Raw genomic sequence first — 272,942 nt, 5'->3', positions numbered from 1 at the left:
CTCTCTCCCCCTGTTTATGTCCTCGTCTTTGTCCACTTTACCAATTGTCTTCTCCTTTTTTACTCCTTTGACCCTGATCTGCAGATGGTCTTATTCTCTGATAATTATAATGACACACAAATTGTAATGGCTGGATTGTGTTCTTTGAAAAGTTGTTGTGTGTTTATTTATTATTCAAGTGTGTATTCATGTATAATCACAATGTAAAGACACTATTTCCTAGCATGAAACCTGTATATTCATAACTGTAGGAATGTGTATTGATATGCAACTGTCACAGCTGTGTATTATTGACTGCAGGAACGTGTTATGGAGATACTACAGTAGTTTTTGGATTTTCTTTGTATGCAAAACTGTACTTACAAAAGATGAATTTGTGTAAGTGCTATTTAAGTGCTCTAAAACAGTAATTAAACATTTTACTGGAAACAAGCAGCTTGCATTTCATTTATTCAAACCATGCATTACAAAACACAACAATGTAACGGTTCCCCCAGGAGAAAAAAATCATCAAGTAGCCTAACATTTTATATTTTTAAAAGATAGATAGATAGATAGATAGATAGATAGATAGATAGATAGATAGATAGATAGATAGATAGATAGATAGATAGATAGATAGATAGATAGATAGATAGATAGATAGATAGTACCACCTTGATTTAACCACTAGATGGAGCTCTTTACTCTTTCTCTTTCATAATCATTATCATCATTTGGATTTACTCATGTTGCACTGACTGAATGATAGATTGTAGTGCTTTTCCAGCTGCATTTAAATCACACTGATTTATTACCTCTGGTCCAGCATCTGAAAGTCTTTTAATATCACTATCCCAGTATTATGGATCTTTTTTAATATCACTTGTGGGTCATATTTAGCTTGGTCATTTCTCAGAAGCATGGATTAAAGTGCGTTGTGTAACAGTTTGTCCCCATCCCTGACATGCTCTCATATCCCATTCTTTCACTCTTTTCTACTTTTTGTTGCTGTTGTTGGTCTGTTAATTATCCCTGCATTCAACTGTTCTCATGTATGAAAATTAAAAAAGAAAGATTAAAAGAATAATGTAGGTGTGAAAATAACAAATCGAGTGTGAAATAAAGGTGGGCACGTGAATGAAGGGATGAATGTTTAAGTAGCAGACACAGCGCCATTGCTCCTCCTCAAACCACTTGGAGAAATATGGGGGATACATGTAACATCTCAACAGCTCTCTCCACTGTATAGGCCTGGCCCAGGGTTGATTGATTTACCATTTCCAATCTCTCCAATGCTGTAATTATATAGAATAGTATAATTTCACAATAAAATAATATGTTTTTCCCAACAGCTGCCAAACTGTCTGAGCGCCAAATGCATAAATGTGGGGTGGCCCAGCGGGTAAAACGTAACTATGATATTGTGTGTTTTAATCCACTTTAGTGTCACCCTCCCTTGCACCATAATATGCATAACTCTTTTATGTGAATAGAAATAATCTTTGTGTCTGCCAGCATTTTTGTGCATAAGATGATGGTAAGGATATTAGCTGCATGCATGAATGTGTGTAGGTGTCACTGTGTGCGTAGGCCGTCAGTAGATGGATTGTTTTGAGCTGAAACTAAGACAGACAGAGAGTAGACACATGCAGATTCAAGAGAGCAGTCAGCATCAAAGTCACAGTCATTTGTGTGTGTGTGTGTGTGTGTGTGTGTGTGTGTGTGTGTGTGTGTGTGTGTGTGTGTGTGTGTGTGTGTGTGTGTGTGTGTGTGTGTGTGTGTGTGTGTGTGTGTGTGTGTGTGTGTGTGTGTGTGTGTGTGTGTGTGTTTTCATTTCAAAGCCTCTTTTGTTTAGTTTATATTATGATATTATGATAAATAATACATGGCAGAAATCTCTTCTCTCTGATTTCAATTAAACATGAGCAATCAGCTATAGCACAACTCTAGTTTCTTACCTACGATCACACTGTTCCTTGGTACATCGGCCTCCAATATCAAATTCCACAAAATCTGGCGGTGTAAGGTTGAATTGGTGACTGCTCTGCCAGCACAGCGATTACCTCGCCCAAAGTGAGATGGACAAAATGGAGAGCAATTTAATGTCAGCTTCTCCAAGCAGAGTGTCGCACAGTGAGATAATGACTGTTTTGTTCATAGACATTAGTGCCCCCCCACTACTTTTATCTCCTCACCTCCAGCATGGCACTTTGATCACTAACTGCAACTCAGTTCACACAACTTTTTTTATTCAACTCCATCACCAATGAGGCAAACAGCCGTTATTACAGATATGATAATCTGACAGTGGCAATGAAGGGTATACACACTTTGGGGAAAATGAAATCACATTAATGCACACCTAAGTATGTGTTTTCACAATGTTTGTTTTTAACATTTTATAAACCATAGGCTATATTGCACATCTACAGCACTTTACATATTTTCTCCCGCCCCTGGATGTAATTCAAATAGTGTCATGTAAATCCATGTTAGGAATGGCGCCCTGCTGGTATATGACATAAAGTTTCTACTTGAACTTTGTTATAGCCTACTATGGTTCTTTTACAGCTCTTTTTACAGCTAATGTCAGTGATGGTTGATTAGGATGTGAGCAATGTAATTTCCATAGGCTATAGAGGAAGGACGAAAGCATTTAATACATTATAAAACATAAATTTGGTCTATAATATTATATTGATAATTCTACAAGTCAGTTCTATGACTTGTCAGTAGGCTACAGTGCATTAAATGAGGCATTGTATAAATATTGTGTTTTGAGAGATAAAAACAAAAGATGATGGCACTGTAGCCGGAGGCAGGTGTTTTTTGATAATATCTTTATATTTCCCCATATTAGGCTACATAAGCCTGTTAACAGGCCTATTTATGTTTCCAGAAGAGCATTATTCCCTGTTGAAAATCCCCTAAACACGATTTAAGGTCATGAGTTTGAGCTGGATAGCTTTGCCCTTCATGGCATCATCATGTGGAGGCTATTATGAAATAAGGGTCGTTGATTAAAATAAATAAATAAATAAATAAATAAAACACATGTGGGGACCCTTGCAGTGTGGTGTTGGACACGTAGGGCCCCTCTCCTCCTGCTGTCAGTGAGCTGAGCCCTGGCTGCCAGCTGCAGCCATGTTGGAAAAGCAGCAGCAGCAGCAGCAGCAGCAGCGGTGCTAACAGCTCAGCTAACGTCAGTGGACACCGACAACCGAGCACGGCGCTGTTGTTGTGGACAAAAACAGACAGAGAGCAAGAGAGAGAGGGAGAGAGAGAGACTCATAACTGGGGGAAAGATACAAGCCACCAAGCAAGCAAGCAAGCAAGCCGGCTCCTGATATCAGCTGTGTTGTGTGTGTGTGTGTGTGTGTGCGGGTGGAAATTAAAGCCAACACTGACGGAAAGGTGCTGCTCGGTCCGGGGCACGGCGGAGGAAGGTGCGGCCGGGCTCCGGGGGGGCTGGAGCGGGTGAGTTATTGATCTTCTCTCGGAGGAGGCGGATTGAGTGGGAATAGCCCACTGTTAGCTGCGCTAGCTTAGCATTAAAGGGGGGGTAAGGCATACACACATACAGATACACACACACAGAGAGAGACACAGAGAGACAATGGGGTTAACGCCAGTGCCATAAGCGGGGTGTGTTTCAAGGAGCTGGTGTCGGGATTTATGGGGAAATATCGCGGAGCTGGAGGTGAAGATGTGAAGATTTACTCAGTGATTTTGGACCCAACGGAGTTCATTTGTATTCCTCACAGACAGACAGAGAGACAGACAGTGGTGCAGTGGACGAAACCACCACCAACACCACCACCACCAACACCACCCCTCCTCTCCTCTCTGATCCTCCGGTAGGTGCAAAGGTCCAAGCCAAGGAGGATTTCTGTCATGCGGAGCGACAACAACGCTTTGGTTAGCAGCAGCAGCAGCTACAACATCTGTGTTTTGTTGAATAACGAGTTGCTCTGACTTGAGATTTCATCGCTGCAAGACAAAAAAAAAAGGGAGGGAGAGCAGATCTGACTTAACCTGAGCGTCTCAAGTGTTTTGGAGCTTTGCTTTGCTCGCTGCCTTGTCAACCACAATCTTCCACACTTACCACCGCTGTGGTAGGCCGATTGAAAGGTATTAATTTTTAAGCAAGTCTGGATTTAGGATCACATATTATTGCTTTATTGCACGCTTGCTGGGATTGAACTAATATTTAGGTGTGATGGTCAAAATGTACACATGAATTATGGCGTCTCAGTGTGTGTGACCAGCAGCTCTGTGAACGTGAGAGTTTCTCTTTAGGTTTTTTTTGTAGGTAAAGCTGCTCAGTCATGGCTCTTACAGATATGTTTTCCTGTAATCCTTTACATGTCCTCCAGCAACAACAACAAAAAATAAATAAAAGGGGTTAGGACCCCACAGATGTTTTGGCTCAGATTGTCGATTGTGATATTTAATATCAACCTGAGATCATGTTATTTCCAAATACAAGGCAGTGATCAGCTTCCTTTTCACTACCTAAACTCTAAATTCATTCATTTATTAATCATCATTTAGGATGTGTTTTGTCCAATTCCTTTAAAAAAAAAAAAAAAAAAAAAGGGTTAAAATCGCCTTTTCTTGTAATTGCATCATGAAGAGATTTCACTTCCTGGCAGTTTCATTAAGTCACTTCCAATGGATGAACACAGCTGCTTTCCTGTGTCGATATTATTGAAACACTAGTTAATGTTTGCCAGATTGCTTGTCCAGTCAGTGCTGCAATTCATGACTTTTTCCCACTGTTGTCCTCACGTATCCAGCTAGATACATCGTAAAAACCTGACTCATGTATGATCAGTATTGTCAGCCGTCTGTCTTTTTCTTACACTCCAGATTACTGTGCCCATGTGCAAAATGTTTCTCACATAAATTGAATTTGCAAGTAAAAATCATAATTTTTGTACACTCATTATTCATAGAAATGGTTAATAAGAGGGCTTGCACTTAACAGTGGCCTTGTGTCTCTCTATCTGCCTTGCCTCTTCTTCTTTTACTTCCACTAATCTGAAGTGGCAGGGATGAGGAAAGCGGCATTGAGGATGGATCGATGTTTACACCTGCTTGTTTTCAGTCAGGGGCAGATAAAGATGGGAGACAGACTGGTGGATAAGATCGGAAGCAGTGGAAAGAAGCAGTGGGGGAGGCCGTGCGAAACACAAGCTTATAGGAGAAGGATGAAGCTGTTTGGAAAAGAAACTCAGCCCCTCAGGTGTGTCAGTGTGAAACAATCAGTGGGCGGGTGTTTTCCCTCTTGTGTAAGTGACAGCATACAGTACAACTAGGAAGTGGAGGGAGAGGAACATACACACGCTTCTGTGATTTTAGCAGAGGATCGGTCCTCTGTGTACCGACTGCCAACATGCAGTTCTGGGATTTCCTGGGCTGCACCAATGGAGGTATGTACGTGTGTAGCAGCAGCACCGGCTCTGGCTCTGACTGGGAATGCGTTTTGGCTGGGATTATTGACTGGTGTTGTGTATGGGTCCTCTGTGCTTGTAGCAGGCAGGTAGAGAAACTCTGGCAGGCTGAGAGGGCTGGAAAGGAATTTGTGCTGCTCACCGCTGTGCAAGCAGTTGCATGTGAAAAACCTCACAGACAGGTAGAGTGTGGAGCACAAACGAGGACGCAGAAGGCTCTGATACGGTGTCAGTGCTGCTCTGTTTTTCTCCTTTGATAAATCTGGTCGGTTGCTTTTGACAACAGATCTGACAGATGAATAAATGGGCACAAATGAATGTTTGTTGCTCTCAGTGTTTCTGGATCATAGTCGTTATGCTTCCCTCCACGATGCATGTGCTGTCCTGTCTACATATGGAGTTAATTTTCTTGCCTTGTTCACCTGACGTTTTAGTTAGTTTTTTTTATGTTTGATGTACAATTTTAAATACCTAAAAACCTAAAGATGGCATATAACAACAACCACAGCTACGTCTCCATATTACTTTGGCTACAACTACTGCTGTCATTGCTCATCAGACTGTGACTATCTCAACCACTGAGATCATAGTGCTGACACACTGTCACAACAAAAAAAAAAGAAGAAAAAGTCACAATTCATACACTTTGTTATTTAGAACAAACAACATTGAATTTATGACCCTCGGAGTCACGGTTCAAGATCCTCTGCGCCCCGATCAGTCATACTTCAAACTCATCCTGTGCATCTAAAGCTGCATTCACAGACACAAAAAAAGGGAGTCTAAATGTTTAACTTTTGTATGTGACTCACATCTGATGTTGTTTACTGCACAGGGAAACCACATGAAAACTGATCTTCTAGACTCCTTTGGACAGCATTGTCTGGTCAAAACCTTTACCACGAAGAGTTAAACATCAGTTGTCTGTCCCTTTTTTTTTTTTTTTTTTTATAAATGCAGCCAAACAACCACAGGCCACAGCAATCAAATGTCACTTTATTTGTCCATGAGGCTATACTGTACGTAGGTGTGCAGCTGACTTCAGAACATGTGGAGCAAGTGGCTGAAAGATGATACTTTAGCCAAGTGAAGTGAACAGCTTTTCTTATTTAGGGCTTGCTATAGACCTAGTTATCTTTAAAGCAGACTCGCATAGTGTCTGTGTCGTTTTAAAAACACATGACTCGCAGACCTATGGAAAATCAAAGCATTGTGTGTCTGTGGTAGTGGTATGTATGAAAACACGCACACCCTTTTAATCCGTAAAGGATGTAAAACTCCACCTTATGATCTTAGTTAAGTTTTGTGTCTTGCCTCAGTTGTGGTTTGCTTTATTTGTGCGGTATTGAATTCCAGGACAGTTCAAACTCCCAACACCCATCCTGTGCCTCAGGCTATGACTTCTGTTATTGCACTAATAGCTATAGCCGAGATACCTGTTGGGTTGTGTCATATTCTTTACACCTACTGGCAAGTATTGCAAAGAAAGAAAACATCCTTGGATACAGTTCTAAACTCTGAAGTTGCATTACGCAGTTTATTCTCTTGGCTGATTCTTCCATCCACAATATTTCCCCCTGGAAGTTGTCAAATTACAAATTCATAGAAAACAGATACGTTGTATATTTATGCCTACATCTGTTCAGTCCCCCAGCCCAGAACTTGGAGAGCACTTTCACAGTGGGTTGTCATCTTTTTTTGTGGGACAATAGAGCAGCAGGCAGTTTGGGAAAGAGCAGTGAAAGCATGACTGGAAACATGTGCTCATGTTGTGTCATCATCACTCTTCTCTTATTTGCATCCATAGTTGGCTGTTTTGTTTAACTTCTTCCATGTGGTCGGCAGACACTGCCAGGTACTTTGATTGTGAAATGCCTTGAATTACAGTTTATCAAAGTATAGCTTTGCTCTGTATGTTTACACCTAGTTAGACTTATTGTCAAAGCAATAGCTTAAGTTACTCTGCGCATGTTTATGTGACATGTTTGACATTCCCCTACATCTGACATCACTCTCAGGCTCGGAAATACGGAAAAAAAAAACAAATCAATATCACAGTAACGAGATCACCTGCTTCTAATAGTGCAACATCTGTTTGGGAATGGAAAATTGTATGCCATGTTTTCTAGTTGATGCTCATCATATTGGCCTGTGTGGTAATAATGAGTCAAACTGAACATCTCAGGACCATGTTTATTGTGTCCTGTTTAAAAATGATAATTAATTGCATTGTAATCAAAATCACAATATGGGCCAAGTCAATATTCAAACAACAGGAGCTGAAATTTCTTGTTGATAAAAGTAAAATGTGTCACAACCTTGTTGTGCTTTGTTAGCACCACAAGTCTTTGTTTTGTACAAGACCCAACAAAATCACCATTTTAACTGAAATCAAATGTCAAAATTGCTACATCTGACCATATTGTTGCAGTATGACATTTTCTGATCATCATGCTTTGCATCTTCTGCGGAAATGAACCTGATAGTAGAGATCACAGCCGCTGCCAGAGCAGTGTAGTTGTTACAGTATGGATGTTTCCACATATGAGGTTGTTTTGAATAAATCAAGTACTTCAAGTGTTTTAAAGTAGGATCAATCCAGAGCTGAGCAGCTTCAGCTATAAGATGTTTTCACAGTTTGAACATTTTCTCTTTTCACTCCTCTAAGTGCTTTTTCATCAGACCGTAGACATGTTTCTGTAAGTAAACATATTGAGGGGAATTTGTATGAAAACATGCCGCAAAGGTGTGAAAAAAAAAGAACAAAATCCTTTATTCTCACTTCCTGATGTGAAGCTTCTGTGGGACCCAAGAGATGCAATGGTTTGGAACAATTTGTGACTGTCTGAACAACTTTGGTGCAGTGTGCTGCACACTGAGGTAGAGCCATAAAACTGCTTGTAAAATGGCTTGTTTGTGTAAAGAAAAAAAAAAAGAAACTGTAAATCAGTGAATTCAGAGAGCAGGAGGACGTGCTGCAGCTCGGCCCTGTGAAGCTGTTGGGTTTATATACGGCTAAAAATATTTACACCTCAAATGAATGGAATCACTGATGGATGACCCATTGTATCTGTGCCATAACTCATTTGGTCTGTAAATACACCCATCATCGTAAACTAATCGTTTTATTTACAAGCTAATCTCAGAATGACTGGAAACAGGGAAAGTATCAGGGTTGGTATCTGGTGGTCCTCAAAAAAATCTCTGATAATCTGTTTTTTGTATGTGAAATGTTGAAACATTTAAGTGTAATTAACTTAAATAGAAATAGGAGAATGAGGAAACGTAATATTTGGAAAACATTTGTTTAATTTCTGTCAGAATTTAAGTTTTTTTTTTTAATTACCCAATGTTTTAGCACATAAATATATTTGAATTGAGTCTTTGATACAGAGTGAGCCTGTTGTTCACTGTCTTTGTTGTTAGGAGGCGGCTGATTGTGAGTGATATGGGCTGGTGATGAACATATGTGAGGGATGTTATAATCTCCATAAAGTGTATGTTCTGTCTGCTGTTACCAACTCTGAGTTGACTCTGGTGCGCTGGATCGTGTAGTAGTGTGGCGCTCTATTTAACAAATTGAGCGTGCAGCTTGGTGGAGTACACACAAACAAACGAACCTAGAGGATTTGCCTCCTTTGGGTGGTGTACTGTATATGTAGTGGTCCGTGAAGGTTATTAACACAGGTGTTACAACACATATGACACTGTTTTAGTGACGTCAGCACGTGTAAACTGCTCTTCTGTGTAACCAAACATAAAATAGAGATGTGAAAAAGGGCGCAGGTGTAAAGCAGAGAGCCCCTCTGCCTTATTTCCCCATTGCAGCAGTACTCCCAGTGCTACAATAATGTTTTTATGGCTGCTTCTTGTAATGACAGCTACCTCATTAAAGCTGTCGCTGCCACTGTGCTGACTTTATTCTCCTCTCTGATGTTGCTCCCAGTTCTGCACCGCTCCGTTCTCTGTTACAGTCTATTCTGATGATCGGTGCAGAGACACACGCTGCAAAAGGCTGTTGTTGTTTTCTTGATGAGAATGGGATTGTGCAATGCCCGTAGCGTGGTGTCAGCTGTACCGTAGCCTCTACGGTTTTACTGCCAGAGGCAATAGTTTTCTACTCTGTGAGTGGGAGAGAGAGAGAAAGAAAAAAGGCTGCGAGCGTTGAGGGGGGTGTGTGATGGAGTAGGAGGGAGAAGCTCTGAGGAGTGTTTATGCAAGTGAAAATGTTTTAAGCAGTTCCAGTGACAGATGTTTCAGTACTGTTTTAATGGCAGTTTCTAGCTCATTATTTGTGGATGTGAAAGATTAAAGTTGGGTTTTAGGCTAGGTCATTGCTGGTCATGCCGAGGAAAGGTCTGTGCCAAGAGGACAGGCCGAGTCTCTTTAACAAGATATGTCTGTGTGGTTCATTTGCGTATGCTGTTTGAAACATTTCAGGATACACTAACTGTATAAACTGAATGCAGATGTGTCAATTTCCACATAGGTGTATTTTTAACACCGAGAAACATTTCAGTACGTGCAGGAGCTGTCGTTTCCCGATGTTCTGCCAGTCCCGGCTCAACGTCGCTCAGTGTATCGACGCCTTAAATGCTACATTTGTCACTAGTGAATATTAAAGGCAGAGTGGGGGAGAATGTGAATAGTGCCAGGGTTGGTGTTGTGTTGCTTTTGTTAATAAGCATCGTCCTTGTAGCCAACATTTTGGACACAACTGTGCCAGGAACAAATTGGATTATGTGATTAGGGGAAATTATGTGAAATAGCAGAACACACATTGAGCAGCAGTGAATCAAACCAAGTAAAATGTTTAAGTCTAACTCATAACCAAGACATTGCAACTCACTGAGGTTATTAATATACAGCTGTTCCAGTTCTCCACATGTTTGTTGTGCATTGTCGCTGCTGGAAAAGTGAGTAACCTTACCTGCCAAATATTTAATACACTTTTTTTTGTGTGTGTTTTCTTAGGTTTTAACGAAGCTGTTTTACCGCCAACCAAATTTATTTTCATTTAAATGAGCACCTGTGCTGCCTCTTTTAGGTACATTTTACAACATTGTACACATGACAGACCCCAAACCTGTTTTGGGTACTAATAACAATAAATGAAAGACACAGTTCACAAATCCAAAACCTGTTATAACAATTTCCTGTATACTGTGTGTATCGGTATATGGCACAGAGTGTACACTTGTTATGGATTGCATGGAACTGGGACACAGTTTTTTTTTTCTTTTTATCTTCCATATATCATAAGACAAAGCCTTGGCATCAAGCATCACAGTCCTGCTTCGTGTCTGTTGCCTAGTAACAGATTTCAGCGTAGCTTCAGTGTGTTGGACATTTCATCATATTGCTCATTTTTAAGTGAGCGTGTAGCACAGAGCGAGAGAAACGCTGTGACGCAGGATGGTGAGCTGAAGGTGACTGAGGGTTATGGGACAGATTTGAGTCGGGGGTGAAAGAGGCCAGTGGGTGAAGTTATTACAGCATGACAGGGCAGATATATTGTGCCGAGTCATGATTCTCACCTTGCTCTGGCTGACTGGAACTGAGCTCATATCAGAGCCTCCTGATTCATTAGAGCTCCTGCACAGTCCTTGGACGGTCGGTGCTGCTGACAAACACGTAAACCAGCGGACGTGCTTAGTGCGATGAGACATCGACTCCTGTCAGTCACATGAAGAAGTAGAGTGAAGCGTTAACGACCGTTCGGTTTGGACTTTCCATGTGATTGAAATCCTCTGTTTTTCGAAAAGTTGGAATAATTAGTGATCAAATAAACCAAAAAATAATTGCGGCTAATTTTGATAATTGGTTAATTACAGTGTATAAGTCACTGCAGTCTCCATTATTTGATTCCCTCCTCTTGGCTCCGCTCATGCTCTTTTCTGACAAACTCCATCTGTCTCTACCTTTGTCTCCTTCTGCTTCTCTTTATTAGATTTTTTCATTTTGATCCTCCTTTTCTACACTCTCCCTTTGTGTTGTGTTATATAAAGACGTGCACATTAAATGGTTTATAAAGTAGACTATTAGTAAATGAATACGATGCATACTGTGCACATATACAGTTTAGGACTCTATCAGTTCTATTAACATTATTGTAAATGTGTTGACTTTGTTTTGGAGTGTGTCAGGGAGTAACAACGCTTTTTTTTTTTTTTTTACATTTGACAACAACAATCTCAGCTACTTGGCTACTATAATGTCACTTCCAGTCACTGTGTAATATAGTGGCTCTCAGTGATGCTATGACCTAATGACACAAAGATGTTGTCAGTGTGAATATTTCACTGTAATGTGGCATGATAATATACATTTATTTATTAAGTAAAATCTTGTTTTTTGTTCTTTTTTTCCAGATATTTCCAGAATATCATACTACGCTGGTGAGTACAAACACAAAAGTGTTGTTTAACTTACACACAACAATTATACTCCACAATTGGATAAGAGCTAGTGCAGCAACCATATACACTAACACTATATATAAATATACAGTCAACGTATAGCCTCTGTAGCGTCATCCATAGGTTTGTGATGAGCAGGTTTAAAGCTGGTAGTGGGCCTCTCCATCTGACTCTGACAGTGACTCCACAATCCCTGAGGCAGCGTGTTTGTGGAGCAGTGGCTCTGGTGCATGGGGGTTTGTGGCAAGCATACGCTCACCCAGCTGTCACTCAAAACAACACGCCCGCAATTATTAACTTGATGCCTGAATCATACAATTATCCTTCCCCCTACACCACACAGTTGCCATGAAGGGGGAGTAGTTTGGAAGTTGAACATGAGCGTTTAAACAGGTGTGTTTATGGGGATTGTATTGTTGTTGTTGTTTTTGTTGTTGTTGTTGGAGACAGCCTCAAGAGGCCGTTCAAGGAACTGCAGTTTTTGGCACTTGGTGTTGGCTTCATTTTTCAGCCCCAAAGTTTGCCACTTGGCAACAACAACACATACGCTGTAAGTTGTTTTCTGCAGAGTGTGTGTGTGTGTGTGTGTGTGTGTGTGAGAGAGAGAGAGAACTTGCACATTAAAACCTTTGCACCAGAAACCTTTCCTCTCCAGCCTTATTACAGAAAGTAGGTGGTTTTTGGGACAGAATGTGGAACCTGATTACATTTTCACCCACTTCAATTAAAACGCTCTCATCCTGTTTGATTCTTCACAGCTACTGTTTTTCTTCACAAGCCACGATGTTCTTTGTTCACAGACCGGAGTCAGGCGAGCAGGGGGCTGGTGTTAGTGTGTTATTATGGTATGGATGGAGCTAGAGCTGAATAATTTCAGAGGTATATTTAAGACGTTTACGGCCCCTACAGCTCCAGTCTCTCTGTATGTGACTGTTGCTAGGTAACTGTTGATCCTGCGTCTTTGAGCAGGATGTTGCATATTTGGAGCTGGGAACTTGTCATTCCCGAGGACTGAGACACAATTTACATATCTTACCCTTAACTTTGGGGAATGTGTTGCCACGGTTGAGTTAAAGACTGAGATGCTGTCTGACTTTGGCGTAAAGTAACAACAACAGCACCACAACGGTCCTGGGAAAACTCACTCTCACCGCTGTTGATAAGGATTGCAAGTTCATTTTGAGTGGAGAGCATACTGAACATAACATTCGGCCTGTGTAATAACTCTGTTAGGACAGAATTTATGTCATGCAGTAATTTTAAATGGTGATAAGACTCGAAACACTAAAGAAGACGTCTGGATTCACAGCTTTCAACTGGGCTAAAGGAGCAAAGTGCCCACATGTGGATTAAAATAATATTATTATAATTAGAAAATTACATTGTATATGTTCAGATTTCAATAAGAAAAAAGCTTTACTTATTTTGCTTTAAGATGTTAAACATTTTATGTGGCTCATTGGTGTTGGTTTTAGTACAATTTATGGCACATTTTAATCAAGCATTGTTTTTACATCATGCTCTCAGGTAGAACTTATTTGTTGAGACCATTGTCCAGTGCCTCAGTACGACCCAAGCCCACTGAATTGTGATGGTAGCAAAGGAGAAAAATCAGGTGACGTTAAAATAGCGTCACTAAAAATTGTGTTGTCGGGGTGGATGAATGGATCAACAAAATATTGACATTGACATTAACATACTGCTTTTTTAGTTGTGATAGTTAGAGTGGATTTATTCTTGGCAATTCCAGACTCTCGCCCTCACCTTAACCTTGAGGTTATTGTTATGAAACCATGACCATGAAGCTCCTCTGTGATTTGTCACAGTTTTGGAAGGTGCAGACAAGCATGTCGCTCTGAGCATCAGTTCAGAAACGAGCTTTTATGAGTCATTTCTGCAGGACTTATACTGTTCGAAGCCAAATCTAGAAATGTATATCTATCTACATGATCTACATCAGTCTCTATCACAAAATAATAATCGCAGTATGATAGCTGTTAGTGTTTTGCAGCTGGAGGACTATAGCTGTAAAGAATTCACGACCATCTTGTGCTCTGGCACATCAGACAGATTGAAAGTCAGAGTGTTTTACTGCCGATGAAGAAGTGGCACGCTGCAGGAGAAGAGGGTGAAATACGTGAGGAGAGGAGAAGAGAGAGGGAGAGAGTGAGGACAGAGGGCAGCAGAGATCTTCTGTGGCCCGTGAAGGGAGACGGACAAGGGGAAGGCATGACGAATAGAAATACAGAGGGAAAGTGTCGTAAAGGGTCAAAGAGTGGAATTTATGTTTTCAGATGCTAAGCTCTGATCCTGGTAAGACTGTGTGCTGTGTGTGTGTGTTTGTTTGTGTGTTAGGAGTTCCTGTTTATTAAAGTTGAAGTGCTGATTGAAGAGCGTTGTCTTATTAGCATATTTATAAGTGCTGTCCAATCAGTTCTCCCTCTTTCCACCGCATCAAGTCTCAATTACAATATTCCTTGCTCTCTTTCTTCTACCTCTCCTCTCTTTCCTTCCGCGCACGCACACACACACACGCACACACACACCAATACCAACATCCCCCTCCCTCCCAGGCTCTGTGTGTTAGTGTTCGTTCTGCTTTTTTTTTTTTTTTTTTTGCAGCGTTGTCACAGCAGCTTATACCAAAAACACACCACAGGAGGACACACACTTGGCTCACATGTACACACACCTACTTTGAGTGTCTTTTGCACACTCACTCCCACCTCTGCTAATACTCAGGCACAAACACACATATACGCACTCACTCTGGCTTACCTACATACTTTCTCACTCCACAGTCTCTTTGCTGCACTCATTTCGACTGTTCAGCGACCGCACTGGATATACAGTATATAAATGAGTGTGTGTGTGTGTGTGTGTGTGTGTGTTCGTGGCTCGAAATTATGTTGTGATCTAGCTGCTCTTCCGCTGCTGGAGAAGAAAGCTTTCAGAAGCCAGCCTGAACAACACACAGCTGACTGACTTCAAGACGGATTTACCGCATCAATTTTTTCCTCTTTTTTTTTTTCACGACACCGCAACATCATTTTCTCTTCTTACTCCTTTCTCATCCTGCCCGACTTCTTTGCATCAGAGCCTTTTTAGTGTCATTGCCCTCTTTTCTTTTCTTTTTTAACTTTTGCTCAACCTCGCCCCTCAGGTCTCTGTCGCTTTATGTCTCTCTGTGACATCAGACACCTGCTCTGACCTGGTTAACTCCTGCAGGCTCAGAGCATTGTGGGAAAGCTTTTGGAGGATGTGAGGCTCCACTTCTCCCTGGGGTTTCTCCGCTTTCTCTCTTCATCTTGCTCCCTTTTATATCTTCTCTTTTCCCTTTCTAACTCGCATTATCTTTTTAATTCAGTCTCACTTTTTCCATCTCTCCCTGTCTCCTCTTTAAACCTTTTTTTCCCCGTCTTTGCTCTCCTTTTTCCCTCCTGCGTCGGTCACCCTCATCTACCTCTACCTCTCGCTCGCTGTGCTCCATTTCTCTACGCCCCTCTTTGCCCTACATTTTCATCTCTTTCTTCAGTGATGCTATAGTCTTGTCTTTCTCTTAACCGTCTTGCCATCTCCTTTAGACAACATTGTGGATTTACAGAACAAACGACCTTTCTTGGAAAATAGTACTCTGATGCAATTACACGGAGTCTTACTTTGGCAGCCAGGGCTGTCAGTGCTATTTTGTAACCCGCGACTTGAGATTTATGGCCACAGGAAGCTGCCGTCTTTGAATTTCACTTCAAGGATTGATTAATTGGACCGGAGGACCTGAATTTGATATTTTGTGGGGATTTATTGGACCGCAGGATGGCCTAATGGGAGAGAAATCATCCCCCCACTACAGGCTTGAATGTCTGTTTTGTGAAGCTCATACTCCACTGAAGTGTCCTTGAGCAACTCCCTGAATCTTCTCCACCCACGGGGGCTCAGTCCCTCTTAGGAGTGGAGCAGCAAAGAGAGGAACTGCCTTACAGGGATCATTACCTGTCACATTGCACAGTGGTAAAGGAAAGGTGTTTTTTTTTTTGCCTGGATAAAGGTCATGAGATAAATCGGGGCAGATTGATTACTAAAACCTGGACCGCAAGCCACTTCCACAAGTCACAGAGTAATATGATGTTTCAGCAGGATTCAGAGGAACAAGGCGCAGTCTCGTGATCAGTTGCTTGGATTCCTGCACCAGATACTGTACCAGCACTTTTTTTGTATTCTTCAGTTTTTTTTAGTGCAAAGAGCAAAAAAAAAAAAAAAAAAAGCTCTAACCTTCAGATCAAGTTTGATTTGTATCATTTCTGCAGGCTGGACCATTGTGACAAGCTGAGTCAGACCTTTTATCTCGGTGTTATTTAAAGGTGAAAACATTCGGAGCAACTCTATCAGCTGGACTTGGACCCTGATGAGAGATGTGGAGTGGAGCGGCTGGTGGAGTGTAGATAGTCACAGGTCTTCTGGTCTTCTCTCAACCCCTCTGGGGGGGTTACTTGCTGTCTCACTACATTTGGCTACATTTTACAGTACAAAGGATATTTGTCATCTTCCGTTTCCTCTTAGTGGGCTCTCTGCTTTACTGGAGTCGCTGACATCCCTCGGACACCGGCTTTGATTGATTCCTTTTTTCTATTGTATGTCCTGTGGTTGTCTTGTGGCTTAACTTTGCACAATGGGTACCATCACCCCTGGCAGCAATGACAGGCCAGGTACCAGCACAGCAACTCTTCATTTTTAAGTTTTTTGGGGAAAACTTGTGGACATCTTTTTTTTTTGCTCATCCCCAGCTTACAGAAATTTGTACATCAGGAAGTTAGTCGTAACCAACCAGACCAGGAGCCTTAGTTCTGGGCTCTATGCTGTTTTTGGGGCCCAACAGTTTTGTCTGGGCCCTGTGTCCAGACGTGGGACTGTCCCCCCTGCAGAACAAATGGAGAACAGCGGCTGCATCCCTCTCTGCTGGAGCAAGGGGGCTTGCATCTATGCACAACACCCCCTACCAAGTATGTACTAAAAAGGATTATCAGTACAAACATACACCATAAAAAACTGAATGCACAGTTCAGGGCTGGAAAAGGGAGAAGATGGATATGTTGTTGTTATTTCTCATGTTTGTTTACCATCCTCCCATTTTACTCCGCTTCCACTACAGTTATTGTCTGTAGCTTCCTTACATTATTTACCAGAGCTATATGTTGTGCTCCATGAAGTCTCTATCCTGCCGTTTATTTATAAGTTATAGTCACTACTAATTCAACCATCTGCGAGAGACCAACAGCAAGAGAAAAACCTCGGTCCTTTAAATGCTGCATAATCACACACTTTGCTTTGAGCGGGTCGGAGCACGACAGGTTATTAAAACTGTGAATGCATAACTTGTCTGTCCATTGAACACCATCTTTACAATGTTTGATTTGATGTGTGGGGAAGAAACCATACAGAAAGCCTCTAAGCCTTAAGCTTTTATCTGGAAAAACCAACTGAACTGAATTCTTATCAGTTCATTTGCCAGGGTTACAGTGATACTGAGCTGTATGTGGGTTGGAGAATAAGAGTGTGTTGGGGAGGTGAGAGCTTTGATGTGACTGGAACAGCTCAGATCACACGCTTTGTGCAGGTTGAATGGAAGTGACATCAGGACCAGCACTGAACTGTCACATATGTGTCCAGATGCACATACGCAGACAGTGCTGCTTATAGACTTCAAGCCTTTTCTGTGGAGTCCCCTGGTAGAGATAATGCGCATCTTTGGCAAGAAGACGGAAGAGAGTCGGGGAGAGATGGAGTGCGGGAGAGAGGGGGAGGGCAAAGGAAATTGTTTGAGGACGAGAGAAAGATGAGAGGGAGGAAGGAAGAGATGTGGTTCAATAGGACAGAAAGATCAAATGGAGATGTGAAGGCAGAAAGAGAGGGGGAGAAGAAAAGAGTCGTAGATAAAGACAGGGATGCAGAAAAAGGAGAATGAAGGAGATTTGGAACAGAAAGAGGAAAAGATGCAAGCTTTGCAGGAAAAAAAAGATGTGAAGGGAGGCATAAAACAGAGGAACAGGAGATGGGATGGTGTTAAAGATGGAGAGAGGCCTAGGCTCGCTCCCCCAGGATCGCGCTAACCCCAGTAACCCAGATACCAGTTAGACGAGAAGATAAACCATCCTTCTGCTACAGCTACAGGACAGAGCTCAACTCCAGCCTTCTGTGGTTTAACAGGCTGAGTGTCAGTCAGTGGAGCCCCACTGAGAGAGAGAGGGGGTGGTGGGCCTGGCAGGCGCCCGCTCCCCTCCTGGCTGCCTGCATGGCCTAGTTGATTTGATTCCTCTCCTTGTGAGGCTGTGAGGGCATGCAAGCAGGGATTTAGTGCCGTTATGTTGAGTGGAAATTGGTGCAGTGAAAAATGGTTTCATTCGCCTGGTGTTGTGTGGTGGACCTATATATAAAACAGTAATTAATGTACCTTTAGATCCATACAGTATGTTATACTGCTCCAAATGGGATTTTTGCAGTGCATACAGTTGAGTAAAGTGTAAGGAATTGAAACGTGGCATAAAAAAGTGCCTGATGGCAGAAAAGCCACTCAACTTACTTCCCAGCCTATGTCAGATACAATTAAGCATAACAACATGCTTTCAATAGGATATTTTTTATAACCAATAGTTACATTATATAGATTCCATAACATACTAGCCTGTAGCTTTTGTGATCTGGACCATATACACACAAACATAAATGTTAGTTGAGAACAGCTGAACACACTTTACTACATGTTCTAGGTATGTCATATAATAGTGTTTACAGCATTAAGTAGCTTTATGAGTGCAATGAAATGTAGGTATGGCTTTTTTTTCCTAATAGGATTTCCTTAAGCTGTATGTAGTATTTAGGTTAAGGTTACGTGTATGTATTGTGTTTTGTGTCAGTGTATGCAGTGATTTGTTATGATATTTGTGTGCTTAATATCTAATCTGATTACTGAGTGAGTGAGCAGTAGCAGATGGCTGTGGTTTGTGACTCTATGGCCCCTCTGGCGAAACTGCTGCTATTTAAAAAAAAAAAAAAATGTGTTGCAGTCAAAATAATGTCCCCAATACATTTTTTAACGCGCCCCTCTGAGAGGAGGCATGAAAGCTGGGGCTAGTGCTGTTAAAACAACCGGGTCAGTTGTATCACAACTTGTGTACGGTCTGCACACAGGGTTTTCCACACAGCAGATTTTCACCACTTTATCTTTAACCCCTAATTTTGCAACAAACATGAGCGAATGGCAATTTTAAGTCAACACTATTTTTAGTATGCATTGCATTGTTGATTTTTTTTCTATCAGTTACTTTACAGGAATCTGCAAACACTGAACACAAAACCTGGCAGTAGAAGCACCTTGGACAGTCAGACTTGGTTTTTGAGATATTATGATGATATACTGTATTATTAGGATTCATTCAAATAGAAAAATCACAAACAGTGTCATAAAATTGTTTATTGCAACAACAGCACTGAAGTCACGCATGTTTCTTTCAAATGCAGCACTGATCTCCACTCACACTGTTGAAAACCCTAATAGAAATGCATAGTGTAACTCGGGTGTAGTTCAGAAAGCCCCAGTAAATACACAGTACCACACTCTCTTCTCTTTAGAAACTTGGATCTCAGCAGCTGTTAAAGTAACAGTGGATAAACTTTAAATCATCTCTGCTACAAAACCCTGGTATCTGTATTTTGAGCAGTGAGTCAGTCTAATAATACACGCTGTAATTTTGAGAACAGTCATTATCGGTGATAGGTTTCGTCAGATAGACAAGAGTCTGTCGTTATTGTTGAAATAAGATGATGTAGTGGTATTGTTAATGGACTTGTAGTAGCAGCGCACTCTTAAGGGATTGTGACAAGCCACCCAATAATCCAGCGGTGTCATAGCCAAAGTACTGTGGCGGTATCATTTTAATTGGATGATGATAGTAATTCTCTAAGAGGGACATTTGTAATTTGATCTGCACTAATCTGTTGTATTAAAGCACTGAGTGATGGTCTGTTGAGTCTATGGCCACGTCTGTGACCATCATGCGCTGACCTCTATTCATCACATCTTCAGAATGAGCGCACTTTTACACAAAATATAAGAAGAAAGCAGTAGTTCAGTCTTGATATCCTGCAAATATTACATGTATCTCTATTGGATATGAAGGAAAACTGCAATAAAATGTGACTGATTCATAGAAAATTACAACAAAATAAAGACAGGCTATTAAGTGTGATAATATGGATGTAATAAGAAACAACAATGAAAGTAAAGACTAGAAAAGAAAACTAGCGCAACGTCTCTGCAGACATTTGTAGATGCAATAATGTGTATCGCCCACACTTTTACACACACACACACACACAGTACTGATGTAGCAAGTTCTTACAGGAGAGTGCTGAGTCAAGTTATTAGATGCATAATGTTCTCCTTTACACATCTGTTGCAGTCATTGTGCTAGTGCACACACGCACGCACACATGTATTTCACTTGCTGTCGTTGAAGAGGCAACGGTACTGTAGGTCAGGTTATTAAAAGTGCTGAGCCAACCTTCACTGGATCAGTCTCCATATTTCTGTCTCTGTTTCTTTCTTCCTTTTTCCTCCTAAGTTTGAAGTGTTCTGGCCGTGACCTGAGCATAGCACATAAAAATGCTGAATGCAGCGATGAAATGTTAAAAAAGAGGGTTTTTTTTTTTCCTTGCTTGCTACAGTACAATATTGAACCAACCTGTCAGCTGTGTTTATTGTCTCTGTATTTGGTTTATGAAAGAAACCACCCAGGAAAAATAATCCAATGTTTGAGAGTTGAATAACATGGTAGATGATGTTGCAGATCACAGTTTTACAGTCAGGTATTTCTGCCAAGTATTTGTTGTAGTTGTCATCCACAATACTGGAAATGAGCCATGAAATTATTCTGGGATTCGTTTTAGTTCTTTTTTTTTCTCTTTTGTCACCACATGACAGCCAGAATCCACAGTCAGCTGAAACCAGTCACAGAGGTGATGATGACTCAACAAAGCCTGCTGGGATATCCAGGAAGTCACAGTGTGACACAGGAAGCTGCAGGGAGTGTGTCTTGCACGAGGATAAGATGTGTGAAGATGAAACTACAGCAGCAAGTGGGCAGTAAATAAACAACTTGAAAAGCATAAAGAGGTGAAAAGGAGGAGGAAAAGAAGGAAGAATTTGTAGGAGGGTGTTTCTGTGTGATTGTTGCTTAGTCCTGGTTTGCATTTTCTAAGCACTGCAGCATTTTCAGAACTCCTTCAATCCGCCTGATCGGTATCAGGGAAGATATTGACGAGCTGGGTATGAGCCAGGCTTAACTGATTCACAGTGAACACCGTTTTCTCATCAATGTCACCACAGCACAACAGCAGCAACCCTATCCCCATGTTTACCTAATAAAAAAAAAACATTTTCAATTTGATAAACAGAAGTGGAGTCGATGTTGGCAGATCGTGAGCTCAGAAGTTGGAGTTTAAAAGAGAGAGAAAAAGTCCGATGAGGGAGAAAGGCTTCTGTAACAAGAGCCAGAGCCACTCCCAGTCAACTCCAGCAGACCTTTGTGTGTGTTGCCAGATGTTCGGAACCACCAGATCATAGCGGAGCAGACGTACAGTACAGGCAGGGAAGGGTAGATATGCTCCACATAGACTGGAGTATGGCTTGTTGGTAGGACTGAATGATCGGTCTGCGTACGTGCGCGGTTTGCTGTTGTTAAACCTACTGCTCAACAAGACCGACTGCCTGAGTGATGTAGCAGTTGGCCTGTCAGTCTGACCTCAGTGTTTCCTACTGTTTTAAGGCTTTATTTATTGAAGCTCACCTGATTTACGCTGGACCGCGAGTGAGTCCACTAAATCCATCTGGAAAAACCTTGCATCAGTATTTTTTACTTGTTTTATATGGACTCCTGACTGGTTGATCCTCGTCACGCATGCTCACACACAAACGCAGTCATTATCATGCAGTGTACTAACTGTATGCAGCTGTTTCCCTCCTCTCTCATGACTTGTTGTTACGTGTTGTCTGATTGTTTGTCTGTTTTCCACTAGGAATTGTTGTAAATTAGATTATTAATGTAACCTGTTTTGTGTCATGACAAATGTGAGAAGTGCAGCGTGATTGACAGGCTGGTGGAGTCTGAGTGAGCGGCTGTTTGAGGGGGTGTTTTGCTGTTTTGTTTTTTTTAACATGTCAGATTTTTTACCCTCGTCTTTTCTGTGTATTGCATCACTTCTTGACTTGTCAACTGTTTTATCCCTTTCTTTCTTTTCTTTTTTTCCAGAATATGACGGCCAGTTAGCCCCAGCAGGAGCGTTTGAGTCAGGCATGGCGTCATCTTCCTACTTGGAGCCCAACCTTAATCACTCTGCAGCGGGTGGTTGTGGGGTGAAATCCCGGTCCGGGATGCCTGGCGGTCCCGGCGTCGGCACCGGCGGCTCTGCTGGAGGCCTGGAGCGGCCTCCGGGCTCCATGGACCGGGTTCTCAAGATCTTCCATTACTTTGAGACAAATAGTGAACCGTGCACCTGGGCCAGTAATATCAGGCATGGAGATGCTACAGATGTCAGGGTGAGTCACACAAACGTTCCTCTCACCTTCCTTCGCCTCCACCGTCATCATGCCCTTCGCCTCTCACGTTTCTCCGTTGATTCAACAGGGGGTTATCCAGAAGATCGCAGAGATCCATAAACTACGCTGTGTGTCCTCTCTGGGCCTCCGTCTCACCCACCTTCACTCTGATGCTCTCCATTGGTTACACCCTGATTTGGGCGTGTCTCACGTCAGGGAGAAATATGAGAAGCAGCACCCCCAGGAGGAGTGGAGGTAAAACTGCATTCATCTGCTCTCCCCTAGTGTGTGTGTGTGTGTGTTCTGCTGTTCCTTAGAAATCACCAGTACACACTTGTGGTTGGTTTTTGCCTCTGCCTGAAGTTCAGATTGCTGAGGGGTTGGTATTTATTACGAGGAGAGCTCCTTTGTCAAAAATGCCCTGTTCAACCGTACAGGGCTACAGTTGCTTCAGCTACAAACCTGTCAGCAGCTTTTTTTTATTAAGCCTTACAAGTTACAGCTACATAACATGTGGACCTAATTAAATCATTTTATATGTTCATAAAGCAAAGTCCAAGACCTACAAGCAGTAAAAAATATTACAAACAAGTATTTAATAATGTCCCTGTCTTGATTTTCTTGAGATTTAAAATTCCTTGTGAGGAGTTCATAGGAAAAATAATTGAAGGGTTTATGTTTTTTACCAAAATTCATCTGGTCAAGGTGACTTGATGGCACAAGCACTTGACCCTGCATGCACGAGTAGTTGTTAAAACTCTGATTTGTTAAGCCAAAGTTAAGACATTTATTTGATGCATCTGCTTTTCTATAGGCAAGGCAAGGCAAGGCAATTTTATTTGTATAGCCCGTTTTTACAAACAGTTTGTCTCAAAGAGCTTTACATACAGTAGCATCATAGCAACATCCTCTGCCCTTAGACCCTCACATCGACTGAGGAAAAACTCCATAGAAAACCCTTTTAACAGGGAAAAATCGGAGAAACCTCAGGGTGAGCAACAGAGGAGGGATCCCTCACCCAGGACGGACAGACGTGCAATAGATGTTGTTACAGACAAGAAAACAGTTTATAGGAAATAGTATTCATTGGTCTTCTGTGCTGCTGGTGATTTGAAAGCAGCTCTGTCCGTTTTTTTTGTGTGTGCTGGCACTCGGCCAAACCTAGTTGATATTGTTAACATCTCCCCTCGTAGTTTAGTCCATTGTCCTGCAGTTGACGTGTTACACCCAAAGTCATTAAAATTGAAATGGAATTCATAATGAACCGGTTGTTCACACTGCTAACATGCAGCAGAGCGGCTCAGCCAGTTGTTGCAGCTCTGCCTCGGAGGGCGGCGGAGCTGCGAGCCCACAGGAGCTTCTGCCTCTGCCAAGCTATTGTTAGAACAGCAGCAGTAGCCCAGGGGATGGACTGACTCTATCTCACTCCTCTCTCACTCCCTCAAATGCTTGCTCATTCCGTCTCGTGCACTCGCAGTCACTCCTTTTCACTTTGATCCATCTCTCCATCCTCCTTTCTCTCATCTCTCGCATCTGTGTCTTCCTTCTCTTCTTAACCATTTGTCTCTCTTCTCTCTCAAACATGCATCGTTTCTCTCTCTTCTCACACTCTTTTTGGTTCATTCATTATACAACAGGGATGTTTTATTCATTTTGTCCTCAACCTTGATTTCCTTTGTTATCTAACTTCAGGCGTGTAGCATCACAGCGGCTCAGAGCAGCAGCTACTCTCCTGACCCATTTCTCTCAGCTGTAGTCACTGCAATATGTCAGTTATAAAATAATATGTGACTATAAGCAATGATGGCCCATCTGGATATTTCTGTGACACGGCTAGCTGGCAAGTCTGACAGCAGGAATCTCATTATGCTTTATGGCATTACAAGGTTATCGCGTTCAGTTAGCTCACTGTCAGCAAAATATGAAACCACCACGTCTCCATGTGCCACCAGACAGTCACATAGTGAGTAGAAAAGGGAATCTTTCAACTTTAAGCCCCTGTGTTGGCAGCCGGCCATCCCACTGAAGTGACTTTGAGCAAGACGCAGACTGTGCCAGACCCACGGATGCTCCTCTGCCTCTGACACATACTTTAACCTCCCTGTGACACTGAAGCAAGAGACATTTCGCTCAGTGAGGCAAATTTGTGTTTAAAGCAGCTGTGTCATCGCACAAAGAAAAAGTTCCTTTTAATGATATACAATATGTCATCAGATGTGTAACGTAATATCTATATTGACATTCATATATAGTTATATAATTCAGATTTAGGTGTGACCTATCTGATCAGGAATATTTAGTGTAGTTGTCATCAGACCTGTAGGACCGCTGTGCTTGTGTGCCAGCTCGTCGTTGACATTGACCAGTTAGAGGAACAAACCAATTTCCCATTTCTGAGAAAGGTGTATCCAACCTGAGGGAAAGTGTTTTGAATTTCAATTTGTTAGTCAGTAAATAATAGCACATGGTTGCTTTAATAAATAATGCTCCAGGTTGTTTAGTCCATCACTGCCTAGTTTTTGACAGTTGGGATTGTCGTGCCTTTCATTTCTTCTCTCCCTCATACTGTGCCAGAGTGTGGGCTTTAATATGCACTGAGGCCTATGTATGCGTCAGCTGTATGTATGAGTAAGCACGCTCCTTCTGTCTTTATGCCTCCGATGGGCACTGAATTTTAGAGGCTGCAGGTTATTTCATTATGCTTGCCTGTGTATATGTAGATGAGCGAGTGTATGTGTGTGTATGTGTGTGTGTAAGTAAGTACTGCGTGCTTATTCATGCAAATTGTCGCTGTCGTCCTCAGGTATGAGTTGCGGATGCGGTACCTTCCTAAAGGTTACCTCAGCCATTTCTCTGAAGACAAACCCTCTCTCAACTACCTCTATCACCAGGTGAGACAACACAGACAGAACAAGGTCGCCCTTTATAAACTGAACACATTTTGTTTGTCATAATATATATTATTTTCTTGAACCTGCCTGCTCTGTCACTTCCTCCATAATTTTTACGTCTGTCAAGGCTGATAACCTTCACTGTGCTCTGACATGAGAACACCACACTTGACTACTTTAAGCAAATCTTTATCTTTACGGTGTTGTTATAAAATGTTGAGCTGCTGCACTGTGTTTCTCCAGGTGAAGAGCGATTACATGCAACATATAGCTGATCAGGTGGATCAAGATGTTGCTTTGAAACTGGGCTGTTTGGAAATTAGGTAAGTAACACACTTTTTCTTTCTTTTTATCCCTTTTTCTTTCTTTTTATTGTAACTGGATCTGTGTATGTTTTGTAACTTGATCTGTGTATTGTTATTTTATTTTATTATTTTGAGAACTATCTTTTTCTTTTCCTTTATCCTTTCTTTTATTGTAACTGGATCTGTGAATGTTTTGTAACTGGATCTGTGTATTATTATTTTATTTTGTACTTTTGAAAAGGACCCCAGGAAGACTAGCCTGGCGTTTGTTCGTCGGCTAATGGGGATCCTCAATATACAATAAACAATAAACAATAAACAATAAACAATAAACACACACACACACACATACTGTACACTTGTTTTTATGCCACAGTCGAAAATCAGCTAAATTAATGGTTCTTGACAATTAGGCAGAAATATTCCTCAGAATATCTGAATTACATTTTTTAATCATCGCCATTTAATCCTGTTTGTACAACATGTGTCTCCTTCTCTCTGTGAATTATTCAGGAGGTTCTTCAGAGAGATGCCGGGCAACGCCTTGGATAAGAAATCCAACTACGAACTACTAGAGTAAGATGATATTATCCTATTTGGTCCACACTGTAAATCATATTACCTTTCATATAAATGTGATACATGTTGCGATGTTATCCACCTTTTTAGGAAAGATGTTGGTCTGAGAAGGTTTTTCCCCAAAAGTCTGCTGGACTCTCTCAAGGTGAGGTTAAACCACTCGGCTCTATCTGCTCATGATCGTCCATTTTAAGCTCCATTGCCTGATAAAAGAAGTGGCAGAGATTCCTCTTCGGGAATCCTAGTCCTGTTCAGTCGGCCGGATGAGCCAACAGCTATTGGAGTGAGCGGCCGGCCGACTGGCAGGGAGATCAGCTTGATGACTGAGTGGAGCTCTGGCTAAATGTCTGATTATCTGATTGTCTGGAATTAAGTTAAACCTTATGTTGTCACTCACCCTATCAGTTGTCTGTTGTCCATTTCTTGGCTCTGGACCAACTTTCTCCCAGAAAGACTTAATGTCCTCTTCGCTCTCCCCCCACTCTCTTGTCAGGCAAAGACTCTTCGTAAGCAGATCCAGCAGACCTTTAAGCAGTTTGCTAACCTCAACGATGAGCAGAGCATCCACAAGTTCTTTGAGATTCTCTCCCCCATCTACCGCTTTGACAAGGAGTGCTTCAAATGTGCTTTAGGGGTAGGGTGACACTTTATTCATAGAGATGATGTAGCATGTAAAGATGAATAGAAATAAGCTCATTCATGCATTTTCAGTAGTGTAAAATATATTCAAACTCTTGGGGGTGGGAGGTTGGAGCCAGTTTAGCATGCACAGGGTAAAAAATGTGCAGCATGGGGTTTCATCTTTAATTTAAATGGTTTGGCAGAAGGATACAAGGAGGGGTTAGGAAATGCATTTTGTGCATTTGTTCCACATTCATGCTCAAGTGTCACTGTACGGTTTTTATTATAGTACTACAGTAATGTTTTATCACTGTTACCTCCTGCATGCAAACAGTCTTCTGTCCTGAAGGACGCTTGATGTCAAAAGTAGTGAAAATAGATGAGAATATTTAGATACAGAGTTAGTTTTATATTAAACCATCAATATCACATTTCCCAGCACTGTTATATTAATAAAACAGATAATGTGAAATATGACCTTTACTTTAATGCTTTGTTTCTTCCCCTGCCTTCCTCTCTCTCTCTCTCTCTCTCCAGTCTAGTTGGGTAATATCAGTAGAGTTAGCTATCGGACCAGAGGAAGGAATCAGCTACCTCACGGATAAGGGCTCAACGGTGAACACACACACATACACACACAACTTGAACATGAAACTTCTTGGAGGATGTAACTTATCTCATATTGTAAATATACGTAAGCACTTTCTCCAACAAAACACTGATTCCCCTCCTTGCTGTACACTGCGTGCTTTTATTAAAGCTCACTAGAGGGGCTGCTGTGCCCTTTACACACTGCCCTCTGCTGGTTCACCATCAGGTTTTCTCTCATCCTATCTGCTCTCCATGTTCAAAGGACTCCAGTTTTTCTGGTAGTTAAAGTTATGAAACAAGAAACTGTAGACTAGAAAAAGCCACTTGATTTTACTATGAAAACTGCACAGCTGCATTAAGGATGTGCTCGCTACGGTGAACGCTTCATTAAGACAAAATGTCAGTGATTTGTCTTTGAGTAACTAAAGCTAACCCATGCCCTGTTATGGATGGCCTTTATAAACCATGATCACTGTGTTTGCCATTGTTTTGTGTAAAAATGTAAAAATTTGCGACGAACTGAGCATCTGTGTTTGTCCCTGCAGCCTACACACTTGGCTAACTTTAACCAGGTTCAGTCCATCCAGTACTCCGCTTTGGAAGAGAAGGACAGAAAAGGCATGCTGCAGCTCAACGTAGCAGGAGCTCCAGAGGTAAAAACACACACTCCCCTTTTCCGCAGTGAGGTGGTTCTTTGTGAAACATATTGGCTGAACTTGATATTTAGTTTGGTGCAGGACATTCAGGTGTTTTTGAATTTAACCACAAGGGGCAAAGGACTGTTAAACCACTGATTCACATGGAGTTAATGGATTTTAAGCTACAGCACAATATTATCATCCAAAATACATATTTAGAAATGATAATGAAGATATACTATGTTGTATTTTTGTGGGCTTGTAATGATGTCAGACTCATCATATTATCATCCAACTGTGAAACAACAAAATCTTTTTTTGTCACGTGTAACGAATGTGGTATGGTTTGTTTGTTAAACATTGTATTGTTTGAACCACATAAATTGAAGGAACAGCACAAAGACACGTGGGGAAAGTGGGAAACGGTACATGGGAGGGTGAAGGCGAGTGTAGCCATTTGCACTTGTGCCAGCATGAGTGTGTCTGTCAATAGGAGGCGTGTTCGCAGCAGGCTCAGCACAAGTGGAAAAGCATGTGTGCATCAGTGCTAGGGGATCTGTATAGGTTTCTCTGACTGAGTGTGTGTGTGTGCGTGTGTGTGCTGGTAGACGACGATATCACTAATAAAGCTCTCATTGTGTCACTGTGAAGCAACTCTCTGTCCCACTCTTACACCAAACCGTGTGTGTGTAGCCTCTCACAGTCACCACAGCGTCGCTGACTACAGCAGAAAACATGGCTGACTTGATTGACGGATACTGTCGACTCGTCTCCTCTGCTACTCACTCCTTCATCATCAGAGTCCACAAAGGTAGGACTCATGTATTTTATGCTTCTGTGTTTTTCCTTTTATATGTGTCATTATGTTGTTTTATTCCATACATATGTATATATAGCATTTGTCATATATATTTAAATGGAAACCATAGGCACAGGAAACAATTCCCAACTTGTTTTACAGTACACTATAAATAGTGCACAGGACTAAAACTGCAGTCAGCCATCTTTCAAACAGTAGTCAAGTCTGATTGTGGCTGGTGAGGCTTTATACTTGTCACTTTGAATCACCAGTCTGTGTTTGGTTAGCCTTTTCTAAAAATAACTGTGGCAGCATAGAAATGGTTGCAGTGATGTTGTAGCTCCAACATGAGGCCAGTCTGTACTATTCTGTAACAACTCATGTGTGCGTTTTGTCTCTGCAGAGGGGGACAGAGCTCTGCCGTCTCTACCCAAGTAAGTCTGCCGAGTCTGTTTACACCAACTGTGTGTGCACTTTATCAAGTAAAAACAACGTGTTATTTTCCTGAGGCATTCAAACCTTTTTTTAAAATACACAGTCCCACCCATGGGACACCTTGGCCTGTAGCCCTACTGTTTGTGTGTTTTGGTTTGTTCTGGAGTTGATATTCACTCAACCTTGACAAATTATACACGTTTGAAAGGCCAAAGTCTCCTGATTCTGTCTGTGCAAAGCATTTTAGGATGCCTGTATCACTGCAACAGCTGGTGACAGGGAAGTGTTACAGTGTTGTGGCTTTATCGTGTTTTCCACACATAATGTACCACTACAGGCCTTATATTGCTTTATTAATGCAAAAAAAAAGTAAATCATTTCATTTTGGGTAAATTGACCCTTTGATCCAGTAACCCGCCCCGTTTAGTGCAATAGTCCTACTGATCTATTAAAAAACATTATCCAGTCTTGTCCTTTATACCAGTGCAACCTTGTTGTTATCTTTTGTGGTTCTTATTCAGTGCTTTCACTCAATTTGTTTTATCTGAATGTGAATCTTGAAGCCAGGAGCTGCCAGATTGGTTCTCAGTGGCCTTTATGATACAGTTTTAGTCTTTGAATTGCCCATATAGTAGATATAATGATCATTATAAGAGATGAAAGAAGGGCAACACACATGACAGGATGTGGGAGGATCCTTCAGTGCTCACTTCTACTATCTTCATAGCTCCAACTGGCAGCTCACGCAAAACCCACTGGCTTAGATGTGAACCAAATCACCAACATCATTTTCTTATCTCTGGTGCAGAGTTTCAAATCATGAGAAGCGGATGGAAAAGCGGATGGACGGAGTACGGACCAGAGCCGTCTGTGTCTCAGGTATGATTCCCTTTGACTCTCTCTCTCTCTCTCCCTCCCTCCCTCTCTCCCCTGTCAGTTTGCCTCTCTGTCTGCTGCTCTAAATGTCATGAATGACAGTGACTGCGAGGAGTGAGATAAAGGCTTCATAGATATGTGCGTACATGCCCTGTTCCCCATATAAAGCCTCATCTGTGTGCGCAGTGAAGAGTCCTTGTCTCGCCAGATGTCCCCATGGAGAGCTTTAGTCACTGTCACTGTGTCTCTGCCCTGACTGTCTGCTGACCTCTGACAAACTCGCAGTTGCACAGAATTAAAATGAAAACGACCCTGAAGTCATCCGATATTATATTTGTCTTGGCTTTTAACAGTGAAACTAATGCACCTCTCCCTTCTCTCCCTCTTGCTGCATGTGGCTTCTGCAGGTCACACTAGTGGCGATGGTAAACATCATTCTTTCTATTAACCCTCCCGATTTAGTAACACTATGGAATCCCTGCTCTGTGTCTACATTTAGTGTACGATGTGTGTGTGTGTGTGTGTGTGTGCGTGTCCCCCTCGTCTCTTCCTGTGTCTGTTTCTGCGTTATCCGTGACTCAACCTGTTTTTCTTCAACTTGTTTCTGTGGAAAGAATGAACTTTCCATCCCTCCCCTTTCCTCACGTCTGTGCCTCCTTCTCTTTCCCTCTCTATTGTGCTGTGCCGTCCCCATTGCTCGTTTGAAGCCATTCAGTGGCACGGGAGCGTTTTTTGTAGTTGTTGTGCATGTGTTTGGAGTCGGGTATGGTGACGGTCTTTTGGAAAGGTACTTCTCTCTGATCATGGTGTGCGTTTCTGATACTATTGGTGTTTTCATTTCTTTGTTTTTTTGGTCTGCGAAGGAGAAGTGTTCACTGAACTTAATGAGTGGCACCCTGTGGTTGTGGTAGTGGATATGGAGACATGGGATATAATTGCAGATGTTAATTGTGTTGTTACATTTTGTTTTGATTGTATTGATTGTCATTTTGTGTTGATAACAGAGCTTCTGCTTTGTGCGGTGTCAATGAAGATGGACTCGGTTTTGTATTGTTTACACTGTCCACGTTTTGTTTTAAGTCCCAAACTAAGACTCTGTGTTTCTCTCTTTTCCCCTCCTCACCTTGACCTGGCTCTGCAGAAACTGACGACTATGCCGAGATCATAGATGAAGAGGACACCTATACGATGCCTTCAAGTAAGTGGACACGCGCATGCACACAAACACATTGTAGGCTGCGTATTTAACAAGAGGAGAAGCGAAGTGGCAGGTGTTTTGTCAGACTTTTGTTCGTGACTGTGTGTGCATGTGAGAATTAGTTTGTGTGCGTCGTAGGTGAGAAGGTTGTTTGGGCGACAGAACAAGGATTAAAGCTCTTTAGGAGACACGATTCATGTGTCTCTATTTGTGTATTTAAAGTCCAGTTGGGTTTAGATCAGGGTGAGGACACATGTTTTCTATCACAAATTTGTCCCAATCTTATCTTCAATATTTTTGCGTGCGGCCTATTAATTCTGACTCAAAACCAGATAACAAAGTACATTGAAGTCACATGAGGAACCACATTAACCTTTGGAAATCAGTTTCAACTGTGGTGCATTTAATGTTTCACCTCCTGTTTTTTTTTTTTGTAAGTGAAAGTAAAAAATATCATACACTAAGCATGTACCCTGCTCAACACCAGTATGGTGTATACTGATCTGCACGGGTGGAACACAGAAAATCCAGATCAACATTGTTGTATAGCAGGGAGAAGAAACTACTCTTTAACATTTCACCACTCTTCGGTGTTTAAATTATATATTAGGTCTAATTATAAATCTACTCATACCGCTGCTTTGAATTTAGCTCCTTTTTAGATGGTTGGTGTTTGAATGAATCTACATTTTCCCTCACGTGGTCATATGTCGCAATATTGTATAAAAAGAGAAGCCATATTGACCACATATTACAATTTGTGTATTATTAGCCTAGCCTAGCTGAATTTGTCTTTGCGAGTTGTCACATGATTTAAGGAGAATCACAACTTCCTCTTGTTGCGTTGACTCGTCATCTTGCCACAATGTTTATGTTACAGTGACCAGTTTTCAAAGGACTCCTTGTTCCTCCAATCACTGCTATGTCATGAGTGTTCAATTTGACGATGTGTTACTGTTTTGCTTTTAGGCGTCAGTGTAGAGGCTTCTCTGGTCTTTTGGTTGTTTCTGACCAACTTCATTCTGCATTCTCAGCAATAGAGACGAGATTTGAATAAATCTGAGGGCCTGCTGCGCTGCTGTTGCTGCTGAGTAGTGCCTGTTTGCCAGGTTCAGGATTACAACGCTAAGTGGATGATGCCCCGTAGGCAACATTTAGAGGCAGCAAGGATGGGTGCTATTAACTTTGCCCGTGATGGGGAAACACAGCTGGGGCAGAGTAAAGGTGAACAACATAGTGAAGCTGTTAGGATAGTAGAAAACTAAATTTACTGCTCCCATTTAAACTGCCCCAAAATGCTGCCTGGGTATCATGAGCACATGTTGGTCCATGCAACTAAATTCCAACATGGTTTTGCTTTTTGACCATTCATAAATTATAGCTTTCACTTTTTTTCCTGTGGACCGCACAGTGTTTGTGTAAAAACGCACAAACACATTCAGAGAAAACAAGTGGGACTGACACAGAGGGTGCTCAACGTTCACACCGTTAATCAACAAAAACAAGAATTATTACTGTATACGCGTTATTTTCTAGTTTATTAAACATGATTAGCTTAGAAAGGATCCAGTCAGATCCAGACGCTGACAGATTGTGTGATAGAGTCACATTCAGCTGTTTGTATTCAGACTGAGCAGTTTTTGAGTGTCTGTTTTGTTTTTTGCAAACGAGCTGGTTGCTAAGCAGTAAGATGGGTACGTTTAGTGTTGAAGATGTGTTTGCATTTTAAACGACTCCTTTTATTAACTGCTTACACTTCCTAGTGGTCACCGGCGGTGTGTGTCCATTGCTTTGTTTAGTCTACACAGAAACAAACATTAACCCTCTTCAGACAAACCTAAAGGCTTTTACAGTTATTTCATGTATTCAGTAACACCTAACACCTAAAACAACTACATCACAGTAACACCTTCACTCATGGCAGATGTTAAAGTAACAATACTTCACAACCAATAAAGAATGGCTCTCTGTACTCACAGCTAGTTATTTCTGTCTCCTATCACTAACCCATTTTCCCAGAATACTATGGACTAGATCAAGGTAAAGATTGGAACGTACCATTAGTCTGGTTGTATTGTGATGGCTCTTTGATTTGGTGGTTGTTGTGATCCTTTTCTTTTTTTACTTTTGCTTGCGACTGTAAAATAAAAATTCAGAATTTGTTTCTGTATCTGTACCCTGTTGATTTGACCCCCCTCTGTTGATGTTTGATGTGCTGTCAGTTTTTGGCTAAACTGGTGGTAACTTCAGAACTGAGCCCCAGTTGTTGGAAATCAATCTTGTTGTGTATATTAAATATTTAAGGGGAAAGAAAAGGTGGAATGAACTGTTTCCAGATACATTTTTCTTTCGAAAAAAAAAAAAAAATCAATAAAACACGAACAACCCACAGCCGTTGAAACCCACTTACTGCTTAGGGTAACAACAACATGGCAAGAGTTCAAGAAAACACTTTTTTTTAAAGATATAATTTAACCAGGCACATTGACTCAGTGCATGTTCCTATTCATAACACCGGCTTAGAGGAGAAAGTGCAGTGGGACCAGATGGTTTAAATAGATACATATATATTTATATACTGTATCATTTTAAACGCAAACCACTAACAAACAGCTTAGTCCCTCTCCATTGTTTTACCATAACTTTTGAACTATCAGGTTACATGGGCGACATTTAGAGGCAAAACACACAGTCATTAATTAAGGCCTAACTGTACATGTTCTTTTGTTATTGTATGTTGCAGCCCGTTTCCACATTTAGTCCCAGGCATCGTTGTCTCTAAAACTCGCACATGTACCGGACATTTTATAACAGTGATCATAATGAAATAGAAGTTTGTCAAATGTAAACTGACATGTACTGTATAGTTTCATGTGTGTTATTTCCATGTGCTGATTACATGGACAAAGTCAGGTCAACAGTCTCGTACCTCTCGGGCAGAGCAAACCACCAGCCGCTCAACAGCCAATACATCACAGGCCTTTTGAGTCCTGTTTTATTGAAATTAAATAGAAAATTGATGCAATTTTAATATTGGCTTCACTTGACGATGAACAGGTCCTGCATCAGCCTGTGAGCCAGTTATGTTTCACTATTACTGTATACAACAAACCTGACTTTATCCATATTAGATTTGAATTAACATAGAAATTCACTCTACATATATTTATATTGAGTGTTACTGGCTGTTTTCTGTCTGCGTTACATGGCATGTCTGGCTGTGGTTTGCTGATGCTGTTGTTGCATGCTGTTGACATTAAGCTACGCTGGTTGCTGTAAAGCCAAGCTTGTCAGAGCGGGAAGCTAGATTAACTTCATTCACCCCAAAATTCAGTATTGTTTTTTGTTTTTTTTACTATTTGTTCTGTACTCAATTAACCCATGAAGGACTAATAGTGTGTTCTACACTGTGTGATCACATCTGAAATGTTTCTTTTTCAAAATTGATACATTTTGCTGGAGAAGTGTGTTTTAAAACGTGTGAAGCGCTCTGACAAGCTTGGTAAACGCAAGGCCTGACTAACACGTGTATGTGTGGGCATTGATGTGTGTTTGACCTGAAGGTCTGCTCTGTCTGTCCTCATTTGTGCGTCTGTATCTGTGTGCATTCATGTCCGTGTTTATTGTGTATCTAGCACGGGACTATGAGATTCAGCGAGATCGTATCGAGTTGGGTCGCTGCATAGGCGAGGGTCAGTTTGGAGATGTCCACCAGGGAGTCTACATCAGCCCGGTATGTAGCCTCTTGTTGTTGTTGTTGCTGTAGAACAGTTTTTTATTTCATGTGTGTTGCTGCCCCACCATAAACCAAACACGAACACAACCGCTGCATGTGCAGCACAGTCGCAGGATGCTTCCGCTGCAGCGCTGATGATGCTGTTTTGCTCAGAGTTTGCTCTGTTTCTTTGCAGGAGAACCCGGCTCTGTCTGTGGCAGTGAAGACGTGTAAGAACTCGACATCAGACAGCGTCAGGGAAAAGTTTCTCCAAGAAGCATGTAAGCACCGTGTCACGCTACCTGACAGTAGTTACTCATTGTCATCAGTTTGCTGAAGAATGGCTTCTTAAATGAAGTAAATAAAAAAAAAACTTGCTATCCGTGGTTTGACCTTCGTTCCCCTCGTCTTTCCCTGCAGTGACCATGCGTCAGTTTGACCACCCGCACATTGTGAAGCTGATGGGAGTTATCACAGAAAACCCCGTCTGGATCATCATGGAGCTCTGCACGCTGGGAGAGGTACAGTAGGAGACTGGTGTGGATTTGTTTCAGGCGTGTCAATACATAAAACCCTGGGCAGATTTTTATTCAACATTTGTGTGAAAAGCAGATAAAAAAAAAAAAAAAAAAAAGATTAATTCAGAAGTCTGGGTTTAAATCAAATGATTAAAAAAAATACCATTTGTGCTTTTATAGTGTGCTTATTTAAATTGTCTAAGGCACAGAGAGCTCATTTTTGTTTTCCACCTTATTTTGCTCTGGATCCTTGGTGTCATAATTCGGAATTTGGTTTGAGTTCTTTATCTATCTATATTTATTTGTAATGTTTATGCTGTATTTCTGATTACATTGTTTTGTGTTTTCTAGATTTAGAGCAAATTTTAAGGCAAAACTTAACCAACAGTGCAGCACACCTGAGTGGCAGAGAACATTCACGCTCATGTTTAAAATTTCATTTTAAATGGATAAAATTGCCAAGTCCGCCCATCAGTCGACCTCAGTAAGCTGAATTAACAAATAAAGAAAAAACATTTTTAAACTGATCTCTCAATAAGGGAAATGATAATTTCGCTCCAAGTTCTTCATGTCTCAATGACAGTATGTCTAGAATATGAAAATCACCTCTTCGTCTCTTCCCCCAACCAAATTCTCTGACCATGTTGCATCGGTCTCTGCTGCTTTGAACTGTACGACAGACTCGGTGCACTACCCAACCTTTGGTACAGTTCATGTTAATCTCTTGCCTCGGCCACTGCAGTGCCCTTCTAGCAGGCCTCCCTTTCACAGATGGTCCAGAACGCAGCATCCTGTCTGGTCTTCGATCGGCCTAAAGGCCACGTGTCCCCCAGCTACTCATTGACCTGCAGTGAACAGGAGGCTGCCCAAATCAAATTCAAGTCACTAATGCTTTCCGTCAGAGGGAATTCTGGGTCTGCACCATTTACTTGAACTCAATCATACAAGCTTATGGAAGAATGAGATAAACTGCCCAAATCCAGGCATGCAAAGCTTATAGAGGACTCCAAGCTGTAGCTGCTTAAAAGGGCTTCTACAAAGTACTGAATTAAGGTTGTGAATACATGTATAAATGAGAGCTTCCAGTTTTTTGCCTTAATTTTGAAAAGTTTATGGTAGTTAGAATAGTTGAGTGTAGGCTGATGGGAAAGAACGGTACTGTAATTTTATCCATTTACAATTAAATCCACAATACAAGGTTTGTTTGAATGCTTCCTGTGAAGCCACTGTGAGCAGCAGAAGAGTGGACAGGAGGCAGGACTGTGCTGCAGTAGTAAAATAAAGAGCATCATGCCTCCACTAATCTCTCTTTAGATTGTTCCTGTTAACCATGGCACAGCTCGTTTTGTAGGACTGTGCCTATTGTGATGAGCAGCTGCAACTGTGGGGCCGGTATGCATAGTTTTTCAGTCTGTGGACAGATTCAGCATCACTCACAACTGTGCAAGTCAAGAAGATGTTGTCATAAAACTTTACAGGTGTGTCACTGAGATCAAATTGGAAGGTCAAGTTCCAAGATGAGTCGTGAGCGCTCATGTAATAATAATGTGGTAAAAACTACTGGATGCTCATGTAATAGTAAAAAAAGGAAAAACTAGTGCTCATGTGTGGGAACTCCAACATGTTGACAGCCATCGCAGCTGATGTGATCTCATCGCAAGATGGTGTCTAGTTATCACACTGTCCTCTTCTCTCTCCTACCACTCTGTCTCAGTTTCTCCATCTGTTTCTCCTTATTCATCTTAAATCTTGTTTTACTTCTTCTGTTTCTCTACTCTCTCTGTCTCTTTGTGTGTTTTAATGGCTGTTTTTCTATCTGTGTTTTCCATAGTTACGGTCGTTTCTCCAGGTGAGGAAGTACAGTCTAGACCTGGCCACTCTCATCCTGTACTCCTACCAGCTCAGCACAGCACTGGCCTATCTGGAGAGTAAACGCTTTGTACACAGGTATGAAGGAGGGAATCCTGAAAGCACAGAATATCTTAATAAAATGTATGTTTCATTAACAAATATTAGTTCAAGGTTTTCTAATTTAAGTGTGTGGTGTTAACTAACCAGATCACAGAGCAGCTGACTTATTACCAAATAGTTATTGTTTCCAAATAGTCATTCACAATGACACCAGGCAGTTGGATGCGAAAGTATATTATAAATATATTTTATGGCAGATAAACAGATCAAGTTTTTACCACCTAATAGAGATACTGTAGCTTTAAATTTGACATTAATGTTTTGCTGAATATGGAGACAGAAAAAATATTGTTACATTTTTTTTGTATATGACGGCCAAGTCTCCAAAACATACTGGATCTTGAAGACTAAATTAGGGATACTACTAACCATCGTTTGTTAATAGCAATATAGATTATTACATCATGTAACTAGTGTGAATAAGTGTATAACCTCCTATTCGTCATTTTTAGGGACATAGCAGCGCGAAACGTGTTGGTGTCGACAGTCGACTGTGTGAAACTGGGGGACTTTGGTTTGTCGCGATACATGGAAGATAGCTCTTATTACAAAGGTAACAGTAATACAGTATAGTACCTCCATACACACTGGCCCACCTCACAGATTTTACAGTTTTACAGGTTTTATTCACAGTACTCATGTGACCTGAACTGATCCGTGGTACTGAGATGTCCTTGTCCCTGTGTTTCAGCATCCAAAGGTAAACTGCCTATTAAATGGATGGCCCCAGAATCCATCAACTTCAGACGATTTACCACAGCCAGCGACGTGTGGATGTTTGGTGAGTTGTTTTCTTCCTTTTCTTCCGTTCTGTGTCAGTTTTGTCCTGATGCTTTTGTGCTGTAGAAATTGGTTTTTAAATCTCAACCCAAAGTTTCTCTTTTACCTTTCAGTCTCTTGTTTTTGCACCATTGAAAGACCCAGTGGGGGGTAACTTGACCTCACAGTGACGGTGTTTATGCTGCCTTTCTGTCTTTCCATAGGCGTCTGTATGTGGGAGATCCTCATGTACGGCATCAAGCCTTTCCAGGGTGTGAAGAACAACGACGTCATTGGCAGGATAGAAAACGGCGAGCGGCTGGCGATGCCCCCTCAGTGCCCTCCTACCCTCTACAGCCTGATGACCAAGTGTTGGTCTTATGATCCCAGCAAGAGGCCGCGCTTCACCGAACTCAAAACACAACTGAGGTACTTAACTCTGTGTGTGTGTGTGTGTGTGTGTCTTGGTACAGAGGAGATTAGATCTTTTTTTAAATAGATGCTTTAAATCAGTTGAAAAAGTAAAGGATTTAAGCTCGCAGGGTTGAGATCTCTTTTCTCCATTTGAGCAAAAATAAACATTTTTTGTTCCTCATAACTAACTATTGCTTTAGTGCATTTAAATTAACACAAACTGCATCAAGTATTTTCATCTGTCATTGTTTTACTTATTCTGTCTTTTATAGTCAATCACTACGCTCTGATTCCCACTTGATGTTTTCCTTTGCTACTTCCTGGTTAATAGTTTAGATAAAGGACTATTCCATACTAAATGAGTTTTGTTACACATTCCCAACAGCAGGTGTCACTGTCCATCTGTGTTAATGGGACATGATGAGTAGATCAGACAGACCTTTTTTTTTTTAAATTAGGAAACATACTGCGGCCTTTGTCTTTGACTGCTGGTTTAACATCAGAACAGACTGAACCATTAAAGATGGATGGACCAGAGAGGCAGATGATTTTCCATTTCCTGTCAAATTCAGGCAGATAAGAATAGAGACTTTTGATTTTTTTTCTTCTTTTTTTTTCACTTTTACATTTCTTCTTATCTTCATTGAGATGGCAGCGTGGATCACTCCAGTGCTTCTTGTCCGTTTCAATCTAGTTTGAAATAGGACATTAATGTTTCATTTTTAATAAGAGACATGGAGGCAGCAGTGAAATAATTTCCTGTGTGCTGAGAGTACACCAGCTCTACTCTAGACATTATATTAATGTCACTCCAAAACAGTTCTTTGGGTAACAATATATGTCCTAACGCTCATATCCCAAACATACCATCTGGTTTTGACCATGACAGTTACTTTATGTGAAATAGGACATTTTGCCCACACACCCTCTCAATATTTGAGACGGAAACAGAGTCTTGTTCTCATCGCGTTTCTTCATGGTTCATTTATTGTTGATGGAAAGTCTCTCAAATTAAACCTGAGAGTTAACACTTCTCAACCTTATAAGTGTTGTTTCTTTCTTAAATCTAATGTGCAAGAGCACTGAGCCTAAACAAAACAGCAACTACTTACCAGACTGCACTTGGCCTCCTGTTTGGGCTGATGACTTTACGGTTGGCATAGTAACAGAGATGCAGTGATGACAGGGATAGATTAAATGAGACATCGTGGTCACGCCTTGCCTCCTTGATAAATGATACATCGCAGTTTCGTTACTAACTTTGCCCGGAAGACGGATTTGTACAGTGAAGGACCTTATCTGGCGAGAGACAATACCCTGGGCATGTTGTGATCAGATAAGTCAGAGCTAGACGCCACTGTCGATCATTTAAAAACTTGCTAAGTAGAGTAGTGCGTCACTGTGATGTCTCCTTTTAACCAGGAAAGGACCAACCTATTCATTAGTCATGTGATGTCATATTACTAACTGGGCACGAGAGTTAACTGTTTATGAAAAGTCTAATCAAAGACACTCAGAGTTGTGTTCACATGACTGAGAAAAAAACTGAACAAAATGTTTTAGTCTTTGTGTGGTGTGGAGTCGGGCATCAGTCAGGTGGCAGCAGAGAAAAGGCAAGTGAAGAAAGCACCTGACATGTTTTATGGTTTATGTCTGCCAGTGCAGAGCTGCAGTGTGTGATTATAATTAATGCTAATCACAGGATGCTAACAGCCAAAGTGACATCAGATTGTAATTTTCCCCCCAACACACATGCACAGATGCAGGTAGAGCTACAAGTCAACTTCAGCTCTTTAAGATATGTTCATGCACGATGACGCCTGTTAAAATCTTTTCCTCTGCTTTACGTAACGGTGTGAGGAGTCCTGCTGGGACATAGAGGCTGCATTAACTTAAAACTAAAACCCTGACAACCAGCCAAACTTTATTAGACAAAGTAAGTTTCCAAACATCTCAAAGGCAGGGTTGAACAGGAGTTCACACTGTTTGTTTTACATAATGGCTTACTGATGTTTTCCGGTATACAGGAGGAGGAATACAGTATGAGTGGAGCTTTTCCCAGACACTGTGACACAACAAGTCTTAATCACTCCGACATGAACGGACCTGTAGGTTTTAGGAAGTTATGTTTCAGCATCACCCCTGATGGTAAAATGGATTATACGAGTGGTGGTGGTGGTAATGAAAGAACCAGAGTATTTGAGTTTCAGCACATAAGGTCAGGATTTGTACCTGAATCATTAGTGGATCTCTCTCACAGCTTTAGTGTTAATGATATTTATAAATATACTGACTTTGCTCGCTTAGATGACAACAGTCTTCCAGGTTTCAGTTTTTCCTATTTTTACACAAGGTGGAATCTCCCTATATGAGTTTTAACAAATGGCCCTGTGGCCAGACTCTCCAACACAATGATGCTTTTACAGCTTTGATCAAAGCTGAATCACTGCTCCACCTTAGAGATAAATTTTGCTGAAGGTGTTTCCCCCTTAAGTACTAACATCTTCCTCTGTTTGACGTGTGCTTACAGGTTCGATTTCATTCGAAGCGTCTGTTTGTTTTAGTTTTGGTGCTCTTACCTCAGCATCACATACTGCATGAGCACAAAACAGCAGAATATTTCCATAACAGTTTATGTATTTATTTATGCAGAACTATGTTTACTTATCATTTTAGAATTGAATGAACTGCGTGAAACAAACTTAAATATTGCACCTCACATTGTTTTTTCCTGCAGATCGAAACACATTTTTCTCCTCACGAACTCATAGACCCAAGTAAAACCATGCAAGCTTCAGGAGCACAGCAAGATGCCATCATTGTTTCCTCCACCATGCACATTCTTACTCTGTTTTGTTCCCTTGCTCTCTCTCTCTCATACACACACAGAAACAGGAAAATGGGAGGGCATATTTAACTCCTGTGGTTTTATGAGTTTGCTTAAAACCAGCATGACTCACACCTTAAATTCCAACACGATTCCTCTTCCAAATTTTACTTTCCCCCTCTTGCCCCCTAAATTGTTCATCTCACACTCTTTTAAAAAAAAACTCTACCTTTGCTGCTCTCTCCTCCTGAACTCTCTCACCCTCTCATCGTGTCCTCCTGAGCTCACTTTCTTCTGGCCTTGAGCATCGTGGAGGTCCGCTCATTTCACACATGTACAGTATGTTTGTGGTTGTATGTTTTAATGGGCTGAGAACCCACTGTGGAAAAGTACACGAGATCTGCATTTGGGTGCTAAGCTGACAAAATTACGAACATTTATTCTAATTGACTGTGATGCCTTGGCATGAAGAAATGGCGAGGACCCCTTATGTGCCTCACTCAGTGTCCTGGAAACCAAGTCAATATTGACCATGTTCGCTGTGGTCGCTGGCTATAAATAGGAGAAACTCATGCCATATAAGGTTATGCAGTTTGGTTTACTTTGGGTCTGGCCGGTTTTTATATCATAATATCAATTATAGGTCTCCCCTGCCAAATATGCAGCTCTCAGCTACTACTACACTTTTCCTAGACTGCAGACCAATGTGAGTGTGTGCATGTGCATTTGTGTGTCTGTGTGTGTGTGTTTACACAGTGGGCAGCTGCCAGGAGCTGCAGATTTCCAACAGAGAGAGAGAGAGAGAGAGAGGGAGAGAGAGAGAGAAAAGACAGAGAGAATGAAAGGAGGGAAAGAGGCAAGCAGCACCACTGTAGCTCTGTGCTTCCATGGTCAAAGCTAGCGGACTGAGACTGTTAATTCTCAGATCTTATTATCCTGACAGTGAAGTGTATGTGTGGTGATGCGCTGTGGCCAGTGAAGTCTAGTGGGACTGTTGAGCTTATTTGTGCCATCCTGCCAGAAGCAGTAGCTTTTATCTGTTTAGTGTTGCTGGGATCCTTTGGAGTTATTCATGTTGACCTTCAGTAGCGTGTCAGCGCTGAGTGCTGCCGGCCCATCATCACTTTAGCGGCGACGATATTCTCCTTAAAGGTCTCAACTGGAAATACGCCGGTGCAATTGGATAGACCTTTTTCTAAAGGTAAAGTACAGGCTCTTCTGACTCTTTAGACTTTTCTCAATGTTGTTTCATCAGCCTCTGTTTATGTGATACTTTAGTGTCAGTGAGTTCAGTCCAAAGCTGTTTCTTAAAGGGCACATTTTGTTTGCCCTTTAAACATAATTCATAATTGGTCGTTTGTCTGTTCTCTACTGATTCTCAGTATAAAATGTGTCTGTTTGCATGTCCTACTTAAAGGATGAGTTCTCATTTTATCTATTCAAGTCACATGCTAACATGTGCTTTGAAACAATTATTGGTCTGTAATTATTGCACACTGGTCGCAAAGAGGCCCCTTTGTAAAACAAAAAAAAAACAAAAAAAGATTTAAGTGTCATTGATGAGGGAGAGATGTTTTAATATGAGGTCTCTGCAGGCTGTAGGGAGCGAGCTTGTTTGTTTTTATACAGACAGTGTTTCCTTGTTGCAGCAGTGGCATAGTAACACAGATAGGGAATCATTTATCGCTTAATGAGAACAGAAGGAATTTATGGTCTTGCTCAAGAGCACGTCAGCAGGACGGCCACTCGCTGCCATTAGTTTCGGTCTGATTTAAAGCCATTCTGCTTCCTTTTAATGACTTGTGTTGAAAAGATACACAATGATGTCTGTTTTTCAGTTGATTATTGATTATTACAGTACATTCCCAGCAGCTAATTTATTTTTTTCTTTTCTTTTTTGTGTGCTCCCCATGGTGAACTCACAGAACAGATTTTTGATCGTCACCTGAGTCTTTGTCTTCATGGCATTAACATCTCGTCATCTGTTAATAATGAATAAAATCATTGAATGCGATCTTTATATAGTTAATTAGCGGCTGTTAACATCTCAGCAGCAGCAGCAGCAGCAGTTAGACTGGGCAGCCAACAGGTGAGGGCTACGTGAAAGTGAAGCAGGGCGTTGCTGAACAGTCCAAGATTGTGCAGTCGGCCCAGCCTGAGTAAATAAATCAAACAGGCCTTGTTATTCCAGGTGGTGGAGGTGGGGGAGGAGACAGTCAGTGTTGATGTTGCCAGGTGTTGAAGTTATTATCATCATCACGTACACATGCGTGATGTCATTTACTGTTTAACTATGAGGCAAGGTTTACAGATGAATTGATGGAGTTGTTTGTAATTGTTTTTCTTGTAAAATAGGCGTTCAGTAACAATTCATTTTTACAAATACATCAAAGGTTTGAATGGGTTTATTTGTCTAATTTATGAGATTGGTTGGTTGTAAAAAATTAAAGTGAAAAACTGTCTGATATCAGCTATATAATTTTTTTTATCACATTAAAGCTTAATTTTAAAAAGTGGAATTAAATGTTGAAGATTAACTATCAAATTATTGATTATCTGTTTGAAGTGGTTTATACAGTATAAAGCCAGTTTAGTTTGTTGGATTACAGTGACATTACTGTTATTTCAGTACTTGTACAAATGTGTGTGAATGTGTGTTGTGATGGAAAAGGAGGAGTAAAGACTGATTTAGACAGGTGCAAACACACAAACACACACAGACACACACACAGCAGGAGACAACAGAACAGGAGGGCAATGATGTTACTAGAAATAGATCTCATACCCTTGTTGATGGAAGGAGGGTATATAAAGAGAGACTGTGTGTGCGTGCCTGTGTGTGTGTCTCTCTGTGTGTCTGTGTGTGTGCGCACGCATGTGTGTGTTTGATTGTTGAACCATTTAGTTTTCTGTTTTGTTGAACCGTCGGCTCGTCAGCAGCAGCTCCTCCCTCTGGGAATCTGGGTTTGGTTTAGAAGCAGTTTTCCCAGGACTGGGGTCAGTGTGAGTAATTTTAGGGGTACATTCAGCGTGGTATCTTTGGCTTCATTAGACTCAAAAATGCTCGGTTTGGGGCGTGGGACATTGTTCAGTTTCCAAATGATCCTGCTAGAGTAATGTTGCTTAAGAAAAGAACAAATTAACAAATATTTACTGCTTTAGGCTGTTTGTCTGGCCCAGTAAAGAGATGGCATCAGTGTGGGTATGAAGAGTTAATGTTGGAATTATTACGGTATGTAAATATTTAAATTGAATTAATTTACAGTTTCACAGTTTACCAGCACTCGTATCAAGAGGATGGAAAGAATCAAAATGTAGTTTTCCAGGCGTCTGAAGGCTGAAGCCAAAGCTGCTGACACAATAGCTGACTGTTTTTTATTAGTGTAGCTGTCAGTATTGGCACACGGAGCATTGTTGGGAGTTATGAGTGTTCAGGGATGGACTGTTGTGTAGCTGTGGTCGTCAGAGACTGAGCACTAAAGCATTTCATAACAAAATGGAATTTGTGTTTCTTTTGACTCGAGTAGTTTGTGTTTTGATGTTTTGTACAAACAGTGCGTGAGGAGCAGCAGTTTGTGCGGTAATCACACTTTGACACATCGAACGATGTGTTTGTGTGTGTATGGGGCTGTCAGTGAGCGTTCATTTTTACAGCAGGAGGTAGAAAAACCACATAGGCTGACAGTTTGCATCTTAAAAAACAGTTCTGTTGAGGAAAATCCAAATGTTTTTCCAGATCTGCTGGTTATTGTGTCTGAATATTTCATTAAGTAAATGTCAAGATGAGACCTGAGTGAAAATACCTGGCAAGATGAAGGTGGCATTGTGTTGTCTTATAAAACAAGTAGTCTCCTTTGACTTCCTTCACATTTATCTACTGACATTAGTGACACTTGTTATAAGTGAGTAATGATGTGCTCATTTTGGCATATTTTCTTCAGAGTCAAACCGTATTTATTTATCACTTTTCTTTTTCTGGCAGCTCAGCAGATACAAAGACAATAGCAGCATTTTTGTGTTACATCATCTTTGTTCCTTGTCTCCAGCACTATCCTAGAGGAGGAGAAGCTCCAGCAGAAGGAGAGGAGCAGGATGGAGATGAGGAGGCAGGTCACTGTGTCTTGGGACTCGGGAGGGTCGGATGAAGCACCACCAAAGGTAAGACATGCACTGTATGGTTTCTAGTGTCTATTTGTGTCTGAGTGCAGTGATGAAGTGTCTGTGTGTCTGCTCTGTGTTAGCGCTGTTCGCTGTTAAACACCCCAGTTATTGCAAGTCCCAGCCAATCTAATTTGGCTTCACATGGAGTTAGTGATATGCTTTTCTGTTGACTTTGCTGCATTACGGCGTTATGATAGTAAATGGCTCCCGTAAATATTAAAACGTAATAAATTCTGCAGGATCCTGGTGATGTGCTTAGTTCATTTACTGTTGAAGTCAGTCGTCGGGACGGGAGGGGGGGGGGGGGGTTCTCACAATGATAATGAAGGTAAAGAAAAACAAATATTAAATTGGTTGAGCTCTTGAATCCAGTTAAGTCCCATATATTATTATGAATTTCCACTCGGGAATAAATTAAGTATTTATCAATCTATGTATCATTGGAAAAATGCCCACTTGACAATAGAAACTCCTCAGATTAAAAAATGTGCCAAGAAAGTGACTGTTTTCCTCTTAATATGTTGCATATATATGTCACATTTTCACACATTGGCAACGTTTATATGTTATAAATGTATTATTTTTTGTTTGTGAAAAGGCATATACGCATGTATATACTGGAGTTCTTCATAATATGCATTCAGGCCCCCTGACCACAAAATTCCAGCACATGCTGTGGAAAATAATCGAAAAACTGGAACAAGATGTGCGTTTCTAACTCGTTCCCTTCAAGGTGAATTTCCTGAATAATCACCTTTTACAAATCTGACATTACCTCTTAAATTGTTCTTTTTGTGAGACCATAAACTCCCCCCCGCCCCCCCCCCCCCCCCCACCCCCTCCTCCACTGGTGCCATCCCACAGCTCACAGCTTGTTGCCCCAGCTGCCGGCTGCTTCACCCTCACTCACTGCCCCCGCTGCTCGCATCTGCTACCTGCTTCTTTTGGTCACAACTAAAGCCATATGTCTTCAACAGTAGTAAACGAGACTGGATGGAGTTAATTTGTTTAGTAATTGTTTAGATTTATTTTCTGTAGTTGGAAACAACTGCAGTCACAATATGGCTTTAGTTACACTTTCTGTCACTTTATTATTTTGTCTGTTCTGCATCTCATCCCTGTCCCTCTTACCTGTCCACTACATCTCTCTGTCTTCTATGATACTTTTTTTTATTTCCATTTGTCCCCCCTCTACCTTTGTCTCTCCGTTTGCAGCCCAGCCGTCGCCCCTCCCTGCAGACCACCTTCAGTCAGGATTGCCTTTCCGCTCCTCCTTCTCACCACCATTGCCATGACAGCCAGCGCTTTGCCTCCCAGCTTTCCCTTTGCCTTGGAAACCCTCATCCTTCATCTTCCTGCACCTCCTCTCACCTACCCACTCCTCCACTCTGCTCATCACCTCTGCAATTCCCCCGTCACTTTCCCTCCTCTCCCAATTCTCAGCCTCAGTCACTTCCTCTTCAAAACACCCCTTTCTACAATCGCTCATTCTCTCCACACCGCACTAGGTTGAATCCCGAATCCAACGCTCACCCCAGCTCTTCTCTAAAATGTCAGACTAACTTCTGTTCTCCACCTCACACAGATTCAGATAGCATGTCCAGTGGTAGCTGCCTCCACAACATAAATGCCCCCGCTAACAGCCACCTGTTCTGTTCATCGCAGCCAACGTCAAACAGCTCTCTCTCTCATCCCAGTCACCGCTCTCCTTTCCTCTCCCAGTCCAGCCCTAACCTTAACTCTATGTCCAGCAGGACGCCAAACGTTTGTCCCCTCACCCTCCCAAACATCCAGCCCGAGTCCAATTCTAATCTTAAAATCCCACTGTTGCCCATCTTTCACCCTGGCTGCCAAAGTAATCCCAGTACCCCTCTCCAACCTGACTCTAACCCCCAGACCCAACACTGTGTGATGCAGCCATGTGGCAGACCCCCACTGGTCCCTCCACCTCCCCTCACTCCCTTTACTCTGCCCTCCACTAACGCTCACCCACCCAGTGGAATACCAAGCTTCCCTCCAACTACCCACCACCCTCCGTTCCCCCTCCCCTGCTCTCAAAGACCCATGTCCAGACCCTTGAAGGCAGGTGGTGTACTGCTGCACTGCGCCCAAAGCTGTGTTTTTTTTAATCATTTAAACAAACCTGTTTGTCTGTATCAAAGAAAGTTGCAACAGTCTCAGCTGTGGCGCCGAGAGGACTTTAAAAAGAAACGTGCAGGTTCAAAGATTTGCAAGTGAATTGAAATCCTAACCCTCTTACTCAAAGAATTTGATTCACAAGAACTGACAAGAAAAGCAGAGTTAAGTCTTTTGTAATAAAAAGATTTCCACTTTAAATGTCTTAACTCTGTCCATATGTTGTCTGTGTTTAAAAACTAGTGGTGCTGAAAAAATACATCCAGTATTTTTTTCTGCAGACAGAAACAAGGGGGTTTTCTTTCTCTAAAATATTAAATATTTGTAACTAAAACTAATAAGTAAGAAGAAACATTTTATTATCTTTGTCTTTGGTTTAGTGCTTATTAAACAGTTGGCTGGTGACTGCATTCAGGACACTGGTTCTACCCACTCTCTGTCCGCCACACGACAGCCAAAGTTAAAATAAGCACAGTTTGGTTAAATTAGCCTCTTGAAAAAGAAAAATATACTGAAATAGGAACACATTAGTCTGATTTGTTTTGGCACACACACACAGAGCGGAAAACAACTTAACAGTCAAAGAAAATGTTGCAACGTTTTTTTGATTTATGGCTTTAATCCTCACCATGTGTGACTAAACTCACCGTTGTGTCATCAATCACAACTGAGTGCCGTGATGTTGATGTCAGTAACAGTGACGGTGCGATCGGCATGTCTGTGCTCTGCCTGGTAGCATGCTTCAGCTCCTGGGGGACGTGCCGTTAAAATGTCCACACAGTCGTGATTGAATGTTGTTCCCTGCATCAACTCAAATGTTTGTCTGGGTGAGTCATTGTGTTGATTTGTCCTCGGATTATTGCTTCCTATTTCCAGCCTCCTTGAGATGCCTGTGTGTGTAAAAATCCTAATCCCACTGCCCTCACAAACGCGGCAGGGCTCAGATATACGGCGTTTCACGGATGAGCCAGAACAAGCAAAGAGACACAGGAGTGCCGAAATAAAAATGATGTGGTCAGTTCTTAAATTTCACTGGGAATTGAAATGGGGGATGAGCTCAGACAGCGTGTTAACACCACATGTTTTACACTAGGTGGAACCCAAAGTCCAGAACTAAAGCCAACTCTCCAGCTGCAGGACTCGTTTCTGTCCAAGAAACATTTCAGTTCACTTTAGTGGCTTAGATCTGCATTCTGTCACATTGTTTTGCCGCACATCCAACTGAAGCTCGTAGGTGTTAAGCCTGTGTTTGAGACGGTTGCTATAAATATATGAAGACCTTGCTCAAAGGTCTCTCTCTACTTAAGCCTGTTTATACAGAGCAGGCTCTGTCACCTTGACCTGGCCTCTGGGTGCTGGCAAGTTGTGCCACACATCAGCTTGTTTTTGTAGGTGACTCTGTTTGAGGGTGAAAGTTCAGCCCCTCTCTTTGAGCTACAACAACAGCACCCTCGCCCGTAAAGAAGAAGAAGAAAAACTGCTACAATCAGCGATAGAAATGAGTGATTGAAACATTGCAAAGATGCTACTGTACAGACTACAATCTAAATCCCTGTTATCTCTGAGACGTGGCTGTTACAGAGCCGTGTTGCTGTATGTCTGCACAGCAATGTGACCCTTATTATGGTGATAGATGTGTCTGTGTGGGAGTCCACGAATTCTGCCCCAGAGTGATATATGAAGCAAAAAAAAAATCTTAATTACACTGCTCCACAACATTCCTCAAATATTTTATGGAGTTACGCTACATGCTCGTGTAGGTTGACTTTAAAAGGACTCCCGGTCTCTGTGTGAGTTGCCGTGAAATCCCTGTCGGCCTAAATGCTGAAGGTATATATCGACATACTTAAAACGGTCGTCTCTTTTGTCCACTCATCTGGTTAACGGCGCAAACATTTTTATCAGATAGAGCAAACTTACAATTTTGCATCGCTTATTGTTCTCACTTTTGATACGTTATAGATTCTCTAGAAGAAGAAGCAGCTCTAACACTCGGGGCATCATGAGTCCCATCACTGTATCAGCTCATGTTCCCAGCCGGTCGACGGTGTACTGTATATTGGCTCGTGTGCAGGTGTAAATTCCTGCTGCTGCTGCTTCTTGTTTTGCCTGTAAGTGCAGAGCTGAATGAATCCTGGCGCTGCAGTTCATCCAAAAGTCTCCAGAAAGAAGCCAGTTGCTGTCACCCCTCTGGTGTGTCTGACGTGTCTGATTAGCCTCCAGTCAGTCTCTCTGTCTGTCTGTTGTCCCTGTGTTTATCTTTCTATTTTTAAACCGGGTATTCCCAGGGAAACCTCCCTCCCTCCACATGGACTGACTGTGACAGGGCTGTGAATCTGGGGCAGATTGAGGCTTTAAAAATATAATTTTACTTCTCGAGTAGAGTGAGCATGTCCACAAACATGCTGTATGTTTCTGACTCTTGTGTCTGAAAGTTGGACGCTCCCTTTTGTCTCGTCTTCAGTTTCTTTGTTTTGTCTGCTTCTCTTTGTCCTCCCCTTCCTCCTTTTTTTCCTTTCCTTGTCTCCCTTCCCTGTCAACCCTTCCTGTCTTTCTTTGCCGTCTGTCTGTCTGTCTGTCTGTCTGTCTCCGTCCCTGTGTGTCCCCGTGTCTGTCTTTGCTCTCGGAGGTGTGGTCCAGAGAAAGCTACTATGAGAGGCTGTGGAAGGTAGAAGTTACAGTAACACGGTTTCATCTCAACCAACAGAAGAAACAAGGCTGTGGCTTCACCAAGGACTTCTGCTTTTAGCAACAAGTGCTAACCAAAGGAATGGAAACAAGATAGATGATTTAATCCAGTAACTTCAGCAGCAGCTTAGATTTCATTGTCTTACATCACAGTAGGAAAAATGCTATTTTTTATGCCGATTGGAAATACTTCTGTCATTCAGCCTCACAGTGCTCCGTTTTATGCAAATTACAAAAAATAAATAAATTGTACTTAAAAATCAGAGTCTTTGGTGAACATGCGACCATAACACACTATTTACACACCTGCATCACATCTAACCAGATGTCCCAGTGTCAGTGATCACTAGTCCAGGAGTTTAACATAGTTTCTGCCGGTTCATCCGTGGATGTTGATGTTTGTGACATAGGAACAGTAGTTGTTGTAACATAGTTCGACTAACAGCTTGCTGGACTTGCAGCCCAGTGGGTGGTCCCTCTTTTTGATTGACAGCTAACCCAGCCACACAAACAGCTCCCGGAGGTTTGTGTGTTGATGTTGATTGTCTGAATGACCCGGTGTCTTGTCTTCTAACGTTTAGTTTGGATAAAAAAGAAGATGAGCAACACTTAATTTTTTTTTCTTTCCCTCTCTCTGTCCTTTTTCCTTCTCTTCCTGTCTCTGTCTGCAGCCGAGTAGACCTGGCTATCCCAGCCCTCGCTCCAGTGACGGCTTTTACCCCAGTCCCCAGCATCCGGGACACTACCAGGTACGTAGACAAAATCCACAGTCCTTCTTCTACGAAATTTAAATTAGAATAAGATTTCATGCAAAGTCAAAAGAAGAGGAGCTGATAAAAGACGGACTAACTTCACCTCTGTCGTCTCTCCCTGTGTCAGATGGCAGGTTACCCCGGCCCTCACACCCTCCCCTCCGTGCCCAGCGCCCTGTACCCCCCACAGGCAGCCATGCTGGACACACACCATGCACACACACACCCCCGCCACCACGTCCACACACACTCACACATGCACCTTGCCCAGCCTCATGGACAGGACATGGCGCTGTGGGGCTCTGCGATGGAGGTAGGAGACCTGTTTCACACCTGTACACAAACGCACACACACATACAAACATAAAAATACACTGCCTGTCCAAAACAAAAAGGCACACACTCTAATAATTCATTGGACCGCCTTTAGCTTTGATTACGACACACATTTGCTGTGACATCGTTTCGATAAGCTTCTGCAATGTCACAACATTTATTTTCGTTGCATTAATTTTTCAAAGATTCTCAATGGGGTTCAGGTCTGGACTCTGTGGTCACATTGGACCACATTTCTTCCTTGAAGATGATGGTTCCCCACTGTGCTTTCAGTTTTTAATTTTAGAAGTCTCTCCGCAATCTTCTTAGATGTTTTATCTGCTTGATTCATGCCAATAATTTGACCCTTCTGAAACAGATTATCATCTTTTCCACGACCACAGGATGTGTCTTCCATCATGGATGTTTAAGAAATGAGACTGTATCAGTTAGGGTTAAATAAGTTGTTGCCAGCTGAAACATAATTATCCATGCAGTAATTATCCAATGGGAGACTCTTACCTGTTAGCTTAAATCCAAGTGGTGACTTTTTGTTGGACTGACAGTGTATCTTATGACAGGATTGTCATCCAAAACACATGCGAAGCCTCTCAGTATGTTACGCACTCAGTAAGGTTACACCCATTCATATTCATGTCATTTTAATAGTAAATAAAAAGCTTTTTTCTATATCTATTTCATTTTGGTTCATTTTTGTTATGTTGCCATGTTTTTATTTTTCAGGGCTTGACTCTTAAATAAACAGATCCTTTTGTGGACGTAAAATGTTAATTGAATTAACTGTACAAACATTGAAATAGTACAAATCAGAGGCCCATTGACATCCATTATTTTTAGTGCTTGTGTGTCCATCTCCTGAGTTCAGCCTCTCATCAGTCTGGTGTGTGTGTCTGTGTGTCTCTGTCCATGTCCACGTCCTGTGTTTGTGTTTGTGTTTGTGCGTACATGTCTCTCTTCATCTGTATGCATCGGTGGCTTTGTGCGTGTCCCCGTGGTGCTGTGCATGTGTGTTGCTACACGTTGTCTTTTGTTGCATGTTTGTTTGTGTGTCTGTGTGTGTGTGTGTGTGTGTGTGTGTGTAGGACAGGGCACTAGACATGCAGCAGTGTGTAGGCCAGCAGTGCCTGTTAATGGAGGAACAGCTGATGATACAACAACAGCAGATGGAGGAGGATCAGAGGTGGCTGGAACAGGAGGAAAGGCTGCTGGTAACACACACAGCACACACAGTGGGAAACACACACACACACACAATAAATAGATACACAATACTGAGAATATGAGACTGTAAGACCTCAAACCATCTTCACATTACAAACAATGTTTTTATTGTAGCGTGTGTTTGTCACTGCAGAGTTACGTAGAGAAACAGCTCCGTGTGTGATGTTGTCGTGCATGGTGCAGTGTGTTGTCGTTACCTGTAATGCAAAAGCTTCCTTTCTAAGTTGCTATCACTGATGTGTCAGTTGTGTTGGTGAGGGTTTTTTTAAGTTCCAAGATGCATGTTGGTGTTGTGTTCTTGTAAATTTGTCAATGGATTCTCTGATATTCATCACTTCCTTATATGAGATAATATTGTTGATGTGCTTTTATTGTCTTTTCAAATAGATATAAAAGCTAAAACATGTCTGAAAGCTGTGATCACACATGTGTTTAAATACTTATATAATATTTATAGCACTGCCAGTGAAGGTCACAGTAATAATATGATTGATTACAACTCTTCTCATTAACTTAAAGTTTTGACCGCGTGTTTAAACCTGCTGCATCGTCCTTGAGCAAGACATTAAAGCTGTATTGGTAAATTGCTGCTGACACAGTGATGCTGCTCCTATTTTCTAGATAAGTGAAAGTAAAAGAGGGATTTTCTGGGATCAGTTAAGATCCATGTTATTTGGAGGCTCACCCTAGGGTGGAAAATGTTGCTAGCATACCCATTAAAGTTGAAGTTTGAGCATTTTTCTTTTCTTTTTTCATTTGATCAATTGCCTCGGGCACCTACACTTAAACACTGTTTGCACAGTATCTAAGCCCTGTAAGCTGACGCACTTTCTCGCTACTTTACCACATTTAAATTCCTCTTAAATTATGGCATTAAATTCCTACTTGAGCCTCAACAACACAACAGTTGGCTGCACTGTCGGGACACCAACTTTATGAATTATGGATGTGTGGTTTTCAATACAGTTGACAGTCCTCCATTCACACGACTATAGACCCTGTTGTCCTGAAGAAAAAGCCTTTTTGTGCCACACTCTCTAATCACTGATCGACAATCACCAACTTTCATTCAGAAAGCTATTCCCCTCTCTCCTGCTTTTATCTGCAGTCAACTGGTTGTTAGTTTTTCAGTGTATGTTATGACTGGACGACATATTAGCAGCAGCTACTGCTTCTTCTTAAACACACTCAAAGATAAATGAATGCAGAGTTTGTTGCTGCGTCTTTTAGATAGAGCTTGAAAAATGTGAAATGTTTGGATGGAGGGACCCTCAACGCTTGACATGCAGACAGGAGGAGGGGCAGTGGAAAGGGAGGACGTTTCGTATAGGATGCACATTTCCTTGAACATTGATTGAAGGATGTCTGGGGTTTTCGCTCAAGAGTTTTATTGTGAGTGTGTGTGTGAGAGAGAGAGTTTTTAGGCAGGTGTGGCCTGTGTGAATTCCAGGCTAATGATAGGCTTAGACAATCTGACAGCCCAGTCAACAGTCTGTCTTTGACCCACAACCGCTAACTGACAACAGACAAGATTACTGAAAAGCTCGGGAGGCCTATGCTGCGTATGTGTGTGCGTAAAGTGTGTGTTGTAGCTGCCTGGCTGGTTTTTATAACTGTCACTCCAGGGAGGGGAGCGAGGGAGCGAGGGAGGGAGAGAGAGAGAGAGAGGGGTCCGGGGAGAAAGGGAGGAGAAAGAAAAGTTTTGGGAAAGAAGGGAAGACAAGCTCACACACTGACGGCTCGCTGGCAGCCTGCTCCATCCCTCCTCCTCCTCCTCCTCCTCCTCCTCCTCCCCCTTTCTCCTCTCCTTCCCTCTCTCTGTGCGTCAGATATAAGTGTGCTGGAGGCAGCGAGCCGCAGTTGAATCTGAATTCTTGTCTTGATGACACTACTGGCACAGACGAGGGTGCAGGCGAGCGCACAGACAGGAACACACTCAGATACACAGGCAGAGAGATACAATAAGATCAGGAGATAACGACACAGACGCAACACCTGAAACAACTTGGACACAAAACCATTTATCAGGAAACTTTGATGAACTCAGTGGCAGCAATGCTGGTCTTCAAGTCCTGTCTTGGAAAACTGGTAGGCAAGGGTGTGTGTGTGTGTGTGAGAGAGAGAGAAAGAGATTGGCTGCTGGGATGATATGATTTTGAGTTGACGTGTGTGTGATTTTATTTTTTGAGGATCAATCTGAAAAAAAAGTTTAAAAAAAGTTTGTGTGTGTGGTGAAAAAGTCATACACATCTGGATCCTGCAGCTTTGTACAGTGTGTTCCTGTTTTTATAGGAGGTCTCATGCAGATGTGTGTTTGGATTCATATCTTAAGATACTTTTTTTTTTTTTTGGTGTTTGCTTCACAGCTGTGATCTACTCACTCTTCATTCACTCAATCATTGTTAAGTCTCCAGATTAAACTTTGATTTGGGGAGTTGGCGTGTGCTCACTTTCACCTCGTTCAGATCAAAGTGTAAACTCATGAAAACATCGCCGGTGGGGGGGTTACTTATTGTCACGTATTCCTTAAAATAGCCTGATTGGTAAAAGATTTTTTTGATGAGTCAGTTTAGTGACTGAGGTTTGCACCATATGAAGTGGATACTGATGTGACAGCACATGAACAAGGGAAATGGCAGGAATTAAAATCTAGTACTGTTTATATAGTTTAAAGCAGAAAAGCAACGTGACTTTTAAGACCAGTCACAGTCATTGAGAATAAGTGCAAATACATCATTTTTAAATGATAGCTTTGAACTTAAAACACTGTCGCTATGAGGAGATGTATGATTTTTATTTTCCATTTGTTTGCATGTGTTTAGAAACCAGACACTCGAAGTTCTAGAGGGAGTCTGGACAGAGAAGATGGTGGACTTCAACCACCGGTAAGTTACTTGGTATTAGTCATACTACACAGATTGAGTAAGATTAAGTTTATTCGATGACAGGGAGTTAATAGGATCTGGGTGGTGTTGTCTGTTTTTTTGTTTTTTTTTCCTGAATGAACTGTGTTTCACCCACATACTGTCTTAATTTTCACTGTCAACATCATGACCTTCATCACACGTCCTCCCACTCAACATACACATCTCAAAAATAGAAGGAAGTTGTTGCTGCGGGCTGTTTGTGTTTTTAAGCGAGTAGGATGTCTGATAAAGACAAATGTTGACGGAAGTCCACGTTGTGGTCCGACTCGCTGCAGTCGGGCGAAGCTTGTGTTTGTTTTGATTGGAGCCGAGGGGATTGATCCAGGGACAGGAAGTGACCCGTTGGGGGCGGGGTCATCAATGAGGGGTCAGTGGATTCCCACAACATCGGTACTTATTAATAGAACGCAAATGAGCTATGTTTTTACTCATTCCTCCTTTCCAGTGTTGCCCAAAGAAAACTGGCCATCAGGAATCCCAAATACTCACACACACATCTCATAGAAAGCCTTAAGGTTTTCACCAGCATAGTGAGAAGTTTTCCTAAAAGTGAAGAAATGACCCATTAAAAGTCAGTCAGAGAACATACTGTTGAGATTTTTGATCATTTAAGTGTTTCTGGAGGAAAATGCCAAACGTTCCCTCGTGTGTTCGTCCTCTGTGAGATTTGCTAGAAGCATTTTCACATTATTTATACCAGGAATTAGTCAGGACATGAATTGATGAATAAAACTCACTAGTTGCAGTTATATTCACCTGAATGTGTACAAACATGCATCAGCCTCAGGAAGATTCAGAGAGATAATAACATCATTTTGGGAGTAAGCACTGTGTCAGGTGACTCTGAAGTGATTGGCATCGTGACATCTGCACATTTCACTTCCAACCAGCTTGTGGTGGTGAGATGCTGTTAACACCTGTAACATCTCGTTACATTTATTGTCCTGACAGGTAACTTCATCACATTCCCCTCTTGTAGGGTTTTTTTTTTAAAGCTGAAGTCTTTTTCTCTCGCAGACTTCGAGTGATTCATCCTCGCTCTGACTCTAAATGATGTTGTTGATCTGAACTTTTGTGCAGCTGGAACTTGGAGTTGTACACCGGCGCTGTGTGTTACGTCCCTGATGCCAACAGAAGTTGTTGTAGCGGTCTGAAGTTGCCATGGGCAAGATGGATATTTCTGTCTCTGTAATTCATCTCGTTGCTTGTCCTCCTCCCTTTGAATGGCTGTGGTTTGTGGTGGGAAAATCTCCCAAGTGTGTGTGTGTGTCAGTGTAAAATGCTAGAGTAGAGTATTTTGGGGTGTTGGTGGTTGTCAGACCATGACACCCTGATGGCACCAGGGTTTTCGAAGCCCTCTAGACTGTTTTCTCACACAGACAAAACAACACAGATGCTGTAATAATGCAACAAAGTAAATATGTAAGATGCCTGGCACCACTGGGGAGCCACAACCATCAAATCATAAAGACACGCTGTGGGATTTTTTTTTTTTTTTCTGGTTTTAAAAGGTTTGCACTGACAAAGGAAACAATCTGTTTTTTTCTGTTCCCTGCGTAGCCAGTCAGAATATTTTTGTTAACATAAGTAACACTGCTCCACCGCACACCACTGAAAACAGAAACAAGTACAAATTGAGAATTGGTTTCTTTTTTGTGACATAAAAATGAAATTGGCTTCTCTGCATTTCTCAGAGCCCCACGGCTGGTTTTGCCTGTGAGGTCCTAATTTCCTTTCAAGCTTCTGACTATGTTTGTGACTATGTGACTGTGCCGCTTCTAACCCAGTGTTTTGTTGTTGTGTTTGTTTGTGCAGACGGGAAACCAGCACATATACCAGCCCGTTGGCAAATCAGGTAATAGACAGGCCTCTAACCTTCTTATAATTACAGTCTCTCTCTGCCTCGAGCTCCCTACTACAGTACGTACACATTTCCCACATGCTCACCCTGTATACAGATTCTGTATCTGCAGCCTTTCTGTCTGTTGCACAGCAGATAGTGTGTCAGTGTGTGTGTGTGTGTCAGTGTCATGCCTGTAGAGTCTGACAATCTGTTGCCACAATACGACAGATCTGATTGTGCACTCGGCAGCCTGTTGGCCTGAAAGGGAGCAAATCAACCTCTGTTTATATGGACTCAATATGTTGTGTTAATATTCCCGGCCTTCAGGCGGCCGAGTGCAGAGGACGTAGAAAAACATTCAGCTGAAAATAGTTTTACAGTTGGGAGACTCTGCAGGGCAGTTTCCCCCCCTTTGTACGATGAACTGCATTTTTTCCCCCGTACTCCAAACCACATTTCCCTCGTGTTTTGATCTTTGATTATAGATAAATCAAGAAAAAATGCCAAATATTTTCTTAAATGCACTCTTTTTATTTTTGGCCAGACAAGAAAGACATTTGAAGATTGTGAGATAATCGATATAAAATATGATTATGAAAACAGTGTGTAGTTGCACTGATAAAGCTGTGAGAAAACATAAATTTTCACATTTATTTGCTGTTTCCTTCAGAGCATGCAGCTCCCCCAAAGAAACCCCCTCGACCTGGAGCCCAGAGCCAAGTGGGCAGTCTGGCCTGTCTAAATACTGGAGACAGCTACAACGATGGAGTCAAGGTATACACACACACACACACACACACACACACACATATGCACATGTATAGGTAGTGACATACAGTAGAGGGAACTCATACTGTAGAAACACTAAATCAAAAATCAAGTACGACTTTGAGGGCTTGAGGACAAAAACACTTCCACAGACATATTCATATAAGCAAAGAGATATAAAGACACACCTATAAGATCAGCACCACACCTGAAAAATACATGTACACACAGAGTTACACATTGCACGTTTTTAATGCTTAGAGCATTAATATTTTCCTTTTATCTTCTTTTCTCTTTACTGTTCCCTCTCTCCCTCCCCTCCTCTCCCTGCGCTCTGCCTTAATGTTGACCGTAGCCCTGGCGGGTAAGCAGCACACTGTCTGTGTGTGTTTACTGTGCGTCTTGTCTGCTAGTTGGTTCACGCATCAACTCATTCGGTCCATCGGTCCAACAAATCAAATTCTGATGATCATATAGAAAACAAATGTTCTGTATCTGTATGTCTCATCGCTGCGCTCGTTGTGCAGTCAGATTTCTTGTCTCCGTCTCCCCTCCCCCTCCAAACTAACATCCATATCCAAACGGTTTTCTTGTACTAACAATATTTAACACTGTCACACTGAAAATCCTACTAAATTAATTTCCCCTGAATACTTAGGACAACTTTTTGAACTAACTAAACAGTAATGACACAATCTTGTAGGCTAGAGAGTATACCTCACCTTATTAACAGAGGGTGTTGTATGTTGTTTAGATTGTAAAGGCACTTTGAGACTCATTTGTGATGTTTGACTTCACTTGAGAAAACAAACTCTTTTTCTTATCCTTTTAACCATTTAACTTCTCAGCGAAAGCAGAATATACATAAGTGAGACGTGATCCTGTGAGAAGTAACGTAGCTCTGGAGGGACAAGTGGGTCGAGTATAATAAAGAAGAAACAACAACAACAATTATACAGATGATTAGATTTTATACATCCATACATGGATTCAAGTGCAATTCACAGTATAAACAGAAAAAAAGACTTCTTATGATGAATCTGTTTGAAGATGCCACTCCTGCCTTACCAGTTTTTGATTGTCATTATCATCATTGTTAAATCTGTTACTTATACAGGTTGTCTCATTGAGATCAGATCTCCTTTTGAAGAGATATGTGTATATATGTATATACAGTTTATCCATAAGCAGACACCTAGATTCAACAGGGCTTACAATTAAATTGTGTGACACTGCCACCTAGTGGTCAGGATGGAGAACTTCTTGTAATAGCAGTAGTTTATCATCAGTTCGTACTAAGTCACACCCAGTCAGAGATCTGAATAAGTTACTGACATATTCATCCCTTCAGTCACCTGCTCATTAATCTTCTCATTTTTCCTCGTGCTGTAGTTTGTAAGGTCACAGTCCTCTGTGGCGTTTCTTCTCCACCAGGGTCACACAGTGCATGATTCATGTGCATCTCTATAATCATGCAGGATTCGCACCAGCAGCTCTGACAACAATACACCTCAGGGTGGTTTGTTCATAGGGAGCTCATCATTTCACCTGCATTGTCTCGGCAGGCTTTCTGTCAGTCGCTCTACACGGCGCTGTAGCTCTTTGTTCAGTTAAACCTGTCGTCGCTGAGGTTTTCTTTGTTCTCGTGGTTCAGCTGCAGCCTCAGGAGATCAGCCCGCCCCCCACTGCCAACCTGGACCGCTCTAACGACAAGGTGTACGAGAACGTGACGGGATTGGTCAAAGCTGTGATCGAGATGTCGAGCAAGATCCAGCCGGCTCCTCCTGAGGAATATGTTCCCATGGTCAAGGTAACAGAAACTCTCAAAGCGTGTTCTCCTCAGCAGCTTCCACTGAGTCGTGAAACTGGGTCTCTGCTCAGCTGAAGGCCTGAACGTTTCACAAGGTTGCTGTTGAAGTTTTATAACGTCTTTCCTCGAACGGGCCAATATCATACTCAGCACTGCAGAGGGATGAGTAATTTGTGAATCATCTATCAACCAGACTCTGCAAATGTGGCCTTTTAACCTAACTAGGTATTGCTTTGAATTGTGGGAATTTAGTAATTGAAGTCTCCTCGTCAGAAAGCTTGAATGTGTCTTAAAATGAATTATTGAACAGATTTCTTTTTTATCTTACCCATCATTTTGATCTGTTCTGTCTGCTTTTCTTTTTGTTTATGTGTGTTTCAGGATGTGGGTCTGGCACTGAGGACGTTACTGGCCACAGTAGATGAGACATTACCACAACTTCCAGCCAGCACACACAGAGAGGTACAAAAAATGAACACTTTCTTACACATTCACAACATGGATGTATGCTTGTTTATAGTCTGTTAAAACATTTCAGTTGGTATTATCACTAGATGTTGGTAATTTTTTTTTTCTTGTGCTAACTTGTGTTGTGTCTGGTTTAACAGATTGAAATGGCACAAAAGCTGTTGAACTCTGACTTGGCAGAGCTGATCGGGAAGATGAAGTTAGCCCAGCAGTATGTGATGACCAGGTAGGTAAACAGCAGCCACATCACAGGACGCCAAGATTAGTTTTGTTTTAGTGCCACTGCCTTTATATTTTTATGAAATCATGCAACATCCATGCAGTGGATAGAAAGTTTAACTTCGAAAAGAATATTTCGGCTTTGATGTGTTTTATGTTTGGTTATTTATTATTGTTTCGTTTAATGTTGTCTCCAAATAGAGGTAGAAATGCACATACAGTACACACTGACTTTTTTTTATACTACCACGCCAGATTTATACATATATTGTCTTTAATATCCATTTACCCATTAGTAAACATCTGTCGTATATTGACTGTATTTGTTCATGTTTTTGCTGTGTCCCAGTCTCCAGCAGGACTATAAGAAACAGATGTTGACAGCAGCTCACGCTCTCGCAGTTGATGCCAAGAACCTGCTGGACGTCATCGACCAATCCCGGCTCAAGATGATGGCCCAGTCCCGCCCACACTAGCCATAGTGAGCCAACCGACAGGAGCTGGTCCGCTACTTGAGGAAAACGGCGTCGTTGCGGCTTCTGTTGGCAGCGGTAGAATATAAGACTCGTGGATTAGTGACGTCAGGTGGCGACTCCTGATAACGTGAGAGCAAACGGGAGGAAACGACGGCTCTGTTCATTAGATGTTGAATCCCGCGTAAACCGAGGTAGTCGGTTCATCTGGGATTAAACGCTCCACCACTGTGACTTTCTTAATACAAGAACAGAGCAAAACTCCTCCTGAATCAGGGACTTGGCAGCTTCACACACTCTCTGGACTGGGTTACAACGATGGAGAGGAGGACAGGAATATACTGGTGATCTTTAAACTGTGATGAGCCGGATTCCTGAGGTCAGAGGTTTCAAAGGCTTAAAAAAAAAAAACACCACCATCATCATGTGAGTGATCGGATCTGGATTTGTCGATATCAGATAGATTAGTCTTTGTGGAATCTAACTCTTAAGCAAAGCCATCAGAACCTGATCAGACTGCGTTTGATCTGCAACATATCTGCATGAAACTTCACAGTGGGAACGGACTTGGACATCAGTCAGCAGCCATGTCAGTTTGTTGATGTCACGTGTTTTTGACCCCCTGGATGTGAGCTTCCTCCTCAGCTGAAATACCTCCTCCACCATCACCACCACGGACGCTCGTCGATGGGCAGATCAAACCAGATGTTTTTTTTTCTGTTCAAGCTTTGGTCGTGTGCAGTGCTTTTTTTGGTTGACGCTCCAAAAAAACGTGATCTCACAGTTAAGACGGTCTCAGTTTGCCCTCTATTGCTCCTCCCTTCTCTCTCCCCCATCCGTTCCCGTCTTCCCTCCGTCTCACCAGCTTTTATTTATAGACTCAGAAATTGCAGAGGAGGAGGAGGAGGAGGAGGAGACGGAGGGAGAGACGGGACGAGCGGATTAAAACTTGAGGACAGCGCAGCGCCGGTCTACTGCCTGAAGAAAGAAGACACTACCCTCCTCGTTCCTTTCTAGTTCACTCACTTTTTCATTCTCACTGCTCCTCTCCCTCCTGCAGTCTTCCTCAGCTCCTCTCTGAGCAGGTTTTAAAAGACTCCAAATGTGAAGAATCCAACTCTGTCTGGGTAAACACAGCAGACAGGAAGCTCCCTAATCGCACTCAGTTTAGCCTACTCTTTTTTATCGGCTGGCTCCATGTTTTTTGTGTTGTGTTAAACAGTCACAGTCTTCTTCCTCGATACTGAAAATTGTTTATAACTTGGAATAGAAGCAGATATTCAATCCCAGCACTGACTCTGATGAGCAAAAATGAAAAAAAAAAAAAATGAAAAAAAGATGGTGGACTTTGAGGATTCAGTTCAGAGTGACTGGATTCTTCTAGAGGACATCATGTCTCAGACTGGTCACTGAGCTCGACTTTAACTATTTCTGTGAGGACAGCGTCCCCTCCTCTGTTTTTCTCCTCACCTACAGTCCCAGTATAGTTCAGTTGTTCCTCATGTAAGACGGGGGGGGGGGGGGGGTCACACCTCTATCAGCCCCTGAAGCCACCGGTGTCACAAAGTAAATTTCCCGGCGACACAGACACAGACACAGACAACCCTCACAACTGGAACCTTTGTGCTTTGAGACTCAGTTTCTGTCAGGTGTAACACTTTGCAAATGTCCCTCCCCAACAACAGTCTCCAGGGAAATAAACACACATACACACACACGACATGTGGAGCCACATGACTGGAACTTCCAGACACAAAACACTGAACTGAAACTGCAGCAGATCACACGTCTTTGTTAATACTGACCCCACACAGAGTATGACATACTGCTATATGAAATATACTGGTGACTGTACTGGTATAGCATGATATACTGGTATGGAGAAGAGCATATTTGCACAGCAAACAGCATTTTTTACTCTATTTTACCCAGATTTGATTGCCAGCAATGAAACTATCAAATATCTGGGTGTTATAGGGATAAAAAATTTAAAAAACAAAAAAAACAAACAATCTATTTTATCTCCCCGTTGTTGTGTAAATCTGCTCATGTTGGTATATTGTAAGCTATACTGGTGTGTATCACTGGTGAATTGTACAGAACTCGTACTAGTAAACACTGGTTTTTATTTTGTCTTCTGGGCTAAATCAGCCATCTTGTCAAATAGGAGGAAAAAAAACAATGAAATAAAATAATGATGAAATAGAAATCTGTCTGTTCGGATTTTTATCTATGGTAAATAAAATAGAAAGAAAGAAAGAAAGAAAGAAAGAAAGAAAGAAAGAAAGAAAGAAAGAAAGAAAGAAAGAAAGAAAGAAAGAAAGAAAGAAAGAAAGAAAGAAAGACAGAAGCATGGGTGACCATCATCTAGTTAGAGTTTTTATTTTGTGTTAATGTTGGTGTTGACAACTCCATGACGCTCCACATTGTGCCCCAACTAATTCACATTTAAATATTTTTTCAAAATCAGGACATTGTAATGCTTTTGCTTGATTTACATTTTTTTTTTATCACAAACTACACGAGCTACAATTATATCCTAAAAAATGGAAATAAAAATCCCATTTTATAATTTATTTAATTTATCTTTGAGCCCTAAATTTGACTGATTTGTCCTACAAATACTGGATATTGACAAATTAAAGCCATATGTAAAACATACTATTGTATATATTATAAAACATTTATATTAATTAAAGGCATTTTAGGCTGGAGACCGACCAACAATATTCAAGCATAGTACAGCATCATTTTCATAATTAGGTTCAATATTGGTCAGTACTTAAAAAAAAAAACTTATACTTGTTCAGTCACAAGTAACATTTAGTTTTCATTAAAAGTATTGTCAATATTTTAAACATAATCTGTATTTACAGTGGTTTTAACAAGAATATAATTATGAAGAATTAGGAAACTGAATAGTTTTTACATGATACAGTATATTACACATGAAGGACTGTACAGCTGGACCCGGCCTCAGCGGAACAGCGTCAGTAGAGCTCCTACAGCCAGAAGTAGGAGAGTCATGTGAACGTGAACAGACTCGGCTCCACTGAAGTTACACAGGTCGAAGGTGTTGCAGCAGCTCACTCTGTTTCCGTTTCCATTCTCGTCCACTGAGGCCGACGCAGCAGCTCCTGCACATGTGGCCCTGCTGGCACACTGCTTCACTATGGCTTTGCTTAAACCTGGATAACATACACACACACACAAACACACACATACACACAAACAACAGGGTGGTGGAGCGAGTTCTTTTCATTGATGGAGGCTGCAGAGTATCAGGTCAAAAAGAACTGAGCTCATTCAACACATATAGGACCAAATATTTTATGATAATTACATTAATGATGATAAAACATAATAATAACTCTTCAATAAACAACCAAACCTGTCATGTACTATGTTCATATTTTATACTCTTATCACAACTGTATACTGAAGATCTGCTGCCCTGTGTGGTCTTGTACAAAGATGAGATTCAGTGTCGTCACTGTTACCTAATGTGTCCACAACAGTCATGCATGTGTCCAGCGGCGTCTGACATTCCTGAGTGCCCCTGTTGCATTCTTCATTAATGGCAGAAGAGCTGCACACATAGCACTCCAGTGACAACACTGCAGATGTGAGCAGACAAAAACACACAAATTAAAAAAGAGAAAGAGATCTTGGGAAAAAAAAAACAGAAGAAGAGTACTGTAGATTTCGAGATGCTTTACTGAAGCCTACAACAGACAGAAAATCCAGTGATAAAAGCTGAGTTGAAGCTGAATTAATGTAGCCATTCCTTTATTATCCAAACCGGTTAACCCCAAATCATTTGATATTCCAGTTTGACTATAGAAAAGAGAGGGATATACAGTAAAAATACAGCTACTCCCACAGACTGTATTGTCAGAACCTGTCTGGCTGGCCTGTTTTAATTGTGATGAGAATGTCATTAATAGTTCCTCCCAGAGAATTTATTCTTTTGCTGTCATCTGTCATCAGGCTGATGGATGCGTCACAGTGGACACACTAATAGTTATACAAAATACATGCATTATGTTGCGATGAATTCCACAAATAACTGCAGAATTCACAATTACAGTCTCCTCCATTTATTTTCTTGCAATTACTCGCAGAGCAAAATGACCCAAACGCAAAATCTACACAGACAAAGTTTAAATTAAAACATTCATATTTATGAAGCGCATCAAAAAAGACTTTAATGTTATAGCACATTTTCAATATGAGTGTATGAACCTGCCTGAAACAAATGGCAAAGACACTGAAGGTCTTAAGAACAAGACTAAACCAATGACACAAGTTAATAATTAGTCAAGATAAAGAAAGCAACACTTTATCGCAATGTAAAATGTGCAGCAGTACACTGATACAGTACTTCCACCTTGATGAGAAAATCTCTTGTTTCTGTCAATAAATTCTGTGCAATGACACATAATCATAACTGCATGTTATATAAAAGGGCTGTAAAGTTGTTCAGATTTCAGATTTAGCAAAAGAGACTGAGACTGACTAAAGGATCAATTCACCTTCAATTATTTGGAGTTTCTCTAAACCATTACCAAATTTATATTAATGACATTGAGAGATGAGCAGTAAATCAAAATGATTTAAATCACTGAACTTATATTAAACTGAAGTTTGTTTATCCACCCTACCCCTCCTGTAAGATTTACACACACGTCACTGCCTCTGAGCTAAGTCCTACATTAAATCCCCCTGACATTTGACCTTCAGCATGAGTTTAGGTCCATACCTGGAGAGAAGAGGAGGGAGAGGAACACAAGGCTGAGGAGCATCTTCACAGCAGGTGTTGGCGACAAGTGAACCTCCTGTATGTCAGTCAGAGCCACTGTGCCCTACTCTGTGTGTGTGTGTGTGAGAGACAGAGTGTATGTGCGTGTGTGTGTATGGTTTCTATTGTTTGTCTTACAGAAGCACTTGACCGCTGCAGTCCCACCCACAGCTTCCTTAATCTTGGCAGAAACCTGAAAGCATCTCATAAATGTCTTCTATCTCAATATATTTGTGCATGTATGTGTGTGCGCACAGGAGACATTCCTCGATCTTGCTTTGGTTTCACAGATACCTGTTATTTATCTACTGTCAGTCACAGTCACAGTGTGGCTCATTGAGTGACAGCAGCTGTGAACTGAAACACAGCGTGTGTCTGTGCAGGCTGAGGCGACAAATATTATGTCATGTCTGTTTCAGCTGAACCAGTGCAGCAGGACTCAGTCAGTCAGCTGCTTGGCTTTATTCTCTGTTGTCAAGAGGCAACTCCCATTTCTGTCTCTCATGAGCCTCTGTGAATAAGTGAAGCAGCAGAATTCAACTAAGCATACATCAAGTCACATCAGTCAACATGGCTTAGTTGCAGCCCTTTAAGCCTGTGACAACAATCTTAAACTTTAAGGCTCTCTGATTAAGGTAAAATCACTTCAAAATAAATCCTCATCACCGTCTTGCGTGACTGTAATGGCTAACTTTAAGTTTAAGAAAGAAAAAACTGACAACAATCAGTTTATCTTCATATCTGTCATATCACATGCATCCAGTGTCAACAGAGGAATGCACCATCACACACCCACACCCACACCCAGTACACATCTACCACACGTGCACATCCAACATGTTTTTAAAGCATGCTCAATAAATTAACTTTCAATACCCTGAAGCCAAACCTAAATCTCACAGGAATTTTATTTATCAGATTTATAAAGACAACAAAAACAAGCACATGCATACACACACATACACTCCCTTTAAATAATCAAGGGAAGTAGCTTCCTCCACAGAAACTGACATGAATACCAGTCTGCTGTCTCTTGATTACACGTGTTGATAGACACACAACACCTGTTCAACTGTCCGTGCACACACCAGCTGTTTAGTTCAGATTCCCGTGAACTATGAAGCCTTTTTTTTTCTCCATATTATTAAAAAAAATACAAGCAGGGTAGTTTTTCAAACCAATGACAAATAAAATAATACAAAATGAATCATTAGATTTTTTATAAATTCAAGCAGAAATTTAGCTTTAGGTGTGGCGCAAGCTCCATACAAAAAAACTATAGAATAGAATGTGAATAGTGCATTTTCAATGGTATTTATGCCTTTTCTTGAGAAATGGTCTTCAATGAGGCAATTATATTGTATGTTTCAAGTCAAAGTGCATTTTATTTTATAAAATGCACTTATACATGATTTTATAAACACAGGCTTGGTGTAGTTGTCTATCACTGATATTAACCAAGTCTTTTTAATAATTGTGTGAGAGTAGGACTAACTCAGTGTGTGACACATAAAGAGGAACATCAAGAAGGACAAAATACAAAAAAAAGACTTCAGGTACATGAGACTAACATTAGATTGATCTAGTTGCATAATCGATCTAATACCTCAGCACTTTGACGTCAATACAACTTGAGGAGCTGATGAGGGACTTATCTGCAACATCAACCTCAAGTCATTCATTTTTCTGAAATGGCTCATCATCAGAAAAAAATCATCGACATCCAGTGTCACAATGCAACATTCAAACCAAAGAGCATTTTCTCAATTTTCAAGTTTAGGGTCTAGGACCTAAATACTGTATGTTGCACTGAGTAACCCTAACTACCTTTTTTTTTTTTTTTTTTTTGACATTTTATGCCATTATTAGAGGCTGTCCAAGCTGCTGCAGACAAACATACAGGGTATACTGAATGTTTATGAATCTATACAAAGAATATGTGAATTTTAAAGGGAGAATCATGAATGCAGGTTTTTACAAAAGCCATGTTAAGCCATGTTAAGCCAGGAACTAAGTAAAGAGCTGAATCAGTCAAAAAGTCCAAGACCAGTTAAGGAAGATGTTGATTAATGAAGATCTTGCAGTTCAAAGTTCCATCCTTAACAATATACCAGGAAGTTTGTGCATGAAGAGCAGGATCAAGCAAATGCTGAAATCAGAGAGATAATCCAGGGCAACGTGCAGCAGGGAGGATCTTTAGTAATAATAATAATGATAATAAGAATAACAATTCACTGCTGCTGTAAAGGGGGATTCGTCAGTACCAAGGAGAGAGCAGTGTCCAGCCCTGGTCTCTGTATCATATCTTCAAGGATAGTTGTTGCCCCTGTCTTTTTCAAAAATGAGTTTTCTGTCTTATTGTACATTTGTGTCTGAAAAGAATTCATTACTCCTCTCTTCACTGAGTCTTTATTTTCTTGCTGTGGGTCCCAGAGTCTCGTCGTCTGGCCTTTCGTGCGTAACCCCTGGTGGAGATACGATGGTACTGTTGTTATATCACTTCAGCTTTAAGCACACACACGTAATTAAAACAAATATCAATCATGCATAACATTCATTATTGCAGAGGCTGACCAGTGTATATCCACGTTCTGTTGTAAGAGCTCACCCTGAGTCGTAAGTAATTTAATTAAGATATCGATAGGTGATTTAAAGATATACTGTGGATATACTGTGTAATAGCAGCAGGCATATAATACACAATACAACAGAAAAATCAGAGAAAAAATAAAACAGTAACAAAAAACTTTGACTTTGACTGATTTGACAAAAAAAAAAAAAAACATAGATCATCCCTAACATTCAAAACATACATCACCAGTTTTAATGTTATGGCTGATTTGCGTATTTAAAGCAATTACTGTATATACAGGGAAATAAAGTTTCTGTGAAGGCTAACTGTGAGTGTTTACACTGTTTACCTTCGCTGGTAGAGGTAGAGGAGGAAAAGGAGCTCATCTCTGAAGCAGGAGAGTTGATGCAAGGAGGAGAAGGATCCAGTGGAGGAGAAAAAGGAGGCACAGCTGCACAGATCTGAGATCAGTGTGTTCACTCCCTGGTGGAGAAGAGGCAAGGAAGAGGAGTAAAGATAAAATGCTTCTTTTATCTGACAGAAAAAAAACAAGCTAAGTTAAATTCACTGTAATATACTGTAGCTGTACTCACTCTGTACATCAATACTGTCCCCTGCAGGTGGCTCACAGACTTCAACTGATCCAGAACAAGGGGGCGGAGAAAAACAAGGCAGCGCCAAAAGACAAACAGGAGAGAGCGGAGAGGATACGCTTCACTCAGCACCATCGGCAGATAATGTGGTAATTAACACACTGATAAAGTTTCAAGTAGCAGAACAGACCTTGTGGTTAATGAAGAGCTGCGGAGCCATAGAGAGGAAGCCAAAGGCGTACACTCCTGACAGGAGAGGCAGAGCAATGATGTTGACAAATCAACTAATGAATCATACATGAGGTTATTTTTACTGTTACAAACAAACGATGCCATGGTGATGGATATCAGTGAACTCACCGGTCACCAGGGTGTTGACCAACCAGGAATAATAACTGTCATCACAACACAATTTAATGTTAATTTAATAATCAGAAGAAGATACTGGGTGTATTTACTAGTTTTAAATATACATGCAGTGGTCAGAGACTCTATAGTGGATGAACTTCAGTCATGGGACTTTTGGTGTCACTAGGAATTAAACAGTGTGTAAGTGATGTGAGTGCTGAATGATGGTGATCAGCTCACCTCTTCTGGCGTAAGTAGGCCAGTGAGAAAATAGCTCCACTGATACACAAAGGATAGACCAAGTAGGACAAGTATCTGGACGCCTGGAGTGAAAACCACAGACAAAACACTGATGTTGGAAAAAAAAAAAAGCCTGAGACTGAGACAGACTGACTGAGACAAGACAGAAATACACTTGTACCTGTGCATCATATTCCACCGTCTTTCTTTCCTCTTCATCCATTTTATTTAACTACACAGTGAGAGAGGAGGAGGTCTTGGATTAGAAATGAATGGATCGATTATTACTTATTTCTATACAATAACGTATCACTCGATGCAGATGCTGCGTTTAACACAAATGGCAATTAGACTATTACTCACATGGAGCTTGGAGCTTTTCCACTGCCACTGGATCTTAAACACTTTAAACACTTTCCAAACCTGTAAGGACAACAGTTTTAGTGGGTTTTAAAGTGTCTGTTCTGATTGTGATTGTTGCAGAAGGCTGATTATACTAGACTAGATAATATACAGTACAGTACCTCCACACAGGCTCCCAGTCCGACAGGGATCAGCACCAGCAGACTGGTCTCCTCCAGCAGGTGGAGGAAAATCAGCAAAGTGCTGAGACTACGCCACAGAACTACAAACACAGAGGAGGAGACACAGAGGAACATTTAGACCTTAAATGATATTGTGTCAGCTTTATCCAGGCAAGGTCTTTATTGTTGCTCATTATTGTTGATGAGCCCTCATATTCCACAGCCAGTGTAACAAAATCTTCTTTTCTGCGTGATTTTCTTACCGGACTTCCTGGACATTCCTGCCATGCTCTTCTTTTTCCTCCACGAGCTGATGTCATTTTTAAGAGCCAAGAATTCACAGATGAGCTGCAAAGGAGCCAAAACATAGCATGACACCGCTATGATGAGACAATTTTATTATTTTTTTATATGAACAGTTAGGTGTTTTGTGAGGTGTTACAGAGTCTTACCTGCAGAGCCGTGATCAGTGCAGTGAGCACTAACAGGTAAAGGTTGGATCCCATCAGAGTTTCTTTAATTTCATCAATGTTTTCCTCTGTGAAGCCTGAATAACACAAAGAAGCATCACATGAATCAGTCCATAATTAAAAAATATCATAAAAATAAATTAAATTAGATAAAAATATATGTATTTAAAAAAAGAAAATTGCACTGAAATGTTGTTGTTTTTTTGTTTTTGTTTTTACAAGTATTTACACTTTATCCAAGTCTCAAAACTGTAACATACTTTGAAATTGACTCCTATGTTACAATGAAAAAGATAAATAACCCTGAACCTAATAAGTACTGTTAAAACCTTCATTCACAAAATCATCACATCACAAAGTGTTGTCATAAGCTCACCAAACTGCCGTAGAGAATAAACCACATCCTGCAGATGAACCCAAAACCTGAACCCCCGCAAAGAGATTCCCTCATAGGACACAGTCAGAGGGAGCTGAGCGGTGCTGCTGCTGATCTCCTGTGGGATGGATAAATGTGTGGTCGTATCCGTCCAATTCAAACACTCAGGCAGAAGTCAAGAGAAATTATTTGAACTGTGTCTTTTAAACATCTCTTCCTACCACAAGGTCTCTGACTCTGACGCTGAGTTCATTAACCAGCAGCAGAGGAAGATAGATCATCTGTCGGCTGTCCTGAGACCTGCAGCCAGAGACAAGAAGACAACTTCAGTCAAACACACATGTTGGCTCAGGGCAGGGTGGTTATTTACAGGTTGGTGGACTCTCAAGAGTGAGTAAATATAATGAACAAATATACACATGCATTTAAATGACATAGTATACAGTGACACCTCTAAGGTAGTTAATAAGGCTTTTTTTCTTTAGTATATCAGCATAGTTTGTTTGATGAACAGTCAATCCTCCACTCACAAGTGTGTTTATATAGAGTTCAAATATCACCTGATGTTGCTGTAGCATATTTTCTTAAGTGTGCATTAATGAAAAACACAGTGATGGTATTGCCATAGTGGTGGCTTACTGGGAGGTTGGACCCCTCCAAGTCTTCACAATGCAAACACAGGATCAATAAACAAATAATGACTCAACTTTAGGCTAATCTTTGCTTTTTCTTGTGAAGGTGTGAGATCATTTTACCTCCTGAGGACAGAAGATCGAGACCATTTTCAAGACCATTACTGTCTGTATTCAGTACCAGTACTCATAATTATCATATGGCTTGGTATTTACGTTATTCTTCAGCTAAAAAGAAAATATACTAATCTTATATAAAATCTATACCATATTTAATTGAAACAAAGTTTGGATTGAACAGAATAACAACACAGAACCTTCTAAAGATCTCCCTGTTTTGACACTGGTGCAACCACGTTTTTCAGATGGTTACACAAGCATATTTTGTGGGACAATTTGAATTATCTTAAAGTTATTGAATTACATTAAACCAAAGTGAGCGAGTGACAGAGAGACAGTTGCGGTTAAAAAAAAAAAAAGTCCAGGGGCAGGGTTTAGCTCAGCTGGTAGAGCACCCCCCCCCCCCCCCCCCCCCCCCCCCATGTGTAGAGGCTATAGTCCTCTACACCTCGGCCCCGGTTCGAGTCCCGCATCGGACAGCCTTATCCTGCGTGTCATCCCCTCCCCTGCCTCCCATTTCCTGTCACACTCTGAACTGTCCTATCTAATAAAGGCATAAAAAGCCAAAAAAATATACTTAAAAAAAAAAAAAGTCCAGCTCGACTGAGACCGAGACAAGTCCGAGTTAAAATCTAGTCTAGTCAAGACCTTGTGGCCTCAAGTACCACCACACTAACTGTGTCTTCACAGTGGATTGGAGGCGACAGTGACTCGCTATCGGAAAGTGACAAAACAGACTGTGCTAGCTGGTTACCATAACTCAGGTAGAAGAAAAGACGTGATAGGAACTTGTGTTAGCATTTGCTTTGTTTACCACATTGACATCAGCTGAATGTTATCCACAGAAAATAAGTATTGAGTGCCTAAATGCTTATCATTATTACTGATATTATTAATTCTATATATGGTTTTATATTACAAAGTTTAACTTGGATTCTCAAATAATGTCATAGTCTCACTGGTTTTCTGACAAACAGCCTTTACAATCTGCTTTACTCCATGTCCTCCGGCTCCAGACTCTTCATGACAAGCAGCAATGATAAAGCAGGAGTCAGCAGCACTTTGCCTGATCTCCTGGCTCTGACCTCCAAAGCTTCCTGTGGACACTTACACCCTCATGTAGCGACGCACGTCACTGGGAAGTCCCGCCTTGTTGAAGGTGAAGTCCTCTGACATCATGGAGACAGACAGGTGAGGTCTCCAATGGGATACAGGATGCAGGATACTGGATCTCTGATGGAAACAGAAGAAATAACTTGCCTGGTGACTTTGTGTCTGAATGTGTGCAGGTTGAAATATGAGCGCACGTTATGTGACGGAAGCTGAATTGCATTTCACCTTCTGCGTGTCTCCCTGCCTCTGTGTGTGTGCGGGAGTGATGTAGGTGGTGAGCTGAGCTGCGTAGTGAACTTCTCTGCTGTCCTCCAGAGGTGAAACACCAGCCCTGTGAATGTAAACGACTGCATACAGAGTCCCATTAGCCCGAGTCTCCTCTGGGAGAGGGACATTCACCTGTCTGGAGAGAGAGAGAGAGAGATGTGTATGAGGGAGGAAAGTTGTGAAGGACAAATTGTTTTATTCTTATTCTATAACAGTGTTTACCAGTTGCTCATTGATTGCCCTATGTCTTGTACATTTCTAACTCCCTTTTGCCTAATATAAAAGCTTCTGTCTCCACAGTTGGTGATTATGTCACACCCACCTTTCAAATGTGGAGTGTGGATCAAATGAGTCTATTTTTACAGCGAGGTTGAGTTGGCTGTTGTCCGGCACGAGGCAGGTGAAGACACTCATCTGGGTAAAAGTCAAGAGAGTTAAAAGTCTGTATTTATCCAAAAGCAGTCAAATCACAGGGGAACAAAAGATGATCTGGGAACAAAAGACCCAGATCATCTCCAAAATATACATGCAGGGTATGCACGGAAATAAAATTAATCTTTTAGAGATTTTGTTATTATGATGTAGCATCGAAGCAGCTGAGGTTTTTTTTAAAGCTTTATTGAGGAGATCATCAGTAAACATCAATATACAATAAACAATAAATCTCTGAGAGGATTAACTCCATCACTTAATCACAATGAGCTTCAAATGTATCTGAATAGGCTACAGAATCTCCAGTCTTCATAAATAGAGACAGGTTGTAGAGTAGTGCATAATGGATATTGTGACCTTGTAGCAGTTCAAGCTAAAATCAATTATGTTATACATTGCCATCCAAGTTCACACCTGATTTGCCAGCAACATGCTGGTTTATATAGCATGATATAAAAAGGCAGAGGCTGTTTATTTGTTTTAACTGTATGATCCGGTCCGTGCAGTCTTTAAATAGATCTTGATTTATCCACTGAGCCTCGTGGGGTTTTGGGAAATAGGAAAGAGAGGCCGGTGCTAACCTGCAGTCTGGGTCTCGCTGTCAGGTAGGAGGCGATGCAGTGCTCCCCCCTGCCTCCATCGCAGGGCTTGGTGTTGACGAAGCCGTACAGCAGCCAGGCGGTGTGCAGCATGTACACCACAAACACACCGAGCAGCAGCTTAGCGATGGAGCTCCTCTTCTCGCCGCCGCCGCCGCTGCCGCCGCTGTCCGCGGGTTTGGAGCAACACGAGGGGAACATAGCAGCTGCTGGTCCGGGATTTAAGGCCGACAGAGTGATTACTCGTGAAAATACGGGTAGTGGTTGAGCAAATGGGCGAAACTGTTATAATATGATCATATACGGCGTCAACACGATAAAATCCCCACGCTTCCTCCGTGGCACAGCATCCTTCCGGTGATGGGAGAGAGAGAGAGAGACAGCGAGAGAGCGAGTGAGAGGGAGGGTGAGTGGGTGGGTGGATAAGGGTGGGCAATCCTCACATAGACCTTTATTTTGGTAAACAAAATGGTAAAAAAAAAAAAAAAAATAATAATAATAATAATAATAATAATAATAATAAATGTTTTTTTTATGAGCCCTTTATCCTCTAAATTAAAGATTTCCAGATTGGTGAGTTATGATGTTTTGTTTCCCTTATTGCTCATATAGCCTATAAAACTTGCTGTTCACGGAAATTAAATTAAATTAAAATTAGATTAAATCAAAAACACTTTATACTCTTTTTCTAAAGGGATAATGACTGTTTTCATTGATTTTATGTTGTTTAGTTCGTTACCTAATGTTGGTTACACATTGCCTACAAGCCTATATTTTAAAAGATTTTGACTTTTTGTCTAAAAAGCTAAAAGTCTTCAGATAATTAGTAAATTAACTGAACAGCCTATTGAACAGCACAACATGGCTGCACTTTAAGAATGACAGGAAACATAATCGCAAAGCAGGTGATATGAAAAACAAAAATACAAATGTGCAAAATGTAGCCTAAATTAAAAAATGAGAGGGGAATGCGGTGTCCGTGCGCTTGTTCCATGCACATGCGCGCGTGCGTGCGTCACTAATTGAGGCATAATGACGCTAGGCTATTAAAGGGCCTCATCAATCACACATATTAACCTCACCAATCACATCTCCCCCTTATCACCTTATGGACACGGACCAACCCGTGGCAAAACCTGCGCTGTAGGAAGCGAACCAGGTGGAAACACGGAGGATAACGGGAGAGAAACTAGAGTTTGGATATGGCCCTGGAGGACCAACTGCTGGGAAGAGCCCCCCTAGAAATTGACGTCGACCTGGGAGGTAGGACAACTTTTTAATTCATTATAGGCTACGTTAGATGGAATGATTTAACTAGCCTATTGATTAATTCGTGTGTTTGTTTGTTTTTTAATGGACCTTGAGTCTAATAATAAAGTCTATCTATCTAATCTATCATTAAATGCTCTGTCAGTGCTTTTTAAATTTAGACCTGTTAAGTTTTTGTGGAATTCAAACATTCATTGATAATTAATGTGGTGATTTTAGTTTGAGGGCATCAAATTATTGTAAAGTATGGTGACTGGGCCAAATTTCATAAAATGCCCAAAAATTTGCCTCACGTGCATCTTGGAGACGATGGAACGATTAGCTCCGAACGTCATGACGTCAGCGTACAGGACGTACAGGTGTAAACACAGCAGGACAATCTGATACATCTGACAATCTGATACATTTTGTACTACTCACATTATATAAACTTATTGTCGGGTTTTTACCCAAGTATGCACCAAAGTGTTCACGATGAGATAAAATGGCAGGTGTCATAATTTAGCTACTTCTGTTGTACTTTTGTATTCACTCAAAAGTGGCAATAGTAGCTACTTTGATAACTCTGAAAAGTGTGCAGCATATTGTGCTTCTCTCTTCCTCTTTCAGTTTCTCTGTTAGCAATTAAAAATATATATTATAATAATTACATTGATTATAGTTTAGTTTGACTGAAATGTGTTTGATTTTTCAGGCCTTTAAAGAACAATGAATGTGCATGATAGATTTATACTTTCATTCTTAAATTTCAGAAGTTGTTGATTTGCATGCACTGACTTCAACACTGTGATTTTAAATGTATTGAATTTATTCGAGTTCCAAATCTTAGAATAAACATTTACATCAAGAAGGCTCAAGGATCTTCTAATTGCTAATACCTAATGATAAAACTGCACAGTATTTGATATCACATCTTGACAGTTAGTGACACATGACACGTGTTCTTGTTGTGGTGTTGTAATGTTTTATGCAACATTGGCTTTGATTATTGCCTATCACTGCTGTAACCTCTTCCTTTCAGGCGGTGGGGACCACTTCGTTGGACATCTTGCTGAAGAGGACCTCCCAGACTACGTGTCATCTGATGAAGAGGACAGTGACGTGGAGGAAGGAGAGGTCTTTGTGTTTGAGGAGGAAGACTGGTCTGAAGACAGCGTCGACTCTGGGTATGGCAGCAAGGATGAAGACAATGAGGACAACGAGGATGACGAGGACGACGAGGATGACGAAGGACTTCATTTCCCTCTTGTGCACCAGGTCCCACCTGCTCCTGCTCCTGTTCCTGTTCCTGCCCCTCAGCAGCCGATCTTACTCACACAGATACCACAGCTTCTGTGGCTGCCTGAACAGCATGAGCAAGAGCCTGAAGAAGATCTTGACTTGGTCTCTCACAGACTTGAGGACTGGATCAGGAGGATCAGGGAGGAGACCACCGTTGCCCAGGTAAGTCCTAAGAGGCCACGTTGGAACGAAGAGGAAAACCCAGACTGGGAGCCACAGGTACCTGTTCCTTCTACCTCAGGCCACGGCAGAGAAGAGGACTGCAGGAACTCAGTTCCCTTCACTTCACCTCACCTTGGAGCCTCCACAGGCAACTCTGATTAGAGTCTCCTGAGGTTCAACCTTTCATCCATTAGCTATATCTGTACAGCTATTCTGACTTGGCAGAGATAGCGATGCCGCAGGTAGCCTTCGTGTCTGGCAAGGTAGGTAGTTCCCTAGGTAGCGTCTTGCACCAGGGGCCATCTGTACCTGGTGGCTGGATCATCTCTTGGAAACCCTGAGGGCTAGCCTTTGCGTATGGCTGGGAGCGCTGTAATCTTATAGGCTGGAAAATCAACAGGTAGCCCTTGCGTCTGGCGAGGCTGCCAAAGCCTTAGTAGCATCTTTCACCAGGGCCTACTTCTACATTTACAACATTGGATCAATTTTGGGTTCTGTGTTTTTCCCAAACACATTTGGACATATCGACAAGAGGAGTCAGGAATCAATCCAACACTGGCTTTACCCTTTGAGCCACAGTCACCTAAATATGAGTCTCAGGACATCTTTTGACTCCGACCCTGCAAAAGAACCCACACACAAAACACCCAAGAGCAGAAGTGTGTCTGTGACACATAATGTGAGAGAAATGGGAGGAAGTATGTGGATCCTTTTATCCTGTTTACTTTGTTGTTGTTTTTTATATTTCCAACTATAACTCTAGATACCCATTCTGAGGTAAGTATCGACAACGTAAGGTAAGTATCAACAACATAAAGAAACGTGTCATTGTTGAGACCATTCATTTTGGGACTGCACAGTCATTCAAGGACTCTGGAAGAATATATCAAAGATATATATATATCAAAGATATATTCTATGGATACTTTTACTGATGGCCAAGAAAATGTACTGTAAATATCTGTTTATCTGTTTTTATTTCATTTCATTTCATTGCATTGTATTTTATCTCATTTTATTTCCTTGCTGTTTTAATTCATGAGGTCCTATGTCAGTGAATGTTCTTTTGCTTTAACATATTTAATGGCACCTAGATTATTTCTCTCAGTCTCTCAGTTGTTTACCAAACAAAGGTAAGTTGATACCTAACAAAATTGCCAAACATAAAGATTAACAAATTATACTACTACCAATATTTTTTTTCTTTTTGTGGCATGTGGATCTGTGAAGGATGGAGCACTTTAGAGGCAGCTGTTCTCTCTAGGCCTCAGGAGGATAAAAACTACATCAGCGTCCACACCATGGAGAAAGAAACTGACCAGATGAGGAGGATGGATGACCACAGGACAAACTGGAGAGGGGTGGTTGGTGTTTTTCACTCAGCGATGTAAGTCATTCTCTCTCTAAGACCAAAAATTGTGACATTAAATTTATTAATTGAAGCAAATGCTAAATTTTTACTACGTATTCATTACTTGTTTGATATTTCACAGGACTTGTTCTGTGTCTTTGGCTCCTGGAGCAGCTGAGAGTGAACGTGGACCAATCAAATTATTCCAGAAAGACCCAGCACCAGCCACACCTTTGTTCAGATCAAGACAGCCAAGAAAGAGATGCAAACAAATAAATATTGTAAAAGTTATAACTTTAGTGCTGTTTGATTTTTTTGGTGAGTTTTTGTAGGCTAACTATATTGCACCAAAATAGACATTTGGTACTTTTGATTTCTTTACATGTCTGAAGTGAAGTAGGCTACAAGCTTAGTCAGAGGAATGAATTTTCTGTGAGATAGTAAACCGTGCGTCAGCTCCTCGGCTGTCAACCATGTTGCACTGCTGCATGCAAAAAACAACTTTGTTTGTATTTGGCTGTGTGGCTATAAAGGTGAGGCAGATGATGCTTCGTCCAAGTGTTGCTTTGTCCATTTAAAATCAAATAAAGATTCACCTTTTTGAAAATTTCCCCCCGTTTAACAACCAAAATTCAACACTTAACTTCTGTCAGCCATTTCAGGGTCTTTAGACTCTGTAATCGGTGGCACAATACAACCATGTGTTGACAGTAAACAAACAAAACTATTCAAGTAGTAGGCCTACTTCAGTAGTTTAACTCAATCTGACTGAACAACTTTCACTCGTATTGTAGTAGTATTTGACCAGGAGGATCAGTATGTTGAGTCAAGTAGGCTAATGGAGCTGTGTACTTTGCTCTACTTGGACCACACGCTCTGTTTCAAACGCAGTCGGAGTGATCCACTTCCACAATAGACGATCTTCGTAACTCGACTCTGGCAGCCGCGGTGCATTGTGGTCAAGTCCTGCTCCCCTACTCAACCGTTGCTAACGTGGAGAAGAACTGCGTTGTTTTGTGGGACTAAAACAGTCGTTTTTTTTGGTTTATTACCGTCTGTAGTTAACGACAGGTAACCGACAGGTGTTACGTTTGTCTTCGTTTACTGACAGTACGAATTTTGATTTGATAACCCCTGAAGACATGACTTGTCCCTGCTGCTGTCAGCTAAAGGTAACTAGCACAACACTGAGGAGCTGCTGCTGCTGCTGGAAAGTTTGACAGTCGCTGCGCCAACACAGCACCAAGGGGAGGCTACGTCAACCAATATTTGCCCTCCTCCTTACTCTCCTAGTACCTATCATGTCAAAGCTTTTCTTTGCCGTTGTACCTGTGGATCTGGACTCTCGGCTCTCAAACAGCTGGGGGCCACTGCACTGAGGGACCAGTACCAATGAGGTGACTCAAGGGTTTTGACAGACCTTTGACACCACACACCTGCATTCAAGCTGAGCAAGTCCGTGTGTGAAGATGAAGCTGCACAGCGTGCTGCTGGCCGGCTGTATGGACTGCACTAGGATGTATCTGCCTGGGAACTTTTATCCAAAGCGCCTTTTCTGCTCTGCTTTTCTGTCCTCAAGACTTGGCGAGGCTCCGACCGTCGTCCTGTGTCGTCGGCCTCGTAACGTTACGGAGCTCTGCCCTGTGAAGTACACTGTGCCACATGGAAACAGAAAACTGACTTTGCACAGCAGGAGCTACAGTGTTGTTGACACGAGGTATCAAACCAGAAAGTCACATTATGCTGCAGATACAACGGGAAACGTGCTTCCAGGAGGAGGTGCAACATGGCCTGGTAAGAAAAACAGACAGTAGGATTAGATAGGAGGTTACTGACAACAGGTGACAGGTCAGATCAGATGCCAATGTTTTCTTCATCCTGCTCCTAATATGTGAGTTATACTTTTGTCAGTAATGTATGAATTCAATATGTCTGTGCATGGAACGAATAAAAATTAAATTAAATTTTTAAAAACACGCTGATCTTACACCATACAGTCTTTTTGACAGCTAAACATTTTAAGTCACTCATCCATTTTATTGATATGCTGGCATCAGTGTGGGTGTGTTCCTTGTTTACCCACCAGAGAGCTAATATGATCATATCTTAGGCAGGATAGCCACACATCTGTGCTGTAAAAAATCATAAATTTCAGTGAGAAAAAAATCTAACAGAAATTGTTATGAGTATTTTGAGTTTTGTAATATTAATATCAGTGTGAAAAATGCAGAATCACTCAGGCTGTAGTCTCTCTATTTAACTGTATGTGAGACTACAAGTGGAGTAGCAGCACAACATAATTAACACTAGCCAGTGTCAACCTCTGCCACTGAATACATCATGTTAAATTGCTATTAATGATATCTGCATAGTTATGTCTACCACGTTCTAACGTTGTGTTGATATATTATTAACGTAAAATTAGGAATCAAAGCTAAATCCTGACAGAGCTGTGTATAAGCAGCTTCTCTTCTGTAAATGTTAAGTTAACCTACTGCTTTCGGCATCCTGAAATGCAGCAGAGGTTAATGTTTTAACTCAAACCTTGTAAATCCCCTGAACGTACAGACAACCAGCCATTTAACATCAGAATGATTCAACTTTGAGTTCAGTATATTGATATTATTTTTCATTTTCTGGAGCGGAGATGTGAAAATTAACAGAGTTATCACTGTGCTTAAAACTCCGCAGCTGCAGTAGCTCAGGTTTATGTGTGAATCATTTTCCTCCACTTTGTGTTTTCTTGGACAGTGTCCTTTATCCGCCACAGAGTGACAGATGCGTCTCTTTCCAGTGTGCCTCCAGCTTTCGTTGTGGTAAGAGATGTAGTGCAGTTGGCCTGGAAACATTTCAGTGGTTACTACACATTGTCACTATTAAACAAGAGTTGTATATACGTGTGTAATATCAATGTTAATGTGGTGAAACTGATGCAGGCAGGATTTTACACCTGTAATCAAACACATTTTTGAGTATACTGTTGTACATTTTATGTATTGAAATACATTAAAACTCATAATAACTATATTGCTCAGAGTAGGTAATCTGTTGTTTTTTGTTTTATTATTTCACAGATGAGTTTTGACCAAGAGGGAAATGTGACATCTTTTGGTGAGTGTTAATGTTGCTTTTTCTGTCTTTTATTTAATAAGAAACATAAAGGTTGTCATTTAGACTGATGATTGAGTTGTTTTTCATTTTCATTTTTGGGTTTATAAAGAAGTTACTGAAAGCAGTTTGTAAGATAATGTATGAACTCTGCTTTTAGTGGAGAGTCCTATCCCGAATAAGTCAAAAATGAAACAGAAGGATGTCTATATTAAGATCCTCTATCTGGGCGGTGCGCGGCGCAGTCGTTAAGGCGGTCGCCCCATGTAGAGGCTACAGTCCTCAACGCAGGCGTCCCCGGTTTGAATCCCGCGTCGGGCAGACCTTTCCTGCATGTCATTCCCCCTCTCTCTGCCTCCCCCTTTCCTGTCTATCTATACTGTGTGCTATCAAATAAAAACGCAAAAAAAAAAAAAAGATCCTCTGTCTCCCGTTCTCTAACTGGAGTGATTATTTTTTCTCTTACAGAGAAGAAGAAATCAGAGCTTTGCCAGGAGCTAAGTCTTCAAGCCAGAGACCTTCGTTTTCAGCACAGTACCAGCCTCGCTGCAAGAAACAACTGCATTATCATACGAATGGAGGTATGTTCTCTTTTTGTCTTGTTAGCACACTTTGTGATTTATTGCTCATTTCTGTCCTCCACTAAACCTACATATTTACTCTGCCTCTTCATTAGATAAAAGTCCTAAGCTCAACAGTTGGGTATGATAATGTTTTTATTTTTTTTATGGCCTTTAACCAGGACTTTAAAATAATGAAAATTAAACAACCAGAGCTTTCTAGGGTTGCCCACTTTTACATGTTTCATGCTGACAAAACTGCTTTGCATCAAGTCACTGCACATTGGAGCATTTGTTGTTGAAGTTGTAGTACTTAGGTGAAAAAATGAATGACAGTCTTGTAGCACTGACACCGACCACACACCAGAGCTCCATGGACACTGCAGGCAGGATTGCTTCTTCAGTGTCTTGTGCAGTAATACTGACTTGATTTGACCCTATTTTGTTATTTATATATAAAAGTATATGTCATGTGTTGTGTTATAGAGGACACTGTTGCTTTTTGTTCCCTCTTCTGACACAGTCTTATATCCTTATCTTCATCTTATTAAATGAGCTTCTGTGTTTTTGTTTCTTGTTTCTCTCTGTGTGATATAAGTTGGTAAGATGGGTAGGTTTTATCTGACAGTCTTGCCTGGTGTCAAAGTTTTTATAGTGGATCTTAAAACCAGTAAAGTTACCGTCAGTCTTGACAGCCTCCAACATACCCTGAGGGTTACACACATAATGTTTACGACAGCCTGCTCTCTGCAGCCCCTTCAAGCTATGACAGCAAATGTATGAATGAGCGCACTCCAGGCCAGACAGGACGCACTCATCGCAGCTGGAGGCAGATGTGAGACATGTTTGTTCTTTGACCCAGCTGGGACACAGCAGAGTCAGCAGTAGGCAGAGACAGAGCCGCATTACATTAAAACGAGCACAGTGTTCCTCTAATTAGAAATTCAGTGACCCATTATCAATTTTAATAAATTAAGGGTTAGAAATAAAAGAGCAAAAATAATGAGACATGCTTTTCTTTATTTGACACATAAATATTTAAAGGAATCAGACCTGTTTTGTTTTGCATTGCATTTTAAAAGCGAATGTGACCAAGGAGTTGGTGTAAGCATTTTAATATATTATGATATACTCTGTACCTATATCTATGAGGAAAAAAAACAAACTCTTATGACAGTTAGAAAGACAAACAAGTAAACAAACAAAAGGGTAAGTGACTCATGCATCTATTAGCCTACAGTAATGTACCTGTTAGGTTTCGTTTGGTTACTTCTGGTTCTGCCATTGACTATGTGCTTAATAAACTGTACAAAGGACCTGAAGTACTGAAAGCTTCCTGTACTGAGGGCCATCTGTGGCACACCAGCCCTGGCCATATATTTACTGTGTGAATGCTGCTTCAGGCCGAGGCCTCACTGAACCTTATGTCCCATGGTTACCCATGGGTCACTTCTGGTTGTGTTTCAATTTCCACTTGATGCTCTAGGTTTGTAGTAAGATGAGTTGATTGGACCTGTCGACTAGCAGTCCGCCGAAGTCACAACACAATGGCTTTCAACTCCAAAGTGGGTCAAATATTTGGCCCGCAGTTCTCCAAATTCAGATCTTCATACACAAGCATAGATGCACAGTCACACTAACATGTTTAGGTACTTCATTTCAAAACAATTTTGAAATACCTAACCCAAAACCTGAATGGAGATGGATTCATCCTGTAAGTTTCTAATATTGAGGATGAGAGTACATATTTCAGTACTTTCTGACAGCTTCTGTCCTCACTCTTGCATCTCCACAGTCTCTCAAAGCCATCGTGACCCCGCAGTCCCTTTTGGTGTTGGATTTTCGGGGTCTGGGGCTGGAGCGCTGGTTGGTACTGGAGCTGGCCCCTCAGCTGGCATCACAGACGCACTCTCTGCCTTTTGAGTTCAGAGCACTGGAGGCCATACTGCAACACAAGGTGAGACAAATCAGATGAGCACTGTGTGTCTGTGTATTTTAACATGTTTTAACCCAGATAAAAACCTGTGTGAAAATGAGGATATGCATGAGGCTCTTTTTCTAAATAAGGTGAGGGGCTGGTACATGTATGTGTTTTCATGTGTCTGTGTCAACAGGTAAACACTCTACAAATCCGGTTGAATGAAGTTGAACCAGTAATACTCGACGTATTAGAATCCCTAGTGGATCCTAAAATCTATTCTGCTGATAGAAGTAAACTGCATATACTTCTGCAAAACAGTAAGAGGTAAAGCACACACTACCACACACAATTGACACAGTGAATGCAAGATGGGTAGTTAGGTGAATGATTGCAATGTTTGTCTAAATTAGATCAGAAGTCAACTACATGCAGTCTGTATTTATTTCCACTATGTTAAATATTTTGTCTCTTGTACCTTTGACAGTTTATCAGAGTTGGAAACGGACATAAAAGTTTTTAAGGACTCTTTACTGAAGATTTTGGATGAGGACGAGATGATTGAAGAGCTCTGTCTGACCAAGTGGACAGATCCAAGAGTTTTGTAGGTTGCGCATTCACTCACATACACTTTGTTCAATTCTATAAAAAGCCTTTATAAAGGTTCAGTCAGTGGCTGCACACAAAGAAAATAACCCCATGTGCTGTAGGCAGTTTCTTCCACCAGTATTGTTACGTAATCTTTTGAAATGTTTCTTTTGTTGTTGCGAAAAGTCGACCACGAAGGGACTCGAACCCTCAATCTTCTGATTCGAAGTCAGACGCCTTATCCATTAGGCCACGCGGTCAAGTGGGTAATTGCAGGATGACGTACCGCCACACTTTATGCGACTCTTACGAAACAGGCTGTACGCCGAGTAATGTTTTTCCATCAGCAACTAATTGGATGATTATGGCTCAAAAATGTTTTGGTCTGCTCCAAAACCTTTCTGTGAAATATTTGCGGTTGCTTTTCCGGTGTTATTGGTAAATGAAACTTTGGCGTCTACACTCTTTACGTCCACGCGCACGTAGTAAACGCGACCAATGAATAACTACAAGCTAGATAGGATGGCGAGACCGAGTTGGAGAAAACCGAACGGGAAGAAGGAAAAGAGATTTTACGATGTGATATTTTAAGATTAATTGCCTGGCTGCACGAAACAGAGACTGATATTACTGAGAATTGCTATACATTATACCTGCTCAAATTTTAGTGTATTTTGAGATGAAAACACACACAAAAACATTTTTAAAAAAGTTGTTTGTTTTTGTTTTTTGTTTTTTTTAATATATGGATATCTGTCTTTTCAGTGAGGAGAGCAGTTTGGGCATTGACCATGCTGAGGAGATGGAACTGTTACTGGAAAATTACTATATGCAGGTACTGTTACTTTTCTTTAGAAATACAGCCGCTGACTGTTAAACGTGAGAATATCTACATTCTTCCTATTAAATTGAATTCAATTAAATTATAAAAAGTTAAAATGATTTGATTCCTCATAGTTAATGCACGGTCAACTATGAGTGGAAAAACATTGAACTTAACTGTACAATGTACTTATGTACACAAAGACTTGACCTCACCTAATACTGTTTTCATGTCAACATTTTATTAACATGCACCTTGTGCTGTTTTATTTGTTTTAATAGAAAGCATACAGAGTTAAATGTGATGTACAGTGAGTGAGGGGCTGAGTGTTCATACAGTGACTGATCCATACAGGCTGAAGAGCTGGGGAACAAGACCAGAGAGCTGAAGGGGCTGATCGACGACTCTGAGAGCGTCATCTTCATCAATCTGGACAGGTACACACACACACACAAAATGCACACCGTGTGTAGTATGTCGCTCCAAAGTGTAGGAGTGCATATTTCTGGATAACTCACAACACAACAATTATAAACTCAAGAGGGTGGAGCTGTTTCACATTGTATTTCAAATTTGTGTATTTCTAATACTTGTGATTCACAGGATTAAAAAAAAATTGTCTTGGATGATATTGTAACTTGGAACATGTGAAGTTGTTCATTCCTTTTTTTGTTTCTGTGGGATTTGAGAAAACGATTAAGCTAACTAATAAAGGACATGTTTCAGTTCCTCCTGAAACAAAATGACTTGCCGGCTCTACATCTGTTGTTTGTTTTATTTTAGCCATCGTAACGTGATGATGCGTCTGAATCTGCAGCTGACAATGGGTTCCTTCTCCCTGTCGTTATTCGGTCTGATAGGAGTGGCCTTTGGTATGAATTTGACGTCGTGCTTTGAAGAGGTGAGACAGCTTTATGTCATTGGAGGAGTTTGACTCTATTTGTCGTTAACAACTTAATTTTTTGCTTGTTCAGATTTTGTTCTTCTGTAACTCTTTAACTTTTGGACTGTCATTAGGGTAAAGTTAGCAAGATTAAGACAACAGAGAATTGAGCTCAATCGGACTGTGTGATTGCGTTGTTTAATCATGTTTTCCTGAAATGTGTGATTGTATTTTATTTGAGTCTTGTGTGATGTGCAACTGAGCTGTTGTGTGCTGCCGTCTTGGCCAGGTCACTCTTGGAAAAGAGGTTTTAAATCTCAATGAGTTTTTTACCTGGTTAAATAAAGGATATTGATATTGAACATTTATTAGATTTTACAGTGGAAAATATTTATCCACTATTTAAAAATGTATGTTTTGTATACACTGATATGTTTTTGTGTTTTTATTACCAGGATCCTCGTGTTTTCTGGCTGGTAACAGGCTTCATGTTCTTGGGCAGCGGATTGATATGGAGGCGACTCCTCTCATTTCTGGGTCGACATCTAGAACCGTCACTACCCCCACTGGTAAGATCCAGTCTGTACATGCATGTTCTGAGGCTGCTTCCCACCCCAATGTCATGATATACTGTCATTTTCTGATGATAATTTTAGTTCTCAGAGAAGACTGAGTTTTGAAGATCAAGTCATTTGTGTCTTTTTTTCTGTTGTGACGCAGATTCCTTCAGTTTGGAAGAGAAATCTGAAATCATCAGACATCAAAACGGGAGTCAGATGAACTTCTACCTCTGCTCTGTAAAACGGCACAGACCTCACACAGACTCTGCAGCTTTAAAGACAGTTGTTTTACCCAGAACCTCATGAATTCTCTACAGATGCTGGATATTTTCACTTGCAGTGTCCCTCTCCTGTGCCTACTGCAGAGATCAAGACTGCATCCACATGTCTGGAGCTTCCACTGTGTTACAGTAGATGCATCTATGTCCCTGTCATCAAATTGTTTCCATCACATCGAGGTTATTCCAGATACCAGATTAGATATCTTCATATCTAATCAGTGTGGACTAAAGGAGAACACAGAGTATTACTCATCATTTATGCGTGTATGTGCAGTCGAAAGAAAATGGAACTGAAACCAGTACCAACGCAACTTACACCTAACATGCTGTTGTGTGTCTTCATTTAATTGGTGAAAAACTGTGTGTTAAAATGATAATATAGTCTAATATTTGAATAAATGTGGACAATACGTATAAAGGTGTGAAATTGTCAGCATTTAAAAAAACTGTTAATTACTCTACACGCTTCACTCTTTGTGAAACTTTACTGGGTAGCATCAGTGTTTCTCAACCAGGGGTACTCGGGCCCCTACTAGTACTTGGTGTAATTGCAAGGGGTACTTAAAACAATAAAATATAATTTTATTGAGTGACCTTTACAGACATTTACCATTTTACTAAAATAGTGACTGGAGCCATCATTATTGCTCAAACTGCAGAAATGAAGCTAAGGTACTTCTCCCAGTCCCATATGGAAATTGATTTTTATTTTTAATAATAATATTAATAAGTAGCCACATTTCAACGCTGTTACGACAAACTCAACACTTCCTGTGTTCTGTTCAAATGACGAGCCTGCCTTACAGTGTGTTCTATTTTTACTGAGTCTCTCAAGATTACCGCAAAACAAAAGGATTTACTATAGATGGAGCTTTCAAGAGAATGAATATAATTTATTTTTCACTGGGGGAGGAAACCGCAGTCCCGGGAGAGAACCCAAACAAGCACAGTTTGCTGTGAGGCAGTGATGACCACTGCAGCACTTTGATGGCAACATTGTTGGCTGGGGGTCACAAGAAAGAGCTATTTTAAACATCTTTTACTTCACCAAACTGGTGCTGTTTGTGTTGTCGTGACCATTCTTCTACACCAGATGGCGCCATGTGTTTAGTAAATCTCAAGTTCACAACATAGAGCAGTATGGGTCATTGCATGTCAACCTATGTGCTATAACATAGTGTGCTGACTAGGCTATATCAAGAGACCTGTGATTACAGTCTCATTTATCAATACTTACTAATTTCTCCAAACTATTGTTTTAGGGAACGATATTGTTATCTTTTACAAGAAATTACTGTGGCTTCTTATTTTATTATGAAGCTTGGTTAGCATGTGTTGCTCCTGCACAAAAGTGTCAGTAAAGTAGTGTATAGATTCTCAGAAAAAACACTACTTATATTTTAGCAGTAACTATAAACTAACTTTTAAAAGAATGTAAAAAATGTTTAACACTTGTAAAGGCTCTATTGCATTTATACAGCTGTATGACCGATGTAGTCATCAGTACTAGGGATTGGTATAGCTCAAGGTGGTGCTAGTTTTAATACGTAGCCTATTATGTGATAACCTTTTTTAGGTTAACAGTTCCCAACATAGGGGTTGGGCTCTCCCAAAAGGTCACAAGGTACATCAGCATCATGAAATTAATTTTAGGAGTGCCTGAGGCCTTTTAGGGTGGAGTTTGCATGTTGTCCCTGCCTGCGCAGGTCCCAAGATATATCCTACACTCAATGTTGATAGATCTCTTAATTGCCCGTAGGTGAGAGTGTCAGCGTGGGATAGTTTGTAACTATATGACAGCACTAGACCTGCCTAGAGTGTATTCCACCCTCGCCCTATATGTCAACTGGAATTGGCTCCAACCACCACCACCCCACACAAAGTTTTACAGCTAATGGATACATGGATGTCTCAGTCATGACAAAGAGAAAGGTGAAAAGAGGGTTGGTAGGAGATAATGTGTTGTATTTAATACCCACATCAAATGTATGTATTTATGTAAATGTATGTAGGCCTGTTATCATCTGGAAAGTAACCAGTCAAATAGTAATAGTGGAGTATATTACATTTTTCCTCTGAGTTGTAGTAGCTAACATAAAATGGAGCAACAAGAAACTGTACGTTACAGTGGGAGCGTGCCTATGTTCCCTCAGCCCTATGTTCCCTCTGGACTCTCTCTACCTATCTGGACTCTGTATATCTGGCCTGTCTAGCCTCTACCTGGTCTTTTTACTAAACTTAACCAACTCCTTTCTTCATTGCCTAAACCCAACCAATGGTGGGACCAAAGGGCTGAGGGAATAGGGCCTAATTTTCAGTGACAACAAAAGTTAGAAATGAGGGAACATAGGGCTGAGGGAACATAGGGCCTAATTTTCAGTGACGACAAAAGTTAGAAATGAGGGAACATAGGGCTGTGGGAACATAGGGATGACCCCGTTACGGTCACCTTCCAACTCAGAAACTCATCCATTGTTAGATTAGGATAGTGGAACCTGTGTGTGTGTGTGTGTGTGTCCACTGAGAAACGCCCCCGGTCTAACCTCGTGCCTTCCTCTGTGGACGTCACGCCGCGCTGACGTCACGGCGGAGCCACGCTGCACTGCTCGTCCAAACAACTTTTCCAGAGCAACAACTCAACTCCACATTCACGGAGCGACCAGCAACAGCAGAAGTGCCGAGATTCAACCGATCAGAGCTCAAGCGAAAACGTGACGAGGAAACCGAAATTCAGCGGTTACATTTTAATTGTTTCCTCAGTATTTTTTATTTTTCCCTTGCAGCTGCGGTTTTATTTTTGAAAGTCAGGATGAGAAGTATGTGGTTGTTGTTCCTCGTCGGGCTGACGACTGGGTTTATCAGTGAAAAAGTAAGTGGCTTTCGTTTTCTCTCTCTCCCTCTCTCTCTTTGGACCAGTTGAGGATTAATGAAAATCCTGAATGTCATCTGACTCCATAACTAATGGTTTCATCTCATGTGTGTCCAGTTTTGGCCCCAATTTTAAGTTTTGTTTAAAAGATGCCACTGTTGTCAACGTTTGTTTTGTTCAGTTGTTACCTTTGTCCTCACGTGTTATCTAATGAAAATCAACAGGGAATCATTATTAACAATTACCTTCACATAACTCAGTTTGTTCAGTAAGTTTATTTTATGGGCGCGTTTTCCCTAATTGCTCCACCTGGACTGTTTTAGCTACGGTAAGTCTGCGCTGTGTTAAAGAGCTCAGCACGGAAAGTAACCATAGATCCGTTTTTAAGCTTCATCTAATGTTATCTACCAGGAAGCAACAGTATTTACATTAGAGATAAGTCATTTGGCAAACGAATCCGCGTTTTTATATTGAGCCACAGACTGTGTATTCAACCCAAGTTCAGGCGTCCAGTTGGTGTCAAGTTCACACAGGGCCAAACTCTGAACAGCCTCCGTTTCACAGCTTTGACATTTAAACCCAAACCCCCAGACCTGGCCCGACTTTCTAACTCACTCAATGTTTGAAATGTCATTATTTGAAAAACAACAACAAAACAAAACTGGAGTTGTAATGAATAATTATCCAGAATACAAACGTCTTGCTGTCTTTTACTCCACACACACACTCTCTCTCTTTCTTTCTCCCTCTCTCTCTCTCTGTGTTGTGAAGCTGGAAAACACCTGGAAATGACAGGCTTAAAGCAGAGCTCTTAGCTACATTGGCACACTTGTGACAATAACCTGGTTGCATGATTTATTGGCTGTAAAAGTCCCAAATGAGAGCCAGGGAGCTCGGACACCTCTCTGTGTAGGTCAGGATATTTATGATTTATGGTCTGTATATTGTGAAAGGGGGAAGACTGAAACCTGAGAGTGTCTGGCTGGATATTTTGTAGCAGGGACTGAAAGAAAAACTCACATTATTGGGAATGAATACAGTTTTTAATCTCTTTCCCCATGACTCTTAGTCTCTGAATGTAAAATCTTGTTGACAAAAAATGGTCACTGAAAAGAACACTTTTTTACTACTAAGCTTTTAATTTTGTCATCCTGAAATGTGGTCCATAGTCTGATGATCCACATATTCTTTAATTCTCCTTTGCTTCGTGCCACTGATACACAGATTCCAATCCCAAATTGCTGGGCGTGATGAGTTACATCATATTCAAACTGAGTCCTTTTTTGAGTGCGGCTTAGGTAGCTATAGAATTACTTGTGAGTCAGCCAGCAATGTTACGCACATCTGAAAGATGAATGTTCAAACAGGCTTTCTGCCTGCGACAGTTTGTGAGCCGGTAGTTGTGTCATTTTCTGGATGGATGACTCAGAGTGAGTCCCACCGGACTAGTCCAGGCAGGCACGAAACTGCGTGGGATGCAAGCTGTTTTCCAACCAACCAGAAAAGGCAAACGGAGGACTGTAACACCGGTTCTCATTATTATTAACAATTACCTATATGGTGCCTCTAAAACACATGACTGGAAGACCAAGTCGATACATACTCTATTAAAAAAAAAGAAAATCAGTGATTTCCATGTGCTCCCAGCTAGTCAAAACATTTTAGTGTCCTGTAGATGAGGGGAAGACTGCATATCTGATTGGCTACTGGACTGTTTCTATGACTTTGTTGACTTTCAATCTCAGCCAGTCCATGACGCATTTTCATGCCATAGTCGAGTATGTACAACTAGACCTAAATAGAGTTGTAAACAAGAGCTAACTGGGTGTCTGCATCAGGAAACGGCAGTAAGATTTGCATCACACTTTTTCTTACACTGTTCTTTTCACCACCACCACCACAAGTGCATTTAACTTATTTAGCTCTCACTTTGGAAAGGAGGCCAGCAGATTATCTTGGTTGTTCTGTGTATAAAATAGATATAATTTTCTTTTTCCTTAGTATCGCTCCTGAATTAAATACAGGGCTGACACAATGATGTAAAATATCTTATTCTACCTCAAATTAGCTCCCTTTTTTTCCAAATTGTCAAATAGTTTTGCTTCTGTGAAGCGTTTACATGGTGTAATTGCCTTCAAAAGGCTAATTAGATTAGCTTAATGTTAAAAGGTCAAACATTTTCAGACTTGTAGCCTTTGTCAAACATACACCCCCTCAGAGACAGCATTGTGTGATGCTGCTGCTATCTAGATGGTGATGACAGGTCTGTGTACTTTTGGCTGTTACACAACCTCACTTTTGACCCCGACTGCTCTCTCATTGACTTCCAACTCACTGGGGAAATATTTAATAACCGTAACCCACCAGACCCAAGAAAACATGAATATGTTGTTTACAATAATAAATAATGCACTCCCAACACACTCATACATCCTCCCTGTTTTATTTCTGCAATGTTTTAACACTGAACCGTCTGTTTCCAGAAAACTGTCTTCACTTTGACAAAGCACAGCCACAGCAGATGGTTATATATGGTCTCTGTGTGTGTGCACAATGTACATATGTATGTATGCTTTCCAGATGTGTGCAACCTTAAAGTGACTGTGTCAAGTCTGCCAGTAAATCCTAATCCATAACCTCTTTCAGGAAGGGGGATGGGAAGAGAGAATGATAGATGATTTTATTTGGTCTTTGTCTTTCATTTTGGATGTTACATCATACATGTACTCATGTTTGATAAAACTGGAATTGAAACACTTTGGATTAATCAGTTCAACCAACAGAAATTATTCTGCAGTTATTATGATAATAATGGAAGTTAGGTAAACAAAACATATAAAACATGAGATTTTATTTATTTTAGGAGTGCATACATCCACCATACTGTCATAGCCTACTCATTTATAGCAGCATTCCTCATTAATGGTGAAAACGATTGCAACCCTAAAGCCTATGGTACCTGTACCATTGTGCTGATTTTGCTGTTAAAATATGTGTACAACAGTGGTAGCCGTGTGTTTGGTAATCCACCACTTCAACAGCACCTGAGGTCACAGCAGGACTTGTTGTGGCCTTAAAAGGGAATCTTGCCGACTTTCAGTACCTCCTTCACTGGGATAATTTAGTCAGTATACACGTGAGCACTTTCAAAGCTAAAGACCAGACAACAAGATCATTGATGTCCAACTGGGAGCTGGGAGTTTGACAGTAAATAAAAATTAAAAATAAGACTCCTCTCAACGTAGATCTCTCCTTAGACCCCTACATAAATTCTAAATTTTAGTAAAAGACTGAGACATTGGACATTGACATGGACATCACATTAGCATGTCTGCAGCAGTGGTATTGTGTGCATCACCGTGTGTTTCATTTTGACATGCACAGCATCTGCTTTTGTCATCCCTAGCTGAAGATAACAGGAATGTCAGAACCCGGCTGCTATTTCAGTCAGACTTGATATTATGAGGCTTCAATGTCCTTTGAAAATGGATGTAGATGATTTTCTGTTTGCCCTGTTTCTCCACAGCAGGAACATCTGGTTTGTCTCATAATGATTCCCCTCCAGATTAGTGTTAGTGGTTGTTACAGCCCAGCTAGTTCAGACAAACTTTAGATATCACAGGCTCCATGATGGAAAACAAAGAATTTGTCCTGATTGTGTATTAAGTTAATTAGACCAAGAATAAATGTAACTTTATCTTACATGTTGCAAAGTGATACAGCATTATTAGATTAATCGATTGATCTGCAGTTACAGAATTTAAAAAAAATTAATTTCTCCCTGTATTAGATCTAATTCTGTTTTATATTGTATTAGAAATTGCATTGATTCATTATATTAATCAGCTACCGTCTGTAGGACTTCTTGGGTTTGTTTCCTGTGATTGAAGTTTGCCTTAAGTTGTGCATTGGTGTGCCGCCAGAAGAACGGTTGTATTGGCATGAGAAGACTCGCACGTTAAGAATGTATTTACGCTCTCATGTCACTCAAGTGTGAATATTTATTGCACCAAAGACAGAACAGTAAACTCCCTCATGCATATTCTCCTTTGTCCTCAGCACCTGTTTAACGGGTAATACACAGTCCTGTCCCTGTCTCTCTCTTTCCTTTTCCTTACCCACTCCTCTTTCTTTCTCTCTCTCTCTCCCTCAGCACCTGTGTTAGTGGAGGCATAGTACACATACCAGACATACTTCAGGTCTCAATGGGCCATATTCATCTATGCCTGTGTGTGTGTGTGTGTGTGTGTGTCTCTCTCTCTCTCTGTCTTACTACCAACATCTGCTGAGCCATTGCTCTTATTGACTCAGGTTTTGTTTTATTCCTGTGTTTCTCTAGTCTACCTAAACCTTTTATGATGTTACTTTCCATCTGAGATGATCATAGCTTGTTTTATTCAACTTAAGTCACAGTCAAATTTCAACAAGTCAGTGAAACTTCATGTATGAGACTTTATTTTGCTCAGACTGGGCTTTAGACGAAGAGTCACATAGGGTTTTGGTTTTCATTACACTCCTTTGTTGGAGTTCTTTGGTGGTATTATGTGAAAACGATTTTTCCATGTGTGTCCACTTGTCTGCTCTGCGTTCTTCCTTTTAAGTTTCTCTATCTATACTTCCTCCTCACCCACACACACACACACACACACACACACACACACTGATCTCTGCTGTCTGGCTCTGTGAAGCTTCATAAATTACTGCCACAGCACATGAAAGAAACAAGAAACCAGCCTCCATCTACTGTACAAGCTACAGTATGGATGGATGTAAAACCCCAGACACCAGTGAATACTCTGGCATATTTGACAGGCATAGGTCATTGATTGTGGGAGGTATTATCTTACCCGAGAACCATAGCGATGTTCACATGTTTTCAATTAGTGGAAGGAATTTTGCAAGTGTGAATGAAGCAGATTTATGTGCATTTATGTCTCTCCCTCTCCTTTTTTGTCTTTGTTGGTATTTCTCTCCTGTTTGCATCCAGCTAGTAACTAAATTGTCTGTTTTTCATTCTCACAGCTTTTGGTCTCCTCCCAGTCACCATTTCCTATGACAGATGACCTTTACCTAGAGGGGCAGTCATCAGGTGACCTCCCCATAGATGATGAAGATGGTGACGTTGATGGCTCAGGCTCAGGATCTGGAGACTACGGTATGAAGACTATACTGTCTATTTAACTGTCCTACTTTTGTAAAGTTTGTATATTACATATCATTTGAGGGTTCACAGAGACATCGCTTTTTTTTTTTAAGTATGATTACACAGAGAATGACATATGAGTCATGAATGAGTCATATGTCCTCAATTTTTTTTGACAAGCAGTCCAAAGGTTTTCCTGATCTCACGGTGATGCTGCATGTGTGTTTCTTCTATCTACTGTTTACCTGTCACACACCTCAGACAAATAAGCAAAATGTATTGAAGAGACAAGTGCTTGTAAATTCAGACACAGAAGCACTATCTGTGTGCCAGATGTTTGTCCTGAGGTGATGTGAAGTTAAGCCAGGTGAGATTTTATTGGAAGCCCACAGATGTCAAATACTTTTTGTCTTTATTATGAATGACTCACCACTGCACCCACAGTGAGCAACGTGTTGAAACATTTAGTTCATTCTGAACATTCACTGTGATCCCAATATGAGGTTTAAATGTGGTACGATGTGGTTGTATAAATTCCTGTAAGGTATGAAACTCACAGATTGCATTCCTCTCACATGGAACAAATCTGGTTAATTAACAACCACATTTTGAAAAGACTTTAGTTGTCACACTGCAGGTAGATAAATCAGTTTGAAAATGGCTTTCCCCCCAAAAGTACGTAAAAAGGAAAATGACCGAAGTGCTCTCCTCTCTCAGCTTTCCCTGACATCTCGGCTGCAGAGGACCTACTCAACGTGTTCCTCAACTTCACCAAGACTATCTTCAACAACGGGTCTCCATTTCAGCCACAGCCAACAGCAGACTCTACTCACATCCCACCAACAACAGCAGACTCTACTCACATCCCACCAACAACAGCAGACTCTACTCACATCCCACCAACAACAGCAGCTGACAGCCAGGATCAGACAACACCAAACATCTTCCCCACTGAAGACAACAGTGCAAAAGAGGTAGAATATTACTTTTCCTTTCTCTCAAATCAAAGAAGAAATATCCACAGAATAGTCTAAGCATTAGCTTTAGGTTTTTTTAGCACGACTTGTTATCCAGTGCATCTACAATTTTATTTATGCATACAGTATATTCTTCCAGGTGCCAACAGCTGACTGGTTCATGACCAACCCCAGCTCCACCAGCATGCCTCCCAGTGAAACCACTGCAACCGAATTCAGCATAGACATCAGTGTTACTGAAGATATGGATACGTGGGATGTCTCAACAACTACAGAAATTGAAGAAGAAATTTTGATCAACAAGGAAGTTAACAATGTCGTTATGTCCAGTGGTGAAGGCAGTAGATATGGCGCTAGAGCTCCTGAACAGGTGACCTCTGAGAACACATGGGAGAGGACAGAGGTTCTGGCAGGTAAGGACAGATTTCCACAAGCTCTTTCAGAATATTAGGGTGTAGATTGATGATGATTAAAACCTTTGAGTGTTTTGCCCTAAAATTATATATTGTGAAGTTAATGTAAATGCCGTTTTAAAGTATTTTTGACAGTGTTCTTCAGTCTGTTTCAAAAATTTAAGTGGTGTGAAAATGTTTTGCTGTCTTGTCTTCTTCAGCTGTGATAGCATGCGGAGTGATTGGATTCCTCTGTGCTGTTGTCCTCCTCATCCTCCTCGCTTACCGCTTGAAGAAGAAGGACGAAGGTAGCTATGACCTTGGAGACACCAAACTTTCCACTTCCACAGCCTATCACAAAGCGCCGACCAAGGAGTTTTACGCCTGAACTCAACAATAGGGACCTTAAATGGAAACTGTTATCCGTCAATAAGGGCTGAGAATGCATCTATAAACAGCCGAAGATGATTCCTGTCGCTGAAGTTTGAAGTCAAGCACCTCTACTCCTCTTCAGTGCTTCTTAGAATTTTTTTTCTTTCACCTTTCCTGCGCTCCTCCTCGGTCATCCTTTAATCTTTTTCTCCTCATAGTGTTCAGTTTTTGTGAGGAGGGGGCCAAAAAAAGAACAAATAAGACTAAAACATACATTCATAACATTCCATCCTTAGAAAGGAATTAGACAATGCTTCCTAAATTTTGATTAAGAAATCTTCTCCTAAGAAAACAACCATTCTCTTCTAGGAGAATAATCAACTTTAATGTATTGATAACTTTGTGCCTTAAAACAAACTATGGTGAATCACATGGGGCTAAACATGGTTCTGCATTACAGACAAATCAGATGTCCCATATAGCAGAACTAATTGGTCCCATTTCAGAGAGGCTGCACAAGGAAGTAAACATGAATAGCCCTAACACATTCTGAATGCTGTTAAATGAAGATGTGCCACATATGTGATTAATACTTTAAAGAACTTCTTACACAGGTACCCTTTAACCCTTGAGGTCAAATTTGCTTTGTTAACATCTTGCAATGTTACATTTCATTTTCTGTATGCTTTATATTGAAGTTTTTTGTTGTTGTTGTTATAAAAAAAAGAATATGTTTTTTTTATATGCTGTCCAGTATTGCTATGAAAGATTTTGTTACTCTGCAGGTACACGTTTTGTTTTGTTTTTTTGCTCAGATATCTGACATTTATAGAACTGACCAAATATAAATGTGCTATATGTGTCTTTTGGGAATTAGCTTTTAGTAGCCTTTACAATGCATATGCATATTTCTACATTCTGCAAGCCATTTAAAACAAGAGACCTCTGTCTTCTCTGCATTTACACGGGGCTAGCTGTAAGCAGTCCCTCAGTCTTGCCATTTGTTCAACATTAATGATATTTTCAGGACAATTTTTTTTGCTCACTAGGCACAGCAAACAGGAGAAGTGACCAATGTTATCTGACAAAAGCCAAACTGCATTCCTGTCTTACTGTACACAGCTGTAATAATGGGTTTACAGTTAATGGGACAGTTGCAGCATTTAGGGTTTCTTACAGTATAAAGTGTCAGGGTTTACTCATGCAGCAGGATTGGGGAGTTGAATCGCAATCAATGACAGACATCTGTTTCTTCTTAACTGTAATGATTAGTGTGACCCACTGGGAGATTCAGGCTCTGTAATAGTTATAATGTTAATCTGAGTATAAGCATATCAGGTTTTTAACACTTTTCCTAACTCTTAAATGTATACCTCAACTAGCCAACCAAAGGAGTGCAGGGTCTTTTAGACTTTTAGAGTTTGAATAAGGACATAGGTAACTGCTATGACAAGAGGGTGCTATTTCTTTTTGATAGCATCTAATTTTTACTTCTGTATACCCTGTAAAAAGTATATATTTTAGTGAAAATAATTGGTATTTGCCCTATGTAATGACTCTGAGGAATTTTATCCAGCTACCTACTGCTTATTATGTGTCAAAGTAGAATACTTTTCATGGCTGCCTCTTACTGGAATTGGGGGGAAAGACGTCTTAAAGCACTATTGGTGACCTTACAATCTTAATTAAAAGGTTATTGGTTACCAAAATAACTGAGATTAGTGGTGTATACATTTTACACATATTGTTTATTTCTGTTGCTCTGAGATTGTAGACCTCAAGTTTGAAGATGCATAAGAACAGTTAAATTGTGATAGGCAGTTCCAATATGATTGTTATGGCAATTTCCGTTGTTGGGTTTGTCTTTTTTAAAGTTCACTGCCCCATCTGTTGCAGCAATTTGATGACCTTAATGTGTGATATTACATTCATATTTTGTACTTTTGCCATGGTTACTTCAAAGTGTTTTAATGGTATAACTATCAAACTGTTTTAGAACAATATCTTAATGAAACTACACAGGACGAGTTGATCACTAACCCACTGTGACTTACTGTTATAACATGATATTTCTTGGGCATCTGAATCCTCAGTGGCTCACGATTTATTGTCTACATTCACTTACAGTATTTTTTTCATGTTGACCTTCAAGTTATGTAGAATGACATCTGTAGTAGCTCTGTGTTGGGCTGCACAACAACAGAATGTCTCACATAAACCATACCCATAAAGGGTCAAGACAAAGGTCATCACTTGCTGACAATCCAACAGGTGATGACACTCAATAAACCTTTTTATAGGATCACTGTAAGTCTATACAATATGTTGATACTATAATGTATATGTATTAATTTATACTTTCGTAGACAATAGGTTAATAGGTCAGTGATAAATTGGGATTGTATAGTATTGACTTATGGTCAAAGCTTCTTTGTGCCTGTTTAGATTTTTTTTATTTTTTTTTATTTATGTTTTCAGAGTATTTGACAAGCTTTGGTTCAATTCATTTTCAATATCAGCAATCCCTTTTCCATATGGATTACATTAATAGATGATTTAGGTAGGGTAATACGTTCAGTGTAAATATATATACAGTATATTCACTGACTTATTAATTGAGTAAATGACAAAGGATGACCTACACAATGGTGAGGATCAACCAAAATTCACAGACATACTATGTACAAGAGGCGGCCTACAGAGAACCATATTGCTGGGATATCTTATGAGTTTCACTACTGAATAAAAGATCTGGCTTTAATTCAATGCTGAACTGAGTGTCTTTTTTTCTGGCTTGGGGGGATTGGCCTAAATATAAGATCATACATTCCTTCTTTGCTCTTACATGCACTTGTATTCATGTGTGCTAGTGTTCAACAGCCTTTCTGAACGTCTTTACTTTCTGCCCTTCATTTCCCCTGTGTACTGTATCTGTCTGTACACTGGCCACTCAATCAATAATTGTATGTAACTAGTACCTTTGTTATAAACCAGTGTTCTGTTGTCAGTTTTGTGTATTCACCGTGTGACAATTGGCAAAACCAATCAATGTACGCAAAGCCAGATTCCTCTGCAAGGCCTTAATTACTCTTCAAAAATCCATGGTGTCATGAGATGAAGGCTCTGACGAGACCGTCAGTTTGTAATAAAATGTTGGTTATGACATGTGTCACATGTTCCCGCTATGAAAGGTCAGCTGTGGGTAAAAGCAATCGGATGTGAGTTTTGTTCTACTTGTTTGCACAGTAGTGCAGAAAAACATTTCCTACCTACCTAATGAAAAATATCCTTTTGTAAATATAAGTACCAGAAAAAAAAATCAAACCATTGTGTTAAACCAACCCAGCAGCCTGTGAAAAATCAATTGGAAAGTAAAAACAATGGAGTTACTGGTTTCCTTCTCATGTCATTGTGTAAAAACATATAGAAAGGAAGAAAAAAAAAACCTAAGGAAACTATAAGTAAACATGAATGTGATCCACCTCACAGGGTGGCTCATTTACAGTGACTGAGTGCAGCAGATTAGTGGTAGGGAAGGACGAGGGTATGAAAACCACAGCCAATACATTCCAAGTAATGAACACCCGGACCAATAATGTAAAGTGAAAAATGCACAAAGATTTCCAACTTGGTGTCCCTGCTGAAAAATCACATTAATACAGTCAAGATAAAATAAGTAGCCTACATGCTTGAATACACATAGAACTTGATACTTTGTTTTTTTCATGTAATATGATCCACTCCTATTCCATTCAGTAACTAATGACTGACTAAAGTGTCATTTATGAATCTAGATTACAAGTTTATTACCTGAACATAATGCATTATCCTCTAACTGGCATTTCACATATTTCAAACAGGGAAAACAATGCAGCTCATAGTTCAAAATAAGAGCAGATAAAAACCAATACTTAATTGGTTAATCAAATTGTAAAGTAATTATATTTTCTTCCTCGAGTTTTCAAATGATAAACAAACTATCATTGCGTGTTACTTTTATTCCTTTATTCATCTCCATTTGGGGGGGGTGTAAGTAGGGTCGATACCTTTATTGTGAAAACACGACATACCGGAAGTGTAGTTTTGTTATGCTTGTTGAAATCACGAGTACGGAAACAGTGTTTGTTTTCCCGGTGTTTAAACTGTATCGCTTCCATCTAAACTACTCCATTCAAAGTGTTGTAACGCCAACAACAACAAAGACACTATCGTTGGCCTGAAGGGTTCGTGTTTGTGTTATTTTATGGAGGTTTTATTCTAGTTTTATGACTCGGAAACGCTTCTCTTCGTCCTTTGTAGCTAATGGTAACCAGGGTTACAGCCATAGGCATATGTCATACAACTGCCTTATATCTAATGGCATGTTTGTTTGTTTGTTTTGCAACAGTAAATACACATTGGTGGTGTGTTTGAACCGATAGCAGGCTGATCTTAACTTAAAATCGCTACTCAAAGCTACAAGTAATGCTGTGACTTAGGCTAACGTCACTTTTAGATTAAGGTTATCTACGGTATAAACATCAGATTCAGTTTTATGCTGTCATCTCTGATGGATTTGTGGCCCAGCATTAAGCATGTCCTGCTGCTGATTTTATTGAAGTCTTGTAAAGAGGTTCAGATTCCCATTAAAAGTGATTGAGTCAGTGATGCTGGTGTTGTATCCAGCTTTTCCCCCCATTGAATTTGAAGCAATGTGGCATCAATTATGTGCTGCTATTTCCAGCGAATTTCCTTGTTAAAGATTTTTCAGCCTGCTTCCATGTGATTCTGTGTAATGGCACTAATATTTCTCTGTCCGTGTCTAGATGGCTCGAGAGGGGAGACCGCCCTTCCCTGCTTCTCTTGTCATGTGTATCTGCATGTTATTATTCCTGTGTGACTCCCACCCTCACTCTGCTTGGCCTTCTAGTTCAAGGGCCCCATCCAACAATACTGCAAGGAAAGGTATTCACTCTTTCACCAATAGTATTTCACAGTATTGCACAGTTTTTCCTTTAAATATTATGAAATATAGCTATCCTCAAATCTACAGATTGCGTTGGATACTGGATTGAAAATTGTTCCATCGCATCTCTTAGACTTTCATGAGTTTGTTAGATGTTTTCTTTGTGTGTGGTTCCAGTGTCAGATATAGCAGCAGAGGTCGTGGGCTACACTGATGTGGCGAAACAGATCATCGACCTGGCTGTGTTCGGCGCAGCCCAGGACCGGTCTTACAGACGGCTGGCCGACTTCACCGACACTATAGGGAACCGTGTCAGTGGCTCACAAAATCTGGAGATGGCGATCAAATACATGTACAATGCTATGAGGAAGGATGGGTTGAACGTCCATCTGGGTTGAGTACACCTTGTTATCTGTCTCAATGGATGGAGCATGATTGCATAAGTGAAAGCACTCGTTCATTTCACCCGGCTGATCTGTGCGGTTTCTTCTCCAGAGCCCGTCAAAATCCCACACTGGGTGAGAGGGAAGGAGAGTGCAGAAATGACTGAACCCAGGGTCAAAAGTCTGGCCATACTGGGACTGGGTAGCAGTGTAGGAACACCACCTGAAGGTAAAGACCACTGCTGGATAAAATTGTCCTAATGCCTATCATCCGTCATCCATCGCCCTCCTGTAATCTCTACTCCAGGTATCAAGGCAGAGGTGTTAGTGGTTCAGTCTTTTGAGGAGCTGAAGCGTAGAGCCAGTGAGGCCACGGGCAAGATTGTGGTCTTTAACCAGCCGTTTGTCAGCTATGGGGAGACGGTGGCTTATCGAGCTTATGGAGCTTCTGAGGCAGCTAAAGTCGGGGCTGTGGCCACACTCATTCGATCTGTTACCCCATTCTCAATCAACAGGTATCTATCTATCTATCTATCTATCTATCTATCTATCTATCTATCTATCTATCTATCTATCTAGACACCTCACCCTCATATTTCCCTCTAGACACCTCACCCTCATATTTCTCTCTCTGTAGTCCCCACACTGGTTGGCAGGACTACCAGGATGGAGTGAAGCGCATCCCCACAGCTTGTATCACAGTGGAGGATGCTGAGCTGATGTGGCGAATGGCGCAGAGGGGGCAGAAGATCGTGGTCAGTCTCAAAATGGAGGCCAAGACTCTGCCGGACGCCGACTCTTTCAACACAGTGGCTGAGATAAGAGGCTGGCAGCACCCTGAGCAGGTAGCATTCACTTTCTCTGCTGCTCACATACACCAGCTTATCTGACCTGCTTATCTCTGACTTATAAAACTCTTGATATTATTATATTATCATACAACGTTCCCTCTTTTAGTTTTGGGGGAAATCTGTGGGCCTTCCTCAGAAATTGTGTAGGAAACAGATGTCCTGGCTGTTAGAATAACAGTTTGGAAGAAAGGCTATCTCTGAAAGAGTTCTTTTGTCTCTCATGATTACTTTTTCTCTCCCTTGGGTTTGTTGCGAAGAAGACTGACCTCTTTTTGCTGAATTGAGATATTTCCAAAGATATTTACTTTGCCTGTGTTTTGCTGTGTGTTCGTGTGTGATCTAATTTTTCCAAAGAAGCGCTGAGGCTCAGCTGAAAAATGGCACTTTGAGTGATTCAGTTTAAAGTGGATTTCTATGGCAACACAACATTGTATAAACAAACTATTCACCTATTGATTTGCATTTTTCTTTTAGTTCGGGAAAAAAAATTATTTTTACTTGAGGATTTAGAAGATTTGAAAAATTTTCCCTGACCCTTGCATTTTTTCTATTGGGCAGTCTAAACAACTCAACTTGAAATTAGTTGTCATTTGTGGACACATAGTAACATCAACAAACAGAGCGATCATGTGAATCTACATCTTGTTTTTTTCCCTCGTACTGTATCGCATGGCAAACTACAATTATCCCTTGTATTCATTTTTAATTGGCAATGACTAATCAGCTGTATATAAAACTTATGAGCCAATGGGAATGGATGTGACCCATTGCAGGAGCAGTGACCTGCAACTTGGATAAACTAAATCTGATTCCAGGAGGAACTGTGTAAAACGAGTGGTGCACAGTAGTCAGGCTGTTGGTTTATCACAGGGCTGAACAGACATAGATATTTAAACTATATGCAAACTGTAAAGCCTGTCAACTGACTGGACAGGACTGAGAAACCAGTTTAGAGGGTCCTGGATACCAGAGATGGTATCATGCGCCAGTTTCCAAATTGTATTGACTTTTATTTAGTAAAGATGACTGATAAAAGTAGCATGAAACAGAACTACCGCATAATAACCTCCTGGATAGACTTAACCGAACTGAATTAGTACTTTTTTCTATTTTCGGTGTATCACATACTATAAAGCCTATGTTAGCTTTTCACACTGTGCTCAGTGAATCATGCTGTGTAGCCTACTGCGTGGGAAAGAGCAGCCTCACTTCTTTGTGGCACTGACTCTCAGATTCTGGTTCATGTTTACATGGCTGCGTGACATCATTTATGTGGTCGATGTGTGTGCTACACAGTCCATGCTGTCGATTTTCCTGTTCTTCCACATCATAAGAATTTCTTCACCGAGTACATTGTCATGTTCATGAAACCAGTCTGAGACGACTTTTACTGTGTGACATGGTGCATCATGCATCATGCTAGAAAGAACAACAATACCCAGATAGGCTGGAGCATTTAAAGTGTATTTGACCCACAGTGCACTAAGAAAACAGTCTCCATGCTGTCACACCACCACTGGTCTGGACTGTTGTGTCCATAGATTGCAAGCTGTTAACACCAAATTCAGACCAAAACCAAACCAGATTCACCAGATGAGGCTGTTTCCAGTCTACTTCCGTTCACTTCTGCGTGTGTGCTCACTGCAGCCTCGGATTTCTGCTCTGGCCTGATGTGACGGGAACACAATGTGGTCTTCTGCTGTTGTAGGCCCGTCCCCGCTGCTGTAGCCCGTCCTGTTTCTGTCAGCCATTCTCCTCAGACCTCTTACCAACAAGGTGTTTCCCTGCTGCTGCTCACTAGATGTTTTTTGTTTTTGGCACCATTAAAAAACTCTACAGACTGTTGTGTATGAGAATAGCTCCAGAAATACTCATACCAGTTCATCTGGCACTAACACAGTCAAAGTCACTAAGAACACATTTTTCCTCATTCCTGTTTGATGTGAAACTCCTGACTGTTTCTTCGTGACTTGATGAAATATGTGTTTTTGTCTGGTAGGTGAATGTTGATGGTGTTTGCACTTGGATTTTTTCCAGTGTGATGATAAACTGTATGTGTACACCTTTACTTCCTCACAGCCTCTTGATCCTGAAAATGTGAGGCCTGCTGATTCAAGAATTGCAAAACGTCTTGTCATAACAGTGAAGCCCATGATGGTAAAACAACAGGATTGCAGACTTTGACTGCTAACACAGAGCACAAATGAGGTCTGCTTTGTATTGTGGGAATGCCATTATATCCATGTTGTTTCAGAGGTCCACAATATGTCTAATGTAAATGAATATCTCTACAAACTGCAATTATATAATGGTGGGAAAAAGACTTAAACTTAACTCCCATCTCAACCCTCAGGCTACTGCTATATATCATTTCAAAATCAGTCATACGACTTGGATGAGTGGATCAGAGGAACATTGTTGATGTAAGTTGTTACTATTCTGAACTGGGAACCAACGCTCGGTCCCTCGTTATAGAAAAGGGAAATGAAACACATGGCATGGTTGACATCATTGCTGGCTCTGGGCTCTGGCTGGTAGCAGCAGACAATGTGGTTGGGATGCGTGTGTGTGTGTGTTTCAGGTTTAGTGAGTCATTTCCACAGTTTAACCTTTGAGGACCTTGAAGTCATCTGAGGGTGATGAGTTACAGAGATTTTTTTTCCACTCACTCAAGCTTCTCCACCTCCTATCCTCATTTTATCACATGTAGTCTTGCTGTCTGTAATTATGCCTGAAAAAAAAAACAAGTCATGATGCCAAACAGATATTGATTAGAGCTGATTATAAATGTTTCCTGCATTTTTTGGGAAAAATTGCTTTGTTTATTCCCCCAAAACTATACTATATATTTATATCACTTTTTTCCTCTTTGTTAGTACGTGGCAGCAATTGTTAAGTGGTGTATGCTGATATTAGTGGCAACATTTCACTACATTTAGCTCCAAACTATTTTCTAAAAGTGCTGTCCACATGGGGTTCCAATAAATATGGATGTCCTGATATTTCATCACAGCTGGTGGCCTCAACTGTTGCAAGTTCAGGATGTTTATGAGCAAATTCCACAATTGTAGAGTGCCGTGTGAAATCCCTAAGGCATGCTGTAACCTGGTATAAACCCTTACATGGAAAATGTACATGTTTGATTTGGAGGTACACTCCTCTGGTATTGCAAAACAAATTTAATGATTCATGGCTGCTGCAAAGAGAAGCATGTCTGAGTGTGTTTGTGTCTGTAATAAATGCCTAAGTACGTCGACACAAATGTTGATAGCACTAGATTTTAAGTAAACTGGTGGCACCTTCAGGTTTAGGCATAAAAAAGGTCTTGAAGAGAAAATAGTCCCGTATGAGCATGGCTCAGTTGAGGCCTTTATTTTAACAGAAAGGATGTCCTCTGGGTCATTGTCCAGATAGGGCTTTAAAGGGTCAGAAAATGTTTCGTAACTTGGAACAACAGGTCAGGCGCATCCCACTGACGGGAATCTCACCTCTTAAATTTCCTGGAAATGGGGATATCACATTGAACTGTGCGTTTTTGTCTTGTGTTCTGTTTTTATGAGTCTGTTTGTCTGTCCTTGCTGGTAAAAAGTCTTTTTTAAAATTATATTCACCTGGAAAAATTGTCCCACTGCATTCAATCTCTCTTTTCCTTTGTTTATTTCTCTTTTATCTGTTCGATCTGCTAGGTCGTCTTGCTGAGTGGCCATTTGGACAGTTGGGATGTGGGTCAGGGAGCCATGGATGACGGAGGTGGAGCCATGATTTCCTGGGAGGCTCTGTCACTCATCAAGGACTTGGGTAGGAGACGGACATATGGTATAGGCAAACAAACATAAAGTATGACGACATACAGGCACTTAAACAGACAGAAACATACGTATACATAGTGTAGATGTGCAGAAATATGTACACAGACTGCAGCAGGCTCACACACCCATATAAACAAGGTCAAGTAAATGATTGACTTAATTATGTAACCAGCTTGGCCCCCTCAGATTAATACTATTATTTATGAATAAGTGACCATAGCATAAAAGTACAACAGATGTACTTGCAAAATACAATAAAGCTCCATGACCAAGAGCAAGAAATAAAATTGACTGTGCTTCATTTATCTCCAGCAGCCAGGTAGAGGATACCATGAAGTATCTGGATCCAAACATTGGGACAAATCACAAAACAATTCCTCTGACTGTAAACAGTAATTTCCTCCAACTGTTTTCAAAGGAACAAGAACACACATGATTAGGAAACACACCGATACACACAGTGAAGTATTCTTATAGACGAAAGAATGCATCTCAAAACAAAACAAAAACAAACTATAATTGGACAGGTTCATCCGACTGAGAGCAGGAGGCCCACTGATGAAGTTTTATAGTCAGGATTCAGGAATACAGTGAAGTTTGGAAAAGAGCTTCAGTAATAATCTATGTGAATTATATTTTTCTGTAAGCATGAATAAAACATACAGTATCTGAATCTCAATCTGTTATCAATTATCCCCCCTGTCCTGTATGTTTTTTCTATGTTGTTGTGTACTAATTTGTCTCCTCATCTGTCTCCAGGTTTGGTTCCCAGGAGAACCCTGCGGACGGTGCTGTGGACGGCTGAGGAGCAGGGTGGAGTTGGAGCGCAGCAGTACTTCAATCTACACAAGGTGTGCTCTACTTTTACTGCAAATATTCTCTCTGCTTGTAAGAAGCAAGGAGGGTCGCGCTTCATTGTCAAAGTGTAGACTGTGTCTGGCGTAGTGTAGAGGTATACTCACAGAGAACTGGAGGGGCCTTGGCTGGACACCAGGTTTTCCTCTGTGCAAAACAACAATCTATCTACAGTCTTACAGAGTTTCCTTCTGTAGAGATTTGGCTGCCAACCAGACCTTAATAATAAACTCCACCCTCACACAGAGAGTGCAAAGAGGTACAAGGATTTTGTGTTTTTTAAAACCATTTTTGTCCAATGTACTCTGACAAAAATCAAAACGAATTCTTATATGATTTACTGTCTAATTAGAATATAATTTACGTCAATAGGGAAAAACAGCTGCACTAGCAACTCCTCATATAGAGACTAATCAGTGGCTTACTACTTTCATTGACTGAAGTTTGTATTGTTTTCAATTATTTACACACATCATATGTTTTTTTTTTAATGCACCTATGCCTATCATGGCCTCCTACTCTTTCTATCTGCTCTTTCCTCTCTGTTCTTTCTTTCTTTTTCCAGGTGAACCTGTCCAACTTTGACCTCGTCATGGAGTCTGACCTGGGAACTTTCACCCCACTGGCTCTGCAGTTTACTGGCAGTGATGCAGCACGACAGGTCAGATTGAAAACAAAACACTGTCCAACAGTTACTAGTACTTATACAGGCTTAAAAGTCTGGCACAGATTCTGCACAGAGACATGAATTTCCTTCTTCACCTTCTTACTGTACTTCAGATGTATATCTCACCTTCAGACTTTCACACTTGCCCTCACTTTTGTTCATTTGAATTACATGTGGGATGTAGTTTCTGCCACAGAAACCATAGCAACAAGTCCAAAAAACCCCGGCTTAACCACAGAACTGCTGTATGTGTTAAGCTAAGACACATTTTCCTGTCACCAGGTGATGGAGGAAGTGGTCAAACTGTTGGCTCCCATTAATACAACCAAACTGGAGGCACATGGAGAAGGGACAGACATCTCACCGTGGATGCAGGCAGGAGTACCAGGTAAGAAGAATCTGTCCATCTACAAATTGCAACACTGATGTTCACAGAGCACAGTGAAACTGGATATGATAGAAACTTCATGAAGTGAACCATTAACGCAGAAAAGAGAAATAGGGAATTACTCTCTAGTTTTCTATGGTGTTTAAGAGCTCTCTGGGTTTCTGAAAGTGCTATGTGTACAGATTCACATCCTCGGTGATTAACCATGAGTACACTGTAGGGAAGTACGGGGCAGACGTTCAGATGTTGTGATCTCTATGAATTTCAACTTAAAAGGGAAGTTACTTAAGAAGGATGGGACATCTTCAATCAGTAAACTTGAGTATCCAAATCCTAACTCTGGTTGGACTTGCGTGACTAAGTTTACCGTCATTTTATTGAAATGATAGTTACACAATGTTAAAATACAATACCGGTAACTGAATAAAAAAAAAAAAAAGACATACATTCAGAGGAAATCAATATAATTTAATTGGATAGCATTAGGAAACTTTGTATTTGTATTGGCATCTCACTATTTCCTGTAAAAAAAAAAAAGTCATTCATGCACAATCGCTTCATGACATTTTCTGTTGAGCAACGCATATTTAAAAAAGGTCTGATCCCAATAAAACTCTGTTTAAATAGCACAGCCCAATTCGGATTCTTTGTGGCTTTGATAGAGATTTGGTGGTTTAAACACACAAAAACACTTTTTACACAAACATTGTTTTCTAACCTTTAAAGGAGGAACTGAAAACAAGACAAAGATATCAGCACATAATACACCACAAACAATCCTCTTTTTAGTTTCATGTTATTCTGATTGATCTCTCTGCAGGATTAGTGTTGGAGCATGTATGTCTCAACACAGGGAACATCTCAGATGTGTTGCCTTCACTTGCCTAAATGTTGGAAACAGGAGCACTTCAGACACCTATTGGCCAAAACAAAGCAGCTGCTGAACATCGATATCTGTTTCAAATTAGTTTTGTCACAAGAGTGCTAGTCTGATCAGGCCAACACAAAGATGCTAGATGTAGGACGATTTAAAAATAAAATCCATCAACAAATCTGTTTTCACTACTGATTTAGTAGAAAATTGCATAAACAATTCAAATAGCACAGTGATGCTTTTTTTTTGTTAATTACTTCTAATTATACACTGTGGCACTTCAAAGTGGGAGATAAAATGGCATTGACTGAAGAATTGTATTCTTTGGTGACGGTGGCAAAGTTGTCTAGTTATAAAAAGCCCGTAGGACAGTTTGTTATGTTAATGAAAAAACAGATACATGTATTGATGGGGGTTATGTGGAAACAAAAAGAAGTCAAGAGTGTTTTCTTCATCTTTTGGTTCATTCACCATCTGAGCATGATTTATTTAATTTGGCTGACTTTCAACCTCCCCTTTACTTGTTTTAAGAGGTGATTTATTGAGCCCTTGTCCCTTATTCAGTCTTGTGAGTCCTTAACTCAAAGTGATGGCACCTTCCTCCCATTTCCGACATAACTTTATATCTTACAGACACCATCGCTATCCCAGTATTCTTGCCAACTACATTTTTTGAGAATTTGTGTTACACAACTTGTATGACTCAGTGTTTCCTCTGTATTTCTTATCAATCTAAAGTGAAACTGTTTAGACATTTGGAAAATGGAGGATAAAGGTAATTTTGGGGTTTTTATCAGTTTTAAGTGAAGTTTCTTGTTTACTCTCTGTTGGATATGCAATGCACTGTCAATAACAGAATAACTGACTAAATAACCAGTAAAATAGACACCACAGCACAATCAGTTTAATTTAATGGAAGTTTATTACAACACATATACTGAACCTGTATATGTTTTTGGTTTTTCCCATAGAAAAGACAAAGAAAATCTCCTCTAATTCAACATGGCTAGTGGAATAATGAAACCCAGCTTTACAAAAGCTGCTGATGGTTAACTTGTCGACACTGAGATGACAGTTTTCATTCGGGCCTTTCTGGCACAGCACCTGTAGCTTCACACAAAACATATGTTAACATCTATGTGGAAATTTCTTTTCACTTTTAGTCCAATAGTCGAAACACTTAAGGGGCACGAAGGCAGTGAGTGCCGCCTGCGGCTGCCCCACCCATGGAAATGTGGACATAGTAGAAATTAACCTGTAAAGTTGAAATCGAAGCTCGTGGTCAAAATATTCCATCCACTGTTCGTATGGCACGACTGCCTACAGGTGTTGTCAACCTACAGGTCCTTTCATGCATTTTCACCTCTTTTGCCAGTTGATTAAGTACCATTCCTTATTTAGCAGTAGCAGTCAATAAATAGTAGACATTTGAGAGTCAACATAGCTTCTAGTTTGACATTGTATTGAACACAGAAACACATTGTGGTTTATCTTGTAGAAAGAGGAACTGAAAACAAATAACATTTGAACCTTCAGCCAGGAGGACCACAAACACTTCCTCCCTTTCAAAACAATGAACAGAGAAGCCACTCGGTTACAGTCTTGTACAAAAAAGCAGTTTCACTGGAGCAGCAGAGGGTTTCTGTGCCTTGCTCAAAGACACTTTTAAATGCAGTTTATCTCCTTCTGGTGATCCAGAAACATTAAGACTTGAGTTCTGCTGTGTGTATCGAGCTTGTAACTGTTTTCGTGGGGCTTGTTTTACACCATGATCCAGGTTTCCAAGTGTGCTGATTTGTTCCAGTCAGTGATCTTTAATTCACCAACTGCTCCCCATGGAGAGAGGTCCACAAAAGGTGGAAAAGATGCAGCCGCAAACCCACACCAGCGACGGAGTCCTCGGAGTCATGTTTATTCTGCTGGTTCATGACCCAGTGTAGACTAGCTTCATTCAGAAGGGCCTTCCTCCTCATCTGTGTGGCTGAGCCGAGGTCTCTTTGATGGCCTCTTTACTATTGTTGGTTGTAGAAACAATATAGGACTATCCAGGGGAAAGGTGAGGGTGCAAACACCACAGTCTCTGCTGGGTGCTTTTGCCTGGGTAGCTTCAAAGACAAAAGAAAAGTAGGTAATTGTGACATTTGTACTGACAGAAGAAATATGAATGATGTTAAGCCAAGTTGGACACTAAAAATGCATCTCCACAAACCTGTACTTCTGAAGTGATTTGAGAGAGTTTTCATGGATAGCTGTGTGCCAACTGATTTTCTCTCTGGAGGGTCAGTCTGGGTTGAAACATGTCTCACAGAAGGCAAAAGGTGATAAATGCTGCCACCAGAGTCCTTAACAGACACAAGGGAAACAGGAAAAAAAAAGAAGTTTTATTTAAAACAAATTATTAGACATAAAATGTACAAATATTTTTTTTTTTTAGGAAAATCTTCTCTTTGTTTTGCTATTACGCTATTTTAGTGGGGTGTTGGGTTATTCAAAGTCTATCATATGTTTAACACAATGTGAAACTGTAGATGTTGGTCACTAGGTCTTTGAGGAGGAAATTCAGCTATGGTCAACAGAACCACCATACCACAACAATAAATACAAACATAACTATTAGTAGTGGAACCATACTTGTTCGCCTGTTTTTCGTTATCTGTCCCATTATGGCATGATGAATTTAATCTTAATCTTTGATAAGATCCTATCCATAACAAAAGAGGGAGCAAAGGGAAGAAATGAAAAATGCAAAACCCCCAATTATGCAACAATTATGGTGTGATATGTCACAAAGTTCCTCTTTATTATGAGTCTGCACGCTGTCACTTATCATGTGAGGGAAGTCTGTGAGGGTGCAGATCTTCACACTGAGCATGGATGTAATATAAGATAATATGCACTCCGGAGCAGAAGGTGGCGGTAAGTGGATGTCAACCGCCTTAAGAAGAAGGAGACACTCAGCTGGGTGTTCAAGCCTTTACATAGGCAGTGTATGGTTAATCCCCCCCTGTGTGTGTGTGTATGTTTTTCCATATACAGTCTATTGTGTATTCAACGCACCGCTGTGTCTATGATGTTTTGTCATGCTAAATGTGGCACTGGTGAATGTCACCGATGTCCAAACAGCGACTGCAAACGTTGCAGCCTACAACAACACCGCCTCCTTGTAGAAACATAAAACACACCACCAGTTAGTTTACTTACAAGTTGCGGATCTGAAGTCGGGCCCAACAGTGTGGGGACTGACGTATCCTTAATCACTAGCCTCTTTGAAAAACCTGCATTGTACTGAGCCTGATTGAGGAAGCAGTCGATGCTGAAATGAGCCGAACAGACGGTCAGATTCGGACTAAAATGCTCCGGTATTTCAGAGAAAATAAACTTCAGCCACTGGTCTCTGATTTTACTGTCCTTAGGGAGGGTGTGCAACGATAAATTGCTTCCCAGGCATCCCGGGATTGTGCAGCGTCTCCTCGACATGTTTTTGAATGTAGCGTAGCTTGCTAGCTAAAGCGACGGACTGACGTACTGTATTTTTTTGTTAATAAAGCTAACAACAATACAAAAAAAATCTGAGACGGGGAGTCCCCTAGTGAGTGACGGTGGGTTGTGGGCGAGTACCGACGTTGTGATGTCATATCCTTACGGAGGTCCTCACGGCTCGTTTTTCTCAATATGGCCACGGTTTAAGTTGACTTAACTGTTTTATATATTCACAGGATTGTAAATGTAACATGTCGCACATTCGCATTAAAGACAGAGAGAACCTATCCTTTAGCATTTACGTTTTAACGCTTGGAGCAAAAATATGTAGCCGAGCTAAAAAAGAAAGAAAAAAAATCCACCAAGTGTCACCGACTGTTGTCTTGGTGACTGTTGCTGTGTCCAGCTTCGAGCACGCGCGGCTCAGGCACAACAACCATAACAACAGCCGTTAGCCCAGCAGGACATGCTAACAGGCTAATGTGCTAGGACCAAAACAAAGCGCTCTCCCTCTCACCATTTCAGAGCTGACCGACGGGTCGCGTATCGTGGGAACGGCTCCTTTCTTCAGTATCAGTTTAGAAAGTACTCCAACGTCGAACTGCCTCTGGTTGTGGATGCACTCTGGAGCGAAATGAGCCGAACACACCACAAAAGACTTGGCGGAGACGGGTCGGTGCGGGTCTCCGAAAACAAACTCCTTCCACTTCTCGGCGATGTTTTGCTCCTTAGGGAGTCGGTGCAGTGATTTGTTGGACGCTCTGCAGCCACGGACAAAGCATTTCTCGTGAGTGGGCTTCTCCGACATGGCCACACTCTCTTGACCTACAGGGTGGATGTTTACTCGACGGCGATAGGTTATCCGGTGTCGACGTAGAAACCGGATCAAATTTCCTGCTCCCCCTTAAAAGCTGGGGGACATCTTTCTGTGGTGCAACTACAGGCCTGTCGGTAGTGGGGGCCTCACACTTCCACAGCTTTTACCAACTCATTTTGGACTAATTTCCACGTTATGGGACCCCGAAAGGGCTCCAGACCACACGTTGTGTGTTTACCGTATTTTCCTTCTCTGTATCAGGAGCTTTGCTTACCTGTGCTGCCATGTCTCTGCTGGACTGCAGACAGTGTACTGCTCTTGCACTCGGGATAAGGATGTTAGGTCTAGGTCTAGCCTCGTAAACCAGCCTCTCCCGGGCCTCATGGCTTGAAACCCCGCAACACAGCACGTTGGCCAATGGCCAATCAGGGACCGACTGGTGCAAAGCCCCGGATGATAACGTCGCGACACGGACCACAACTTCAGAGCCAATGCGTTAGGACATCGTCGTGAAATACTGGAATTATTACCTCTACCACACTTTGTCTTGTGTTTTTTCCAGGGGTTTTGAGTGGCGTTGACTTGCGATTTGGTGTTGGGGGATGGTGCCTTCGTCTTTTCGCTGCCCGTGGTGTTTTAGAAGGCGATTCTCCCGGTCGTTTCTCTGAGTCTGTTTGGGGTGGTGTAGTTTCGGGTGTACTTGATGCGACCGGTTCGGAAGGAGTTTCTTCGGATAGTTTCCACTTAGTGAGTGTTGATAACGATGCCTCCATTGCTTTAACTTGTATGTAACACTTCATGCAAATACGAATGGATTTGTCGTCCTGTGGCTGCAAGCGTAGTCCATATGATGCCAGACGAAGAAATATGCTTCGATTGTCAGGTCCTCCACGTTGATAAATCTTCTTAGTGTGTGTTAGACGGCCGTATTTACGACAGTTTTCATTGCAGAGACGGCAAAAATCATTTATATCGGATTCGGCCATAATGTTTTTCTAGTAGTTTGCTCGCGGTTACTAATGCTAGTGCTAGTAGAGCCGCATAGAGCCGTAGCCATAGACATATGGCCGTAGCAGTGAAGCTAGCGCATTTGGATGACGTCACTTATTTTGAAACGCTGATTGGCTGCAGGGGTGCAGATCCGATTTTTTTTTTCTTTTTGCCATAAATCACAACTCCGCAGAGGCTCGGCATATCATTCAAAAAGTACTGCATAGGGAATCATTTATTGTGCTTACCTTTCTTGTTATTTGTCCTAAACAGCCAACATTATTAGTAAATCATAATTTTAAGGGTCTCAGACTTTCGCCTCCCACCGACCGTCCCAGATCCCAAATTCTTGGCCATCTTCCTTTTCTCCCAGTGTATGGGACTACTTTATACATGATTAATTGATATGGATGAATATCAAAATATGAAGCCCTAAGATTGAGGGGGTCGTTTTTTAAAGCCTGCTGATGTCATCAGCATCTGTGTAAGAAACTACCCATTCATTTGGATCGTAGTGGAGGAGACTAGAGATGGGCTGGGGAGTCAGAAATATTTTTGTCAAACATTATGTTCCACCATTTCAATAATTTCTTTTTAGATGTTAATCTAAAATGTGAAGAATGTGAAGTCTGAAAATACATTTGTTCAATTTTGAATAATTTGGGGTATTTATATTTGGGGGGGGGGGGGGGGGGGCATGTCCCGTCCCCGTCCCCCCTGGGATCTGCACGTCCCGTCCCCCCTGGGATCTGCACCCATGATTGGCTGAATGGGGTTGTCTGTCAGCGCTACTACTCCCGCCCACCCCATACGCTTACCATGGATCTATTATAAGTTCATGGTATGATGAAAATAAATTAGGCTAATAATGGGTGTTGATTAAAACACAAATAGGTAATGAAAAGTCCTCCATTTCCCATTCACATTAATGTAACTCCGAATGTTCTCCCAACCCTTTGTTGGCATGACGTTGAGTAGACAATTGTTAATTATCCCTTTAATGACCTAGAGCCCAAATTTGTTTCTTGATGAGTTTGTTGACTCCTCGTGTAATGTAACTTGAATTTGATCTGTCTTTGTCTCTGTCTCTGATCCAGGAGCCAGCCTCCATGTGGCAGACAGTCGTTACTTTTGGTTCCACCACAGTGAGGGCGACACCATGGCCGTTCAAGACCCTCAAGACATGAACCTCTGCTCGGCATTATGGGCCGTTGTTGCCTATGTCGTGGCAGACCTGCAGGACATGCTGGGTAGGTAGGTAAGTTAGTTAGTGTACAGAGGACAGGTGAACAGGGTGGTCACTCTGAATTGCTGGCTGATCACAAAACACATGGAGTCCTGCTTTTTAGTTTAATAGAGTTATTTTTTAAAAATAAATGTCAGATTCTGTTTACAAAATTAAAGCTTTTACAACCAAATTAAAATGTATAATGACTGGAGCGCAGGACGACGTAGCCACCGTGATCTTAAATCTGAAGCAAACTACAATCCAGTCAGTCCAGATCAGGACCAAGAAAATACATGTAATGCAAATTAGCAAAAATAATATTGTAGCAATACTATGTGGTATGTTTATGCAGAGAATAAGGGGAAATTGTTTGTTTTCTCAAATGAGATTAGGTTTATGGTCTAAAGACAAATAAATAAAAGCTGTGTATATGATAAAAGACTTTCTCAGATACTGTATTTGCCTTATTCTAACATGCTGCAAAAAGAATGAAAGAAATAATGTCTCGGTCTGTGAAAGTGTAGAACTTACAAGAGAGAAAGTCAGAAAAATCCCCTTTCTTGCCGTGAATTTCCCAACTCTGAGAGAGTGTGTTATCAGTGAAGTTGGGCTATGATAAAACACAATGCAAGCAAACAACATTGGATTAATGAGAGGGGGAGAGTGTGTTGAGAAATTATGGGGCTGTTTAAAATTTACAGAGCTTCTGTGTTTCCATCTTTAAAGATGATATTTTATTTTTTATAAACTGTTGTTGAGATTATTGTGCTCAGTGTTTAAACTATTACAGTTCTTGCCTAAATTGTGTTTATGTTTTCTCCAGTATCACTTTTATGTAATATTCCGTCAAAATGTATGAAAAAAATCCTTGAAGTGTTGTGATATCATCAATAAAGTACAGATATGATGCTCTGAGTTTTGCTGATTGTGTAGTTTCTGTGAGAGAAGAAAGAGGAAGATGAGGAATGAGATACTCATTAAGTGGTGGTTTCCGCAGACAGTGGGAGGAAAGGAGAATGGAGAAGCAGGAGTCATTGTGGGAGCAGAAAATGATTAGAGCACAAAAAAGAGAGGTCACACGCAAAACAGGAAAGGAAGTAAAAGAATTCATCATTTTGCGGGTGCCACGCACTCAGGCCAGTACGCACACACAGCTGTAATCCTTTTAACCCAAGAAGAGATAAGTCAGTCGTCTCTTTGGATGATGTCAGGGTTAGTCAGCTCGCCAGCGCAGATAAAGTCGTTTTTGCAAGCACAGATGTTTGTGTGTCTGTGTTGAGACAAAGCTGTGCAGCCTTTTCCCCTTGTCTGAGGAGCTCTTTCTCATGCGACTGATTCACACACAGACATGTTATGTTAGAGAAGGACAACCAGTGAGTCACACTAGAAAACTAAATAAACACATAAACAGAGACGGTGACTCTGCTGCTGTGTGAAATTAAGCGGAGAAATAAATTGTCAATGTATAAACCGCAAATGTACATCGCTGTAGAAGTTTAAAACACAGCTAAAGTTAGATTGGCGAGAGAATGGCCATGGCACTGGTAGTGATGGGCAATCAAGGCTTTGTTGAGGCTTCAACCAGTCTATGGCTTCAACACACCGACACAGTGCTCCAGGCCGACATCTAGTGTTCAATAAAATGAAGTGCAATTGAGACGTGTCATTCATTGGTTCATTGATTGTTTGAGATTTGATTTGCCATGCTCACTCTGTTCAACTAACGTTACATGGCTGTATGGTTTCAAGCTGACACAATAAAATATAAAATAAACAAGAAGTTACTCTGTTTCTTATTTGGCATATTGTGATAGGCTTTGGTTATAGGCTACTTAGCCTGATATATTAGCCTCTGCTATGAATCACATTCTCTGAAACAAGTCTTAACAGTTTATGGTTGGTACAGTTTTACGATGTGAAATGGTGTAGAGTAGATGACAAATGTGATCTCATTTCAACATAGAAAAGAAGTATAGCTAGTTCGGCGTGGGATTCAATCTATGGATTCAATACTACGTCTGACGAGTGAGAGCCTGATGTAATCACGGTGCGCCACTATATTTCATGACTGTAGCCTACAGGACGTGTTACAACGCTTGAATAAATTGTTTTCCTCTGCTCCACATATCATGGTTTAGTAATGTTATAGAATTCCTGGTACTGAATGCTACACTTTCCAACCAAATCTCTGCCGCCTCAGTTTCTATGTGCTTCGAGGCTCAGCTCAGCTCTCACAGAGATAAAGAAGAGCCGAGAGACAACCAAAACATTGTCGGTGCTTCATGAATGACATGAAAGTCACGTGACCAAACCAAATGCTTCATGAGCTACCGCGCATGTGTCGGAGCCTCGGTGTCAGAGGACCACCAATGGCCCCACCACGCCACCGTAATGTTTGCAAAGGCTACGAGGCAGACTCGGTTGAATTATTAACATGCGGCAGAAAAACAAACAACTACACTTACCGATGAAGTTACAGGCGAAGGCGTCTTAATTGAAGGCACGGCGTCCGGCTTCAGGTTGAGTTTGCTGGCAAAGCCCATTTGTTTTTGATTCCAGTTGGTGAAGCACTCAGACTGAAAGTGTTGACTGCACACCACACTTTTGCTTTGGATAGTGGTGTTGGGACCAAGAAAGCCGATCCACTGCTCTCTCACAGCAGCGTTTTTCGGCATGTAATGCAGGCTAAAGTCCTCATTTCTCTTTGCTTTACAACCTGCTACCATACATACGTGCTCGTCTGCCATCTTTCCTAGCGCTAGTGCCCTCCCCTGGGGTTGTGACGCGTCAACCCGTCTGTCATTGGTTCACAGCAATTTGAAGGCAGAAAAACGCAGAAATTCAATTTTGCACTTCCTTTTCTGCTAATATGTCCTCTAACATCAGAAAAATGCCACAGTAACATGTGAAAAGCTCCACCTCTGAGTTTGTGCAGCAGAGTTTACAGGAGATTAATATAAATATGTTGCAGCAGCTGCCATGATGTAACCACCTGGAAGACTGGGATGATGAATATTTGTATTTGTATATTTACAACATAAAATATAATTCATTTTCCTAAATTATTAATTTTGACATTTGTAATAGTTCCATGGCAGAATTGCTAATAATTCAAAGATATAATCAGTCACACCACAAACATGTTGATTTGTCTTTAGCCATTTTATTCTACCCTTGATTTGAACAATAATAATATAATAAAATACGCTATTTTGCAGTGAACAAAATAGTTTATAAATCTTCTGTTGATTGATTAATCACCTTAATTTTTTTTTGCATATATAATTTTTCAATTATATATGCAATTAGGAGATCTAGACTGCAGAAACCTGATGGCTTTAAACAACCTGTGGACATTAGACAGATGTGTAAATCAAAATGTGAGAAATACGGTAACTGCCATTTAGAGGACAGCTAGAAAAAGGCAGCTGGTCACATTTGTCAACACAGGCCTCCACCTTGTGGACAACCTCTGTCACAGCACCAACCTTGTATTATGAACCTTGGAAATGGAAAAGGTATTGATTTGTCTAACTTAAGTTAATGAGGGACAATAGGAGAGTGAAAGAGCCAATTAAAACCAAATGGTTTGACAATTAAAGTTGATTACACAAGTAATAATATTACAAGGTATTTTATTACAAACATGTAGCATTTTTACAGACAGGAAAAAAAAAACTGTTTGATTTTAGGGGCAAAACCTTTAACATTTGCATTTTAAGTGGTTATTTGTAATAACCTTACAAGATAAATATCTGCAAAACTAACAGCATTTTTTAAGGAGCAAAAAATGTTTTTGACAATTGCAAAATAAACTGGAAATTAACTAAATGTAAATTAATCAGTTGTGAGTCGATGTTCACGTGGCCACAGGTCTTCGGGAGTTGAAGACCTTGATCCCATTTTGCATTGAAGACCGTGCGTATTTAGTCAGGAGGGCTCCGGTGGTCTGTTTCTCTCCACACAAGTCTCTGCATGAGGAGAAGAGAACATCATGGAGCAGGCTACTTTCCTTAAAGCTTAAAAACTCAGACAATTTCTGTGTTATTTTTCTTTTCGTTAAAATTATGCTAACTTCCTGGACAGCTAACACTCACTGTATGTACGGCGTGATGTCATCTTCTGTCCACTTCTCTCGGAGTGTGAAGAGGTGGTTGAAGCGCTCCAGCGTGTCCTCTGGGAGATCGTCCACCCGCAGCAGGCAGATGGTTTCTGGGCGGGACATACGGTCCACCAGTGCTACACTCTGGAAGATTTACACAGTCGTCAGTAGGAAAGAGCTGCAGGCAAGGCGAGCTATACGACAACTAGGCTACATGTTGGCTCAGTCCAGTTAGGTGGCATTTGGAAAGTAAACAAAAAAAAGGTGATTTTAATTGATTCCTGAAACCTAAAAGTGTTGTGGCTTTACATGCATTCAAGCCAACTTATTGTACTGTGACAGAGACAGACTGTGCTCTTTTCTGCATTTCTTTGGGGAAGATATGACAACTTGTAAATGTAAATAATGCAGAAAATTTGTTTCCAAAATCCACAACATCACACATGAACTGTGACACAGACTATATAGTGTAAAAGGTATAAAAGAAGTGCAGACTAACCTTTAGCTGGTCCAGTCTTGTGCTCATGCCCTCTGGGACGCTCTGCTGCCAAACCTGCTGAAACTCCCTCAGGTTGAACTTCACGGCGTTCTGCAGCAGCATTAGTGCGATACCACGACAGACCTTGTCCTCGTGCAGTGTGTAAAACACCTCATCTGCATGGACAAAGGAGGACGCAGATATTTTAGCGCTGTGGAGTTTCAGACTGGATCAGATTCTACCATCAGATCACTAATGAAATTTTACGATCCATCAGTTTAATATTTATCTTAAGGTTGTTTTTTTTCCCTCTTTACCATTTTCAGTGTAACGTTTCCCATAGCAGTTCAAACAGTGCTCGATCATCTCTCTGTGAATAAGAAAGACTCATTATTATTAGAACATGGCCGACCATTTACTCTATTATTATAATACAAACAAAAGATGCTGGGAAAAGCAGAATAACCTAATTATGTTATACGAGTAATTTTATTAATCTTAAGTCTTTTCCTCTTGTAGATCTCTACAACTGAACATGAGGATCCTGGGCGTTAACTCACTTGGGCTCCAGTGGGGCTAACTCCTCCAGACTGGTTTGAAGGGGAACTTTGTTGAAGGACCACGACTCAGAATCCACCAACTGAGTGACGTGACCGAGCAGCTTCATCTCATAGTCGAAGTCCAACACACGCCAGTAGCCTGAAGGAAAGAAAGAAAGAAAGAAAGAAACGCTTTGGTTACATCTGGTAGTTAAAACAACAAATACATGAATACATGTGAAAGGTCACACTTTACCTTCAACCTGACAGGCGTGGATCGTCTCTAAATGGCTCTTTATCTCCTCTTCACTGGCCTGGATCCTCTCCAACAGATCCTCCATTGTGTACTGACAACAGACAAAGGCAAAAGAAAGCTCTTACCAAGAACTACAATAACAGGAAAAGACATCTGAGCTGGCAATACACAAATTACTGGTTTTAATTGCCATTTATTTTCAATTAGGAAAGGCCAAACTATGAACAGATGTTGACGAAGGAGCCAAACATAATATTAAATGATCTATCTGTACATTATTTTACCCTGTTCTCTGTGTTCTCCTCCTGTCCTCCTAAAGCTGGACCTTCATAAGGATTCTCCATTAAAAGCTTTGTCAGTTTCTTCAGTTTAGGACGCCGCTTCCTCGGTTCCCAGTAACTGTTGCAAAATCCCCAGATCTGCAACAGAAGTGTGACACCGTTAGTGTGTGTGGGTCAGAAACTCAACCAACCTTTATGTGCATGTGTGTGTGTGATGTCAGCCTGGTACTGTACATGTGTGTGTTTTGCATGTGTCATTGCCGTACCTGAGCGTGCACCACGTGTGAGCTGTCCTGGCTGTGAGTGAGCTGGTCTGCTGTTCTGCATTCTGGTACCAACAGCAGCACGTTGGACGTGTCGGCTATTTTAAGGTCGTAGGTCTTGTCACCGCTACACAGCACTGCATGCTCATCTTTATCGCCGCGAATCACCAGACTGGAAAAGAAGAAAAAAATAATAATTTGTCATTTATAAAAGAAAAGTACAAAAGCATTTCTGTCCATCTTGTGTCACAGTTATAGTCATACTTGTTTGAAAAAAAATGGACAAGAGTCTTATTATCAAGTTTTAAATAAGCAAAGAGTACAAACTGGGTTGAATAATAGTTAAATGAACATTTAAAAATAGTTTTGTTTCAACCATTTTCGTGAAAAAACCGGAAAAAACAAGATCAACTGGATCACCTCAACCTAATACACAGTTTTTCTTTGTTTTATATCTTAGTAAGTTACATAACCTTTGGGTTTGCTCTGTTAATCAAACCATTTTAGCCTTTTTAGGTGAAAAATATTAATGACTTTGATATTTACCCCATTCAACACTGACATCTTCATCAATCATGACGCTAATCAGAAAACAATAAAACACTGAATGCACATGATCAATACTTCACCTTTGACCAGCTTCTATGTGTTTGCACAGTGTGTCGTCCAGCTCCATCAGGCAGTAGTCGGCAGACGAGACATTTTCCCCAAAACTCAGACAGTGGATAGTTGACTGCAGATCCTCTTCTTTTAACTTGGCGATCTGCAGCGTGGCCTGCACCTCCTCTAAAGTCCTCATCTTCACCTCTGACGGCGGCTCAGATCGATAATACCGACGATTAAAACCCTTTAGACCTTCGAGACAAACTGACAGTGAATACCTGTTTTATAATAAAGTACAAATTAAGTCGAAACTTCTCTGTTTTTCTTCCTCCGTCTCTGTCAAATTTCCCCGCTCTCTTTCTGCCGTGCGGCGGAAGTGACGTAGGTCTATTTGTGACGTCAAAATAGGACCGGGTAGAAACCACTACTCAGAAAGACACCTAGATAAACGCTAAAACAATTATTAAGTGTACTTATTTAGATATCATCATCGACATTTTCTTACGTGTCACATGACCGTAACACTATATTTTGCCACACGAGCCAGATTTATCGATAAAGTTTAAACAGGATCAGTGGAGTATCGATTCTTGTTTCAACCGAGTACATTTACAGGACGGACCGCTGCTCACGCTGAGGGTCAAATGTTTTGAGGATGCGTTAGTGGCGTCGTCGAAATGTCAAGTTTCTCCAGATCTGCCCAGGTGAATTTACACATTAAACTGTGAATTATCTTCGTTTTACCTCACGTTTTGACTTTGACTTTTCTGTGTTTACAATATCGATAGCCACAATGTTAGCCGGCGTTGCTAACGAGCTAGCCGCGGTGTGTGTGTGTGTGTGATTATCTGTCAATATTAATGTAATGGTTTTCTTCTTAATTAGTGAACAATGTTAAATGGGTAAACGTTCACATCAAGTCAAATTACAACATAATGAAACGTTGTTGAGGGAATATTTTGGGGGTTACTTCTTTCTAGACGAGTTCTCCTAACTCCCTGTTTTCACATCCGTGTGTTTGTCCTAAAGCCTGAGCTGTGGACACCCTGGTTGGTCTGGATGATACTGTAATGGAAATGACATAGGAATCAATGTCAAAATTGATTATTTAGTTCTACTGTATTGTGTTTTTAAAAGCTGATTTGGCCGCCCTGTCTTAAAATCAGCAGCAGTTCTCCTCGCTGTATAATCCACTCAGTTTTTCAGGGCGGGTTGTTCACAGCATCTTTGAAGAACCTGTCACAGTTTCTTCTTCCTCAGTCTTTTCTTGTGATCTAAGACTGACTTCATGATGATGATGATGATGGGGATCTGGTTTTATTCTTTGGCTCCGTTGTCATGCTGCAAAATGCATTTGAGACCAATCAGATGCCTTCATTTATAGCATTGTGTGATGGATACGCTCCAAACATTTTAATTGGCCAAAAATGTTTCTTAACACGAGATTGTTTTATTAACTTAAAAGCGTTTGGCTTGGTGGTGCTTTTAATTACCGAGTATAGCCACGACCCACGAGTCATACAGTCATGAAGTATGGTATGTGTCTGTCACAATCTGAGTAGAAGAGTTTGCTGACACTTGTATCTTGTGTAGTTAATTAATGGTACTATTATTTAAAGTACTATATAAGAGACAGTTAGTTTAATACTTAGTGTGATGTCATAGGTGTTTTTTTGCAGCAGATGTTATGACTTCTTCTCACAACAGGAATGACACGTGTTAACTAACAACATTAACAATGGCTCTGTTTTATTCAGTGTGTCTTGACAGTGAGTCCACACATTAATGATAATAAGACGACTAGTTTGTTTCTCACACCATTAAACCTGTCATGGTCCCATCATGGCTGTCGGCTTATTGAAGCCATTGTTTAAAAATAATCTTCTGCTTTCAGCAATGGGCAACCTTCGCCCGCTCCTGGTTCGTGGTCGACGCCAGGATGCAGCCTCCTGGGAAGATTGCAAGCATGTGTTCTGTGAGACTACAGGGGAAACACAAACCCATCTACCATGCACTCAGTGAGTACAGCTACACCTGTCCCCTCCCTCCCGCAGTCACATCCCTGTTCAAGGCTGTTAGGGCGAGGGATGTCCACACGGTGGCAGTAGAGGATAAACCTTTAAAATCATCTTGTTTCATTCTCATGATTTTCTTTTTTTTTTTACTGGTCCAGCAAACTAGCTGCTGTGTTTACTACAGTCATTGGACTACACTGCAGTATTTCCTCTTATAGTTTCTAACATAACAGTAAACTCTTCATCATCTTTGCAGGTGACTGTGGCGACCATGTAGTAGTAATAAACACCAAACACATAGCTTTCTCTGGCAACAAATGGGAACAGAAAGTCTACTCATCACACTCAGGGTAAGTGTCCGTTAACATCACATGATGACACCTTGTCTCCTGTTGCTTTTGTGTTTTAATGAAATGTAGATCTCACTAGCCTCTAGTTGTATGTGATGCGCAGTGAGGCCAGAATTAATTAATTGCTCAAACAAAACACCCAACATCTATTGATTAATTGTGCTCAGTAGAAGATGTCACTCTTTTTCATTTCTGGTATATTTGTAAACAGTAAACACAGTTGAGGCTGCATGGTGTCAGTGTGTCATGGACAACAGAGACTGACTTAGCTTGTCTTTTTCCCCAAGGTTTCCAGGTGGCTTCAAACAAGTCACAGCTGCCCAGCTGCATCACAAAGACCCGAAAGCTGTGAGTATCGTCAGTCAGTATTTTAACTTCCTGACAAAAAACATCCTCAAGTCTGAGAAATGCCTCTGCCGTCACACCTTACACCACAGATTCCTATTACACTGCCCCGTATGATTTTAATCCACATTGGTGGTGGAGATTAGTATAATTTCTGTCTGCCTCATGCTGTGCAGAGTAGGTGTTTCATGGTTTGACGTTTATCCCTGCCTTCGTATGTGCTGCTTGTGCGCATTAATGTGTAGCGCAGAGCACAGGGATTAAACAGCAGTGGATTTACACTGCTGATGGTGAAACTCGCTACGAGAATGTCAGTTCAGGGATAAATCCCGGGGGTTTTGGTCGTGTTGCATATTCACGATTTCAGCGTTACGGACCCTTCATTGTGTTACAGCAGGACCAGAGCTTCGCTTGTTTACACTCAGATAGAATTATATTTGGAGCCTGATGTGTGGAGAGCAGCAGTCTCAGCTGTGGAGAGAGTCCTGACAGAAATCGCATACTCTGCGTACTGCGCCGTTAAGCCATCTTAAATCACAGTGGGGGAAATTACTTCACCACAACAGCCCCACAGAGGCAACGGTGTTCATCTCTGAGTTGATTCTGCGGCAAGAAAATATTCTACAAACCCAAAATGTGTATTAATCCACATGGAAAAATAGTCCCAAATATATTCACTGTTCACTCATTTAAGCAACATTTTCTTAAAAACTCCTTACTTGTTCCTCTTCTCTGTGGGCTGTCCGCTGTCATATTGATTTATTGATATATTAGGTGATTGTCTATTGCTTCATTTGTTTGGCCTTTTCCCACACACGCACACACACACCCTGCTTAGACTTAACAGTGGGAATTAAATCTGAGTAGGGAGCTTAACATTTGATGTGGATTTGATTTGACTTGATGTTGCACAATAGCAACAGTGTCTCTCCAGAATCATTTAACATGTCAGAAGCAGAATTAGAGCCATGCAGCATGAGACGAATCAAAAATCCACAAAAATTGCTCCTGTCATGTTGGAACGACCTAAAGTAGGTGAATGACCTGTACCGGTTCCCAGATCCTTCCCGAAACCAGGAGACATGTCGCGGCTCTTTGCTGATGCAGGTTCAGCTCCAGCCTCCGACCACAGGCGTGCGTCCCGATGGCGGTTTAGCTGAAAGCGAGGTTCGGTGGGTTGGAGAGAGAGAAGAGGGAGAAATGGATTTGGACAGATGAATGATTCGTCAGCGCGGCCTCTCTCCAGTATATCTGTCCAATATCTCAGTCCAGTAACTCCATCCAAGTTGAATTCACATTTTAGCAAACCAGACTCGCGTTGAGAAACAAAGTGAATTTTTTTTGGGGAAGCAAATTTAAGAAAAACATGGAAAGAGTGCGTAAGGTTGCTTGTAGATGCTGATTTTTTACGAGAAACAGGGAGTTGACTTTTCAACCTTTTCAATGTGATTCCTTTCACCAGATTGTGAAGTTGGCAGTTTACGGCATGCTGCCTAGGAACCTACATCGGCGCACCATGATGCAGCGATTACACATCTTCTCTGATGACGTAAGTCCCGTTTCCTGTTCCATTCGTCTGCGCTGACATTTTGACATATTCTCCACCGACAACTTCATCATCCAGACTTATTAAGGACGATCAGAGAGTGGGCGCATGATGAGAAGGGATGAGACAATTTTAATCTTATTTATTTCCAACCTTTATCTGGGTCAAGGTTTTCAGCTGCTTCACCTTTTACAGTTAATATAAGTTAATTTAAGATTAATAGATGTAGTTTAGCATGATTATTACCTTGACTATTATAGAGTATTTGTTCTTCTCACTATCAGGCCTAAGAATCACTTTCACAACTTAAAGCTACAACAGGTCAAATGAAGATCTTTCTAACACTTGAGTTTACAATTTAAACGATCTCAGCCAGCCAATCAGACGCAAGTTGAGTTGGATACTTAAATCCTGCCTTCTTGGGCAAACACAGATAAAAGCTCTTTTCTTTTTCAATTTTCCTTTTTTTTTTAAATCAAAAATTCCACAAATATAAAAAGTAAAACCTCAAACCTCTGTGTTAATTAAAAATTTAATTAAATTCTGCAGTTTTCTATTTTTATTTTTTACATGTAAAATTGGTGCAATGAGCTTTGCACGGCCTAAATCACTGTGAAATAATATGAAGGTGTTGATTTATTTCACTTTAGAGCTTTACTGTCTTGGTTCACTTTCACTTTCCCAGAGGCAGCTCTGATGAACCTACTGTACGCGGCTGCAGCTCGGCAGCAGATGGCAGAGAGAGAGAGTCAGAGACCAGCTGATGAACACAGAGCAGCATTTAGAAACTAAAGAAGCAGATACTTTTCATGCCCCAATAAAGACAGGAGCTGAGGGAAAGTGAATATTTGACCTACATACACTGGATGGTCAGAAACTGGCTGTGGTTCTGGATGTCTGTATAAGCAGGAGTTAGTTAGTTGACGCCTTTTGTTTTGTGTATTGTGTTTAGAAATACAGTTCATACTGAGAAGCCATGAAAAATCAGTGAATAGGTCTTTGAGCACATTTAAACGCTGGTGTGACGAATGTGTTTCCACTCGGTTATCAAGTGTCAAACTGTCTCCTCTGACTCCTTCATTCAGAAGAGAAAACATCCATTACGTCACTGTCACGGTGAGTTACGGCCTCTGCAGTCCATAGACAACACCTTTGGCGCTCCCCGGCATAAAAATTTTGATTGTTTTAAAATTGCATTGGCGAGAACCGGCGGTGTCGTACATCGCGGCTTCTGAAATGGATTGAAACAGAAGAAGCGGTCGACAGGCTGTTAATTGACCCGGGCGTCGAGCCCAAAAATTAACTTGATGTAAATTTTTATCCGTGTGGCGGGAGCACCGTCATTAATTCCAGTGCTATGTGACATGAGTAGGAAGTCGGAGCGTGGAGTTTGTGGTACGTGGGCTGTTTTGGTGTCAGGATTTAGAGGTGAGGATACCTGTCTCTGATTTCGTCCTGCCTTGACATCTGAATTGATGTTGTGCGGCGTGCATCCCTAATTACAAGCAGATGGACTCCTCCAGCCCCATGAATGTCTGCAGTCCCATCTGCAATTCAGAACAATGCGGACTAGTGTAAAGTTGAGAGAGGCCTCTTGTTTTTGTTAATAAATCTGTAGGCACACACCCACCTTTAATGAATATTAATGACGGTGACTGTGTGTCAGCCCGGGACAATGATGGATTCTCCTTTGACTGGAATATGTGAGCTGCTCCGGAGGTGTAAACGACACCTTGGTCTTTATTTTCACCTTCTTTTTCCTGTTACCTCCTTCCAGTTCTTCTCCTCATCCCATTTCCTTCCTTTCTCCTCTAATTTTGTGTCCTGCCTAAAACACTGTCCTTTGTCCAACCCCCGGCCAGGAGCTGCCAGAGGACATCCGAGCCAACCTGACGGAGGAGCTGCCTCAGCCCAGAGAAATCCCCAGGAAACTCAGCGAGTACACCCAGGAGGAGATAGACGCCTTCCCCAGGCTGTGGACACCGTATGTAGAAACACACGCACACACACACACACAACTTGAAACGCACACAGCCCTCACAGTGACATGTAGATGATGCCGCACATGCACAGAAGTACAGAAGCACAATGAAACTTCTGCACTGCACACATTAACAGGATCAGTGACTCACAGGAATAAAGACAAAGACATTTATATGTGTGAATGTTACAAATTCATGTAAGACCCTCTGGGCTACAGCTTTTTTTTTTTTAATACAGAGTGAGTCACAGTGTCTGTAGTGTACTTCCACCCTCAAGTGAAAATCGTAACCTACATTGAATAACTGTTGGTAGAGAGAGAGAGAGACTCTCGGTACACACATTTGCACACAATTGTAATATCTCATATTAAAGAGTTGTTTTCAGGTTTGCCTTTTTAATTTTTAATGATCACTGTTTGTATGCTATGGTTGAATATTTTATATTATAATGTATACAGTCGTGTTTTCACTTTTTGTTATTTGTGGCTCAGTTGTCACCAGGCGACGTCAAACATAATGTTCCTTGGTAGAAGCTCATAACAGGATGAGAGTAATGCAAACACAAAAGGCACACACACAGAGCTGTGTGTGCATGTGTGTCAGTGTTTGTGTGTTGTACTAATGAGGAGCAGCCAACGGGGGTGACGTTGAACTGAGAACAATCTCGCAGCGATGCGTTGAGCGTCCGTGCCAACCTGACTGTTTGGAGAACAGCTGCTTCTCCGTCAGTTTTGTTACATCTGTATAACAACAATTATATAAAACCAATCAGGCTCAAATACTCAACAACAGGAGACAACGTGTTTGAGGTAAACAAAAGCTTTTGTGTTTTCGCTCCGGGAGGAATTAGAGGTTTGAAACCAACAGACGATGCTGAGACAACAACAAAGTGGCATTTTCCTTTGGCACCCTTCTCCTCCTCCTCGGCCGCGCTCAGTCACACTGCTGGTTGGCTCCAGAGGAGACTCACAGTAGGTGGCATGTCACCGGTAATTAACCAGTGCGGTGCAGTCTTTGTGTAATGAATACAGGGGGTGTGTGGGTGTGTGGGGGTTTACACTGGAGCACTGCTTCACCCTGCTCAGACGTGGTCAGTAGTGCACAGCGCCTTGTGTTCATGGTCCTACCAAGCAACACATGCATGAATGGATCCAGCTCAGACGCCGTCGCCTGCCAACCTCCTCCTTTTGTGGCCGTTGTGACTCCGACTCTCTCTCTCTCTCCCCCTCGCGCAGGAAAAAATAAGATGCAATAGTTTTCATGGTAACTAGAAACACATGCGGCTGCGGTGAGAATGATTGTCAGCCAACAAAGAGCTGTCAGTGCTGCATGTGGCATGACACACAGAACGAGGACTGACTGTTGGACCGGCGGCAGCCACTTGATTCATGGGAGTTAAAATTACTCCTCGATACCAGTCAGAGGATCAACTTGCATTGAGCTCTAGCAACTAAATATACAGTATGACGTTTTTATCTACTTTATTTTAGAGGCTGTTGGATGTTTTTCTTCTGTGTTGGATGATGGTTTGACGCCAGACTCCTGAAAAGCGTTAAAATTTAGGGCCGTTGTTCTCGTTGCCAGCAGCAGACGTCACGGTTCATTCAGCCGCTGCTCTATAGATGTTGTATTGTTTAACATAAACCTTGTATCTCACACATCTCTGTTTTTTTCCCCGGGCCCAGGTGCTGCGCCAAATCTTTGAATATAAATAGTAAAATGTCACAAACACATGTGGGGAAAGTCGGCCGCCTTCCACGGCTCCCTGACTGTTTAGACGTACAAGGTTTCTCCGTGGGCTCTGAGACACGGCATCTGTTATTCAGCATAATCATATTCATGGCTTTTCTGAGTGGGCTATTTTTCTGGTTGGAGATTAGACTGACACTGTGACCCCCCCCCCCCTTTTGATGCTATGTCAGAGTCGTCCTGTCGCATTTCTCTGGGCTCACCTGCAGTAAACATCATTTGGATGGGTTAACAGAGACCGTTCTCTGCTCCAGCTGTTCTTCCAGCTGTTTAACCTGGTCAGGGTCACAGCTCCACATCCAAAAGGAGCAGCAGCTGAACACTAACGTCACTAAGGTAGACGGTGAACTAAAGATAAAGTAAATTAAAACGGTTAATAAAGTGCAGTAGATGACATTTGTCTCAAGCTATGAATGAGGTCACCCACATCACCCGTCTCCACGCCAACCAGCTTCGTCCAGATTCGTCCTCAGTACAGTGGAGGTCAGCTGCGTTTCATTTAATAGGAAAATCAACGCTCTGGTTTCTTTACTAAACCAGACATCAGTGTCAGCATCTTTCTTTGGGACGAGGACTGTTCAGTTTGGCAAAAAATAAAAACAACAACCTCTGATCAATATTAAGATCATGTTACTTTAGAAACACTACATGTTTATTGAACTTTAAAAAGAAAAAACAGATTTCAAAACAGAAAGTATATTGTTTTTCCAGTACACAAAGAAAGCTTTGATGGATATGTCTCATCAGTACCAGGAGGAACTGACAATGTTGGATGTTTTTTTTTCTCAGGGGGATGAATCATAATCACTGTAAGCTAAAATTATAATCAAAAATAAAATCCAATTAATCACTCGGCTCTAATTGGGACGACCTTCCACTGAGGAAACAGTCCATATGAACAACACAGTGTGCCTTTAGTTGAACAACAGGGACATTGTTTCTGCAGTGCCTGTTATTACGCTATTGAATTTCTCTAAATGTAATAGTTCAGTGCCGTGAGCACCACAAATACAATTCAATTCATCTCCATTTTATTAGTTTTGAGGCTGAAATCTGAGACTCAATAAAACCAAATCTGCATGTTCATTCCCACAGGAGTGAGAGTGAGATTATGTGTAGCTATAATTTGGGTGGATTAACCCTTTAAAGGTCCCATATTATGCTGTTTTTCAACCATTCACATAGAAGGTCTAAAGTTGTCCAACCACATTGTATTGTGGGGTATTCAAAGAATATTCCAGCCAGTCCACCCCCAGCCACTGTCTCTTGCAAGGCTCGGATGAAGGAAGGGAGGGAAAATAAATGTTCATGCTGCTTGTTTCAGCCGATAACTTCGCACTTGGGCTGCTTGACTGTCGCTGTTCTGAAAAAAATCTCAGCAGGCGGAGCTCACGTTTTTCTAGACTGGCTCAGGGGGGGTATTACAGGGTCGGGAGGTGGAGTTAGCACTGCTCTTGACGTCAGGATCAGCAGTATTTCCAACTCGCCCGCTTGGGCACATGATCTCAAAAAAAGTGAAGGGAGCGAACATACTTTTTTTTTTTCCATCAGGTGTCATAGAAAGGCCACGGGAACACATATAATCGCTACAAAACCATTATAAAGTGGATTTCGCATAATATGGGACAGGCCCTTTAATTCCAGGAGCAGTACTTTATGATCCTGATAGTGCATCACCTGGTGCACGAAACACATTTGAACAAATCAGCCAGTGTTTGGCACCAACATCTGAATTAAATTAAGGGAAAACACTGAATTTGCGCAGAGGGCGCTGATCCAAAAAATAGTTTTCATTCAGTTACTGTCCTCAGTAGTTTGTGCAGCGTGTACAGAATGTGCACGAGGCGTTTGGCGTGGTCTGTGTGTGTGGTGATAAATGAGCCACTTCCTATTGTTTACTGATCCAATCTCCTCAACCAATCAGTGCTGCGCTCAGGCCTGTCACTGTGTGGTTGTCAAGGTCATTCTGGTTTATGTAAGAGACAGGCCGTGGCCTAGTTAATATTCCCTCACACTCTGTCTCATTCATTTTACTGATCAAATATACACAAATGTGTGTGTGTGTGTGTCAGGGGGGACGAGGTTGAGGTCGTAAGGGGCGATTCAGTCATTACCCTTTATTAAACACATTGTTAATATTCTCTCAGAAAACCTTTGGAGCAGAGGCAAAAGATTATTATTGGATATGCAATAGTAACCACACAGTGACGCCACAGACAGAAATATACTGCTGTAGTTGATAGCAGAGCTATTACACTTTATAATGTTTTTTCTACTTTGTCTCAAAACCAATACGGCGTTCTCTGATAGTATCTGTCTGCTGCAATTTCTGCTTGAAATTAAAGGGGGAAAAACACAAAGAGGATGCTGTGTCCTGTCTCATTTTAAAAAGAAGAAATGATAAGATCTGTCTGGTTTCTCATCTGTCACTTTCTCTCCGTGTTTTTTTTCTTGTAATCGCTTCGTTTTCCAGACTTTTATGCCTCCCCATACTAATGTGCCATCCTGTGTTTTCTCCGCAGACCTGAAGACTACAAGATGAAATGAAATCAAGGCTCTTTGACGTGAGGAGAGTTTCCCATTAGTGCTACACCGAAGGCAGCAGTTTCCCCCCATTTTTATTTGTGGTTATGACACAAAAGTATTGCAGAAGTTTAAGGCCTGAGAGGTTTTATGAAATATTACACTGTCAGATTTTGTGTTTTCTGTGTAAGCTCTGACATCAAAGCCTGACTGGACTGGTCCAAAGTGATGACACAGACGCAAGCATCATCAACACAAACTCTCTGCTGCTCTGTGTGTGCACATTAACACAACAACAACCCCTCTGTCAGCTGTTTTGGCCTTGGTGGACCAAGTTTGAGATCTCCCTGTGTGATTCTGCTGAATTGTAAAATAGTCAAACAATTTGAATGAATCTGTTTCTGTGAAGTGGTTTTTACATAAATACTGTAAAATCTGTGTTAAAGTTCAATAAATGACCTAAAGCACAACGTTGTCGTTCATTACAGATTTATTGGTTATAAAAGCAAACAAAATAGAAAATAAATAAGTTCATATTGTACTAAGGGGCATGGTGGTGAGACACATTCCTTATTAAAACTGTTCAAGTTGGACAGTTCAAATCTCAAATGGACCCGGGCCGGCTCACAGCTCAACTTTTTTACTAACTTTAGTGCTTGTTTTTTCAGACTGCAGTGCAGGAGGGGCAAAGATTACAGTCGAGCTTCAGTCCTTACTGGTTTCATCGAGAGGCAGCAGACTGTTTGGAATAATAACTAGCTCCAGGTCTCCTTCCAGCGCGAGGTCAGAGATCAACCAGTGAGAAACAGTTTCCACAGTGAGCAGGCCCAACTTTGCATAAGAACAATAAACAAAACAAACTGGGGCAGCAAAACGCAAGACACGAATGACACAGATTTGGCCACAAGTCTGAGCATTAAAACCCAGAACAGACCTGCTCCACGTCTGGAGTAACAGAATGAAATATGGCGGGACAAAATGTGATGGTGGCCAGATCTCCTCTGAACGAAAATGATTATTTAAAAGATGAATTTGATTTATGTTCCACAGTGTTGAGGGAAGGCATTAAACTTGACAGAGATTTGATGCATCTGCTTCTACATTTCATTTTGTGGGGGGGGATTAACTCCCATAATAGCTCAGCCAAGAATACCAGTAAAGAGAAGCAAACTCAACACAATACTGTACGGAGAACTAGCTTCAAAAAACATTTCAATAATCCTTTACACACTAAAATAAGCGGGAACATGATTCATCATTATAAAAAGCAGCCTGTACAAATGTTGCCAGCTCATCGTCCTCAATGATTTTGAACTGTAAAATAATCTAAGCTAGTTACAGAAAAAACTAAATCAAGATGCACGTGTCCAGTTACACACTCACTGGTTGGCTCAAAGGAGACATGCAGCTTCACACAGAAAAAAAAAGGTTTCAGTCCTGAAATCAGCTGGAGGATGGAAAGAAACAGGTCTTACCTTTTTACATTACCACTGGACGATGCTAACATAGATCAGGCACTTTTCGGACCCCGCCCCTCTCCCTTTGACAGAGATATCGTACAAGAGCTATTTACACAGTTTTACCTGGGGGAGAGACTCACTGGAGACACGGGGAGAGAGAGGGCGGCTCTCACCACAGTTTCAGATGGCGGGGATGAGGGATGTCAGTATCTGATCTGTTTCCATGTGTGATTATCAGCGTGTGTGTGTGTGTGTGTGTGTGTGTGGCGTGCAGGGCTCAAGCACTTTAGGTGAGTCCATCCTTCCTTCCTTTTAAAGTCCTCCCTCCTCGCTCTCCTCCATGACGACGACGTCGCGTGAAAACCTCCTGGCGACGCCCGGCGACCTCAGCTCCACGTCCTCCGAGTGGGTGGGGCTCTGGTGGTAACCGTGGCGCCCGTAGGCCAGTTGGGAGGGCTGTTGTTGGGGGTAGTACTGAGGGGGGTAACCACGATGGTAATAAGGGTCCTGCTCTTCCTCCTCTCCCTCCTCCTCCTCCTCCTGGTCTCCTCTTCCTTGGTCGTTGTTGTACGCCACTGCAGCAGGGTTGTACGGCTGGTTGTAGGGCTGGTAGCCGCCGTGGGGCAGGGGTTGGACTGGGATGGTGGGGGATATTTTGGGGTCAGTTTGAGCACATGTTTTGGGATGACCGCACAGAACCACCACTACAGGTGAGCGAGCGTGGAGCAGGGTTAAGGCTTTGTGTATAGTATCAGCAGAAGAAGGCAAATCATGCACCGGTTGAAAATTTAAGCTACACATCAGAGTTGAAGGATTTTTAAGCAGTTTTAAGTTTGAGCCGTTTGGGGCTGCGCACAAGCAGATTTGTTACCAAAGTGCTAAGATAACGAATAGGTTGGTTAATGACAGTGAAGGGAAATGTCTGACTGCCACATACTGTAACTGCCCAGATGTGAGCATTTCCCCCACCCCATTAGATCTGGGCCAGTGGGGGTAAAACTTTGATTTCCCTACACAGTTTACACTTTGTTAGATGTACAGATAGAGGAGGCTGGTTAGTAATTAATGCAGCCAATCGGCATCAAAGCAATTCATCAGTACTTAGCTGAGATTAGCTTTGAAGAGATTTGAGCTGGAAGCGGGATGAAGAGGAGGCTGCTGCAGAAAAGCATTGTGTGCACCACCACCAGCATTGTTGACAGATGGCACTGTGATCAGGCGTGGCGATCATCGCTGCGGCGTTGTGTGGTTTTGTTTGGTCTTGTGGGAAGGTAAAGCTCTTTGTCTCTGAGACAGTAAAGTGATGAAACATCTAAACGCTTCCCTCAGCTCATGGTAAACAATCATACAGAATCAACTGTATTAAGACTGAAAATCTTTTGAGGAAGTGATGAGTGCTTGAAGTTGCTTAAAATCGCTCCTTTTAAGAAAGCCACCTTACTTTCTTTTTAAAAATGTGAAAACTTCTCCAGAGAAGAAAAAGCACACACACTGCTGCAGGGATTAGTAGTTGGACACTGGGGCCAGGAGCAATTATCCATCTCAGAAAATATGGAGGCCTCAAGGGAATCATTGAATTTATCAGTTTCCTCAGTTTGTAGTATAATGTACAGGGCAGAGTGAGGGATGGAAGGAGGTGAGCACAGGAGGAGGAGGAGGAGGAGGATGAGGACGGTTGGAGAATGCTCCTCAGTAATCATTCCCATAGTCCTGTTGAACTTCAGCCAGGAAGAGGAGGAAGCAGAGGGCGGGGAATAAAGGGAGGAGGGGGAGAGAAAGTCAGAAGATGTTACACCTCATATCAGGAGGAAAACCCAACGACACCAACGAAGAGTTAAACCTCTGAAAACCACACTGACAGACACTTTTCCAGCTGTTGGGGTTGCGGTTTTGGAGGTAGAGAAATTAGTCTTGGAATCTGTTTTTCTCTTTTAGAGAAAGAAAATACACACACCCGGAGTAATTATTACAATAAATTCAGCTCAAATAAATATTGAGACGTCCGTATAAAATGTTTGGAAAGATGGAAAATGTGTCAGATCTCTATTTCGCTTTCTTTACACGAGAAAGTACAAATAAAGATTTCCAACACAGAAAACAGACGTACAACGTGAGTGTTTGTAGTCCGTGAAATATACCAAGGAGGCATGCTTTCCATGGTGAGTGATACTGAGTCAAACACAGCTGATGTGACTTCTTGCAGCAGCAAAACACCAACACTGCTGTTTAACTGGTAATTATTCTCCTCTGTGAATGCTCATTTGAAGGCGTTTTGTTTCATGCACAAAGCTACACTGAACTCTGAAGTCAGTGAAATGACATTCAGGAGAAAAATCTGCGGAATGAGGGTCGGGTTAAAGGGACAGCTCAGTCTGAGGACAAACTCATAGATTCATTTTCATCACAAACAGGTTAAAGCCCTATATGAAGACTGGCCTGTCCTGGTGATTCATGTTTATCACTCATTTCACTTTTAACAGTGTAATTGTGAATAATGCACAAGTGTTGTACATGAATATGATCTAATATTACGATAAGAGGGGACAGTAATTATGAAAACAAAAATAACTGCACTGCCCAAGTCAACTAATTTTGGGTCACATGAACACTGTGACATCGTGACCAAAGTCAACTGATCATTTTATTTTGTTTTTTTATAATAACATGGGACCGTGGATTTTTGATGTACTCATGGAAACTAGGCAGAGGAGGTTCATGGTCGATGACTCTCTTAATGCAGTCCTGAACATAAATGAGGTTATTTAATCGCAGACTAAAGACTGCGTAACCCTTGTATTGATCTCAGTGTTTCTCCCATCTTGTAAAAACATAAAAATAGGAATGAAAGGTCTCACTCTGGCATAGCAGCAAAATACCAGTAGATTTACTGAAAACCCTGAACTACCCCTTTACAAGTCAGAGTCACATTGGACTGCTGTGAAGGTGACACACTCCACACACTTTCATCACTATTTTCTCTTCGAGTCTTCAGGGAGGTTGTGTTTTCTCTCCTCGCAACAACAGACAAGATTCATCGATGTCATGAAATAAAAAAAACATTATGACTGGAATCAATTCATATCACATAAATCTGGTTTGAATGATGAAGTAATGTCTCATCCATCAGCTACTTTTAGCACATGATATATCTTCAGGACGACTTGTCACAAGCTGTTCAATGTGTAACGTCCTTGAGAAGGCCCAAGACAATGGACACATGAAGCTTCAAGGTCATCAGCATGAATATTCAGAGGCACCCAGTGTGTGTGTGTGTGTGTGTGTGTGAGAGAGAGCATATTTTATTAGATGTGAACACACACCAACAGCTTTGGTCAGTGGCACAGTTAACATCTTAATCCAGCAGTGTGGACATGAATGTATAAACTTCACAGTGGAACAACTATAAAAGCGAGATTACTCTCCAATTCTCTGGGAGCTTTATGAGAACAATAACCGTCTCAGAGCCAGCTGTCACTGTGAAAACAATATTTCAGTGTTTTATATTTAGAAAAGGTGGTTTATTATAAGATGGAAAGACTGGGCAGGGTTGGACACTTTAAGATGTTTATGTAAATGAATTAGCAAATATAAAACAACACTGAATTAGTTCTTTGTAGTTGGTTGCTTTGAACAAATTCTTTTTGTGAAATGACAGAATATAATTAATGCTCAGTTACAAAAGGACTGAAAAGGACAAATTACGTCTAAATAAACAACAAAGAATGTTTTTGTAAAGTCTGGGTATTGTGTGTTTAGAAACGATTCCAGTCAAAATGTGATTTTGTTTGCCAGAATCTGACGTACTGTGTACCCTGTACGTGTCTGTTTCTGTCTCCGTTTGCGTACACACACTGGTTCCCAAACTTTTTTCTCCCATAGCCCCAACAACTCTGGAAGCATGCGTCTCATTTATTCCTGTAGTGTTGTGTGTGTGTGAGGAAAAACTGAGCATGCATTTTTCAGAAGGGTCTCCTGCTTTATTGACAGTGGACTGAAGAGCAGGTCCGACTTATTATTTCTGGATTTAAAATAAAACCTGTCCCATGTTTTTTCCTCCTGGTAATTTAGTATGGTGAAGATATCACCTGGCTTTTTTTTTCTTTTTACCGGTGTGGAAACATTTGTCTGGCTACACTCAATGTGGTTCAGTTTAGTTTGTGAGAGCAACTTACTGCCGAGGAAACACTTTACTGTTTACCCTGTTTAGGGCTTACAAACATTTAATGGACGGTTTATAGCTCAGTATAAAGTAGATGTGAGCAGATATTAAGTATATTAATCTATTTGTCAATAGCTGTAACTCCGTCTATGGGCATCCATAAAATTAATTAATGACAATACAGTAAAACACACATTTTAAGAGGTTACAAGTACTGCATTTTAACAATAATGATTATTTATGTATTTACAAGCTGTTTATGGTTGTAAACAGTTTGTAAATGCTAAATAAGTTAAGTGTTGCAGTGTTCGGGTGATGCTCACCTCCGACGTTGTATCCCAGGCAGGAGTTCTGGTCACAGTATCCGGGCGGGCCGGCTGGTCCAGTAGAACCTGGATTCCCGGGCCTTCCCGACGTCCCTGGGTTACCGGGCCGACCAGTTGGGCCCTGGCTGCCTACCCGTCCTTCACCTGGCAGACCTGAGGGTGGAGGAGATACAGAGTTTATGAGAACACAGAGTCAGATATCGATAAACATTAGGAAAAATGGCTCCGTCAGCGACACCTGGTGAGAGGGGATAAAGGAAGACAGAGAAAAGGGAGGAAAATAAACTGGAAATGTGCCGTCTGGAGTACATGCTGCCATCTCACTATCATCTCCTCAATCTCCTCCACATCCCCCTCACTGCTGCTGAACAACATGACTTTAAAAAATTAGGGGGCAACAAACGCTTGCTTGTCGTTTCTGGATAAGCGAGATGACAGTGAGTATCCTGAGGGCAGGTGCAGGAGTAACAGGTCTTGGCTGATATTAACCAGAGGCTTCTGTTTACACAGTCTCTCACTTCAGCAGTTAGCAGAAATATGGTATTTTGAGGAGAGTTTCGTTTGCTAAATGCTAAAATAATCATCTCAAAATATTCTAGGAAAGTACAGAGGATTGACACAGGAAGCTTTCCCCCATACCTTTTATCTCAGGGGAGATTTCTGTTGTCATGCGTTGAAGTTTGCGGGTTTTTAAAAAAGTTATCTGATCACATTAAAGTTCCCAGGGAGATCTGTCAGCTTGTTCTGTGAGTATTGATCGCACAACAGTAAACAGAAAATCCCAGCTGTGAGCAGGACATATTTTCATAACACAAAACTCAAAACTCTGCACAGGGAAAATCAATACGGAGAATTATATTCATGGTCCACAACGTCTGCTTGCTTTTCTCAGACAGAGATTCAACAGAGAGTAAATCCAAAACGGATTAAGTCTCTGTGTCATTTAATTCTATTGTTTAAATATTTGAAACATTTTTTGGTTTCGTTCAGGGGGAAAAACAATGAAAAACATTCCACGCACAGTAACTCCACTGAGGCTGAAGACACCGACAATAAAATGGTTAGAACAGAATAATTACCAGATTTCAGAAGCACATCTCTCTCAGATCTACGTCTATATCTCACCTGGAGGTCCGGGTGGTCCTCGAGGTCCCTGACTCCCAACTCCTGGATTCCCCCTCTCTCCCTTCTCTCCTGACAGACCTGAAACACACAGTTCAAACAGGTTTAAGTCACATTTACATATTTAACGGGGGAAACATACTTTATTAACTCCATTTAAGTGACAAGTGTACTCACTAGTTGCTTTTCAGATTAAGACGTTTACATAAAGACAGTTTTAAGTTTTAAGTTAAACCAGTGGTTCCCAATCTTTGTCACTCATGACTCCTTCAGATGTCCATTAGTTATAAGACATGTTCCCTCAAACTTCACATGGTTTCATTTAATAACTTTTTATGGTCAATTTATCCATTTTCCATGAAAAATGAAAGATACGGGAAAAGTCCAAATTGTGAATATGAAAAAACGATCCTTCAGATTTTTCTGAGGGTCCATCCACCTCAACCAGCTGCATAAGTGTAATGTGATCTCAGAATGATGTATCAGTGCTCAAATCTAATAATGTCATATGTAAGAATGTGTCCATCAGTTTTCTGCTGAATGAATATTTTTACTTTGAATACTTCCTCAGTCTGAATTCAGGTTCTTTTGCTTGTAACGAAGAATCATTGCACCACTGTTCCCATCCCATCATCTACATTACACTGCAAATCGCAATTGTAGTAAATGTGCTGGATAAATTGCGCCTGAATGATCAGTCTAATAAAATGTATAATGAACCCAGTGTCGGCTCTGCGCTGCTGTCCAGTGGTGCAGCTGTTCGAAATGACCTAATGGAATATTTTCTTCATTCACTCTAATATCAGAAAGGCACATAAAACTGTGATCCACAGATTTTCTGTCCTGCTGCTTTTATGACTCTTTTCATCAGTCGGTGAAGAGGAAATAAGCACAATGATGCTGAGGAGAAAAAACATTTTACATCACCTAAACTAAAGATTTATTCTACACGGTGACAGCATCGGCTCATGTTGCTCCCTGTACAGCGGCTTACTGGTCTCTCTCACTCTGAGGACCTTGTTGTATATGAAATCTAGTTTCTAGACCCTCTGTTGACCCAGCTTTTCTCCTGGTTCTTGTGTCAGCCTTCCTGTGATAGCAGCAACATACACTATTTACTTCCCTTTCATATAAGGCATACCACTTCTGTAATATTTATCCAACTCTGGTTTCAGTTCAGCCTGTAAAACACTTGTGTGTGTGTGTGAGTGTTATGTGTGGCTGGAAATCATAAATGTTATTGAGGAGTATCAAAGGTCTGGGCTGTGGAGGAGGACGTAACCATGCCGGACATTTCCTGACAGAAATTCAGCTATTCTCATCTTTCCTAACCCTCCGTGTGTGTGTGTGTGTGTGTGTGCAGGCTCATCCAGAATGTGGTTCTTCAGTGTGGGTTGCATGTTTTAGTGATGAAGACCGAGCCCCATAAAGGCTGTTTCTTGTCTAAGGGCTCGTGGCGGGGGAATGACCTCATGGATATTGGAGTTACTGTCTTCTGATGTGGACCGACCCTCGCTGTGGGTTTGTCTGGCGAGACAAAAAACCAGGCCAGACCATGAAATGCAGCAAACAAGCAGGAAGGTTGAAGCTCCAACTGGAGAAATTGACTTGATTCTTTCTTTTCACAATAAAAGCCCCTCGCTTCCACTTTCTATACATAATGCATGTGATTTTTTTATTTTATTTTTATAACCACTCTGCTCTCACCAGCTGGGCGTTCCTGTTCAACATAAAGATTTATCACAACACCAACGGTTTAGACAGTCATATCACAATAAACACCTTTATCCAAGTAACCGGCTCTGGCCAAGAAGGGACCTTTTATTATGTGCCATTTATTCAAGAGACAGCAACAGGAAAAGAGGAGATGGAAGATGAAATTGTGCTGACGCTGACTCAAGTGACATCCTTTAAGGCAATTTATCTGACTACACTCCGCTCCCTCTGGAGCCACAAAAAGCTTTATACAAATTTTCCACATACGCTGATGCACTCCAATCCCTATAATGAGTTACTTGAATGTGTAAAATCAGTGGAGTTAGATAAAGAGATTTCATTTGTAAGGTATGACCAAAAACTCACAGGTTTGGGGTGTTTTGGTATCTAAAAAGTTTCAGGCATTGGCCATGACCCACTTTGTAATAAAGGCATAAAATATCCCCCCAAAAGGCTTCATTAACTCATTTTCATTATATGTGTCCATATATTATTACTTGATACAAGTTCAGAATTAGCTTCCTTCACAGCTTTTGAGAATCACCAGCTCACTGCAGTGATGTCTGACTAATAAATTCCCAAATGAGTATATAATAAATCCCCTCTTTTACTGCTTATATAAACATTAGTATGTAGTTAAAGTGTCTTGACACAACCCAGACAGTGAAGAACTGATGGTGGACTGTGATCCCTCTGGATGTGAGATTGGTACAGATGGATACTGCAGTGTGTCGGTCTTGATGCATCGATGTTGTTTTACCCCTTACATAGTCCCAGCTTTGCCCATCACTCACCTCTCTCCCCAGGTCGTCCATTCTGGCCACTAGCACCCGGGAAGCCTGGTCTGCCAGACGGACCTTGCTCTCCTTGAGGCCCTGGGGATCCTCTCCTACCCGGCTCTCCTGGTGGTCCGGGCACTGTTCGGACCGACGACGAAGACTGGACAGGAATCTGGTTCAGTATAGAGTTGTAGCGAGACAAATGGCCTGCAAGAAGAAAGATTACCTTCGATTACTTTGCTCATTCTGCTTTGCTTGTTTTGTTACACAAATCAAATCTCACAATGTAATTAAACTTTTGTGGGAAGAGGTCAGACACATGTTGAACAATGTCTCGTGTTTGTGTTAATGTGTAAACACCACTAATGACTCACTCTGGATGAGCTGTTCACACACTTGCCGTGCGATGGCGCGAACAGCAGCTTGGGATTGCACATCACCCTTAGGAACAAACAACACAAACAGAGCCGTTAGGATGTGATATTACACAACCACACAGTAGTAGACTGATACGACTTTTCTCTTTGAGCAACCACAGGAACATAAACTTCCAGACCAGTGGTTGATAAATTGGTGGGTGTGTGTTTTGTGGGTATTTTTTATGAGCCTACTCCACCTTTATTCCACACACTGACGCCCCTTATACAGTATTTATACTGGCTAAAACAGATAGCTGAGGGGAAAGCAGAGATTATCTATAAATCACACAGTTACATTACACAATATAAATCAAAATTTTATCAGATAAAATATCTGAACATAACTTTGATGACTTTGCCTTCACTGAACTATGTTGTTACTCTACATTAGTTTTAAATCAACATTATCACTGCAATTGGAGGGGGAAGGGGGGGTCAACCAATCCATCAAATTGAAATGTTGGTGTCTTTATTCAACAAGGGTTAGGTCACCCACTGTAAAAAGCTTTATTTGACATAGTATGTGGTACAGTAATGTTGGAATGAACCAAAATGTCTTTGTGGGCGTCTGCGCTTTATTTACACTAAACTGAACATATCTGTCTGACTGCCAGAAGTGGTGCGTCTTCTGATTTAAGTATCTAACCTAACTAGATATTCAACAGAGGATCTATTGAGTCGATAACCTGAATGTTTATCAACATTTGTGCTTTGTGGATTTAAATTGAGACTGAACCCTTAAATCCATCTAAAGGCGGTACTCTATGGAATTCACTTTATTTGTTATGAGGTAAAACAGCTTGGTGATTTCTTCTGTAGCTTAGAAGGAGCTTTGCAATTTTTTGAGAAAAAAAACCCTGATAACATCTAGTAAAGTAAAAGACGCTACAGAGACAAATTAGAAAATATAGGATCCAGTGTTTGTAAGAGGCTAATACTCGAGAAATCTCAGCCTTCTTTTAAATGTGCCCTTGACAGCTTTTTGGAAGTGCAATACTAAATCACAGATATACACCTTCAAAATAATATTCCACTGGAAAGGTACTGAGCCATTCAGTAGGCAATAGACCCCAACTGGTTACATAAATCCCTTGAGTAAAGATATAAGAGACTACCACTGATTTGGTAGAAGATGTGTGTCTGGTGACATTCAACAGTACAGTTGCTTATATGAAAGTCCTCTCACTGTGTTTATAACAAATTCAACAGCTGTAGCTTCCTCTTTTGCCCTGTAATCACCATCATGATTAAGTTCACATCTATTATACCGTGAATGTATCGAGAAAATATCAGGGAGAAAGTTTCACGAGAAATGTTTACTTTTCCCCTGTGCAGCTATTACTTTGTGTCTGTGACTCTCTCTAATCAGTTTTACTACAACTGGACGACGCAGACCCCCGATCCCACCCACAAATGTTACAACACAAAGGAGAAAACCCTTTCATGTACTTTTTCTTTCATGTTGAGCCCCGTGCCAAAAATTAACTGCAGCAAGGTACAAATGTCCCCAACAGTTGATAAAAATGAGGCAGAAACAGAAATAACAAGTTTGATCCAGGTTGGCAAGTTGCGTGTCTCTCAAGCCCTCGGCTGCGATGGCCTCGCTACCGTGTCAGCAAAAAATAGCTCCACTGCAAATTTGAACCATGAACACTGATTTGATTTGGTTTGCTCTAAACGAGGTTCAGGGAGTGAAGAGGGAGAAATAAAGTCAGTGTTTGTGCAAAAGACAAACGAGAAACAGTAAACGTGTACTGGAGAGTAATTGGTTCCTCCAAAACAAGGGTGTGGAGCATTAGTGAGAAATTGTCGGCATTTTTACTTTGGTGAAATAACAATATTTCCACAGTAAAATGGAGCAGTAAAAGTTGATTTGCTCTAAACAGTGGTTGAGGTGTGTGAGGGGAATTACTTACTCGTTCTCCCTTATCCCCTTTGTTACCAGCAGGACCCTGGAACATAAAAAAACACAGAACAAGCATTAACAGTTGACTGGGATGTATATTCAGAAAAGGCCGTGCTCATCTCTCGCTCACTCTCCCCTTTAACGCCATCACCACGTTTATTCTCCATCTCTTCCGCTCTACTTGGGCTCCTTCAAACACAGTGTGATCTGACAACTGGTACAGCTTAATGCATTTAAATGTTGACAATGTGTGTCCAGGTTCTTTGTGTCATAAAGACAATAGACAACAAACAAAGCACAATGTCTGTGCCTTGGATGGACTATCTTATTGTAACATTGTAAGGGAGACAGATGAATATCACACACACACACACACACACACACACACACACACCTGCCAAGCACATAAAGCCTGTGGATGCATATCAGTGTAATTTATTGTAATTCAGACGCAAATAAAAAGACAAATACTTCCTGGCCACGGAACAATGTACTGATATGATAAATATCAGTTTGATGTCGTTACAGGTTTTGAATAAAGGTTTTGTTTATCTTGAGGGAAACATGTCCTTGACCACCAAATGACTGGCTGCGCGTGTGTGTGAGAGAGAAAGAGAGTGCGTGTGGGTTGGCGTATGGAGAAGGATAGAGAAAATGTGTGTGCAGCTCTCTGGCATATTATATTGCAGATGATATAAATGCCTGTGCCAACATTTGAAACAGCCGTTGAATTGGAGCACAGGTCTCCTCTCCACAATAAAACTCTTCCACTGGATCTCCTTTGTGTGTCACTGTGGATCTCCTGAGTCTTCGTGGGCACATAAATGTCTACTGTCTTATCAGGGCGATGTGGGAAAACCAACTCAAACTGTGATGGAGCCAAAGTAAGTACCTGGACATCGAAGAGGCCGACAGTTTCTCTATGTCATAAAAAAAAATCTGATTTCTGTTATTATTTTATCAAATCTATCTTCCCACAGTGCCCGGTATATGTAAAGTCTTTCCAAAGAACAGAGTAGATGTTTTCGCTATCAAAATGGTTTACAGTTCATCCACAGAGGGAAGTACATTTATGATGACTTTCCTCTTCCACAGCCATTTGACGTGGAATGATAAAACGTCAAAACGTTGTTATTTTTTTTCTTTTGCAACTGGCGAACACGAGGCAGCTCGCTACCAAGTCAAGCAAGATAAATTAAAAAACCCTCAGGTGGTTGAGTCATTGGAAAAGAACATTCAGAGGAAGTATTTTGTCCAGGATAGACACACTCTTGGACTCGTACCCACAGACCCAGGACATCACCAGGAACTGTGCCAACCTGACCAACTTATGAGGCCAGCTGTGGTACGGAGGTATGCACATCTGGTGACAGCAGCGGTGAGTGTAGCTATTTATCAAACAAAAAGTAGGTAAACTAAACTTCATAACCCAAATACCTAAATCAAGGTTGGTCTTAGCTGCTTTATCTGTCACATCTGGCTCATCATGAGTATAACAGTTTGAATCAGTTGAACTCTACAATGACATAAAAAAACAAAAAAAAAACCTGTTTTGTCCTGTGACAACATTTCCAGATGCATTGCGTCGTTCCTGAGACAAAACAGTTTGGTTCCACATCAGACGCCAGCACATCGGGTCAAGAAGTTTGAATCTTTACACTGCATCTTGCCTCAGGTGACATAAATCCGCTGTCCTTCAACGTATTTCTCTGTGTGGTGACACCACGTCAACAAACTGTTCGGAAACACTTCCTCAAGGTTTCTTAAGGTCACCTGCGACACGATGAAGCAAAACGCTATATTTCCCTGCAGATTAAATGGTCGCTTTTCCTGATAGAAAGCCTTATGTTTAAAGGGGAAAATGTTCTCTTGCAGCAGCAACCAGGCTACAGGAGGGAGAACAAGAGCTGAATCAGCAATTTAAAGCTGTAAAGTTCAAACTTAAAGTTTAAAACTTAAACTTAAAAGTAGTTTTTATTGTTTTGTTTTGCTTTTTTCATTCTGAATGTATTCATTTATTTCTTTTTACAGCTTTTATCTATGGTTGATGAACGGGAGTCTGACTTCATAATATTAAAATGTTCCTGTAATTCTGAAAACAACAAAATGTATCAGACAAGCCTCTCAAAAACTTCAAAAAAAATTCAAATTCCAAAACAACTTTAAGTAGTTTAAGAGATTCAAACTCAAGATTTTCTATTTGTGCATTAGCAGCATTCACATGGGGCATCTGTGTGTGTCGAAGTCCCAGAGATGAGGCAGATGTGATCTCTCATTGTTTTTTTGTTTTTTCTCGTGTGGGGATGTGGGAGAGAGGGAAGAGTGTGTCGGTAGGTGATTTATAGCTCCCCCTCTCTGAGCCAAACTTTGCTGCTGGCCTGCAGAGCTGACCTGAGACTAGATTAGCTGTCACCAACATCACAGTATCATCTGTTCCTGTTAGCATTACACAAAGTCTGGAATCCAACATCTTCTCCTCCGTATCCTTTTTCTGGGCTTGTGTTGTGTCACTTGCACATCTTTCTTCTTTTGCTGGACTAACCAAAGCATGACTCACAGTACTTTTTTGACATTTTGATTTTCAATTGAGCATTTGTTATTTCTTAGAAGGTCACCTCATGAGTTGAGTGTACTAAGATTTATGTTTTTGGATTATCTATACAGCTCAGCCTTGTTAGAAATGCAAACTAACGATGAAAATCATAGGTGTTATTGTGTTATGAGCCCAAAACTAACAGGCTGGTTCCAAATAGGAGAAGCAAGATCAGAAAGAAAAAACAAACACAATGTGTAAAGTATGAGGTTCTTATCAGTGTTGGAACCAAACCAGGATGTTATTTATATTTATGCAAACTGATACTGCTACATGATGTAGCCCTTACGTTGCTTCCTGTACGTATGTTTAGGGTCGATCTTCAGTGGAAAACATCGTAAAATAAGCAAGGAGAAGAGGAGGAAGTAGTGGTCATGTCATGGTCATGTCCGCCTACTTTCCTTTATAACCTGGGTAAGTTATGTCAGGCTCTCTTGAGCAGACACAGAGGGATGATGTGTAAGACTATTACCAACAGGCAACACCACAGGTTTCTTTGTAACCGGCCAAACCAAACACACAAAACCTTTTTAGTCGTTGTGGTTCAGGTCTGGTCACAATAATACAATAACAATAAGTCTGTTACAATCATTTTTGTAGACTAAACAGCCATTGCCACACAACGTTGCATGTATGATATTCAATGGAGTGTCTCAAAGTAATCCTGGACTTGAGATATTTTCTCATTGATCAATATAAAAATGAGTTGTTTTCACTTACAGGAAGCCCTTGCTCTCCTAGGGACCCTGCTGGACCACCTGATCCTGGGGCTCCAGGTGCACCCGGGGCTCCCTGAGAGAAAGACAGTTAATCAGAGGAAGACAACGAGATGGAGAGGGAAGGTGACAGAGAGCAGAAGGGATCAGTCAGTCCAGTGAAAGGGTGAGCTGCCAGGAAAATGATGCTGAGAACATACAAACAAAAGAAACTCACAATGGGTCCAGGAGGTCCTTGTCGTCCCTGTGGTCCACTATTTCCTGGCAAACCCTAAAAAAGCAAATAAAGCAAATAAAATACATTCAGTATGATAAATACAGTGATTTTTCATAATTGTAGGTTGAATTTGTTTCGCGCAAACCATTTTAAAGATGTTTGAGGTATTTTGTGCAAGTTACAAAAATAAACGGGCTGTATTATTTTCTAATACAGTTCATATAGAGACCACAGGCAGAAACCAAATTCAGAAGCTGCTGAGTTACTGCGACTTCTGCTGGTGGTGGTCCAACCATCAATCTGCCAACAACTGCCTCGCATCAAATGTCTGGTTTTACTTTTCGACAGATTGTACAAAACACAGGTGCACTCCTCCTGACGGTAGGACTTTTCACAATAGGATTGCTGACTTTTACATAATCTGTATTTTAGCCGCCTTAAGGTGCGTAAAACCATCTCTGCCCTTCAACGTCTTCTCCATGACGCTGTGGTTTTATAAGAACACGTGAAAAAGAAATTGTGGCTTTTACTTCAGAGGCACATTCATACCTATGACCACTCTGTAGGCCAGGTTTCTAAATGCATGACACATAATAACATGATATATAATACCATGATGATGGCTTTGTTGTTTCTGGATATTTATGTGTCATTCAGATTGAACAAATTCATTGCTATTAATACACTCTTTGGAAATTGAACTCAGCATCAGATTGACCTGGAAAACAGTTTAACCTGAGGTTCGACTAATCCTCTCATTTTTGCCTGGATGTCTGTCGTACTTTGCGGTCGCACTCTGAGGCTGATGCCCTTTCAACATGGACACTCCTTATATGGTTCTCAGTTTAGCTTGAGTGAATGTACAAGTCCTTAAAAGAAAAAAACTTTAAAAAAAACATTATAAAACAACTGAGGATACAATGTTGTGGACAAAACGTGGAAGGTGGAAACATATAAAAGGTGTATGAAACAATCCATAGACAGTAATTTGCTCTTTCCTAGCACATTTACTGGATATGTTCTGTCCTACTTATGCTGTTTCTAATCGCATTCAGTTAACATAAAGAGGGATGATGTACTGTATCTCCAAGTGAGGGAAATTCCCCTGTGGCATTACATCCTTAATTCTTGCCAAAGCACCAACAATCTCTCTCAATGTTAAGTCCTCATGAGAAACGTACCTTCCAAATGAATACAACCATACAGTACCAAGTGTTGAGTGCACAAGAAAATCTGCCTTCTCTACACAATAACATAAGCCTGAGTGTCTCTGAGAGCCTCAGCCAATGCGTGACATCACAAAGCTCCTCAGTGAGAGCCATTCAGGAGTCACACAGTAAACACTGGTCAGCCCACTAATGGGACTCTGGAGGAGGCCGAAGCTCCAACCAATACGCAGCTGTCAGCATGTCACAAAACTTTTTTTTTCTTCTTTTTTTTTACTTTGAAGTGCTTTCAGACTAAGCGCAACCACATCTGGAAGAAGAGGACAACAGTCTTAAGACAAAAAAGGTTCAATAAATTTCCTGCTGTGAAGCAAACAAGCATTTGATGTGACACTGGGACAGGAGTCAGCCTGGTGTCACTCTATAAACACTCCCCAGTAAATCACACTGAAAGCCGCACTAATGAAAGTATTTTAGATACATAGTTTATTGATCCGGTGCTGGAGCGTAATGCAACGTCAAAAATACGCTCACACACCATAAATATTCACTATATTATAATCCTCACTTCATTAAAGTTTCTCTGTTTGCAGTTCAAATATGAAATTCAGTCCTGTGCCTCATCTCACAGAAAGGCTCATGAAAATGCATCACTGCTGTTATATTTGGAAGCCAAGCAACAGCTGGTTTATGGTCTGACCTATAAGAAATGGGGGCAAGGCTAATCTATTTCTGAAGTGTGTGTGCGAGCAGAAACACCCACAAACCATGTGCAGGTGAGCTTGGATGTCTCATGTAAAATGTGATGAGACCAGTATCTTTTCATTATAGAGTGATTTACAAGTCAGCAGTATATCTACACGTTTTTACAAGCCTGCATGCTGAGAAAACTATTGAAACTATTCAGTGCGATCCTGAGCTGAAAAGTTCTGTCTTGCGAGCATCAATGACAGTAAAGATTTATAGCTTTTCTCGATCCATTTCACAGCGATATAGACTAACTAAGTTCCTAGGAGACAGTGCATGTTGTTTCAACTGATCTAACTGGCTGGTACTGTACAGTCTTGGCCAGACTTGTGTCATTTTTTCACAGGCTGTTTTTGGCTTGTATACACCTCACAAAAAGTTTAGTATAGTTTTTAAACCCAGTGGACTCGTGCTGATAAGTTTTGATGTGAATCAAAGGGCTATTTGTGTTCCCTCTTCTTCTATCAACAAATCAGATGACACACAAGAGGCTGGGATAAATCCCTATCATGAAAACCCCCAAAAAGTAGCACAAGCAGCAAGAATATTCAAGAGCTGCAATAACTGGCTAGTTGATTTGACCTTCTCTTCACTGTCAAATGAATACCAGTAAAAACAGAAGCTGCTGTAGCATTGATAACCTCTTGTGAATCGGTTATAATCAGTATTCACTACTTCCCCTTCCCAGCTGCTTTCAATGCATAAAGTGAAACAAACAGGGAATTCAGTCCGAGCGCACTGCATGAGGCGTCAGTGTGTGACGTTAACTCTGCAGCAATAAAAGTACAGATTTTCTGACTTTCCTGTCTCGTATGGAACTAAATCATAATTACTTTTTTATGATTCTACAAAAATACGCATTGTTTTTTCTTCTTCCTTGTAGTCTCGACAATAATAATTAAAAAAGATGAAATAGACAGCAGATCTATAGCATCTTGATGAAATATGAATGTGGGAGGCCTGACATAATCAGTGCTGCAAAGGGGATACATTCCCGATTGACAGCAGCTAAATTGCTCCCTGATAACTAATTTCTCATGATTACACTCACAATAATTACATTAGTGAACATGCACTGTATTCTTTGATACAGTGCAGCCTGGTAATTTGAGAATTTGAAGATGACTGTATCCAGTTAAATACAAAGTAAGGCTTTTTTTTCAAAGGAGGTTAAATCGAAAGCAACTGGACTTAGTTATTTGTCTAGGAAGACGTTTCACCTCTCATCCAAGAGGCTTCATCAGTTCATGTACGCAGCTGACCAGGCTGGGACTGGTCCAACTCTCTGGTGTGGAGACTCACTATTTAACCTCTTGTGTGGGCGTTTCACAAGGGTGATGATGTCACTGGTTCCCTTTTTGTGCTCCAAGTGCCAACGACGGTCGTTGGAGTGACAGTCGTTGGTGGGAAGTTGGTTTCGACTTCGTTAGTGCCCTATTGTGTTCTAACAACAGTCGTTGGAGTCACTTGCCACTTGTGAACAGTGGTTGTTCTTTGAGGCTAGATGGTTGAGTCTCCTGGGAAGGGATGAAAGGGCAGCATTGTAAATTGGAGATAGGTGGTGTCTGAGGCCACCTCCCCTGTTGAGGGTTGGTTTCTCTATTTTTACAAAAATGGCTTCTTTAACTCCTCTTTCAAACCATCTGTCCTCTCTGTCTAGGATTTGGACATTGCTGTCCTCAAAGGAGTGGGCTTTCTCCTTGAGATGTAAATGAACAGCAGAGTCCAGTCCTGAGGAGTTTGCTCTCCTGTGTTGGGCCATGCGTTTATGCAGTGGTTGTTTTGTTTCTCCAATGTAGAGGTCTTTGCATTCCTCGTTGCATTGGACTGCATACACCAGATTGCTTTTGTGGGTGTGTGGTGTTCTGTCCTTGGGATGTACCAGTCTCTGTCTGAGTGTGTTGCTGGGTTTGAAATACACAGGGATACGGTGTTTGTTAAAGATCCTCCTGAGTTTTTCTGATACTCCAGACACATATGGAATGACTATGTTCTTTCTCTTGTTTTGTCTTTCTTTCTCAACCACTTTGCTGGTTTTCTTTCTGGAAGCAGCTGCAGTTTTCACAAAGGTCCAGTTAGGGTAACCACAAGTTGTGAGGGCGCCTCTCAGGTGCTTGTGTTCTGCCCCTTGGGCCTGTGAGCTGGTGGGCACGTTATCAGCTCTGTGTTGCAAAGTTCTGATAACACCAAGCTTATGTTCCAGAGGATGGTGAGAGTCGAAAAGTAGATATTGGTCTGTATGTGTGGGTTTTCTGTATACCCCAATGTGGAGGCTCCTGTCCCTTTTCATATGGACGTCACAATCTAAGAAAGGCAGACTATTGTCCTTGACATCCTCTCTGGTGAACTTGATGTTTTTGTCCACTGAGTTAATGTGTTCGGTAAAAGCTTGCACCTCTTTGGTTTTGATTTTAACCCATGTGTCGTCCACATACCTGAACCAATGGTATGTGGACGACACATGGGTTAAAATCAAAACCAAAGAGGTGCAAGCTTTTACCGAACACATTAACTCAGTGGACAAAAACATCAAGTTCACCAGAGAGGATGTCAAGGACAATAGTCTGCCTTTCTTAGATTGTGACGTCCATATGAAAAAGGACAGGAGCCTCCACATTGGGGTATACAGAAAACCCACACATACAGACCAATATCTACTTTTCGACTCTCACCATCCTCTGGAACATAAGCTTGGTGTTATCAGAACTTTGCAACACAGAGCTGATAACGTGCCCACCAGCTCACAGGCCCAAGGGGCAGAACACAAGCACCTGAGAGGCGCCCTCACAACTTGTGGTTACCCTAACTGGACCTTTGTGAAAACTGCAGCTGCTTCCAGAAAGAAAACCAGCAAAGTGGTTGAGAAAGAAAGACAAAACAAGAGAAAGAACATAGTCATTCCATATGTGTCTGGAGTATCAGAAAAACTCAGGAGGATCTTTAACAAACACCGTATCCCTGTGTATTTCAAACCCAGCAACACACTCAGACAGAGACTGGTACATCCCAAGGACAGAACACCACACACCCACAAAAGCAATCTGGTGTATGCAGTCCAATGCAACGAGGAATGCAAAGACCTCTACATTGGAGAAACAAAACAACCACTGCATAAACGCATGGCCCAACACAGGAGAGCAAACTCCTCAGGACTGGACTCTGCTGTTCATTTACATCTCAAGGAGAAAGCCCACTCCTTTGAGGACAGCAATGTCCAAATCCTAGACAGAGAGGACAGATGGTTCGAAAGAGGAGTTAAAGAAGCCATTTTTGTAAAAATAGAGAAACCAACCCTCAACAGGGGAGGTGGCCTCAGACACCACCTATCTCCAATTTACAATGCTGCCCTTTCATCCCTTCCCAGGAGACTCAACCATCTAGCCTCAAAGAACAACCACTGTTCACAAGTGGCAAGTGACTCCAACGACTGTTGTTAGAACACAATAGGGCACTAACGAAGTCGAAACCAACTTCCCACCAACGACTGTCACTCCAACGACCGTCGTTGGCACTTGGAGCACAAAAAGGGAACCAGTGACATCATCACCCTTGTGAAACGCCCACACAAGAGGTTAAATAGTGAGTCTCCACACCAGAGAGTTGGACCAGTCCCAGCCTGGTCAGCTGCGTACATGAACTGATGAAGCCTCTTGGATGAGAGGTGAAACGTCTTCCTAGACAAATAACTAAGTCCAGTTGCTTTCGATTTAACCTCCTTTGAAATACTATGACCTGGGCAAATGAGAATATGCACCGGCTTACAAAGTAAGGCTTAGTGAATTGTGACATTGGGTTGACACTGAGTTTCAGCATGTTTTCAAAAATAAAAAAGTTTTATTTTCCTTGCAATTTACTTTTTGCTTTGGTCTGTAATTCAGAATCTGAGAACCACATTACCACCAGCAAGGAGCTCATGTGCATAAATAAAATCTCAGCAAACGTCCAGCAATAAAAAAAACACAATATATGAAAAGGATGAATGTGATAATGTGGTAAAATAATGATCAGCTTGAAGATTTATGTTGGAGAAAGCAATCCATGGAGCGGTGGATAACGTTATTTATCAAAAAACATAATATATGAAATGAAAGAATGTGGTATTATGATAAAATAAAGATCAGCTTGAAGATTTATGTTGGAAGTATTCAGTCTGCCTTTTCACCATTGCTCTTAAAAGAGGAACTATGCTAGTCCATTCGCTTTTCCTTTGTTTTGCTAACCCTCCTCCTGGCCATGTGCATTTGTTTTCAACAAAGCCGGTGAGAAATCAATCCATGGAGCGGTGGATGACGTTATTTATCATGTATGCGTTACGATGTGTATATTTGTGTAGTCTTATCTGTCATAAACAAGAGATTACGGGTTAGTGGGCACGGTTGTGTCGCGGTGCCGCAGTGGCGAGCGCTGGGACACCATCGGCGGTGCTGATCTTCTAAAGTTGGTTTTTGGCCAAGAGACGCTATAGGTGGAAGGAAGAGAACCTAAATTCTCCCAGTAACAAGCTACAAGTCATGTATTTAACCATCACAATTACTCTGAAAGCTGTTTAATTAAGGTAATAATGTGTCATAGTTAAGGTAAAAATCAAAAAAGCATAGTTCCTCTTTAACTGTTTAACACCACTCTCTTTAACAAAATTACTACAGGTTGTAGCTTGAGGTTCAGTACTTTGTCAAGTGTGCTGTAAAAATGCCCACAAACCTGATGCTTTTTAAGTAAAAAAAAATTGAATACAAATACAAATGTTCTTAGAGCCAGCCTATAGCAGCTGTTAACAGATCACAGAGCAATTTTACACGTGCACATGTAAAGACTCAATCTGCAGCAATCTCACTGTTCAGATGGTTGCTCCTCGGTGCAAATCTGTTAACAACAGTGCAATGAGAAACACACTCTTTGTATAAGCTCATCATGTGCATTTCATGTGGTTCTCAGCAAGAAAAACTGGATGGTATATTAGGCACTCAAGTGTTAGGTGTCAAATTGAGCATTAGTGATTGAGTTATCCACATTAACTCCTGAATCAGAATCAGAATTGAATTAACCATGTTGACAGGATTCAATTAAGGTGGATGGCTACATTGAACACAGTTTTGCATAGCGAGTAGTCTCTTTAACCTTCAACCTGAAGACTTTTCAATGTGGAAACAATGAGTTCATCTGACTCATTCTCAGGCTATGTGCCAGTTTATGTGTTTACTGGTGAGTCGGTCTGTTTCACTCCCGAGAAATATCAGAATTGTGATGTTACGACAAAACCCTCAGTAATCATCTCTTTTTTTTATTTTTCTTTAAATTTTGAGCACACTGCAGCTTAAAAGCAACAAATTAGATGGTTAAAAAAGATTTGATGGAAACAGTTAGGAATTGAACACGGATATCATTTCGCAGGGGTAGTAGCTGTTATTGGCACCTTTAATTAAACCAAAATAAGACTTTGAATGAATCTTTTCCTTTCCTTTTAGATCAAAATGTATCCAAGGCTGTGAGAAGAAACTCCAGCCACAGGAAAGCACATGACGAGCCTAAGAACTATGTATGACTTCTTCTGAAACCCACCACAGAGGGGAGCGTCTAGACTTCTGTCAGCCAACGAAGAGACAGCAGATAGATTATGTGTAAAGTCTTTCACCTTGCCAGGAGCCAGGCCAGGATAACTCTTCTGTTATCATATTACGCATTTGGATAATACCTCCTGTTTCTGCTTGCCGACACATTACCCTCTGGCTGTGGTTCTGTTTTGGTATTTACAGCCCTGTTGGGTATTGTAAGGCATGATTCCTCTGTCAGCATCAACTAAAGCCAGCTGGTATCACAGAGTCTTTATGAATGGGATCCCATCCACTGTGCATGTGCTAGAAACCCGGGCATCGTGCATCATTTTCAACAACTGGCGGTTGTCTTGTATGGTTTTATGAAGGGACATAAAACCAAAACAGACAAACACAGCTGGACATTTAGAATCCGTACACAGCTGGAAAGATACTCGAAATACTATTGTTTGAGTGCGTAGCGTAAGGCACATTTAAAGTACGATACAAGTGTTTTCACCTTTTTAAATGTCAGAAGTGGTACACAGATCACTGATGATACTTTTCAAGAATTCCTGTGTGTTTATAAATACATATAGACAGAGAGAGAGCCAACATTGTCATACACAAACACACACATATTGGTTATATGTTATGCGTGTCTACGTTTTCTCATACCATTTCCAAATGTACTTTTCATCTAAGCACAACCTCTAATGTTGATGTCAGCAAAAATATTTGCTGCTATCATCAAATCTTATCCATTTATCTTTGAGCATATGATATTTTTCCCCGATACAGAAAACTAAAGTAACTGCCTTCAAGTCACACTCTCAAGATTTTTTTTCCACACCATTTACCTCAAAACTGAATTTAAAAAGACTCATTTTCATCAACATATAAAGTATATCAGAGAGATACTATAGATAAATAAATCCATGTGGCTTACAATAAAATGTGCCACCACCACATAACATCACAAATTAGAACAGAAACAGTGCGCAACTAAAACCAATAGATTTGATGTTATTATCTTACCCTTGTTCCTGGGGGGCCGTCTCTACCAGGTGAGCCAGAACTTCCGGGAACACCCTAAACAAAACACAAATGAGTTGATTTGTAATCACTACAACAACATTAACAGTGCAATGGGACAATTGGTGAGGATGCAAAACAACAACAGAAAGGAACCACAGGTTACCTTCAGCCAAGCTCACACTGATTAGATTTTTGACTTGTGGATTCATTGTATTTGTTGACTCCAATCCATTACAATACTTCATTTTAAAAAGGCACTTTATCTGCCAGATTACATGCAGGACTGTTTTTTTTTTCTTTCTGAAAATTTAACATGCATAAAAACATATTAAATCAAAGGTCAAACAGATAAGGTTTGCTGTCTGGCTCAATGCTGCTTTGACAGCCATGGACATAAAATTGATTTGTGCAAAGAAGCAGCTTCTAACCCCCTGGACACGGGACAGCCTGTATATCAGCCGGCCACCCTGCTGCTCCGTCTCCTGCCCCATTTCCCCTTCATCCACCTCTCTGCAGGTCAATGCACACAGATGATTCCAAAACACAGTCATGGATTAAGTGTTGAGGTGATTTATCTCTGCACTTCAGTATTAGTGGAGAGCTCATAAAACAGGACAGTTAACAGTGTTAAAAAGGTTCTGCAAATTACAGGACAGGGTCACAGAGGACAGGCCTCGTATGATTAATGATGTGCTGTTGTTTAGATGTTGGCTGATGTGAATTCTCCCAAAACATTGGCGATGGTATCTCTCCAGTCGCTTTCACTCACACACACGCAAGGCAGCGAAGTAAGCCGACACATCTGCACAAAAACCTTAGTGAGACTGAGTAGAAAACTGCAAAAACACTGATCCTGCAATTTCAACTTGTTTCGAGATTTAAAGAAATGTATGTATCTTTAAAAAATAAATTGACGAGAAGAAAAGATTATAAACCTTTACATTAACACACAGTGACGCTATAATGCAGTAGAGAGCGGTGCTTGTCAAAATACTACTGGTGGAGATAAAGCAACTGTTGCTATGTTTAAACAAATAACATTGTCAACAGGATTTGAATGTGTGTATATCACTATTCATGATTAGAGCCTTATCATTAATAACTTCTGATCTGTTTACACAGGAGTTACAGAGTTGATTATACACAGTATTAGACACTTAAAATGCTTTTGTATCTGCTTACAATTTTGTATCTGCTTACAATTACTCAATAACTGTTCTTCAGTTATAAACCATTTAGCAACAGGCTTTCTTTGATTTCTGGCAGCGAGTCAGCGACTTAGATAAAGAGATTGATAGCGTGCTCGTGTCTACCTGTTAAATATGAAGCTCTTGCCAGGAGGCAGTTAGCTTGGCTGGGCAACAAGACAGGAAACATTAATTTATTTTAATTTTTAATGGTTATACAGCAGCGTGGTATTGATCTTCTCATCTAACTCTCCCCTAGAGGGTGAACAAGTGTATTTGCCAACGTCAAACTATTTCTTAAATGTTTACAGATTGCTTACAAATGCTAAACTGGAGTTGGGGTAGTGTCAAGAGATTTTGTCATTCTTGCTGTCTAATTGGCTTGAATACAAGAATATAAGCCCAAAAATGTATTTTCTGCTGAAAATCAATAAAGAGTGAATTACAAAAAAAAAACAACCCCAAAAAGCAATACACTTACTCACAACTCCCACGTACACACACCTATCTACAACTCTCAAACTGGCCTTGGGAATATTATGAGCAGGAAGGCCAAAGAGATGACCAAGCAGAAAAGAAGTGCACAAGTTACTTTGATTGAACACATTATATACACAAATATTACTGATTGATTGTTGCAGAAGGACACACACAGAGCTATGAGCATGTTAGTGTCCAACAGATTTAGGTGTTAAGAAAGATAGGGAGGCTAAGAGGGTCAACTATACACATCCAGAAGGTGTGACACACACACACACACACACACACACACACACACACACACACACACACACACACACACACACACACACACACACACACACACACACACACACACACACACACACACACACACACACACACACACACACAATCTATTTTGCAATCTTGGACAAACCTAAAATTATTACTGGTTAACCCTAAATCACTACACATGCACAGTGATAAACAAAATGAAAGAGCAAGAGGGATGAGAAAGATGGACACACACACAGACACACAAACACTCCCTGCTATTCATTGCAGCTGCATTTTTCACTGTCAAATTGAAACAGAGGTGGAGGGGACGCTGATGACAAGGTTACATTGTATTTACTGCAGCGAAAAACAGAGAGAGAGAGAGAGAGAGAGAGAGAGAGAGAGAGAGAGAGAGAGAGAGAGAAGGGGGGAGCAGAGCAGGGAGCGAGAGGTAATTGATGATTTAGAGTTGTGATATTCTCTGTGGTCCCTCTTATATTACAACAGGGCCCTGGAAGCTACAATATCCCCCCACTGAGACACACACACACACACACACACACACACACACACACACACACACACACACACACACACACACACACACACACACACACACACACACACACAGATATTCCTCTCTTTGACAAAACACATTACTACTCTGTAATATAGTGCAGCGCAGGGCAGCACTGCTAGCTTTTATTAATAGGGCAGCACAGGCAGGAGGAGAGGAAGCTAGATAGCTCTGCCTCAGGAAGTGTTGCAGCTCTCAGTGAGCTGGTTCAGAAACCAGTCACTCTCTCCCCATGAGACCAGTTCCCTACTCTCTTTGAAATTTTAGGTCTTGCAGAGAGTCAAAATGAAGGATGAATGGATGAATGGATGAATGAATGAATGAATGAATGAATGAATGAATGAATGAATGAATGAATGAATGATTCAAGACATTTCATAAGCCAAAATACAAAGTTAGTATTAAATAGTAAACATACAATCCAACAGGAATATATTAGTGGAAAAACAAATAGGAATATATTTGTATTATAAGGAAAATGATTATAAGTTTAACAACAAACTTTTGTCTTTTGTCAGCCCAATAATTAATACCTGTCTAACACTGTAAATATTACTGTCATCATTATTATCATCATCATCATCATCATCATCATCATCATCATCATCATCATCATCATCATCATCATCATCATCATCATCATCATCATCATCATCATCGTCGTCGTCGTCGTTGTCGTCGTAAACTCTATAACACTCTGCTGACACAGGAGTTTTCTGAGTAATTAATCAGCATCACTTCCCAGTGTCTGAATCTACTGATACACATTATTTATTAGATACCCAGTATATATATATATAGTGGTATAATCACCAAATTAAAGTACAGAGAGAGAATGACCATCCCATCATAGTGCAGCACAGTCTGGAGGCAGATCAATGCATCAGTTTGACATGACCAGTGAGCAACAGATGGGGTGGTGACTCAAAAAATAAAGTGAGCTCTGTGGTATGGAAAAAAAAAATAGTTCTTCTTTATGCTCTGTGCAGGAACTGTCTCTCAAAACCAAAACATTTGCAACGTCAGCTCCACATGGAGCATCTGACAGCAGCTAAATCTGGTCATAATGAATTCAGAATGACTTTATCCACTACCGTCTTAAATTTCTTTTCCCTATACAATTCACGGTTGTAGCAGTAGCAACACTGGACAGAGACCAGAAAAAATAATACTTATGTTGTCAGTACATCATATGGCCCATAGAGACACAAAACAAGTAATGAAAAGTTTAGGATGGGGGAAAAAGATTAGGGCTTGTGTGTGAACCACTGGCATCAACATTAAAAACCAAATGACCAATGTGGTAACCAATATCCTTAAAATGAGAGAGGTCAAACTGGTTAGTATCTCTGCTCTTTGGCATCCTTCAGGGAATTCAAGTCAAAATGGTGTGTGAGTAATAGAGATTCATTTCAAAGCCCTGGACGTTAAAAGGTAGATTTTGTGTTCTTTTTCCGCTTTATGAGTTTGATATGAGCCTGAATATTTGCAGGGCATATAGTACATGCGCTATCTCTACAACAGGCAGAGCTGCAGATTGAGGGTGCAGATAGTGCTGCATCAGGATCTGCTTCAACTTAGTGTGCGAGTGGGATGGAGCTCAAAGAGCTGTTAGGGATCTTGGCTCCCACACACTCAGCTTTCAAACAATTTGAAGAAATCACTTCCAGTAAATTCAACAAACACAAAGTCTTATGACATCTATGAGAAATTTAAAGTGTAAATGTGTGTGGCACAATTTTGGTTCTTATACACTTGATGTATGCTGTAAGGAAATGTAAGGACAATCTTCAATGTGGTGATAATGAGCCAAGACAGCAGGTATTGTAGGCCAATGATTATGCAATAAACTAGTGCTGTTAAAACCAAAGGGTGAGTCCTCATAGGTCTGTCATTCAACCCTTGTTCTTCCAAAAGCACGTCATTGAAATGGACATGAGAAAATGATGCTTGTGTTGGTTTTTCTCCAGTTACCTTAAAATTGAAAGACATAAGTCATAGTACCATTGTTGCCATAAGTTATGATGTCATCTCAATGATGTATTTAATATCCAACTCAAACAGCAAAGATTCAAGGCCCAAATCTCTGGATCAACTGAATGACTCCACACTGGTCTGGATTCACCCTCATACTGTAGGCGTTTTCATCAACTCGACTCAAATTGTATTTTTATAGCACATTTAAAACAACCTCAGTTGACCAAAGTGCTGCACAAGTCCTCCAACATAAATATATAATTACATTTTCATTTAATTATCCTGATTAGATTTCTTCTCAGGAATGTGTGTGTATGTGTTGCAATCATTGCAGTTTGTCAAGAAAACTTTTCTTACTGGAAAGTACAAAAAAAAATCCCTTTGTCACCACCATTAATCTAACAGACGCAGTGGCGCAGACCATAGTTACTCTAACAGTGACTCTGTCCTCGCTGATGTCCAGTGCTCCCTGTAGAACACCATTAAATTAATTCTGTATTACCTCTGATTGGTTCACTGCTCAATAATGGAGACGGCGGTAATGATTATGCACATCTCAATGATTCCATTAGATCTCTGTGTGTCTGTCTAACCTCATGTGAATGTGTGTCAGCAGCACAGGCACACACGCAGTGCTAGTTGAACCTTTATGTTTCCTTTATCTTCCTCTCATCTCCTCCTCCTCTCACACTCATTTACAATGTGCAGCTATGAAACAATGAGGGAATAATATGCAGCATTTCATTGAGTATAGCTCTGATAAAAAAAAAAAACAGATGTATAATTTTGAACTCACCCCTCTCCTCTAGAATAAACAATAATAAACCAAAAGTTCAGTAGATGAGCACAAGGTGTATTGCTTGAGGACAGCATCACTACCCAGCCACTATATCTACAGCAGTTGCAACTACATCTAAATGAATTAAGAACTTGCAATTATTGCAAAACTTGCCAAATTGCTCAGCTAATACTGGCTACTGGGTAGGGCAGGATAATGAATATAGTTTTCTCAACATCTTCACACTTTAGTAGTTGTTTGTTCACCTCAAAAATGATTCATTCATTAAATCAGTACTTTGCAGCCCTGGGCACTTTCTGTTCAATATTTTGATGGACAAAAATTTGCGCAAACCTTGAAGGTAGGAAATACTGTTCATATTTTCACCTCTACCGGTTGTTTTGTCATTAGAGTTGTTCTTAACCAATACAGTCCCAAAGATCAAGACAGAAAACAAAGACTTATGAGAAAAACAATGAAAAAATGGATTGATGAACTCCTCGCCTTCACAGAGCAACAGGTTTCATTTTTGTGAGCCTTCAGGGGTATTGTACCTCAGTGATAATGGATGTAGGACTCATTTGTATTCTCCACACACAATTATGAGAGAATAATTCATAAACATAGTCTCTCTCTCTCACACACACACACACATACACACCAACACGTACTTAGTTCCTTTAGTCAAGACAAAAACAGAGGGAGAGACCATGCGTTTCAGGCAGAATGTCAAATAGCTGCCCCTGTGGGCTCTATTTTCTGATGTTGGTAATTACATCAACAGACCCAAACACACACTTTACCCCTGTGTCTTACTTTTTTGTCAGTTTTGACATTTTTATGAAACTTTCTCTTACCATTTGTCCAGGTGGACCGATCTCTCCTCTCTCTCCCTTCTCTCCGCCAGCACCCTGCAAAGCAAACAGTGTCGTTACAACTCAGCTGGGCCAGTGGTCATATCGATAGCTACCAAAGAACTGTAAAAACCAACATCAGTTATCTTAATAAGAGCCTGGGCCACCACAAGTCCCCAGGACAGCCTCAGCATGCTTTGGACAAGATCCTACCAGAGTGTGGAAGACTATTTGAAGCATATGTCAACATTCATCAGTTTATATTGGCTGGTGGTTGACGGCTCAACACTAAGTCAGTCTCTAAATGAACATATTTTGTGACCCTCCTGCAGACAGGTGGAAGAGGAATGGCACATAACACACATTTTGTGACTTTGTCTCATAGTCTAATGTAGCTATGAAGCTTTGGAATAACAGAACATTTGGCTCCATATTTCATATTTGTCTTGATCCCATTTCTTGAACCATTTCGTAAAAAACACTGAAACAGCCTCTAAATATTAGACCACAGATGTTTATTCTGAAAGAACAGTTATATGTGTAAATTATGCTTGTTGAAATGATTGAGTAATTGCGGACATTTCCAAAATGTGATGGTGCATTCCTAAACGTATTACATTACACTATCTTTCAGCATGCACACACAAATACTGTACATACTGGAGCAAAGTCTTACCGGGGGCCCCTGGATGGAGAGTCCACTGGGTCCTTGAGGTCCAGGAGGTCCTGTGAGTCCAGAAGGGCCGATCTCTCCCACTGGCCCTTGAGGGCCCTGCAAAAACAACACAATGGATTTCAGCAATCATTTTTTGGCCTCAGCTTTCAAGAAACACAGATGAGAAAATTGCTTTATTCATGTGCTAAGAAAAAAATTACATTTGAACCGCTTACTGACACCTCAGCAAGCAGTCCGCTCCAAATGAAGATCACATGATGGCTTAATATCGCATAATCATGATACGGTAGATGAACACTTTTGACTTGAAATTTGACTTTCAAGAAAGTTGAAAAGTATTTCATCTTAACATATCACAAATGCATGATAATTTCAAGTCTCAGTCACATGGTTTTAGTTCTCATTGTACTCTCACAAAAATCTAAAGAATGTTTAATTGTTTATTATATGACACTTCTATACTTCCTGTGGATGTGCGCCTACTTCCTCAAAGGCTGAGGATCAAGTTAAAACTACAAACTCTGGCCAGCATCATCACTGCATGCTCGAGGGCTTTCACCGTCATTGGCTTCTTCTATAATGAGATCTACTACAGGAAATGAATGTAAACACTTGTTCATCCATCCATAATCAGATTGTGCCAGTGTGGCGGCTCATTTGATTTATGTGTGTGAGCTGAAGACAGGGTTCATGCAGTGGGAGTCAGAAAAGAGGAGAATTCCTGTAAACCGCTGCTGATTCGCAGCATTTGTAGCTTGTTGGCTCAGCAGCAGCAGTAGCCAAAGTAATCTCGACTCCAGCTGTATTTATTGTCTTACTACTCAACCACAGAGTTACTGGCTTCATGTCTTTCTTATCCATGCAAACGATCAAAAGAAATCATGGATCAGATATACATGAATGAAGTGGGAACAGAGATTGGCGAACATAGGACTGAAATGTTTAAATAAATGATACCTCTAAAATATGCCACCAAACTACCTGGAGAGAGGAATTAATTGACAGATTTGTGAAATCTGAATGACTCAATTAAAATAACTTCAAAATTTATTTTCTTGATCTATCACTCCATACACTGTTACAAGTAATGCATCTAAATTGATTATAGAAAACGAATCATGATGAATTCATTGAGGAGCTGCTGTCATACAACAGTACCAGTGTCATCTAATAGACATGTATCAATACTGCATATAGCCTATGTGTGCACTGTACAGTATGTGCATGCCAGCAGGATAGAAAACCATAGCGCTCTCCAAAACTAACACGATTAAACCCATCAAACATAACACACATGGTATTTATTGAGAAATCTTTGGATGAAGTTGAACGAATCTTTGTTTCATTCTTGGGAATTTCTTTCAAAATGTGTGAAGTTTTAAGTTCTGGGTGGGCCACTGCATGTAGTGCACTTGATACACTGTCACTCAGCAGAGTCAAAGAAGGACGTATGGTTGAAATATTCAACTTTTTTTTATATTGATTGGCAGCCTTGTGAGTCTGAGCAGAAGTGGCAGAACCCCTGCTGAGTCTTTAAAAAAAAAGGCTTCAAAAATATATTTCTTAAATCAAAGATGAAATTACAATCATATGAAGTGGTGGGTATTGGTATTGAGAAATTTCCAACAGCATTAAGCAGCGTACTGACTGCCACAGCTGGATAGCTTGTCGCAGTTTGGAACAAATTGCCATAGCAAAACTATAGCAGATGCAAACTCTACAGCAGATCTATCAAGTCAAGATTTGCTGTAACAGAAAGTGTGAAAGACAGCAAAGTAACAGTAGTGATACGAGTCTGCCTCGCCCACCTGTACAAGGCTAAAAGGAAGAAGAGTTAGTCTGGAAATGAATGTGGGACTTTCTAAGGTGACCACTTCTTTAGGCTCAAGGGTGCTTCACATCCTGTAGGAAGGATGGAGTGGGCTGATGTTAAAGCAAGTCTTTGTGAGTTGGGGGAATTACTGCACACCACTTAAGTCTCTCCTTTTAACATCTAATCAGTGGGCTGAACAGAGGAACGGGTATGTTCTGTCCCTGAGGGTGGAGGCGCAGACCAGCAAGTTCAGATTATGAATAAAGCATACTATAAACTATAAGCAGGAGTCTTGCTTAGTCTTGTGAGCTCCTCAAAAGTTATAAACTGACTCCTTTGCCTCATGTGGAGTTCATTCTGATTAAACTTTAACACATTACATCATTAGGGTCTCTGATGTCTTGCCAGTTTGAGAGAGGAGAGAGGAATTACTCCAAAAAATAAATATTGATTTATCAAGGTTTAAGGTTCAATATGATCATTTATGAATTCATGGAAATGATGCTACTGTAGCTCCCACAGCTTATGCATTACTGTGAACTCCTGGATGCCTCCTCTTCACCCAGAAACATGCTACCTCATGGATGAAATATAGATGGAAGATGAAATATAAATACTATTTGAGATGGATCATGTTCTGGATGTTTTGCAGTAGCATAAAGAGTCTCAAATATCAGCGCATTTTACAAACCGTTACTCCTGGCTCTCCTCTGTCTCCTCTGGCTCCCCTTATGCCTGGACCACCCTGAAACACAGAAAACAACAAAAACACACTGTCAAAACAGACATAATCAATGTTTGCAAATCCAGTGTCTGAAAACAGGGTAACAAGCCTCTGCAAAAATATCTACTCCTCAGATTCCCTTTTAAATATAGAAATTGCTGTTCGTTTAAAAAATCTATTAATAAAACTGGAACTGCACAAGTGTTTGATTTGAATGGATTATGAATATGATGGACAGAGGCCAATGGTGATCTGTGCTGTAAAGCGCCCCACTGGGCTCTGCACTTTATTACTCTGCATCTGTAAGTTACGGCAGGAGTCTGGAGCTGTAAACCCTGGGCTGACCCCTCTAGCCCCTTCAGATTATCCAGGGACAAACTGCACACATCTGCTAATCATTGGCCCATTTGAGATACATCCTTTTCCTGTGTTTGCTTAAATAGGTCTCCACTGGGAATGAGGTGGGGGAGAGGTGATTCCTACAGTATTTAGCCAGAGGGGACAAGAGGGATGGTTGCATGAAGGGAGAGGAATATGAGAAAAGACGCACAGATGTGGTAAAAGCAGTAGATCAGTCCTAATAGAAAGGATTGTATATCAAATATTCTGTTTTCTTTTTCTACACCAGATTCTGTATCATTATACCACATAATAAAGTGTAATTTTTTCTCAATTTGCACCAGTGAAAAGTTGAAACCCACCAAACTTCTGACCCAAACATTGCTGCACTGGCTAACACATATATCTGAACATGTATTGGTATTTATGTATACCCAACCTGAAGGTATTGAGCAGGTAAAAATATGTTTATAGGGTTTGATGGTCTCCACACAAATGCCCATACAGTATGTATATTGAAAAAGTTATTGGTCATTGTAATGATCCCCTGCATGAATGGCCATGAAGTGATCCGTGATCAGTGATCCTGGAAAAAGTAAGGGACAAATCCATGCTCAGTATAAATTACAGAAATGTGCAACTGAAGTAAAACTAAGCCAGTGATAATATGAGGTTTCAACAGTCTCAGTTTGAAACAACGTAGGTAATATTATAGTCTCTTTCCTAATCTCTTTAAATGTCCCTAGTCACTATTTTCCAAATCCATCAACAGTGAAGTGGAGTTGGGAAAGAGGAAGAACAACCATGGTCTGATGAAAAAAATTCAAAGAAACGCCAGCAGAAAATGTCAGAACAGCTTCAGTGATGGCATTGGTTCTCTGAGTCTCTAAACTCTACTGAATGAATGAATGCCTATAAAAGATATTTGGTTTTGAGATGATGATGATTGCTGTCTAACAACGGTCCAAAATTTCCCATTGGTTTAAAACTGAGTTGAAATCTGGTTACAGCAGAGGTCACAGCACCTAACTCGCATCATTTTCATACTCATCAAACCATTCAGAAACCTCTTGTGTCCTATGGATGAGGCATTGTCATCCTGCTACTCAACTCACGCTTCCACGGTTTCCTTTAATTTGTCACTAGTCTGTACATATGGTACGTGAGAATTAAAAAGAGAAGACTTTTAAGTGGCAGAAATAGTCCTTAAACTCTCATTTTGACCGTGAAGAGATTTTAATTTTACAGAGTAGAACCACTGTTCTTTTGATTTTAATTCAGCAATTGTGCCTTTGTTAATTAATTTTCAGGAAAAACATGTCATTCAAAGCAATTTAATTGTGTCTAGCAATTTAGCAATTTGTCTCTGCAAGTAGCATTTAATGGAGTGTTTGCAAACAATGTGTGCCCATGACTTTGGAGGCAATACAAAACCTGCAGAGAAGCTGAAATTAGCCTCCAACATCAGCTTAGTTGTGTGTTGTGTTGTGTTTGGATTTCTAAGTCTATCGAAGTCTTTAATGCCAAATACCAAACTAATATCATTTAACTATGCAATTTGGAGCCAAAGGCAAAATGTATATTTTTTCGAACAACTCTTAGATCTCAAACAGCATGGACACAATTCAGTTCTAACAAAGAGAAATGGTGGGCCAGGCATGTCTTGTTTCCCTTAATGTCAGACTGATTGCTGACTGATGTTCGGTATTGAGCCGTGTCTGAGCCAAATCAAGCGGCACAGATTGCAATTCAGATGGAGCAATCAATACTATTTTAAACATGACTCAAGAAATTTAAAAACGGCAGAGGGCTGCTGCTGTTCAAGATGGGAAACCATATACAACTGGACAAAAACACAGAGATTAACTCTCAGTAAGAAGAGCACATTGTTTTGATCGATTGCTTCCACCAGTCTACATGGTGGACATCAAAATAGGTTCTTGTCTGTATTGATGTACGATAGGGAGAAGTTTGTATTCTATTTAATATGAAAACTGTTGTAAATGAATAATGTTTTATAACAATTTTGTCTAATGTTATGATCTGATGGCAGTTTCTAAACCCTTTTATGATAATTCTTTGCTCTCCATCTCATTTTGTTTTGTCATTATGTTTACACATTGCATCAGCCTTCCCCTTAGATCCAAGTTATTATTAAGCTTCATTCATACTGTTTGATTTACCACTGTGAGCAAAGTCTCCGCTGCACATCAACAAATTGTGTACACATTTTTTTTTTTTTGCAGTGAAACAGACATTTTTCACAGTCTGTTAGGATTTTGAAAATTCCCCTTTGCGTTGAAAGCTTTATTTCCACTGGGATTACAATGCATTTATTGTGTTAACAACCATTATATTGTTTTAACAAGGGGAATGGCACTGCCTTTTCATCTTTCCTCAAAATAAAACCCTACTGACTGTAGTGTGCAGTTTTCGCACAAAAGTGGCAATGATTTTGTCATTAAACCATTCAACTACGCCCATGTGCTGTAGTTAAAATGTGATTTAAGAAGCCCATTCAATGCTGGAGAGAGAAACAGACACAGACAGACGGAGGAATAAAATGAGTGAGAGAGAGAAGAGTCACAGGCTTCGGGAGGAAGTGGAGGCAAAGGAAAAAAGTGAGAATAGGCAAAACAATTTAAAAAAAGATATTAGGGGCCAAAGATTGTGGAGAAAAAATAACAATAAACAAAACAAAAGGTGTAAGAAATATATAAGGAAGTTTTTCACCATCACTTTAGGCTTTTTTTTTTTGAACGAGTTGAAATTCCATCACTGCGTCCTCGAGGTGAGCTCAGTAATCAGTAACTGCCATATAGCAGTTTAATCAAATTTTGTTAGCGTATCTTCCATGGCTTTGCAAACATTTCCCTGTTGTATGTTTCTGCCATAAAGATGAGTCAGCCACAAAAACAAAGAGATGTAGGAAAATAGAAGAGAGGGCTGTGGCCTGTGGGTGCAATTCTATACATGAGTAAATGGATCTGGCTTGTTGGACAGGGATGAAAGCTGGAGGGATTGTAATTGGCTGTGATAAATTGAATCGTCACTTTCTCAAACCATACCAGTGTTGATCCACACCCATCTGCTGCCCTCAGGCCCAAAAGGGTGGAGAGAGAGACAAAAGGAGAACTAAGATACTCACATGGGGTAAAGAGGGACAGGGATGAAAAGCAGGGGATGAAGAGTAGCAAACACCTAAATATCTGTGATCTATTTCGTTTAGTCGGGTTTCACGCAACTGTTCCAGATGTTAATTGTTAAAAGGACAAGAGACTAATGTACTGAGAAGGTGTATGTATTGACTGATAAATGCACCTGCTTTGTAGCCTACTCATAACACTGTAGATCAGGCATGATGCAAACAAAGGGTAAAGTAGAGAGAGAAATTTATTTTTAATTATTATTATTATGCATTGGTACTTAACATATCTATTTTATGTACTGTATGTGAATCCTTTGTTTGTCTTTTTATGTTTGCAAAACAGCTTCCAATTGCCCACAAGGGACCATGAATTATTTTTGAAATGAGGTGAATTGTATTGACCAAGGAAATTAACCTTTTTGTGAAGCTGTCAGAGTCGCTGTTTGACTTTGAATTCACCATTACTATCTATTATTGGCAGACAAAACACTCCCCAACAGTCAAAGTGAATGAATGAATAAGTGATGCATGGGGGGAAAGAAGAAAATACGAATGATAGGGCCTGTCAACAAATGCACTGAGGTATGAATACATGACAGAATATAGAGACAGAGGGGAAAAAGAAATGCAAAGACAAGAAGGAAGACATTAGGCTTTTCACATAGGCCCATGGGAAGCTCAGGGAAAAGACATCAAGAGACGGAAAAGATGGACTTCACACTGGACCAAGCAAAGATCAAGTAATTACACTAATTTATAAATAACGAAGTGAGGAAACAGGGATGTCTTACAGGAGGTCCAGAGGGTCCAGGGGGGCCTTTGCTGTCCTGAGAGCAGGTACAGGCATGAGGCATGGGAGGGCACTGCTCTTCAACTCTCTGAAGAAACACACACGCAGACACACACATCATTGTATTATGCTCTAAACATACTGCGCCCCTCATGTCATGATACAACATAAAGTAACACAATCCAATACATGTCCACCACGAACTACAGCCTGAAAATGATCTTAAAGTTAAAAACTAGACATTTAAGCTTCACAGAGAAATTGCTTTATCACATTGGATCAGGTTGTATAATTGCATTTAATTAACTACTAACTGTGTGTATCTGTTAGTTGTGTGTGTATGTTCATGCCTAATAACTGCTGTACTCATACAGACCCACACAGACAAGAGTTATGTAATACTACAGTATATGTATCTGCTTTTTGACTCTTAAGCCGCTCACTTGGGGTATTTATATCGCTAAAATGAAATTACCCAACTGACCACATAGCACGGACACTCAGTACAGATTTCAAGTTAACATAGCTTTAACTCTGATTTCATCATAATTCATCACAATGAAACCACAGTTATCACTGTAATTATCGAAGGCTGTAATAACCAGAGAATTAAACCACAGGAGTCAGTGAAGAGAGGTAGAAAAAAAATGCTTTTAAGAGAGGGTGAGTGTAAGCGTGTGTGTTCAGAAGGTAGTATATTCATGTGTTCATTTCTTACCAGTGCTGGCAGTTCACAACACTTATCTCTGTTTGCCCAGGATGTACTGCAGATGATGTCAAACATCTGGAGCTGGAACTATAAACACACACAAACACACACACAAGCCAAACCCATTAATTCTACCTTTAATATAATTATCAGTTAACACATTTCAAAATATATGGGTGAAACAGAGGCAACATTACAGAATAGTTACTATGATATTTTGTAATTGTGTGGTTTGGTTGTGTTTCTGTGTCTGTAAGAAACAAGCAGAGACAGCCTGAGCTCTAATGACCAGCTGAAAAGTGCTGGAAGAGAGATGGACCCAGTCTGGCTGATCGCTTCAACAAACAAAATGAACGTTCTGGAGGCTACGCAAGTCTTAAACTATAGACCAGGCTATAAATTAGGTCATTGGCTTGCTGCTGATTTATTTCTAAAGTTTGGCATCGAGACTGAAGAGGGTGCCTGCTGATATATACTGTTTATTTTATTAGAAGGGCAGTGTCAAGGACTTGCATTTCTAACCATCCAAAAACCAGACATCCCCCATTGACTCAAAGGTCTATATCAAACTTAACACATGTATGTATCACAGACACAACTTGGAACTACTATGGAAACTATGGAAAACTCCCACTTATGCTTAATGACTGTGAAACTATTTTATCTAAGAAGTTAAATACGTACAGACACGAACACATGATTACAGACTTGGATGCGATTCTGTCGGCTGGTGGAAAACTGTCTGATAAGTGTTTGTTTTTCTCTCTGCCACTGTTTCATTTACACAATCATAATCTTTATAGCTTCATATAAACTGGAAGAATCTGATGCATGGAGACATTGTACCTTTTTTGGTCCTAATTTAATTTTTACTTAAGGTGTACATACTGTAGTGTCTTGTATTAAGTTTAGACAGTGCGCCTGAAAGTCTGATGTACAGTAACTGGGTCATTCTTTAGCTCAGCAAACCTGATTAAGACCTCCGAGGTTCAGTTAAATGTCAACCCATTTCTTTCAAATGTCAAATCTTAAATATTACAAATAGTCTAATTTATTGGAAAATTGACAATAATTGGAAATTTAAATTAAATATTTTTAATTCATGGAGTAAAAGCCTGCCTGTGTGAAACAGTCTTATCCTGGTAATTATAGACCTTCTATTACAGCACCATGGGGTGGTCTTTGGCTTCAGTCAAACTAAAACTAACACTAACACCCTACAAATACAGACTAACTGTGGTTTTGACCCAGATTCATAGAAATGGGCTGGCTGAGAAAAAATGTCATTATATGATTTTATCTATCCATGCTGATGAAGTATCATTTGTAATCCCCTCAATCAACTCATCACCTGAAAATCCACAGGCTCAACTGTCACTACGAACGAGAAAACACTCAGAACATAAGTCTCTCTAGATAATTAGAAATGTCCCTCATTGTGGAGCCTAAAGCAAACCTGTAGAGTTTCCAACAAAACTACATCGAAACACGTCACTGCTGGCTGACGTTTAGTACAGAAAGTACAACCATAAATTGTGGTTTGTATGACGTTAGATGCAAGATAAAGCTACCATTAAGGTTTCATTTTCTACTTTCAGCAACAATTTTCTCCAACATTACGGCTACAATGTATTTTTCAATCAATAACCATCTAACCATTTCACTGGCCTATAAGGGGCAATCTGTTGGTAAATGAACAAAATGTCATATTTTTGTTAGAAAAACTTCTTAATTCTTAATGCAGCATTTTCCAGCTAATCATTTTCCTTGGCGCAGGTTGGAAGTATAAATTTACTAATAGCAGTGCTAAGTATTCCCAGAGGCCCACGATATCTCACCTCCCTCCTTGGCTGTGTGAGCCAAACGTTTTTTTTTCAAGTGCCTGTACTCTTTAATGGGTTGAGCAGGACTAACAAAGTACATGTAAAGCACTTTGTACATTTCCATTTGCAATAAATAATATGAACCCCCATTGAGTCCCTCATTAAAATGATTTTAGATATTTATGGTTACCCTTTTACAGGCTGTAATGGTTCACACACACCTTGCCGACTTATCATTGCAATCGATGCAATAAGGGGCAATTGTAACAGATGGATTCAGGCAGAATTTTAAATGCATATTAAAAACAAGTGTTCATTTTAATGAGTGCGTAGGTAGGATAGTCTGGGGGATCAATCTGGGCATGTTACTCTAACTTCTTGATTTTTCTGACCCTTCCATATTCTACCATCCAGATAATGACTCGATATTTAATGTCAGGAAGACGCATCTCAAATCTTTGAAGACCTGAGGGAAACATGAACATATAATACGGACAAGGATTCATACAAACCGGAGCAGAGCTGTCCTGTGGACCTCTGGACCGAAACATCCTCCCGAGGACCTCCACTCCGTCTGTGGTGATGTTACCAGATGCACTGATGGATTTCTCCCCTACAAAAGAGCAATCTAACACCACCTTCACAGATGTCTTGCTGACGGTCACATGGAGCTGTATGGGAGACAGAGAACAGGATGAATTAGAAATACTTTTGATACTATAATATTTTCCAAATCGGGGGAAATCTATCATTCGTGTTTTGAATCAAAAATCTTATGCTGGAACAGCTGGGACTGTCGACGACCGCAGCGTTGTAATGCCATTTTAAGTATTTGAGCGCATCTGTTATGAGCCTGAATACTGAGAGAATATTGAAAAAGTACAACTGTCTGTTGTGTGCTTGTGCGCCAACAACAAGTCTGTCTAATCCCAGTTACAATGAGTTGCATGCATTGTGTGGATTTTTTTTAAATAAACAGAGGCTAAAAGCATTTAAGCACACAAATTAACCTGTCCAGCCAGAATGCTTGTGAGCTCACACTGGCTGCTCGGAGGGAAAGCGCTGCCTGTGCCATGAACCGTGAAATTCTACTAGTTGCATGTTTAATGAGCAGAGGAGGCTGCATCCTGCTGAAGGAGAGTGTCAACATCTGCATATTAATCATTAAAGGAAGTTTTTACTTTCTCATTTTTGCTTTTTCACACCAACAGTAAAAAAAAAAGCACACTTACTAAGTAAATCATAAGAACATGAACGCATGAGCAGCACACCTTTTCACACATCACACGCACACACACAGTGTAACAAGGTGCAGCTAATGTGGTGTTAGACAAAGTTCATATCTGAGTGTCAGCACCTATTCCTCGGATGACATCTGGACGGCTGCTTTATAATGACTTTCTGTTCTCATCCTCCATTTGCACACTTCAGTGGACATGATGAGTGTGTGTGTGTGTATGTGTGTGTGTGTGCGTGCTGTTCTTTCGTGATACAAAAGATGATGAAAAACCTGTAAGGTGTAGAGGGTTGGCTGGTATTTAGTGGCATTTAGTAGCTTCAGTTAAGGTTAACATTGGTGGCTATGGACTGTAAACAGTGAATTGAAAAATCTAACATTAATGTATGCTACATGTTTCTTGTTATGAGAGTGTGTGTGTGTGCGTGTGTTCGTGTGTGCGTGTGTGTGTGTGCGCGCTACGGATGTCATTCATTCTCCTACAGGCTAGCTGGCTCCTCTCATTTGCTCCAGCGGAGATTTAGACTTATTTTTAGTCTAAAAGGAACTTTTTTCTTGGAAACAATTGACAATCTGAATCATTCCTCTGTTCTTACGCTTCAGCTACATTACATTAAGCCCCGATCAGCTGTGGCTGGCACCAGAAAAGATGCTGTGCATTTCTTTGAAGATGATGGGAGTTTATTGTTCTTCTCGCCGTTACACAGACTGATTTGAAAAGTCTGCGCTACATTACCAAAGAACAGAAAATCACAATCATTCATGTTTTCTTTTTCATCTTTGATCAACTTTCTCCACATATTTATGTTGGTCAAGTGCTCGCTATGAGGGAGTATCTATTCTAGTGCAGATCAAATGTGGAATTAAATAAAGTAACCCTGAGGTTGACAGGAGACAAACCTCAAAACGGAGACTTGGGATCAAGTTCTAACAAAACAGAGGAAGGAAAAAAACAAAAGCACTGACCACACGATATGAAGTTGAAATAGAAGACATATAAGCAGCATAATGTTTTTCACTCTGTGCTGGTGCTGGCAGGTCAGATGGCTGGGTGCAGTCTACAGGATCCATTCACAGCTAATACTTCTGCCAGCACATGATGAATTAGCCTCTCTCTCCTTCTCTTTCCCTCTCACACACTCACTCACACACACACACACACACACACACACACACACACACACACACACACACACACACACACACACACACACACACACACACACACACACACACACACACACACACACACACACACACACACACACACACACACACACACACACACACACACAAATAGACTTTCACTGTGTTGTTTTTCCTAATACTACTTCTGTCTTACAAATCAGCACCATATTTGTAATATAAAGCACATTTGTTTTCATCTGATTGTCAGGCAGGTTTTTTATTTTTTCTCTATGTGAATCAGATTTTTTTCCTTATCATTTCTCAGCCAGAAGACAAATCACTTATTATCTCGTAAGTGAGAAGGTGACAGCGCAACAATGTATTTGCCATGTTGCACAAATGGCTTTGGTAATCTCACAAAATGACTTAATGCAAAAAAACAGTGTGCTATCACATTAAACACAAACTATGTAATTCTCTGCTGCTGGGGGTGTGTAAATCAAAACAATAACAAGACACGTAATGTCTCTTGTGATATGGGATCACTAGGAAGTTGCACCAACATGGCAGTATCAATCATTCAGGAGATTTTTCACAAAGGTCTTCTCCTCTCCAAATTGAACAGACCCAGTGATTAAATCAAAGAAAAACAATGGCTAAAGCATCTTTACATTAAAATCAACATTTCACAGAAACATCTCAGAGTGAATCAAGGTGCTGCTAATATTTGTTCATCTTATTTCTCTGTTCTTCATATATAGTTAAAAATGAGTGTGCCATGAAAATGTGGCTTAAAACTGGAAAAACATTTGTGCAAAGGGGATAATGCAAATGACAAGCGATCAAATGAAATAAAACTGTCACTTTGAGTGAAATTAAGACATTTTTCAAGGTTTCATCTGCAAAAGTGTGACTACACATCTCAAAAACAAAAGAAAAAAGTATATACCATTTTTGTCTTCAATTACTATAAGTAAAATCAACAGGAATGGCAGCAACTGTTTTTGTCCAAGATTTTACATAGTTTTGTGGTTTAAGGTGGGTAAAGAATTATTGCTTAAAGGGGACATACATACCTAACATCATAAGAAAATGTAAACCTTGAGTTTTTTAAATCAAAGTTCATTACTAAATATTTCAAGGATTTGCATCTCCACTACAAAATACGGAAGAAAATCAGAAGGAGAAAACCAGGAAGAGGGTTGAATCAGCATATTCATATCACCTCTTGGAAACTGTGAAACGCATACTGAAGTAGTGACACAGTGATGGTAATGGAAAACTGGCACACAGACAAACACACAAACGCTCAAATTGTTATGGCACTTTTTAAACATGCTGTGTGAGATAATGTCGGGTGAAATAGATGAGACTATTAGCATTTCTGCTGACTCAGCTGTCTCTGACCTGCACTTAAAATTGTCCATGTGCATCCTTGAATCCTACACATCCTTGAATGTGTGTACGTACAGTGTAATTTTGAATGTGAATAGCTGTTTGCAGAGCTTGGGCATTTGTATATTGTATATTTCAGTATTTCCATCTGCATGTGTATTTTCTTTCTTCCACTGTAGCTTTAAAGAGCTGTTTTCACAAAGACGGAAACTTATTTAACTGACCAACTGCTCATTTACCTCAACAATAAAGTTAGCTCCTTCAGTTCAGTTTGTCTCTGGTGTCTGCACCTCAAGCACTGACGTATTGTTATGTCGGGGAAAGAGATTTATAAACAAATGTTTCATTACAGCTGAAGATGTGGCCAGTGCTTAATGACTAACTTGGCAACTGTCACATGTGACAGAAGGTCAGCTTTACTCTCTGTCCCTGACACTTGTGGAAACAATTTCAGACAGTGAGTTGTACACAAAGCAAAGCAAAAGGAAACATCTGCAGTGCTGAGAGAGCACTCAAAGGTAATGACGTGATTTTTAGAAAATGATGACATGGAGAGTTTCTTTTCGAGACAATTACAGTCTGTTGACAAAGAAAAGCAACGTTTTTGATCCAATTTCACCTGCGTGTAAAATGTACCATGTCATAACACGCTCTCTACCTGTGCCTGCAGCAGTCCATCTTTGTGTGTGTGATTGTCTGAGTAAAGACAGATGTGCTGGAGATGAGCAGAGCTGCGTCGCCTGCATCTCAAGACCACTGCAAACAGCCAGCACCGCCAGTACCACTGTGCCAGATTGTAGTGACGGCTTTGTTGGTCTGTGCTCAGGTCATTCAAAGATATATTTTTCTCACTCTCCCCTAGTTGCAGTCTCATCTGCTCTGCTCCAACCACTGTCTCAAGTCCCTCATCCTGTCAAACCTGCTCCTCAGCACTGGACCTGTCTTGGCTCAGCTTCCATTGTCTGGAGACTCGGTTCAGCACAACCAGCCCGGTCACATGCAGACGATTGGCAAGCGTTACAATTAATAGATGTTCCTTCATAGTTATTCCCAAACACCTCACATGTAGCCTGGCAGATGCTGCAACTTGCAAATGGGCCCTAAATGCCTCACTCCAGTCCAACCCCTTTCCTCTATTATATGCACATCACTAGTTTCACTTGCCTCACCTAGATGTCATGACAAATTCATAAGAGATGTTGGCCTGCAGAGCTAGGAACAATGAACGAACACCAAGTAAATATTCCAAACTCCTAGAGATTAAGACAACAAAAAGCTCCTGTGTAATTTTACTTGACTAAGAGTTTTGCTCATTTCTGTCTGGATTAATCACCATATTGGTCATCATCATCACTTCTCCCAGCATGAACAGAATGTATTTCCAGTTGCTGCTTTTCCTTCTACATTATTGCTCTTCTCTTCAATATTTATGGATGTTTCTTTATAATAATCATTTACAGATGAATGGATTAACAATGAATTTAGAATTTCCCTATGAAATATTGTGGATTGATGAAAGAAAGCTTGCAATTGCACTGGAGCAAATTTAGTGAATGAAATTTTTATGGCACACAAGGACAGCTTTAAGTGCTCGTGAACATTTTTAATGGGAGGCATTTAATCATTTGGGAGGTACAAAAAAGTGCTCATACATATCTGGAGTTTAATATGGCCCTAAGCAATATATGAGTTATACTGAAGATAACTCTACCCCCTCCTCTCTATGACGACATATCTTTGTCTTTGTCTCTATATTTCTCTTTGTATCTAAAACCCTTTGTCAAATCTCTTTCCTTCCTGCGCCTTTCACAGCCCCCTCCTCACCTGTTTCTGTTTTTTTGGGTTTTTGTGTGTGTGTGTGTGAGCGCTACACTGAGCAGTGCTGGGTATCCCTGCTTTCACACCACGTGTCTTCACATGGTAATCCCTTTATAGAGGACACACAAACATGCACACACACGCACAAACAGTCCTCTTATTCGCTTGTCACTCTGTCTAAACGCAGACAAACACTTCCTCTGGCCACGCAGTCCACAGCATCTGTTCCCCCTCTCAACATTGTCATGTTCGCCAGCAAAAAGACAGAGACCAATGAAGAAGACAAAAGGCACTGAGAATGACGGGCAGGCACTTTCTGACATTTTGAGAATCGAGATAAAGACACTGGGTCTCATTCATGAAATGTTAGTAAATCTGTGTGTAGATTTGCACATAAAAGCTCACTCTACTAAAACTCTACTCCGGATTCATGAACGGTGCGGGAAACTCAGATTTGATCGTAAACACGTGTGTAACTTCATGAATGCCAACCCATCGTAAACTAACAACACGCCCCCGGCGATCAGCAATTAGCATAGATCTCCATACATGAATAGCCATATAAGGAGATCCTGACCACCATATTAGGAGGTTGGTGCATCCTGCTCACCTGTGGCCATGACGCAAACGAGGAAAGAGGGAGAGAGAGAAAAAAGAGAGATCACGGATCGAAGTCATTTTGGGTGAAGTGGAGTCCAGAAATATTTAATTATTTTCTGTTAGTAGTGGTGTGACTGGAACAGGTCAAAGGTGTGGAGGGAAGAAACAGATTTAGTGAATTAAGTGGGCCTGCCTTGGTTGATTAAAGAACCGTTTAAGAAGTAAAGCCAGAATAGTTAGATATGAAACTTAAAAAAAAAAAAAAAAAAAAAAAACACAACTACAGAGCTACAGCAGCGACGGGAGGAGGAGGCTCTTCACAGCCTCAGCTGTAGAGGAACATGGTTGTATCAGCACATGAAGTTATATGGGCAGGTTATATTCTTAGAAGCACCAGCCGTCTGTCACAGCTCCATCCAAACCGGTGCCGACTGCGCTGCTGCACAGAGTGAAGTGTGCGCCCACCGAGCGTATACTGTAGCAACACAAAAAAGTTTTTTCCGGTTTTATATCAGATTTTTATCATCATTAGATGGAGCCTTGACGTGTTTGTGCGTGTCCGATCCCTAAAACGTCTCTCTCTCCAAATATTTCTAATTGTTTGTCATGTTTAAATTACGTGTTTCAAAGGCGTCGGCGTATTTTGAACATGAGAGAGAGTAATACGGATTAAAATTGTAATTTCCAACAGTGACAAGCAGTATTTATTTGCATTCCTACATTTACACAAGCGCTACACACGGTCCGGAGCAGGTGTAGATTTTGTGAGTAGCTACGAAAAAATCAGCACTACTAAAAGATTGATGAATGCGGAAATCCACGTAAATTTGCGCTGCTCAGGGTTTACACGCAAATCCGTGCTGCTCACGTTTCATGAATGAGACCCACTGAGTGTTGATTTGTTTTCAGCAGAAACCCATAGAGTCTTGGTAAAGAAACTACACAAGAGAAGCTGTACAAGAAAAAAAAAACATTTGTGTATATAGACTCTGTCTCGAGTTTTTAAGTTACATTTCCATCCATTTGTCAAACAATTGTTAACCTTTATATTAAAATGTAAGAAAGCAATACCACAAATGTCCCTGTCCGTTAACCCGGCTTAAGTGAATGCACCACCTGAACGACTAAAGCTAATTCAAAGAATGAGTCTGTGAAGACAAAGGAATTGATTATTATTCGGTAAGTTGCTATCATTACTTTGTATCGGGTAAAGTTGTTGATATTTCATGCCACAGTGTTGTGCAGTGTGAATTACACATTCACTGGGCCCATTGGGTCCAAACCAATGTCATTATTTATTCCGCAGAGGCATTTGCATCACTATTTATTCCGTGATTTCTTTTTTTCACTAAACGTTTTCTCGTCTCAAGTGAGCAGAAAATTGTCTTTCACTGAGGGAATGTCATCAGAATTTGCCACTTCCATCCAGTCAGACTAATTTGATACAACATCATTTACATAGAAAAATATTTGAATAAAATCCCAGTGAGGAAAATAGGAAATGTCTTTGTCACCGAATGGTTGAAAGGACAAACTAATATTGTCCCTGGTGGTTTCAGTCTGAAGTCAGTGGTGAATAGAAATAACAACAAAATCACTGAAGCTATCACATAGAGAAATACGGTTAAACGGACACAGAAACATATTCATCTGGCGTCTCCTCTAATTATACTTTGGGTGTGTGTTTGTAGACACATTCCTCTTTAATGTCAGTTAAAATCTGATATGTATTGTGTACACCTCTGGAGGTATTACATTTGTGGCCTTAAAACAAAGCTTGACAAAAGGGCCACAGTGACCACTGAGTAGTCGATTGATTTTATAATTAATCATTTCTAGTATAAATGTCAAAAACATATCCACTATAACTTGATGATGAGACCACAGAGAGGTCTCATAGCATGATGGAATCTGCAGTTTCACTCCCACTCTGCTCAACCCTCTATCAACACCTACACACACACACACACACACACACACACACACACACACACACACACACACACACACACACACACACACACACACACACACAGTGATGACAGGTCAAGACAAAAACTCCAAGACCACTGGAAAACCATCCATAAGGCTCTACAACTTCAAACTACAGCACATCTTCCTTATTCTTTTCTTTGTTTTTTGTCTTTCCAGCTTCTTGCTGGAAAGCTTCCTGCTCCCTTTGTCCCCGTCTGCTCTGCAAACTTTCAATGTAGCAGATCTGAATATTTATCTGAAAGACTACAAGCTAAGACTTGTAATGAGGGTTTGTCAGTATGAACTTAATACGCAATGCAAACTGATAAATGAAGTCACTGTGGGGCGCAGTCTGAGCAGGCTAACAATGATTTCCAAGTCAATGTGATTGGCGTTAAAGTGGTTCCAGTTCTGAAGGACTTTGTCAACCTGGTAGCGAAGAATCAAAATCTCTACCTCTATGAGTCAGGCATGTTAACATGGGGCAATAACCAGCAAATGCAATGTTTTTCCTCTGATGAATCAGTTTTATCATCTACCTTTCAAAGGCCAATCAAGTCATTCTGAACAACAAACATGTATTGAAGGCTCACCTTGTGGAAGCTGCCATGGAAAATCTTTTTGATTTCTGTTCCTTCAAATGTCACAGTCTGGAAGTCTCCTTTGTAGTCATAGTTGAAGAACGTCAAGGTCTTTCCAGAGTCTGTGGGGAGACAGAGGGGAGAAAAGGTTGATGTTCACATCAAGTCGAAATTGCTTTGTACTGCTGCTATTGGATTCCAGTTAAGAGATGAGAGTGTAGCAAAGGGAGCCACATGTGCTGGACAATAGGACAATGATCTTTGCAGGATTCATTTGACTACTCAGAGAAAACAAAACTTCATCAGATCTGCTTTCAAGTGAAACATTTGAAAGAATTCATTTCATTACTTGTGACATAAACATGAAAGCCCTGTAATTTTTCCACCAAGCAAGCACTGAATGCAGTCCTCAGAGGGCAAGAACATAATCCCATCCTCCGCATTATTCTAATAATATATGTGATGTAAGTGACAAACAGAATTATGAGTTTGCAACATGTCAGAAAATAATCAGAGACTGTCACATACAGTATGAACTGGATAGAGAACTGAAGTGAAATGAACTAAATTGGAGACATTAAATTGTACCTGGCACAAAGTCTATAATGGTTTGACTATACTGTATATTGTGGTACAACTTGATTGAGAGTTTATTGAAATGTGGTTCTTTGCCATCTCTGGACCAATATAATGCAAGTGCAATCATATATGTTTCCTTCCTTTGTTTTAGCCCCTGAAACATTTCTCCATGAGATAACCAGACTCAAAATAAGATTAAAGATTTCACCCCTGCTCTTGCTGCTTAAGCCGTGTCAGGGTCGACAGGCAGAACAGCCAAAATGTAACTTCCTCCAGGTTCTCCTGGGGTTTCCAAGATCATGAACGACAGCTGGTGATATAATCTCCACAGCAGGTCAGAGGTTTGCCCTGGGTCTCCTCCAAATCAGCGGTGTCCAACACACCTCTAAAGGTTGATGTCTGGGGTGAGTTCACCTAGTGTGCAGTGTTTCTGTGACATCGCTTGTCTGACACAAGCACAGCCACTGACTGCACCACGTTGATCTTCTGTCATTACTATCATCCCATCTGCTTTAAAAATCTAGTCTCATGTCCAATCAAACAGATGTGCTCAGGGACAATGTAAGAGGAAATCTAAGGTAACATTATAATGGATCAAAAATGTAGCTACACCTCAGCTGTATTAACTTGTTTTCCTTAAGTTTCACCTCTAATCTACTGTGTTAATTACTCTCAGGGTTCACCGGAGGAGTTGGGGATGCTGGAAACACAATTCTGTTTGAGTTTGTACTTCTCAAATTGTGAAGTGTTATGATGCAGGTGAGACAAAGAATAAAGTATAAAGAAGTAAAGCCAGAAGCGATTCAAACTCACTGTCTAAGATTAGTCCCACCAATGGCTCTCTGTCTTTCTTGAGGATTTCCCACAATGCAAATGGCTCCTGTGGGGTCTCCGGGAGAAGGCGGAGCATCATTGAGATGGTGTAGTCAGAGGGTAAACCCTCAGGGTGAAGGTACCTGGTAGACATGTGAAAGATGAACACACGCACGCACACACGCACACATACACACACGTACGCTTAGCTGTGCCCTACAGGCATATATATCTACTAGGTGTCTTTTTCAAAGTGCCATTGTCTCTTTTCAGCTGATGTGAATGCTTTTAGAGTTCTTTGGCTGCCTCAGTCTCTCTTTGAGTGCCAGCCACTTTTTGATCTGTAAGCTCTTGCCTTCTTTTTTGTGTGTAGTTGCCTCCGAGCACTCCAGGTTCAAACTGCTTTAGCTTCAGCTTTTTGGAGTACTCATCAACGTCACTTTTCACAAACTGAACAATCTCAGAAAGCTTTATAAAGGGAACTGATATAAACCAAGAAAAGGCTCCCAAAATGACAACAGAAAGGGAGCAAAACTGAATGCACTAAGTGTTCCTGTTAAGTTTTGGTATGCATGGGTTTTTACATTTGAGTAATTCCTAGTGGTATAGTGCTGGGTAAACCTTAACGCTTCTAAACTGCATTTGCAATTATCTATGTAAATGTTCTCAAATCATCAGCCTCTGTAAATGCGGTTAATTACAATCAGTCATGGTTTAAATCAGCAATTTGAAACCCACTTGAAATGTACAAAGTGAACACTTAATGAAACTGGAAGGCACAAGCTGAGTTATTATTATTAACTGTATATTACACTAGAAATAAGAATTTGTTCCATGAGAAAATACAGAACATTTAATATGCAGTAAATGTCTTTTATTATTATTATTATTATTATTAAAAATATTTGATGTATGTTTTAGTTTGATTATGATTACTGTACTGCCAGTATTTGATGACACATTGTGAAAATGTTTTAACATGACACTGGAGATGCAGTTGTTACAAGTTTTTTCTCACAAAAGCTGGTTTTAAAAACAATGATCCAAAATTGCCAAATTGCTTTTTGTTTTAATTGGCTGTTACAGGGATTAGTTGAAATGGCACGTTTAAAATCTGATTGTGCTCTGTGCTTTTATTAAATTTCCTTTTGGTGTGAAAATGACATGAAATGTAGTCATAACATAGCATCTCCTAAAGGTTTTGAAAATAATGAACGGCTTTTTTGATGAAACTCTATTTACATTAATTGATCAGATAAATGTGTCATTTAGAGCCTGGCCACAACATACAGAACTTCTACATGGCAAAAGGCATACATACTACAATCTTCAGGATCACTCTTTGTGGTTGTTGGCACTGGGGACAAGTACTGTTTATGGAACATGCAAGATAACATAATAACACAGCACAGGTCTTATGAGTGGAGGGACGTGAGCCGTTGTGTGCTTAAAGATAATCCAAAGATAAAGGGAAAATCATGCTGGTTTTTATGTCAGTTCTCCAGTAGTTTGCTATCAGCCTGAAAGTCAAGTCATTTTCTTTGGCAGGACTGTTGAATAGTTCTGTGTCCACTACTGGCTGATAATTTAAAGTCCTGTGGTGTTTGTCTCCTGCTGACCACTGACAGTGACCACTCCCCATGTCCAAAGAAGGAGGGAGAAGGGAGAGTGCCTTAGCGGGCAAATGCTGATGGATAAATAGCAGAGAAGGCTCGAAATAACCAACTAAATAAATAAATAATTTAGCAAGGGAAAAACTTGAGATTAAATAGTAGTTGAGCTGGATTCACTTTCACAGATTAAAAAAGAGAATACAAATTATGCACAAGTCTGTTTAGAAATAATTCATAGTGACTGGTTTCTGGTACCATGCATCTAACTACTGGAAACAATTACACAACACCACAAGTTTACTTGCCTTGAGTTCTGGATTTGTTTGTGATTGTTTCAACAAATGTGTGTGATGATGATTGTTTTTACTGAACCATTCTGTTTATAACTTTGTGTATTTGTTCTCAAGTGCACAAGATGACTTCATCTCGCTGACAATTAAACATATTAAACTATTACTGAACAAACTGTAACACTAAGCTCTGTCTGCAGTCATTTATACTAGGATCACACAGTGCATCTATGTACAGTATAAGCTGACAGGTAACTTTGTGAACATAACATTGTGATTTGATCAATTGTGTCTCACTTGTGTGAAATGTAATGTTGTGGCTATGCTGCAAAATTGTATTTTGTTGTGTTTCTAAAATGGAAGTGAACGAGTGAACGTGGTGTTACTCACTTGGTGGGCTGTGACACTAGAGCATCACGGTGTAACCTGTAACAAGGAAAGCTGTTGAACGACCCCGGCTCCAGAGAAACTCCAGGTATCGTGCTGTACTCCTTTTCTACCAAGCCAAACTTCTCCATCATACGGAAACCTGCAGGAGACAAATCATTATCATCATCATGTTCATTGTCATTAGGCTAGTAGTGCCATCATTACCATTAGCTATCCATCCAGGGGTCTGATATAGTAGATGGGCTTGCGAGATTGTTACACTGTCTATTCTTCCATAATTTGTGCTTCTTACCAGCCATTGTGTTACCACTCATCAAAACAGATGGACAAGCTGAAAGACAGAAAAGTGTCTGTTAGTTCATCTGCTACAATTCTTCTCAATCAGCACAAACTTCTTCAGGCATTTTTAATGTCTCCAGTCTCCACTAATTAGGGTTCTTGTTCAGCCTCTGCATTTCGATCCTACTTTTCTGAGCTTTTTTGCTCCATTGCCCTGTTTTAAACATTAGGTGGTGTTACTCACTGGCAGTGGCAGCCTCGCAGACAAAGGTAATGAGTTGCTCCTCTATTTTCTTTACAGCATCCAAATCGTCCACAAAAAAGACATGTCTGTCGCTGGGTTTGCTGGCGATATTCACCAGCTCTCCGTAGTCCGCATCCGCAAAACCAATGGCAAAGATGATATAGTCTGGGAACAAAATAAAATATGTTTACTGTAAATGGTTAAGATGAAAGAGTCATCGGTTTCAATTCAGCGTTTGAAGAGTCTGATAGTTTAACAGTGAAATGTCACAAACGGTTCATACAGCATCCAAGAGCTGGCAGGTTGAATAACTTTCTTTTTTTATGCTGCCACCACTGAACCAGCACACCTCATCACTGCCAACAAATCACACACTGTGCATCCAGTGTCAATACATTTTTCTGAGGTGTCAACCAATTACAACCAATATTTATAATTTAAATATAAATTACAATTTTGGTTCTGTGTTTGGTCTGAAAAACCCTCACCCTCCATCTGCATCTCCTTGGACACTTTGTTGACATCATCTTGTGAACGGCCATCAGTCAGAACAACCAGGACCTTAGGGACGCCCCTTCTGGCTCCAGCCTCCGCAGTGAAAATGGACTCTTTCACATGTTTGATGGCCCGGCCTGACAAACGACAAAACAAACAAGCAGAAAAACAAACAAACTCAGTTTTCACCAACCATTTGCATATTTAGCCCATGCATCTATTTATGCAAACAGTTTAGATGTGTTTTTCTTCCACCTTTCAAGACCTTGATTTCCATTAATTTATGCAAAACGGCAACATTTATCAAGTCTTTCATAATATAATAAAAAATAAATCACACAGCAAATGATGGCAAACATTTCTGTTGTTGTTAAAATTCTCTTCTATGACACCAATAAATGCAAAAAAGCATGGCTGTTTCCCTGCAGCACACTAAAGTTATACTTGTTTTGGCTGACTGGACCAATTACAGTCAGCTGTTTTCAATATACAGTACTTCACAATCATTGCCCCATTGACTGCTGTGTGGCTTGTAACATGTCATATTAATGCAGGTGTACAGCACAGATATAAAACCACCTGACACTTATTATTGTCAGGCTCATGCCATCGCTGACGCAGCTCCTTTGCTTGATGCGTCCAAGATTAAATGCTCGTGTATGGGGAGATTAGCGCTCTCAGCATAATCCTCTATGCTGTTTGGATTCTTTTGGAGCTCCCTCAAATATTCGTGCCCAAATCTAATTGTATACCCACTTCCTATCATCAGTCCATTCTTTTAATGAAAAGTGATTTTGACTGACCTATAAAAAACCTTTAAGAAAAATAAATGCTGCCAAGATGTTTACTGTCATCATCTAATTCAACATTATTTTCATTCTGTAGAGACATGAATGCGAAGCATTGGCTGCCTTGAAGGAAAAACATACTAAAAAATGAAACAACCACACAGCATGTTTGGGAACATGGCCAGAGGTGATGTAACACATACAGTACTGTACACTCATTGCACATGGACTATTAAAAAGGCAAAACCACAGGTCCTTTTGCATATGTGGTGCTCCACATATCACTACTCTTTAAGTTGTCCTATATTCTGACACAAAACTTTAGTTTTTCACTAGATACATTAAGGAACAGACGCATGTTGCAATGACCTCCTCTTTTACATTTTTTGTGAGGCTGGATGCTGCTGACAAATGCTTGGCAGACCAAACTTATTGGAAGCATGAATGAGCTTATTAAGAATCTAAAAATGTCCTCTTCCCCACCTGTTACATGGAGGTGAATGCTTGAGACCTTTGCTACAATTTTAATGTACCCACTAATTAAAAACATGTAATATTTAGTCTTCCACTGACATTAATAAAATATATTACTGACCCCATAATTATTATGTGAGAATGAGTGACCTGAAATCCCAGGGTGCCCATTAGCATTTAAAGTATGTCAGAAAACGGACAATGTCCTATGTATTTTAATGGGATCTAAACATGGAGCGGTGAGAAAGGGAGGAAAAAAAGATTAAAATGTCACAAACCAGTCTGTAAAAATATAGGATTAGATGAACTTTTCACAGTGTGCAGGTCACCTGCTGATGGAATTAATCAGTCAATAAAATCTGTCTGGACAGTTTTAAAAGGTTTCAGGACCCTACGACAAGTAACAAAGATGTGTCCAGGCACATTTGTCAGTGGATTTATGCATGTCCTGTATGTGTCATTATGTTTTAAGTCCCCTCAGGTTTGCAAAATACAATAAAAAAAAGTTTGTACATTGATGAGGTTGAAATCAACTCTGCAGAAAATCATTGTGTTCAATTGTGCTTCATTTTTATTATTTATTTTAATAAGAATTACTTTATTAATCCCCAAAGGGAAAGTCATTAATATATTATTCATTAATTCATTTATTAATATATATATTCATATTCATATATTTTTAACATACCTCAGGAGAGCTCCTTTACTGCTGAACAGAGAAATCTACTGCACAACGGTCAATTATGGGGAATAAAGATTTCAATTAACAGGAAAAACTGACCTGTAGTGTCCTTTATGACTTTAACTGATCTAATCCTGACACATATTGTATGTACGGTAATATTATGTATCATTTTGTGCATGCCAACCAATTAACAATCTCCTGATCGTGGTCACACACAGGTAGGAAATTTCTATTTAATGCCAATATTTGCATACTGTCCATTGTGATTCGCAATAATAGTTCATGTAGCTCATCTGTTCATCTCCACCTGACCTTTTCATAATTACATGGACAATTGTTCTCATTAATCCTCTTTACCCCTTTTGTTCTTTTACACTTTTTCCTCTCACTCTTCAAGAGCATGCTGCTGCTATGAAGAGAGGAGTATTAGGGAGTGTGTATGGTGTGAACAGCTTCATGTGCATGGTGTCTCTGTCTCCCAAATTCCAAACAAACTAAACCTCTTAGACATCTTTGCCTCCCCCTCCTCCTGTTTCTTTTTTTTTTTTCCCCCTCACCGAGCTGTCAGTGATGAAAAATGATAGAGTGCTTGGCTTGGTAAAGTGTTGTGTTGTCAGATATCTGCCAGTAATACATCTGTTTCTACACTGTCCTCTGATCATACTGGACAAGGCTGGAATTAAAGCAGCTAGTCAGGCATGAAGTGAGACAGAACCAAGCAGAGAAGACACGGAGAAGAGACGGAGGAGGAGTGGGAGGAGGTGCTGAGTGGGTAGCAGTGGTGGGAAGGAGGAGAAGAGCAGGTAAGAGGGCACAAAAGCAGGGGGGGGGGGTAATAAATGAGACAAGAGTATGTATGAGAAGAGGGTGAGGAAAAAAAGAGCACAAAACAAACATGTCAGTGGATGTCTGGTTGTAAAAACCCACCATCAATCAGTGATGCATCATACTGCAAGTAATCCTTGTCGGTTTGGATTTGGCCTCCTATCTAACAGCTTACCAGTTTCTTGCTGTCACTGAAGAACGGAGACAATATGAGAATATAAAAATAGCTGAAATCATGTCTCTGCTTTTAGCATCCAAAGCCCCGGTGCGATATAATGAAGTAGGAGACTTCTTCTCCCTGTTCTTGTGTGGCTGCAGGTGAAATCTTGATGACAAGGAAGAGGCTGCAATATTGTCTATGGGTGGTTATGAGCAGCCAGAGCTATACTGTAAATTCCTTTAATCTTTGGCTAGTGCTGTCGGTGCCTAAGAATTTGAAAAAAAAAAAAAATGCATTTCTAAAAAGTACACAATAGATGTTGAACATGATTTTTGTTGTTGGTGAAAAACATTCATGGGCCATTTACACATTCATCCCTACACTCACAACAGACTCATAAACTTTGAAATGAAGTGAGGGTCTAACACAACTGCATTACCGCAGTTGAAGCAGGAGGAAATCAGTCTGGCAACTAAAGTAAAATCATAGAACGCAAAATAAGATCCTGATTAATCCAATGTGAGAATATATTGCTCAAATTTAAGCATTAAAAGCAAGTAAGTCATATTGTCCCTAAATGGATACACACATACACTGATCATCAGACATAACATTATGACCACTGACAGGTGAAGAGACACTGAAAAACCACTTCATCATGGCACCTGTTAGTGGGTGGGATATGTGAGGCAGCAAGTGAACATTTCGCCCTCAAAGTTGATGTGTCAGAAGCAGGAAAAATGGCCAAGTGTAAGGATTTCAGCAAGTTTGACAAGGGCCAAACTGTGATGGCCAGACAACTGAGTCAGAGCATCTCAAAAACTGTCCGATCCAACAGACCACCTACAGTACTGTTGCTCAAATTGCTGAAGAAGTTAATGCTGGTTCTGATAGAAAGGTGTCAAAATAAACAGTGCATCACAGTTTATTTTGTATTTGGCAGTAAAATGGGGACCAACACAATATTAGGCAGGTGGTCATAATGTTAGGCCTGATCGGTGTACAGCACACACCTGGAAATCAAACACAACTAGGCTATCCAATTTCCTATAAGCAGATACTACAACACACTTGTATCTGTAGGTCTATGTACTGCACAGTCAAGCTGCGTCAGGGATTAGCGTGAAAATCAATCTCAAAACAGACACTCACACACACACACACACACACACACACACACACTACAGTACAGGGATAAAGACTATTACAGCAGCAGCTACATTAAATCAATCATTCACCAAGCCAGTCAGAGGCTTACTAATGTCTTAATGAATAAATGCATAGTGAAAAGCCAAGTCCAGGAATATCAGCTTCAGCTCCTCGACATGCCCTTTCCTCACACTCATAGGAGAGCGTACAGTAGATGGAAAAAAAAACTGACAGTAGAGTCTTAAAGAAGGCAGCCTCATTTACATACTGTTTGTAAAAGGTAAAGTGAAGAGGCTTATGACTAAAAGTTGGCACAGAAGGTGAACAAGTAGCTGTCCCTTCTCCTGCAGCAACAACCTCTGCAGTGCCATTGAAACTTCCAGATGTGGAATCAATCTCCAACCTTCTTTCTGATTAACAATAAAATCTTGTCTAAAGAGAATTTAAGATATCCTCTTTGGAACTGATATATCTTTGCAACTTTACTGTGAATTAATGTGCAGTTTTGCGAATGTTTTGAAAATCTAGTGCTGATGGGTTTGCTTGACCTGGGGGTTATCAGACAGAGTGTGTAAAGTGAGCCAGCCACTTACAGTAAAAACATAAAAAGGCATTGAAGCTGTGGGGATTCTTGTTGGCTTCTATGCAGATATATCTGCCAGAGGCTACAGGCTGAAGAGGCAGAAAGCGCCAGTCTTTTATTTGAGGGTTTTGAGGGTGGATTTAGACGCAGTGAGGGGCCCTGATGGGGTCTCTGAGGAAAATTTGAGGTTGAAGAGTGAAAAGAAGGAAATAGTTAAGGGTTTGGAGAGGGAACAAGAGTTTAAATTTGTACTGTGAGCCTCAGTCCTGAGAGCCAAAGACAGTAGTGGTCTATATTTCAACTGACTACAGGAGTAAGATGTAAGCAAGGAGGTTTGTTCACAAACTCTATATGTAATATATACAGCTTCATTATTATTTGGTGCTATAGTTAAAACACTGTAGCATTGTGATTTATGGTCATATAGTGTGCAGAATCACAGAGAAAAAATATCAAGAGAATATCAAAAGGAAAACATAAGAAAGCCTCATTAAACAAAGGATGGAAACAATCTCCACCTTCGCCTGAAGCAGTAACAATGAAAAAACACAGACTTTGAAATAAATAATGAAATTATTTGCTTATCTTGTTGAATAAATTATGGAAGAAAAAAAACAAAACACACACATAAACTAAAAATATATGCTGTGTGGGCTTCTATGGTGGAATAAGGACAGCCGGAAGAATAGGCACTATGTTTACGCAATTGAAGGGGATTAATTCTACGTACATTCATGTGTGCATGTGTGGGTGAGAGACAAAGAGATGGAGGGAGTGGAAGACAGAGAAACTGTGAGTTGGTGAGCAGTAGCCTAACCTTTTGAGAGCGAGCTGCCTCCTCTTTCTCTTTGTGTGGGGAGGATGATATTTCATGGTTTATTTTCTATTCTGCTCTAGACTGTGTGCACAGGACACACACACACACACACCATCTGTTTCCAACTGTTCAACTACAAGACAGTACAGCAGACGTAGGTGTGTGAGGAGTGTATGGGTAGAGGAAGGAAAGACAAAATAAAGTTAAAGAAGGTGTTTTAAAGGGATGTGACCAAAGTGAGGGAGGAGAGAACAGCCCGAGGTTGGAGGGAGAGTGGTGGAGATGGAGAAGAGGACAGAGGAGAAAGAGGAGTAAGAAGGGGGAGGGAGGGTTAAGTGGTGAGATGATAGTGAGATCAGCACTAGAGCTGATAGGAAAGCTCAAGGACACAATTACTCTGAGCAGACACTGAGCCATGACCCAGACTTTAGAAGAGTTTAAGTGCTCTGAACAACCAGCATTACCTGTAAATCCACATTAATGGCATTCGCCTCCTATGTACAGTACTAACACAGTGGCAGATGTGAATTTCACAAGCGATTCACAACCCAAAGTGCTTGTTAGATCATCACCCCTTAAAACTCATCCTTCCTAAACAGCTTGTATGATATTTTCAACTAATGTCCTTAAGAAGAAATGTCTTTTTCATGGCGATCTTCCAAATTTCACAATATACTTTTTTTCCCCATAGCTTTCTCCTCAAGTCGGGCTCTGATAAGTTGAGGTTTAAAGTTCCTTTTGAAGAAATCTCACTACTACAAGGTCCATTAGTAGCTGCTCTGGAGTTTTAACTGCATCACACATCTCTCAGCAAATGGAAGCAGTCCAGCTGTCGTGGAAATTTTGATGTAAAACATTTTGGACAAATGATGAAAAGCTCCAGACCAGCTATAATGAACCCTGTGGTGCGATTGTTGTGTACACTTCTGATTCCAAGGACTAGAAGTAACTTTCAATCTCAGCTTTCAAGTCGACACAGATGAGAAAGAAGTCTTTCATCTTGCATAATAAAATAGGCAAATTGAGGGAAGATTGTGTGATATGATCAGATGCTCCAGAACAATGGAGCTTGTGGTATCATTATTTTGTTGGCATGTCAGTGAGGTATCATACTAACTAACATCTGGATTTTACCTGTCTGGCGTTTACATTAATCCCACTGATGCACTGTCCTGACCTGTCTTGGTGTTTCCTCCTTTGTATCTGATCCGCTGAATAGCTTCCAGCAGCGCTTCCTTGTTGCCATGGGAACTCAGCTGGAATTCTGTCCGGGCGTCGTCGCTGAACTGAGCAATGGCCACCTGGGGAGCGACGGGGACAGACAGACAGACAGACAGACAGACAGACAGGTACGTGAGATAAGTTCAAAGCACACGTCAAATCAAATTAAACCAAAGTTAAACTGAACCGTTTTGTCTTTGCACTTGCTCAAAAGGCACAGTTCACCTCGAAATTACAAATTCAGAGCCATCATCTGCCTGCGCTCATGTCAGTCACAATAGGTTACAACTGCGGTGTGTTTCTATATTTGATTTCTCAGGTTTGTTTCATTTTCATCCAAAAAAAAAAAAAAACATGAAGCCAAATGACTCCATGCGGTATTGTCTGTGTGTTGTGAAGCCAAATGACTGCGCTCTGGGTCCAGAAATCTAATACTTTGCCTCATTATCACCTGCAATTTCTGCATTTATTCTGAACAGCAACAGCAGCATCAAACAGATGCCACCTTTGTTCGCTGAAGGAAATACTGTAATTATACAAATTGAGCGTGCTTTAACAGCCCAATAAAGTGAACACTGTACAGATGGGCAATTTAAGCTGTAACATGAGAAGGTAGAATTTAACATTTACATAGTTTCACGTTAAGGTTAAGTAGGTGAAAGCAGCAATGGGTCACAGATTTGACCATTTATTATCCAGCGCTGGTGGTCATCGAAGAAGTATAAGTTCATAATGTCAAAAAGGAATATTACAGACTTCTTGTATGGAAGTCTCTAGGTGAAAATTCACTAAAAATATATACTGTGTATGTTCACACTCCCAAATCAGAACTATAATCAATCTAATTGCCTTAAGTCTGAGAGAGGAGAACAACTATCATTACCTCTGGAGTGCTAATAGTGCTGTTCTTGGCTCAGGGCGTCCTACATTTACCAGCCAGCTCCCTCCGCACTGTACAGCCAACTCTCTCACATTACAGCCAGTGTTTTGCTCTCTGTAGCCCTGTGCCAGAGGGTTATTGGGGCACGGCGAGGGTTGCAAACTGCTTAACAGCAGACATTACACAAATGAAAGAAAAGGGTCTAGCAAGCACCTCTACAGTGTGACGAATGAACCAGCTGAGCTCTGCTGACACAGTGGGGGGGCCACGCAGGCAGGAAGCACAAAGAAATTAGTTCACAATGACAATAGCGATCTACTGCCCCAAGTTAAGAGTCTGGCGTTACCTAATGATGAACTGGATACATGAGGAAAATACTGAAGAAGTGGACATGGGTAACAGTCACAGCATTACTTGAGTTCCTTAAGTGTCGCTCATGGTGGATTTTACACCAAGGATCAAGCTGATACTTGAAGGATTTGATGTTTATCCCAGCGCTTACTGCATATAGACTTAATTTATTAAGAACACCGCTCCTGCCAGAAAAGTAATGCTTTCTGGCACAAAACACAGTGGCAGCAAATGAGTGGAGTTAATCGAATACTGCTCAGCAACAAAGAGGCCTCCCAGAGAGTAAAGATTGACTCCACTGGGGGTTTTTAAGTTCTCTCGCACTTTTCTAAACTTTTCTATAGATGTGGTCGTGCTGATTTCTAAGGGGACAGGCCAAAAAGTAGTAGTAGTCTTCTTCAAATAATAAATACGCCAAAATCACATGGAGGGGTCAAAGGGAGGAGGAAAAATGCAAGTCAAGATTCATCATTTGGGCAGATCTATAATTTCTATTTATGTCCGAATGTCTGCTGTAACAGAATGAAACACAGAAAAGGAGGAGGAAATAGTTTGCAGGTTAAAGAAAGGAAGCTCCATCTCACACTTTATCATTTCATTATGGATATACAGCACCTGGTGGCCTTCCTTCCCTTATCTACTGAATGAAAAGTCTAGTTTCAGGGACATTTGAGAGGAAATTAAAACTATTTTTTTTTTTATCTCTCTTTCACTTTTTCTGTGTGTAGCAGGAAGTGAAACAGATGACAGCATATGAAAGCAGGAGGACATGGGTTGAGTTTTTGATATTAAAATGTATTTGAAAATGAAAAAAAAACTGGCCTCTTTATCCACAGATTACACTAAACTGTAATTTCTTGATTTCATTATTATTATGGTTTCAGTGTGGCTACCCTTCGCTAGATCCTCAGCATCTGCTTTACATTACAATTCCCATGACATGCATTTTTCAGAAGGAAAATGCTTTAACAAAGGAAATACATTTGGAGAGAAAGAAAACAAAATTAAAGCCTCAGCACATTTGTATTTTTTTGTTGGTTAACTTATGGTACTGTATATCATATTCACTAGACACTAATGGTTAGACTAGACACAGGAACCACTAGCAGTCGTAAACATGAATACCAGCACTCAAGGGAGACATTACTCTGCTATAACATTATTCAGAGCAAAGTGGTCTAGAAGGTATTCGAACATTTTCATTTCTGAAATCTGTCACAGTGTAATGATGCATACAGGAAAATGGAAGCAAGAACAAATATAATTTTATCTTTACTTTTAACTTTTCTATTCTTGAGTTCTTCCTCTCTGAGGTGAAGTTACATGTGACTGACCTGAGTGCCATCCGGGCCAATCAGATCAAGGGATCCCATGGTGCTGTAGAGGAAACGTGTGATCTTCATGAAATTGTCGTCTCCGATGGACCAGGAGCCGTCGACCAGGAACACCAAGTCAGCCTTGGCCTCCTTGCACACTGGACAGACAGCCAAGAAAGATGTATAGATTTAGTCAGCACATCATGTTGTCTCTGAATTTAAAAAGAAATGTAATTTAAGGGAGGAGAGTTGAGGAAAATTTGTGAGCTGAATGTTAACTGGCTGTAACATATTCATCCTCTCTGTAAATAATATAAAGAACTTAAAATACACTCACTCTGGAACAAAGTAAATCTGCATAGACTGGGTCTTCAGACTAACTAGAGTTTATAGGATTAGGTATAATGCACAGTTTCTCACTCAGAGTTTCAAACTCAGTCTTTTTTGGCCGCAAAAAATATATATCCAGTGTGTTTGGGTTTTTTCTCCTTTTGTGTGCTGCTACTTCACATTCCTGGTCCAGCTGTGCCTTTTCCTTCTGCTTTTATTCTTCTCAGGTTTCTAAATGACTCCCAGTAGCCTTATCTTTGCTGCTGTAAAGTTGTTTTGTGGTTTTAACAAGTGTTCAAACTCCAAGCCTGCACTAAATTTCAAAGCCTGTAAATGACCATGTCAGCCTCCATAAATCCCCAAAGCCTGCACTGTATCTACAGTGTTTATGAGGGAAAAAGGTTGTAACTTTAAGTATGAGAAAACAAATCAGAGTAATTTGGTTTCTTGATCCCTCACCACTATCTCTGTTTTTATACTGGGTGTCTTTCTCTCCATGTGTCTCTTTCTGTCATCTCCTCTCTGCTCTCTCTTTGTAGCTCTATCTGTCTGTTTTTCTCATACTGGCCATCACTGTATTTTATTCTTTTTCTGTTGTTTTGTTTCCTTTTTCTTTCCTTCTTCATCTTTTTCTCACTTTTACAGAAAAAGCACGCACCTTCTCTTCTCTTTCCTCTATCTTTGCAGCTCTGTCCTGAGTAAAAGTTACCTAAGATTATGGGTGGAAGCGTCAGTCTGACAAAAGGTCATGCAGTTCGATAGAAATGCTTACAGACGGGCTCAGCAGGTGTGTCGGTTCATGTCTGAGGAGTTTGTCCTGCAGGTCAGCCTTTAACCTGAGCCCATCAGACAGGAACAGATGAGAAGGAGTGTCTGGGCAGCAGGAGGAGGCTCTGACTCTGAACTCGTACCCCTTTGTTTCTAATCTTCCTCAGCTTGTCAAATGTGGAAAAATCCTCTTCGGTGAGAATATTTCACCTGTCCTCTCTCATGAGTCATTTGCTGCTGCACCTTCACTTGCAGTTAGTTAGGGTTTAAAGGTGCTATATGTACGTTTTCTCTGCTGTCAAATGTGGTTTCTTGACAGGGTCGGGTGGTAATGGTGGTCATAACAGTCGCTTGCCAAGAGCTACAGCCATCATTTTTAGAAGGCAAGAGGTTAGGATACGCTCTCTGGGCAGCACTACTCCTTCATCCTCTCGAACTCAACTACAGGGCAGAGTAGACGCTGCAGTGACTCAGTTCTGCAATGTAGTATTACAAGAAAAGGATGGGCAGAGGCTACCCAGTTGGCATGCTGACCTCACATAAGGAAGTGATAGAAGTAGAGGCAACCACTGGAGACGGCCCTTGGTGAGTATAGGGACAGAGTTTGATGCTGAACCTGAAACGTTTCCTCTAGACTGGTAAGTAAACAGCTATTAATGCTAACATTAGCCATGTAGTGAGAGCAAAAACTTGCTTATACCACCTTTAAAGTGCAGTAAAGCACAATCCTTTTTAGTTTTTAGTTTACATATGTGCACACATGATTTAAATGACATTTGTAAGGAAAACAAATATCACTCTGTTGTTTTAAGGCTTGACAGAGACTGAAGCTGAAGCTGGATGGGAGAGGCAAGGTAAGCTCTGCTGAGCCTAAGGTAATAGGCTAATAAACCAGGATTAGAGTGGCATTTCTTTATTTTGGCATCGGCTGCAGTCCACAGAAGCCCGAGTATGCTTCACACAATAAAGTCGTTGTGGGAGTACAGCAAACGTCACTGACTTCCTGTGGGACACTTAAATGTTTTGTGTTTTTGCCCTCCTTTAGGTTAGATTCTTCAGTTTCATTATAATGCCCCCAAATCCCCAAATTTCCTCCCAGGTCACTACTGATGTTTTGAAACTAAGCACCAGTTGACTGTTCACAACTGTGAGGAGAGCACCGAATGGCAAAACATTAGTGCTCTATTAAAAGTAAATTATGAGGTAATCTTTTCTGTTCCTGGTGCAACAATAACAACAACAACAACAACAACATGCCAGGACAATTTTGCTTGTGCAGTTAAGTGTAGTGTTAAAGATCGTTTTGAATCTAAGAGCAAAACTACAGCTCTGTACACTTTGGTTACATTTTCTCAGTGAGCTTTTTTTTTAACCACATTTCTAAGCCAAATCATTTCATGACAGGTATTTGGCAGATTAGACAGCAATTGAGAGCATCAAAGTTTAAAAATGGAATCCAGTTTATGTAAATTAGAGGATACACTGACTAATGAATAAGAAATGTCATAGCATAACAGTGTGGCTGCCAGAATTATCAGTCAAAAATATAACTAACTGGTCTGAGAGAAGATGTATTGAAATTGTAGTTATTGTACATTTCTGTTGCTTCAACTTGGGCAGAGTTTCTATTCTGGTTTGTATTATTGTATTGGTCGCCTGCACATTTTTATAAAATAATGTTTTAGTAAAGATGCATTTCAATAATTATAAACAACAGTACCAGTTGACTAGAGTTATCCTAAAGAAAAGGATGAATGATGAATGAGCATGATGAATAATAACATGAATAAGCATGTCTGTATTTATCGTCTGCTCACCTTCCTTAGCAGGCGGGATGGTAGGGGGCGGCTCTGTGGTGGGTGGTTCAGTTGGAGCCTGAGTGGGTGCTGGCACTGGACACACACACACACACACACACACACACACACACACACACACACACACACACACACACACACACACACACACACACACACACACAAGGAAACAAGACAAGGTCATCAATCACGATGATAGCGACAAGTGCCACCATCATTGGGTTTATCTGCTGACCACACACACCACTCACGAACTAGTGCACACACACAGGCACGCACACGCATGCACACACACAGTCAATAAACTGGTGATATGAGAGGCAGCAGTGGGCTGTTTCTTTTCAGATGAAAGTTTCCTCCTCCTCCTCCTCCTCCTCCTCCTCCTCTCCCTCCTTCCCCTGCAGCCGAGTTAGGGACCTTCACAGTGAAGAGATTTGTAGTCCAATGTGTGCTTATGACCTATGGGTACATGAGTAATCTTGTGTTTTGTTCTGTATATCTCCATCACCATGTTACAGCAGTCAGCTCCTCTCTTTCTATACATCCCTCTCTTTCCTCCTACTGTATGAGCTGGACACAGTGAAAAGAGCTATTTTCATCAGTCTTGTATCTGTCTGACCAGAGGCTGTTTTTCAGAGTAAAAAACAGCCCCAGGTTAAGGTATGTCTCAGTGCCAAGCCAATTACTTCACAGAAATCAGTGGGTTCTGTCAAACCAGAGTAAAGTGAGTAAATCATCTTTAAAAGATCAGGGACTGCCCACAGAAGGTGCAGGTACTACTACTTCATGAAAGCGGATTAAATTGACTGAATATATCTCATGTTTCTTCAGATACTATGAAAAGATAGTAACTACATAATCTGTCTGATTTGAGCACAAACTTTGCTCTTGAGCCTCTTTGCTAGAAAGTGGCAGATTATGGATTTTACACAGTCATTAATGCTGTATCTTTTGTGTTAGTAAAAAAAAAAAAAACGGTCATCAAGTTATAATAACAGCCCTTGACCATCCACTTTTAAAGCATTTTGAAATGAGGACAGAGATTCAAGTAATGTCTCCTGTTACTGTCTGTTCTGAGACAAAGAAGTGATGGGAAGAAAATGGGATGACGCAGATATACTATTAACAGTAAATTAGTGAATTTTCTAATTTTAGGAATAGTTAGGTTTTCAGAGAGGGATTAGCATGCCCTGATGGTCCAGTACTGCATTGTGGAAAATGTCACTGAACAATTAACACTAGGGGCTTTCTGAGATTTGAAAGTGGTTCATGCCATTTCCTCTCTTTACTGTCTCTCAGGATGTGTGCCCTCTTAAAACGCAGTTTTTAAACTCACAGACAAATGATGTCAGTGTATCAGTGAATGTTTTATGGTACACACATTCACAACTATTTCCATTTCACTTCATCCCATCTTTAAAGGAAAGGTTGCTCTTTTTACTTCGCTACATTAATGTGACAGAGAGCAGTACATTTTTTTACATATAAAGGTTGAAATCATCTCATAAAATAGGATGTATTGTTGTGAAAAAAACTACCAAGCAGAATATTAAGTAGTTAAATGAACAGCATCGCCATGTGATTTAAAAGTTAATGTATTTAATAATGCCTCTAAAATATAAGACATTATGATAATTTAGCACTATAAAAGGGGACATTCTGTTTAATGAGCACTTCATGTTAGATTCTCAAGTACAGGTTCCTGATAAAACTTAAATGCAAAATTACAGTACAGTACTTGTATTCTAGCTTGTTTATTTTGTTTTACTCAAGTAAGTATCAAGTAATTACTTCCACCTGCACTGTCTGTGGACCAGCAACATTTTGCTGACACCGAATTGTCTCCTGTTAAATTCAATCCACACAAAATCTGTAGATAAACAACATTAGTTGAAGAATCTGTGTGTGTCTGCGTGTGTATCTGAGGTCATACCTATCTGTCTATCTATCTATCTGTAACCCTGGTTGTGAGCTGAGCCCCCCTGGTATCTGGAGCTATGCACTTCACCTCAGCTCATCAGCTGACCAATGAACTGCAACTGCAGGATTTATCATCTTCACTGAGAGAGAGAGAGAGAGAGAGAGAGAGAGAGAGAGAGAGAGAGAGAGAGAGAGAGAGAGAGAGAGAGAGAGAGAGAGAGAGAGAGAGAGAGAGAGAGAGAGAGAGGCTACTGGGAGGTGGTGGAGGTGGACAGGTGGAAAAAGACACATAAAGAACAACTAGACGGATTAATTAGAGGAAATTAGGTAAGTGGAGAAACTTTATAAAGAATTAACAAAGGAGTGAAAAAGTGGACAAAAAACTGGTATAAAAGAGGATAAAAGGGGGAGGAAACTTAACATTCAAAGATGTTGCACTTAACTGTGACTGCCCTCAATGCAAAGGCAAACTTTAGATTGTAATCATGCATGTAAACACAATTCATAAACCATTCGCAACATACACGTCATGTCAGTGATGGAGACTGAAGGTCCCTCCAATTCTTGCATCTGCGTGTGAACGCTGATCTCGTATTGGCTGCTGGGAGTGAGGTCATAGAAGCACTGTCGGGAAGAGCCACCTCCCAGACTCACCTCCTGTCTTTGACCATCTGCAAGTAAACAAAATACAAAACAAAAATGACATGAGAGTCAAAGTTATGTCAGAATTGATCATCATCAGACATCAAACTGGTGATACATCAAACTCATCCAGTATTTTGATTTATCACACTTAACTGATGATAAAATGAGGAGCAAGACTTGCAGCTTGTGCAACTTCACTTCATTTGTTACACCCAACAGTCTAGGTAACTAGACGACTCTGAAGTTAAAAAGACTGCAGGAAAACATCATTATATCCACTGAAAAATGAAATGAATCATATCATTGATTTCTTTCCTCTTCCCTTGTCAATTTCCGCTGGATTGCAGACTGGCAACACTTTTAATTTAGCGTTTGTTTTGAGAAGCTGTAGAGGGACAGCACCACAGAGAAAAAAAAACCATTTGAATGAGAATTTATGTTGGCAGCCAAAAAGGAACAAACAGGAAACTGGAAGCACACACTCTAATAGCTGTCATTTGTCAGTTTCATTAGTCTAATTCTATTTCCTAATGTGTCTCTCATCTTGGAGAGTGACAAATTAGCCCCTCCTCCACGGAGGAAACAGCCATAGATAATAAAGTTTAGGGAAACAGCTGTCACTGAGAGGCTGCACTTTTCCTTTTGAGAAGGTGTTTAAGCAGCTGGTTGGCTCTGTGTGGATTAAACCAAATCTCTTAACTCCAGCTAGAATATCCAACTACTGGCAAGAGGGAGAGAGATGGAGATGTACAGAAACGTGTGAGATGGAAGGAAGATGGAGAGATGTCATCCTCCTCCTTTTAGCTCTCTATTTCCCTGGCAGTAAAAAGCAGCAAGAATACTTACCGTTCATTTTTCCTTTAATTGGACCTTGTTTTTATTTACATGTACATATACAGTCTCTACAACACTCTAGCTTCCCATTTATTAATACACATCCATCTATAGCCTATAGTCTAGGACCTTAGAGACCTTTTTCACAGAGGACAGGTTGACTTACCAAACCAGTGCAGCTAATAATGTTAAACTTTGACATGACATGATCCCCCACTGTGCCGCCCCACTGAAATAAATGAGGAAGGACACATCACCACCAAAGAGCTACGAGTGTGGAAGCCGACTTCCTGTCATCTACTCGGGCATCTTTTCTCATTATCCTCACAGGGGTTTTGGGTTAAGTGAAAAAAATCCATCACCAGAGCGTCTGATTCCACCACCGATGTGAACTTTTGACATTAAGAAAATATAAATGATCAAAAAAGCAGAAATGTTAACCAAGAATCCACTTGGGCTGTTCTATAGCTGCCTGTATAATACAAAAACTTGTAGAAAATTGCCAGCACCAGTGCGCCAGTTGCCAGTTTTTTGGGGGGGGATTTTCACTTCGCAGATTTTTTTACGAACCCATACTGCACAACCAACAGCCCTCTGAGGACAAATAAAAGTAAAACTTGAACTTAAAGTTGTTCACTTGTGAGTAGACCTGCTCCAAAATACTCTCTTGTTGACAGGACAAATTGTACAAAGATTTTATTAAGATTTCTACAGTATGTCTGTACAGTAGCTGATTGGCTTGACTTAAAATATATATGGCAGATATATTTGCTAATTTTCTTTCTATTGTTATTCAAGAATCATTCTTTGCTCCTTCTTTTCATCATCTGTCTCCTTTTAAACATTTAATAACCAAGTAATCCGCACAATAAACACCTTCTAAAGGTCACACCGAGTCTTTACTCATTTTATTTCTGACACGAAGAAAGCGGTTTCCTCCCGTGTCATTTATTGGGGAGAGATTGTGTGCGTATCATATCTCCCTGCCTTTCTGCAGACCACAAGATTTATGAAAATCCTTTACTATGTAAAAGCTCTGCCATGTGAGAATGACAGAAATACAGAACATTTATTTCCTCAGAGCCTTGTATCAATATGAATTCAGATGACTGTGAAAGGTACAATTGTGTCCAACAGACTGAGACCACTTCCCCAATCATCTGGGAAAGTGGTCTCAGACTTTTGGAGCCCATATTTAACCAACACACATGTACTGTAGCCATCACACATACACACAAAACACAGTCCTGAGCTGACTCAACGTTGGGTTACTATTAAACTGTTGAGACATTTTCATGAGGACAGGCTATAAATCTATAAGGAAACATATTCAAAGTTTGGAGTCGACTTCAGTCTCTTCACCAAATATCACAACCCCAGTAAAATGTTTGATTTACTGACTGAATTGCAGTCCAGTCATTTGGCTGGCAAAAACCCTCTTTTAAAAACAACATGGAAAGGTGAAACATGTGTGGGACATACAGTATGGAACGCAGAGATGGTGATGAGACCAACTTACTGCGTCTGTGCATGTGCTACAGTATAGGACTATCACTTGTTCCCGAAAGTCTAAATTAAGCTTTTAAACATTTCAGCAAACTGATATACACAGCTCATTCAAATTCAGACCTGATAAGTTAATAAAGTAAATGCGTGGAGCAAGCAGCGTGTCTGGTATCACATTCTCACACTCAGAGCAAAACTAATGACAGCAGTAAGCACAAGGAAATGGACACTTTTTTCACCACCTTTAATACAAACACTGGCACCCACTCTTGTTAACAGTAAATGTACTTACTGAGAGTAGACTGTATGGACACTCTGTATAATGTTGCATGTAGAAGAGGCTGGTACTGGACACACAAGCTGTTGGAGCGCACCTGGTAGGTTGACAAGCCAGTGACGCCAAGAAACACTAAAAAAAAAAGAGAGACAAGTAGACAAATGATAAGAATTCATTTAACATAGATTTCTTAGCTGCTCAGGAGAAAATTGTGTTTTCTATATACAGTAAGACTTGCTCATGTTTAACAGGCAATCACACAACAAACAAGCTAATCTGTTCTTTACAGATTACTGTACTTACAAGAGCTCTCAGGGAATTACATGTAATTACTGAATCTATCAAACGGCATATGAACACTTTGCAACAACCAACAAAAGAGTGTAATTCACAGTATACTCACATTCAACCAGATAAAAAACATGAAACAGAGCACTTCAAATAAAATGAGAAACACTGGTCACTTGCATTTATTATCCTTCTGAATGGCTGTGCAGTAATATAAAGGTAAAATTGATGTTTAACAATGTTGGAAAAAAATGTTTCTGACTTTCTGCTCCACCTTTTCACATTTTCTAACCTTTTCTTTTTCACTTCTGTATGTGTCACTTGTCCAGTGACACAGACAGTGCACCCACCAACATGACTAAAGACCCCAACCGGGACAGACTCAGACATTCACAGCACAGAGCACTCTCGATCATGTGGGCTTCAAAGTCTGCACCAGACTACTCTATATTCATTAGGGCTACTTTGCATCTTATTGATGGTGCTCCAAAGTCTCTCTTAGCTGAACTGGGAATCATTTTGCAAAGATACTATGTCATTAATTCAGCTACAGTACTCTGAGAAAAATGTGGACATTTTTGACAAGTTTTGTTATTTGGATAGTTAAAAAAAAAAAAAAAAAAGTTTAACGTATACAGTATTTTGCATAATGTATGATGTATTCAAGGTCAGGGTTGGAAAAACTGAAGCTGGACTTAGGGTTGGAGCTGCACAAACAGAAGGCATTTTGTTGAGCATCTTTTTGTGCTGCTGACAGGACAAAAATAAGCAGTTTGGCATCCACATAAAGAATAAATGGTAGAAATGCATCTATACTGACAGTTTCAATTACAACATTCAGTTCAAACAAATCATTAAGTGCCAAAACTGGTCAGGCTAGATGTTAAACTGTCATGTGATGAAACAATGAGGCATGATGCAGCAAAGAGCTAAACACCATGCGCAATTTAAATAGCTGAAGCTTTGGGAGTGAGCTCTAAGTACCACAAGCAAAAAAAAACCTCCAAGGAGCCTCTCTCTCTTCTGGTTTTCTCACACTCTCTTTGTCTCTCTCTCTCTGTTCTGTTCCCTTGTTATCAGAATTTGTTGATGGTATAAAATAAATGTGGCTCTTGCACCATTAAATGGATATTCTATGCTGGGAACATATGGCAAGTACCTTATTTAAAATAATACTGAATAATGCATATGGCAACCTGTCTTCCTTCCAATAACATGCACACACACACACAAATTCTCACATACACAGGCACACAATATGCACACACGATCTACACAAAAACATCAACACATCAACATGGATATACGTAAACATGCGAGTTTACATTATGCACTTATGGCCTCAGTTCACTCCATATAAAATCAATCTGACATGCATGCGCAGATCAAAGACAGGTTCATAAACAACATGAAGCTAAGCATTTGGACTCGACTGCCCTGAGCACACAAGCTGGTTTGCCAAACTGACATTTTATACTGTTGACTGCAGTTAGTCAATAATGTTGTTTTGAAGCCACACAGCATAGAGTCATTTAGCTCATTAGTATTTGGTATATGGCTTCAGGACACCTTTGATTTGGTTCTGTTAGAGCTACATCTGCCTCCATTTTTATCTGCACAAACAATCTGCACATGTCAAGCGTTTAAACAGGGGAAAAAAAGACATGAAAACCAAGACAAAGAAAGTTAAAATATTTTTTAGAGAAAAATAAATTTAAAAGATTTTTTAAAACAAGCATATCAAGAAGAGGAAACTCAGCATTTTTAGCTGGTAATTGCCCATTTAACATCCAAAGGTCAAAGTGAAAGAGTGTAACGGATATAAACTATGGTGGACCATATGGAGATGCTGCAATCAGTCAGAAATTACCTCTGTGCGCGTGAGTGCGTGCTCAAGTTGCCAGGCTTGGTGCCAAACATTTGCACCCATCTGCTTTTGCAAGCTCCACACACTGAGTTACTAGACTATTTCTTCATTCTCCTTCTGCCTGAGTCTCGTCATGTAATCCTCTCACAGCGGGAGCTCAAGTCTCATACTTTTAGTCTTCAAAAAAAAAATTGTTATTTTCATTTCTGTGCGAATCCTACAAAATTTCTTGAGACTTGAGACTACACTGACTGAGCAGCCTTCAGTGGTGCTGAAACACAACCACCAAAATACAAACTACATAAAACTTCATTGAGAGGAAACAGGTACATTTCATCTAAGGGTCCTCAAGGTAACACTAATTACCTTTCTCTACTACAGTACATGTTAGTATGTGTAATTTATTCATTCAAACATGCCAGGTGGCTCCCATGGTATGGCTGCAATAAATGCAGTGTATCCTGGGAAATATGTTACAGCATCTCCCTTATTAGAATGAGAAATGACTGAACACTCCTTAATAAATCAGACTTTCTCCACCAGAGTACAAATATGGACAATGAATTTAACTATGATGGCTGTGTAATACTGGAAAATATGATACCTCGGTGCACTGTAACTTTTTTTCATCTGAATACATGTTCTGTTGCTTATTTAGTGATGTCATTTCATTAATTCCTGGCCAACACTGTAGGAAACAAAGTGTAATATAGAATACAATACAGTATGTGCAGAGGGAAACTGTGGAGGTAAATATAAATGAAAACCCTACATCTAGATAATGATATTATATAAAGCTATTATATATTTACTTTATATATAGGCCTAGTTATAAATGGAGCTTGTGAACCCACTGCTTGGTAAGGTGGACAATGGATGTACCATCATTCTGTGCTGCACAAGAGCAGTGGTAAGTTTAATTATGGACTGCAGATAAGTTCACATATCATCACTACATACTCTATGTCATTATGAAGGTATCTTTCATTTTGAGAGTCAAGAGGGCACATGAGAATTGTCCCTCATTCTGTTGGGGGATGACTAAAGGACAGTTGAGTGATGCTGCATCGCTACAGCAAATGTATCAAAAGCATTTATTTTTAATTGTAAATGCATAAATGAAAATAGACTGAAAATATTCTTTCCATTTTGATTTACTCTATGTTTTCCTCCAAAGTTAAGGGAAATTGCTTTTCAGAGAACAAAAGTGGAAATCAATTTTTGCTGTGTAAACATGCATTAGCAATTTATGAGATATTAAAATTAAAGTATATTTGTTTTTATTCCACTGGACAAGGCCCCATTTAGTGAGTCCCTTATGACCAGTCGGACAATAAACCTTAAAGACAACAGTACATTTTTAAATAAGGAATGATGCAGCAGTTTTCCAAAAGCCGCACACGCCGACTCGCATGCAAACAGGAAATGTTTGGAGATAGACACAGCACCACTGTCAGAGCAGGTTTAAAGAAAGAAAAGATACACATATATCCACTCTTACTGTATATACAAAGACTGCCAAACTCACTTTCTCTTACTTCCAGCTGTGCACTGAAATTTGTTTTAGACCAGAGAACAGTTAACGTCTGCATTAGGTTTTACTGCGCCTACTGATACCAAGTTTATATGCATATACAGTAAGACTGTTCTCCTTGCATGACTGGGACATTCTGTCGATCTGTCTGTTTGCTGAAGTCTCAATGGAAATTAAAGTGTATGGTATCAGCTGGCAGTTAATATGCATGTTGTACCTTTCCCACTTTCCAAAACTAGTTTGCATCTCTGTTGCTGTTGCTGCTGCCTCATAATCACATTCCTTTGTGAAAGATTCAGACCATGACTGTAATCAAGGTGGAGGCGACGCCCTTGTTATGCTCATTTTTGGTTGACACTTTTTAATATCTAGAATCCCTTCCCTCCAAAAAAATAAATTCAATTTAAAATTACACTTAGCATATTGGAAGGAAGGAAAGGACAACATAAGGACAACATAAATTAGAAATTTCTCTTACAGTACAATAAAGTGTGTCATTGCAGGTGCTTACATGTTTTAGCATTCACAAGTTGAGGTTCACTTTGTCCTGTAGGGTAGGAAGCTGTCACTTGAACACTGTATTCTGTCCCACTCAGAAGATTCGGAAGGACCACGGAGTTTACATCTTCGCCCACAGTTGTCTCCAAAACTGGTCCTGGAACTGAGAGAGACAGACAAGACAGAAAGGACAGAGAAATCAAAGAATGAGAAAAGTCACTGTATTTCGGAAAAGCACACAACAAACCAAAAAAATCTAGTCAACATAAGATTTGAGATTTTATTTGAGACCCCATAAAAGTATTTCAAACCCATTTGGAGTTGAAACCTGTGGAGTTATTGACGCCTAACCTGAACCAACCACTGAACTTAAAGGGATATTTCAACATTTTGGTAAATTTGCCCATTGCCATAATCCCTATAGTTTTAAGAGTAGGTTCATTACCTTTAATTGACGTTGCATGCTGTTTTGAGATCGCCGGAGGATAGACGCGAGGTGCATGGTATTTCCACGTTTCCCTCATCAAACTAAATACACAATCCAATAACTCCAAAACACTCCCGTGGACAAGTTGTGAGCTGCACATTCACCACGCTATGAAATAATAATGGAACGTTACGAGATGGAGTTGTTTTCGAGGCAAATGTGTAAACGAAACTACATTTCAGACACGGCTGCTGGGATTTCAAAAGCAAGTAGTTCTGAGTATTTGCTTCATATGTTGTAATGTTACATAATTATACGTTATTATCTCATAGCGTGGTGGTGAATGTGTAGGTCACAACTTATCCACGAGAGCGATGTGGAGTTGTTGGATTGTGTATGAGGGAAACGTGGAAATCCCATGCACCTCGCATCCCCCAAATAGTCTACTTGCCAAAAATTAGTACCCGGAAATGTTGAGTACCCCAAAGTTTTATGTTAGAAATAGATAGTATGGGTCCCCAGTATTCAGAAACTGCCGGATGCTAACTTATATATATTGGGCAATTAGCACAATTGGTATAATTAGCATAAGTTAGCATAATGTCCTATATGGGCAATATTTCAACAAAATTGACTTGGCTGATCTGGGCAATATTGGAGTGGTTTTAGGGGTTATTGATGATGCTGAATCCATTTCTGACATTTTCTAAATTCAAAATGGCTGTCTAAACCGGTAGTGACCAGATTTAAACTGCCAGTGGGCCGATTTTGATGGATTTCAATCTGGTCCCTTCCGGTTTAGACAGCCATTTTGAATTTTGAAAATGTCAGAAATGGATTCAGCATCATCAATAACCCCTAAAACAACCCAGATCAGCCAAGTCAATTTTGTTGAAATATTGCCCATATAGGAAATTATGCAAATGTATGCTAATTATGTCAATTGTGCTAATTGCCCAATATGTATAAGTTAGCATCCGGCAGTTTCTGAATACTGGGGACCCATACTATATATTTCTAACATAAAACTTTGGGGTACTCAACATTTCCGGGTTCACAATGGGGCCCTATGGGCTGGCAAGTAGACTAAAAGCAAAACTTGATTATTATTCTTTTACACTGATCACTTTGAAAAAAAAAATCATAATCCACATCTATCAAAACAACTGATTTAACACTGAAGCTCATTATTCGTCTGGTCTGTTAATAGGTTGCTAGGTTACTAAAAGAAAAGTAACTAAAGCTGATGGATGCTTTCAGATATGTAATAGGTGTGCTATATTAGGGAGATACTGGCAACTTGTGATCTCCCCCACATGCACAAACCTGTAGAAACACACATGCATGCACAAGCTCAACGACAAAGAAACTCTATATATACACACATACTGTACATACAAACACAGACACACACACACTTTCCAGTCCACTGTAATAAAATAAAAACCTTCATTAATTCAGATTCTCCAAACAACCACTACAAAGCGCTTTACAAAATAATATAAATTCTGCAAGAATATAATAATGGGCCAAATTAAAAAAGAAACAAAAGCAATAGAGGGTTGAAAAACATAAATAAAGAAATAGCAGCATTATCTTTAAAACACAGTCTGTGGGGCACTATTAAATCGGACACAAACTGTGTGCACATTATTTTGTGTGTCTCTGTGTATGCATGTGGGTATTTATGCATTCATTACATTAAGTACGTTTATCCTTACATTAAGTTTATTATAGCTGCATATCTGTGTGTGTGTGTGTGTGTCTCAGTCCCTCAAGCACTTCTCTTGCTGTTACTGTATGTACCAAGTTGTTGTTCTCACAGTGAAAACAGCAGCCTACTGAAATGTATTTCCCTACAACTTAATTCCTATAATCAGATTACTGCAGACTGTCCGCTTGAAGCTGGATCCAGTAATTGTGTTTAAATGACTTAAAACAGACATGGAAACTATAAAGACTGGAGCCTTGTCTTGGAACGATGAAACAATCAGCACTAAGAAAGCAGCAGAACGGTGAAAATGGGTCTTTGTTGATGCTTCAAGACAATAAATAAACCAGAAAGGGTAATGTACTAGTTTAGCTCAGGATCCCTGACGTTTCCCTTAATGCTTTAAGCCCCTTGTTAGAAAAATAAAGTTAAGAAATCAGTATCAGGAAAGCCAAAACACAGAGACTTAATATGTCTGTCTTGCAGTGAGACATATTAACTGGAGTTAATGGAACGGATTAGTTTGTTTGGACGGGTCTGCCACATCTGACAAATCAGTACTCTTGTGCTTGACAATTGGAAGGTTTTGTGGAAATACAAAATTTATTTCCCCCCCTCTTTTTGTGTCTGCCATCAGAAGAAAAAAAAACCTGGTGAAAAATCTCCATTATCTCTGTATTTTACTCACCAACCCCAAAGGGTCCATTTATGAATTTCTGATTGATTGTACAAATGACATTTGGATCAGCATTATTTTTCTCCAAAGTTTAGTGTGTGTGTGTGTGTGTGTGTGTGTGTGTGTGTGTGTGTGTGTGTGTGTGTGTGTGTGTGTGTGTGTGTGTGTGTGTGTGTGTGTGTGTGTGTGTGTACGTACCATAAATAGGTTGATAGACAATCCTGTAACCCTCTGTTGGAGACTGAGGCGGATCCCAGGTGACCCTGAACCGGTTGTACCACTCTTCTGACACGCGGAGATTTCCAGGGGACAAGAGGGGCACTGTCACAACACGAGAAAAAAGGTGAGTCGGTATCAGAAAAGAGAAGAGCTTCACAGGAACAGACTTCAATTCAGATAAAACATAAGCATGGCTGAATGACATGTTTGACAGTCGGGGGAAACAGTGCAAATCCTCTACTGTTAAAAACAAGTATAGTCATTTGTCTGGACTGTGTATGATTTAGGGCTGGATATCATTTCAAATTTTCCAATACTAGTGTTGAGATGACGCCCTGAGCTTAGCAAATGCCTGTCAGTTTCTTATTAACTACAACAGTCACAATTTGGCCGCTATCAAAAAAGTACTGCAATCTAATATCTAGCTGCAATATGATTTATGGCTTTTGTTCCTTGTTGTTCGTGACAGCACAAGAAAGCCAAAGACACAGCACTGCATATGGTTTGTTGATGTATTAGTTTCAACAAACTGTGAAGTATAAATTACTGTAGCGCTGCAAAGTTGTATTTTTTTTTTTGTTTGTTGTTGTTTGTTTGTTTTCCATCCAATGCCAGGCGTGGTAGAATTTGAGATATCACAATGTTGTAAATTCCTGCAGAGACTGATTTAGGTGTGAAGCCAGTTTTCCTCCCTAAAAAAATATAAAATCATATCGCGCTGTACATGAAGTGTGTCTTGGCTCTGATTTATTGCCTTGCTGCTTTCCAAGCAGAGAGGGGCTTTTTTTATTTGCAATATGGTGAGCTTTAGCACCCTCATGTACAGAGATGACATATTTTGTCTGACATTTCAGTTTTCTGTGTGATTAGGACACAGTCATTAATGTTCATGAGGGGTAGTCAAGAGAATCAATTAGAGCTGGTATAATTTAATCATCTAATTAATGAAAAGAGCTGCTGTAATTGTGAATGGCCTTCATTAAGACAATTAAGAACGCATCAGTATTTGTCATCTCCCTAATTTGCATTCTCCTTCAGGAACATAAACGAACATGAAATTAGCAGCGTGCTCGCTGAAATAAGATTCATTTTCATTAGTTTTCAATTTTATCAGATGTGTTCTTCCTAAACTGAGAGCTGTATCTCTGCGTGACGAAAAATGAGAAACTGAGAGCTGACCGAGGGTGGTTAATAATTCAGAAGATTTCGTCTCTCTGTGTATGTGTGTGTGTGTGTGTGTGTGTGTGTGTGTGTGTGTGTGTGTGTGTGTGTGTGTGTGTGTGTGTGTGTGTGTGTGAGATTTGTAAGGCGTACATGTTGCTCCCAGGGCAGAGACACTGATGCCGTCTTGTCCGTCCACGTACACTGGTGTGACTGTCACTTTGTACTGGGTGTCTGATACCAAAGGCTGAAGCACAGCTCTCCTCTGACCACCTGGAACTAACACCTAGATAAACACATACACACACATGGCAAGGATGAGCTCTGCCCACTTGGGACTTACCACAGTATACACACATACAGTATATACACGCATATACAATACAAACACACATGCATGCACAGACACACACACCAGGAAAACGCACTATACAGCAGACGGCATGAAGAATCAGTTTCTTTTATCTGTTGGTTTGTACGAGCGACATTTGGAGGAAAGGATTGAGGCAAGATTTAAATTGTTAAAATAGAGAGTGTCGGCAAAATGGTACATACATCTTTGGAAATATGAACCAGAACTGTTCAAGGATTCTGCTCACTTCAGTTTAGTCAATAAAGTCAGTTGAGGTCAACGGAGAGGCAAAAAAGAGCTGAGAAAAACCCATTACTGCTGAGTTTTCATTTATAAATGTTGCAGTTTGTTCTTTCTAGGCATCTTTGTTTAAGTTCTGAAAATATTCTTTCATCAGAATAACGTACTCTTTCATCAAAGTTTGGAAGACACCACACTGTCACATTAAAGCAGAAGTGAGTGGTCCGGTCGTTTTCGCTAATGCTGCGTTCCAGGCAGGCTTTTGAAATCGTAAATTACAGCTTCAAGTCACAACTTACGACTTTGTAACGTTCCAGGCAACCCACTCGTGTTTTTCCGACCTGTTTTACCGGTGAAAGTCACTATAACGGCCACTCGTAACTTCCGACCGGTGAACTCGTACCAGATCGAACTGGTACCACTTCACGGTCGGAAAAATACGAGTTTCCTTGAACGCACCATAACAGTCCTCGTCCCTACGTCACCACATTCACGGCGTTCCTTGGCTGCACACACAGCCCTGCATGCCGTTCTCTCTCCTCATTGGATAAAAACTGTAGGATACGATAAATGTTTTCTCTTCGGCTCAGAGCAGAGCAGAGTGACTGAGAGACCCGTGTTTCAGTCCAAACACTCTATGTAAGTGATTGCTGTCGGAAGATATAACTATTTAAGACTTATATTAACACAAATATATCACTCACTTCTGCTTTAATATCATACTTGGTACACAGAATCTTAGAAAAACAACCTAACATTGGTATTTTAGAATATAATTAAATCCAGATGGAGACTGATTAATTCTTGGTTTGACAGGTCATTCTTCACCATGGAACAAGCAGATAGCAAACCAGTCGCCACTCAAGGTCTACTTACTTGCTTCTTCAGGAGCTTTCAACTCCATCAAAAGATACTTCATAAATGTGTTCAGCTGTCATGGAACTGAGGGAGCTTTAAGTTTTATTTCAAACATCTGGACTTGCCTATGTTTGTCATAAATGAGTTTTACTGTACCAACATTTCCAGTTTCATCAGAGCTGTGTTGATTATTGTTGTGAAAATGATGATCATGATGTTGAAAACTGAAAAACAAGCAAGTACAGTAAGTGGACCGAGGTAAGTGGAGATAGCTTTGTCAACCAAGTGATGATATTTTAAACTGTTTCTAAGAACTTGACACAGTTTCTTCAGAAATTCCGACACAAAATATAGCTGCCAAAAGTAAAACTTTTTGCTTCTTCTATCGCTCCTTCTTTAATTTTGTTTGTAAACCAAAACAATTTTGATATTTGATATTTACTGTACATCAGAAAGCTTCTAAACGTAATCTGTGAATTCCTGAAAAGTGTCTACTTTCTGAAGCAAGTCTTTCACAAGAACAGCACAGAGATGAACTTCCCTTTGTAGTGCCAACAGCACTGATCCCCAGCCAATTGTTAGCCCATGTGTGTGTGTGTGTGTGTGTGTGTGTGTGTGTGTGTGTGTGTGTGTGAGAGAAAAAGAGAAAGAGAGAGATGAAGAGACAGAGACAAAGAGACAGACAGAGAGAGAGAGAGGGAGAGAGAGAGGTGTTTTAAGGTAAGGCCAATGTAGCAGAAGGAGCTGTCCGCTCTGACTGAGGTGCTGAAACTACTTTCAGTGTCAAAGCAGGGCAGTGCCCACACACTCAGACATTTCAACCCTAACCCTAACACATAAACATATAACCACTATCTCAGAAAACACAGAATTGTCCCTACTGTCTCTTTTGCCCTCTATCTTTCACACACACACGCACACGTACATCAAAACACAACCAAACTCTTAGAAAGAGGTGCGACCTCAAACAACTCTTATCGATCACCTGGAGGACAGATTTAAGCTTTTCTCCCCATTTTGTTTAGCGATTGTTTCTTTTTCTACCACTCTTTGTTTCTCTTGCTCTCTTCTCCGCTGCCCTCCATCTCGGCTCCCGGTGAGGTAAATGGCTACTGAAAAGATAATGGAATGTCTTCTGGCTTGGCCTGGCCTCTCCATCTTCTACCGCTCTGACACCACGTTGGGAAATTAAAACAGGGGGCGGAGGGAGGGAGAGGGCAGGAAAGTAAGGGGAGGTGGCAAGAGAGAGGACAAGAGGGAGAAAAAAAGGAGAGATAGAACAACAGATGGAAAAGAAAGAGAGGCCTGGTATGTGTGTGCGTGTGTGTGTGTGTCTCCGTGTGTGTGCATCAGTGATCAGGGTCAGTACATGGCACCGAGCTTAAGGGCTCTTACCACAGATAGAGGGATCAGGAAGGAGAGGCCGAGTGGCCCGGGACTAAAAGTGTAATCAGTTTTCTGATTGGAGCAGATGACCCGACACTGACCGCTGCAGTCGCCAATGCCATGCAGTTGGCTGGACAACAACAGTCCTCCTCACAACTACAGTGTTGTCTATTCCACGTAATTAGTGCTCAGGCAATTGTGTGTTTGCATGCATGTGTCTGAGATCTGCAAAGCCTGAGGTGGCACAGGGAGCACAAGGAGGGAGACCTTTGAAATAACAAGGATCTAAAAATATCCCTCAACCGAGAGAAGCAGTTCAAATCAAAAACACTTGCAGCACAAAACCATTAAATCTACATCTGTATTTGACTATTTCTGATTCTGTAAATGATTTTGCTTTTACTTAAACAGTTCTCAACTTGAAGCAACTCACAGACTCCTCTTGGTGGTCGCCCCTGAGGCCGGCGTAGGTGACCCTGTATCCCTCCACATGGGGGTCTTCCATCTCCCATGATGCCTCTAAGCTCTGGGTGGTCTCGTCACTCAGTTGAAGGTTTCTCACAGCCTGACGTCTCACTGTGACACCACATCACAGGCAACAGTTACTATACTGGGTTACTGTAGGATTCATACATAAACACGGATAAAAAGAAAAAAAATCTTGGCTTGAGCTGCATTTTCTTCCCAATTTTAATGTGTTTTGGTAAACTGAGGATTTGAAAACTGTCAGTCAAAATGCCACTATGCCAAAAATAAAATCATAACAGTTCCTGTCAAAGTGCCAACATGCTCAGTCAGCTGTGATGTGCTGGTTGATAAAAAAAATAAAATAAAATAAAGTCACAGGAAAATCTGGCACAAAGTGAAGGAATGTGTTTTTGTTTTATTGCATCTGTCCCAAAAATGGCTTTAAACCAAATTATTACAATTAAAGTTTACAGTTCAAGTTTTAAAGAAAACAGATGAGCTTCTTAAAACTTTGTAGGATAGTGAGCAAGAACTTAAGTGAGGAGATGTGCTGCGTTTCAAGTTTTTAGTGCCGTGAGTGAAGAAAATGCTCTGACTCGATTAGCTGTAGCCTGGTCCTCATACAAAACACAATCCAGATGGCCTCTGGGTCGCCTCCGAGATAATGGAGTTTGAAGTAAAGTCTCAGGGTGAAGCCAACTTGGTAAACACACTTTTAAAAACAGGGAGGACCCTAAAACCTTTTTTAAAAGGTGCATCCTGCGTGATCATTTTATTTACCCTGTGACCTTTCTGACAGACTTTTCTAAGCTTTCAGTAATTCTGCTTTTACTTCCTGAAACTAAATGAGCATCAAAGACCAAACCTGCTGTAGGAACTTGCTGTGACTTAACTGTGGTTTCTCTCTGGCAACATCGGCAAACAGTGGAAACTAGTAGAGACTTTCACATTTCAATGGCAGAAGATCTTCTAGACAGATGTCTTGGCTTGAACTGTGATTAAAATTTGGCCAGTCTCCCTGCAAGGATGTTTTTTTTTAATACAAAGCGAACTAGGAAGCCTTCAGCCTGCTGGACACACGCAGCACATTGATTTAAAGCAATAAAACGTTAACACTGCTAATCCCACATGGCACGTCCACTGTTGCATTTCACATGTTTTAATGCGTTAATGTTTGGCCAGTATTGTACATGTACAACATTAAGAACTTGTTGGATGTTTGGGTATTTTACTTAAAAGCAACGTGGACACTTCATACCTGTGGTTGTTGTAGCAATTGTTGTTGTCTTGGCCACTGGGGAAACACAAAGAGCATAAATCAGATAATTGAATAGTGGGTCTTCTCAACAGTTCTCTATATAATGAGTGTGTTTACATGGACAATTATTATCGGACTTTTGAGTATCCCCTTTCTATGTTTGTGCATGTAAACATCATATCCTGATTTCAGAAACCAGGATACGCCAGCATCCTGGTTTTGAGAAACCTGGTTTTGCTACCTAGAAAACAGGATACTGTTGCATGTATACGCTTTATTTCGGTTTCTGATAGCTGAGACTATCTGTGCAGGAGCGGGAAATGACAAAAACATACACGTCATATGTCACATATGTCACACAGTCGACTAAAGACATCCTGAAAGTTTTCTCTCCACTCAAAATCCATAAATTGCTATAACATCCCGTATCACCATTCACAGTTGTGTATTTCCATCCACCTCTCCCCCGTCCTACGCGGTGGAGGTGACAGGCAGACAGCGCTCAGAGGTGAGGAGGACATACGTTGTTGCTCTCTTCTTCAATCGCTAAATATAAAGTGAATGAGCCGTATTTGCAACACGATCAGCGTTTAAAGGTGTACAGAAAAGAAAATTGAATTTGAGCCCACTCTGGATCATAAAATTAATGTAATAACTCATCTTTCAGACGTTGTAGGCCAAACTTTGTGCAAAATTCTATTTTTGAGTAAATCTGGGATGAAAGTGTGTATTTTTTTTTCGCATTGGATAATGCAGGTGCACGGATTATACGTCAGCCTGTACACGATTCACCAGCCACTGATATTGGATCCGTAATCCGTCATTCAAACGTCTGAGACACGCACACACACACGGAGCTCGGTCTCGCCCCAAGCTTTGAATATCCCGCCCGCTCGATAACGACCAATCAAATTTGTTTTCCTTACTCGGGTAAACTCGTGTTGCAGCTCGTGACAACTCGGCGTGACAAACAGGACAAACAGCCATTTCTGTACACCTTTAACAGCGCTAAACTTGCAAGAATTGCTGCAGTTTGTGTTCAGGCATCTGCACTAATAAGATGCAGTAATCAGAAACCAGGATACTGGTATTCATCAGGTAAACAGGGATATGAATAACCAGGATTCTCTGTGTGCATGTAAACGCAGTATCCCTTTTATGATCATAAAAGGGATATTTCTTATAAAAGGGATACTCAAGTCAATGTAAACACTCACACTAACACTAACTAAGGAAATTAGACAAATATATAACATGCCATTGATAGGGAACAGATTTTCTTCTTTTCAGTTAAGCAGCTACAAACAAACCAATGCTAACAGGCTCACACAGAGATAGGCTTTGAACTCAGAAAGCCAGGTTTTATCATCCTAAAGGGAATATGTGAATATGTGCACTTGGTGAGGAGGGTCACTCAGATCACAGGCTAATTTCAACATCAGTGCAACCAAGGGGATTTGATTGTATAAAATTACACTGGTCTCGTCTTATCTCTGGAAAAGTTTTTAGACTCTGCCTTTTGTCACGTTTCGTGCTGATTAATCACATAAGAGATGCACATGTTGTTGTTTCACAATCCACTGTCACTCACATGTGGTCTCTATAACAGAGACGGTGTCGCTCTCTGATTCGTCTTTGAACACGGCCGTCAGCATCACTTCATACTCAGTAGAGGGACTCAGACTGGCCAGGATGTATCTGTTATCACTTCCACTCAAGACCACCTACAGAAGAGAAACACACACAAGTTTCGTGTTACATTTGACTTCCAGCTGTGTCTCCTTTCCAAAGTCTACTTCTGAGAGATGTTGGCTGATATCACAAAAATGTCAACCATGTGCGGCTGCTGTTTCATAACCTGTTGTCAACATTTCACTCGAGTCAAAACTGGACATTTTTTTGGACAGTTACAAGTTGATTTTTATAACAACACAATTTCAAACTAACTAAGAGTTTTGAAATACAACGATATAAAGATATTCTGTATCTAAAAGTTGTCAGTATTACCATTTGGCCTTGGTACAAAAGGTACTCATTAAAAGTACTAAAACTACTCCTTAAAGTTTTTCTATCTCAATATGCTGACAAAGTAGAGGGGTGTGACCTGAAATTTTGTGTCTTCATTTGTTGTTATTATATTTGCCAGAAGGTGATAAATAGGGCACGTTTCCTAAACTCAAGATGTGATGTAAAAAATTGGGCACTAACCAAAAGTCTGACAAGTTTATTTATACTTTAAGTGCAACACCAGACTTGCAAAGCCAAGGTCATTACTGAGCTTTAGTAGAGAAAGCTGCTAAAAACACAAAATAACAATTTGTCTCAGCGCCGATGAATTTCAGTCATGAAAACAGCGGGAAATGATTGTGCATATTTTACAAAGCTTGATGCTGTGTTGTGCAAACAAAGTTTTACATTTCATGGGTAGAATTTGTTTTAATACTGTACTGAATAAATTGAGAATTGCATAAATTCACTTTAACAGGAACACATTTAAAATATAGTCTTGGTTAAGTTAAGCAAAAGCACAATTTGAATAAGGCCGTTCATAGACTTAAAAAGATCATGGTTACAATGTAAAAGTGGCCTCCCTGAATGTAACAGGACAGCCAGTTGGATCAGCTACTGCTGCAGAAGTCCAAACGACCACTATAATTTGTACAACACAGAAACGAATCAGACCCAAAGGTAAACACAAAGAGGTCATCAGAAGTGTAACTTGCTCCATGGAGAGCTCCTCTGAAATTGGAATTTACTGTAGATGAGTCAATAACCAGATTATGTGCAGGAATTTGTTCCTTCACCGAGCCCTTCGAGGCAGTTACATGCAAATTTCACCAGTGGGGCCAGACATTTGGGATTTTCCCAGGAGCAAGTGCAGCTTTGCATCTTCTCATTTTCATCCTTTCCTTTTTACATTTCATTTGCATTCACTGAATGCATTTTTATATTGTATAGCATTGTTTCCGTCAAGCACAAAAACAGCATTGCCCTCTGTGAATCCAACATATTATTGAAAAGGGCAATGAGACTCAAAACCTGCTGTCCAAAAGGTATCAGGAAGCCAGTAAAACAAATGAATCCTGAAGAAAGGAGCGTCAGGCTTATGAAAGAAACAAAACTGATACCATGAATATATACATGATCAAGTTTCAATCTGGGTAATCTTTCACTCTGTTTGTGAATCGGTGTCTGTATGGCTGTTTGATTGTGTTATGTATAATCTCCTCTCAGACTCAGATATAACAATACCGAGCAGTCTGTGTGTGCATGTGTGTGTGTGTGTGTGTGTGTGTGTGTGTGTGTGTGTGTGTGTGTGTGTGTATACACACATGTTTACAGTACGTAGGTGAGAGAGAAAAGCCCTTTCTCTGTTCTGGCAGTATTACCAGCCCACCTCTCCAACTCCCCAGAGTGTTATTTTCAGCTCTGATGACTCTCAGCAAACCACACAAACACATGCATTCACACTCACACAACATGCACACACAAAAGCACACACACTTTTACAGACCTAAGGGCTCTATCGCTGCCTCCCAGCTGCCTCTAAACCCCAGATCATGGTAATAAAACACCCAAGCCATTAATTTCTAGATTTATTCAGCCTTTATTTATACTCAGCCATGCCAGGGGTTTTACCAGCTACCAGTAGAGTGGTTAAGCTTATATGCAAGTCTATGGAGTACAGGCTCCCTTTATCTGGGCACATGGAGTGCAGCCACTTCTCCCTCTGAAAATAGAGATAACAAGTAGACCTCCGGCTAAATGAAAAATTCAGAATCCATGTAGGTTATTTATCTTTTGATGCTAAAATATTAATTTTATTGCTATAATATTTGTCAGCTTGAGGAGGAGAATATACAAATTTGTAGCCAGTGCATAGAATATCTCTGGCAAAGGCTCAGACTTAATGTTTCAGCCCTGCAGTGTTGTCAACATGATCTATGGGGATGATCTTCCCTGTCACATTTCAGTTCTTGTTCTTGAAAAAAATACCTAAAAAGCAAACACCTAACATAAAGTATATTACTGGCACTGACCTCTTTTGTGTCGCCACCTGTGAATGGTGCCCAAGAGAGTCTGTAGAGGACAATGTCATTTGCCGAGTGATCCCAGCTGACCTCAAAGCTGTCTGTGGTGACATCACCGGAGCGGAGATTCAGAGGACCGGGAACTGGAGCTGAGAGACAGACACACACTTCATTGTTTTGTGGGAGGGGGGGTGTTAATGTTTTTTGAATTTTAGTGATTTAATATTTAATTACTACCATGATTTTTTTTTTTTTTTTTTAACATTACAGCTTCAGTATAGGTTTATGATGATACTTAAGCCGTTTTTAATCCTATAAAACTATGTTTGGAGCATGGTATGATCACTTACCAGGAATTAAACTGCTTCTTTCCTGACTGAACGGGGGCCATTTATTGCACAAGTTCAAGCTGTTTATTCAGCATTTTGGTTACATCTTACAAAAACAGTATTTTGGTGAGAACTCTGATCATGCATGTTCCCATCATTCCCCACATCACCACTCAAAAGCCTTAAAAAATCTAACACATTTGTGTTAGTTGGTGAAGCTCCCTCTCTTCAACATGGTCCATTGAACACAGTTTGCCAGGAGAAAGATAAAAATCCACACGGCCCTTTAAAGTGAGGATTTTAATAGTTGCTTGCCAGAAATATATTTCTTTCAGCTGACTCAGCATTGGAGTGGACCTGCTTGTTGCTTAAAGGGATATTCCTACAAATCAATATCTGTTAGCGTGACAGAATAGCCAGGGACAGTGAAATGACCTTTTAATGTGACTGGGCTATTATGCCGAGGTGTAAATGAGATGGGCATGCCGCCAAATAGCAGAGGGACCAGTAGAGGTAATAAAATTCAACACTGTTTGACACTGAGAGAGAAATGGTTTGCCTCCTAATTTTCTGAAAAACACAACTCTTTTCAGGAAGCTGAGACCCTGTTATCGTCAGCAGAGATGGGGGAATAAAAATAACACCACTGAGGGAAGTCTTTCAGACAAATCCACTTAATAAATGCCACTGGTAGCAATACGGTGCCTCCACATCTGCTGAAATCTAATTTGAGGGTTTTGCAATGAGTCTCTAAATCTAACTAACTGTTGTATCTTCTAATGTACCCTTACATACAGTAACAGTCTCTTACTGGTAGTGAATCCATCTGTGAGCGGCTCTGATCGGCCGTTGTCGTACAGGGCATAGATGGCCACTGAGTACTCCATCAGAGATGTCAACTCGCTGAGGTCATATGAGCTCACAGGACCAACCTCCACCTGAAGAACACACAAAGACACGTAACTTAATGACACAAAACAAACCCACAGTTATGTATGTATACTATTAGGGACTAGCTCAATCACAGGAAGCTAAAAGGTCCATGGATCTATTAAAACATATTTAATATTTCTTCCTCTTGTTCAAAATAGTGCCAATGCAACTGGAAGTCAAAACCATGTAACTTTACTAATGTTTCCAAGAGAATAACTTTCAGCAGCAACATATAATGATGTGCTGCTGGCAATCAGTAAATGCTTACTGGACTCACTAATTTCTATTTGCAAGTAATGGGAGTTTATCCAACTGCACACACACAATATCCTGGTGTAATTAAAATAGCCCTCTTCATTTTTCACAATGATTTCTCTCTGTACTGACTACTCATTTCAGTCTGACCTTTTCATACTTAAGATAACAATACAGTTAATCTCCTCTTTGTCCGTTCAATCCTTTTTTTTCTTTTTTCTCAACTCTTTCTCATCCAAACACAGATGCTGCAGAAACAAATGCTGTCACATATAATTACATCATCTTGAATGCATAAAATCATGGAGTCACGCATGTCAAACGCACCTCCTCCATGAGCAGTTCGTCTGTCTTGACCCACAGGATGCGGTAACCTTTAACTCCACTGGGTGCGGGGTCCCAGCTGATGTGGGCGGAGTTATGAGTGATGTCCGAGAACTGGAGGTTACTTGGGGGACTCAATGGTACTGAAGGGAGAGAAAAAGAACAAATTGATGCGTGTTAATATGCATGAACCGGTCTGAACTTGAGTGAGAACATTTTTGGAGAGAGAGGATGTTTTTGTTCAACACCGACTGCTACACAGAACTGTTTTGAGTTGTTCTGACTTGTTTTTACAGTTAATATTAGAATTTGAATTTAGGTTAAGAGAAGAATAAAAGTTTAATAATAAAGGATCTTATTAGGTTTGAGGGTAAGAACATTATGTGTGTGTGTGCATTACGAACATGTAGTTTCCTGGTTTGTAGCAGGGTCACTGGCTTCCTCTCCATACATGGCATAAACAGTGACGGTGTACTCAGAGTGAGGGATCAGCCCATCCAGCTCCAGTTCTGTCACTGCATCTGATACTTTGATCTGTATACAAACACAAATTACAGCACTAAACACAAAACTTTTGACTTTTTTCAGTTGCCAAGTAGCTGTTTACAGTAACACTATGAACCCAAACATTTAACGTTCTATATATCTTTATTTCTCCTTTTCTGTCACTCGCTACCTCCTTCTCATCCAGGTCTCCATCATCACTAAGAGGCGTATAAAGCAGCATGTAGCCCGAGACGCCGTCGACGCTGTCCCATCTTGCTTTCATGGTGCTGTGAGTCACATCAAACAGCTGCAAGCCGGTCACAGCAGGGAGGGCGACTGCGTACGCACACACAAGACCACACACAGACAAACAGATAGCACAGTTAAATCGAGGGATGATCATACCAGCAAAGTTGTAAGTAGCTATAACTCCTGTGGAAATGTATAAAACTTCTTATATTTGTGGATGATTTTTATCTGCATCATTTTCAATATGTCTGGCATCCACGACTGTCAAACTTTTAGGTGACTGTTATTAACTTTAGGATCTAAGATGTTAGTGTGAGGTTTTGCAAGTACACTTCTGTGTCCATGTTTGTGCCCGAGAATAAACTTACGGGTTGTTTCTGATCCTCTCAGAGCTTCACTTGCCTCGTTTGCATACACAGCAAACACAGCCAGCTGGTACTCAGTGAGAGAGCTGAGATGCTGCAACACCACTGAAGTTTCACTGCCCTCCACTACAGCCTGGGGTGCAGCAGGGTGAGTCATGGGGAGGGAGTAAGGGTGTGAAAGATGGATTGGAGGGACAGAGAAGAGAGATGAGGTGTGGAAGTGGTTGGGAGCAAGTCGGGTGGGATGGGGCAGGGGGGGACAAAGGATCGCAGGGGGAAATGGAAAAAGGGACAATAAATGGGGGAAGATGAAAATGACAAATGGAAGAGAGGAAAAAGAAGAAGGCAGGGCAGGAAAGAGAGATCGAAAGAGAATGGGAGGGGGAGGGGGGAACACAATCGATTTATTGAATAGGATAAAGCACAAATGTCTGACGCTAGAGAATATATTTCATTCTGAGCTGAATGGATGACAGTTGTGATACAGATTAGATGTGGGCCGAGCCAGCTGGAAAGGTCTCCTCACATGCTGCTCCAGAACATCTGGTCGCTGTAAACCCAGCTAAGCAAAAGATTTAATAGTTTCTGTGGTCAAATGTTCTGGAAAAATCAAGCAGGTGCCTGAACCAGCCGGGGTATCATTTCTGGTAAGCCTTCATTACCTGCACTGATGTTGTGGGGAGTTGTGAATGGAGGGACGAGAGACAGGGGCACGGCTGAATGATACCACCAGGTTCTCAAGGAAAAACTGAGCTCAAACTACACACCTGGCAGAGGACCCCAGACAGTTCCCATTGGAGTCATAAATATAATGGAAAAGTAGAGTACTGCCTGGCCAAAACCCACCTCTCTGTGCTCCTACTGAGGGTCCTGACCTGAACAATGAAGTAGCAATGACTTTGTTTGTAGCGATTGTTAACTTCCTGAGCTTTTCTCTGATTCGATTTGAACAAAAACACATTTTCAGTACAGTCACTCTTGTGATGTTTTCAGAAGGAGAAAAAACAAACATCTTCACCTCCTGTGGTTCTCCTCCCTGAGTAGGATAATAAACCACTCTGTATTTCTCAACATTTCCAGGGGCATGGCTCCATGAGACCCTGAAGCTCCGGGCCGTGACCTCTGACATCACCAGGTCAAGTGGCGCTCCAATCGCCTCTGGTACCTGCTCTAAAGAAATAAAAGGAGAGGAAAAGGAAAGTATAAGAAAACAGACGGCATCAGATGACATAAAATCACTCCCAGTGAGGAACGTTTAAGTAGAAAAACTCACATGCATTCAGGATCAGAGCGACAGAGATAGTGTTAAAATGTAATCAAAACACATTTGAGTGGATTTATGATGTCCCTTTAATGACATCCTCTCTCTGTGAATTCCATCTTGCATCTTTATATCCACAGAGGTAGAAACTTATTGGTGGAAAAAGTGAGAAAGAGGAGCAGAAGGGAGTGTACTAAAATAATCAACATTTTGTAGCAGGATATCGTTTCCATTTGGCTGTTAGATGACCTTCCCATTGGAGCAACTTTGCATTAAATATGATCATCTCTGGCCACCTGCCATCTCTTATCTGAATATACAGGGTTCGATTCACACCAAACAAAACCCACTTTATCAAAGGCTTCTGTTTAGCTTGTCATTTTTTTCTATCACCCAAACATTTCATTCATCTAAACTCAGTGTTAGGCAGCAGCCAAAGTGAGCACACTGCACACTGTCCGCCTGACTCAATATAAAGTTTTATATTTACGTTAATGCTTATCGGACGTATTACGTATATATGACTGCACAGTCTCTCTTTCTGTCGTTCTCATTGTCTCCTTACTCTCCTTGATGTCTTTATCTTGCTGCTCCACTTGTTCACACACTGTTTTGGTCAGACCCTCTACGATGGAGCTCATGATGTTGAAGTCAGCCACATTGTAGACATGAGTGTTGTCTGGCTCCGAGGCGATGGAGCGCAACTCATTCTCATCAGCATTTTTCACACCTGGGAGAACGAGCGCAAACATAGTATTGTTGGAATGACATTTAAGTGACAACATAAATCTGAGAACTGCACAGCGGGACACCATGATACGGTTAAGTTAGATCAAAAAGACATCATCAGTGGGATTTAAAGAAACAAGAAGTGCTTTTTGAACTCACTGTGGCACAGATGTGAATCTTGTGCCCATCCTTACCAATAGCAAAAAGCTCAATCCCAGTATTACGCAGGCTCTCTGCAGGTGGTATAACATCATCCTGAGACTTCCCATCCGTGATTAAAATCCCAATCTTGGGTATACCAACACGTGATCCTGACTCAGGCTTGAAGCAGTTTTCCAAGATATACATCAATGCAAGGCCTGGAAGGAGAGAGAGAGATAGGGAAAAAGCATGAATAAGAAATATCGAGCGACAGAGGGACCTGGAAAGAAAGAAAGAAAGAAAGAAAGAAAGAAAGAAAGAAAGAAAGAAAGAAAGAAAGAAAGAAAGAAAGAAAGAAAGAAAGAAAGAAAGAAAGAAAGAAAGAAAGAAAGAAAGAAAGAAAGAAAGAAAGAAAGAAAGAAAGAAAGAAAGAAACACCTAGCCAAATAAACTGGTAGTATCAGCGAAATCCAACACCTGTGAGAGTGTTTCCGCCTTTGTATGGCAAGTTCTTGACAGCATCGATGACTGCGTCTTTGGTGGAGAAAGTATTTAGATGCCACTCTATCCTGGGATCGCCACTGTACTGAGCCAGACCTACAAACACACACACACACACACACACACACACCTGATATTACAATTTGTCATTTGCTTATATCTCCCCTTCAAAGTTAGATTCCCATTACAGTTAACAGAAAAATAACAACATTTCATAGCAGACATGAGTAAATGTCAGTATCAGTGTAATTAAAATATGTTCACAAACATCAGAGTACCTTATTGTTCCCCTGGTGCAGCCATCTGTTCAAGAAGATAGCAGGGACTCACCTATCCTTGTCTTATCAATGCCAACATCAAAGGCATTGACCAGGTTTTCCAGGAACATGCGGACCAAGCGGAAGTTTATCCGACCAATACTCCAGGAGCCGTCCACCAGGATGACGATGTCTGCGATGGCTTCAGTGTGGCACACAAACTGATCAACTGAAGAGGAAAGAAGACATCAACATCAACAGATAGCCTTTACTGTCTCAGTGGGAGTAACATAAAATACTCTTTAGAGAAGAGAGGAGAGACGAGAAGAGATGTAGATTGTTACTGACATGAACTCAAGTTGACCACAGTCGGGGACAAACACACAGACTGAAGCACTAATGAATTCGTAACACAAGAGATAGCTCCCACTGAAGAAATAATGATTTTACTATTGATGTTCAGGTTTCTCAGACAAAACTCAATAAAACAATAAATGCACACCTTAAGTCAGCAGGTTTCAGATTGTCTTTATTGAACAAAACATAAACTGTAAACCAAACAGTCAGAAACACAACACAGAACTATAAAGACAGATAAAAAAAAAAGATTATGCATTCTTTGCATTCAGCACAGTGAAACAAACATAGAAACTGAACATTTGTCTTGTTCCAAAAATGTGAACATGAAATGAAGTTAAAAACATAGCTTTGTGAGCTTCATTATAACTCTGTGGTGTTTTTACTTGTAAGTCTCCTGATCTGGAGGTTATCTCTCTACAAGTTTTTTGTGACTCTTCATTAGAAAGACAGTGAAACCTACACAAGAAACATCCCACTGGAAAGTAAAAGAGGACAAATGGGAGTATTATCAAGAGTCACACCCACACACTTAGATTTGCATAGAAACCACATACGCAAGTACCAGATTTATACAGTATACGTTCACAACACCCTCAGCATCTCTATTGTGATTTACATTTCTTTCTTTCTCTTCTTCTATCTATTTATCTCTCTCTCTCTCTCTCTCTCACTCACACACGCACTGTATTTCTGTGAGGTTGTTTGTCATAACTACATGCTTATCTTGTCATCCTGCCCAGTTTGATATCCAGAAAATGAATACATCCACTTAAAGTTGCATCATAAATCCGTTATCTGTCTCCAAGCGGAATAGTGAATAATCCAGAACATGCTGATAAGGTTGGACGTTTGCGTCTAAATGAAGCGAAGCAATAAAGAGAGCGCTGACTTAAGGAAAATCAATTATCACCTTGCATTTTTGTTCGGTATAGCACATTTAAAATATTAAGATTGAAGACTGTGGAGTATTACCCTAAGTCAATGTAGACTAGCACATTTAGGAGTGCAGAAGAGGTGGGTTCAATTTCTCACTCTGTTCTAACAACAGATGTTAGTTTAGTGGCTCAGGTGCACATTGGGTAATTGCAATGGTTTGGGTTAGTCCCAAGACCTTTGTTCCAGTTTTGTTTCCCTTGTTTTCCCCTCTTGGTACACTGCCAATTATCAACTGTAAAAAAAAAAAAAAAAAAAAAATGCAAAACAGGATGAGGTGCTATTTGGTGGCAAAAAGAAAATTTCTTCCCCAGTCTTATGAGCATTGGCAGAAATCCACACCAGTGGGAATTACAAGACTTATCTATGCAAGATATTGCTTGAGCAAAATTGTTACAAATAAAAAATGCAATGAAAAACAAGATTTAACAAGAATTTTAATAAGTATTTTACTTCTAATTTGTGCCTGAAAAATATATGTAAAATTTACTCTACCACTTGTGCTATCATCTCAGGCCAACTCAATTGCAATCTTGAAATTCATAAAAGACATGCTGCCTGATAATAAGCCATGCAGGTATTCGATTCAAGGAGTGATTTTCCAGACAGAGCCTTCTGTCTCCTGTCTGTGACTGTCTGACTGTTTGAACCATCCATCTGCTACAGACAGCAGACGAAGGAGAGGAGACAAGACAACAAGGTCAAGACAGATAGCTGATGAGTCTTTGGTTTGCAAATGTATATCATATAAAACTGAAATGCAATTATAGAAATCCTCATGAAAAGCTTTGGAGAGAAAAAAGCTAAGAATATGATGATCTGATTATGATGATTCTCAGGGAAGGGAAGGGAAGGGAAGAGAAGAGAAGAGAAGAGAAGAGAAGAGAAGAGAAGAGAAGAGAAGAGAAGAGAAGAGAAGAGAAGAGAAGAGAAGAGAAGAGAAGAGAAGAGAAGAGAAGAGAAGAGAAGAGAAGACAAGTTCGGGAGTTTCACTAAATGGCTAAAGGCCTAAAGGCCAAAGAAAAGAGGATTCTTTGTAGAGCCTCCTTTCTTACAAACCAAACAGGCATGGCCTTTAAGGAAACTCAGAGGTGAAAGAATAGAAAGCAAGAACCATAGCTAGTCACCACGGAGGCTTTTTTATAAGGCGCTGGATTGCTCACAAACAAACACATGGGAAGCTGTTCTGTGATGAAAAGTCAGAGACATTTCGAGGGTATTAGTATCTATAGTAACTGCTGTTGACACTGGTTAAAAAAGAAAGATGAGGATCTTAATGGTTAAAGATGAAAGAGTCTGAGAGGGAGAGTGGAGTCCTGTGCAATGTGAAAAGCCATCAAGATTGACGAGGGAGATTGTAAACAGAGGATTAGAGGGTCGGTAATTACAGCTAATTGCAGCTCGCTGGCCATTCTTGAATCTCCTGTTGGCAGGGTGGTGGGAACGTCCTTCAGCTAAGCACAACCAATAATGAAGGATGTCCCTTCTCCTTATAGTGACCTCTGTTTTGTGTAGCTGGGTATGAGGGGTCATTTCAGAAGAAATCATTGCTGCTATTTATTCTCATGCAGTTTGAGAAACAACTTCCATAATTGCCCAACACATATATTATCCATCTCAGTGAGGATGACATAAAGTGAAAAAACCAACCACCTAAATTAATTCATGACACATTGTTATTACCTGGATAATAGGTCATTTCAAGCAACACCAGATTTATAAGGTTTGCTTTTTGTTATGAAACACTAGTGGGACTGGTTGCTCTGCAAGTTTTATTGAGTTGTGTTGTAAATGAGTTGTGTCTCATACTGTATACAGTAAGAGCTTTAAGCACAGGAGGAGATTTATGTGTCATAATCTAAGTCATCTAATATAATATATTATCTAATTTACAAATAGCAGCTGCAACCAAGTCCTGATTCTGTTGCACACTTTGGTACAATACAAGCTGAAATATCTACAGTGTGAGTCAAAAGTTTGGACACACTTTCCCAGAATGGAAAAGTTTCACATCACACAATGGAATCAAACAATTTCATCCATCTGCAGAATCTGACTAATATCTAATAATCAACTGCAATGAAATGTCCTCAATGTTTTGGAAAACAAACCACAATCACGTCAGTATTACCACTGCAATCATGTTGCAGAGAGACAGGAATTCAAACCCATGCATACATGGTCCTACACATGCACATGCTGGTGTTCCCCCCGCCCGACGTTGAATGTCGTAGAGAATGCCTCTATTATCTTACTACAGTAATTGCTATTGAATCCCCCTCTCAGCTCTCAGTCTGACTGCGAGACAACAGCAGGCTGGTCAAAGGTCCCTCTGCTCCTCCTAAGCCCCATCTGCCTTTCTTCTTTTCCTCCTCTTCGCTATCTCTTTTCCCCCTTTTCTCCTCCCGTCTTAACACATTTGCAGCAGGTCAAAGTGCAGCTGCTGGGGAACAGTGGGAGAACTATGTATATGTGCCCACATGAGCGAGAGAAAAGGTGTGAAAGTGAACAAAAGAAACAGAAAAGGCAGGAAGAATGAAAGATGGTGAGGTGGCAAAACACTGTATTTGGGTTTGATGAAAAACCGCAGATATATTGACGGATTCTGTAGTGCCAAGTCTTTCCTTTGTCCAAGTCTACAATTATTCCTGTTCCCCTCTGCCTCTCTCCACTCCTCTATCTCACTCTGTCCATCTCTGTGGTTACCTAATAAGAGACAGGCTTTCTTTGGCACCAATATCTGTCTTAAGCTCTCCACTAAGTAAAACAAACTGCCATGGCAGAGCACAAGACATGTCAGTTTCTCCTGTGCTCTGGTAATTTTATTCATATGGACCAAATGTGAATTTGTGGCTATAAAAAGTTATTATATATTCACAGTCCTTAATTCTTAACAGAGCTTTTAATAGTAGAGAATCACAGTTAAAGTCAGATTTGATGTCAGGATAAAGATAAGAGTTGAAAGACACACTTACATACAGTTTAGCATACTGTTTTAGTCTTGGGTTGACATATCTGTACCCGTATAATCTCCCAAATCTCTGCATTGGTATTAAATTTACTCTATCAGCCTTTTTAGCTCCACAAGCCACTGACATTTTCTAAATTCATGGAGTACTGCTACTGTCATAGAGCTTGGCTAGGTTTCTCCTCCCTGCTGGATAGTGTGTTGCAGCTCAGCCAGCTATTAGAGCTGAAATCCAAGTTTCACTCAACCATACTGATGTCTTGGTGAACACGACAGGAACCAAGTATTTAAGCTGTGCTTGTTTACCGTGTTATACTGGCTTTCACTATGGAAACTAAACTAAACAATGTTTTCATGTTTGAAAGTTGTTGGAAACATTTTAGGCTTTAAAGAGACTGACAGCTGCATGAGAAAGAGTTTCTGTGTCCAAAGGCGAAGTTGGCATTTTGTTGAAAAGTAAAAAAAAAAAAAAATATTAATTACTGTTGTTATGATAGCTAAACATGGCTACAGTACGGTAGCTCCTAATGACTTTATATAAAGAAGATGGATCAAATCTCCACTGTACAACTGAAGCTTAAATATCCTAATGTAGCCAGAGCTACAGTAGGCTGCAATAGTGACATTATTTGGAGCCATAGTGGCTGAGTGGCAGAGCTGCGTCATCAAGGTCCCGTCTGACCCAGAGTCAATCACAGCTGTCAATCATTATGTCATAACCCAACAATTTACGTCAACGTGATAGGAACAGCATAAAATGACATAAAAACATTTAAAAAGTAGTTTGAAGTGTCTGTTGACATGGAACGGGGCTGGGTGTTTACACCAATCAGGCATGACAGTTACGACCACTGACAGGTCAATAATACTTCATCATGGCATGTGTTAGTAGGTGGTATATATTAGGCAGCAAGTGAACATTTTGTCCTCAAACTTTGTGTGCTAGAAGCAGGAAAGGGTTTGAGCAAGTTTGACAAGGGCCAGATTGCGACGGCTAATCGACTGGGTCAGATCATCTAAAAAACTGCAGCTCTTGTGGGGTGTTCCCGGTCTGCAGTGGTCAGTCAGTATCTATCAGAAGTTGGTCCAAGGAAGGAACAGTGGTGAACCAGCGACAGGGTCATGGGTGGCCAAGGCTCATTGATATACAGTACATGGGGAGCAAAGATCCAACAGACGAGCTACTGTTGCTCAAATTGCTGAAAAGTTATTGCTGGTTCTGATAGAAAGGTGTCCAGAATAAACAGTGCATCGCAGTTTGTTGCATATTTGGCAGCAAAAGGGACCAACACAATATTAGGCAGGTGGTCATAATGTTATCCAATCAGTGTGCTATGCTTTAATCAGTGACAAAGAGGTCACTGTGGTGGTTTGTCTTCACCTTTAGGGCCCTGTCATGATGTCCATCTTTAAGTACAGTCATTAGAAGCTATAGTATAGACAGTAGCACGCAAAATATATCTTATATTTCTAACAGCTGTTTTGTAAATACTAAAATGCAGTCTTTTTTCACGTTTGGAACCAAAACGTGCAATTGTCATTTACAACCTGGTAAACACACCCATCCTCAACCTCAGCAGATGTTAAATGTTTAACATAAGGCTTCTTCACAGCAGACATAGTGACTCAGCATTCACAATACCAGGACTCAAAGCAGTTTAATAGAATTAAGCCGTTGTTATTTCTATTATTTACACTAGTGATGGGTCAAAATCTCTTCACTAAAAACAACCCACTAAAACCTTCCCACACAATTAACTCTACTACATATTGTGACTATAACACCCTCTCTGGGCAAATACAAGGACAATCTGTCTGTCAATATGAACGGTGCTAAAATTAGCAGCACTGTGATTTTGATAGGGTAGTACTGGAAAAGCGCATAACCATTCAGCCCCATTTCACACCAGTACTGCACACACTGGGTATTATATTACTCAAAAATGTTATGTCCTCAAGCCAAATTTACAGATTTGTGTACAGTTTGTTTCTATATCCAATGATTGAGTAGCATGTGGTTGGCTGAACTAGATTTGAACCTTATCTAAATAGAAGCAAACGATTAGAAAAAGGCGCTGCCATTACTAAACCTATTTACATGCAAGCACATTACTGGACAGACACCAGCCGTTACTAGCATGCGAGCACGTGATTAGACAGACCATAAACCTGGTGTCCATGAGAGTGAGCAACCACATTTTACAACTCACAGCCCACGGTACAGTCTGCGGAGGTGTGGGAAAAGAGTATGTGGCTCCCGCACAATTGAATTAACTTGTGTGGGAGTGGAGAAACGGGGAATAAAAAAATGTGAGTGCAACAATGGTAGCCACTGTTGGCTGCAACTTGAAGCAGAGCAAAGACAGGCAGTGACAAGGACTGGGAACAGCACTGAAGACTGGAGGAGAGGTGCTAAAGACAAGTACAGCGGATTAAGTAGCAGCTAGTAGTTTAGTGTTAACTGTTGTTGTGGCAGTATACAAACACAATCAGAGCACACAGAGGTGTAAACACATGCACATATAGGCTACATGTTATCTGCAAAGCAGACCTGTTTAATTAAAGCAAAGCAGATTGCTCTGTAATCTCCTATTCCCAGGAACTAAAACACACACACACACATATAAACAACCGGATATAGCCTAGTTGTGAGAGTAATGTATGAACAATACACAAACACATAAACAGAGATAACACATTTTCAAATACACATACACACACCTATCTAGTTGAGAAAACTTTTCCACCTTCTCCCTCTTTGCTTTCTTTGTCTCTCTCTATTCTTATTAACAGTGGTTCCTCCCAGGCAGCTTTGATTTATTGCTGACCTCTATTTAGCCAGGGATCAGGCAGACTTCGCTGTCATTTCAGTCTTTTTCTAGTTAAGTTAAGTGTGATTGTGTTACACTGTCTGGAATTACCATTGAGGACAGTGACAGGCATGCAGATAGATAGATAGCAGCGGCAAACAATGAGCGCATTTCCCTTAGTTTCTCAAACTAACCTGATGATTCTGCTGTCAGAAGAGCACTTCACTTCAAACGTAAGGCTAATTTGTTACAAAAATAACTCGCCACTTATTCCTAAATAGTTTAACATAAGTTAGTATATTTGATTTTGATATATTGCTCTGCTCAGAATGAAATATAAACTTAAAATGACGAAAATGGAGATGATATGGAGTGGGTGAACTGTCTCTTTTATGGTCACCCCTGGAAGAAGCTTTTTCAATATTTCATTTCAGGATGAGTAGTAATAAGATCCAACTCTCCTGCCTGCTGTTTATCATGTGGAACCTAATGTTTCAATATAACCAATTTTCCTGTACATTGTAAAGAAAATGTCCTCTTTAAATCAATACTGTCTGTTCCTTTCCACCCCATCTGCTCATGTGTAGGTGTGCTGGCTACAGTAAGTGCTCTACCAAACTTAGATGTGGATCACATTTAAAGAGACAACCACAATGAAGCCAACTGAGAAACTGACCCTGATGGTCCATTTTCCATATCATAACTTAGTGTGCACCTGGTTAGTCACATGTGTCGAAGAAGGGGCAACATTTCTCAAAAAGGTGTCAAAATTCTGAACTACTACTTTTTTTTTTACAGTAGGGTTAGGGTTAGTAATGAGATTAATAAGATTAATGATGACTGAGGTAAGACCTGTCAGTAGCCAACATGAACAATACCAGGGCCTTGAAACTGAAGCAACTAAATGAAATTAATTTTAATATTTGCAATTCACCTGTGCTTTTCCTACAGTGTCAAAATAATGTGTGTCCTTTGAGTTGTCCTTTAAAAGCATTACCTCATGTCACGTTAAGTTTGGATGATTATAATTAACTTGTCATCACTGCCGACAGAGCGTCATATGATCCCAAACTCCAAATTAGCTATTTAATCGACCTTGAGATTGTGACAGGTGAGGCTGTTTTGCTGCTGTTTGAATGAAGCTGAGAATGAACTTAAATGTTCAGCCATTAAGTGAACGTGGACCTAAAAGATCTTCAATCCCATGACTTACAGACACTTCTACGTGAACAGACTCTGAGGTGAGATTGTTTTGTCAATAAATTGTTAGTTGTTTATTGGCTTTTAAATTGAAAATGATCCCATGATAGAATAAATAACAGCCAGTAGAGCTGCAAACTGCCACAAAATGTTTTTTCTAAGAAAAAAAAAACGTACTTGACTATCGTTCCTGATGTCACAATTTCATACCCAAGACTTAGAACGGCTTAAGCATCAACCCCGAGAGTTGTTTTAGCCTGCCAGGTTGCACCTCTGCAAATAAAAAAACTGGTGGCACACAACAGCTCAAAACCAACATTTTCTTTGTTTTATTGGCTTGTTTATTCAATCAGGAGAAAGCCAGCGGATTGATATACCTGTCGTTTGCTCAGTGGCCCTCAGAGCAACTCAGACAAACTCAGCCAGGAGCAAACATTCATATTCATTTGTGAATCCTGTTGGCCCACAGTACGTGAGTGTGTGTGTGAGTGTGTGTGTGTGTGTGTTGGGGAGGGCGAGTGAGAGAGAGAGCGTGTGTGTAGTGTGATCCGGTGAGTTTTAAGGTGTAATCCGACAGCTGTTGTCAGACAGTTTGTGTCGTTCCACCAGAGACCTTTCCTTGCTTGGCCTCCTGGTCTTTAATCCACTGTCTTGTTGTAGAGCGCATCACTGAACACACAGCCGTTCTGACAGAGGCGGGACGCTGTATGTATGCTGAATGCAACACATGGCCTCTCTACCTTTCTGCTTGTTTCTCCATCTCTACCTGTCTCTGTTTGCCATGCCGTGTTCTTTTCTTTCTGTTTGTCTTCCTCTAATCTCTGTCTGGCACGCACGCACACACACAGACACAGACACACACACTTGTTGAACTGTGTGGGTTTTGTTTCAAAAGCTGAGCCCCTCTTATCATATCTGGTTATTTTTTAGCTCCATGCACACATGGTAAAGACTAAAGCGATGGGTGTGGCTCTTTAACTGTGCGATGTGTGTTACTAGGGGTTAAGGTTAGTTACATTACTGGCTTACTTATTAATTATACAAGTGGGAGAGTTTGCATGCCTGTTTCCATCCTTTAGTTTGTCTTTATAGTCAAACACAAGATGTGATTTGTCTGACCGATCTATACGTTCACTAACTCAAGCCAATGCGACTATGAGCATAAGCCTTTTTGTGAGCAGGACTCACTGCGACTAAACTATTTATTATGAGCCACTGGGAAATCATGGAAATTTATGCAAAACTATGGGTTATGATTTGCCTGTATTCCACAAATGATTAAATGTCTTTTTAACCAGAAGCCTCTCAGTCAAGAATGAACCTCGCTTCAAAATAGGGGGATGTGGTTAATTTTGCCAACCTAAAAGAACATCCTGTGTCATTTCAAAACAAGTCCGAGGTCTGATGTGTTTTGTCAGCCACAAAAGTCTAAACCCCTTGGATCACAAGTGGTGGGAGAGCAGAAAGGAGAACAAGAACGAGCGGATGGTAAGAAGAGGTCAGGTCAGGTCAGGCAGTAAAAGTTAAGAGATAAAAAAAAGAAAGGAAACAGCATTAAGATGGGACAAAGGAGGGAAAGAGCAGAGGTAGTGCAGAGGTACAAAAAAAAGTATAGGGAAGAAACAACAGGAAAGGAAAAAAATGATTAAAAAATGATGAAATTGAATAAACTTCCAATGACAAACAACAATTGTGAGGTTGGGTGCTGTATTCTTTGACCACGTTCCTCTGCGCTAACCTTCCCTATTATAGATACTGTATATGCTTTTGAATGCACAGAGCGCTTTGCTTCCTTCCAGACACATTTTTGGATAAATTTCACCTGCAGTGGACTTGTTTATGCAGAAAACGGGGCAAAGCTACAGCGGTAATGCTTATGCCACAGCCAAGAATACAGAACAGCACAGTGTGGCATAACTTGTCTTTGTGAGCACGAGGGAACAGAAACCATGACAGGGAAAAAAAATCAGGGAGGAAGTGGATGCTAATTATTCTAATTGACCTCTGCACTTAAGGAGTCCTTGGTACTAATGACCGAAATGCCATTAGCACATCCCACACACATGAACTTGTTCACCACTGTCATACAATTAGCTCAACTCAGCCATGAACTCTCGCTCTTAATCGAGGACGAGGACTGAAACCTGGCTACCACCAGAGAGACCACACACACACTTGTCCAAGTGAGCAATGGCTGATCTGCTCCCAAGTCTCTGAACACACATCCAAGGTGTGAAAGGATGATATTTCTTTACTTCCTCTCAACAGGAATAATTCAGTAGTTGGCAAATGTCCAAAATAAAATGTAAAACACAACTCACAATGACGGAAAAAGCATTTTGTGAGATGTGACAAATGGAGATGAAGTGGGTGGTTCTGGAGGACATTTACCTGAGATCGCTCTTTTGTCACTTCACTTTTCATTTTGGTTTATTTTAATAGTTTTGTAAATGTCCTCCTTACTTTGCCCTTCACATTCATTTTTTTTTTACATCATCTGCAAATCATGTCTCTAACATTAATTTTAAGTTTCCTGGAGCCTGCCATGCTTTAAGCCATGACATACATGTCTGGCTCCGGCTCTCAAATGGAAAGAACTGATGTAATGTTGAGGAGCATTCAAAGGAACTGATAACTCACCAGTCAGCTGCATGTATTAAGTGCATTTGCCTCCTGTCATTTGTGGTATCGGTTTTGGCATCCTCTCTCAGAGTGTTCAGCTATTTGTCAGCTAAGTGACACATATCTCTGGCCACAAACCTTTGACATCTTGTGTAGCCACCGAGCATCACACTGACTGATTGGTGAAGACTAGGAATTAAATTAAATGTGGGCCAAAATGCGCTACGGAGGGAGTCTGTAACTGCTAATTCTGGAGACTAATAAGGCAATAAATAATGCCAGACACACAGGCACTCATACAGACACACACACATAGCACACAGTCACACAGAGATGGAGAGATTTAACATAAATTAATGTTAAAGCTGGGAATTAACAAGGTGATAAATTTAGAGAGATGAACACACACACACACACACACACACACACACACACACACACACACACACACACACACACACACACACACACACACACACACACACACACACACACACACACACACACACACACACACACACACACACACACACACACACACACACACTATATATATATACGGAGCTAGAAAGCACCAGAGCTGAAATAAATGATAATGTTAGAAATTAAAGTTGGCTATAAATACAGAGAGCTTGCTCTCCAGGTGTGTATTTGTTAGCCTGTGCAGATGTGATGGATATTCTTTCACTATCAGAGTGGCCAATGTCAACAGAATCTCATTGGCCTCCAGTTCAACTTTAACTGCGTCTGTCCCTTGGGTTCAATCTGTGTGTGTGTGTCTGCCTGTGTGTGTGCTGGTTTCAAGCTTCAGTCAGGGAGTGAGGAAGGCAGCACTGCACTCACATCCTATTAGGTAATAAGTATTGAAAGCGGCAACCAAAGCATGGAGGAAGGCAGAGGCTTCTGTCCTGTATTGCTCAGTGATTTCCACTCGCGTGTGCGTGCTCTGATTGCTCTGTACAAAAGATAAAATAAAGCAAGTCAGCCATTTATCATTTAGTCAACCAGTGGAGTGGTATCGACATCAAAGTCTATCCAGTTTAGTTTGTGAGTCCTGGACGTTTTTTTAGCAGGGTTTTATAGATATCTGCTGTTTTAATAAGGATCAAAACAAATACAAATACACAAATTTTCACAACAGAGTGCGAGTGTTAAAACGTGTTACGTGTCATTTGCTTAAAAATATTTGGCTCTTCCACTGGAATTCACTATCATTACAAACTCTTTCTTCTTGCCTCTGTACCTCTGTGGTCCATCCAAGAATGCAGCATTAGGCTATGACTCGCAGAAAGAAACCAGTGCTGAGTTACAGTATTTGTTAGATCTTTATGGTCTGCAGGGCGACAACCATCTGTTTTACTACTGGAGGCTACTGACCCACATTAGTAACAAATACAGCCATTGACACACCCACAGCACACGCACATGCACACAGCTGTCCAAATAATGGCTATCATTTTGAGGAAACATTGTTTAGGGCCAATTTCCAACAAAAATATATTACTGTCTTGCACGGGGGACGACTAATGGATTTGTTCTTGCTTTGATAAGCGAAACACAGATATTTATTGTTGCTGGCTGCAGCATTCTTCACTGACTTTGTTTGGAGTGAATCATGGATGAAACCAACAGCAACAGCTACCTCTTGATACACTAAATATTGGAATAAAAAACTATGGGTTTTAAATTATTACGTGTACGGCGAAAGACATTACTGTCTGGGATATTGCTTTTATTGAACAGTGAGGAACTGCTGAGAAGAAATGGAGAGGAATGACAACGGCAAGTCTGTTACAAAAATGACTCCATTACATAAGTGTTTTCTGGATGGTTACACTGGTTAGGGTTAGGGCAACTAGCGTTAGAGATATTTAGTTAAGGCGGAGGAAAATTCATGATTACAGTCAAAGAAAGTAACACTACCTGCTTCTCTATTAGAAACAATGTCCATGGTCACAGCAGGTGACTTGTTTGGAAAATATGAAAAATGTTTCTAGTTTTTGTGGTGAGGTCATTCTATGCAAGGACATCACCAAAGTCATCAGAGGATATCTTAAAATTCACGAAAACAGCCCACAAGTTGATCAGATGTTTGTTCTCAAAGCTCAAATGTCAAACTAATAATGGGAAAAGAGGAAAGGTCCTGATCTGGTCTTCTTCCTCTGGGGGTCACGAATATTTTTGTAAAAAAAAAAAGAAAGAAAGAAAATTGAGTAGCATGGCTCAGGATGTAAATGCTAGTCCGTAAATACCAACTGCAATATTCATGTATTGTGATTATGATGTTTCATTTACCAGAGAGCATGTTGAAAACAATCTGGTCTTAGCTTTCTGAAGTCAATTATCCATGATGGATCGACTGAATCAAGTGAACAAAGATGGCAACCTCTTGAACTGACGTGATTTAGTCCCAGTGTGTACAACAGTGCACAGTCCTTTCTCTGTTTTATTGTCTCAGTGCAGCTTGGAAAGAGTATGTTAATGTTTTGACACTTTGGACTGTGAGAATTTAGTATGAATGTCAATCACTGGACCTGCCATTTTTAGTGCAGTCATTTGATTAATTTGCCCATAGAGAGTTTTTTCTTGGCAGAGATTACACTGACTGAAACAAATGGAAAAGAGAGGTACTTTGTATGGAGGAACTTTGCTTTGGCATTCAGCTGACAAGGGACTGAAATGTTTTTTTCACTCATTATTGTTACTCTATTATTTCATAATGAAGGCCTGTCTTTGTTGTGCCTGTGCCTTCAGACATGTTATCAAAAATCTGTGCCAATGTCATTACAAGCAGAGTTAAAACAATGTCTAGAGATGTTTTGGCGAAATTAACATGTCTTTCATAAATGTAATTTGCTTGAATCAAGATGGGTGGAAGGGAAATGAAACCAGTTCCTGTAAAAAAAAGTTTTGTCCTGTAGCTCTGTAGCCAAAACCTTATCTTATCAGCAGGAAACAGGTCACAAAAATGAATATTTAAGACGAGTACAGTAAGCTTACCACAAGCACATTTCAGCACTCTCAAAAGAAGCAGCTTCTCCTTCTCAGTCACTAACCTGCACAAATATCATTGTGGATGAAATGGATGATTCAAAAACATCAGAAAGATTCAGATTTTCTCACTGCCTCTGTTGTTTTATTGTGTGTGTCTTTGTGTCCGCCACTTTTCTGTTTGAAGGCACCACACATGTTACTGTATTTGAGTTTTCAATTAGCATTTGTAAAAGGAAACAGTAGGTGTCCTGTGTATTCATAGTAATTACCAGAGGATAAGGAGAATGTGTTTCACAGTAATTATGCTTCTCTGATGTTACTGATGTAACTCATTAGAAAGAAGTACATGAGAAAATAGCTTCACTGATTTGACAGAGTGATATATCACCTTATCTAGCAGTAACAAATTACTACGGCTCAATTGGAGATTTGATTTAGCACTCAGTAAAGGAGCAACCTATAAAAAGATGTGCTTGTAGCATCACAGTAAACTAAAGTTCTTTCAGATCACAGTGCAGCTGCATAATTTGAATGTTACTTCCATCCTGAAGAGTCGTCTAGCTCTTTCAATCATTGTGGCATGCAGAGGTACTTTACGCAGCTTTCCTCTGCAGACAATGACACAGCAAAAAAAAAAAGTCAAACACTTCAACTGACAAACTGATATTCAAGAAGAGAAGGAATTCTCTTCACATCTTCCAGCTGTGAGCAGCTGAATCCGGTGCGCAACTCACTGATTGATTTAGAGGCTGTAAAAAAAAATGCCTCAGTTGTCTTTCCCAACTGAGATTTGACTCTGGGGTCCATGACTGATGATTTGAATCATTGACTTTTAGGGTGCAGAAATGTAAATGACTGGCATCAATATGGGAATCCTGGACGGACTCCAAACTCCAAACTAAGTTAAAATATATTTCAAAAATCTATCCTGTTTGCTCGGAGTCAGTCTCACTCAATGACACCTCAAGAACAGACAGGAAATTGGTTTCGTCCTGTAATAGAGTCTCTACCTTAGATCAGAGCAGTTTGTGTTCATGCTGTACAGGATACAGTTAAGTAATTTGTAGAGTATCTTTAGACTTAAAGTGGGTGGCTAAGGTAGTTATTTTACTCAGAGCGGAGGAAGATTCCTGACGCTTCCCAGAGATAATGGCCCTCTCCCCTCTACTTTAATCTGCCTCTCTAATGCGCTCAGAAACACCCATGCACACATGTAGAAACACACACACACACACACACACACACACACACACACACACACACACACACACACACACACACACACACACACACACACACACACACACACACACACACACACACACACACACACACACACACACACACACACACACACACACACACACACACACACAAACTTGCCAGGATTCTTTTCCTCTTTGAATTCCCAGCATTTTTGACCTTGGCTAACCATGATGATATGTAAATACAATACTAAAAGTATTTGAGCAGGGGAATTCATACCATTGCATTTTTTTATTCATATTTAAACCATCTAAACTAATTGGTCATGATATGAAAACTGCCTGAGAAAAGAAGAGAACATATAAATGGCGCTGTACACGTTGGCTAGAGTGCAAAAAGACAACTAACTTCTCTAATGTCAGCCTCTCTCACACACACACACACACACACACACACACACACACACACACACACACACACACATCAGAGAGGGGATGAGAGTATGAGCCAGCTGTTAATGAAATGTTTTGTAAACAATCCACCCAGACATAAAAGCAGGCTGATTACTACTCTGGAACAAAGCAGTGATGGACTGGGTTAGCAATGCTAATACACACACACACACACACAGAGGGAGACTTCACACAACACCATCTCTTTGGAGCACGGTGGGAGATTACTATTACACAAATACACACACAGCATGATAAAGGGGGGAGGCAGTCACATGTTACAGTACCACACAAAAGAGCACCTTCTATTGATCCACTGTGAGACATTATCATCTTCACTACAGTGCACAAAGCTGCACACATAGGCACTAAGACACAGAGACACACACACACACACACACACACACACACACACGGTGCATTCACAGATTCTATTGAAGCACAGCAGGATATTATTATAATCCCCAACAGGTACGAGGCAGAACACCAATCAAGGTCACGTCTGCCGCAGTGAATGGTGAGTGGCTCTGATAACAGCAGACTGAAGGAAATCCAGCTTTATAAATCTACCTACTGACAGGAAGGAAGGGAGGAGGAGTGTAAAGGAGAAACAAAGAAGAACAAAGACCCAAACCTGTGTGTGTGTGTGTGTGTGTGTGTGTGCGTGCGTGCGTGCGTGCGTGCGTGCGTGTGTGTGTGTAAATGAGAGAGTCATTACTTAACTTCAGTGGTCTTTCATTGGTTTCTCATTTATTAAGTTACAGTTTCTGTCTGGGTTCGATTGCACTTTGAGTTTGTATTCTGTGATCAAGTGCACTGCAAGCAGGTTCACTGTGCGAGCTCAGATGAAAGATTTTTGGTGTGCGTATAACCAGATGTGTTGGACCAGAGCACAGCTGTGAATTTTACTCAAACAATAACAACCTCAGTTCAGCTCTAACACGTCATGTTGTTCTCTACGGTTGAAGGAAGCACAAATCAAATGTAAATTTGGTTTTTGAAAAACACAAAATAAAAGCCACCGCATAGTTTATGATGCTGGGATTTTACTGCACCACCTGATTTTAATTTCCACAGCGAACTGCAAAATCAGTCAGAGGAAGCTAAAAACAAATCTGCTGAAGATCCCATCTCTGGTAAAACAACATGGCTTATTTTACTTAATCATAAAAGCACCACTTGTAGCTTTTATTGTGTTTAAGCTCATGTTTTAATACTTTTTTTAAAGAATGACATAATGCATAATAGCAGTAGTATTTGTTGTATGTAGTGCAGAAAAGCAATACTGTAAATTGCAAGTAAGACCATCAGAATTTATTTATGGTGAATTAAATTCATTTCCGTCGCTCAATGCTCAGGTTAATACATTGTTTAAAAAAGGGCACTCCAAGTGTTACTACAGCTTGCCCTCACAGTGACATTTGCTTTGATGTACTATCGATGCGTTTTCATCTCCAGCTAAGAGCCAATCTATTATGTATTCACAGATTCAGAGAAGTGTCTATAAATAAGCTTAATACCATGGCTAATTGCTCAGTGATGCTCTCTCTCTCTCTGTGTTTGTGTGCGTCCCTCTCTTGCTCCATCAGCAACTTTGAAGTGCCCATACAGCATTACAGAGTAAAATTATACTGCAAATAATATATAAGACATTTAGTGCATAAAAACTGACAAGTAGTATGCAGTTCAGTGGAGGCTAGACTTTAAACCAGACTCAATAATTGCAACTTCCTTAATATAGTCTCCATGTTGACCAATTAATACGCGAGCCAAAAGGACATGTACTTAAATAATAACCATCCTAACATCGAATAATGAGATTCTGTCTTTGTGCACACATTAGGGTGCAAAGATATCGTAAAAATGTCACAGAAAGTGACAATTTAAACTTGTAAAAACAATCACATTCACACATCAGCAGCAATTTCTGTGTCTCAAATTCAGCCAAAAGCGTCAATCAGGTCTGCGCCTGAGCATTACAAGCTAGAGCTCATACAATCACACACACGTAAGCACGCACAACAAAAACCATTTTACAAATAATCAGTTATTCCATAGTCAAAGACTTCCCCGCTGTCCTCACTATTATGGTAAAGAAACCAACAGATAGAGGACTGTTTGTATGAAAACACACTCTCAATCAAGAAATAATGTATTTCTTTTCTTCTCTCACGTTTCAACATTATTCATTAGACATTTTATAGGAGCACATGAATGCACCCAAATACAAGATCATCTTGGTTTCAACAACAAACAGACAGCGAGACAGACGTTCTTGTGAAATGAATAGATACAAGTGAACAGTTTGGGTCACTAACTGTCTCATAACAGGAGTCACAGTCACCTACTATCACTCAGCAGCACCGAGGATCTCAAAGAGTTCCCACAAAGCGCCACTATGATCGATTCACCAGTGAGGTATCGATGGTTTTGGCATCTTTACACCCACTTACTGCACATGTACATCATGTCTGTCCAGGTATTGTTTTAAAAGGTGGAGTCTGCTGTTAACTGGTGGCACATGAACTCTGCGTTTGGGAATCATTTCACAGCTGAATCCAACCAGACATGCATGGGCACAAACTTCTAATTCTTTCTTTCCGATCTATGGAGCTGTTATTGGAGACAGCAACAGCGGCTGTTTTTTCCTTCCTTCAAACATCGCTATAGCAACTGACCGGAGGTCTCTTCAAGCACAGTAATATTCAGCACAATTCACTATTTTAATACATATGTGTGAGCACAGGATTTGTGTGTGACCAGCCTCTCCTGGAAACAGTTTTTGTCTGCATTTGTCCTACCTCCTGAGATCTCATTGGCATCCTCTGGAGGTACAGCTGAATCAGTCAGCCTCTGGGGCTCCGTCTTGTCTCCCGCGTCATCCTTACCTCTTTCAGCTACAGCACACAAAACAGATCAATGACATGTTAGCAGAATCCCACAGACTTGTTATTTTAGGGAGTTCCTTCATTTCCTGGCTCTACATAGTGTATGCAAATAAGGAAAGCATATACGGTGTGTATACACAGCAGATAGATAGAAAGCTAATTAAACTAGACCATAACATGGCGAGGATGGAAATAAATAGAGCAGAAAATAGATTAGAATATAGTAAAGAAAAGAAAAGTAGAATATAGTGCACCAGAACAAAGTTTATTACAGAGAACAGCATTACACACAGGAGAGGAGGAAAGAGAAAGTGAGTGGAGAGTGGAGGGAACGAGACAGAGGAGTACAATATTGCATATCAGACCTAACTTTAGTGGAGAGGAAGTGAAGGAGAAGAAAGCAGAGGAGAGGACATGAGGAGAAGGCAGAGAAGATTTGAGAGAATAGTATAGTAGTGTAGTGTCAAGTAAAATTGATGACTGGAGTAGTGCAGGGCGTAACATTCCTGAATAGAGAGGAAGGGTATAGTACAGTAGAGAGAACAGGGGGAGCAACACAACACAATACAGCTATAGAAAAGGATGGAATCAAACAATGAAATACATGAACTCACCTTTATGTCTGCCCTGAAGTGGCCTGCTCTGCTCGCTGCCACTGACAGCGATGACATTGACAATGTAGTCTTTTGTGGGGTTGTAGTCTGTTATGAAAACCTTTGTGTCAGATTTAGACACTATGATCTCCTTCTGCTGACCACCTGACGGAGAGGATAGAAGAAGGAAGAGGAAGAAGGAGAAGAAGAAGGAGAAGGAGAAGAAGAAGGAGAAGAAGAAGAAGAAGAAAAAACAGAGGGGCAAAGGTTAGACCTGTGAAAAAATAGAACCATGTTTTTCTTTTCTTGTTGCTATACCCAGTTGCTTGGAAGCAAAATATTAGTATTCTCACGACTGAGCCAATATGAAGTTAATTCAGCAGAAGAGCTGATTATCATTCTCTGTTCCCAAGGCAGGCAAACATTAGGCTCAAGGTCGAAATATTTCATTCTTTGGTGGATTTCTTTGCTTGAGCATGTTCTTGTATTTCTGTCTTTGTGAGAAGCATACAATGTATTTTCACACAAAAAAACTGTGAAGTGACAAATAAAGAGAAAAAAACTTAAAATGATATGATTTGCATCCTAAATTAAATCTGATGGTTTTTGCTGATTTTTTATTTCTAGGGCTATTGGGAAAAGCTCGGAGAAAGAGTAAAGGGTAGAGGTGGTTTCAGGTTTTGGGGTCAGAAAAATACGATTTGTCCCCTAAATAAATCATTGATCTGTGAAGCGTGTGTGTGTGGATCTGTTTGTTTGTGTCCTTTTCTCAGCAGTTAATCCCCATCAGGCCAACAAGTCACATTATCACCCCATTGTAATTCTGACCGGACATCAATAAGGTTTGTGTGTGTGTGTGTGTGTGTGTCAGCTCTTATGTCTCCTGTGCCTGCAGGGTGATGACTAACAACGCTTTTAGGAGGAGATAAATCGTACTGAAGAGGACGGCAGGTCAGGTGGGGTAAATGGATGGATCGGTGCTCACACCACAACCTCAATCTGTGCAGGTCAACCAAACCACTGTAAAATATCAATACTGAAGTTTAAGAGTAGATATTCACTTGGTCACCATATGATAACATGCTGCAAGTACAAGCACTGAGAATGCATGTATGTGACTGTGACATGCTTCGGTCAAAATACCCCAAGGATCAAACATCACAGCTCTTTCCATCCGCTCAAAACAGCCCTGTTCAGAACGGCTGGTTTCAGTGCCTGTTCCTTCAAATGCAAATGAGCCACTGCTCACCCCGCCCGGCCCCTCTACCGGTACTGGTACTCACAGGTAGGGGTGGTATTATGCAAATTTGAAAACTTATAACATCATTGCCAGACAACCGAGAGAACAGCTCGTAAAACCACATGGATTTCAACCTACAGGAAGCCTGCACATTACAGATTTTTTTGTCAATTCTCACATTTTTGGGACCGGAAGGCAAGACAAATGTTAAAGAGCCTTTAAAAAGTGATATTTCCATAATATGTCCCCTTTAAACTTTCCCCACTGTCCTTTCCTGAAATGGATTCATCAGGTAACATCAGTAGGGGGTTTAAGAGTTCACCTGCAATTAGTTAGACTTTTCAACAGAGAGAACTGGTTCTTATTATTTTCCACACATGCTGGGTCAATCAACCTCTCATTTCTGTCTCACACTGGGTGTTAAAAAATGCATAATGTCAGGTATGAGGCATTAAGACCCAGAGGAATTGTTCAAACTTCTGGGAAATATGTCTATAAACTTTTTGCCAAGACTTCAATGAAAACATCACAACACCTACTCTAACATCTGTGCTTCGTGTACTGTAAAGCTGCAGCCAACAGGTTAGCCTAGCTTAGCACAAAAACTGGAGAGAAGGGCAAACAGCTACGGTACTGTTGCCTGTAATTCCCTTCCCTGTCAAAACTGGTTGTTATTTAATTAATTTAAGATTGCCGGGTGATTTTTACACTTTGGACAGAGCAATCTAGCTGCTTGCCCCTGCTTACAGGCATTATGATTCGTAAAGATAACCAACTCCTGGCACCAAAGGTGTTGTTGATCCTTTCATCTCTTGGCAAGAAGTCAGGTATAAGTGCATTTTCTCAAATGTTGAACTACTCCTTTAAAGTAGTTGGAAGTCTTAGGAATTAGCTTTCCTGTGGCTAAGTACTTAAGCTGAAACAAAATAAATGCTGCTCACATTTATTTCCATGATATCCAAACTGCTTGAATGTGGGATGACTCATTTGTGGAAAACTGAAATCATCATCTACCCATATTAGGTTTAATTAAGAAGACTTTGGGAGATTATGGCAAAACAGTGATCCTTGGAGCTGTTGTCACAATCATTTTAAACCAGAGTAAACAGAGAAGGTTAGCAGGAATTTAATGTCACCCTGCATAACAAAAATGCTTCATCACAAAAACAGGCCTGGTATAACCATCAGAAAGCATGCACATGCATTTTGTTTTTCTTTATAGTGGCCAACAAAATTACTTAAGGCAAAAAATAACGTATAAAAAGCAACGTCAAAATAAGACATAATTAAAAACAAACATTAACTTCATCTTAGTCTCATCAATTACAGACAAATATAGCATGGTTAGGCAAAATGAGAGGTAGAATGAGCCACTGTCCACCTTGCGTCCTGAGACCACCTCTAGGCCACTACAGTAGATATCACGGTTTCCATTACACTACTCATGTGCTTAACTATTTCAATGTCCAATTTTAATGGCATCAGCTACTGGCAGCCAGGATTGACACTCAATCCCCCTTTTGCCTGTTGTTCCTGCTTTATTTGTGGGTAAGTTACCAATAAGTCTAGAGTAATTATGCTAATGCTGGCCTACTTATAGCACCTTTAAAGAGCAGCATGTACATGTATGTATTACTGAAGTATATTATATATATATATTATATTGAAGTCCCAGCAACAGTCAAAAGCTAAAAAAAGTTTGTTTTGTGGATCCATTTGTCATTAACAGTTTGCAGCAGTTAGCAAAAATTCAACAACACGAGTGAGTCACCAGTGACCCCTCTTACAGTACCCCTGCTGTCTGGCCAACTCATTATCCTCATTGGCTGTCTTCATTTTCCAAGCCAGATAACAGGTCAAAGTACAAAAATATATATATATTGATACAAAGTTAAAAATGTGATGAGTAAAAACTTGATCAGTACTTCAGCATGGATGCCACATACAGTAAGAGCTTCAACTGCCTGCACATAATTGGCTGCTGTAGGCTCTGCTGTCTATTTTCAGCATAGGACATCACAATTGGTTTCCAGACCACTCCTTAAGCAGCCATCCAGTATTTGAAACCAATACTATTCAACCAGTCAGTTGCAGTAACATTGTCACAATACATTGCAGTTGCATACAGTAAAAACAAGAAATCTTTCTGTTGGACTTGGCTTCATCTCCACTGAGATTTCAAAGAGTAAATTTAGACTATTTGGCGCTCATAGCTAACACACAAATATGCAAGTACACACAGACACAACCCACACAATTTGAATTTCAGCATTGTTGGCAGGCTGTCGAACAGACTTTGAATAAGTGCCTATTTTAGCTTAATTCATGCAATGTCATAAAAGACAAAAAAATGAAGCAATTGGAAAGAAAAACAGAGGCTAAAGTTAAATATTTTTGATGCAATAAGACATGGGCCACTTTGTCTACAAGGATACAAGCTGATTATGGGAGAAAACAGAATAAAAAATATTGAGAAAAAAAAAAACATAGTCATTTTTGTTGGAAAAATGAGTCACATTGCTCCAACCTTAAACCAGAATCTTTATCCATCTGAACTTTGGTTGCTCTGAGCAGAAAAAGAACAGCATGTTGAACCAAAAGGTTAGCTGCCACTCCGAGGGCTCCTTTTGTGATACAAGACGGTGTTTAGAGTCTCAGCAAAAAGACTCCAGCCTTGATTGTGCCTCTCGCTCAGACAAACTACAGGACGGATGAGACTGGACATGAGGTCACAGAGCAGGTATGTGTGTCTTCATCCTCCTTTTCATCAAAGAAGGTGTTACTAACCGCACTCTGTATAGATGCAGTAATGAAGCAGTGAAAGTTCAACTTCTTACTGAAGCTGCTGAATGCCTACTGCTGCACTCTTCCCCGGGAGGAAGTGGTCATAAATTTCAGTTTTTGTTCTCTTTTCAGCTGTCGGAGGCAGCAAGAAATTGTCAAACGAAGCGGTTCTCGCAAAAAGGGGGTTGCTTGGGACAAACAGGTTTTCTGTGAGAGTGCTTATTCCGTCTTACTTGTTCATTCTTACAATCCCTGCAAAGGAATTGTCTGCAGCACAGCACAGCATTAATACAGAGCGGATGCAAGGCGGTGGTGCAGCAGCAACAGTTAAGGAACTGATGTAAGAGGAGATGTATGTCTGTGAAGGTAAGGTGCACCGTGGTAACATGAAAAAGGAGATGTCAGTGGTAATTACAGTGATTACTCACGACACTGTTCATGCCCAGAAAGAGACAAGGTCATGCCCTGTGTCTGCACAATGATCATCTTCTGACGGACGCCGGATAAAAGCAGGATGTCAGGCGTCCATCATGGTCACAGTGTCATACAGTGATAATGCTGTTTAATTCTGAATGAATGGCTACAATTGCTACCGCTGTCATTCAGCTGTTCTGGATTGAACTCCATCATGAGTCAATGGAGGTCCTACTGTCCCGTGTTCCTATCGCTCCTATTTCCAAATCTGCTGACAGGCTTCACCTATGCAGCAAAAACAGTCCTTTGTCTCAAACTTGGCAGAGGTGCAGGACAAACTTCCAGTCCCCCATATCTCTCAAGAGTGTAATCCCTTCAAAGGAGCTTTGATAAGAAGTAAATTACATAATCCTTCCTGACAGACAGAAAATCCAACTCATGATGGGATCCCCCCCCCCCCCCCCAAAAAAAAAAAAAAATTAGGAGTCAAGTCTCTCCTCCTTTTTAGCATACGAGAGCATTCCCTGTACTGTATGTGTGTGTTCGGTGTGTGTTTCTGCACAGCAAAATCATCATCTTACCTGGTATACTGTTGTAGAGGAACAGATAGCTGTCAAAGTCTCCTTTGGGCTCCTTCCACGAGACAAGCAGTTTGTTTGGGCTCAGCACTTTGAAACGCAGCCTCCTTGGAGCCGGCACTGAAAAAACAATTAACCACATTTAAAACAGCTTCGATAGAGCGAGGGAATTGATTGGAAACAAATAACGTGCTGCTGAAAGAGAAAATGATTTTAATTAAAAGTATCCCAGCTACTGTACTAATCAACACTTATTAAAATGAAAACCATCTAATAGTTATGTGAAACCCAAATAAATTCACCACCAAGACTACGAAATGTGCCACACATCCAAGTGAGTTAAACAGAAAAATGAATAAATGAATGGACAGACAGATGGAGAGAGGGCTGAGTGAGTTCCAGCAACACACAAAGAAGGTCAGTAGTAGTAGTAGCAGGTCAGTCTCTATTTGCAGCATGAAAAATGTTTAAAACAGCTTGATGAAAGCATTTCCAGTCAAATTCTCTTCATATTCAAAAGAAAGTTTGTACAAGGAGGGGTGATTTAAAAAACACACACATGGGCTTTTACCTGTGCCAGCGCATGTGTGTGTGTGTGTGTACATTTCAGATCCATACTGTATCGTGGAGAAATAAATGGTGTACAGTGGCATCCTGGAGGAGTCCTGTTAAAAATGGTAGCAGCAGCCGCTCTCTGCGTTGTGTGTGTGTGTGCAGTCTGTGGCCTGTTACACACTTAGATGGCAATTTTTTTAAGAATCAAAAAGTGGTGGAGAAGCAGAAGAGAATTTGACCGTTTTAAAGCTCCAGATAGAGAAACAGAGAAGAAGGCACAGACGTGGGAGCGCAGAAACACAAGAGAGACTTTAATGTAGTATCGTGGAATACTACAATTTCACCTCAGATGGGAACAAAGGTCACTGACATAAACTTTATGTCTGTGACACATATCACCATTTCACCGTTTTGTTGTATTGTTCTATGTTAGTTTATGTACAAGGAATTCACCACAAACTACATGACTGTTCATAGGTTTCTCTAAATGACTGTCATCTATAAGTCAGATGACATTGCCGATGTAGAGCCTCTTTACCTGTCAGCACTCTTTAAAAACAAGTCAAACTGAAATGTGTTTGACACACAGTTCTCTAACTCTGGGGTCACAATTCAGATGGAGTCACAAAAGATTTCTAAGATTGTTGCACCATTTTTTTATTACTCCGTAATGAAAACTGAAAAGATTTTAAATTAATCCAAATTTCTCTATCACAATTAATAATTCAATCCATCCTCTATTTTATTTTGAATTTCTAAAAGTGAAATCTAACTGAGAAAACCTGACATGTTTTGACTAATAACCCCAAGTGGATGCATACCAGTCCCAGAAAGAACTTCCAGGAATCTGTAAGTGGAGTACAACACAGTCTAACAATGAGCTACCATTTTAAAAGTCAAAGACTCCCTTATTAAAGAATAAACTTTGAAGAACCTCAGAGATGAACCCAAATGAGTGATCCTCCAGAGGATAGATGGACGGTGCTCTGCCAGATAGAGGTGCGAGTGCGGACATGTAAAGACTGTACATCAGGCATTGAGGAGAAAGCATCTACAGAGAAAATAGGTGATATGATGTTAACGAACCTGAGGTGTACTGTGCAGGATTTTCACTTGCAGATGAGAATAGATATCCACCATTCTCAATGGAAAATCCCATTCAGGCTGTAAAGTCGATGCACTTTATTCTTATCTAGGTATATTATGGTGTTGATGGAAAAGTCAGACGTGCAGGGCTCAGCTTGGCTAATTATCACATGACCCTCATGGTCTCGCCTCATCACTCATAATGAGTCATTTTTGTGCATAGAATAGTTTTTGGTCATGTTTTCCTGGTTACATGAGAAAACAAAGTGATCAAATCTAACTTTGAGTTACATTTTTTTTAGGTTTATTTAAAAACAAAGGTAGAATAAAGAGAATGAATGCGCGGGTCACTGTAGGACAAGAAAAATCAATAAGCTAAAGGTTTTGTCTACTTTTTATAATAAATATGCTCTTACGCTTATTATGAAGTTTGATCAGCCACAGCTGTATCTTTCCAAACATCCTTCAAATTTTAGTCATGGTATTACCTCACAAGTTAATATCAAGTCCCACATTCTCTGGAAGCCAAAGAAGCCTCAAGTTGCCAAACAAGCACAACTTCTTAAACTTTTCAACGCCAGATCTTCTGATGCTGTCCAATCGTTTTGCAGAGACACAGTCCAGCACTTCACGGTTTTCGCATTTCGCTCACTCCTTTCGAATGCTCAGAATGCATAGGATGAAACGGTATAATTACACCACACAATAAGAATCTATGAATAATTTAAGTCTGTGATAAGAGCCGGGTAGATTATTACCCTGGTATCATTGAGTGTGTGCTTGATAGTAGGTGAATTGAGTTGGCAGGCAGGATACTAATAACCAGGTGAAAATTGCCTCGAATAACCTGATCTTTGCTTTGCATGTCAATGAACACACACACACACATTCATCCACTGATTTCTAATAAAAAACTATTGTAAAAATGAAAAGGCCAAGAGTGACTCCCTCTTAAGCTGTGAATGCATGTCAAGGTCTGTGAGTCGGAAGCAATTCAATACAGCAGAGATGATTAATGAATATGGACGTTATAAGTCCAATAGCCGTGGATGCTGACAGAACAACAGGGTCTCAGATATAAATTACCTTTCAGAAACCGCCACATCTGTTCTTGTTTACCTCTGTAGAGCCATGAATATCAAGAGAGCTCAAGATTTCACACACATGCACTCTCAAAACCTAAGTGCCAAGATGCTTCTCTGAAACACATTAGATGTCCAATCTGTATCTCATGATAAAATACTTTGCGTAGAAACTCTGGCAAGATAGCTGAAACTCTGCCCTAAATTTACTGAGCACGTACTGTATGTGTCCACATCAAGTGCTACAGTACATCACGCAAACCGGAGCCATTCATCTGAAGGAGTTGCACCAGCAGAGTTAGCGAGCCCACAACAGCTACTTGTATGCAAGCTTCTTGCCAGGTAGTAAACGCAGCTCCAGCCATTTGGCAGAACTTTTGTGACTACTGCTTAGCAACAACTTTTAGCTCCAGTAAATAGTCTGAGTCACTGAAAAAAATTACAAACCCAGAGTGCCAGAAAATTATAGAAATCCCTTCTAAAATGATATTTAACACATCCCCTCCTCATGCAGCCGAACCTTAATTTAAAGGGTCTAATTTGAAGCATGAAGTTGAGTAATCTCCTGACTCTGTAGGGAGTGTGAACCAGAAAAGTCTTTTAACTGGCAGCCCAGTATGAACTGGAATTATCTGGGTTAAGGCGATACAAGCACAGCTTGATGCCCCAGTTTGAGAAGAGATGGCTCTTCCTGGGATTAGCAGCAGAGAAAGCTAGCAGGGACTCCTGATGGATGAATAAATGCTTGTCATCCAATCCTCTGCTTCACTTCATCTCCTCTCTCCATCCCTCCCTCCCATCATTCCTTGTCTCCGATTCAACTTCTGCAAGCTTCTCCCCATCCCCTGGTCTGGCTAACTATCCTGTTCCATGTTGGCTTTCTTTCATCTTGTTTCTCTCATTTCGATCCTTTGTCTTCCTCTCACTTTTCCGTCTTCCTTTTCCTTAATTGCTCAACTATCTCTGAAATTCAACTTCCATTCAACTTGCGTTTTTGATGTGTTCCACTTCATGACTTTCCCTTGTCTTCTCTCAGCTTTCTGGCTTTTCTCAATCTTTCTATTCATTGCCAGTTGCCTCTTTCATTCTGTCTGTATCCCCTCCTCACCTCTCCTCCTTAACCTCCTTTTTCTTTCGCTCATCCCCTTCTTTCAATCCACTTTTGCCTTCTATTGTTTCCCTGTCTCCTTTTTTCCATTAAGCTTTGATTCTTCCCTCCACATCCCCTCTTTTCTCTCATCTTCTCTCCCACTCTTCCTTCCCCTTCATTTCCTCCCTGTTTTAATTCCTTGTTTTCCTCCTCCTCTCTCCAGATTAGGCCTATACCATCTCCACTGTGTGTATTCAAGCGACAGTGGCTTCACTAATACTTAGGATTTATGGATGACAACTGCTGGGTTGCACTGTCACCACAAGATAGCTACCGTACTGTACGTGAAGGAGATGAGGGGACTGTGTGTGCAATCGTGTGTGTGTGTGTGTGTGTGTGTGTGTGTGTGTGTGTGTGTGTGTGTGTGTGTGTGTGTGTGTGTGTGTGTGTGTGTGTGTGTGTGTGTGTGTGTGTGTGTGTGTGTGTGTGTGTGTGTGTGTTTGGTGCCTATTCATCGTTGCAGCATGTGCCGTTTGATGTGGTCGTTGTCTCGTTGCAACAAGAACTACTCTGCTCACCAAGATAGCACTTAACCCAAATCCACACCTTTTCTTTCCACCTCTCTGCTCTTTTTATCTCCTCTGCTGCTCTCATGGAGCACTCCTCTCTTTTATCACATCTCTCCTCCTTGTCCATGGTTTTAAATTCTCTTCTCCCTTTCCTCCTCTTCCCTTGTTTTCACTTCTGCTCTTTTATCCTATCTTCTCCTTTCCTGCGCCCTTCTACTCCTGTCCTTTAGGGGCTTAACGCCCTTTTCTGTCTTTTATCACTTTACCTGTGTAAGTGATGCCTTTTTCCCTCAACACGTACCTCTCTGTTGCATTGTGCACACTCTGTGTATGTGCGTGTGAAATCTCTCTTAAGGTCTCGCTGAATATTAAGAGTCTGTTGATCCCTTCTCATGTGCAGTCTAAAGCAATAATATTCCTCATGCTTGCCAGCCAGAAGTGGGAAAAAAAGTATCACTATAAAATCCTTAAATAGGTTAATTCTAAGGATGAAATTTTAAATATGCTATTCTAACACACACCATTTCAAGGTCTAGTTCATTGCTAATATACTGGGAAGTCATCCAATTCTGTATTCAAAGGATAACTCCAATAATTGGGTCGTATTTCTGTAGCGCTGTCTATCACTCTAAGAATTACGTATGTTGAACAAGAATTAAATGTGTTATTCAAATTGAAGACACTGATTCAAAAGTAACATTGTTCAAACAAGGTCAAACGGAGGATCAAACACAAGCAATCAGATGAGCAAACTGGTTTTGAACAAACCCAGAGGTTAATCAGACTTTGTAAATGTATTACCTCCACTTCTGTTAACATTCAGTACACTTTATAGTTGGTCATTCATGCTGGAGTTGTGACCAGCCTAATTTCCTGGTGAAATTAGAGATTACTATTAAAATGTTATGTTTAGTTTCACTCAAGTCAAACGTTTTCTTTTATCATACAGGAACAAAATGCAGATCATTCCCACTTGTTTCTGTATTTTTTTCACTATCTATGTCAAACTGCTCCTTCACCTGATACTCACTATTCCTGCTTTTACTATGGCACCTGTAAAATTTGACATGCATTATTTCCATATGCACATTGGATGTAGAATGAACTGGATATCCAGAGCAGTACTGTATATTCTGTTCAGTCCCTGTATCCCTGTATCAAAACTCCCAAAATCATTTTCAAAAATCATCATCAGCTAATGTTCCCCTTAATTAGACTTAATTGTGTTTATTTACAATCACAGAACATTATCTACATGCTCTGACAATTACAAGAGGGCAAAATTAGAAAACCTCCTGCACATCACATCTCCCTCGATTCAATGCTCCATTTAGTCCAAAGTGGCTGATGATTATGACAAGCTGGATTACCATCAACAACGGCAGCCGAGTGGTGAGGTGGCGGCAGTCGAGCTTTGGATAATTTAGCCGTTTTTAAATTCAAAACAGGTTGTTCTATCTCATCCTCTCTCTTATGTTTATGAATAAATGATTTCTCATCATTGGCTTCTCTCCCTGTTCATTATAACTGAAATTACTGGCCAACACTTTCACTCATACTAATTCGCCAGGCTGCCGCCTAACCACACATTCACCACACAAACACACACTGACTGTACTCACTAAAACAAAAAGTGCAATAGCTTTGTAAACGCGCTCTCGAGCACATAACGTTGTGATGTGTTCCGAAGCATAGTATTGACCCAGGCTGTCAGCCAATCAGCAGAATCAATTACAATAATTAACAATGCACACGCTAAGCATGCACACACACATAGCACAGTACCACTCACGCACATTTCACATCTTTACAATGAATAACTCACTCATCGAGGGAACAGGACTGGATGAACAAAAGAATGCTTGATTAAAAATAAATCATGACTATTATTCTGTTCCTTGACAATGAAGTTTAGAGTTTAGATGTAACAACGGCAAACACCCACCATCTGGCATCTTTACTCCATCCATCCTGCTTCTGTCACTGCTGCATTGGAAACGGCAACACAAAGTGCCAGGTCACTGCTTGCACCCTCTGAGGACTGAGCAGAGAACAAAATCTACATTTCCCTCTTCAGTGCTTTTTAAGGCCAAAGTAACAGCGAGTGAAAGAAGAAACAGCAACAACAGCCCACTGTGTTGTTGCACACTGCTCAATTTCTGCATTAAGAGCAGCACCGGACCAGAGTCGTTCACACAGATAGTCAAAGAGACGAGCAATATGAAGTACAGACTATATTGTGTCCAAATCCATTAGCAAAGGTGATTTGTAGGAAGCATTATGCTGCTGAGAGCAGGGAGCTGTGGTCAGCTGTCTGTCTTATTGTAGGTCCATCACTGTGATGCAGAGTGAGACATCTAAAAAAAACACTATGAATTGCCATGAAATTTTGCAAAACTATTCACTAATGCTAATACTTTATTACTTAAATGAGACTTCATGTAGGAAGTTCTCACATATAAACTGGGATCACCTTGTTTTTGCCAACCTCATGACTTTTCATCGGTAGTGCTACCCTGAGGCTGTCAGTTTTAGGATACCATATTTTTGACATTTTCAACAAACAGTCCTGGAGGGAAAGAAACTGTTGCTTTCCTAACTTCTTTATTATCAGGTTTGCAAACAAAAACTAATGACAATGCCCTCACCTTTTGCTGTCAAACCATGGTGCTAAACCTGGTGCAGTGTGCACCACGACACAGATTATTGTTGTAAATACAGAAAATGTAATTTCTCACTTAAAGTAAGGGACAAGTTGACTTAAGAAAGTCACACTTTGTAAGCTGGGGAAAAACATACACTAGCAGACTATCAAATTAAGTTTACAATATTTCTATTTCACGCCATGTCATTTTGGTTAGTTCACAAAATGATACGTGAAATGTTACTGTAAAACCTATTCAGTAATGTGTTAAAATAATTATCCAAAAAAAATGTATTTCCAACAGAAATATTAATACTGTCTTGAATATGATGTAATGGATGAAAGGAGTAACATATCAGAGAGATATGCCTTCTTTGGTCAGTTGCTTCATTTCTTGCTGTGCAAAGCCATTCTGGCCTCACCAACTCAAAGGCAGTGGGAGTTCCTGATGATATCCAGACATTTGTGTTGTATATACAAACATCCTCCATGGGTAGAGCACACACTAATCCTTAAGCTCAAATCCCCGCTGACCAGATGTTGCAGCTTACAGAAACCGACTGGGCAAAAATTAATGGCTATCACATGCTCCCTAATGAAGGAATTGGGCAGGGCATGCTCCCATAGTGTCTGGGAGGTCGTCCATGATTCACTGGGATACAATCCCAACCTAATTTATGCTGTCACACTTTGTCTCACCTCTCTTTTCTGTCTGACTGCAATGAAAAACATGACCTACAGAACCCCTAATGACAACTAGAATAAAAACGTCTCAGAGAAATTGAGAAGGGGGAAACAGAGATGAGAAAAATAACTGAAGAGAAACAGAGCGAGAAGGATGAAGGGAGTGAGTGCAGAAGAAAGAAAAGGGAGGAAAGCAAAGAGTGAATAGTAAAAGATTACAGAAAAATAGAAAACCTACTTTCATTTCAAAGCAATCAATATAAAAAACACAAAGCAGCCCCATAATTTAAAGCAAAATGGATCTAAAACAAAAACTAACCTCTCAAAGATCAATGTAATAAAATGTATTATTTTTTAGGATAGAATCGTCTTTTAATTCATCCATAAAAACAGATCAATAAGAGGCCTGTGTCATATGTGGATTATTGATTTTAAACAACATCAAAGAAAGAAGAAAAAAATCTTTATTTTATTTCTCTCTATATTGTGTTGCAAGATCTGCCACTTCCCTGCTCCTCTAACTCCTCATCCTGGAAGGAATGTGATCAGCACACACACGCACACGCGCACGCACACACACACACACACATACACACAGAAGGAGGGTCAGCTCAATGTTTAAGTGTCCCTTGGGGTCATTTATGATCTCTATCCAGATAACTACCTTAGTACTTAACAGTTTGCCAAAAGCAAAAACATGAATAATAGCAATGTGTACAACCCAGTCACACACACAATGCCGCTATAGGATTGAGAAAAGAGCTGTGGGATCCATATTGTGTGAATAAGGAGAACTTTCTCAGTCAAAAGTTAAAATAATAGTAACATTTAACATCTATCAAATACTGTAAAATACCTGAGTCCTGGACCTTGATCACAAGATGAGAAAAGATTAATGTGTAGTTAGATTAATCTGAAGTTAATGAATTTACATAAAAGATATGTGGAAAAAAAAGGAAGTGTGTGTCAAAACATCTGAGTCTCATTCAAAAAAACACACATCTGTTATGTTTTAACACATAATATGCTAATACTGCCACATAATGACATATTAGCATACATTATGTTCAACTGCAACTCAAATGTGTGTTTCTTGTGAAGACTGCATCCAGACTTTTGACATCCATGACAAAAAAAAAAAAAACATTGCACAGAAACAGACAGCAGCCCACTTTTTGATGATCACTCAGTTTGATTAAATCGGGTTTGGTGAGGCGAGGCTGATTGCGAAGCACACTGGAGCGTTATATATTGTGCAGCACATTGCGCAGCAAATCATCACATTTTGAAGCGCACCGTTACAACACATTACAACACATTTATCAAAACCCCTCTGGAGCATGGCAGCATTGGCAGCAGGGTGGTAAGCATCGCAGTGGCACAAGAGTGAAATGGCATAATGATACGGAGGAGATACGATCACGAGTGTGATGTAATCTGATGAGGGAAGAGAGAGGGATATGGAGATAGAGGAGGTCAGAGAGGTGAGGCTTGAGGGGAACAAGAGGAGAAAAGTGATGAAGTGAACAGATGGGAGGAGGGTAAGTGGCCAAGGTGGAAAGTGGGGGACCTGAAGGCAAAGAAAAGTTGAATGGCATGGGTAAGGGGAATGCGAGCTTGCTTTAAGGGAGGGGAGGAGGGGATGGAAGAAGGATGGGAGGGGGGAGGCAGAAAGAGGAGAAAGAAATTATTGGAGAAGAGGAAAAATTACTCACCTTGACCCTGTGCTTTACTGGGGAAACTGGAAACTAGAACCAGTAGCACCAGTGGAGCCCACAAACACCACCTGATCCGCCCTGTTGACAACATCCTCACAAGCAGCAGCTCAGACCTGCACAGAGAGAAGAAAGATCGTACTGAGAAAACAACGAAGAAGCTAAGAGGGGAAATGTGAGAAGAAAAGGCAGGGAGGAAAAGAGGGGTTTCAGTGACAGAAACGCCAGGCATGCCATTCAGCTGCTGTGAGGGGGTCAAGAAGACCCACCTTACCCACGCAGCCCCAAGGCACTGGTCTGGAATCAGTTACTACTGTCGAATATCCACTTTGATACAATTACAAAGCTGTAGACTAACAGTCTAGACTGACCGCAGAGCAGCGGTCGAACCTCCCGCCTACACAGAACCGAGTAAGGGTGAAACAGTGGAGGACTTTGTCTGAGAGAAGAGAAGAGAAGAGAAGAGAAGAGAAGAGAAGAGAAGAGAAGAGAAGAGAAGAGAAGAGTGTCAGAATGGTGGACCGAGTGATAGACAGACAGGGACTGACAGTGTGAAGAAGGAAGATTTTGAGTGTCATACTCCAACCACAAAAGCAAACACAACTTCTCTCCTCTCTCCTTCCTATATCTCATCCCCCTCCTTTCACCCCTCACTTCTTGCTCTCAGCACCCTCTCCTCCACATTCCCTCCCTTTCTTCCTCTCCTGACCCTCTCCTCCTCCACCTCGCCAGTCTCCCACTCATTATTACGCACAGACATCTTATCGGTCCTCTCCGGGGGAAACTCTCACACACCTTGCTGAGAGTCCTATGAATAAAACAGCACGTGCAACAAAAGTTGTTCCAAGATTGAATCATTCTCTGATGTGGAGGTATAACCCAGTGGCAGAGGAAGAACAGACAGCGCCTTCAATTCAGACAGTGTCAAAAGGCCAGAAAAATGACAGTGCATATTAATAAGCATAAAATACTCGATAAAATAGGACAGAATTTTTTCCTTTTCTTAGATCAGCCTCAGGACGTGAAGAGGGAATCGAAAAGGATTGAAAGGAAACGATTATCTTACTCTATTTCTAACACAGACACACAAATGAAATGCAAGTACACATACACAAATATGAGTTAATCTCACTTAATTGAGATTATTACAATTAGGCTATACAATTTCTCTCTCTACTCATGAAGCTAATCCTCGGGGTATAACATAACTCAGAATATAATTAAGCAATCTTCAGGCTGGATGTGAATGCCTCTTAGACTATTTGTGGGATACGGTTAAGCACGCGCACAAACAGCAATAAATTATGGTACGAGACCGCAGATGACCCCCGCACGCGCGCACCATGAAAAAATGTGTTTATGAGGGGACCACATTAGAAAAGACTAAAGTAGCCTCTATACTTATTTTTTCTGCGAAGATCGTCGTCAAATCAACACGTTTTATTTTTACACGATTCTTTTCCACCTGCTTGTGAGACTGCACAAGTTGAAGACACCGATCGCAGTCGATATTTGTCTTCGGTGATCATTTCAAAGTGCTGCTGACTGTTGTGTAATCTAGTTTTTTAAAGCCAGATTTGGGTCAGTCCTGTCACATTCATTCAAATGAGCTCGGTGCGTTCAAAGACTCCTGCACAGCGCACCTGAGAGCGACGCACTCCTGCACACGCACCATGAATGAAATCGTCTCTCATACCTCTCCAGTCATCAATTCAAAGCGTCCTTTTATCCCCCAAATGAAATCCTCTGAATACCAAAGACTGCTGCTCCTGCTGCTGGTGGTGCTGCTGCTGCTGCTGCTGCCTCCCAAAGGGTCCCTTTTCCTTCTCACTCTTTCTCTCCCCCTCTCTTTCTTTCTTTCACTCCTTCTCTCCGGATACAATTCGGTCAGTCCGAAGTGGGTGTTTCTCTCCTCGTTATTCAGCCATCCCTCCCTCCGGCTATTCCTCCCTGTCCCAACCCTTTCCTTCGCCCAGGATCATCTCAGAGAGAGAGAGAGAGAGAGAGAGAGAGAGAGAGAGAGAGAGAGAGAGAGAGAGAGAGAGAGAGAGAGAGAGACCCAGTGCCGCTGCGCAAAAACCTCTGCTGCCAACCTGCAGCTTTCAATTCGGCTCCAACCCCTCGGGGCCCTTTATGTGCAACTCCGCGATAACGACGGACTTGTGGGGGACATTTCTGGAATCTTTGGCTTTAAAGGAGCCATATGGTCATTTCTGAAACTCTTCATTTTCTGCATGTTTGATTTGTAGAAGAAAAAAAAAGTTCGGGTGAATACGGCTGTGTGCGCTCGGAGCAGGTGTCTGGCCATGCCCTGCTGCGCTGCCAGCTTAGATGTTTAAGGCACAACGACATTTCATATCACAGCACAGAGTTGGAGTTAGAAAAGAGACGATCTGACTTTGTAGTTATGAAGGCACATGATGGAACATTTCAAGTTCACAGTTTTTCTCATTTGTAAATGTATCCATAAATGTCCAAATAGGCTCAGTCAGTTCTGAGCAATTTCTTTCCAGCTGGGAACTTGCTGATGGAGCCCATGATGGCAACCGATCACTTTAAACGTTTCCAAAACTGTCTGCTACCTTCCCTTAATGAAGTGATCTTAAAATAAGACATATATAACTTTATTGACTACTGGTCTAACATTTTTCCTGGATCAAGAGAATTCTCAAGGCTCAAATGTTGGATTAAGAAAATCTGATTCAATCCAAACATTTTGAAATGAACTGTTTTTGAAGTGGATTAGGTAAAGTAAAAGTAAAATTTCTTCTTAACCTGAGATTGTAAATTTGGGTCCATATACACTAATGTTAATTCAGTAGTGTCCATAACAATTTAGGATGATGTTATTCAGCATAGGGGAGAGTGGGGTAAAATGAGCCACTTTTCATATTCAGGATCACAACATCAAGACAATTATAGTTTTGTTGCTAACTAACAATTTCAGGATGTTGTGCATCCCCACAGACAAACACAGTGTAAACATAAATGTTTCAATAATATAGCATGTCCAAAAAAAAGTGGTCTCAGGGTAAGTTGACCCCCCCCCCCCCCTCCTTTCCTTCCATCCATCTCCCACCTCCCCCTTAACTTCATATTCCACCTGTCCAGGTTGCAGGTGAACAAAAACTGCTGGGACTTCCTACTGAGACACCAACTCCGAGGTTGTGATAATGCGAAGAATCCCTCATTTTTCTCTTTGAAAGTAAAGCTTGGCTCACCATAAACAACTTTTTTTACTTACTGTAATCATAAACATCCAGAATCTTGATTTAATAATTAAGACATTAAAGCAGAAGTAAGTGATATATTTGTGTTAATATAAGTCTTAAATAGTTATATCTTCCGACAGCAATCACTTACATAGAGTGTTTGGTCTGAAACACGGGTCTGTCAGTCACTCTGCTCTGCTCTGAGCCGAGGAGAAAACTTTTATCGTATCCTACAGTTTTTATCCAATGAGGAGAGAGAACGGCATGCAGGGCTGTGTGTGCAGCCAAGGGACGCCGTGAATGTGGTGACGTAGGGACGAGGACTGTTATGGTGCGTTCAAGGCAGCTCGTAACTCGTGTTTTTCCGACCTGTGAAGTTGTACCAGTTCAATCTGGTACGAGTTCACGGGTCGGAAGTTACGAGTGGCCGTTATAGTGACTTTCACCGGTAAAACAGGTCGGAAAAACACGAGTGGGTTGGGTGGGCCTGGAACGCTACAAAGTCGTAAGTTGTGACTTGAAGCTGTAATTTACGGTTTCAAAAGCCTGCCTGGAACGCAGCATTAGCCAAAACGACCGGATCGCTTACTTCTGCTTTAACAACCAAAATACATTCAATTGTATAGGGCAGGTGGCTCAACTTACCCCACAGCTACCTTATTGACTTTATTACCCCCCCACAGCTAAAATGGTGCACTTTCATGTTAAAGCAGAAGTAAGCGGAATATTTGTGTTAATATAAGTCTTAAATAGTTATATCTTCCGACGATAATCACCTATAGAGTGTTTGGTCTGAAACACGGGTCTGTCAGTCACTCTGCTCTGCTGTAAGCCGAGGAGAAAACTTTCCTTGTTTCCTACAACCTTTATCCAATGAGGAGAGAGAACGGCATGAAGGACTGTGTGCAGCCAAGGGATGCGCGTGAATGTGGTGACATAGGGACGAGGACCAATAGATCCATGACGAGGGCAGGGGCTGCTAACTCCATCGGCTGACAAGAAGTTAGCCAAAACGACCAGATCGCTTACTTTTGCTTTAAGTTTACTATCTCATAATGTAGCTCATAGATAGCCTACCACATCTCATGTACTGTATAAAACAAATGTATAATTATCTCTTTTGGTCTAAACACAATTTTCATGAAACTTATGATCGACGAAATCCACTTTCGAGAGTGAAAAATGTTTGGGTTTTTTTGGACATAAATGTTAAACCACTTCACCCATGTGGTTCTTACCTTCACAGACTCCATGAAATGATGCCTTCCTCATAAATATTTGGTCACATGCTCAATTTTTCTTATGGTTTCCTTGAAACAAGCTAACCCTGTGTCTCATCTTACCCCGTTCTCCCCTATGCAAAGCCAACATGACATTTAGGGAAACAATTTACTAATTTCTTCTCTATGAGTTAGATAGGACTGATATAACTCACCTAAATATGAAGCTTAAGCCAGGAGATGATTAGCAAAGCTCAACAGGAAGACTAAATAGGGTGAAACAGCCAGACTGGCTCTACAGTAAAACAAACATCAGATTACCAGTTCAAACAACATGTTGTGTTTTTTATGGGGATTTTCATGAGCCATGCTAGCTGTTACCCTGAGTTTCCAGTCTGTGCACACTCCTAAATTAACTATTTACTGGCTGTAGCATCATCTATAATGGACAGATATGAGAGAAGTATCACTCTTCCTACCTATCTCTCTGCAGGTTCTTTTCCAAAGTGACAGCCAATTCCTTTATGCTAGACGAAAATGAGCATCGCAATGGATTGGTCAACACCAGCAGTTTTCCTCTGTCAGCCTGAGAAAAAAAAAGATTTGAGTGCACTTTGTAATCCTGTTTATACACTCAGCTCCTCCGCTGCTGAGGAGACTTTGTGACTTGCCCTGAGGGGGGAGGAATGGAAGTCATGAGAAACAGAGCCTGGTGAAATGTGCCAGTGGCTGACTGAGTTGAAACACTGAATAGCTCTCCAGGTGTGTCCCTGAGGCACTACACACAACACCAACACACACACATGGTGTCAACACATACACACTAACGCCTTAGCTAAACAACTGTCCAGATGCCATAAACACTATAATCAAGAGGATAAGGATTCTCCGTCCTCCTCCTCCTCATCCCCTCCTTCCTCCTCTTTTTTCCTTCAGCCTCTTCCTCCCTTCCTGTCCTTCTGTCATCCTCTTTCCCCTTCATCTGTTGCCCGTCTGCAGCAGACCACACACAAAACAAATTTACCCCATGCAGACACCTCTACAAACACTGTTGGGCTGGATGTTATGACCTAAAATCTCTATCTAAATAAATGGTCAGGTCTATAACAATAACAAATATATTTATCTTTTTATACTTCATGTTTATGGAACTTTTCTGTTATGTTAATCCTCACTCATAATCAATTATATTTATTCTCCAGACATATGCATATCTCCTCAATTGCACCACTTTTGCACAGGGTCTATGTAACCATTGTCCAAGTCAGAATTTCTTATGTCAGTTTTAAGTTTCTTATGTCAAGCTACATTAAACATTGCAAATTATCTTAAACAGCTTCTGAATAATTGTGATGGTTAAATAAATAACTTGTTACAAGGGAAAATGGAGGCTCTCTGCCTTCCACGTAGCATCTCTTGGCCAAAAAACAACTTTGCGAGATCAGCGCCTCCGACCCGGTGTCCCAACTCTCGTCTCTGCGGCACCGCAACACAATTGCGACCGGTAACCTGTACTGTAATCTCTTGTTTATGACAGATAAAACTACACAAATACACACACCATACCGCGTATATGATAAACAGCATTATCCACCGTTCCATGGATTGCTTTCTCGGCGGCTTCGTTGAAAATAAAGGCACATGGACAGGAGAAAGGTTAGCAAAACAGCAGAAAAGCGACATCTCAACAACTTCATAATGCAGTAATAAAAAATAACTTTGATGATGCTGGACTTTTCCTTTAGTATCACCATTAGTTGTTGTTTTCTGGTGAAATATGTCAACACCTATTGAATGGTTTCTCTTGAAAGTAACTATGGTTCCTTGACTTTTTCTTCAGCACCACCATGATGTTTGACATTTGTGGTATTAGCTGACAAGTCTGTACAAGTAATGAATGACACACATTTAAGGTCTCTGTAGGATTGATGCAGCAAATGTAGAACTGCACAGGGTCCAATATCATAATTAATTTTCCTGGTAGCCTAGCCTACTATTTAATGCTGACTGGATTGTCTTGTCTGGTAAAATGAACAAATAGCAGGTCATAGAAATGTGCACTTTGGGAACAAACCAATGGAACAGTGGCTATACAGGAAGCAACTGAAACACTATTTCATTCAGGCAATTCTGTGGTGATCATATCAATACTAAATATTACAAATCTTTGGTTGCAAGGTGGCCATTAGGACAACAAAACAAAACAAAAAACGGTTGATTTAGAAAGCTGTCAGCCATTAGACCACATGACACTGGGGGAGTTTCCACAGAGGGTAGGATGACAGGTTCAGTGATATTATTTTCATATTATTATGAGATTTAAGCCTGACAGTTAAATGAATTGCTGAATAATAGCTTTATATGGGCAGTCCTGTTGTGTTGTGTTTTGTTTAGTGTGAAGTGAACGTGCTAATGGTAGGCTACGTAGTACGTTAAACTATCTTAAATTTATTTTATCCTCACCTTTGCCACGGCCGGCCTCACCTGTCATACCCGGATGTACTTTTTTTTCTGGGCCAGATATGTGGCCGTCGCTTCTCTGTTCCATTTTTCTTTGACTTTCTCGTGGCTTTTTTGATGTTTGTTTGTTTGTTTGTTTGTTTTGCGCGCTTTAGCAGTTGGTAACTCAGCTTTCTGACTTGGCTAGTTTGTCAGTTCGCGGTACATTTCAGACGTGCGCATTTAACGAATGGACCGCACCATTTTCAGGGCGGGGGTGGGGGGGTATGAGAGCCCATGTAAGATGTCTTTCCAACATAATAAAGCTACTTGTATATAAATGCCTATTAGCCTAATTGTATTGTCTGTTATTTTATCTAGTGCGTAAACTGTAGTTCATGATTCACTTTAAAGTTCAACCATAGCCTACATTTACATGACATTTGAATTCCCCCCCCCCCCCCCCCCCTTTAGACCTCTGACTGTGGGTTTTTACAGTAGCATTAAAAGCTGGACTCTGCTATGTGTGCCCTTTGAAATACTGGTAGCCTAATGTTGGTGTGTTAATGGCTTAAAACTGCAGGTTGTGTGACAGATAGTGAGACAGTTGATAATTTTTTGGTTTTACTTTGTAGTCATGGTCGCTGCAGTCCCTGGTGGTTTATGATTGACAGCTGCTCTCTATGGACTCAAAGGCCAACAGACCTAACGATCTGCCCAGTGGATGAACCACAATCCTTTCTTCTCTCCATGTCCCTTTTGCATTTTTTTTTATCATCTATTCATTGCTCTTGACGTACCCTCTCTGTTCTCCCCTTTATCTGTCCCATTTTATTAATTTGTTTCACCCTTTTTTCTTTCCTTCCCGTGCTCTCCCTCTTTCTCTCTTCCTAGTCCTAATCTGTTCATCCTCCTTCTGCGTACCTGTCCATCCCAACTGTGGCTCTGTTGAATAAATGCATCAGTCACATGGTAGAGTTGATCCACAGGTCATTTAGCTCAGCACCATATGGTCCAACTGTGAGGCTTCATAAAGTTTTTTAAAGTCACTGCACCACACAACAAATAGGCCTACTATCTGCTTATTGCAGGCGCTCGTCTTTCCTGTTGCTCAGGTTGGACTGTGTTTGACTGTAACATTACTATCACACACACACACACACACACACACACACACACACACACACACACACACACACACACACACAAGAACTGCTTCATACTTCAGTAAATACATCAGATCTGCACAAAACGCTGCTCAGACACCCTGTATCTGCATACAAGCAAGCTTGTAATAGTTTGGTGGCAGGAATACATCCTTCATTCCTTCATACACCTCACAGTGCGTATAGTTTGGATCTGCTGTCTCATTTTGTGTGCATGAGGTGATATGCGACAGATGTCACATTTCCAAAACCTGGATGTTAAAGCATTGGAAGACTTTGTGGCACTACATTATGGATAGAAGGTAAAAAAAAAAAAAAAAAAAACTTTGACAGCCAATTATACTTAGTTTGACACTGGGAAGGTTTAGGGATGTATTATCCATACAAAATACAAATTCTTTTTTAAATGAAACTGTAAGCACATAACATTTTTTCTATATAGTTTTTCCTCCAGGATGCTGCATCTCAGAAGAACTGAACAGCAGTCGACATAATTGTTGTTTTCCTGTTTCTCGTGACATCTGTGGTGATAGACAGTCTTTGTTGTTTAATACTCCCTGTTTGTGCTGGACCAACATATTGTAATAATAAAAATGATCAAACTACACCACTGCCTCTTGTATTTCCTCTACCGTCCTATAATTATTACAAACAAGCCACCATTGTTGCTTCGACAAACAGAGAGAGCATCATTTCTGTGTAGCAAAGGATTTCTCCCAGGAAACAGGAAGCCCCTGACTAGTGTTTAGAAGAGCACAAGCTTGAAGTGGCTGAAAGACGGATGTGATGGATGTTTATTGTGCGGCACCAATCAGCAAGAGGCAAAATAGTGAAACTTATTAATATGAAAAAGCATAAAATGTGGAGTCAAATAAAAATCCAGCAGAAGAATTCTGCAGCCTCATGCGGTTTCAGGAACAGCAGCATTTAATAATGTGAGTTTTTCTTTTTTATTTGATTTTGTCTTTCGAGCCAGAGTTCCACACAGACAAACACACACTCACACCTGAAGCCCCCGGCCCTACATTTTTAAGACGCAGGGATAACCCGAGGCATGAAGCTTAACACCCTGCCACAGTGACAGACAGCACAGTTCACCGTGTCATTTGCACACACAATGAGCTGCATTTAAACCAGCAGAAGAAACCTGGTTTGTTTGTCTTATAAGCTCAAGCAAAAGACCTGGACAAGTTCAAATAGAGTTGTCAGATACAAGGGTCTGCATAGTGAAGTGAGGCACACGAACAAACACCTCGTGCTGTGAATGTAGACCTTTTTCTGCTGGACACACACACACACACACACACACACACTGCTCTTGAGTCCTGTGTTAATAACAAACAGCAGGTTAATATGAGGGCAGCAGTGGACTGAAGTGACCGCAGCCTTCTGATTAGCCCAACTAGTCACAGTTATTAGCCGGCTTGTCATCTGGTACCAGGCCTGCCGTTCCCAGAGAGCTTCTAAGCTGACACTTCTTAAGGTCATGGTTCATTATGCAGTTTTTCATGGTGGTACACATGGTTGGAGGTGATTTATTCAAGAAAATATTTTGTTTTTATTTAAGAAGAACAGGAAGCTGCTGAAATAGTTGTGACCAAGGTATCTTTATCTTTGATATGTAGTGTGCAATGGCTGGGGCAGTAGGTTACACAGTGAGGATTTTTAATTTACCATTTTTAGTCGCATCAGCGCGGTCGATCCATCCACTTCTTGTTTCTGAAATATGACAACAACAACTGGCTGCGTTTACACCAAATTGTGTATCCTGGCATTCAAGGTCCCCTGACTTTCACGCCAGAGACATATGTCATTTAAAATTAAATGTTTTGCCAACTATTGAATGGATGTATTGACACTGTGTGCATGGTGTTTGGATTAAAGCAATGAGACAGCACATGGGTGATATCACTGACTTTCAAATAAGGTAAAAGTAAAATAAGTAAAACAATTGCCTCGCTCATGACCTGCATCCTAACCAAGCCTTGAAAAGGAGCCTTTCCATTACCCATACAAGTATCAAATGTATTCATTCTTCCAGTTACAGCTCTAAGTTGGTAAAACAATTTCTGAAGAAGAAATGCGATTGAACAAAGGTGTTTTACTGCCAAAGCGGCTGGCCAAATTCACAGAGCCGGCTGCCACAGTCCAAGAAGCATTTGGCAGGTGGCTAACATTTCTGCTCGCTGTGACTTGTCCTGAGCTTCTCGCCTGTGGGGAGGGAAGCAGAGGACAGGAGACAATTCACTTGAAAACCCTGTAATCATGCCTCAGAGCCATTCAGTCCATCAACCTGAGCAGGCACTGAAACATTCCTTTTCTTCAGCTGTGCAAGTCTTTTCTTTTCTTTTCTTTTCTTTTCTTTTCTTTTCTTTTCTTTTCTTTTCTTTTCTTTTCTTTTCTACATATAATAACTGTGATAACCTATATTTAATCAAGGCAGCGGTCACACTTACTGGTGCTCTTTGTCAAAATAGCTTATTAAACCCTTTAGTATATTGTGTTCCACTGAGTCCTCTTTCATTTTGCTCTGTCATAATGTAAAGTATGATACTTCTTTAAAATATATATATATAGAAGCATAATAATAGCCTGAAACAACATCTTTATACCACCCAGCATAAAAAACAAACATGTTATTGTTATTTCTGAGAGAATAGATTTTTCCAGCAGATTTTAATTTCTCAGAGTCATAGTCTGTCAGTATTTCATTCAGTATTCAGTATTCAGTATTTACAGGATATTAATAAAGATTGAAGAAAAATACTGTTCACAAGAATAAGAAAAAATAGGTATAAGTCAAATGTCATATCTGTGTCAAACTTTCTCCTGGAAAAAACTGAAGAGCTGCTGCTTTAGCTTTGAAAAAAAAAGAAAAGAAAAGAAAAAAAAAAGAACCCCGTCCCCAACACATGATGATAACCACATTTTTCGGGGGTTTTCTTTTATTTGACTGTCATACTCTATTACATGTTTGAAGATCGGTATGTTTGAAGACAGTCACTTGTTTAAATCCAGTTTGGCCTGAGTGAATTTCCATCACATTTAATCATAATCAAAGAAATAGTAATGTGAAGAGTAGACTGACAACAGAAACGAGTGACACATTGTGTTTTTTCTGTCCTGGTCTGACACTGGGTGAAACCACATCACAACCTAACTTTCAATGTACTTTATGTACTCCCTTATACAGTATACTCCCTTATTTTGGCTGCTGTCACTGCCATGAGAGAGTTTTTTATGTGTATTAATTACTTGATCTTGGCTTATGCCGCCTGCATTGGTGTTTCTTTAATTGGACCAACTGGGCTTTTCAAACCTTAATATGGTCTTATAATATATGCCACTTGGTGATCACTTTCATCCCAGCTTCTCAGAGAGCGGACATTTTTAGTGTGTTGGCCTCAGTTGGAATTGGACTCCTTACTTTGGCAGTGTGACTGTGATTCTGTATGCACCGAGCTACGGCACGTTGTATCAACACATTACTCTCCAAGGGCCCATGAATAGAACACAATTTGCTAATAAAAATGTTCACAAATCCCCCCAAAACATCATTACTGTTTGCAACATATTTGTTCTAAAACAGACATCTTTGAATAACTGAATTTCAAATAACAAAGCTATACTATCTGTGCAAATGCTATGTAAAAGTATAGTCTTATTTCTATGCACTTATTCTTTTCAAGAAACACATTTTACTGTCAGTCTATAATTTCCCTCTAATGCACAGTACAGCTCTGTGTAAAGAGCAGAAACGCAGGTACACAGACAGACACACACAGGACTAGATGTAATGTTGAATGAGCAGAAGCAGTGAAGGTTAGAGGCTGAGCTATTCACTGGATGTGTGGATGCAAGGACAGGTGAATAAAAGGACAGATAAGTGGATGACAGGTAGTGGTGGTCTCATCTGATAAGCCCTATTCTAGTTACTGTATCTGTCCTGGAAAATAAAAGGTTACAAAAAAGAAAGGGAGAGGGAGGTGGGGGTTGGGATGGAGGGGACTGCAGTCAGTGCAAAGTCACATGAGCAACTGTGAGTGTCAAGACAAAATGACAAAACCCTGTGATGTACAGTAGTCCAGCATCATTTATTTATAGTTCACCTAAATTATCTTCCCAGCTGAGCAGATTATTGACAATATATATATATATATATATATATTGGTTGGCTGGGTGATTTTTTCATTTGCACACCCTGATAACTCAGAACTGTATCTGTGTATGTGAGTGTGTGTGTTTGTGAGTGTGTAAAAGAGAGAGAGAGAGAGAGAGAGAGAGAGATTAGGAATGCCATGGGGAAATCTGCAGAGGTGTCGGGGAGCTCAGAGGATTACCCAGCTATGCCATTATAAATGTCATCAAACCTCCCAAAAATACTAAAGACACGAGATAAGAGCAGGTTAATAAAGACTTTATGGTGATGACTACAAATTAACAACAACAATGCCAGGCTGACTCATAATTTAGTCTCTCAGTGAAATACACTGTCCA

At 40.6% G+C, this 272,942-nt stretch overlaps 8 protein-coding genes and 1 long non-coding RNA gene across 19 annotated transcripts; 5 read left to right on the top strand and 4 right to left on the bottom strand.

Moving 5' to 3' along the window:
• Window positions 1–3,209: 3,209 nt before the first annotated feature.
• Window positions 3,210–63,563, top strand: LOC310998869 (focal adhesion kinase 1-like). 11 transcript variants are annotated; one of them, XM_083989100.1, is made up of 35 exons: window positions 4,020–4,113; window positions 5,093–5,230; window positions 11,810–11,836; window positions 12,308–12,407; window positions 22,159–22,445; window positions 22,534–22,700; window positions 25,249–25,336; window positions 25,580–25,659; window positions 26,155–26,217; window positions 26,311–26,365; window positions 26,714–26,854; window positions 27,379–27,456; window positions 27,978–28,085; window positions 28,764–28,881; window positions 29,273–29,303; window positions 30,113–30,183; window positions 31,322–31,378; window positions 35,014–35,111; window positions 35,290–35,374; window positions 35,514–35,614; window positions 37,443–37,558; window positions 38,035–38,135; window positions 38,274–38,363; window positions 38,566–38,770; window positions 45,629–45,740; window positions 51,239–51,316; window positions 51,447–51,632; window positions 52,738–52,863; window positions 55,699–55,761; window positions 57,619–57,658; window positions 58,317–58,420; window positions 60,069–60,224; window positions 60,606–60,686; window positions 60,833–60,918; window positions 61,261–63,563. In XM_083989100.1, the coding sequence occupies exons 5-35, from the start codon at window positions 22,203–22,205 to the stop codon at window positions 61,385–61,387; spliced, it is 3,255 nt and encodes a 1,084-aa protein (XP_083845226.1). In that variant the 5' UTR covers window positions 4,020–4,113; window positions 5,093–5,230; window positions 11,810–11,836; window positions 12,308–12,407; window positions 22,159–22,202; the 3' UTR covers window positions 61,388–63,563. The 11 variants fall into 11 exon arrangements, with proteins under 11 accessions (XP_083845225.1, XP_083845224.1, XP_083845222.1 ...); XM_083989099.1 differs by lacking the exons at window positions 4,020–4,113; window positions 5,093–5,230 and adding an exon at window positions 3,210–3,459; XM_083989094.1 differs by lacking the exons at window positions 4,020–4,113; window positions 5,093–5,230; window positions 12,308–12,407 and adding exons at window positions 3,429–3,459; window positions 3,747–3,839.
• Window positions 63,564–68,583: 5,020 nt separating this feature from the next.
• LOC310998825 (lipid scramblase CLPTM1L-like) lies at window positions 68,584–74,672 on the bottom strand (the record flags this gene model as incomplete). The annotated part of the gene is made up of 17 exons (XM_083989032.1): window positions 68,584–68,650; window positions 69,107–69,240; window positions 69,351–69,395; window positions 69,541–69,596; window positions 69,711–69,745; window positions 69,939–70,021; window positions 70,120–70,170; window positions 70,302–70,361; window positions 70,463–70,563; window positions 70,726–70,810; window positions 70,915–71,009; window positions 71,309–71,426; window positions 71,530–71,608; window positions 73,172–73,293; window positions 73,399–73,576; window positions 73,763–73,854; window positions 74,454–74,672. 17 exons carry the CDS (start codon window positions 74,670–74,672, stop codon window positions 68,584–68,586), a joined length of 1,620 nt encoding a protein of 539 aa, XP_083845158.1.
• A 4,825-nt stretch (window positions 74,673–79,497) lies between these two features.
• mrs2 (magnesium transporter MRS2) lies at window positions 79,498–87,572 on the top strand. Its single transcript, XM_083989632.1, has 12 exons — window positions 79,498–80,328; window positions 81,286–81,350; window positions 81,609–81,645; window positions 82,111–82,223; window positions 83,998–84,159; window positions 84,317–84,447; window positions 84,608–84,724; window positions 85,474–85,543; window positions 85,886–85,968; window positions 86,315–86,432; window positions 86,870–86,983; window positions 87,135–87,572. The coding sequence occupies exons 1-12, from the start codon at window positions 80,004–80,006 to the stop codon at window positions 87,192–87,194; spliced, it is 1,395 nt and encodes a 464-aa protein (XP_083845758.1). The 5' UTR covers window positions 79,498–80,003; the 3' UTR covers window positions 87,195–87,572.
• A 2,333-nt stretch (window positions 87,573–89,905) lies between these two features.
• LOC310999894 (uncharacterized protein) lies at window positions 89,906–99,774 on the top strand. Its single transcript, XM_083990502.1, has 5 exons — window positions 89,906–90,124; window positions 95,147–95,279; window positions 95,985–96,241; window positions 96,384–96,657; window positions 96,858–99,774. Exons 1-5 carry the CDS (start codon window positions 90,065–90,067, stop codon window positions 97,022–97,024), a joined length of 891 nt encoding a protein of 296 aa, XP_083846628.1. The 5' UTR covers window positions 89,906–90,064; the 3' UTR covers window positions 97,025–99,774.
• A 1,338-nt stretch (window positions 99,775–101,112) lies between these two features.
• On the top strand, window positions 101,113–117,210 carry LOC310999337 (carboxypeptidase Q-like). The gene is made up of 11 exons (XM_083989699.1): window positions 101,113–101,231; window positions 101,814–101,952; window positions 102,131–102,346; window positions 102,449–102,565; window positions 102,644–102,851; window positions 102,974–103,181; window positions 106,874–106,985; window positions 107,756–107,847; window positions 108,417–108,512; window positions 108,801–108,906; window positions 116,165–117,210. The coding sequence occupies exons 2-11, from the start codon at window positions 101,814–101,816 to the stop codon at window positions 116,323–116,325; spliced, it is 1,455 nt and encodes a 484-aa protein (XP_083845825.1). The 5' UTR covers window positions 101,113–101,231; the 3' UTR covers window positions 116,326–117,210.
• LOC310999338 lies at window positions 110,835–114,425 on the bottom strand. Its single transcript, XR_014596040.1, has 3 exons — window positions 114,352–114,425; window positions 111,990–112,122; window positions 110,835–111,885 (listed from the first exon to the last, which is right to left on the bottom strand). It is a non-coding gene; the product is annotated as an uncharacterized lncRNA (long non-coding RNA).
• A 2,936-nt stretch (window positions 117,211–120,146) lies between the features above and the next one.
• Window positions 120,147–123,177, bottom strand: dscc1 (DNA replication and sister chromatid cohesion 1). The gene is made up of 9 exons (XM_083988938.1): window positions 122,844–123,177; window positions 122,218–122,386; window positions 121,955–122,089; window positions 121,671–121,761; window positions 121,436–121,574; window positions 121,193–121,245; window positions 120,897–121,051; window positions 120,393–120,541; window positions 120,147–120,266 (listed from the first exon to the last, which is right to left on the bottom strand). The coding sequence occupies exons 1-9, from the start codon at window positions 123,011–123,013 to the stop codon at window positions 120,155–120,157; spliced, it is 1,173 nt and encodes a 390-aa protein (XP_083845064.1). The 5' UTR covers window positions 123,014–123,177; the 3' UTR covers window positions 120,147–120,154.
• A 241-nt stretch (window positions 123,178–123,418) lies between these two features.
• On the top strand, window positions 123,419–133,791 carry mrpl13 (mitochondrial ribosomal protein L13). The gene is made up of 7 exons (XM_083989591.1): window positions 123,419–123,521; window positions 124,712–124,835; window positions 125,089–125,182; window positions 125,470–125,530; window positions 126,990–127,076; window positions 128,936–129,057; window positions 133,327–133,791. Exons 1-7 carry the CDS (start codon window positions 123,495–123,497, stop codon window positions 133,349–133,351), a joined length of 540 nt encoding a protein of 179 aa, XP_083845717.1. The 5' UTR covers window positions 123,419–123,494; the 3' UTR covers window positions 133,352–133,791.
• Window positions 133,792–135,099: 1,308 nt separating this feature from the next.
• Window positions 135,100–260,502, bottom strand: col14a1a (collagen, type XIV, alpha 1a; the record flags this gene model as incomplete). The annotated part of the gene is made up of 47 exons (XM_083988958.1): window positions 135,100–135,422; window positions 139,270–139,425; window positions 140,398–140,475; window positions 142,905–143,096; window positions 143,264–143,330; window positions 145,225–145,260; window positions 148,528–148,599; window positions 148,741–148,794; window positions 157,223–157,276; window positions 163,337–163,390; window positions 164,010–164,105; window positions 166,514–166,567; window positions 170,825–170,911; window positions 171,542–171,619; window positions 173,868–174,026; window positions 182,101–182,210; window positions 183,481–183,623; window positions 185,774–185,912; window positions 186,066–186,104; window positions 186,297–186,461; window positions 186,785–186,928; window positions 193,450–193,573; window positions 196,059–196,198; window positions 198,956–199,030; window positions 201,400–201,546; window positions 204,153–204,269; window positions 208,338–208,487; window positions 211,337–211,459; window positions 212,672–212,804; window positions 215,788–215,930; window positions 217,081–217,116; window positions 218,672–218,804; window positions 221,121–221,260; window positions 222,252–222,378; window positions 222,956–223,095; window positions 223,357–223,486; window positions 223,629–223,774; window positions 224,056–224,185; window positions 225,071–225,222; window positions 225,879–226,043; window positions 226,237–226,401; window positions 226,661–226,780; window positions 227,015–227,170; window positions 245,288–245,383; window positions 245,989–246,132; window positions 250,987–251,103; window positions 260,409–260,502. The coding sequence occupies 47 exons, from the start codon at window positions 260,500–260,502 to the stop codon at window positions 135,100–135,102; spliced, it is 5,643 nt and encodes a 1,880-aa protein (XP_083845084.1).
• Window positions 260,503–272,942: the final 12,440 nt, after the last annotated feature.

The sequence above is a fragment of the Trachurus trachurus genome (genome assembly GCF_905171665.1).
Source record: "Trachurus trachurus genome assembly, chromosome: 16".
NCBI lineage: Eukaryota > Metazoa > Chordata > Actinopteri > Carangiformes > Carangidae > Trachurus > Trachurus trachurus.
Note: the sequence above shows the minus strand (reverse complement) of the source record. Positions and strands in the feature narration are given on the sequence as shown.

Bases quoted from the DNA above. Each gene is read 5' to 3' on its own strand.
- mrpl13 (XM_083989591.1), top strand. From the start codon at position 123,495: ATGTCAAGTTTCTCCAGATCTGCCCAG. The intron at 125,531-126,989 runs GTGAGTATCGTC...TCCTTTCACCAG, and splicing joins ATCACAAAGACCCGAAAGCT to ATTGTGAAGTTGGCAGTTTA. The intron at 129,058-133,326 runs GTATGTAGAAAC...TTTTCTCCGCAG, and splicing joins TTCCCCAGGCTGTGGACACC to ACCTGAAGACTACAAGATGA.
- LOC310998869 (XM_083989098.1), top strand. From the start codon at position 22,203: ATGGCGTCATCTTCCTACTTGGAGCCCAACCTTAATCACTCTGCAGCG. The intron at 22,446-22,533 runs GTGAGTCACACA...TTGATTCAACAG, and splicing joins GAGATGCTACAGATGTCAGG to GGGGTTATCCAGAAGATCGC. The intron at 45,741-51,238 runs GTAAGACATGCA...CTCTGTCTGCAG, and splicing joins CGGATGAAGCACCACCAAAG to CCGAGTAGACCTGGCTATCC.
- dscc1 (XM_083988938.1), bottom strand. From the start codon at position 123,013: ATGAGGACTTTAGAGGAGGTGCAGGCCACGCTGCAGATCGCCAAGTTA. The intron at 121,575-121,670 runs GTAAAGTGTGAC...TCTTTCCTTCAG, and splicing joins CCACGCCTGTCAGGTTGAAG to GCTACTGGCGTGTGTTGGAC. The intron at 120,542-120,896 runs GTTAGTCTGCAC...TAAATCTTCCAG, and splicing joins CAAGACTGGACCAGCTAAAG to AGTGTAGCACTGGTGGACCG.
- LOC310999337 (XM_083989699.1), top strand. From the start codon at position 101,814: ATGGCTCGAGAGGGGAGACCGCCCTTCCCTGCTTCTCTTGTCATGTGT. The intron at 106,986-107,755 runs GTAGGAGACGGA...ATCTGTCTCCAG, and splicing joins GTCACTCATCAAGGACTTGG to GTTTGGTTCCCAGGAGAACC. The intron at 108,907-116,164 runs GTAAGAAGAATC...TCTCTGATCCAG, and splicing joins GATGCAGGCAGGAGTACCAG to GAGCCAGCCTCCATGTGGCA.
- LOC310999894 (XM_083990502.1), top strand. From the start codon at position 90,065: ATGAGAAGTATGTGGTTGTTGTTCCTCGTCGGGCTGACGACTGGGTTT. The intron at 95,280-95,984 runs GTATGAAGACTA...CTCCTCTCTCAG, and splicing joins CTCAGGATCTGGAGACTACG to CTTTCCCTGACATCTCGGCT. The intron at 96,242-96,383 runs GTAGAATATTAC...ATATTCTTCCAG, and splicing joins AAGACAACAGTGCAAAAGAG to GTGCCAACAGCTGACTGGTT.
- mrs2 (XM_083989632.1), top strand. From the start codon at position 80,004: ATGAAGCTGCACAGCGTGCTGCTGGCCGGCTGTATGGACTGCACTAGG. The intron at 82,224-83,997 runs GTATGTTCTCTT...GCATCTCCACAG, and splicing joins GCATTATCATACGAATGGAG to TCTCTCAAAGCCATCGTGAC. The intron at 85,969-86,314 runs GTACACACACAC...GTTTTATTTTAG, and splicing joins ATCTTCATCAATCTGGACAG to CCATCGTAACGTGATGATGC.